Below are 277,889 nucleotides of genomic sequence, written 5' to 3'. Positions count from 1 at the left end.
CCTGTCCTGACTGTGATTTAAAAATTGAACCTGGAAAAATAACTTTTGTGAAAATTCCACTCTGGGACCAGCAGGAAATGGGCTGTCATATGGCATCAGCTGGGATTCGTTCCCAGAGGGTATCTGAGCAGGCACATGAGCTGAGCCCCCTCTTCCTGCCCCCAACGCCTCCGTTGGAGGCCTCAGGACAGCACGTAGACCTCTAGCAGGCTGGAGACAGCGTGCATGCGGTAGAAGATGCCGAAAGGGAGGCAGATGTTGACGATGGCTGCCCAGAGAGAGTAGCCGTAGAAATCCACCTCCACTGTGTTGCTGAAGTGAGGGCGGGCCCCGAAGGCAGGCATGATCCACAGCTGTGTGGAGAGAGGAGCATTTCAGGAGCTGGCCTGGATGGATGCCTGTGGGTCATTTCTGTGGGCTTTGCTGGGCCGTGGCTAGATGGGGGCCCATCCTTCTAGCTTGGTGGACACGGAGGGCTGGGTGTCAGTCAATGGGCAGCTCTAGCATTTTGGACAGGACCTAGCACTCTCTAAGGGGCTCAGGAAGTGAGCCCAACTGAATTTGCCATCCCCAGGCTAGGAGTCCACCTGTGATCGCCTCTCCCAAAATCTTAGCAGGGCCTCAGTGTGGGATCGGGGAGGGGAGAAGAGGTTTCTCTAGAAGAAGAGGTACAAACAGAGAAATCAGCAGCTCTGCCCTGGGCAGTTGTGTGCACAGGGGTGGGGGTGGCAGAATCAGATAGGCTCAAGGCAGGGGGTTTGGGGTTCAGACAGAAGGCCACCCCACCCCAGCCCTCCCTGAGCTCTGCCCTCCAGCTCTCCCCTCATCCCCTTCTCCCTTTCCAGGAGTGGGAGGAAGTGGAAGTTGGAATCCTGCTTCCTCTCTGGCTATGAGCTCAGAAGATTCAGGTGTGGGTAAGAAGCAAAGAACAAAGGTTTCTAGGCTAGCCCCACCCCTACCCCTGATTAACTTCATCCTTGGGCACATCGCAGTCCCCTCTAAGCCTGTTCTGTCCTATAAAATGAAGGAGATGGAGAAGATGCTACTGGAGGTGATTTAGGCTCAGATACCTGAAGCAAGAATAGCCTCCCAGAAGGTGGCCCCTAGCCTATAAGCCAGGCCTGGGTGGAAGGTGGGGGTGGGGCCAGAGGGCAGCAGCCGGGTACCAAAGCCGGTCCGAGACATGCTGAGGTCTGGGCCTTAATGATTCTGCTGGTAGGGTCAGAGATTGATGACCACTTTTTTTTTTTTAAGTGAAATTGATTGTGTTGGAAGGCTCCTGCGTGGCATCATCCCACATCTATGGGGACTATGACCTGGTGGATGGCCCTTTACAGTGGGACCTCACTAAGAATGACTCTTACTTAGGGCCACTGGTGTACCTCATGCAGGTAGGATTTCATGGGGCAGAATTCACTTTGGGGCTCTTGCTCTGTCCTGGGATATACCCACATTAAGTAATTTTCTATATTAGGGATATTTTTCTCTTGGAGGTTCTAGCTGAAAGGATTGTTTTTCTATTGAGTGAAACTTCATTAGAAGTGTTTTTTTCTCTTTGAGATGTACCCACATAGGTACATGTTTCTGTATCAGAGGTAATAATAAGCCCCCACTGGGCCATTTCTGTCTTGGGTTGTACTAGAAACACCAGGAGTGTTTCCCTATTGGGATGTACTTTCATTACCAGTGTTTCTGCCCTGGTACTTCTATACAGAGAACATATTTGTATTGGGTGAAGTCTGTTGCTTTTTATTTTTTTTGACAGAGTCTTACTCTGTTGCACAGGCTGGAGTGCAGTGGTGCAATCTCAGCTCACTGCAACCTCCGCCTCCTGGGTTCAAACAATTCTCTTTCCTCAGCCTCCCAAGTAGCTGAGATTATAGGCGCGCATACCACCATGCCTGGCTAATTTTTATACTTTTAGTGGAGACGGGGTTTCACCATGTTGGCCAGGCTAGTCTTGAACTTCTGACCTTGTGATCTGCCTGCCTCGGCCTCCCAAAGTGCTGGGATTACAGGCATGAGCCGCTGTGCCCGGCCAAGTCTGTTGTTCTTAATCTTTGCTGAGTCACTAGGGAGGGGGTGGCTGTTGTAGATGCCCTCCATCCCACTTCACTCTGCTAACAGACTGCTCACACTTACGCTGCTCTCCGCTACTTCCTGACGCTGTTCCAATTATTCTGAGAAGCAGGCAGGTCACAAGTTCCCAGGAGCAGTCACACCTCCCACTAGGGGGTGAGGACCCCGCCTTCCACATCAGCTCTCAGCTCCCTCTCACCTCTGCCCAGCCTCTGTGTCAACCTTCCCTGGGGCCCTTCCAGCTCCATCTGCTGCCTAGACGCCAGAACGCTAGGATTTCGTTTTCTCTGTGTGCCCTGAGATGCCATTTGCCCCAAAGCTACAGCTGGCCCCCTCTGAACCTGCTCCTTTCCTAGAGAGCTGTAAGATTCTCAGGCAGGCCAGGGGCAAGACAGAGGAAGCTAAGGGCTTAATCCTGCAAGAGCATCCTTCCTCAGTCTCTTCTCTCAAGCCCACCCTTTCTCCCCCCAGCTACTCACGATGACATTGCAGAGCAGGAGAAACAGAGAAATGTCTTTTAGGCACCGGCGTCTCCACTGACTTCTGGAGGCTGGGATGATGGCCACTGCTTCCTGCTGGTCTGAGGAGCTGGAGCTAACCAGCCCGGGGGTGGGTGCGCAGGCGGGCAAGGTGTGGAGGGCATCCAGGTTGGTGAAGGTGAGGTCTTGGCAGGGCTCCTTGGGGTGGGTACTGTGAGGCTCAGCCCCGGGTGGTCCTCGGTGAAGGCTCTCGATGATAAACATGTTCTGGAAGGTGTGCTGGGCGATCATGAGCAGTGCATGGGTGAGGTTGAGCCCTGCCAGCAGGTCCTGGGGTGTGCCCGCCACCACGGCCACGATGGAGTAGTAGGAGATGGCGTACTGACCCAGGGCGGCACCCATCAGCAGGGCCACGTCCAGGGTGCGTGTGGGGTTCTTATGGTGGTCCATGGCCCGGCGGTCAAAACGGTAGATGATGGAGCCGCTCAGGCTGACCAAGGTCGTGAGTCCCAAGCAGACAATGTTGAAGCTGTAGTAGATAACCAGGGCCTGCCGGGTGCGGCTCCCGTCCCCGCTCACTTGAACCTCATAGATGATGAAGACAGCCAGCCCCACCACGAAGAGCAGCAGGCCCAGAACCGGGCCAGCAAAATAGGTCTCCCGGAAGAGGCTGACAGGGGATGGGGTGTGGCTGTGGCCAGGGGTGGAGGCCAGGAATCTACCCACATTCTTCCACATGACATACAGCATGGTGGAGGCAAAGAGGCTGTACTCGATGTTGAAGGGATATAGGTAGTAGTACCCCTGCTGGAAGATCTGGCAGACGGCCGTGCTGCAGAGGCAGGAGTCTCCTCCGACTGGGTTGCCTGCATGCTCTGTTGTGGAGAGAGAGACACAGGGCTGGACTGCCCTCCTGCCTTCCTAGAGAGGTCTCACCCCTAGCCTGTGATGCTTTTTTGTTTTGTTTTGTTTTGAGACGGAGTTTCACTCTTGATGCTCGGGCTGGAGTGCAATGGTGTGATCTTGGCTCACTGCAAGCTCCACCTCCCGGATTCAAGCCATTCTCCTGCCTCAGCCTCCCAAGTAGCTGGAATTACAGGCACCTGCCATCACGCTCAGCTAATTTTTATATTTTTAGTAGAGACAGGGTTTCGCCATGTTGGCCAGGCTGGTCTTGAACTCCTGACCTCAGGTGATCCACTTGCCTCGGCCTCCCAAAATGCTGGGATTACAGGCGTGAGCCACCACGCCCAGCCTAGCTTGTGACCTTTGTTAAGGGCAGGGTCCCTGTCTGTCATGCCTGCTATATTCACCACGGTATCCCTCATGCCTTTACAGGGCGTGGCACACTCCTTCACTTAACAAATATTTCTTGAGCACCTACTGTGTGCCAGAGACTGGGACACATCAGTGCTCAGTAAGAACAGTCTAGGCCAGGTGCAGTGACTCACACCTGTAATCCCAACACTTTGGGAGGCCAAGGCAGGCGGATCACCTGAGGTCAGGAGTTTGAGGCCAGCCTGGCCGACATGGTGAAATCCTGTCTCTACTAAAAATACAAAAATTAGCCGGGCTTGGTGGCATGCACCTGTAGTCCCAGCTACACGGGAAGTTGAAGCAGGAGAATTGCTTGAACCCAGGAGGCAGAGGTTGCAGTGAGCCGAGATCACGCCACTGCACTCCAGCCTGGGCGACAGAGCAAGACTGTCTCAAAAAAAAAAAAAAAAAAAGAACAGTCTGAACCACAGGGCTGCTCACTTCACCCCACTCCATTCCTTCCATCCCTTCCTGCCCGGCTCCCTGAGATAGAAAGCGGCTCTCTTGGGAACCTCTAAAGTTCAAGCTTCCTCACAGCTCTCCCTACCATCTGATTCAGCCCAGAAAGCCAGCTGCTGTGCCCAATTCTCCACCACGACCTCCCGTCACTTCTGTTTGTACCACATGGAAAGGAGTCTTGACTTGACTCCAGAATGTGTTTGTAGGATACTCTGGGCCTTGGCAAACGTCTCTTTTCATCCTAAAAACTAGCCCAGCTGGTTCTGCAGATGAAGAAACTGAGGCTTAACGTGGTGACATGACTTGTAAAGGCAGAGTCAACGCCAACTGCCTGACTTCTGACCCCGGGACAGGTACTTCTCCGGCAGGCCTCTCTCCAGCCTGCAGGCCCCCATGTGAAGTCCATCACCTCCCTGGTTTGGTTTTGCACCCTCAGGAGTCCTCTCTGTGCAGGGTGGTTCTTTGTAAGGTTTGCTGGGCTGGGGTCTCCCTGAGGGCAGGGGCCATGCTTTCTGTTGCTGGACCCTCCCATGCTAGTAGCGTGCATGTCTTACTTATCTTGTCTGTTCCTGGCTATTGGGGGACCCTAGAGAAGTCCAGAGAATGAGGACTGGAGACTGGATCCGGTTGCTCCTTAGTTTAGCATATTGGTTAAAAACAAAGATGCATATGCATGCTAGTGCTAGACCTTGGGTGAGCTACTTAAGCTCTCTCTGCCTTAGTTTCTGCACCTATGCATGGGAATGGGGAGAGTACCCATTTCACAGGGAAGTGTTGAGGGTTAAATGGAGTGTTTAAGACACTCAGCACCGTGCCTGACATACAGACCTCAGTAAATTGCCACCCTTACCATTGTGATGCCATGATTATTTCTCACCTTCTCCTCCTTCCGGGGCTCTCCCATCTGATCCATGCTTGCACCACAGAACCACTCTGCCTCCCTTCCCCTTTTCCCAGCTTCATCACTCTTGCCCTTTCTTCCTGGATTCTGGGTCTGGGTCTCTTTTTTTTTTTAATTTTTGAAACAGGGTCTCACTCTGTCACCGAGGTTGGAGTGCAGTGGTGCAATCACAGCTCACTGCAGTCTCGACCTCCCAGGCTCAAGCAATCCTCCCACCTCAGCCTCCCATAGTAGCTGGGACCACAGGCATGCACCACCACAATGGGCTAATTTTTTATATTTTTTTGTAGAGACGGGGTTTCATCATCTTGCCTTGGCTGGTCTTGAACTCCTGAGCTCAAGCAATTCGCCTCCCTTAGCCTTCCAAAGTGCTAGGATTACAAGCATGAGCCACTGCACCTGGTCCTGGGTCCCTTCTTGGTGAGATGGAGACTGGACAGGGGGTCCTGGGCTGCAGCCTCAAGGATAAAAGGGTGCCCCTGATACTTCCCTTCTGGGGTCACCTACACCTATACTGCGGAGGTAGATCCTGCAGCAGGAGGAGGTCCCTGGCTCTCTCCTTTGCCTCTATGCCCTCATGTGGGCACGGGAGACTGACGTTATAAATTCACAAAGCACCCGGCCCAAGGCCTGGTAGCCACAGGGCCAGCATTAAGAGGAAACTCACGGTCAGAGGCGAGACGGGCGTGGCTGGCATTGCTGTGAGAACTGCTGTAGGAGTGGGATTGGTGCACAGATTCATCCACCACGGCTGCCATCCAGATGGCCAGGTTGGTGGTGAGTGTGAACATGAGACCACACCTGTTTGGGGTTGGGGGTGGGGACAAAGAGGCCTGTGACCCTTTGGCAGGTTGGGGAGCAATACTGAGAGCTGATGTTGAGAAATGAGAAAGCAGCCAGGCCCTGTGTGAACAGGGAAGCTGATTTTGGTAGGAACACAGCCTGGCTGGTATGCCACCAAAGACAGGGCTAGGAGGTTTTCCCGGGGGCCACCACCACTCCCTCCCCTGGGAGAAAGGGCCCCACAAGGTAGTGGAAGTCAGCCTGACAAAGCAAGGAGGGCTTGGCTGCAACCCCACCCAGGGGACATAAGGAGAGGCCCTGCCCCGGGGTGGAAAGCCTGAATCTCTCCTGCAAGGTGAACACCAGCACACTGGGCACAGGCATCGAGCTGCAGTTCTCACCAGGTCAGATCCAGGTGGACGTGAACACAGTCTTTAGCGGAGACCCAGAGAAAGTAGGTCTGTATTGAGAGACATTGGTGAGAGTCATTTACTCCATAGATGGACAAAACTCCAGTACACTCACGTCCACGCCATCTTGTTCTCTCCGCCTGAGGAACCCTTACACTGAGTTATCAGGTTAATTTTAGCTTCACAGAATGAGGTGGAGGCTGGGTGCAGTGGCTCACGCCTGTAATCCCAGCACTTTGGCAGGCCGAGGCAGGTGGATCACTTGAGGTCAAGAGCTTGAGACCAGCCTGGCCAACATGGTAAAACCCCATCTCTATTAAACCCCATCTGTACTAAAAACACACAAAAAATTATCTGGGCATGGTGGCATGCACCTGTAATCCCAGCTACTTGGGAGGCTGAGGCAGGAGAATCGCTTGAACCCAGGAGGCAGAGGTTGCAGCTGAGATCGCGCCACTGCACTCCAGCCTGGGCGATAGAGTGAGACCCCATCTTAAAAAAAAAAAAAAAAAAGAAAAAGAAAAAGAAAAAGAAAAGAAAAAAGAAAAAAAATTAGGTGGGGAGCACTGTCTTTTTCCATTCTGACACTGTTTGTATAAAATAGTGGTTCTCCATTCTTTAAAGGTTTGCAAAACGTCACATGTAAAACCCTGCTCGTGGTGGGGTTTATTTTGTGTGGAGATGGGGGTCAAGTAGATTTTTGACTATCTAGTTATTTTTTTTTTTCTGGGAGCAAGGCCAGCCTCAGGTTAGGTCTTGCTCAGGGTGGAAGGAGTCTCTGTGGACTTCTCACCTTCGTTTGACAACATCCCCTGCTCATCCTCTTCCTCTGTCACCGTACCAGGCCTTGCTACCGTCTGGCTGCCTGTGAATCCCTGCTATGGCATTTGGTGATGTGGGGATATCTATATATTCATTTTACCTGAGTATTCTTCAAACCCATAAAATACGAAAGACTAAAACTACATAAATACCACAGCCACACGTGTGCTGAACTGTGAAAACCTGGGCAGCAGGGGTGATGTTTCTGGGGAGGGCATCATCCATGGTGCCATTTTGGTCATGATAGAGGGCTGGGGGCTATTCTGATCCCATCTAAGCCCAGTCCTGTCTCAGCTCAATCAGAAGATCTTTCAAAGTATTGTTTATGCAACAACAACTACAAAGTGAATGTTTGAGAAATCCCAGTTACAGGCTACCCTACTTTCCAAACAAATACAGAACAGAGGGACCAAGCTGGCAGGAGCCTCGGCTGACACAGAAGCCCCCTACGGGCACCCAAGAAGGGCAGGCCACGTTCTAGGAGACAGGGCTGGCTGTCACAACTCACACCTCCTAGGTGTTAACTACTGGCACTGCTTAGGTTGAAATAACATTGCAGAGCTCCAAGTGGAAGCTCACATTGGGATGTTACTTCATTATGAGGTGTTTCCACATTGATGGACTCCTGTGATGCTCTCTATAGCCCTGTCCCTGGTTTACTTAATAGCTCAGGATACGAGGCGGATGGAGCTCAGGTCTCTGAGCCCTTGTTGGGTCCTTCCCAATGGCCAAGTGTTAGCTCCTTTCTTCCACACAGCGACACTCTTCCACCCACCTGGATGATGACAAACACAGCCTGGATGATGGGGTGCAGGATCTTGATGGCCGACTGGCACTCAAAGAAACTGGAGTAGTAGCCGGTCTTGAAGACATCCATGATGAGGGTGCAGATTCCAAACAGCACCAGCCCACCTGGGAACCAGGGGTGGGTGGGTGGTGGTGGTGGATCAGAGAGGCAGGAGAGAAGGCCTGCCGAGCTGAGGACAGGCCTGAGGATGCGAGGCTAGATGGGTGGGTGGACGGGTGAGTGAGTGCACTGTTGGATGGATCAATGGGGAGGGTGGGAGGATAGGTGGATAGGTGGATAGACAGACTGAAAGGTGAATGGATGGATGGAAGGATGAGTGTATGACTGAGTGGGTGGATGCATGGACCTGCTACAAAGCCCCCCTCTCTTTGGGGCTGTGTGGATATCGCAAAGGGCCCTGGCTGGGCTCTTTCAGTGGCTGCCATCTTCTGGTTCCTGCTCTCCATCAAAGGCCATCCCTCAACCAGCCTTCTCCAATCTTCAGACCGGGGGCAAAGAGGTCCCGTTCCATCCGTCTATTCATCCCTCCCCCAGGACTCCTTACCTTCCTGTTTTTCCTTAACTGCAGCCCACCTCACCCTCCGGTCCTCCTGGTCCTCCCTAGGGAGCCTCTTGCCCTCGTATGTCAATCTGCGCTCTGCAGCTCCTGTGAGAGCCCTAGCCTGCAGCTCCCTGCTGTGCCCACCCCACCTCACCCCCACCTCCCCTGGCACCTCGGAGCCAGATGGGGCCAGCGTGCGCGTCCCGGTAGGGTACCGCGCAGGGGCAGCGCACGGTTCGGAGGAGGTAGAAGAGGATCCAGAGCGTTGCCAGCAGCATCATTGCAGTGAGCAGGGCGAACACGTCGGTGTCGTACACGGCCACCTTGTTGAAGGCTCCGCCGCTGATGAGCGTGCTGGCGAGAAGCAGCACGTTCACGGCCAGAAGCACCGACAGCAGGCGGCCACCCTTCTTCCACACCTCTCTGGGGCCTGCACTCGGCGCCGGGGGGCTCTCCTTGGGGCCCTGGGCCAGCTCCTCGGACATGGCGGGGGCGACTGGAGAAGGCTAGAGGGATCACTGTAGGGGAGGAGCGGACAAAACTCCCGGTCACCCCTGACGGCTCTCCTTCCCCCATCTCATCCCTAGATTTGGGGACTAGGGAGTTCCTGACCCGCAGGGTTGGGGCTTCAGGTGCTTGAGGAAGCGCTGGGAAAGGGGAAGAGAAAACGCGGAACCTGCCCCTCTCGCTGGACGGGAAGAAAGGAGAAGCGGCAGCACCCGGTTGGACCCCTCCAAGGTCCCCACTCCCCAAGTCCGATTGCCCTGTGGCCCGGGGTACCCACCTGGCTGGGCTTGGAGCCGGCGCTGAGCTGGGGGTCAGGGGACGGCGAGCGTCTCCTCTCTCCCACGCCGAGATGGACAGGCGCTTTATACCCAGGAGGACAGGGTGATTTACAGCTGCGGGAGTTCGGCTCCATAAAGCTCTCAGTCCCGCTCACATGATCCATCTTTCTCCAAGGTGAATTTAGGGAAGAGCCCGCTGGAGCCAGATAAGGCAAGACTCATATTTACCCTTTGAGAGGCGACCCCACTCAGTCACCCCGGTGCGGCCAGGCTCGGGCGCGGCCCCGCACTGCGGCACCTAGAGGGCACCCCGCCCCCGGTGCCCACCGCGCCCTGGCGCGCAGCATTCCAGGCGCCCAGAGCCCCGAGAGCTAAGCTCAAGAGACGTCCAAAAAGCCTGCGGGCACCCTGACGCCCTCCAGCCGCGGCGCACCCTGAATCCTGTGCTCTTCTGCTCCTGCCCGGGATGGGAACCCCAGTCCCCCTCTCCCCCACGGTCCTCGCAGTGATCCAAGCTCCCTTTTCCTCTATCCCACCGCCCTGCCCGCCCCCGCCGGCGGCCCGCGCTCCGCTGGACTCCGGGGCTTGGGTGCGAAGTTCCACGCGGCGCGCGGAGCCGTTGCCGGTCCTCCAGCGCCCCCTGCTGGAGTGCGGTCGAGGGACTCCGTTCAGGCGGCGGCGGTCTGGCCCGTCCCACTCGCTGACCGAACCGCGGTCGGTGCCGGTGCCCCTTCTTAGGTCCACTGTCCTGGGGCTCAGGACGGCTCCCCCACCCCGCCCTCCGGCACTCCTCCCCAGCTCTCGGTTCGTTCCACTGACAGGTGGAAAAATAGGGAGCCACAGCGCCCCAGGCTCTAGTGAGGACAGACCTCTGACTGTCCCCGGACTGGGCGTCACAGTGCGCGGCCCCGGGGTGGGCACTTTTGAAGAGGAGGGCAGGGCCTTGCGTGGGTCACCCTCGTGTGTTGAGGTGCATGCAGGGTGTTTAGGACCCAGGGGAAGACCGGGGGCGGCTCCCTGGACAGCGGGAGATTTCGTCCCCCGCCCCCTTCCCCCCCACCGCCCCCGCCGCCGGGTGAGCGGCTCAGATGTCTTGGTAGTCGCGGCTCTGGCGCTCCGCACCCTCCGTCTGCGGCAGCGGGGGCTGGCGGCCCCGGCCCCTGCCCGGCCCCCTCCTCCAACCTCATGCCTCAGCCCTAACCCCGCCGCCCTCCCCTGCGGGGGGCCTTTCTCCGTGCCCCCCGCCCGCCCCGTCCACTTCGGGCGCCATGAACGACCAGTACCACCGGGCAGCCCGGGATGGCTACCTGGAGCTCCTCAAGGAGGCCACCCGGAAGGAGCTGAATGCCCCCGACGAGGATGGCATGACCCCCACTCTCTGGGCTGCCTACCATGGCAACCTCGAGTCGCTGCGTCTCATTGTGAGCCGCGGGTGAGTACGCCCCACCCAGCGCCCTTGAGGCCCCTGAGACCACCCCAAACTCCCTCGTCCACCGCTCCTCTGAGCTGTCTCCTTCCCCTGCAGACAGGTGGACTCTTAGACCCTGGCGTTTGTGGGAGAGACACACGTGGAGGGGGACCCAAGCGGAGGCATCTGACACTTGTTAACACTTGTGACCTGGATCTGGGGCTAGGAGGGGAGAAACCGGGATTTGGGGGTTCCTGATTATGGGGGGTTGCTGCAGAGTGAGGGGAAGGTGGGAGAGGTCCCCTGGCTGGGGTCCCCCTGGAAGCAAGAGTGAGGGGATAGTGAGACTTGGAGAGAAGGTTGGGAAGTCTGGAGGGGCCAGCAGTGGGGGCTAGAAAGGGAGGGGTCTCCACTGCCCACTCTCCAGCCTTGGATCCAAAGGGCTCTGCCAGCCAGCACCCACGTTCTCCGGCAGGCTGGTGTCACACAGCGCTTGCCCTCAACCTGCTCATTTTGGGGATTTATGGACACTGTCCAGAGCGCCAAATGTCACTGATTCAGCCACTCCATTAACTCTCTCCAAGTCCCTCCCCCACAGCCGGGCACAGCTAAGCAATGGTGGAGGCTGTGATGTGGTCACTCTGAAGGGGCTTCTCTTCCCTCCCCTTCCCTTTGGAGTTGTCCTGGGCGGGGGGTGGGCATACAGTGCAGCTGTCAGCACCAGGGAAGGGGCCTGGAGGTGGCAGTTGAGCCACCTCCAGGACCAGAGCCACTGACATGGGTTCCTTGGAGCTAAAGTCAAATGAATGTGACCAACTCCCTCAGCCGCAATGGCTTTATAAAGAGAAGTCAGGTTGGTCTGGACATCAGGGCAGCCTGGACAGGATGAGGGGTGGACAGCACACCCCAGGAGGGTTGATATGAAGTCTCAGGTCATGGGAGAGAGGGCCAGGGGCTGAGCTGGCCCCAGTGCCAGGTACTGGCCTGTGGCCTGAACATGTAGTAGGTGCTGGAGACCCCTCCCTCTTGCCCTCTCCTTGGGCTGCTCCTCAGGCCCAGCATCAGGTGGGAGCAGCCTCGAAGCCTGGGCAGCTGAACCATGTCCCATGAGGCCAAGGCTGACTGGCCCCTCCCCACCCCAGGAGGGCACACAGTGACACTGTCCCCTGCCATCCCTTCAGAGAGGCTCATGAGAGGAGGGGAAGAGGGCTCCCCTTGAATACACCAAGCTCCAACTCCTCCAGAGACCAGGACTGGTGTTTGATGGGGTGTGGGTCGGGTGCTGGCAGGTCCTTCCCACACTGGCCTGTAGGACTTGGCCGCCAGGAGGGGAGGCCCAGGAAGGGGTGTGTGGGGAGCTGTTGAGACAAGGGAGTGATTCTTCCCTCAGCCCTGGGGGTTGGTCTTGTGGCCTCATTAGCGCAGGGCAGGGGTGCTGTGCTGGGCCCCCAAGGGAGGGAGAGCTCCGGAGGAGTCTTGGGAGCTTGCCCTGGGGGACACAGTCTCATGTGAAGGGTGCTTGTGGGGGCTGTCAGGGGTCCCTGGACAGGCTCAAGTGAGCCAGCCTTGCAGGGATACCAAAGAGGGGGCAACCTGGGGAATTGAGGGCTTCGGAGCGTGGGCAGCTGATTTCCCTCCTCCTCCCCTCCAGTCCTGGCTGCCCCCGCACTCCCCTCCCGGCCCAGGCCAAGGCCCGACACCTCCTCTCACACTCCGTCTTGCCAGGGCTGGCCCTGCTCCCTGCAGACAGGGCCCTGCCTGCTGACACGCAAGCCCACACCTCACACACGCTCACCCTGGGCTGGGGCCCGGCAGACGCCACCCACTGGTCTGTTCTCTTTTACGGTTACTCGGCACACGCAACCACACTCACCACCATGCCTGCCTAGAGACCCAGACGCGGCCCTGGCCCACCAGCGTTCTGGGCCAGCTCTGTGCCGGGCCCCGTGAATAATTTACTCCCTTCTCTCAGGGCATCAAATATTCATCCCCTGAGATTCCCAGCCCTCAGTTAGCTTGGGGAAGGCCCCGCCCCAGTCCCGCCTTCTCTGTCACCCCACCCCCTGCACGCCTGAGGCCATTATCCCCCGGGCTCACCCCTAGGCTCACCTGTTGGGTGGCTCAGGCCTGCAGGTCTCCTGGAGTGGGAGAGATCTCAGGCCTACGGTCCCTTTGGGGGTTGCTGTGACAGTGGGGAAGCTCCCCTCCCCCCTCCACTCCCTCCACCTCCATTCCCAGCCAGGACTCGTCACTCGTCCCTCCTGAATGCTTTCCCTACAGGGGTGACCCGGACAAGTGTGACATCTGGGGCAACACACCCCTGCATCTGGCAGCTTCCAATGGCCACTTGCACTGCCTGTCCTTCCTGGTGTCCTTCGGGGCCAACATCTGGTGCCTAGACAATGACTACCACACGCCGCTGGACATGGCTGCCATGAAGGGCCACATGGAATGCGTGCGCTATCTGGACTCCATCGCGGCCAAGCAGAGCAGCCTCAACCCCAAGCTGGTGGGCAAGCTGAAGGACAAGGCCTTCCGCGAGGCGGAGCGACGCATCCGCGAGTGCGCCAAGCTGCAGCGTAAGCACCACGAACGCATGGAGCGGCGCTACCGGCGCGAGCTGGCCGAGCGTTCCGACACCCTCAGTTTCTCCAGCCTCACGTCCAGCACCCTGAGCCGCCGGCTGCAGCATCTGGCGCTGGGCAGCCACCTGCCGTACTCGCAGGCCACGCTGCACGGCACGGCCAGGGGCAAGACCAAGATGCAGAAGAAGCTGGAGCGGCGCAAGCAGGGCGGCGAAGGCACCTTCAAGGTCTCGGAGGATGGGCGCAAGAGCGCCCGCTCGCTCTCGGGCCTGCAGCTGGGCAGCGACGTGATGTTCGTGCGCCAGGGCACCTACGCCAATCCCAAGGAGTGGGGCCGAGCCCCGCTCCGGGACATGTTCCTCTCGGACGAAGACAGCGTCTCCCGTGCCACGCTGGCGGCCGAGCCTGCCCACTCGGAGGTCAGCACCGACTCAGGCCACGACTCCCTGTTTACCCGCCCCGGCCTGGGCACCATGGTGTTCCGCAGAAGTTACTTGAGCAGTGGGCTGCACGGACTGGGCCGCGAGGATGGGGGGCTGGACGGGGTGGGAGCGCCGCGGGGTCGGCTGCAGAGCTCCCCTAGCCTGGACGATGACAGCCTGGGCAGTGCCAACAGCCTGCAGGACCGCCGCTGTGAGGAGGAGCTGCCCTGGGACGAGCTGGACTTAGGCTTGGACGAGGACCTGGAGCCCGAGACTAGCCCGCTGGAGACCTTCTTGGCCTCTCTGCACATGGAGGACTTTGCCGCCCTCCTGCGGCAGGAGAAGATCGACCTCGAGGCTCTGATGCTGTGCTCTGACCTCGACCTCCGCAGCATCAGCGTTCCCCTGGGGCCCCGAAAGAAGATCCTGGGGGCCGTGAGGAGGCGGCGGCAGGCGATGGAGCGCCCGCCGGCCCTGGAGGACACAGAGCTGTGAGTGTCCAGCCTGGCGGGGGGATGGAGGAGCTGGAGTTGGAAGGCCCCTGGGGAGGGGCTACAGATCTGCCTATTCAGGAGTAGGGGGTGGGGGATACTGTATTTCATGAAATCAAAATGGGGCCATCGATGATAAAAGGCACCCTTATTTTATTTACCACCAGCTCAGAAAAAGAAGTTGCCAATTTAATGATGACCCGAGGCATTCTTATCACTGTTAAAGTGCACCTCGATTTTGGGGACATCAACAAGTGGGGAAATGGGCCTCTTTGTGTCAATGAATTTCACCAGTCACAGGAATCACAGCTGGGGTGTTTTTGAGCCCTCCCACCTCCTAGGTGCTGGGTTGTGCCCTTGAACAAGTCCTCTTGCTTAATCCCCCTAAAAGCCTGTGTGCGCTGGACTATATTGGTGGATTATATCGTTCCCATTTTACAGTCGATGAGCAAGTGGAGGCCCAGACAGAACAGCTCACCTCAAGGTCCTGCTGCTGCTCAGCACGGAGCTGGGCTTGATCCCTGGTCTGCATGGCTTTAGAGCCTGGGGTCAAGGTGGCTCCCATTGGATGCAGGGCGTGCAGTCAGCAGGGCCTCTCAATTGCCCAAGACCTCAGGCAGATTTTTTTTTTTTTTTGAGACAGTTTCCCTCTTGTCATCCAGGCTGGAGTGCAGTGGCACAATCTCGGTTCACTGCAACCTCCACCTCCCGGGTTCAAGCGGTTCTCCTGCCTCAGCCTCCTGAGTAGCTGGGATTACAGGAGTGCACCACCATGCCCAGCTAATTTCTGTATTTTTAGTCGAGATGGGGTTTTGCCATGTTGGCCAGGCTGGTCTCCAACTCCTGACCTCAGGTGATCTGCCCACTTTGGCCTCCCAAAGTGCTGGGATTTACAGGCGTGAGCCACCGCGCCTGGCCTCAGGGAGATGTTTTACCTGCTGTTCCTGAACTTTGCAATCAGGTACGTGGGCAAATGCTCCCAAGAGGGTCAGCAGCAGCCCTGGAGGCAGAGTTCATGTTGCAAAGGCCGTCACAGTTGCCCAAGGCTGCCACCACAATGGTCATGCTGTGGGCAGCCCCTGCCCTGGCCCCTCCCCAATGGCATCCCACAGGCCCAACAAACATTGTCATTTCCTCTTAGGTATCTATGGCCTTTATCCTGAATGGCTGGGGCAGGGATGGGTGTGGGGAGGCAGGCTGGTTCAGAGTTTTTGGGGATGGGGAGGTTACCCATAGGCTGGCGTCCCCCATCCCTGACAATTGGCCTGCCGAGAGATGGGGAGGCTAAGTTGTCCAGATGGCTGCCCTGGGTGAAAATGATGCCTCTGGAGGACCTCATGTGAGATCTGTTTCTTTCTGTCTCTTCCTCCACAGATAACGGGGGGCTCCTCTCCCCAGACCAAAATGAATTGCAAGTTGCCACAACCTATTGTGGGGTCTCGAGGTCCTCACAGTTGCCAGCCCTGCAGCCCCCTTCCCCAGGAGCAAGGACCAGTGGGGGCGACTCCTTTGAAAGTCTGTCTGCACATTGAAGCAGAGGGTGTGGCCTGGAGGCACCAGAGGGGCAAGAGAATGTTCTGGAACTCCAGTTCTGAGGGGTCTTGAAGGCCCTGAGCCACCCATTCTGAGCAGCCCTAAAGGACATGTAGACTTGGGGGAGGCCTGCGCAGAGGGAGGGCAGGGGCAGCGGAGCTGGATGAGAGTGTGGGAGGTGGATGCGGGAGGGCGCACCTGTCCCGGGTGCCGTGGCCTCTCCCACCCCTCCCCGATGGTCTCGTTCTCTTGTGCTCAGGCCAGAGACTTGCTCACTTCCTGCATTGTTGTGAAGGGAAGAGTTTGGGCTGCCTCCCCTCCTCCCGTCCACCCCAGAGGGGAAGTTCCTCAGCCAGACTCTTCAGCCAAATGCCCCAACTTTCAGTCTGTACCCCATCCCAAGCATAGCCAGCACCCCCTCCTTCACCTAGTGGCCAAGGCCTAGAGCTGGAAAGCCAGGTTGGGGTGGGTTGGGAGTACTGACGCCCTTCCCATCTCATCCAGGGGTGGAGCCTGGCCTGTCTTCCTCCAGCTTCCCCCTTTTTTGTTGTGCAGCCTGGTCCCCCAGGGACCCCAGAGGGCCAGGGCGCTAGATGCAAGGTGCTAGACCGACAGGCTGCAGTATTACAGCCCCCAGGCCTGGCAGGCATGCGCTGGGCTAGAGAAAGGTGTCCGCCAACCTCCTCAGTCTCCCAGGCCCGGGACAGGCAGAACAGGGTGTGACTGGGTGTCAGGCCTGGGGTGGGTAAGTCCTGCGATGTGGACACTGGAGAAAGTGGATAATCTAAACTGCAGATTGTCCCCAGGTCACCAGGTCTGTGTGCGTGTGCATGTTTGTGTGCATGATGCATGTGTGTGCGTGCATGTGTGTGTACGTGTGTGGTGTGTGTGAGCACGGGTGTGTGCTTGGGTGAGTGTGTGTGCGTGTGTGTTCTTGCATACATGTGTACGTGTGTGTGCACGTGCATGCGTGCATGTTTGTGTGTATGCACGTGTGTGCATGTGTGTGTTTGTGTGTGTGTGCATGCGTGCGTGTGTGCACGCTCACGTTGGGTGGTGTTTGGTAGGTTTCCCTCCAGGTCTAGTAGGGACTGGGCTGTTGCATGATTCTGCGTGGATCGGGGGTAAGGGAGAGCTCACCCGTGTCCCAGCCCTCTGATGGTGGTGAGACCGGGGGAAAGGCCAGCTCAGAGGATGGTCACAGCATGTGTCCTCTGACGTGTGCCCCCAAAGCTCTCCAGCCAGACTGAGGTCACAGATGTGGGAGAGTCCCTCATGAGCCCGCTGACACGTGTATGCCCCTTTACACCCCATGCAGAGGAGCTCTCCTCCACGCTCTCAGCCATGGCCCCCCATCCCTGACCTCAGCTTGGGAAGCAGCTCCTGCTGGGAGCATGGGCTCAGCCCCCAGCTGCTCCTGGGGCCCCTGTGGCTGGGGCAGGGGAAAGAGAGCCCTCAAAGGCCTCTTTCTGGTCTGTCTGGGGGTTCCCATTCCCACACACGTGCCCAGAGTAGGGGGCATGGAGGAGATGGTCCCTGTCCTACTGCAGGACACTGAGGGCTTGGCTGCCTGCCACTGCCGTCTGGAGCCCACTGCAGCTCTTCTCCCTGTTCTCTGGGCCTGAGACTGGGGCCACCCCCAAGTGCCGACTTGTTTCTCCCAGAGCCCCAGGTGCTGCCCCTTCTCTCCTGTTCCTTGTCCATTTACTGCCGCAGCCCTTCCTGGTTCTTCTGGTACTGGGGTGGAGCAGGCTCTGTGCTCCCACCACTGTACCCTGAATCCCTCCTGCAGGCTCATTGCCACTTTTGTAGAGAATGTTCTCCATCAGTATCGTGCCTGTCTTGTCCTTTAATGCTTTGGGGATAGAGTGAAGAGTGGATGGGTGGGGGTGGGGGCGGGAGGGGGTCTGCTCTGTGCTTGTGAGGATTGGGTCCTGGGTCCTGGGTCCTGTTCTCTGGAGTGTCTTCGAGACCCCATGCTGTGCATCTTTGCAGGGATCCCTAGGCCTTTACCCTGCTCTTCTAGCTCAGCCCAGAATTAGGAGCTGGTGGAGAGGCAGGGCTGAGAACTAGGGCAGGAGAGTTCCCCTGAGCAAGGAGGATGGCTGAGCCTCCAGGCTTGTTGCCAGGGCCTGCAGCTATGGAGGGCAGGAGGATGTGTGTTCTCTCTTCCCACCAATCCCTACCTGGGCTTTTCCAGAGATGGGCAGAAACGTACTCCAGGAGGCTGCCACCTGTTACCTGGGCTCTGGGCCTCAGGAGGGGTCTCCATCAGGGCCCTCCAGAGGCCCAGAGGGGTCTCCATGTCCCTCATCACCACTGGCAGCTCGTGGGCAGCCTGATTTGAAGCCCTGCTTTCTCCCAGGGGTGAGTCCCCTCCGTAAGCTGGTGCCTAGTGGGCTCTGTTTTCTCAGTCAGGTCTGAGGAAGGGCCCTGGAGTCATCTTGCTCCATTGCCTAAGCTGCTGGGCCAGTTTCTTCTGCCAAAGGGAGTTCAAGACAGTTCCCTTCCCTCAGCATCAATCAGAAAGGTCCCCAGGATGTTGGTGCAGGAAGGTTGCCTAGCAACCATCCAGGGGTTCCAAGCCACCTCTCTCCACTTTACAGATGGAAAAACTGAGGCCCACAGAGGGGAAGAGTCAGACCCAGAATGCGGGTCTCTGGCTGCTGCCATGCTCTCCTCACACTCAGGCTGCCAAGGGCGCCAACACAACAGGATTCTACCTGCCATGCCCTGGGGGTGCATCTCCCTGCGGCCTCTGTTGTCCATGCTGGTCACTGCACCCACCTCATGAAAGACTTACTGGTCCTTGCCGTGACGGTCCAGAAGAGGACACGGGGTGAGGAATGACAAGGCAGAGAGCCGAGGGGCACTTCGGCATCCCAGCAGAGATGAACCAGAGGCAGCAGGATGAGGGGCTCTGTGGGCCAGCGTGGCTCCAGGGCGGAAGCCTGGGGTGCCAGGAGCAGGAGCTGCTCCAGGGAGCCTGTGGGGATGTTCAACACAAGCAAAGAGGAGAATATTACATGATAGGGGCTCAACTTTCATGACTCATTTCCCTGAAGATTTAGATCAAGAATAAGGACATTTACGAGGTCAGGAGATCGAAACCATCCTGGCTAACATGGTGAAACTCTGTCTCTACTAAAAATACAAAAAATTAGTCTGGCGTGGTGGTGGGCACCTGTAGTCCCAGCTACTTGGGAGGCTGAGGCAGGAGAATGGTGTGAACCCGGGAGGCAGAGCTTGCAGTGAGCCGAGATCGTGCCACTGCACTCCAGCCTGGGCGACAGAGCGAGACTCCGTCTCAAAAAAAAAAAAAGAAAAGGGACATTTTAGCACTTTGGGAGGTAGAGGTGAGTGGATTGTTTGAACCCAGAAGTTCCAGATCAGCCTGGGCAACATGGCAAGACCCTATCTCTACAAAACATTTAAAAATTAACCTAGTTGGTGGTGTGCACCTGTGGTCCCAGTGTATCCGAAATTGGTGAGTTCTTGGTCTCACTGACTTCAAGAATGAAGCTGCAGACCCTCACGGTAAGTGTTACAGTTCTTAAAGGCAGCGTGTCCGGAGTTTGTTCCTTCTGATGTTCGGATGTGTTTGGAGTTTCTTCCTTCTGGTGGGTTCGTGGTCTCGCTGGCTTTAGGAGTGAAGCTGCAGACCTTCGCAGTGAGTGTTACAGCTCTTAAGGTGGTGCGTCTGGGGTTGTTCATTCCTCCCATTCAGAGTTGTTCATTCCTCCCGGTGGGTTCATGGTCTCGCTGGCCTCAGGAGTGAAGCTGCAGACCTTCGCGGTGAGTGTTACAGCTCATAAAGTCAGTGCAGACCCAAAGAGTGAGCAGCAGCAAGATTTATTGCGAAGAGCGAAAGAACAAAGCTTCCACGGTGTGGAAGGGGACCCCAGTGGGTTACCAGTGCTGCTCGGACAGCCTGCTTTTATTCCTTTATCTGGCCCCACCCACATCCTGCTGATTGGTCCATGTCACAGAGAGCTGATTGGTCTGTTTTACAGAGGGCTGATTGGTCCGTTTTTACAGGGTGCTGATTGGTGTGTTTACAATCCCTGAGTTAGACACAAAAGTTCTCCAACTCCCCACTAGATGAGCTAGACAAAGAGCACTGATTGGTGTATTTACAAACCTTGAGTTAGACACAGAGTGCTGATTGGTGTATAATCCCTTAGCTAGACATAAAGATTCTCCAAGTCCCCACCAGATTAGCCAGATACAGAGTGCTGATTGGTGCATTTACAAACCTTGAGCTAGACACAGAGTGCTGATTGGTGTATCTACAATCCCTTAGCTAGACATAAAGGTTCTCCAAGTCCCCACACATTTATTCTTTTTCCCTTTCCCAGTTCTAAGGCTCAGGTAAGTGCCACTAGTTCTGATAACTGGGCACTGGTCCCTGGGGGAAGAGGCTTACTTTCAAGTATGGTTACATCACTATGGCATAACCTGCCCTTCATATCCCATTCTCCACAAATGAACTTCCATTGGTATATAGGTTAAGGTCAGGATTAGCTAAGGGGACTTCTAAGGGATCATCTCGGGTGGCATAAGTCTGGACTATAAAAGTCATGCTCGATTGGTTCCCCATCCTCTGGGAGAAAAGTGGCAGGGTTGAGGGCCATGCATGTGCATATTTGAATCACCAGTCCCTCAAGGAGTAGCACCTGGTATCTAAGTAGGCAGTTGTCTGATAGCCATAAACTTCCTTTGGCACCTAGTATGCTGTTTATATCATGAGTAGTCCAGACAGTGAGATCCTTTCCTTGTATTATTTTGATAGCCTCTGACACTAAGATGGCCACTGCTGCAACTACCCTTAAACAGTGAGGCCAGCCTTTTGCTACTACATTAATTTCCTTACTTAGGTATGCCACTGGTTGTGGGGTTGTCCCACGAGTCTGAGTAAGGACTCCAAGAGCTATCCCTGCTCTCTCTGTGACATATAAAGAGAAGTTTTGTCCTGTCAGAAGGCTTAAAGCTGGAGCTTGTGCTAGGGCCTGCTTTAAGGTTTTGAAGGCTGTTTCTGCCTCTGGTTCCCATTCTACTAGATGAGTATTTGCCTTCTGGGTTTCCTTGATTAGAGTATAGAGGGGCCTGGCTATCTTGCTGTATCTGGGGATCCATAGTCGGCAAAAGCTGGTAATTCCACAGAACCCCCTCAATTGTTTTAATGTCTTAGGGTGAGGATAAGCCAGTATACGCTGTATTCATTCCTTGTTGAGGGCCCTGGTGCCTCTGGCTAAAATTATGCCTAGATATTTGACCTGCTGTAGGCAAAGATGGGCCTTTGACCTAGACACCTTGTACCCTTGATTAGCTAGAAAGTTCAAGAGATCTAGAGTAGCCTGCTGGCATGAGGCTTCCGAACTGGTAGCCAAAAGTAAATCATCCACATATTGAAGGGCCAGAGTGCCTGGACTTGAGAGGTGGTCTAGATCTTGGGCCAGTGCCTCACCAGGCAGATGAGGGCTATCCCTAAACCCATGGGGCAATACCGTCCACGTAAGTTGGGATGTGTGGTCTGTGGGATCCTCAAAGGCAAAGAGAAACTGGGAGTCAGAGTGCAGGGGAATACAGAAGAAGGCATCCTTGAGGTCCAGAACCATGAATCATTCTGCTTCCTCTGGTATTTGAGAGAGCAGGGTATAGGGGTTGGGTACCACTGGATATAGAGGAATTACTGCCTCATTGATGAGTCTAAGATCTTGCACTAGTCTCCACTGACCTTTCAGTTTTTGTACTCCTAGAATTGGGGTGTTGCAGGGACTGCTGCATTTCCTTACTAAGCCTTGAGCCTTTAAATGTTTAACAATATTCTGTAATCCTTTATGGGCTTCAGGCCTTAAGGGATATTGTCTTTGATAAGGAAAAGTGGTGGGATCTTTTAACCTGATTTGGACTGGGCAGGCATTTTTTGCCCTTCCAAATTGTCCTTCCAATGCCCAGACTTCAGGGTTGATTCCCTCCTCAAGTAGGGGACAACAAATGGGTAACTTGTTCCCCATATTCATGTAGATAACAGCTCCAGCCTTGGCTAATATATCCCTCCCTAATAAGGGTGTGGGACTTTCAGGCATAACAAGAAAGGCATGTGAAAAGAGCAAAGTCTCCCAATTACAACTGAGGAGGTGGGAGAAATACCTGGTTACAGGCTGTCCCAGGATTCCTCAGATGGCAATGGACCTTGAGGACAGTCATCCAGGACAGGAGATTAACACTGAGAAGGCCGCGCCAGTGTCCAGGAGGAAGTAAATTTCCTGGCCCTCAATGGTTAAACATACCCGGGGCTCAGTGAGGGTGATGACATGAGCTGGTGCTTGCCCCGGGCACCCTCAGTCCTGTTGTTAGATCATCTGGTTGGGGGCTTCTGACCCAGAGAACCTTCATCCTCTGGGGCAGTGCACCTTCCAGTGATTGCCTTGGCATAGTGGACATGGACGAGGGGGCAGCTTGTTTCTCATTGGACAATCTTTTTTAAAGTGTCCTAGTAAACCACACTGATAACAAGCCCTGCTGGGTTATTGGCCTGCTCCATTTTCTGTCCTCTCTGAGCCACCAAGGTTTGTTTGTCTGAGGGCCATGACTAAGGCTGCGGCCTTTCTCTGATCTTGCTTTTCCTTTCAGGCCTGTTCCTCTGGGTCCCTATTATAGAACACCGAGGTTGCCAGGTTTAATAATGCCTCCAAATTTTGTTCAGGGCCCAGGGCTTGCTTTTGGAGCTTTCTCCTGATATCTGCAGCTGATTGGGTAGTAAACTTATCTTTTAGAATCAGTTGACCCTCGAGTGATTCGGGTGACAGGGGAGAATATTTTCTTAAGGCCTCCCATAGCTGCTTGAGGAAGGTAGAAGGATTTTATTCCTTTCCCTGAGTTATGGTGGACATCATTGAATAATTCATGGGTTTTTTTCCTAATTCTCCTTAGTCCTTTTAGAACACAGGTCAACAGATGTTTACGACCCCAGTCCCCATGATCTGAGTCAAGGTCCCAGTGGGGATCCATACTGGGGATGGCTTGCTGACCAGTAGGGAATTTGTCCCTTTCTTTGGCTGTCATTCTATCATTTACTTAACTAAGATACCAAGTATCTCCAAACTCTTGGGCTGCAGCTAAAGCCACATTCTTTTCATTAAAGGCCAGGGTTTGATCTAACAGTAGCATGACATCTCTCCAAGTGAGGTCGAAGGTTTGCCCCAGCCATTGTAGGACATCTATGTACCTATCAGGATCATCTGAAAACTTCCCCAGGTCTGCCTTGATCTGCTTTAAGTCAGAGAGGGAGAAAGGGACATGTACCCAGGTTGGGCCAAATTCCCCTGCCCCTACAGCTTGAAGGGGACATAACTGATAGCCCAGGGGTTTTTGTGGTCCTTTGGAAATTTCTTTGCTTATTTCCTTCTGGGCAGGGGAGATTAGAGGAGGATTATCGTTCATAGGAAGGGGAGCTATAGGGAGGCTAGGATATGGGGTTAAGCTGAGAGGTCCTCCTGTGGGATGTAAATTGCAAGCTTTGCATAGTTGTGTATTCTCCCTCAATGAAAAGAAAGCTTGGACATAAGGTATTTCACTCCATTTGCCTTCCCTCTTACAGAAAAGGTCAAGCTGCAGGATAGTATCGTAATTCGTACTTCCCTTAGGTGGCCATTTTTCCCCATCAGAGAGAGAATATTGGGGCCAAGCCATAGTGCAGAAAAAAATAAGCTGCCTCTTTTTCAGGGTTTGTGGGTCAAATTGGTCCCAGTGGCTTAGGATGCATTTTAAGGGTGAACCTGTTGATGCCTGAGTGTTTCCCATCTGAAAGACAAAACCGCCCGTGGTTTTGGTTTTTGTTTCTCCCCCTGCCCAAGAACCTGCAATGGTCCCTGGACCCTGCTGATCGGAATAGTTGTGCTCACTGACGCAGCAGCAGAAACACTAGCTTTCCTCCCAGACCACATGGAGGACTGAAGAAGATTGGATTTAGTCATGCTTACCGATACATTCTCGAAAACCTGCACCCTTGCCTGTCCTCCTAGACCACAAGGAGGACTGAGAAAAATCGGATTTAGTGGCCCTTACCTATGCATTCTCAAAAACATGTTAGCGTCCCAAGCATTCTCCTGTTAGTATTGCATTCTCCTGTTAGTATTGGGACCTTACCCATGTCCTATAAAGATGTTATGCCCCAAAAATGAAGTGGAGGGCCATACCCTGAGGGAGGGAAGGGATCTCCAGGGTTGGAAGAGTGACACCTTTTGCCCTCACTTATATGAACAGGAACATACAGTTTCTGAGGCTCCCCATGTCCTAGCTTCAGGAATAGCTTTTGTTAGGTCTGTTTGTCTGAGAAGGGATCCTAAAATTCCAGGTAGTCCCCACTATGATGGGGCTTTGGGCAAAAATTATGTCTTTCTGATTGGTGAGCCTGGGTGCCTAAAGAAGGTAACAGAGTTTATACTAGAAGTCATTCTTATAGGAGAAACTAGAAAAGCATCAGAGACAGGTAGCAATTTTTAGAAGCACGACTAACCTCGCAGAAGAGAGGCGAGAGGAAGTTTGTCTGGCAAGCATTAGGACCCAGGGGACAAGGGTCAGGATAGATAGGATAGATGGGCGAGTCTTGCTTGGGTGACATGCCTTTGAGAGTTCTGCTCATGGCCGCAGGGTCAACCAACTTGTTGTTGGGACCCCAGAGCTGCATGGCTTTCCTCTCTGTCAACCCTTGGCTCAGCCCAGAAGTACAGGAAAAGCAGAAGCTGGTTCTAGGCAAACCAACGCTCCCAATTCCGAAGAGTCGGGGATTGTTAGAGAGCCCTTTCCCAGAAAGCCTGACATCCATGTCTTTAGTCCAGTGGCCATGCTAGTGGATTCTAACTGGCTGACAGGTGCCCGGTATTTAGCCCCCAAATTCTAAGGAAAAATAGGACAGAATAGCAAGCGAAAGGGGTCCGATTGTACTCACTGCTTGGCAATAGGCGATAGTCCCTTTGCTCAGTGATAGGCAATGGTCTCACCGCTTGGTGATAGGTGATAGTCCCTTCGAGGTCGCCAAAATGTGTCAGGAATTGGTGGGTTCTTGGTCTCACTGACTTCAAGAATGAAGCCGTGGACCCTCACGGTGAGTGTTACAGTTCTTAAAGGCAGCATGTCCGGAGGAGAGGGGAGAACAGCAGCATAAGCAGCCGGCAGAGGCAGCAGAAAGGAAAGAGAGAAAGAGACAGGAAGTCAGAGAAACAGAGAGGAAGAAACAGAGACAAAAATAAGGAAAGAGAGGAAGAGACAAAGGGGGAGTCAGAGAGAAAGAGAGAAAGAGAGAGACAAAGAAGAAGTTGAAGACAGAAAGAGAGGGATAGAACTAGTAAAGAAAAAATAGTGTACCCTATTCCTTTAAAAGCCAGGTAAAATTCTGTCTACCCAGCCAAGGCATATTCTTCTTATGTGGAACATTGACCGATATCTGCCTCCCCACTAACTGGACCGGCACTGGCACCTTAGTGTTTCTAAGTTCCAACATTAACATTGCCCCAGGAAATCAGACTCTTATCAGTACTCCTCAAAGCTCAAGTCCATCAGTGCAGAGCCATACAACTAGTACCCCTACTTATAGGGTTAGGAATGGCTACTGCTACAGGAACTGGAATAGCTGGTTTATCTACTTCATTATCCTACTACCACACACTCTCAAAGGATTTCTCAGACAGTTTGCAAGAAATAACGAAATCTATTCTTACGCTACAATTCCAAATAGACTCTTTGGCAGCAGTGACTCTCCAAAACCACCGAGGCCTAGACCACCTCACTGCTGAGAAAGGAGGACTCTGCACCTTCTTAGGGGAAGAGTGTTGTTTTTACACTAACCAGTCAGGGATAGTATGAGATGCCACCTGGCATTTACAGGAAAAGTCTTCTGAAATCAGGCAATGCCTTTCAAATTCTTATACCAACTTCTGGAGTTGGGCAACATGGCTTCTCCCCTTTCTAGGTCCCATGGCAGCCATCTTACTGTTACTTGCCTTTGGGCCCTGTATTTTTAATCTTCTTGTCAAATTTGTTTCCTCTAGAATCGAGGCCATCAAGCTACAGATGGTCTTACAAATGGAACCCCAAATGAGTTCAACTAACAACTTCTACTGAGGACCCCTGGACTGACCCACTGGCACTTTTACTGGCCTAGAGAGCTCCCCTCTGGAGGACACTAGAGCTGCAGGGCACCTTCATCCCCCCTATCCAGCAGGAAATAGCTAGAGCGGTCATTGGCCAAATTCCCAACAGCAGTTGGGGTGTCCTGTTTACAGGGGGGATTGAGAGGTGACAGCGTGCTGGCAGCCCTCGCAGCCCTCGCTTGCTCTCGGCGCCGCCTTGGCGCCCACTGTGGCCACGCTTGAGGAGCCCTTCAGCCCACCGCTGCACTGTGGGAGCCCCTTTCAGGGCTGGCCGAGGCCGGAGCCGGCTCCCTCAGCTTGCGGGGAGGTGTGGAGGGAGAGGCGCGGGCGGGAAGTGGGGCTGCACATGGCGCTTGTGGGCCAGTGCGAGTTCCGGGTGGGCGTGGGCTTGGTGGGCCCCGCACTCGGAGCGGCCGCCAGCGCCGCCAGGCCCCAGGCAGTGAGGGGCTTAACACCTGGGCCAGCAGCTGCGGAGGGTGTGCCGAGTCCCCCAGCAGTGCCGGCCTACCAGTGCTGCACTCAAATTCTCACCAGGCCTCAGCTGCCTCCCTGCGGGGCAGGGCCCGGGACCTGCAGCCCGCCATACCTGAGCCTCCCCTCTGCTGTGGGCTCCTGTGCGGCCCAAGCCTCCCCAACGAGCACTGTCACCTGCTCCATGGCGCCCGGTCCAAGGGCTGAGGAGTGCGGGCGCATTGCGTGGGACTGGCAGGCAGCTCCGCCTGCGGCCCCAGTGCAGGATCCACTAAGTGAAGCCAGCTGGGCTCCTGAGTCTAGCGGGGACTTGGAGAAACTTTATGTCTAGCTAAGGGATTGTAGATACACCAATCAGCACTCTGTGTCTAGCTAGAGGTTTGTAAATGCACCAATCAGCACTCTATGTCTAACACAAGGTTTGTGAATGCACCAATCAGCACTCTGTATCTGGCTAATCTGGTGGGGACTTGGAGAACCTTTATGTCTAGCTAAGACAGTGTAGATACACTAATCAGCACTCTGTGTCTAGCTCAAGGTTTGTAAACACACCAATCAGCACTCTGTATCTGGCTAATCTAGTGGGGACTTGGAGAATCTTTATGTCTAGCTAAGGGATTGTAAATACACCAATCAGCACTCTGTGTCTAGCTCAAGGTTTGTAAATGCACCAATCAGTGCTCTGTGTCGAGCTAATCTAGTGGGGACTTGGAGAACTTTTGTGTCTAGCTCAGGGATTGTAAATGCACCCATCAGCACCCTGTCAAAACGGACCAATCAACTCTCTGTGAAACAGACCAATCAGCTCTCTGTAAAATGGACCAATCAGCAGGATGTGGGTGGGGCCAGATAAAGGAATAAAAGTAGGCTGCCAAGCCAGCAGTGGCAACCGGTTTTGGTCCCCTTCCACACTGTGGAAGCTTTCTTCTTTCGCTCTTTGCAATAAATCTTGCTGCTCCTCACTCTTTGGGTCCGCACTGCCTTTATGAGCTGTAACACTCACCACAAAGGTCTGTAGCTTCTCTCCTGAGGCCAGTGAGACCATGAACCCACTGGGAGGAATGAACAACTCCGGACATGCCACTTTAAGAGCTGTAACACTCACTGCGAAGGTCTGCACCTTCACTCCTGAAGCCAGCGAGACCATGAAACCACCAGAAGGAAGAAACTCTGAACACATCCGAGCATCAGAAGGAACAAACTCTGGACACGCCACCTTTAAGAACTGTAACGCTCACCGTGAGGGTCCGAGGCTTCATTCTTGAAGTCAGTGAGACCAAGAACCCACCAATTCCGAACACACCAGCTACTCAAGAGGCTGAGGTGGGAGGATTGCTTGAGCTGGGAAGGTCAAGGCTGCAGTGAGCTATGATCACACCATTGCACTCCAATCTGGGTGACAGAGTGAGACCAGTCTCCAAAAAAAAAAAAAAAAAGTCGAGGCGTCGTGGCTCATGCCTGTAATCCTAACATTTTGGGAGGCCAAGGCAGGTGGATCACTTGAGGTCAGGAGTTCAAGACCAGCCTGACCAACATGGTAAAACTCCGTCTCTACTAAAAATATAAAAATTAGCCAGGTGTGGTGGCAGGCACCTGTAATGCCAGCTACTCGGAAGGCTGAGAAACGAGAATCGCATAAACCTGGGAGGCGGAGGCTGCAGTGAGCTGAGATCGCGCCACTGCACTCCAGCCTGGACGATAGAGCAAGACTCAGTCTCAAAAACAAAAAATAAATAAAATAAAATAAAACGATGAGGGAAACTTTGAAAATATAGAATAATTAATGGTTCTCAGCCTTTTGGGATCAGACTCTGGTGAAAATATGGACGTTTTTCCTAGAAAAATGCAAATTGTGCACACACACTCGTGCAATTTTGCTCATACCCCAGGTAGTTCATGGAGAGGTGTGGGAACCTCATCGGTTAAGAAGCCTTGGTTAGACAGCTGTGAAATGAACACATCCTACATGAGATGACTGACTTACTGGAGGTGGGGGTGGTGGAGTGAATCAGAGGCAGAGAAGGCCTCCAGGGGACATGGCCCAACCCTCTCATTTTACAGATGAGGTGACTGAGGCCCAGAGGGGAAGGGGCTGGCCAAAGGTCACTGAGTCACCAAGTGGGCAAGGCAGCACTAGGTCTCCTGATGGTGCCCGCTGCCTTCTGTCCCCATGTTATGACCAGTCCCCAACAGCATGGCACCCCTGTTCCTCCACTGTGTGCTATGTCTGTGACCTTCTCTGAGATTGGCCCAGGTTGTATGGGAGATGGCAAGGACTCAGGGGTCAGCCAGATTTGGGCAGCAAAACTGGCTCCACCCCTTTCCAGCTGTGTGGCCTTGGGTAAGTTACCCAGCTTCTCTGAGTCTGTTTCATCATATGTAAAAATAGGTATTATAATAACAGCATTAACCCCATAGGTTATTAGGAGGGTGAAATGATGATGCATAGAAAGCACTCAGCACACTCCCTGGTATTTAGCACGCACCAGTTAATAATGGTCATGATTGTTGTTGGTCTGAGACTGGCCATGGGGTGTTCCTTGCATCTGTGGTTGGCCGAGCTGCTCAACAGGTGGGTCCTAGGCAGTTCCAGGGAGCAGTCCTTCCAACCCCCATGTGAAAATGCATCCCCCACCCCTGGCCCCCAACACCACTCTGGCTGGAGCATTTCCATACTTTGGAAATGCACATCCTGGGGAAGTTTCTCCACTGGATCCCAAACAATAACTGGCGGGTGCCTTGGCGGGTTGGGGAGGGGTGTTCTCATGGAGGAGAGGGGATGGGGGAAACGGTAGCTGCCAGTGATTCCCTGGCCCCCAACATCACTGCCCCTTGGGGCTCTCTCTCCCCCACAGGACCAAACCACCCCTCACAGTGTCATTTTTTCGAGCCTCACAACAATCGTCCAAGATAGACCAGGCAGAAGGCATCATTGATTAGCCCCATTTTATACATGCGGCAACTGAGGTTCAGGTGGGGGATGGCAAATGACCCGCTAGGAAGTCCATCGGCTAGGATGTATAGTCTGGTCCGTTTACATTGCTGCAGGCTGCTAGATCCCTTCTCAAAACATGTATCTAGCACCTTCTACATACCAGGTACGGCAAACACATGAGAGCTGTCTCATTGACCTGCCTCTCTAATAAGGAAACTGCACTCAGGCAGGTTAAGTCATTTCTCTGAACCTTGAAGTGCAGAATATCGGGGCTGTGGGATTTGAACCTTAAACTCTGGCTCTTTCCATGGCAGCCCAAGCCTTCTTCCACCCCATTCACCAAACCATCTCTCCAGGCTCTCACCTGGCACAGGGGCTGCCAGGAACAGGCCAGGAACACGAGCTCAACTGGTGGGACATGGGGAGGTGGGGTGGGAAACGGGCAGGACTCGCTGCCTCTCCTCTCCCTCTGTCCCTGGGCGCCTCCCTCCTCTGGATACACCACTGCATCTGTATGCTTGTGTGTGCACATGTGTGCCTGTGCAGCCTGTGTGTGTGTGTGACGTGGGTGAGGACATGCGCATCTCTGTGAGCATGGGGTGGGTGTAGTGGGTTAGAGCTTTCCTGGAGGTTGTGTTTATTTTTTATTTCGAGACAAAGTCTGGCTCTGTCAACCAGGCTGGAGTGCAGTGGTGCCATGTCGGCTCACTGCAACCTCCGCCTCCCAGGTTCAAGTGATTCTCCTGCCTCAGCCTCCTGAGTAGCTGGGATTACAGGCGCCCCTGCCACCATGCCCGGCTAACTTTTTGTATTTTTTTTAATAGAGATGAGGTTTCACCATGTTGGCCAGGCTGGTCTCGAACTCCTGACCTCAAGCAATCCGCCTGCCTAGGCCTCCCAAAGTGCAGGGATTACAGGCGTGAGCCACCATGCTGGTTGGTAGTGTTTATTTGTGAGCTGAGTGTGTGTCTGTGATTTTGCTCATCTGTCTTTGATTCAGTGCCTCCAAGTTTCCCAGAAGAGAGGTGCGTGTGTGTGTGGGTGCGCGCCCACAGAGGGCTCCATCGCTTTCAGCTGGATTCTATTTTTATTTTTTTTAATTTTTAATTTTTAATTTTTTTTTGAGATGGAGTTTTGCTCTTGTTGCCCAGGCTGGAGTGCAATGGTGCGATCTCGGCTCACCGCAACCTCCACCTCTCAGATTCAAGCGATTCTCCTGCCTCAGCCTTCCCATGTAGCTGGGATTATAGGCACGTGCCACCAAGCCTGGCTATTTTTGTATTTTTAGTAGAGATGGGGTTTCTCCGTGTGAGTCAGGCTGGTCTCCAACTCCCAACCTCAGGTGATCTGCCCACCTGGGCCTCCCAAAGTGCTGGGATTACAGGCGTGAGCCACCGCGCCCGGCTGGAGTCTATTTTCAGACTCCTCCTCTGCCCTGGTATCTATTTTTAGGGCCCCAGTTCCTTTAGACTGGAAGATTGAAGCTCCTGGACACCCCATCTTCTCTCACCCCACCCTCACCCTGAACTGGGGGTTTCTACAGAGAGATTCCCCCACCCTCTCTCTGGGTGACTGGCTTGTTGGGGGTCCCAGCCCTGGGGGATACGGTGGGCTGTAGTGGGAGAAGAACTGATGGGATGGGGTGGAGGCAAGTCTACCTCTTGGGGCACCTAGGGTGCTGAGGGGCCTGGGTGGGCTCTCCTCCTGGTCAGGGGTGTCCAGTTTGAGTGCATAGCTCTGCTACTTTCTAGAAAGGCCAGCTCAGCTTTCCAAGCCTCAGTGTTTCCATCTGTGAGTGGGGATGATTGAACGCCACTCCCCGCCACCCATTCCAGGCCAGTTGTGAGCATGCATGTAAAGCACTTAGCTCAGGGCTCAATGCCCAGTGGGTGCAGGAGCAGCCCAGGGACCTGGCGGATGGGAATCTGGGGATAGGGAGGGCTCAGTGGGCATCAGCCGGGCCTGGGCAGCCCTGAGCTGGTGTCAGAGAGAACTGACAGGCTGGGTTGCCCCCAAACCCCCCTTTCCGTGCCCACCACAGCCTTTGCACAGCCTGTTCAGTATTACAGAGTGGGGCTAGGAGGGAACACCACTCCCTTGGCCCCCAGCCCTTGAGGGAAGACATGGGCGAAGAGGAGAGGAAATAGAGCATGTGCATGTTCAGGTTCCTTTCCTGCTGGAAACCAAAACCGTTTTTCATTGTTATTATCAGTAGCAATATATGCTAGATTTAAATTAAACAACTCAGTATCACAATCATGTTATATTTATGATAACACAAGGAAAGGTGTTTGTGGTAGTGACATCTACCACGAGCACGTGCCCTGCTGTGGCCCATGATATCCACAGTACAGAAATGATGTCATTGCTCTCCCCAGAGATCCAATGAGGTGGGTAGCATCACCCTCATCCACTCCAAATCACCCTCTCAGAAAACCGAGGCTCAGAGAGGTTAAACGACTCACCTAAGGTCACACGGCAAGAACTAGAACCTGGGCGTGTCTGATCCAGAGTCCTGCTCTAGACTCTGTTTTGGGTGCCTCCGCACTGTGCAGGAATCACAGCCCTCACTCCCCTCCCAGCTCTGGCACTGGTCCCACCAGGCCCAACACACATCCTTTAGGTTAATCTACACCCCAGAGCCACTCACTCAAGGGACTGTGGTGCTGATCTGACGCAGAGGACAGACCAGGTGGAACAGTGTCTGCGCTGCTCACAGTCCCAGCTCTGGGTTGCCAAGGACCTAACTTGCTATGCAGCTCGGAGAGTAACCCTGGGGCTCAGTCCTCAGTTTCCCTTCTTGCAAGGTGAGGAGAAGCCGACAGCCCTTGGAGCCTCAGCTAGAGGCTGGCTCTCTCCATCCCTCCCGTCCCTCCCCTGCCCTGCCTCTCTGGGCCATCACTAACCTGGCTTCGTCCCCACAGGAAAGCAGCCGCCTGGGAACACCAGTTGCAGGCTTTGGGGTAGCCGCAGAAGGCCAAGGGTAGGGTTCTGAGAGGTGTGGCTGATGCTGAGATGCTGCAGATGTGGCCCTGCCCTGCTGGAGCCAGGGTATCTCAGAGTGCCCCACCCCCAGCTGACTGGGATCTGAGCCACAGGCCAGGCCACTTCTCCCGCAGCTTGCCCAGCCCCACCCCTGTGAATAACGCCAGTTGCTTTATGGAGCTGGGCCTCACTCAGGCTTTGATTGTTTGGAGGGTGGCATGAATGGAGGGGTACAAGGAAGGGTTAAAGACTCAGCCACCTAGGCTCAGGGCATAGAGACAGTTAAACTGCTGGCAGAAGGCGCCTTCTTAAGCCATCCAGTGCCATCCCTAAGCCTTGGTACCAGCCCTCCAGGTCTCCAGACTCATCTGACTCTTGGGATTCCCCTCCAGGCCCTGGACCAGGGTGGGGCCCTTCCCACCACCCTACCCAACCACAACAATAATTAACCCCAGTGAACCCCAACAAATAAAGATCCGAATCACAGAAGGGAGGGATCATCACTGCCCCAGGATGGGGAACTCCAGAGGGCCCAGGAAGGCTAAGTCCTGGCTCATCTGACACACCCTGCCCCACTGTTGTGGCCTGAGTAGGCCCAGATGCCCCCAGTCTGTTGGGGTTGGGGCGGAGGGCACCACCTCCCCATCCAGGTGAGGTTTGGGAAGGTATTGTTTTTCTCCGCTTTGGACTTGAGTCTTTTCTACCATTGAATATTTTTTCATACCTTTTACCACCTCCTTCATTCTCTCGAGCCTGTTTTCTCATCATTCCATGCATCTGTCTATTCATATAGTCAGCAAACGCTTACTGAGCACCTACTATGTTCCAAGCACAGCGTGAGGTCGGGGAAGCCGTGTCGTACAAAGAACAGGAAGGACCTGTCTCTCCACCAAGCCCTATGTGCTTCTCCTTCAGCCAACCTGTTTCAACTCACACTAGTCTATCCATTAGCCGGTAAATACTGAGCACCGGCTGGGTACAGGGCAGTGTGCTGGGCATGATGGGTGGGTGATATGCAGTGGGAGGCAGGCCGGTTGGAAGTTATGGAGGAGATTCAGGGAAAGGGCAGGAAGGCATGGGAAGGATCCTTGCCTTTTGGAAGCTCGCAGTGCAGTTGGCTGCGGGGGAGAGGCTGGCTATACAGTCCTTTATGCAACTTCTTCATCCTGGGTACACAGAAAGGCCACAGTTCCAAGCTGGCCTGTGGCTGGGGACTATATGCCTGGATTCTGGCCAGTGGAGTGTGGATGGAAGTGATGTGTGCCACTTCCAGACCTGGACCTAAAACTACCTTCCCATGCTGTCCCTTCCAATCCCCTGGCAATCCTGTGGCAGCCCTGTGTTGGAGGAGGCATCACAGATGCAAGGAACCTGAAATTGGACTGTGATGGGAGCAAGAATAAACCTGTATTGTGTTTGGCCACGGAGATGTTGGGGTTGTTTGTTACAACAGCTAGTGTTGTTTATCCTGACTGATACAGGCAGACAATGCAGACAGGGGAACAGCTTGAATCCTGTGGCTGGATCACAGTGTCCAGGAGTGCTCATTGCGAGGTAATGTGTGACGTCTAATGCTAGCTGGTAGCGGGTATGAGGTGAGAGGAGGGGAAGGATGAATGGTGAAAGGTGGAGTGCCTGGTACATAGTAGGTGCTCAATAACATAGGATGAATGAAATACACGAAAACATTAGAAGAGCTTTGCGGTGGCGGCTGAAGTTGCCAGAAACCCAGAGGATGGGGGGGGCTTGGTTGGGGGATAGGAGTAGAGACAGTTACCCTGGGAAGAAAGGCTTGGAGGGGAGAAACGGCAACACTTATCCATGGGTCAGAGATCAGTGAGCATCACTCCAGCTCAAGCAGGAGGGTATCTGGAGATGGAGCTGGTACTTGGAGGCCTTCAAATGTCAGGCTGAGCAATTTAGACCTTAGGCTGCAGACTACATTACTTTTACAGCCTAAGATCTAAAAGACCTTATGTTTGTCAGAAGTTTGGAGTGGTCTCCAGCGTGGGTGTGCACATCAATCCACTGGGACACAGGATGAAAATGGTAAACTCCCATTCATATTTATCTCACTTCTTTTTTATTTATTTTTTTTGAGATGGAGTCTTGCTCTGTTGCCCAGGCTGGAGTGCAGTGGCGCAATCTCAGCTCACTGCAACCTCTGCCTCCCAGTTTCAAGCAATTCTCCTGCCTTAGCCTCCCGAGTAGCTGGGATTACAGGCGTACGCCACCACGCCCGGCTAATTTTGTTGTTGTTGTTGTATTTTTAGTAGAGACGGGGTTTCACCATGTTGGCCAGGCTGGTCTCGAATTCCTGACCTTGTGATCTGCCCACCTCGGCCTCCCAAAGTTCTGGGATTACAGGCATGAGCCACCATGCCCGGCCTATCTCACTTCTTTAAATGTCTGTTTTTTAGTGTCTGTGAAGCTACCAAGGCTCAGAGAGGTTGAGTAACTCATGCAAGGTCACACAGTTACTAAGTGTGCCTGACTCCAAAACCCCGCTGTGCTCTTCACATATGCTGAGTCTTGTGCAGACAGATGAGGGCTTGGGTGGGGGCAGAGGCAAGTCTAGGGGAGGGTGGCTGGGAGAGTAGGCAGCCCCTGGCTGTTTCTGCCACTGTGGAAAGAGGTTAAGGAGCCTGCCCAGGCCTGCTTACTAGGCCTCTAGGGCCTGTTGGGAAACACGGAAGCAGGGAGCCCCGGTGAGTGCAGGCCTGCCATCCAAAGCGCCTCATCCCAGGCTTGACAATTCAGCCTCACTTTGTGAGCAGGATCCTGAGGCAGGGATGGGGAGGACCAGTGGCTGAGAGGTCAAGACGAGATGACAGAGAGGGATAGGGAGGAGTTGAGGGGTGGTGCGATCTCAGCTCACTGCAACCTCCACCTCCCGGGTTCAAGAGATTCTCCTGCCTCAGCCTCCAGAGTAGCCGGGATTACAGGCACATGCCACCACACCCAGCTAATTTTTGTATTGTTAGTAGAGATGGGGTTTCTCCATGTTGGCCAGGTTGGTCTTGAACTCCTGACCTCAGGTGATCCGCCTGCCTCGGCCTCCCAAAGTGCTGGGATTACGGGCGTGAGCCACCATGCCCAGCCTTCCTTGTCTATTTAATTTTGGCCATTCTAGTGGGTCTGCAGGGTTATCTTATTGGTGTTCAAATTAGCATTTCCCTAAAAACTAATGATGGGGAGCATCTTTTCACATGCTTCTTGGCCATTTGCCTATCTTCTTTGGTAAACTGTCTATTCAAGTCTTCCTTATTTTGTTACCCCCATCATCATTTCCACAGTCCCTCCCTCTGCCATCTGCACCCTTAGCACCTTTACGTTTGGGGGACTGGAACGTCTCTAAACTGGTCACCCTCACTCCGGTCCCCCTCACTCCGGTGGCTACTCCATTGTGCCAGACAAACCTTCCTGAACACAGCATTGCACAAGTCACTCCACTGCCCTGAAACTTCCTATGGCTCCCATGCCTGTGAGGACAAACCTCAGCTTCTCAGTCTGCCTTTGTGGCACTCCAGCCCTGGTCACAGCCTTTCTCTCCTGCTTTCCCTTGCCTTTCCCACCAATCTCTCATACTCTACTCCTGGCCCATGCCTTGAGGACCCAGAATACTTGGTTCTCTTCCTTCTCTCTGAGGTTTAAGTAGTCTGTTTGCTGTTACTGTCGTTGTTGTTTTAAGACAAGGTCTTGCTCTGTCATGCAGGCTGGAATGCAATCATAGCTCACTGCAGCCTCCAACTCCTGGGCTCAAGTGATCCTTGAACCTCAGCCTTCCAGAGTGTTGGGATTATAGGTGTGAGCCACCATGCTAAGTCTGTTCTAAATCAAGTCTGCCTCTCTCCTGGGAGGCTACCAGCCAGCCCTACCCCACAGGGATCCCTGCTCCTCCGAGCTCCTCTAAAACATGTTCTTTCCTCTGTTTGGCGCTCAGCATTTACCTCTGTCCAGTACCACTTGGATGTCCAGGAGGGAGCCAGGGCCTGGAGAGGGGCTTCTTGGTGCCAGGAAGTTCCTGGTATATATGATAAAAATGATAACATCTCCTTATAAGCTTAAAATATGGGATATTAATATCATGTATGCTTTTACAAATTATACATATCCCCTCCTTGAAAACTGTAGTATGCTAGAGAGGGAGGGATTTGAGGGTAGAGTGGGAAAGGGAGGGAGGAGGGTGACTCTTCCTTATCTGTCTTAAGAATCTCTTAAGATGGTGGTTCACGCCTGTAATCTCAGCACTTTGGGAAGCCGAGGCGGGTGGATCACGAGGTCAGGATATCGAGACCATCCTGGCTGACATAGTGAAACCCTGTCTCTACTAAAAATACAAAAATTAGCTGGGTGTGGTGGTGCGTGCCTGTAATCCCAGCTACTCGGGAGGCTGAGGCAGGAGAATCACTTGAACCAGGGAGTTGGAGGTTGCAGTGAGTGGAGATCGCGCCACTGCACTCCAGCCTAGTGATAGAGCGAGGCTCTGTCTCAAAAAAAAAAAAAAAAAAAAAAAAAAAAAAGAAAATCTCTCATGGAGACCATTGCATTTGGAGAAGCTCCTGGATTCAGCTCTAATTCTGCCATTTACTAACTGTGGAGTGTTGGGTGGATCAGTTCATCTCTTGGGGCCTCCGTTGATTAAATGAAGATGATGCCATCCTATTTTTTTTTTTTTTTGTAGATGGAGTTTTGCTCTTGTCCCCCAAGCTGGAGTGCAATGGTGCGATCTTGGCTCACTGTAACCTCTGCCTCCTGGTTTCAAGCGAGTCTTCTGCCTCAGTCTCCCGAATAGCTTGTATTACAGGCTCCCGCCACCATGTCCAGCTAATTTTTATATTTTCAGTAGAGCCAGGGTTTCACCATGTTGGCCAGGCAGGTCTCGAACTCCTGACCTCAAGTGATCTGCCTGTCTTGGCCTCCCAAAGTGCTGGGATTACAGGTGTGAGCCACCACGCCTGGCCTTAGATGATGCCATCCTTGAGGGGTGTGAGGAATCCATAAAACCTCATCAGCGTGTGAAAGTCAATGATAACCTGCGGGGCAGGCATATGTGCACGCGCACTTGGTGAGAATTGGTTTATTAAATTGTCAGTCCCTTAGAATACTGAGCTGGTAAATAAATCTTATTCTTTGATAGAGAATTAAAGGAATAAGCTCATACGAATTCATGATTAGCGGGGCTTAGTAGTCCCCGTGTGTGCCTGTAGTCCCAAGCTACTCAGGAGGCTGAGGGGGAGGATCGTTTGAGCCCAGGAAATCGAGGCTGCAGTGAGCTGTGATTGTGCCACTGCACTCCAGCCTGAGTGATAGAGCGAGACTCTGTTTCTAAACAAAGAGAGAAAAAAAGAATTCCTGAAGGAAAACACCAGGAAGGAGTCAAAAGGAATCAATGTCATTAGGATCCCTGACTGTCTCTCCCTTACCCCCCCCACCCAACTTCTCTTTCCCAGGGGTCTCCTGCTAAAGATGCCACTGTCCTCACCATACCAGATCCCTTAACTCATGAAACTGGGAGTAAGTAAAACAAAAAAGAAAAGAGAAAGGGTATTCAGAAGCAGGGAAGAGGAGTTTGTAGAGGACAGAAGCTTATCCCCTGAGGACCAAGGCCATCTCCAGCGGTGCAGGGTGGGGGCCTGGGCTGATGGGAAGGGGATGTGACAGGCGTGGCTCCCACATCTCAGAGGGCTTGGCTGAGGCCCTGGCCCTGGGTTCAGGCCTGGGTGCTCTTGAGGGAGTGGAATGGCAGCAGGACCCGGCTGGTCTGCCTGCCCACCCAGAACGATGACCTCTGGATGTGTTTTCCCTGCACCTACCCCTCTCACCCAAAACATTATTGGGCTGAAGAGCCAGCTCCCCTGGGTCACCTCTGCTGAAGCCATACTCAGAGGGGACCTCTCACTCCTTGACCCACGGGGAGGGGGAGTGGGGAGTCCTTGAACTTTCTGCCCTAGGAATTCCCAGATGTTTCTGTGCCAAGCATTGCCCTAGGTACTGAAGACAGAGCTTGGGCAAAACGAGGACGCCTCTATGGCACTGAGGGTCCCGTCTGTTGGCAGAGACAGACGACAGCATGTGTCATGTGTGTCACGTGCTAGGGGAGCTGCTCAGTGCCACTACGAATAGTCAGGGTCGAGGGAGGAGAATGCTCGGACAGACCTGAGGGACCGAGGGAACTCAGGGAGTTATTTGAGGTCGGAGGTCAGGGAAGGCCCTCGGGGCGGGGCGGGGGTGGGGGGTGTCTCCACTGGGGTCTCCGTGCCCCTGATGCCTCCGTCCCTACTACCTGGGGCTGGGTCTCACCGCAGGGTCGCCTCCCCGCCCAGCCACTCCCAGCGCATCGGCCCGGCTCCTCCCTCCGCGGCGGTTCTGATGCCGCCTGCCAGGGTCGCGCACCTGAGCCGGGCCTGGGTCGCCAGCGCGCGCAGCAGAGGAGCCAGGGTGTCTCGCACCTTGACCCCGGGGGCGGGTGTCCCCAGGCGGCGCGTGACTCCGCCCCGGCCCGCCCCGCCTCGCCTGCGCCGTAGACACACGCCCCAGTCCTCCAGTCCTCCGTGCGCGTCGGGCCCGAGCCCACAGAGCCCATGGAACCCACGGAGCCCATGGAACCGGCGCGGAGCGCGCCCCGTGGGGGCGAGGCGCTGCTGCGGGAGCTGGAGGTGCTGGTGCAGGACGTGGTGAGGACGAGCTCCTGGTGGGAGCGCCACGGCGTGGACTGCGCCATCCTCGCGCTCAGCCTCCTCGCCTTGCCGGCAGGTGAGGAACGCGGGGACCTGGCGCCCCGGCCGGGCTGCGGGTGGGGGCGGGGTGCGGCGGAGGTGGCGGCGAGGGGTCTGCCACAGCAGCGGTGGGAGTGCAGCCGTGCGGAGTGGACTGGCGGCGGCAGGGAGGCGGAGGTGGTCGGGGCCTCGCACCCAAGGATGGAGGGTCACACCCCGAACCTGAGAGTCTGGACTGGGGTGTTCTGCCCTGTGTCCCTTAAGAGCGGGGCGCAGGAGGAGGGAGGGGGTCTGATGGCAGGAGGGTGGTGGAAGGGAAAGTTGAGAGGAGCGGGGGAGTGGCCGGGAGTGATGAGGTGCCCCCCCCACCCCCGGGAAGGGAGACGGTGTTCTTTGGGGACCCAGGTCAGTGGGGAGGGGGTGGGAGTTTCCCCTGGACCCTTCCTGGTCTGGAACACCCATGGTACTTGAGGCCCCAACATTGCTTTGGCTGGGGGCCCAGGACCACGCACGGGAGAGTCAGGACCAGGCATGGGAGAGTCAGGACCACTGGAGGGGCAGTCCTGGTCCCCCTCAGGCCACAGTGGGACCTGCCTCACTCCGGCCAGTGGCAGCCCCCAGAGCCTAGCTCACTTTAGCCTGGGCTCCCAGGGTAAGGGTTGAGGTATTTGGGCCCAGATCACCCAGAGCTAGAGAAAGACCCGTCTCCTTCCTCCTCTCCACGAAGGGTTCCTGTGCCTGCGCTCGGAGAATGCCCTGGTCTTTGCATCGGGCATCACCGTCTTGGGTGTGTGCCACTACACACTCACTGTCAAGGGCAGCCACCTGGCCACTCATGGGGCCCTCACTGAGTCCAAACGCTGGAGCAAGATCTGGCTGCTTTTCTTTGTGGAGGTGAGCCTGGGAGAAGGAGGATGTGGGCAGCTGCTGGGACCGTGTGGCAACCTCATTCTTCTGTTCCAGCAGGCGGGTGTGTCCGGCTGTGCATGTGCCCACGGGGGCAGGCCGCTGCAGCTGATGGTATGCCGGTCCACTGGTGCAGTATGCACTACAGCGTGTCTGAGGGCTTCTCCAAGCCCTTGAGCGGGTCTTTGCACCCCATGGGTAGAGAATTGTACGATGAGTATGCCACTGTCTTGGCCCACAGTTACAACCACTGGGGCCTCCAGATTTTGCAGTCAGGGTTTAAAATGTGACCCACAGACAGAAGGGGAGGGGGAGGAGGGGCCCAGTGTCCACAAGGGGCAGCATCCTCACTCCGGATGATGCTCCTCTGATGCCTGGCCATGGCCTAGCCTTCCTGAGAAGCCCCCTGCTCCCTGGGGTCAGCTCCAGGAAGTACCTACCTCACCTGACCCTTGCTCTCCCTTCTTCCACCCCTTCCCAGTTCGACCTTGGCCTTCTTACCTTCGGGCAAGCCCAGGAAGGCAAAAGTTTCGACCAGCTTGTCTTTCTCTCTTGACTGGTCTTCAGGCCTCCCCAGTTCCTCTGCTGAACTTGCTCCCTCCTCCTTTCCAGGGGGACTGTCGCCTGGCCACCCAGGTGATGGTTCCCCTGAATAAATGAATGGCCACACCTTATGAATAAATAGGAAAGCTGGGACCAGAAACAGTTCTTTTCTGGAAGGACTGTTTGTTGTGACCAATTAACTCAATTATTAAGTTTTTATAAAGTTATATAACTTTATATAACTGTCTACACACACATATATCATCACTATCCACTCAGCTGAGTGGATGAAGCATTTCTCACCTAGCACTATCCCCTGCTTCTTCCCCTCGCCTGCCTCTCTCACCAGCACACACATCAAAGTGCTGAAGACAAGAGGAACAGACAGGCTTCTGATCCTCAGGGTCAATTTCAAGACAATTCCTTTCCCAGGGAGCCCTGAGCATTGGTCTCGGCCAGACTCTAAGACACCAGCCAGGCTCTGGAGTCTGGGTAAGCTGCCCGCCAAGTTTGTAATCCACAGAGAGGCAAGGGAGACATGGGGCTGTGCTGGTGACATGGACTGTGTCATAATGCTGGGTCATAGGGGCAGAATGAGCTATGTTTGGATTTTTTAAAAAGCTGTACTGAGGCTGGGCGCAGTGGCTTACACCTGTAATCCCAGCACTTTGGGAGGCCGAGGCGGGTGGATCACCTGAGGTCAGGAGTTTGAGACCAGCATGACCAACATCGTGAAACCTGATCTCTACTAAAAATACAAAAATTAGCCGGACGTGGTGGCATGCACCTGTAATCCCAGCTACTCAGGAGGCTGAGACAGAGCAAGACTCTGTCTCAAAAAAAAAAAAAAAAAAAAAAAGAAAGAAAGAAAAAAAGAAAAAGAAAAAAGCTGTACTGAGTACCAGGAGCCTAGAGGCAGCTGAGGATGAGGAGCAGGTACTGAGACTTTGGGACTGCTTGGCTGTAAGGGATTTATTGCACAGAGGTAACCTAGTGGTTCTCAAACTTTGGTGTGTAGCAGAATGATCTGGAGGCCCAGGCTTGCTGGAGAAGAGGACTCGGGCCACTGTGTTTTTACCAAGTTCCACAGGTGAATCTGATACCCACCAAAGTGTTACACCCACACAATAGCTATCATGTGTGCCAAATGAACGCAGGAGGCCAAGGACGCCTCCTCTGAGAAGCCTTCCTGGGCTTCTCTACTGGAGCGCTCCACCAGAAACCCAGCACGCTCAAGATACCCAGATAGCCTCAGGGCTGCATTCTGCTTGTGAATGCTGTCTTGTCCCCGTAAGCCCAGTGGCTTCATCTTTGCCTCTTTGACTCTTCAGCTCCTGGCACAGACTTGAGCTCTTGGCAATATTCTTCCATCAATATTTGCTGACGATGACCCTGCAGTTGTCTAGGGAACCAGGTTCAGGCCTGCAAGCCCCCTCGAAGCTGGGGAGGGAAGGCTTGGCTCCCGCCTCGTGTCGTGACACCTGCCTGGTGGACTGCAGTGGGCTGAGGAACAGGGCCCGAGTAGTTTATTACTCAAGCCTCCGACTGACCTATGTGGGATGCATCTTGATTTTTTCATCCCATAGGTGCTCTCCAGCTACCCTCTGGGGAGGGTCCAGTTCCAAGTGTGGGGGAAGGGGTAGACCAGTCTCCCCAGTCTGGCTGACATTGGTGAGGCAAGTGCACTGCTGGAGGAGGGTGCTGGTCTTGTCTGCCACACAGGGTGGAGGTGAGGACAGTGGGGCTCACGCCTGTAATCCCAGCACTTTGGGAGGCCGAGGTGGAAGGATCACCTGAGGTCAGGAGTTCAAGACCAGCCTTTGAAGCCATGGTTGAACTCCCAGCCCCACTGGCTGCCCTGACCTTGAGCAAGTTACTTAATTCAACATCTAAGTGTCACTTTCCTCACCTAATAAACAGGAGAAATAACATGACCTCCCTCGTGAGGCCAGCATATGGATTAAACGAAACAGCGCAGACCGTAACGGAGGGCCTGATCCTGACACCCTCCACCAGTATGATCTTCACTTTCTTTCTCTGGAGTTAATGTGGTCAGCTGCAAGGAAAGGGTTAGCAGTTGTTTGCTTTGTCTTTTTTTTTTTTTTTTTTTTTTGAGAGTGAGTCTCGCTCTGTTGCCCAGGCTGGAATGCAATGATGCAGTCTCGGCTCACTGCAACCTCCACCTCCAGGGTTCAAGTGATTCTCCCACCTCAGCCTCCCTAGTAGCTGGGATTATAGGCACCTGCCACCATGTCCAGCTAATTTTTTTTTTTTTTTTTGTATTTTTGTAGAGACAGGGTTTCACCATGTTGGCCAGGCTGGTCTTGAACTCCTGACCTCAGGTGAGTGCTGGGCCTCCCAAAGTGCTGGGATTACAGGCGTGAGCCACCGTGCCCGGCCAACAATTATTTGTTGTGAGCCAAGATTTCATCACTATACTCCATATACTCCAGCCTGGGCAACAGAGTAAAAGTCTGTCTCAAAAAAAAAAAAAAAAAAAAAAAAGACTGGGGTGTGTGTGCGTGTGCATGCTACTGGCATCTAGTGTGTAGAGGCTAGGGACATTGCTAAATGTCCTACAGTGCACAGGACAGTCCCTGACACAAAAAGTGCCTGAGTCCCAAATGTGAATCATGCAGGGCTGAGAAACTCCAGGGAAGGTTTCCAGGGGAGATGCTATCAGGACAGAGTTGGCCAAACTAAGGAGCAGGAAGGTGGCTTCAGACAGAACAAATGTATGGATAAAGGCTGTGGGAAGCAGCACAGTGCATGGGGGACCCTCAGGAATCAGGGGTCACCAGAATCCAATGGGGACCCTGGAGAGGGGAATGGGGGCGTGTGGCAGGCAGAGGACCTGGAACTTGGTTTTGTGGCCAAAGGTGGTAATCTAAGTTGGTAGTTTTCAAAACTAACTTATTTTTCGAATAGGTAATGTGTTTACATGATTCAGAATTCAAAAAGCATTGGGAGAGGTCTTTGTCCTGCCCCTTTCTGCAGATGTCCCATTTCCTCCTGGAAGATGATGGCTGGAGGTTATCAGTCTCTTCCTCTATGTTCTTCTCTAATATGTTCCTCTTTTTTTTTTTTTTTTTTCTTTTTTTTTTTTGTGAGACAGGGTTTCACTGTATTGCCCAGGCTGGAGTGCAGTGGCACAATCTCGGCTCACTTCAGCCTCCACCTCATGGGTTCCAGTGATTCACTTACCTCAGCCTCCCAAGTAGCTGGGACTACAGGCGTGCACCACCACGCTCTGCTAATTTTTGTATTTTTAGTAGGAGTTTCCTCACGTTGGCCAGGCTGGTCTTGAACTCTTCTTTTTTTTTTTGAGACGGAGTCTCGCTCTGTTGCCCAGGCTGGAGTGCAGTGGCGGGATCTCCGCTCACTGCAAGCTCCACCTCCTGGGTTCGTGCCATTCTCCTGCCTCAGCCTCCCAAGTAGCTGGGACTACAGGTGCCTGCCACCACGCCCAGCTAATTTTTTGTATTTTTAGTAGAGGCGGGGTTTCACCGTGTTAGCCAGGATGGTCTCAATCTCCTGATCTCGTGATCTGCCTGCCTCGGCCTCCCAAAGTGCTGAGATTACAGGCGTGAGCCACTGCGCCTGGCTGGTCTTGAACTCTTGACCTCAAGTGATCTGCCCGCCTTGGCCACCTAAAGTGCTGGGATTACAGACATAAGCTACCACGCCTGGCCCCTCTTTTAGTTTTTAAACAAACAGTACACTACAGGATTAAGACCATAATTGTGAAATTATGATGCAGTTTTGGGTTTTAACTGTGTCACTCTACTGGATTTGAGGCAGACACGGCAGGAGATGGGACGAAGGTGTTGGCACGGGCAGGGTGAGAGATGGTAAGGACAGACGGGCAGGGATGGGGTTCAAGGAGGAGGGTGTATGTGGCGGTTGTCTGGGTGGTATCTGTGGGGAGGAGGAAGAGGTGCACGAGTGGTGGGCAGCAGGAATGACCAGGATGAGAAAGACAGATTGCGGGACGTTGCAGGGGCAGCGTTGGTCTGGCAGGAGGGCTTCCGGGCTGGATCTGCACAGCTTCTGTTCCTCTCTCCAGACTCTTGCTGGTTCCCACAGCATGAGCAGCCCCTTCAGAATGCTGGGGGCCTCTGGGGCTCCATGGACCTCAGTAGTAGGTTTTCTAGGTAAAATACAAAAAGTCCAGTGATATGATTTTGATGTTTGTCCCACCTAAATCTCAGGATGAAATGTAATATTTAATTTTTTTTTTGGTGGTTTTCTTAAAAAAATGCCTTTGAGTTGCAGATCAGGTGAGTTGGTTTTGGAAGTACTGGTAGTTCTGTTGGTGTGAGAGAGACTTGTCTACAGGCAGATAAACCCAAGTTTGCCAGCAAATTCAGTAACCCCAGTGGCCAGCTGCTGCTGCTACTGCACAGTGAGGAGGAGGTGGGGCCTGGTGAGAGGTGACTGGATCATGGAGGGGTTTCTCATGAATGGTTTGGCAGCTCCCCTTGGTGTTGTCTTGGTGAGAGTGACGGTGAGTTCTCAAAAGATCTGGTCATTTAGGCTGGGCGCAGTGGCTCATGCTGTATTCCCACCATTTTGGGAGGCCGAGGCGGGTGGATAACTTGAGTTCAGGAGTTTGAGACCAGCCTGGCCAACGTGGCGAAACTCCGTCTCTACTAAAAATATAAAAAGTTAGCTGGGTGTGGTGGCTTGCGACTAGAATCCCAGCTACTCAGGAGGCTGAGGCAGGAGAATCGCTTGAACCCGGGAGGTGGAGGTTGCAGTGAGCCGAGATCGCACCATTGCACTCCAGCCTGGGCAACAGAACAAGACTCGGAAAAAAAAGGAAAAGAAAAGGATCTGGTTATTGAAAAGTGTGTGGCACCCCTATCCCCGTCTCGCTGCTCCTGCTTTCATCATGTCACTGCCTGCTCCCTCTTCCCCTTCCCCGTGGACTTCTGCCACTGTTGTCACGATTGTGATATGCCATGATTGTAAGCATCCTGAGGCCTCCCTACCAAGCTTCCTGTGCAGCCTGCAGAATGCTGAGCCTGTTAAACCTCTATTCTTTACAAACTACCCAGCCTCAGGTATTTCTTTAGCCATGCAAGAATGGCCTAACACACATTGATAAATTTGAATTTCAGACAACCAATATTTTTGTATAAGTATATCCCAAATATTCCAAGTATTTTTTGTTTATCTGAAATTCAGAATTAAGAGGGCATCCTGTATTTTCATTTGCTACACCTGGCAGTCTTGCTCAAGGAGAGTACAAGTCTCTGGGTGCAAGTCCTCAGGGAACTCTTTGGGCTGGCTCTGGGGCAGGATCTGTGTGAATACAGCCATGTTTTAGACACCTTTGGGATGAGAGAGGGACCCTGGTGAGGGCCACAGCAAGAATAGCCCTTGAGAGCACCTTATCCTGATGGGAGCGGGTCCCGTACAGTCGGCGATGAGCCCATCGAATGGCGCTGATGGCATTCTCTTCCTTCCCCCAGGCACAAGGCCCTGGGAACCCCACAGGCCTAGCATGGTGCTGGGCACCATCAGGGGTCCGACAATGCTTATGTAAACAAACAACTGCATGAAAGAATAAATGGGGCTGGGCGCAGTGGCTCACACCTGTATTCCTAGCCCTTTGGGAGGCCGAGGTGGGTGGATCACATGAAGCCAGGAGTTCGAGACCAGCCTGGCCAACATGGTGAAACCCTGTCTCTACTAAAAATACAAAAATTAGCCAGGCATGGTGGTGGGCATCTGTAGTCCCAGCTACTCGGGAGGCTGGGGCAGGAGAACCCGGGAGGCGGAGGTTGCCATGAGCCAAGAACCCATGAGGCAGAGGTTCGCCGCTGCACTCAAGCCTGGGCGACAGAGCGAGACTCCATCTCAAAACAGAATAAAAATAAAATAAATAATCTTTTTCAGCAGGACCATCCATTTTCCAACTAACTCAGCAGCATGTGGTCATCCGCCACCGCCCTCAGGAAGTGTGCGAGTGAAGGGCGCTGAGCCTGGTGCAGTGAGCCCTCTGCGGGGGTGTTCCGCTGTCTTTTCCTGGCTTGCAGTGACTGGTATTGGGAAACTTTTCACGTTGTTCCAGAAACAGTCAGGCAGCATCTTCAATAAAATTAGGCACATTTTCTGTCCTAGATAAAATATTGGAAGAGGCTTACATCTGCATACCATTTGCATGTATCTGCTTAAGAAACACCTTAGTGTGGCTTTTGCGTTCCAGACTGACTGCTCTCCTAGGAGTCAGAGCGCACGTGCTGCTGCTCAGAGTGGCTTCCGAGAATCCCACTGGGGATCCATACTGGAGAAGAGTCACCTCTAGGGAGAAGCTCTCGGCCCCCACCAGGGCACCGCCCCCACCTTGTGGTCTGGTCAAGGGATGGTGTCCCTGCACTCTCAGACCACTCCTGCAGCCCCTCCTGGCTGCTGCTCCGGGCTGAGAGTGCTCAGTGTTATGAAGGAGCAGATGCTTCTAAGAGAAACACACACAAAATCATTGCATTGGATGCCGGGATCATCACCTGCAGTGCCTCCAATCATGACAGCCTCTGAGACTTATTGCCTGGGCAGTCACTGGTAGACTGGCACTCCAGGCGTCCAGCCTCCCACCCCCAAATGCTTTGCAGAGCCTCGTCAAACGGACGCGATTGTATTGACTGGCTGCCACTCTGTGGTCATAGATACCTGAGAGTTGATGGTCAAAGCTGATTAGCTGGGGCTGTAAGGCAGGACGGCCTTGGACATGCAGGGTTTGAGGAGGTGGGGGTGTTCTCCGGGCTCTCAAAGGTCCTGCATTGCTCAACTGTGCCTGACACGGACCCGTGTCATTTCTGGTTCCCTCCTCTAGGTGTGCACAGCCTTCACTGCAGAGCACGCCACGCACGGGCACGTCAAGATGCATCATACCTACACCAACGTGGTGGGCCTGGGGGACTCCAGCACGTGGAGGCTGCCTTGCCTCGACCGCTATGTCTACATGTTCCTTGCTCCTTTCCTCCTCCCCATCGCCACTCCACTGGTGGCTGTCGGTGAGTGCCATGAGAGCCCGGCCTGCAGTGCCCTGCATGGACCTAGTTCCCCTGCTCTCCTCCCCTGCCTGGCTTCATGGAGGCTGCTTATAGAGGAAGGCCCGATAGATACTTGCTGAGACAGCATGACAGGGTAGAAAGAGCCTTGGACCCGGAGCTAAGTCTTGCTCTGCCGCTTACTAGCTGGGGACCATGGGAAGATAACTTAACCTGTCTGAGCCTCGGGTCCTGTACCTGCTCCTCAAGTATGGTATGAAAGAAAAGGAGGTCTTAAGTATAAAAATGTTTTGCAGGGTCTGGGCGTGGTGGCTCACGCCTGTAAATCCTAGCACTTTGGGAGGCCGAGGCAGGTGGATTGCCTGAGCTTAGGAGTTTGAGACCACCCTGGGCAACACGGTGAAACTAAATACAAAAATACAAAATATTTAAAATACAAAAAATTAGCTGGGCATGGTGGTGGGCGCCTGTAGTCCCAGCTACCTGGCAGGCTGAGGCAGGAGAATCACTTGAACCCAGGAGGCGGAGGTTGCAGTGAGCCGAGATCTCACCATTGCACTCCAGCTTGGGCGACAGAGCGAGCCTCTGTCTCAAAAAAAAAAAAAAAAAAAAAAAATGCTTTGCAGATGCCTTGCTCAAATAATACTTCATGTTATCAGCTTTGATATCAGGAGAGCGATGTCATATGGTGGAGGGAGGCAGGGGCGATGGGGCAGCTAGATCTGGGTTCGAATCCCAGGGCTTGACGTTGGTCAGATTGCTTAATGTTTCTGTTTCTTTCTTTGTTTCTTTTTCTTTTTTCTTTTCTTTTCTTTCTTTCTTTTTTTTTTTTCAGAGTCTCGCTCTGTTGCCCAGGCTGGAGAGTGCAGTGGCACAATCTCAGCTTACTGCAGGTGGCACACATCTGTAGTCCCAACTACTCAGGGGGCTGAAGTGGGAGGATCACCTGAGCCTGGGAGGCAGGTTCCTCCTGAGTAGCTGGGACCACAGGTGTGCGCCACGATGCCCAGCAAATTTTGTGTATTTTTGATAGAGATGGGGTTTCACCATGTTTCCCAGGCTGGTCTCGAACTCCTAGGCTCAAGTGATCTGCTTGCCTTGGCCTCCCAAAGTGCTGGGTTTATAGGCTTGAGCCACCGAGCCTGGCCTCTGTTTCTTCATCCACACAATGGGATACCCTGCTTTTCAGGGCTGTTGTGGGTATGAATTGAACACACCTAGCCCCTGCCACTGCCTTAGCATGCTTGAGCCAGCAGGGAGCCGCTCCTCATGGATCTGAGCCTTGCCTGTCCCTTCCCTCTATGGCAGAGCGGCTGAGGAAGGTGGAGCTCGGGACGGCCCTGCGGACACTGGCCCTGATTTCCCTGGGCCTTTATTCTCACTACTGGCTGCTCCTGAACGTGTCAGGCTTCAAGAACCCCAGCTCAGCCCTGGGCTGCATGTTCCTCACCAGATCCCTGTTGGCCCACGCCTACCTCCACGTCAACATCTTCCAGGTGAGGCCACCCCAACCTGGGGCGCTGGGCAGCTAAGGGGAACATTCTCCAGGGGCCCTGATTGCAGGCTGCACTCTAGGTTGAGGAGAGAGGGGCCACCTGAAGGATGAGGCATCCTCCCTCTTGGCTGTCATCACATTGTGCCCTCGCCTCATCCTGGAGAGACCCTTCCTGCCCTCTCAGCAGTCAAGATCCTACTCATCATTCACTGTCAAGTTTCACAGGCAGTGTCAAGTGCTTCCTCTGCCAGGCACTATGCTAGGTCTAGGAAATCAGGGGTGAACAGGAGCTTCGGGTTGGTGCAGGACAGGACACAATTATGGGATTAAGTAATGAACAGCAGTTGTGGTAAGTGGTCCCCTCCCGACCACCCCCTGCTCCGAGGATCATTCAAGAGTTTTGGTTTCAGGTAAGAAGCAGGCTTCTCAGCTGGGTGCGGTGGTTCACTCCTGTAATCCCAGCACTTTGGGAGACCAAGGTGGGTGGATCACCTGAGGTCAGGAGCCTGGCCAACATGGTAAAACCCTGTCTCTATTAAAAACACAAAAATTAGCTGGGCATAGTGGCGAGCACCAGTAATCCCAGCTACTTGGGAGGCTGAAGTGGGAGAATCGCTTGAACCCGGGAGGCGGAGGTTGTGGTGAGCTAAGATTGCGCCAGTGTACTCCAGCCTGGGGGACACAGTGAGACTCCAGCTAAAAAAAAAAAATAATAATAATAATAAAAAAGAAGCGAGCTTCTCCTCAACATAGTCAGCATGCCTCCCTCCATACGCGGATGCCAAGCAGTAGGAAATAAAGGCCCCAGTGCCTGCCCCGAGGCAGATGGAGGAACTGTAGACGGAATTCCTCACGGGAGTCCAGGGCTCAGCCTTCAGCTCCAGCGTCATTTCCACAGGGAGGTCTCCCTGCTCCCTGCCGAGGGAAGGCCTCAGAGTAGAGCTTCCTGTACTTCCTTGTCCAGCACTTACCACAACTGCTGTTAACTACTTAATTACTTAATCCCATAATTGTGTCCTGTCCTGAACCCACCGAAGCTCCTGGTCACCTCTGAGTTCCTGACCTAGGACAGCACCTGGCAGAGGAAGGACTTGACACTGCCTATTAAACTTGACCTTGAATGATGAGTAGGATCTTGACTGGTGAACAGAGCAGGAAGGGTCTCTCCAGGACGAGGCAAGGGCACGGTGTGATGAGACTGAGTGGTTGGCAGTTGAGAGCACTGGGGAACCACGGGACCTGAGAGGTGCCCAGGCTAAGCCCCTCACTGTTCAGATGGGGAGGGAGGCCCAGAGATGGATGAGACTCAGTGCAGAAAACAGACAGGGTCGTCATCGGAGCTGGGCCAGGAGCCCCTCTACCAGGTCCCCCCACATGGGAGGTGGGGGACACAAGAACCCTCTGGGTAGCATGAGGTCCCAGGACACCTGGAGTGGGGTGGGGAGGTCCAGGCTGCCCGGCGTGACCCACATGTCTGTCACAGCACATCGGACTGCCCATGTTCTCCCGGGACAACAAGCCCCGCCGGATTCACATGATGAGCCTGGGGGTGCTTAACCTGGCCCGGCTGCCCGTGCTGGACTGGGCGTTCGGCCACTCGATCATCAGCTGCCATGTGGAACACCACCTCTTCCCCAGGCTCTCTGATAACATGTGCCTGAAGGTAATCGAGGGCTGGGCTGGAGGTGCTGGAATAAAGGGCCTGTTAGAGGGTGGAAAGGAAGATTCTTCAGCCTGGCGGGGTCGCTCACACTATAATCCTGGCACTTTCCGAGGCTGAGGTGGGCAGATTGCTTGAGCCCAGGAGTTTGAGAGCAGCCTGGGCAACATGGTGAAACCCCATCTCTACAAAAAATTCAAAAATTAGCCGGGTGTATTGGCACACGCTTGTGGTCCCAGCTGCTTGGAAGCTGAGGTGAGGACCACCTGAGTCTGCAGAGGTTGAGGCTGCAATGAACCATAATCGTGCTACTGCGCTCCAGCCTGGGTGACAGAGTAAGACCCTGTCTCAAAAAAAAAAAAAAAAAAAAAAAAATGGTGGTGAGGGGAGGGAGAAACCTTCAGGGTTCACCTGAACTCCAAGTCCCCCTACTGGCCTGGTCAGAGGTCACCCAGGAAGGGCAGCCCAGTGTATCCACAGCAGCATGGGTTTTAGATCAGCGATACCCAGGTTTCTTACTAGCAGGGCGACTCTGGACAAGTGAACTGAATGCCTCTAGGCCTCAGCTTTCTCTTCTGTAAAATGGGAGTAGAAGGGCTTATGTTGACAGGCTTTGAGGATGAAATGGAGAAATATATCTGAAATGTTTGGCACACGGTAGGTGCTTGGTAAAAGGGAGCTCTGGTTTTTATCCCCCTGTGCCAAGGAGGGCTGTCACGCAGTCGGGATCTCTGGATGTCGGGGAGAAGCCACTCCTTTCTTCTGCTGGGTTGGGGACAAGAATTCTCTGACTTAAGCCCTTCTGCTCCTCTGGAGAATCTTGGAACAAGGCCGATAGGAACTGGGGGTGGGAAGATGACGTCCCTCCCTCCCCCGACGGGATGATGGGCCTGCCCACAGCCCCTGCTCATAGGCCCTCTCCTGTCCATCTTCCACCAGGTGAAGCCCGTGGTGTCCCAGTTCCTCCGTGAGAAGCAGCTACCGTACAACGAGGACTCGTACCTGGCTCGCTTCCAGCTGTTTCTCCGTCGCTATGAGGAATTCATGGTGCAGGCCCCACCCATCACTGAGCTTGTGGGGCTGCAATGAGGTCGGGCCAGTGCAGCCACCCTGCCCCTCCCTGGCCTGGCCCTGGCCCTCCTGCTGCTGCTGCTGCTGGTCCAGGGAGTGTGGCTCAGTGGCTGGTAGTGGACCTGGAGAGTGGAGGCACCGGGCAGGCAGGGGGGCAGAGGAGCTCAGGCCTGGGGTCTGGGGGCCACCTGCCTTGCGTGCTTTTCTGGGTTTTGAGGGGTGTCTGGGGGAAGCAGTAATGGTGGCTGTGCATTCTGGTCAGTCTGGACCTCAGCAACTTCATCTCAGGACTAAAGAGCTGGGTCCTTCCCCCTGTTCCATCCGAGCCTTGGTAGGGTTAAAGGGAGGTGACAGGGTGAAGAGGGATCCTGTGCAGGGCCCACCTGGGAGACAGCAGGGGGCACAGAGAGAGCAGGGTCAGCTCCCTCGGCTGGGACCTCCCTGGCATTGGGAGAGCCCCACACGGCCTTGGCTACTGCTTCCTTCAGGCTCTGCCCACCAAGGTGCCCTCTCCCCCGGGGACCTCAGGGTGAGCTTGCTTTTGGCAGGCCTTCCTCGATCCTCAGCCAAAGGAACCTGTGCAAGACACTGGCTCAGCAGTTCCCCAGGCCGCAGTATCAGCAAGATAAAAGTGAGTGTGTTTTGTCCGGAGGGAACTCCAGGGGAAGTGAGGGGAGAAGGTTCCTCAGGGACAGAGTTGGGGAAAGAGTATAAATAGCCAGCCAGGGGCGCTGGCTCATGCCTGTAATCCCAGCACTTTGGGAGGCCAAGGTGGGCGGATCGCGAGGTCAGGAGCTCGAGACCAGCCTGGCCAACATGGTGAAACCCCGTCTCTACTAAAAATACAAAAACTTAGCTGGGTGTGTTGGCATACACCTGTAGTCCCAGCTACTTGGGAGGTTGAGGCAGAAGAATCACTTGAACCTGGGAGGTGAAGGTTGCAGTGAGCTAAGATTGCACCATTGCACTCCAGCCTGGGCAACAGAGCAAGACTCCATCTCAAAAAAAAAAAAAGAATAAATAGCTTTGAATGTGACCTTGGCTAGTTCAAACAGTTTGTTCTGTGATGTTTAGAAATGAACCTGGGGTGAACCTGGGGATCATCCACTGGGAGAGAGAAGAATTTGTAGGAGGGGGCTGGGGCTGGAGGGGGTGCTGGGAACAGGGTCTGGAGGACAGATGACCTCAGAGAAGAATGGGAGGAGGGTGGGGTGCAGATAGAAGAGCCTGAAGTCAGGGCTGGGCAGGGCTGTGGAAGGATGGTCTGCAGCCTGGGAGTGAGGTAGGAATATAAGGGAACTACCAATGCCAGGCAGAGGAAGAGGCCAAGGTGCTGGGGGACACTACTGACATTCAGCCCACAGTGGGTAGTATTGAGAGAGGGCTGGGAGCTGCCCCGGCTGGGGGCTGCACTGGGAGGGTGCTAGGAAGTGCCCAGGTGGAGGCTGAGGGAGAGAGAGAAGGAGGCCAGACCCATTAGTTGAAAATAGGGTCTCTCACCTTGGCGCTATTGACTTTTTTTTTTTTTTAATGGAGACGGAGTCTTGCTCTGTCGCCCAGGCTGGAGTGCAGTGGTGTGATCTCAGCTCACTGCAACTTCCGCCTCCCAGGTTCAAGCGATTCTCCTGCCTCAGCCTCCCAAGTTGCTGGGACTACAGGCACCTGCCGCCATGCCCGGCTAATTTTTTGTATTTTAGTAGAGACGGAGTTTCACCGTGTTGCCCAAGCTGGTCTCGAACTCCTGAGCCCAGGCAATCCGCCTGCCTTGGCCTCCCAAAGTGCTGGGATTACAGGCGTGAGCCACCATGCCCAGTCACTATTGACATTTTATTTGGCCAATTCTGTGTTGTTGGGGGCTGTCCTGTGCATTGTTGGATGTTTAGCAGCGTCACTGGCTTCTACCTACTAGATGCTGGGAGCTCAAGTTGTGACAATCAAAAATGTCTCCAGACATTGCTGAGTTGACCCAGTTGAGAACATGCACGTCATTCTCTGAGCATGTAATTGCCTTGTTTTTCAGTGAAGGCCTTGGATGGGGTGAAAGGCGTGCTGACCTTGCTGATAGGGAGACAAACTGCCGGCAAATGGGAGCCTGGGGGATAGGCAGAGGGGTCTGGCTACAGGCACAGGCATTCCCTGAGCCTTGTTCCGTTGGAGAGCCCGGCTGTGGTGTGGCCTTAGGCAGCTGCACAGAGGCCACTGGTTCCTTTATGTGCACTCCCCATTCATCTCCACCACGCCTTCCTTTACCAAAGACAGCAGTTCCTTTAGACGCCCTTTTCCATAGCTACGGACTCTCACTAGTTCCGAAACAGCTCCCTCCAGGCTTGCGGTGGTAGTGGTTTCCAGCTGTTGCTAGCCTGCGGTGCTTCTCCATTCCCTTCACCCTGCTCAAACCTCTGTATACAAACTCCTTCATTAAACTGTCCTCAATCACCCCTTTTGAGTGTGCCATCTGTTTCTTGCTAGAAGACTGACTGATAGAGTGGAGTTTTGGATCCAGGCATCCCTCTTGGCACGAGGCAGGCTTGGCGGCTCCCCAGCCCACTGCTTTGCTATATGTTATTGCTGCTCCTTGGAAATGCATTAGCAGCTTAGAAATGGCCTTGAGGTCTAGGGGTGTAATTAATCAAACTGCTAATTCTCCATTTGAGAAATGCAGCGGCAGAAAAGGCCCCAGTTGCACAGTCGTGGCTCATGATTAAAACCATCCAAATATGTAACCAATGACTCATTGTTATTGCTCTGGACCTGACTGGGGTATGGGCAGCAGCTGAAGGCCCTGGTGCCAGATCTGGCTGTACCATGGGTATCCTGGAAACAAGTCACTCGATTGCTTTGAGGCTCCATTTTCTGTTTCACTTAGGATGTGGTCTGGGAATTTCTGGGGCCTGAGAGGTGAGGGAGGTGACAGGAGTAAATAAAGTATATCCAGGTCTCTGCAGAGACCTAAGGTCTAATCTATAGAGACATATGGGAGGTCATAATACATATGGATGATGATGATAATAGCTAATGTTTATCTAGCATTTATGGAAGTTGTCTTGACCTCATCATCTGATTTTAATGTCTACAACAAATTGCCACTATTCACATTTCCCCCAAATGTTACAGACAGTGAAAAAAAGTCCTGGAGGGATTAAATTTCTCAATGTCATATAGCTAGTAAGTGGAGGAAGAAGGATTCAAACCCAGTGTTGTCTGAGTCTAGAATCCATCCTCTTCACCACCAGATATACCGCCTCTAGGTGGGGAGCCCTACAGAACTTTTTCGATCGTATGAACTTCCATTATGTGCCAGCCAGTGTGTGAAGCCCTGGGGATATAAGAGCTGAGACTGGGTCCCCATCCTCCTGGAGCTTATAGTCTAGTGCAGGGGTGGTCAAACTCTGTAAAGGACCAGATAGTAAATATCTGGGGCTTTGCGAACCATATGATCTCTGTTACAACTACTCAATTGTGCCATCAAAGCACAAATATAGCCATAGACAATATGTAAAGAATTAAGCATGGATGTCTTCCAATAAAGCTTTATTCAAACTGAAGTCCTAATTTCATGTAATTTTTACGTGTCACAAAACGTTATTTTTTACCATTAAAAATGTAAAAACAAGCTGGGTGCAGTGGCTCACTCCTGTAATCCTGGCACTTTGGAGGGCCGAGGTGGGAGGATCGCTTTGAGTTCAGGAGTTCAAGACCAGCCTGGGTGACATGGCAAAACCCCATCTCCACAAAAAATGCAAAAATGAACCTGGCGTGGTGGCAGGCACCTGTGGTCCCAGCTACTCTGGAGGCTGAGGCCTGAGGCTCGCTTGAGCCAAGCCAGGAAGCAGAGGTTGCAGTGAGCCGAGATGGCACCACTGCACTCCAGCCTGGGTGACAGAGCAGGACGCTGTCTCAAAAAACAAAATCAAAACCAAAAACAAAAACCCCAAAACCTCCAAAAAAACAAAAACAGTAAAAGCCATTCTTGTTGGTCATCCAAAATATGCTGGTGGACAGTATTTGGCCTGCAAGCTATAGTTTGCCTACTCCCGGTCTAGTGGGACAGGCATAAAACACAGTGACCTATTAGAAAGCAGAGCAGTATTTACTTACCAGTGGGAGGGAGGGGAAATGACCAGTAAGGGCACAGAGGACTCCTGGGATACTGGCCATGTTTTATTTCTTGATCTGGGTGGTGGTTATTTGGTTACACCTTGTGATATATTGTCAAGTTGTACACTTATGATTGTGCACTTTTCTGTATGTTATTCTTGAATTTAAAATCTCATTAAAAACGACAAACAGTGTAGTAAGTCATGACGGGATAAGGTCAGATGCTGTGGAACGAGAGGCCTTTAACTCCTTGGAACTTGGGAGGGGACGGGTCAGAGAAAAGGCTTCTCCATGGAAGTAATGTTTGACAAGAGGGCCCGTGGGGAAAAGGAAGAGGGGTTAGGCTTATTGGGTCAGCTGTGACTACGGATCCTGTCCTTAGTTTTAAAAATATTTTGATCATAGACTTTTTGCATTACTTTTGACCTTTTAAAACGTTGCAGTATTATATTTATCTTGATTACTGAGTGTTTTGGAGCCCCCTTAAATTCTGAACCCGAGGGGAGTACCTCAACTCTGGTCCCGGCTCGGCTGCACGGGGGTCGGCGGCTCTGTCCTTAGTACCATACGTAAGCCACTGCCCCGCCCCGCTTTTCTTCACCTATGTAATGGGAAAGGAGGTGAGGTGGGACGAGCTTTCCAGGTTTAATATTCTTCCTGGCCCGGCAAAGAAGGGGATTTGAGGGGTTACATCGGCACAACACCCGGGGTCGAAGAAGGAGGATGCTGGGCTCCGGGCAGGAGCTCCCTTGCCCCAGACTTCCGCACTCTGGTTATTTCCCAACGGCGGGAAGGCTCGCTTGGAGCCGGACTCGTGATTGGCTGGGACGAAGTCACGCGGGAGGATTCACTATGAAATGGCAAGGGCGTATGCGTCATCAGCGAGCGACGAGAGCCTCCCGAGAGGGGCGCGGCTAAGTAAAATAAGCTCCTTTCTAAGTGGCTGTTTCCTTGGGGAGGGACTGAAACAGCGATGGGGATTCGCTCTCTTCCAACTCTAGGCTTCCGGGATTTGGAGGGAAGGGGAGGCTTGGGGAGAAATGTATTAAATCGCGTATACCCCGGATGCTCCGAGGGGCGGCTCTTCGACGGTGGGGCGTAGTTAAGGGCGGGTCTCTCTTTTGGGGGCGGGATTCTCTCGGGAGTCGGGGTGGAGCCGCAACGCTCCGCTTTCCCGGAGCGCGGGGGGCGGGGTTTGGGGCGGGGCCTCGCTTGTGGGCGGGCCCGGGCAGGATCGGGCTTGCACTGCGGGGCAGTAGCCAGGACCAGATCTACTTGCAGGTTGCTGTTCCCAGTCATGGCTTCGCGCTGCTGGCGCTGGTGGGGCTTGTCGGCGTGGCCTCGGACCCGGCTGCCTCCCGCCGGGAGCACCCCGAGTAGGAGCAGGGCGCCTTTGGGGCTGGATGGGAGCGCGGGGAGGCCTGCGAGCGCTGAGTAGGGGTCGGAGCAGAGCTGGGGCAGGGTTGGAGAGGGGTGAGACTGAAGGGGTGTCTTCCTGCTGGCGAGATCGCGGTGGTGTACGGGGGTGGGCGGAGATCTGTGCGTGAGATGTGAGGCTTCTAGGGTTAGAGACGGAGGTCAACAAAGGTGAAAAGGAGAGACTTTGAGATCCACAGGTGTGAGACGGGGTGAAGAAGGGAGGGTGATACGGAGGTCTGTGGGGCGAGAGGGAAGTCTGAGTCGAAACAGGGATCTGTAGGAATAAGACGGGTCTATATGGGCAATATAGCGTTTTGTGGAGAGAGAGGGGTTAGAGGAGGGACACTGTGGGGAGACCCACGGGGGCGAGATTGGGATGATATGGAGGCCGTTGGAAAGATGTGGGATGCTAGCCGATTGGATAGGGAATGAAGTGTTGTTGGGCAGGCCATTGGCAGTGGTGTAGTAGGTTCATGGGTGAAATGTGAGGCTCTGGATGAACCCACAGCCTTTGGGGGTTCAGATGAAGTAAGAGACCCTGCAAATGCCAAAGCCTTGAGGAACAAGAGAAGGAGGATGCAGGTGAAGGTGAAGCTTGGGAAGTTCCAGCTTCTGTTGGATATTCAGGTTGGTTTGGGACTGGGGAGAGAAGTTAATTTTGACCTTTTCCCTCTCCTCTGCCTGGCCCCAGGCTTCCGCCACCATTTCTCCACACAGGAGAAGACCCCCCAGATCTGTGTGGTGGGCAGTGGCCCAGCTGGCTTCTACACGGCCCAACACCTGCTAAAGGTAAGCCACTTACTCATAGTCCATCATTCATCTGCTGCTCCAGTCCTAAGGGCAAGCCTCACCCCCTTTGGGTTTTAAGAGCACTCCTGGATGCCTTATGGGGAAGGGGCTCCCAGCCATCTGGCCTAGACACTTCCCACTTGCTTCCTCACCTACACCTGAGGCTCCCCTCCCCTCACGTCCTCAGTGTGATGGGGGTATAGAACACACATTGGTGGTGAGTGGTCAGTGGCAGGTGGTCAGCTTTGCCTCCCTGGCCAAGCACTCCAGGGGGCTTATGTAGACCTGCAAAATGACTTTGTCCTCCTTCATCTTCCCTCCTTTCTCCTCTATCTTCACTCTGTCCCAAACATCCTGCATCTCGAGGCTACCCACCTCCTCCGCTTTCTGAAACTTTACCTGCCTTGCCATGCCCTCCTCACCCATAGCTCCAGTCCTCCGTGCCATTCTGTTCTTTCAGCCTGCCCTCTGCCCCTCCCCGTCCCCCTGTGAAGGCCAGGATCTCAAGGCTTTCAGTGTCTGCCTCGGCAGGAAGGGCCCCAAGCCAAGGCTACAGGTTATACTTGAGACTGCACATCAGACTTTGGGACAGAGTAGAGAGGGGATACCCAGGTTAACTGAGACATGAGACAGTTGCCTAGCTTTGGAGAGGCTTGGAGTGTCCATGCAGAGACAAGAGAAGGGATGAATATCTTAATTACACACACACACACACACACACACACACACACAGAGATGCTTGAAATGTAGGGTGACCAACTGGCCTGGACTGCCCAGGACAAGGGGCTTTAGCACTAAGCTGGAGGTTCTTGGGAAACTGGGATGAGTTGATCACTGCTGAAAAGTGACCCGTGCATGCTTCCCAGGCAGCACAGGTGAAAGAGCTAATTACAATAATGTGGGCAGCATGAGCCGAGGCAGGTGGGGTCAATCAGAAACTGTTTCCTGGGCCGGAAGCCCAGGTGGCTCATGTCTGTAATCCCAGCACTTTGGGAGGCTGAGGCGGGTGGATCACTTGAAGTCAGGAGTTTGAGACCAGCCTGGCCAACATGGTGAAACCCCATCTCTACTAAAAATACAAAAATTAGCCACGTGTGGTGGCACGGGTCTGTAGTCCCAGGTACTTGGGAGGCTGAGTCGGGAGGATCGCTTGAACCCAGGAGGTGGAGGTAGCACTGAGCCAAGATCAAACCACTGTACTCCAGCCTGGACAACAGAGTGAGACCTAGTCTCAAAAAAAAAGGGAGAGTGCATTTGAGCTGCATTGAAGCAGACCAAGGGCTTTGGTGAGGGCCTCTCACATGTGGGGAGTCATCCTGGAATGCAAGGCCTTGGGCATGCTGTCGTGTGGGAGGGAGGACAGCCTGGGCTCTGGGATGGAGACCGGGGAGCACATGGGGCCTGGAGAGGCCCTGATGGGCTTTGTATAAGGGACAGTTTTTTTAGCTGAGCCTGAAATTTTGGAAGGGGGGAGAGTAAGCCTTCCAGGCAGTGTTCTTCTTTTTTTTTTTTTTTTTTTTTTTGAGATGGAGTCTGGCTCTGTTGCCCAGGCTGGAGTGCAGTGGCACAATCTCAGCTCTCTTCAACCTCCACCTCCCAAGTTCAAGTGATTCTCCTACCTCAGCCTCCTGAGTAACTGGGATTACAGGCGCACTCCACCACATGCAGCTAATTTTTGTATTTTTAGTTGAGACAGGTTTCACCATGTTGATCATGCTGGTTTTGAACTCCCGACCTCAAGTGATCCACCCACCTCGGCCTCCCAAAGTGCTGGGATTACAGGTGTGAGCCCCTGCGCCTGGCCCAGGCAGTGTTCTTAGCACAACTGTATTCAGCTGGCAGACACATGCACATGGTTTCCTTGTGGAATGGGATGGAGAGGGGCTCAGGCCAGGTACAATCCTTGTTCTGATCCTTGGGCTGATCTTTGCCCACAGGGAGCTCCAAGCTACTGGCTATGCTCCTAAGACAGGACCACGTGCAGCACGTTTGGGACAGTGGCCCTTAGCTTGAGTCAGGCACTGAGCACAGCATCTCGTAGCATCCTCGTGGCAACCTGCAAAGCAGGTGTCATGCCTCTTGATTCACAGGTAAGGATGCTAGGGCTGAGTGAGGTTGTCCAAGCTTCTACCGTGGAGCAGGGATGGCACTGGGATCTGAGCGAAGGCAGCTGCATGCGAGACCATCCATGTTAATCCATTCAGTAATCATTTACTGGACGTAACATGTTCTGGGCGCAGGCTTTACTGGGAACATGGGGGTGAACAGGACAGACGTGGTCCCTGTGCTCGAGGACCTGACATTCGAATGTGGGGGGGACAGATGGATAATTTACAAGGTATTTTAGGGCTCTGACGGCTGTAAGCACAAAGACTGGGGTGCGGGGAGGGGGTCCATGCCCAGTCCGGAGGAAGAGATGTCCCAATTGCAGTCTGAAGGACAGTAGATGTCAGGTTGGGGGACAATAGCAGGAGTGTCCCAGGCACAGAGAACTGCGTGAACAAAGAGGAAGAGAATGGCTCCCTGGGGAAAGGGCAAGTTCTGGAAGGTGCGTGTGTGCAGTAAGGCGTGAGGAGGTGAGAACCGAGGCTGAGAGGTGGGTAGGACCCAGATCCTGGGGGGCTTGGAAGCCACTGACCAGGGTCTGGAGGCAGGTTTCGCTGGGAGGTGTCCACAGCTGCCTCTTCTTCCCCCCATCAGAGTCTCCTGGGGCATCTTATCAAAATACACATTCCTGGGCCTAACTCAGACCTAATCAAACTCTGTGGCTGGGCCCAAGAGTCAGCAGTGTTAAACACCCCAAAGGATTCTCGTGCCCACTGCTGTAGATGGTTGGCTTCACTGGAGAGTTTTCGGGCTGCTGTTTTCCTTCAGGATGCCCCCTCTGCCTGCAGGGTAGATCCAGGCAGGGCTGGTGGCCAGAGAGCAGTGGGGAGCTGCTGGGGTGGTAGTGAGGAAGAGGACTGGGAGGATAGGGGACTGATGGGATCAGGTGGGGGGTCAGGGAGGAGCCCCAAGTTCCAGCTTGGGCTCTGAGTGGATGGGGTCGAGGGAACAGGAGCAGAAGAGGGGAGTGGTTTGGGGCAAGGGGACTTGGCTTGAAACTGGATGGATTTGAGATGTCTGGGGTGGGACATCCAAGGGTCTCAGGCTTGGAGCTTGGGGAGATGTCTGGGCAGGAGAGAGAGAGTAGAAAGTCATCAGCAAGTTCAGGGGAATTTGGGGTCACAGGAGGGAGTGGGTTAAATCCCTAGGGAGGAGGGAGGGGGGCCACATCGGAAGAACCTCAGAGAGTGTCCTTGTTAGCGGGGAGCAGCTAGAGGGACAGGAGGGAGGGAGGGAGGGAGGGAAGGAAGGAGGAAACCTGGAAGATGAGGTCAGCCACGAGAGATAAGGGGTAAGAACATCCGGCAGACTTAGTGTTCCGGAGGTGGCCCTGGAGAGGACATCGTGACCCAGAGTGAAGGATCCGTTGCAGGAAAGAATGGAAGATAAGGATAGAGAGGTCGGTTGGGTGAGGTGTTGACCTCCAGGCCGAGCAGTTTGAACTTTATTTTGTGGCACTGGGCCCCAGCGAAGATTTTTGAGCAAGGCAGTGACATACAACAACAGAATAGTAATGATAGCTCCCTCCTTGATTGAACACTCAGAGTACGTTGCACCCCGGGCTGCCTGATTACTCATTTAACCTTGAGCAGGACGCCACAGGGCTCTTCTTTTGGACAGAGAAGAAACTTTCCCCAGGGCACAGAGCCAGCTAGTGCTGGAGCTGGGACTGGCATCCAAGGCTACCTGTTTGACTCCAAGCCCAGAGCGCTTTGTGGGTACAACATTGTGGGGCTTGAGGGAGGTGGTTTGAGTAGCCCCCTGTGGCTGGCCTGGGATGGAGAGAGGCAGGAGGTGGGGGAGGGTGGACTTGGGTGCAGGCAGGGGAGTGGAGGGGAAGGGGGAGGATTTGGGCAAAGGCGAGGAGGTGGGTGAGAGCCTTTGTTGGGGATAGGGAGACTGATGGGCATGGGCTTCTTTGCTTTGAGTCCCAGTGAAGGTGGAGGTGTCATAGTGGGGACCTAAGATAGGATGTGGTGCTGGGCGTGTCAGCTGTGGGACCCCTGACTGCTTTTTACTGCTAACCGGCCTGTGGCCCAGAGTCTCACCACCCTGACCTCCCGGTGCTTCCCAGCAGCCATGAGAGGGAGCTGTCATCCGTCCTAGTGTGCAGAGGGGGAGACTGAGACCTGGGGAGGCCCTGGGACTTGCTGGGATCATGTGGCTTGTTGGTGGCAGAGCCAGACCAGACTTGCCTGCTGGACCCCCGACCCTGTGCCTTCCACACAGCCTCTCAAGGTGCCCTGGGAAGGCAGTCAACGCAGAACCACTGCCTGAGACTGTCTAAGACTGGGAGCAGGCCCATTTCCACCTCTCTTCCCCGTGAACTCCCAGCTGTGCCCCCTCCCTGTCCTGCTGCTCCCCTTTCCCCAGAGCATGGTCCTGGGCACTAGAGCTAAGGCACCTGTGAATTCAGAGGGTGGCCCTCAGGTCCTCAGACTGGCTGGGACCTGAGGGTCCCAAGTGTCGAAGGGTTGGAGGCCAGGGCTGTGGGTTGCACTTGACCTGAGAAGATAAAGAAGCCTCCCTGATATAATTCCTGTCGGGGGAAGCCACAGCCTCCTAAGCTGGCCACGTTTCTCCCCATCTCCGAGGGCTGGCTGTCTTCTTTTTTTTTGAGACAAAGTCTTGCTCTGTCACCCAGGCTGGAGTGCAATGGTGCGATCTTGGCTCGCTGCAACCTCTGCCTCCTGGGTTCAAGCGGTTCTCCTGCCTCAGCCTCCCAAGTAGCTGGGATTACAGGTGCCCACCACCACGCCCAGCTAATTTTTGTATTTTTAGTAGAGACAGGGTTTCACCATGTTGGTCAGGCTGGTCTCGAACTCCTGACCTCACGTGATCCACCTGCCTCAGCCTCCCAAAGTGCTGGGCTGACAGGCGCGAGCTGCCCGAGGAGTGAGTGCTCTTTTTCCTTGCAGAGGGTGGAAGCCTTGTGTTCTCAGCCCAGGGTCCTGAACTCTCCTGCTCTGTCGGGGGAAGGGGAGGACCTGGGGGCGTCCCAGCCTCTCTTTCTCGGCCCCACCAGCTGCCACCCTGTTCCCCAGCAGCACCCCCAGGCCCACGTGGACATCTACGAGAAACAGCCCGTGCCCTTTGGCCTGGTGCGCTTTGGCGTGGCGCCTGATCACCCCGAGGTGAAGGTGGGTGTCTGTGGGCCTGGAGGCTGGGATTTGGAGACTTTGGTCCAGATAAGGACGGCAGGGAGGCTCCCTGGCTGGATGATAGGACTTCATGCCGTCTGTGCCGATGCCACCCAGCTTCCATCCTGGGGACACAGAGTGGTGAGGGTGGTGCAGATGTGGTCCCTGGAGCTGCCTCACCCTCTAACCCCTCCCATTCCTGGGGGACCTGGCAGAATGTCATCAACACATTTACCCAGACGGCCCACTCTGGCCGCTGTGCCTTCTGGGGCAACGTGGAGGTGGGCAGGGACGTGACGGTGCCAGAGCTGCGGGAGGCCTACCACGCTGTGGTGCTGGTGAGTGCAGCCAGGCCCTGGGTCGGGGAGGCAGGGGCTGCAGAAGGGGACCGGTGGCTCAGGGTGGAAGGCAGCAGGGGTGAGGCCAGGATGCAAGCTGCTGAGAAGCTGGAAGGAGGCCACTGGGAGCCTGGGGGGCTGCCCGGCCCATCAGTGCTGGTGCTGAAGGCTGTGGGTCTCGGGCCTGCCATCTTTCTTCAGAGCTACGGGGCAGAGGACCATCGGGCCCTGGAAATTCCTGGTGAGGAGCTGCCAGGTGTATACTCCGCCCGGGCCTTCGTGGGTTGGTACAACGGGCTTCCTGAGAACCAGGAGGTGAGTATGGGGAGCACGCCCGCTGCCTCTTCCTCCCCGCCCCTCAGCCCTTGGATGCCAGACCTGGGGGAAGAGGGAGCTGCCATCCAGTGGTGAGATGTGACATTGTGCTGACTGAGGCGGGAGGCCAGCTGTGGAGGGCCTCGGGGGAGAGCTGGGTCTAGATGGGGGAGGAGGGACCAGAGTTGTGGACTTTCCTGGTGTGGGGAAGCCCCAGGGCACAGTGGGGACCAGGCATGAGGCACCTGCAGACTGAGATGAGCTGAGTGGAGCAAGGCCGGGGCACCCTATCAAGACCTTTCCCCTCCAGCTGGAACCAGACCTGAGCTGTGACACAGCCGTGATTCTGGGGCAGGGGAACGTGGCTCTGGACGTGGCCCGCATCCTACTGACCCCACCTGAGCACCTGGAGGTGAGTGGTAGGTCGGGGCTGGCGGGGGTGGAGGTGGGGTCACCCTGAGGAGAGAGTGCCCTTGTCTGCGGGGTTCAGGCCTCACCTCTCCAAGCTGGGCTCAGTGCCTCTGTTTCCCCATGGTGCCCAGGCAGAGGCCCTCTGAAGGGCAGTGCCATGAGCTTCCTCTTCTACCATTTTCCCTTCACTTTCTGCACTCCAGCTAAGTGGCGTTTTTCTCTTACTCTTCAGTAAGCCACAGGACCCTTGCTCACACCATCCCCTGCTTGGATCATCCCCACTCATCTCCCACCAGTTAACAGCTAAAGTTCATCTTTGAGATCTTGGCTCGGTTGTCCCTTCCTCCAGGACTTCCCTGAATTGGTCCACTCCCCCATCGTGCCTCCTCCCATAGACCCGTCTACTTCTGTTTCACAGCGTTATCGCCATGGCAATTTTACACACATTGATGAGTATTTGATGGGTATTTCTCTCCCCAGCAGATCACAAGCTCTGAGAGGGCCTGCTCCTTGTCTCTTTTACTCACCATTGACCACCCCTGCCCCTCCAAGCTCTTTGCATGGGGGTGACCACATGGTAGAGGCCCACTAAATACTTGTTGAATGAAAGTGTGGGACTGGTGTGCTATTAGTTGGAGCCATTTGCAGAGTTGGCAGCAATGCTCCATCTGGCCACCAGGGGGGAGCAGTGGTGCAATTTTGGGCCGCCAGCTTTCTCCTGGCTCACGGTGGGGACATGACCAAATGGAGAGTCCCCTTTCCTGGGTCAGTGTCTGATGACTCCAAGGCCCTCCTTTTGTGCCAGAGAACAGACATCACGAAGGCAGCCCTGGGTGTACTGAGGCAGAGTCGAGTGAAGACAGTGTGGCTAGTGGGCCGGCGTGGACCCCTGCAAGTAGCCTTCACCATTAAGGTGCTGGGGCCAGAGTGGGAGGAGCCGGGGTTCCAAGTGGAGGGGCCTCTCCTTAAGGGGTGGGGTGGGGCAGAGCCCCTGGGAGTAGCTGCTGCCGGGGATGGGAGAAGGGGAGCAGTCAGGGCCCCGGGGGCCCTGTGCCTTTGGGGAGGAGGGAGGTGGTGGTCTCTCCTGCCTGGGCTGGACCCTGGGGTGGGCTCAAGTGGACTGTGTTCCGGGCCTGACCTCCTCCCCCATTCCCTGCTCCCACCTTCAAGGAGCTTCGGGAGATGATTCAGTTACCGGGAGCCCGGCCCATTTTGGATCCTGCAGATTTCTTGGGTCTCCAGGACAAGATCAAGGGTGAGGGGCCCTGGCCCAGCCCCCCAACTACTAGGGAGAGGGTGGCCTAGGTCAGAGAGGGGTTGGGGAAGGGCGTGCAGGGAGAGGGCTGGGGCCCAGGGACAGTCTGGAGACATTCTACGTTGCTGACAGAGGTCCCCCGCCCAAGGAAGCGGCTGACGGAACTGCTGTTTCGAACGGCCACAGAGAAGCCAGGGCCGGAGGAGGCTGTCCGCCAGGCATCGGCCTCCCGTGCCTGGGGCCTCCGCTTTTTCCGAAGCCCCCAGCAGGTGCTGCCCTCACCAGATGGGCGGCGGGCAGCAGGTGTCCGCCTAGCAGTCACTAGACTGGAGGTGAGTCTCATGTTTCCCAAAGACACCCCCTTCCCAGGCCTCTGCCACCCCGCCTGGTGTTGCCCACACTCTCCCCAACAGGGTGTCGATGAGGCCACCCGTGCAGTGCCCACGGGAGACATAGAAGACCTCCCTTGTGGGCTGGTGCTCAGCAGCATTGGGTATAAGAGCCGCCCTGTCGACCCAAGCGTGCCCTTTGACTCCAAGCTTGGGGTCATCCCCAATGTGGAGGGCCGGGTTATGGATGTGCCAGGTGAGAGGGTGTGAGGAGGCTGGGTGCTGAATTACGGTGAGAGGCCGAGAAGCTGGTATCTCCTGGGGCCACGCGTTCATTCATCTAGCAACATGCACTGAGAAGCTTCTGCAGGGCAGGCCCTCTCTAGGACCCAGTGCCACCCTCCTCTTGGCCCTGAGAGAAGTTCCAGTCTGGCTAGGACATATGGGACACATGTCGGGTCATTAAGTCATTCAACAAATATTTACTGAGGTCTTTTCTGGGTTAGGCCCTGTGCTTAGGGCTGGGATTGGATATTAATAAGGCAGCCTGTGTCCTCAGGGAGCTTCCAGTTTTACTAAGTGCCCACATACCTATGTAGTGATTAATTCACTTGGTAAACATTTACCAAGGGCCTACTGGAACTGCAGGGGAGCAAGCCTCAGCTCCTAAGCTTAGGGATCTCCTCGTCTACAGGGAAACTGAGGTGTAAGGGGGCCGGCCTGGTAAAAACAGGGAGAGAAGAATCCAGGGCAGTGGACCAGCGGCCACAGCAGGCTCAGCCGACAGTCTGCCAAGAGGTGTGGGGTGTCTGTGTGCGTGCACGTGGGCATAGACTGTGGGCACAGGATGGCCAGGGTGGTATCCAGCCACCTCCCTCCCTTCCCCTTTTGTTATCCCTCCTCAGGCCTCTACTGCAGCGGCTGGGTGAAGAGAGGACCTACAGGTGTCATAGCCACAACCATGACTGACAGCTTCCTCACCGGCCAGATGCTGCTGCAGGACCTGAAGGCTGGGCTGCTCCCCTCTGGCCCCAGGCCTGGCTACGCAGCCATCCAGGCCCTGCTCAGCAGCCGAGGTCTGGGCCCCGATGCCGAGGTCCTGGGAGGTGGGGTGGGTGGTCTTTCTCTGGGGCCTCACTCTTTGGGAGGGGGCTGTTCTGGGAGGGATGAAGGAGGAGGTGTTGACAATCTCCCCTCTGCTTCAGGGGTCCAGCCAGTCTCTTTCTCAGACTGGGAGAAGCTGGATGCCGAGGAGGTGGCCCGGGGCCAGGGCACGGGGAAGCCCAGGGAGAAGCTGGTGGATCCTCAGGAGATGCTGCGCCTGCTGGGGCACTGAGCCCAGCCCCAGCCCCCGCCTCCAGCAGGGAAGGGATGAGTGTTGGGAGGGGAAGGGCTGGGTCCGTCCGAGTGGGACTTTGCACCTCTGCTGATCCCGGCCGGCCCTGGCTTGGAGGCTTGGCTGCTCTTCCAGCGTCTCTCCTCCCTCCTGGGGAAGGTCGCCCTTGCGCGCAGGGTTTTAAGTTTCAGCAACTGAGGTAACCTTAGGGACAGGTGGAGGTGTGGGCCGATCTAACCCCTTACCCATCTCTCTACTGCTGGACTGTGGAGGGTCACTAGCTTGAGAACATGCTGGAAATAAAACAGCTGCAACCAAGAGCCATGGCTGATGGGGGACTTTTTTTGAAAGGGTTGGGGTCGGGGGTCACCTTCTGGCCGTAGCTCCCCTACCGTCACCAGGTGGCGCTGCAGAGACGGCTCCCTGCTCAGGGACCTCTTGGGGGCTTGATGGGGCTCGGCAGCCAGGCCTGGCATAGCCACCCTTCCTTTGTCCGCTCGGCCTGCTGTGGCTGCGGGTTGCCTGTCTTCTGTCCACACTAGGGCTGCCCGGGACCGGGACCACCCCCCTCCTTGGTGAGCACTCAGTACAATCAAAACAAAAATGGGAGCGGGGAGACTGAGCAGCAGCTTGTCCCCTGTACCTCTGGGTGCCCCAGGCGAGTCTAGCCTGGGGCCCATTCTTTGGCTCCCAAAGCCTTCCTGCTTCCGTTTCCAGTCAGACCCACTGGCCTTTAAAAATAGTGCCTCAATCTCCCTAGGGCTTTGCAGTGTCCGGAGAGTGGTCACTCCCTTTTATGGCAGCCCCCAAGATGCTGCCTCGCTGTATAAACGGAGGGGTCCTCGAAATTAGCCCAAGGTCACACACTCGTGAGCCGCGGGCTCAAACCCAGGCTCCGGGCAGGCTGGTGTTTCCTCCGAGGCGCACTTGCCCCGAGTGTCGGGTCTGGGGACGAGGTTCCAGAGAGGGGAGAGGGGCCCCGGCCTGCGGCGGGAGGGGCCTCGAGGGGCAGCGGGCCGGGCTGGGCCCGGGCGGATGCGGCGGGCCCCGGCGGGGCGGGCCCTCGCGGGCGGTGGTGAGAGCTCCCGCACAGCCGGCTGCGAGCCTTGGGAGCAGGAGGCGCGGTGCGCAGCCCAGCCCGGGACGGAGCCGGGCGCCGTTCGAGCCTCAGGAGGGTCGCGGGGCGTGGGGGCGGGTCGGGGCCAGCGGGCCAGGCCGCGCCACCCGCCCCCGCCCCGCCGCGCCCGGGCTCCGGCACCCGCGGAGCTGAGACTGAGCGCGCCAGCGCTCTGGGGCCGAGGCTCTGGGACAGACACCGCGAGGGAGGCGGCCGGCGCGGGCTCTCGTTGCCGGCGCAGCGCCCCTTCCCCTCGGTAAGTGGCGGGTGGAGGGCGGCGGGCGGCGGGCGGCGGGCGGGGGGCGCCAACTTCGCGGCCAACTTGGGGCTGGGTTCCCGCGGCGCGCGAGCAAGGATGACGGAGACAGAGGCGGGACACCCGGGGGGGTCGGACCCACGCAGGACTCTCGGGGCTCAAGGAGGGGGAGGCCGGAGGACCTGGACCCTCAAGAACCTGGCCTTGGGTTTTGACCCGGGCGGCCAGAGAGAAGGTGAAGAAGAGGCCGAGCAGACAGGCGCGCGGCGGACGCGAGAGAAGGACGCGGGCGAAGCGTCCAAGACGTTCGTCCCCAGGGTCGCCGAGCCCTCCTCCTCTTTCGCTTGGCGCGGCAGCACCGCGGGACCAGGGGAGTCTGGGCTGCCGCGGACCCAAACTGTTGCCGCTGGAAGCCGCTGGGGCGGAGAGCGGGGAACGGCCGGGAGCGGGGGCCGGGGCTGGGATCCACCAGAGCGAGGGGTTGGAAAGGAGTCGAGAAGGCAAAAGGGGGCTGTGCGGCTCCCCAGCCCAGTGCCCCGGTTTCCCCAGGTCTGCTGGGCACCTGCTGCGCACTTGCCTCGGCGCCCGGACCCCTTCCCCCGCCGCGAGTCCCGCTTCTTCCCCTTCCAGCTCTGCCCCATCTCCTCTGCCCCAGCCTAGCTCTCTCCCTCCTGCGACCTGGGAGAATCGGAGTGGGCTTCCAGAGTAGTGGCGTCTTGCAGATGCTGGCCCGTGCCCGGCTCCCGGGCTTCCAGAGCGCAAAGGGAAGGGTAGGCACAGAGGGCACTGGGCGAGCGAGACCTGGTGCTGGGCCCTGGCTGCGCACCAGCCGCCTGCGCCGGTCTCTGGGGGCTTTGCCCAGGATCCCCGACGGCGGGGAGGGGAAGCCCCGAGCCTCCTGTTTCCTGCCTAGGCGGGCAGGGCGGGGACACGCGGAGCAAAGGCACCCGGCAACCTGAACCCCCAGGTGCGTCCCGCGACCCTGCAAGGAGCTGCTGGGTGAGCAAGACGGGAATTCCCGCCAGGCCCTGATGCCCACCCCATTCGTCCACTCGGTTTCCCAGACCTGGTCGTCCAAGGGGACTTCTGGCTCGGTCCCCCAGCCCTCGGATGGTGGCGTCATCTTAGTTCAGCCCCTGACCCCGGGCCAAGGAAAATCGAGGAAAGAAACTTATTTGGGGAGGGTACCATTCCGCTGGCTGTATTTCAGAGCCCGTCCAGGTCTTGGCGGTGCTAGTGACTTTGAGCCTGTTTCTAAACTCCCGAAGAATAAGAGCGTGCCAGGGGCAGGTAGGCAGGTCCGGGACACCTGAGTTTGCCCAGGGCCCCCGGGCGGGCCTGGGCTGGTACTGGGGCCGCCTGCCAGGCTGGCTTGGTCCCCCCACTGCGGGACTCGGGGGTCACGACACAGCTTGGGGGAGTGGGGGTGGGGGCCCCGGAGCCGCGGACGCCGGCGGGGGGCAGCGTGGGGCGGGGGGCGCCGGGTGCGTGGTGCCCAGCTTGGCCGCCAGGAGGCGTGGCGCGGGTCCCCGCCCGGAGCCGCCGCCGCCGCCGCCGCCGCATCGCGAGTGTCCTTGAGCCGCGGGTGACGGTGGCTCTCGCTGCTCGCGCCCCCTCCTCCCGCGGGGGGAGCCTGATGCCACGTTCCCTATGAATTATTTATCGCCGGCCTAAAAATACCCCGAACTTCACAGCCCGAGTGTAAGAGATTCCTGCGGAGGGGAGGGGGCGGGGCGTCCCGGTGGCCGGGGGGAGTCCGGGCGGGGTCAGCGGAGACGGGGGCCGTAGCCTTGGCGGAGCGAGAACTCCGTGCCCCCAGCAGTGGGGCAAGCTAGAACGGCGGTCCTCTCCTCTGGCGCCTGGGTTCGGGTTTTGGCTGGGCAAAAGGGAGGGAGGGAAACCCGACGGCAAAGGAGGGGTGGCTCACCGGAAGGGCAGGGGGTACGGGGGTTCTGCTGGTGGGTGGGGAGGATTCCTGCGACCGAGTTTCCTAGCCTGGGAGAGGGAGAGCCATCGGTATGTCGGATGTGAGCGGGTGTGAGTGCGGGAGTGTGCATGTGTGTGCAGGTCCGTGCCAGGGCATCTGGCTGAGTTGTGAGGACCCGGGAAGGAGAAGGCCCCCAGCCTGGGAAGGTGCTCAGACCCTTCCAGATGCTGCTGTGTCCTGCAGGACTGACCACTGCCATCCTCTCTGGGGCTCTTTGGGGGATCTCTGTGTTTGTCAAACATTAGTTTAAGGGCTGTTTGTGGAAGGGGTGAGACCCTGAGTGGGTGGGTGGGCAGAGGTCTCTGAGACAATGTGTCTGCTCTCAAGGAGCCCACAGTCCAGTGTGGGGCAGGGTGTTCATGAGTGCACACACACCTGCCGCAGGGCAGAATGGAGGGGTGGAGCAGACGGCTGCACAGAGCTCCCCACCCAGGAGGGGAAGCCAGGGCAGGTGCCCCAGCCTGGCCGCAGACCCTGCGCCTGGAGCCTGAGGCATCAAGGCAGGTGCCTGTGGGAGAGGGATTTCAGCTGGGCCCTGAAGGAGAGTAGACTTCTGTTGGGATGAGGACATTCCAGCCTGGGGGATGCTGGAACAAGGCCTGGAGATGAGGGCAGAATGGGGCTGTTTGGCCAGCAGAATGGCAGAGCTGTGGGTTCCAGGGATGGGAGGACGGTTGGTTGCAGAGGGTGCAGAGGGCTCTGTCTATGGGACTAAGCTGTCTGGACTTCATTTGTGGGCACCAGGGAGCAGCTGTCCTGTGTGAGGAGGGAGCAGTGGCTGGAGGAAGGTTTCAGCAGTGCAGTGGGGCTGGGGCTGGGGGGGGTGGGGGTGGGGTAGATGGGAGGTGGGGAGGGGGAGGCAAGGGAGGAGATTGTGGCGGGGTAAAGCGGAGTTTGTCCCTCCTGCCTCTGTAGGGTGGCTGGGTTAGACGGGGTGATGAGACAGACTTCGGAAGCTCCTTGAGTCTGCCCCTTGCTATTTGGAGCCCAGGGACTTACCTAGTTTTGGCCCCTCCCTCTGGAGGTATTCTGGGATCCCTCCCCCATTTTAGGGCCCTTGATTAGAGGCACAACCTACCTCAACTCCCCCACCCCCCGACCCCCAATCCAGGAGGACACCTTCCCTTTGGAGAGAGTCTCTGGTGTCCCCAGCCCATGAGGATGCCTTCCTATTGGAGAGAGTGGGAATGAGAACACTTTCAGCTATTACCAGACCCTTATTCCTTCATGTGAATGAGCTCTAGGTCCTTGGCTAAGAAAAGGTCTTGACTGGGGAGGGTGGAAACTTGAGGGGAGTAGGGAGAGCAGGCTATTGGTGGAAAGAGAAATACGTTTAGAAAAAGGAGGTTGGAGATGCTAATGGCAGACTGCTTATTCTGCCCCTTTGCAGTTGAGGGAGAGCCTGGGCCCTTCATCCAGGGTCACACTGTCCAAAGAAATAAAATGGGAGCCACAAGGGCAATTTAAAATTTTCTGGTAACCACATTAAAACAAATAGAAACAGGTGACATTAATTTTAATAGTATATTTTCTTTGACTAAACATACCCCAAATGTTATTATTTCAACATGTAATCAAGATACAAATGTTTATGAGATTTTTTACATTCTTTTTCCCTGTTGTCTTCAATGTGCAGCGTGGGATGAAATTTTACACTGATAGCAAACTCCGTTTGGGTGAGAGATGTTTCTGGTACCCAATAGTCGTGTATGACTGGAGGCTCCTATACTGGGCAGCACAGATCTAGAGCTCATTACTGGGAGGCAGGGGTGGTAGGAGGTTTGGGGCTCCCCAGAGGGCAAGGAACCTCTAGGACCTGGAGGTGTGGGCAGAGGTGAGCAGACAGAGGCCGTGCAAGGGGAGCAACAAGCATGTCAGTGTCCTTTGTGGTCGAGATCTGACATCCCTGATTGGTGGTGGTAGCTGAGGCATGGCATGGCATGGCTAGGATCAATCCCTTGCCAGACTCAAACATGTCTCCAGGCTGTCAGTTCTGTCACTTTTGTGTCACTGTACTAGGGAACCATACACATGGGAAGATTTCAAGGGCGCCACCATGAGAGCAATATTCCCTTCCTTGCCAAAACTCTTGTCTTCTTGGCCTGAAATTCTACCACCTGGCACTTTAGCTTAAGGCTCTGACTGTGGTTAAACTACATCTCTCAGGAATGAGAACCCTTTCAGCTATTATCAGTCCCTTATACCTTCCTGTGAATGAGCTCTAGATCCTCAGCTAAGAGAAGGTCTTGAGGGGGAGACTGGGGAGTTTGAGGGAAGTAGGGAGAGAAGGGTGGAAAGAGAAATATATTTAGAAAAAAGAAAGTTGGAGGTGCTAACAGCAGCATGCTCATTCTGCAGATTTGACTCTAAGTTCCTGGAGGGCAGGGACCACGTCTCACCCATAGGGACATTCCACCATCCAGTGCCTACTGCAGGGAAGGGATTCAGCACACACGGGCCAATTGATGTTTCTACACTAAAGTCGGTCTAGTGGGTTCCCCTGGAGGGATCATTTCAGTGCCACCCTGGGGAGAAGAGGAACTTTCCTGAATGTTCCTGGTAGCCTCTTGCACTTCCCTGCTCTCTGGATTCCTTAGAGAGAACTAGAGATCCAAGAAGGCCCATATGTCTGTAAGACATTAGGCTTTGGATTAAAAAAAAAGAGAGAGATGGCTGGGCGTGGTGGCTCACGCCTGTAGTCCCAGCACTTTGAGAGACTGACGTGGGCGGATCACGAGGTCAGGAGATCGAGACCGTCCTGGCTAACACGGTGAAACCCCATCTCTACTAAAAAATACAAAAAATTAGCTGGGCGTGGTGGCGGGCGCCTGTAGTCCCAGCTACTTGGGAGGCTGAGGCAGGAGGATGGCGTGAACCCGGGAAGTGGAGCTTGCAGTGAGCTGAGATCGCACCACTGCACTCCAGTCTGGGCGACAGAGCAAGACTCTGTCTCAAAAAAAAAAAAAAAAAAAAAAAAGGGAGAGAGAGAACAATTTGGTGGCAGGCAAAAGGAAGGCCCTGTGAGAAAGCTGGCGCCTGCCCAGCCATTGTCTTGGGCCCCAGCCCTGAAGGGCATCTGCCTTTCGGAGGCGTGGTTTCTGGCAACTGCTTGATTTTCGTGAGCATTTCTGTAGCAGAGATGCGCAGATCCTGGGGGAGGCGGGAGGGCTGGAGTGGCAGGCTCACCCTGTCCACTCTTTAGCTCTCCCCTGCTCAGAAGTTTTGTTGGGGATGTGATGAAGATGGAAGAGACGGCAGCGCCGTGGCTGATGGCCAGCTGGGAGGGAGAGTGACATCCGTGGGCACCGCTCCACTCAGGCTTTGTGTTACCCTCACTGCTGTAGCTCTTGGTCCCAATCCAAAATAATGACATTTAGCAAGGGTACGTGTCAGGCCCCCGGGTTGGGTTCAAAAGATCCTGCACGCCGGTGATGGCCCGAGAGGCCAGCTCACCAGCTCATGTGTAACGAGACCAAACCCCAGCTCACCAGCTCGGGTTTTCGGGTACCCCTGAGCTCTGAACAAGTCAGCACTGTTGCACCCTGCTGCGGAAGAGCTGCTACTAGCTGAGGCAACAGAAGGAAGGGCTGTAGTGACGTCCAGTGCCCAGGAGGAGGGGGTTCTGTGCCAGGCAGAGCCGTGCAGAGGAGGGCCCTCGGGGCTGGCCCCATGGCAAGCAGGGCACGCTGACCAGTAGCACAGGCCCTGGTGAGAGACAGATGGAAGATCCGGTTTAGACTGTGGAGAGGACTGGTGGGTAGGGGCAGGGGTTGGGGGTGATGCAAGAGCTGTCTTCCTTCACCTGGCTGGGGGCCTGTCACCTGCAGGATAAGGTCACTAATCCCAGCAAATAGCCTGTTAGCTCATCTAAGTCCTCACACTGCTGTGATTATTTCAGGCAAGAAAACATGGCTCAGAGAGGCTAAGTGACTTCCCTAAGATCACACAGCCAGTTAGTGGCAGAACTGGGACATGAACTCAGATCTGTCTGACTCAAATCCATGCACTTGAACCCCAGACTAGCATTTTCAGTATGACTTTCTAGGGCAGAACCCGCTGGCTGAGTTTTGGAAGGCATCATTAGGCTGGAGGGCTGGGTCCCGGTCATGGCTCCTGTTCTTCCCCGGCCCTTGCTCTTCTGGGATGCCCTTGGGATGCTCTACTAACCTCTGTCTCTTTCTCTTTGCTTATGTCTGTCTGTCTCCCTCTCTTTCCGTCTGTCTCCCCCTCTCTCTGCCTGTCTTCGGGGAGAGAGGTTTTCCCCTCTTCTCTTTCATCTTCTGTATGTGTGTCCCTCTGTCTCTACTGTCTGTCCATCTGCCTCTCTCCAAACCTCTGTCTTCCTCCTTGTGCTTGTCCTGGTCTCTCCGCAGGACCCTCCGGTGGACATGGGTGGGGCCCTGTTGCTCACCTTGCTCTTCGGTGCCTGGGCAGGGCCGGTTCTGGGGCAGGGCGAGCAGGGCATGACGGTGGCCGTGGTGTTTGGCAGCTCAGGGCCGCCCCAGGCCCAGGTCCGTGCCCGCCTCACCCCCCAGAGCTTCCTGGACCTGCCCCTGGAGATCCAGCCGCTCACAGTGGGGGTCAACACCACCAACCCCAGCAGCCTCCTCACCCAGATCTGCGGCCTCCTGGGTGCTGCCCGCGTCCATGGCATTGTCTTTGAGGACAACGTGGGCACCGAGGCGGTGGCCCAGATCCTTGACTTCATCTCCTCCCAGACCCATGTGCCCATCCTCAGCATCAGCGGAGGCTCTGCTGTGGTCCTCACCCCCAAGGTGCATGTCCAAACTCATGTCCCCTCGTGCCTCAGGCCTGGAGCCAGGCTGGGGTGGGGGGTGCTTCGGTTCTGGGAAGCTGGGATTAGACGGGATGGGCAGGGAGGTGGGGGCTGAGGGCGTGATGTGGGTGATGGGGAGATGGTTATGGGAATGACATCCCATGTTCTAGAGGAGAGCTATTCTGGGCTGCCCTCACATTGTGTCTGGATGAGGGGTGGGCAGGGTGCAGGCCCACCTCTGGCTGTGGGGCTCAGGCCCCAGCCCTCCTCCTCTCTGCTTCCCTCAGCTTCCTAGGTCAGGGTGAAGACCCAGAGGGCCAGCCGGGCATGGAGGTGGTGCCATGCCCTCTGGGCAGTGGTAGTTGACCTGTAGGGTGAGCACTCCAGGGAACCCTGGGAGCCCTGGGGGAGGCAGAAACGGCCCTGCCCTTGCAGGGCTGGGGGAGAACGTTTGAAACACACATTCATCAGCAGTTACAACTGGGACAAGCGTTCTGAAGGAAAGACACAGGATGCTGTAAGGGAGCCCATGCATGGCTCATGCATAGGGTGTTGGCCAGAGAAAGTCTCTGGAGAAATGATGTCTAGGCTGCAGGCCTAAGGGCGAGCTGGTGGGGAGGGGGAGAGGCCCAGGCAGAGAGGAGCAGGTGGGATGAAGGTCACAAGGCGGGGAAGGAGCTCAGAGCTTTGGAGGAATAGAGGGAAAAGCCTGGAGAAGGAGGCAGGGGCCTGGCCACCTGGGAAGACATTTGGGCTTTTCCCTAAGCAAGTGGGCAGCCAGGGCAGCGCAAGCCGGCTGTGACAGTGGCCGTGGTCTGTGCCTGCCTTAGCCCTATGAGCTTCCTGGACCTGCCCCTGGTGATCTAGCCACTCAGGGAAGAGTGGAGGAGAGTCGAGGGAAGAGACTGATCTGATTTGCCTTTGTTTCATTAATTTTTATATGAAGAATTTTGAGTACACATTAAAAAGTATAAAGAAGGCTCATATATCCCCCATTCGCCGAGGCCATCCACCCCAGCCTCACCAGGACCCCCTTCCCCTTCTGTGTTAATTTGAAGCAAAGCCCAGGCATCCTCTTATTCCATCCATAAATATTTCAGTATGGATCCCTGGCAGATAAGGGCTTAAGAAAGTAAAACCACCATACATTATCACGTCTAAAAAATAATAAAAATTCCTTCAAATATTCAGGCAGTGTTCAAATTTCCCCATTGTCTCATAACTGTCATAAATGTTTATTTTGCAGCCTGTTTGCTCAAATCAAGAGCCAAATCAGGTCCACACGTGCCGGTTGGTTGGTGTGGTTTCTAAGTTTCTCTCAACCTCTGGGCCCCTCCTCTGTCTCTCCCTCTTTTTTCCTTGCAATTTGTTTGTTGAAGAAACTGCGTTGCTTGGCCTCTGAATTTTCCCTTGCTTTTTTAAAAGACTGGGACAGTGGCAGCAGTGAGACCAGTTAGGAGGGGACTGCGCTGGCTTTTGTGGTGGCAGAGGGGTGGAGAGGAGGAGCTTTCCCACCCTCAGGGCTTCAACCAGGATGGTGTTTCCCAGTCCTCTTGGGGCCCCGGCATAAGATCTCGGGACATTGGCTCTCAACCCTCATCGTGCTCTTAGGAAATACAGACGCCTGGCTTTGCACCTCTGGAATTCAGATTCAGTTGGTCTGGGGCAGCGCTTCTCAGTCTAGCGGGCTCAAGGATCGGCTGAAGAGCTTGTTAGAATACAGATGCCAGGCGCCATACCCAGCGACTCCGATCCAGTCGGTGTGGGGGGCGACCTGAGAATCTGCATTTCTGACAAACTCCCCAGTGGTGCGGATGCTGCGGGTCTGCGGGCCAGCGTGGTGGGCTGGGGGCCGGGCATGACCATGCTAATAGGCAGCGGAGAACCACGTTGGGGCGGGAGGGAGGCGCAGGCCAGAGGGCTCCCGGAATGCGGAGCATCCACCGGCGCAAGGGCGCCTGGAAGCTGATGGAGGGGCCGAGGTCGGGGAAGGGGCGCGAGGAGGTGCTCTGCCCTCCCCGCCCCGGCTCAGGCCCCGCCCCGCCCCCAGGAGCCGGGCTCCGCCTTCCTGCAGCTGGGCGTGTCCCTGGAGCAGCAGCTGCAGGTGCTGTTCAAGGTGCTGGAAGAGTACGACTGGAGCGCCTTCGCCGTCATCACCAGCCTGCACCCGGGCCACGCGCTCTTCCTGGAGGGCGTGCGCGCCGTCGCCGACGCCAGCCACGTGAGCTGGCGGCTGCTGGACGTGGTCACGCTGGAGCTGGGCCCGGGAGGGCCGCGCGCGCGCACCCAGCGCCTGCTGCGCCAGCTCGACGCGCCCGTGTTTGTGGCCTATTGCTCGCGCGAGGAGGCCGAAGTGCTCTTCGCCGAGGCGGCGCAGGCCGGCCTGGTGGGGCCCGGCCACGTGTGGCTGGTGCCCAACTTGGCGCTGGGCAGCACCGATGCGCCCCCCGCCACCTTCCCCGTGGGCCTCATCAGCGTCGTCACCGAAAGCTGGCGCCTCAGCCTGCGCCAGAAGCTCCGCGACGGCGTGGCCATTCTGGCCCTGGGCGCCCACAGCTACTGGCGCCAGTATGGAACCCTGCCAGCCCCGGCCGGGGACTGCCGTGCTCACCCTGGGCCCGTCAGCCCTGCCCGGGAGGCCTTCTACAGGTGGGCACCTGCCCGGGGCATAGGGGTAAGGAGGTGGGGAGCGCTTCAGGGGAGCTGGGTGGCAGTGAGCTTGGGCTGGCCAGCCACACCTCTCACTAGCTGCATGCCTGGGGCCACATTACCCCACCTGTCTGGGCCTTAGTGTCCTCATCTGAACAAACAGCAGGTGTCAGGGTGTGGCAAGGATCGTGGGGCCAATATAGGGAAGCACTTTGAACAATAAACACAATCAATGCCACCTGCTGTCAGTGGCAGCGGTGAGGCAGAGGCAGGGGGGTGCTTGGTCCTTGGCAGGGCTGCAGGCATCTCTCCCCTCTGGCAGGCACCTACTGAATGTCACCTGGGAAGGCCGAGACTTCTCCTTCAGCCCTGGTGGGTACCTGGTCCAGCCTACCATGGTGGTGATCGCCCTCAACCGGCACCGCCTGTGGGAGATGGTGAGAAGGGGGTGAGCCCAGGGGCCCTCAGTGTCCTCTTATTTTGTCCCTGCCTCCTCTCGTGCCCACAGCTGAGCAGAGAGTCCCTCTGTCCCTTATCCAACCCCTCATCTTCCAGGTCTCAGCTGAAACAAACATCTCCTCCATTGGGAAGCCTCCAGGTGCCCCGGGGTGGGTGAGGTGCCCTGCTCTGGGCTCCCATAACACCCCGGCTTCCCTCTACTATAGAACATTTCAAGTGCTCCTATCTCCTGGTCCTGCCCCTGCAGGAGTAACCCATGACCATGCTGGCCAGGCAGGCTTGTAAACAATATGCAGAGACCAGTGCTTGAGTAGACGTGTGCAAAAGATTGTGGGATTGGAGATGAGGAACAGGAATTAGTTCTGCCTTCAAGGGAAGAAACTGGGGAAGAGGTCACAGAAGATGGGATATTTGAGCTGGGCTGTGGAGGTTTGAGTAGGAGCCCACCAGGAAGAGGTGCTAGCCTGGAAGAGACAGAGGGGCAGAAGAGTTTGGAGCATGAAGGGCCTTGAGTGCTCAGCTAAGGACTTTCTGTCAAAGTCAGGGGGGACCAGTACAGTGAGCGAGACAGGGTCAGGTCTGGGCTTTAGGAAGATGCTGTGGGTCAGTGTGGAGCTGTATGAACACAGGGACCCACGGCTGGGGGAGGCTGTCAGGAGCAGCCCTACTCTGACCTGCCCTAGCATCCCTAGGTGAGAGAGGGAGATTCTTGGCCCTGGCAGGCTCCACCCAGAGGGTGGGGGCTGTAGGGCTGGAGGCCCCAGGCTGAGGCTGTCACCCTCCACAGGTGGGGCGCTGGGAGCATGGCATCCTATACATGAAGTACCCCGTGTGGCCTCGCTACAGTGCCTCTCTGCAGCCTGTGGTGGACAGTCGGCACCTGACGGTGGCCACGCTGGAAGAGCGGCCCTTTGTCATCGTGGAGAGCCCTGACCCTGGCACAGGAGGCTGTGTCCCCAACACCGTGCCCTGCCGCAGGCAGAGCAACCACACCTTCAGGTCTGCAGAGTGCCCTGGGAGGCTGGTGTGAGCTGGGTGCTGCCGTGTGATGGTCAGGTGTCGTGTATGTCTCATGCTTGGGTGTGGGGCAGGGGTCCACATGCCAGGCTGGGAGGAGTGGCTGGGGCGGGGCTGGCCACGACATGCTCTGACTCCTGGTGGTCTCATGATGGCATGGCTGCAGCAGCGGGGACGTGGCCCCCTACACCAAGCTCTGCTGTAAGGGATTCTGCATCGACATCCTCAAGAAGCTGGCCAGGGTGGTCAAATTCTCCTACGACCTGTATCTGGTGACCAACGGCAAGCATGGCAAGCGGGTGCGCGGCGTATGGAACGGCATGATCGGGGAGGTAGGCCCCAGCCCACTCCCTCCTCACCTGCCCTGCCTGCCCGCCTGCTGCCCAGGCCCCATGTGGCTCTCAGATGCCCTCTAGAGGGGGGCATGGGCTGTCACCAATGATGACTCCTGGGGTGGTCAGTACTGAAAGCTGAGCTCTGAGGGCCCCAGAGGGAACAATTGACTTAGCTGGTGGGTGGTAGAAGGGGTGTCTGGAGGTGCCTGTGCAGCATGTCCACCCCACGGGAGCCCCTTTTTCAAACCTCCGGCTGTCCGGCCCCCAGGTGTACTACAAGCGGGCAGACATGGCCATCGGCTCCCTCACCATCAATGAGGAGCGCTCCGAGATCGTAGACTTCTCCGTGCCCTTCGTGGAGACGGGCATCAGTGTGATGGTGGCTCGCAGCAATGGCACTGTCTCCCCCTCGGCCTTCTTGGGTGAGGCCCAGGGTGGGCAGAGATGGCTCCGGGGGCAGAAGGGCCCACGAGGAGGGTGTGTACAGCTTGGGTGGAGATGGGGAGTTGGGTGGGCTCTCAGAGGGCAAGCACAGCAGCCTTGGGTCTTGGAGGTTGGCTGGAGGTGAGTGGAAAAGAGACAGAAGTGAAGTCAGTGTTCGGTTCTCGGTATGGCTGCCAGGTGAGGGTGGGCTTGGGGGTGTGGAATGGGTCTTGGTGCCACTGTGAGTGGCAGGAAAACCCGGCAGGCAGGCTGGCCTCAGGATGGGCCATGGCCCAGGACCGTGGAACAAGTGGGGGAGGCCCATGGGGAGCTGAGGAGCGAGTATAGTGTGGGAAGAGATGTGTTGCTTCCTGGGTGAGGAGTCTGGCATTGATTGGGCAGCCAGGTCCCATGCTGGGTGCTGGGGCTACAGCCGTCGTCTTTGCCTTCCCAAAGTGCCCAGTCAGAGGCCACGTGGGACATGAAGTGTGAGGTGGCAGAGAGCTGTGAGGACAGGCGAGGGGCAGGGGAAGAGCTGAGGCTGGCCAGACAGGAGTGGAAACCCCGGCTCTGCCCTGTCCTGCTGTGTGGCCTTGGGCAAGTCACAGAACCTCTCTGAGCAGGCTCCTCAGCCACGGAAGAGAGAGGAAAAAAAACCCCACTTCATAGCATAGCAAGTGCTCATGGCAGGAGTGATTTCCCTCCCTCCCTCCCTCTCTCCTTCCCACTCTTCCTTTGTTTCTTTCCTTTTTTTTTTTTTTTTTTTTTTTTTTTTTGAGACGGGGTCTTCCTCTGTCACCCAGACTGGAGTGCAGTGGTGCCATCTTGGCTCACTACAGCCTGGAACTCCTGGGCTCAAGTGATCCTCCCACCTCAGCCTCTTGAGTAGCTGGGACCACAGATGCATGCTGCCACACCTGGCTAATTTTTGTATTTTGTGTAGAGACAGGTTTTCACTATGTTGCCCAGGCTGGTCTCCGAACTCCTGGACTCAAGCAGTCCACCTGCCCCAGCCTCCTAAAATGCTGAGATTACAGGTGTGAGCTACTGCACCTGGCCAATAGTAGTGATTTCTTTTCTTTCCTTTTTTTTGAGACTGAGTCTTGCTGTCGCCCAGGCTGGAGTGCAGTGGTGCACTCTCAGCTCACTGCAACTGCCGCCTCCTGGGTTCAAGTGATTCTCTTGCCTCAGCCTCCTGAGTAGCTGGGACTACAGGCATGTGTCACCATGCCTGGCTAATTTTTGTATTTTTAGTAGAGACAGGGTTTTGCCATGTTGGCCAGGCTGGTCTTGAACTCCTGATCTCAGGTGATCCACCCGCCTTGTCCTCGCAAATTGCTGGGATTACAGGCGAGAGCCACCAAACCCAGCCAGCAGTAGTGATTTCTTACTCTAGGAGACAGAAACAGTCTTGTCTGAGGCCTGGGGTGGGTGTCTCCAGTTCCCTGGGCACGGGTTTCCATGTTGGTAGCATGAGGAGTAAAACTTGGCCTCAGGGACTCTGATTCTAGGCGGAACCACCAGATCATCCACGTGGGGCCAGGCAGGGGTTGTGAAGTCAAAGGAACGTTTCTTGGGGTGGGTGACTTGTACCTGTCCCAGGGAAGTGGGGGGCGGGGGGAGACCAAGGATGCTGGAGAGCCTGACCTCTTTCGGGGGCGTCTCCTGGGGCTCTGCTGCTCTGAGTCAGGGGCCCCCTTGGCTGGGTCCGCAGAGCTGGTGGGCCCCTACTTTGATCACGTGGACCTACCTGTCTTCACCCAGTGCTTCTGGGCTGGGGGCAGGGAACGTGCCAAGGCCTCTGAGCTGCCTCCCTCTGTCCCCAGAGCCATATAGCCCTGCGGTGTGGGTGATGATGTTTGTCATGTGCCTCACTGTGGTGGCCATCACTGTCTTCATGTTCGAGTACTTCAGCCCCGTCAGCTACAACCAGAACCTCACCAGAGGCAAGAGTAAGCCTTGCCTGGGCCTGGCAGGAGGGGTGGGCTTGGGCACCCTGAGGGCTGGGCTCAGGGGCGACAAGTCCTCCAGAGAATACCTTTGGGAGGTCCCTTGCCTTTGGATGGCACATGCTGGGGGCCAGTCAGATGACACACACACACACACACACAAACACACACACACGTGAGCTCACTTCACCTGGCGAGGGAATGGCCAGGATGGGCTCCCCCCCAAGGCCAGGCTGAGACCGGAGCTGTGCAGTCGGGCGGGCTGAGCCCTGAGCCCTTTCATGGTGGGCAGGAGGAGCTCCAGCGTCCCCCCACCTCTTGCCTCCAGAATCCGGGGGCCCATCTTTCACTATCGGCAAGTCCGTGTGGCTGCTGTGGGCGCTGGTCTTCAACAACTCAGTGCCCATTGAGAACCCGCGGGGCACCACCAGCAAGATCATGGTTCTGGTCTGGGCCTTCTTTGCTGTCATCTTCCTCGCCAGTTACACGGCCAACCTAGCCGCCTTCATGATCCAAGAGCAATACATCGACACTGTGTCGGGCCTCAGTGACAAGAAGGTTGTGGGGCCATGGCTGGTGGGGGTGGGGGGACACTGAGGGTGGGGACAGGATGTGAGTGGGCAGACCCAGGACAGTCAGAGGCTGGGGAATTTGACCTGGAGGCTGGGGCAGGAAGCAGCTTCAGGGCCTGCTGAGGAGGGGTTGGGGGCTGGGGCAAGAGATGGCTCAGGGCCACCGACTGACAGGCCTTGGGTAAGTCTCTCCCTGTCTTGGGCCTCAGAGTCTCCATTTGGAAAACACAGGAGTGGCCTGGACAGCCTCTAAGACCTTCTGCTCTGACTATGCAAGTCCACACTGGGGCTGGGCTCTGGGGTGGGTTTGGGGTTTTGGTGCCTGGAAGGCTGGAGGAAGGGTTGTGACTGGCTGCTGCCCTCTGCCTGCAGTTTCAGCGGCCTCAAGATCAGTACCCACCTTTCCGCTTCGGCACGGTGCCCAACGGCAGCACGGAGCGGAACATCCGCAGTAACTACCGTGACATGCACACCCACATGGTCAAGTTCAACCAGCGCTCGGTGGAGGACGCGCTCACCAGCCTCAAGATGGGGTGGGTCCCCAGCCCTGCACCCACTGTCTCCATCCACGTGTCTCCCCAGTGACCAGCCTTAGCTCTCAATTTAGGGACAGTGGGACTGGGCTGTCCTGCAGGACTCTGAGGGGGTGGAGGGAGGAGGTCTTGGGGACAGAGTGGAGCTTGAGGCAAAAATGGAAGGCCACCACGTGTCTCAGAACACAGCTGTGGTGCCGATCAAAGTTCAGCCTCAGCCTGAGGTGGTGGTTGGGTCATTATCTGAGTCTTAGGAGCACGGAGAGGGTGGGCAGAAAGGGTGGTGTGTCTTCTGGGAACAGACAGTCCCCTGGCCACTCTGCGGAGGAGGGTGGGAGGGGTCCTCACTCGATCCAGGACCCAAGAGAACCAGACAAGGCTCTGCCCATTGGTCCCTTCCGGGGGTGCCCAGCAGGCTCACGTGGTTTAGACCCCTGTCACGCCCCAGTTTCGGTGTCCCCTCCCCTCCCATATGGTCCCTAGCTCTGAGGCTCAGCCTGTCCCCAGGAAGCTGGATGCCTTCATCTATGATGCTGCTGTCCTCAACTACATGGCAGGCAAGGACGAGGGCTGCAAGCTGGTCACCATTGGGTCTGGCAAGGTCTTTGCCACCACTGGCTACGGCATCGCCATGCAGAAGGACTCCCACTGGAAGCGGGCCATAGACCTGGCGCTCTTGCAGTTCCTGGGGGACGGTGGGTACTGCCACTGCTGGGATGCCCAGGGTGGGCTGTGGAGCCCAAGGTTGTCAGTGTTTCCACCACCACTCAAGTTCCCAAGGCCTGTGGGCAGGGAGAGGTCTCTGGGGGGTGAGAGGTTGGGGCAGTTGAGGTGGGCAGGTACTAGGAGCAACTGGAGAGAGACTTGAGGAAGGGATAGGTGTGCAGGGAGGGAGCAGGAACTGGGCTAGAGAGTCCCTGAAGGGCAGGAAGACGGGAAGGGGCTCAAGCCTCATGGTGGGGGTGGGGATGGGTGGAGTGGCTGAACCCCTTTCTTCTTCCCCAAGACCCCTCCCCTGATCTCTCCCAGATGAGCACCCCCTTTGCTCCGTATAGTATCTCCATGGCCATCTTGAGATTATGGATCTGCCCAGTCCCACATGTGTGAGTGGTCCAGCCCAGCCTGTCCCCAAACCCAGAGAGAGCTTTGTGTTTAGAGGAGTTCCATTCTTGTTAGATAAGACATGGTCTAGACTGGGTGTGGTGGCTCATGGCTATAACCCCAGCACTTTGGGAGGCTGAGGTGGGAGGATCACTTGAAGTCAAGAGTTTGAGACCAGCCTGGGCAACACAGCAAGATCCTGTCTCTATAAATAAAATTTTTAAAAAATTAGCCAGGCATGGTGGCACACACCTATAATCCCAGCTACTTGGGAGGCTGAGGCAGGAGGATCCCTTGAGTCCAGGAGTTTGAGGCTGCAGTGAGCCATGATTGTGCCACTGCACTCCAGCCTGGGCGACAGAGTGAGACCCTGTCTCAAAAAAAAAAAAAAAAAAATCTGATTTCTGAAACCATATAATAAAAAGAGCGGCCAGGTGAGGTGGCTCATACCTGTAATCCCAGCACTTTGGGAGGCCAAGGTGTGAGGATTGCTTAAGTCTAGGAGATCGGGATCAGCTTAGACAACATGGGGATACCCTATCTCTACAAAAGATACAAAAATTAGCCAGGTGTGGTGGTGTGCCTGTAGTCCCAGCTACTCAGGGGGCTGAGGTGGAAGGATTGCTTGAACCTAGGAGATCCAGGCTGCAGTGAGCCATGATCACACCACTGGGTGACAGAGCACGACTGTCTCAATATAATAATAATAACAATAATAAGAGCAATCACAATGTGTGTCTCTTAGGAGCCTAGGCCTTTTGTCTCTGTGTGCCCAGCTCCATGAGTGGCATGTAGATGGTTAATAAGTATATGAAGAGGAGTGAATGAATGAATGCTAACATTTACCCAATCAACAAGCCTTTACTGGGGGTGCACAGGGGGAGGACCCAAAGGCCAGCATTGCCCACCCCAGCCTCCACCCTGCTTTCCTATTTCCTTGCTCACTGACCCTCCACTCCCCACCCCAGCATCCTGCTCCAGCCAGGCTGGATCCCCATGTGGTCTGCTTGAGGAAGAAGTGGGTGGCGCCCTGCCCCAGATCCCTTCTTACTCCAGGCTTGTGGTGAGCTTTGTGAGGGGGTTGCTTATAGGGGGGTTTCCTGAGCCAGATGTGTACACCCCCCAACTCCAGGAGAGACACAGAAACTGGAGACAGTGTGGCTCTCGGGGATCTGCCAGAATGAGAAGAACGAGGTGATGAGCAGCAAGCTGGACATCGACAACATGGCAGGCGTCTTCTACATGCTGCTGGTGGCCATGGGGCTGGCCCTGCTGGTCTTCGCCTGGGAGCACCTGGTCTACTGGAAGCTGCGCCACTCGGTGCCCAACACATCCCAGCTGGACTTCCTGCTGGCTTTCAGCAGGGTGGGTGCCCACCCCTCCCCACACAGGCCAAAGTTTTAAAGGCACCTACCCAGATAAGTCTGGGCTGGCCATGGCCCATTTCCAGAGGTAAAACCAAGGTTCTGGCCCGGCTCATGGCTCACACCTGTAATCTCAACACTTTGAGAGACTTAGGCCAGTGGATCCCTTGAGTCCAGAAGTTCGAGACCAGCCTGGGCAACGTGGCGAAACCCCATCTCTACAGAAAATAAAAGAATTAGCTGGGCGTGGTGGTGCGCGCCTGCAGTCCCAGCTACTCAGGAGGCTGAGTTGGGAGGATTGCTTGAGCCAAGAAGGCAGAGGTTGCAGTGAGCTGAGATGGCACCACTGCACTCCAGCCTGGGCGGCAGAGTGAGATCCTGTTTCTAAAAAAAAAAAAAAAAAAGCCAAAGTCCTGAGAGGTGGCATGGCTCACCAGGGTGGCAGGGTTGAAGAGGGTCAGAGCCCTCCCCCCACAGGTGTGCCCAGGTTGGAACCTTCATGTGCCAGGTGCTAGCTAGAGTGATTAGGAGAATGAGTCAACCTGGGCACTCAGACCACTCATTCATCTGCAAAGCACAGTGCCTGGCGCATGGGAGATGCTTCACAGTTAGCTGCTTCCTGAGACTTAGAGAAGGCTGGTGATGCCTTGGGACCAGGCGGGGACAATGGTGGCGGGTCCCTGAGCGGAGGGCGCTGCTCACGGCCTGTCGTCTCCCTACTGCCCAGGGCATCTACAGCTGCTTCAGCGGGGTGCAGAGCCTCGCCAGCCCACCGCGGCAGCCCAGCCCGGACCTCACGGCCAGCTCGGCCCAGGCCAGCGTGCTCAAGATGCTGCAGGCGGCCCGCGACATGGTGACCACGGCGGGCGTGAGCAGCTCCCTGGACCGCGCCACTCGCACCATCGAGAATTGGGGTGGCGGCCGCCGTGCGCCCCCACTGCCCCCCTGCCCGACCCCGCGGTCTGGCCCCAGCCCATGCCTGCCCACCCCCGGCCCGCCCCCAGAGCCGAGCCCCACGGGCTGGGGACCGCCAGGCGGGGGTCGCGCGGCGCTTGTGCGCAGGGCTCCGCAGCCCCCGGGCCGCCCCCCGACGCCGGGGCCGCCCCTGTCCGACGTCTCCCGAGTGTCGCGCCGCCCAGCCTGGGAGGCGCGGTGGCCGGTGCGGGCCGGGCACTGCGGGAGGCACCTCTCGGCCTCCGAGCGGTGCGCGCTCCCAGAGCGGCCCCTGTCGCCCGCGCGCTGTCACTACAGCTCCTTTCCTCGAGCCGACCGATCCGGCCGCCCCTTCCTCCCGCTCTTCCCGGAGACTCCGGAGTCGGAGGACCTGCCGCTGCTCAGGCCGGAGCAGCTGGCCCGGCGGGAGGCCCTGCTACACGCGGCCTGGGCCCAGGGCTCGCGCCCGCGTCACGCTTCCCTGCCCAGCTCCGTGGCCGAGGCCTTCGCTCGGCCCAGCTCGCTGCCCGTTGGGTGCACCGGCCCCGCCTGCGCCCGCCCCGACGGCCACTCGGCCTGCAGGCGCTTGGCGCAGGCGCAGTCGATGTGCCTGCCGACCTACCGGGAGGCCTGCCAGGAGGGCGAGCAGGCAGGGGCCCCCGCCTGGCTGCACAGACAGCACGTCTGCCTGCACGCCCACGCCCACCTGCCGTTTTGCTGGGGGGCTGTCTGTCCTCACCTTCCACCCTGTGCCAGCCACGGCTCCTGGCTCTCTGGGGCCTGGGGGCCTCTGGGGCACAGGGGCAGGACTCTGGGACTGGGCACAGGCTACAGAGACAGTGGGGGACTGGACGAGGTCAGCAGGGTAGCCTGTGGGACGCAAGGCTTCCCAGGACCCTGCACCTGGAGACGGATCTCCAGTCTGGAGTCAGAAGTGTGAGTTATCAGCCACTCAGGCTCCGAGCCAGCTGGATTCTCTGCCTGCCACTGTCAGGGTTAAGCGGCAGGCAGGATTGGGCTTTTCTGGCTTCTACCATGAAATCCTGGCCATGGGACCCCAGTGACAGATGATGTCTTCCATGGTCATCAGTGACCTCAGTAGCCTCAAATCACGGTGAGGGTTGGGCTTTTGCTGTCCTCTTATCATGCTGAGTTCTGCCAGGAGGGTGTGCTGCGGGGGTCAGACTCCTGAGGCTCTCCCTGCCCTGGGGCTAGCCAGTTACTGGTCATGGCTGCTGTGGGCATGGAGGCTGGAACTTGTGGTTGAAGCAGGCCCATCCCGATCTTTGCTCTACCTGGCTGGAGTTTCTTCTCATCAGAGCACTGGGACATTAAACCAACCTTTTACAACACACTGGTCCTGGCTGCTTCATTCTGCATTCTGGAAGGGGCACAGCACAGGCCGTAGACAACAGGGCATCATGGGAGTATCCCAGGTGGGGTGTTTGCCTAAAGCAGGTGGGCAGGTCCTCTCAGGGAGGCGGAGCCTTGGGAGTGTCTGGGAGGGATATGGGAAGGAGGTGAGGCTGAGAGGGGGCTCTGGGCAGCAGAAGCCACTTGGTATTCAGGGCCAGCTCCCACCCATCCTGGCACCGGATATAACGTGTGTGCTCAGCACGGGGGCTCTGGTGATGATGGATGGTGTTCATCCCTCAGTCTCCTTGAAAAGGGAGGCTTGTGCCAGGGGTGGTGGCTGTCCTGTCCTGCCCTGCCAGGGACGCCCTGGGGAACCTGACAGTGCCATGGTGGCAGAGGCAGAGAAAGGTGTGGAGCTTGTAAGCTTGCTAAACCCTGGCTGGCCGCATTCTCTCCGTGGCTGACACGCGAGGCTCGGAACTGCCTGGGCTCTGGAATCCTGGTGCAGGTGGCTGCCAGGGTCAGGCACAGCTTGGCCTCACTGGTGCCAGGACTCCTGTGGTGGGAGAATCTGCCTGCGGTCTCTTCCTCTCCTCCCTCTGGGGCTTCTAGCCCACTTCCTTTTTCTATCACACATCTTTGCCTCTGGCCCATCTGAAAAGATGGCTTTTGCTTACCATTTTCAATGTTTTCACATCTGCAATTACACTTATCCTCCCTACAATGACTGTGGAGCAAGCAGGCATTCGTTCTTCTATCCGTTCCACAAACAGTGAGCACTATTGATTCTGTCAGACCCTTTTCTAACGGCTGAGGATGTAAAGGCCAAGTCCTGGCTGTCCTGACAAGCTGGGTGGAGGCAGGCCAGAGGCTAATTCCACGTGACAGAGAGGAAGCTGCGAGGGGCGGTGCTGGCTGTCTCTGCCAGTGCCCTCCCCCATAGCTCCTTGCTGGTTCCCAGGAAGCCAGGCTGCCTCTTTAGTCTCTGAAGACCCCACTGTTTGGGTTGGGACCATGAGAACTGGACTTTTTTTTGGGTTAGTTTTAGGGGTGAAGGCAGCTCCATTCTTGGTAGGAGAGTACCCCAAGAGTGGGTGGCCCTGTCCATACAATTTCACGCTCTCTACCCTATGGGTTTTTATGGGCTGGATCCAGGTTCAGGACAGCAGGTTGGGAGTGTGTCTAGGTGAGTGCTGGAGGCCAGCACTCTGGAAGGGAGCTTGACCTTGGTTGCAGCCACTAGTAGTGAGAGGGTTAACTGTTGGCCACCAGCCCCTGGAACCGAGCCCCTCCTCCTCCCGGAGTCAGGGTCTGCCTTTGGCCCTGGGAGGAAGGCTGTGGCAGGTGAGGCAGCCTGGAGGAGCTGTGAGGACAGGGCTGCTCTGCTCTCTGCCCAAGATCATTAATAACCAAGAACTGGAAAGATCATTAAGAGCTGAGCCTCCAATGTGAAGCCGAGCCTGCTGCTGGCTCTGAGGAGAGCCGTCCTGCTCCTGGGCCAGGCGCTGGCTGCCTTGTTCCTTCTCTAGGAATATATTTGGTGGGGGCAGGAGGATATGAGTCCTGGGGGACAGGTAGCAGGAAGGCTGCATCCTGAGTTCAGAACTAGCTTGGCCTGGCTTCCTGCACCACCAAGGGAAGGGAAGAAAGCGTGGCAGGGGAGAGGAGAGAGAAGTAAGGCTATAGATGTGAAAGCATCATAAACAAGGGCCTGGCGACCCACATGCTCTAATACCATTATTTTTCTTTGGGTGAGATACAGAAAAAGGGAGGCCCCTGTGGCTGGCCTCAGAGCAGGAAAATCTTACTAACTGGGGTCCCTTCTGTTGCTGCTGTAGCTGTTTTTCCTTGCGTCTAGCTGAGCGGCTTGTGGTCCAAGTCAGCTTTTTGCAGGGAGCCAGGTGTGCATGGGGGAGGAGGGCAGAGCTTGCAAAAGGGCAGGCTGATGTCTTCAGCCAGGACCCTCCAGCCTAGCCTGTCCTGCTCTTTGAAAGGGGAGGACTGTCCTCAAGTTTCCTAAGGGACTGGGGAACCAGAGACAACCCCTATCCCCAAAGCCCTCTAGACTCTAGAGAATTCAGATCAATTTTCTGTTTCTGAATTGCAACACGGCAGCAACTCATTATGAGGCTATGAAACCAGGTAGGTGTCTGGAGTCCTAATGAGTCGGGGGTCCCTGGCTACAAGTAGTTATGGCTGGTGAGTGATGTGGGAAACAGGTGTCACTGAATAGCTTTATTGAGCATTTTGTGCTGGGCACTAAGCTCAGCACTTTAATCCCCACAACTGGCCGGTGACATAGCTACTGTTACCCCACTTTACAAATGAGGAAGGACAGGTCATGGAGGCTCGCTGCCTGCAAATGGCAGGCCCGGCTTCCTGGTCCATGCAGAAAGTACCCAATGCCATGCCTGGCACATAATGACCCTCAGCGGAGGTTACCCCTCCAGTCTGCAGTCGACACCATTGGCCCCAGGTGGAAGGGATCCCAAGCTCTCTCCAGCTTTCCAGTGGCCCTTAACCATGGGTCACCCTTGCTTGGGAATCTGCCCCCAGACAGGACGCTTCCACCTCCCCCAGGCCTGGCACTGCCAGCCACTGCCCCTCTGCAGTGGCTTTCCAGGAGCGGGGCAGCAGCCCCTGTCCTCCCCACCACTGTGACTCTGGCCTCTGCCTGTTACCGAGGCTGCTCCCTGCCCCGTGGTGAGGACAGCTGTGTGGCTAGGGGCCCGTCATGGTGCCACTGCCCGCCTCCACCACCCAGCAGTGCTTCCCAGTCTATCACCTGCCATCCGCCCCATCTATAAGCCAGCAGCTGCTGCTCTAGCCTCAGGTGAGGAACAGCCAGGAGCTGCTGGCACGAGGCTCTGGGACTCAGGTGGGTCTGGTGCTTCTGCGGGGAGGGAGGCAGAGAAAGTTTATTCCCACCTTGAGCTGGCCTGCCCCGGGGGCATCTGGGGCCATGCAGGTGGCAGATGTTGGGTAGAGGCTGCTGAGTGTAAGCCTTCCTCCACAGCGACCCCTGCTCCTGGGCCAGGCTGGGCTGGCATCCTCTTCTGCTCTTCCCACCACTGACCCCGGGGGCCCATCTGCAAAATGGAAACCACAAGCTGAACTTGCCTACTTTGCCAAGTTGATGATGGCTGCAGTGAAACGTGCCTGATGCACGTGGACAGCCAGCATCACCTGGGGCTCTCTTGCTGTTGGGGTTCTCTGCCCCTGGCCCCAAGCCCCATTGGCCGTCAGCGGCAGAAGCCTGGCATCGATGGAGAGGAAGGTGATCTCATCTGACTTATAGCAGGAGGACACTGAGGAGCAAAGCAGTTAGACAACAGCAGTGGTGAGGGTCCCCACTTGGCATCAGCGATGTGGTCACTGCTGGCCAGTTCCCTCCAGGGCTGAGGCTGCCCCAGCTCAGAGGTGGTGGGGAACACAGCCACCGACTCCATGGCTGGGCGGTTCCAGACTGTCACATAAATCAACCTGGGCTTTATGAAGCTAATGAATTTGTGTCCAAGATTTGGTTTGGAGCCTCGGGTGGCAGGATGATTTAATCAGCTTTGTCTTTAAGCAAGAGGGAACGTAATTGAAGAAAGGTAATTCCAGATGTTCTGAGTTTTCAGCCACAGGGGCGCAGCCAGGTCTTCCTTGCTCTTGGCCTGACCACTGCAGGCCCCTGCTCTACCCAACCTGAGAGGCCTCCTGGGAGGAAGCCGCAATGACAGATGGAGAAGGGGCATTTGTTTTTCCCGTGGATGGAAAGTGACACGTGGGGACAAGCTATGAGAAACACTGAGGTGCGACGGCAGAGAGAAAGTGGGCAGAGGCCAATTAAACCACGCAGGGACTCTCCCAGGCTTCAGCTGCCAGGGCAGAGGTGGCGCAGCCTGTGGGCTCCTCGAGTTCCCTGCAAATCCCACCCCTGACCCTGAGACCACCTTGGGCCCCGGGAGACCCTACATCGTTGCTCTGTCAGAGGTCTGAAGACGCCGAGATACAGGGGAGGGGCTGAGCAAGGCACTGAACTCAAAAGAGGGAGGGGTGGGGCCTGAGACCCACCCCAGAGAGGCAGCTCCAGGCCAGGGGCTCTGGGCTCCAGGACAGGTGGGGCCAGGCCCAGGGCTGGGGGCAAGCCAGTGAGGGTCAGGGGGACCCCCAGGTCCTGAAGCAGTAGAAGGCACGTTGAAAATGCAGAGTTCATTCGAGTCACCTGTGTTTTCCAGGAGGCCAGAGCAGCAAGTGCGTGCATGGCTGAGTGGGAGGTGGCTGGGGACTTGGCCTCCTTCCACGGGAATGGCAGTGGGGGCCCCGTCCAACCCCACATTGCCCAAGGGATATAGCGTGAACACTGAGCACCCATGCTCAGCCCCTAAGGGAGCCGCCTGTAGTGTTCGAGTGGGAGCACGGGCAGCCTGACCACTGTCAGGTTGGGAACCTCAGAGCCCTCCCACTGCCACGTCACTGCCAAGCCGCTGAGGTGCCAGGTGGGGATGGCTTCCCTCTAGTAGGACCACCTGCACTGAGGGAGGCCCTGAGGGCTCCAGCGGGGCAGCAAGGGCAGCAGACGATCCCTTTCAGGGACAAGCTCCAGACTTTAGGCCCAGCTGGCAGGCGGCTGTGTCCCTGTAGAAGGGATGCTCCATCCAGCCTGCTACTCCAGAGCTCGCGCCCACAGCGAGGGCCCTTGCAGCTCTATCTGGGGACTCTGGTACCAGTTAGCACTTCTTGTTCTTGTCATGGGGCCAGCCAGGCCCTCTCTGAGGTGGCACCTACCGCCTCCCAGGCCTGGTGGGAGGGTGGGCCCTGCCGTCACAGGCAGACCTGGTTAGGATGCTTCCAGCCTGGGATTCGCCTCTGAAGAGGCAGCAGCTGCTAGTGGAGGTTTCTTAGACAAGGACGCAGGATGGGGCAGTAGAGGGGAGGGGCATGGGTCTGGGACAAATGATGGCAGTGCCAGCACTGCATCTCCCACCGTGCAGGGAGTAGCCCGCCCTGGAGGTGGGGTGGAGGGTGAAGCGTGTTGGAAGATGTGGGAGAGGTGTGATTCCAGTAATGAGTCTTAGAACTTGGGAGCAGCCACGTGTCACCTAGGCAGGAGGACCTGGTGGAAGAGCTGCCCGGGGGAGTGAGGACAGGTGCGGACTGGGTGGAAGGTGGGGTGGGGAGAAGACCCCCAGCTGGACAGGGGGTTTCCCCTAGAGCCACAGTCCCACCTGCCCCATGAAGACCTGGGAGCAACTAAATCTGGGCTCTGCGGGCGAGGGGTGGGGCTGGGGCCCCTATGCCTCCCATCACTAGACCTGCTTGTCCTGCCATCAGAGCTTGGTCTCGCTGAGGACGATATTGGCCGTGACAAAAATGAAGCAGGAGAAAGCCCAGAGCAGCACGAAGCCCACCCAGAAGGTGTGGCGGAAAGGGGACCTGTGCTTGTTGCTGACCCCACAGCCAAAGGCCAGCTGGGTGTCCCTGCGGCAGTGGTACACCAGGAAGGCGGGGATGACGTACTGGATGCCGGTGCCTGCATAGGCCCCTGTGATGCCCACCAGGGACTCCAGGTCGTGGGTGCAGAAGGCCACCAGCACAGGTGGCACCAGGGTGATGGTGGGAAACACGACGCGGTCCACTACCCACGGGTACGTGCCGCCCTCGCGGTGGAAGAGTGTCTTCCAGTTGTTGCGCAGGGTCACGGCAATGATGGGGAAGTTGGTGCTGATGGTGAAGACGGGGAAGAGGCCCAGGAAAAAGCGCACAGCGGCCAGGCCCACGATGTCACATCGCGCGAAGTTGAGGGTGTACATGTCCATGAGGCTGTCGCCGCGGAAGCAGAAGATGGCGGTGAAGGAGAGGAGGCCATAGAAGGCCAGGATCAGCACGTAGTCCAGGAACACCAGCCTTGTGAGGTGGCGCTTGGAGGAGACGGGGGTAATGAGGGATGGCAGAGAGTGCTGGCACATGAAGGAGTAGACGCACACCCCAAACAGGTTCCGGACCCCCGAGAAGTCGGCCAGGGGCGGGTGCCCCTCCCCTTGTCTGTGCCCGATGCGGACCAGGGCCAGCACAATCATGACGGCGAAAGCTGGGAAACGAGAGAGAGGAGTCACCCAGTGGGGACAGGCACGGCCCTACCTTGAGTTTCTGGTCTGGGGGGCACCTTTGTGGGGACTAGAGCCCTGTGAGAAAGAGTCATTAAATGCACATTCACGCAGCCCTGTTCTTGGGTGGCTCAACAGTGGCTGCTCATCAGAGGAAGGTCCCGCATCCCTCTCTGTCCTGTTCTCCCCTCTCCCTGCTGAGCAGGGGGCCTGGGTATGAGGGGACAGGGCTGCAGTGGGGCCAGTGGCAGGGTGGTCTGGCTTTGCAGAGGTAGCAACTCTGTCTTCTTAGAGGAGGGCCAGTCCTGGGCAGGCACTGCCTGGCTCCCTCATCAGACCCCCAGGGCTCTCAGGGGCTCTGCCAGCTTCCTGGCAGGGAGCAGGCTGGGTCAGGACACAGGGTCACCCTCTCTCCCTTGGTTTAAGGAATGTGAGGCTGGAGAGCTGGGGGGTAGACGAAGAAGGGCACGGAGTGTTTGGGAGGAGGTGTCCTCCTGGGCCGAGGGCATCTGCTAGACACAGCTGAGGCCGACAGGCAGGAGTGCTGGGAGCCCTGGACCGGCAGGAGTGCTGGGAGCCCTGGACCGGCAGGAGTGCTGGGAGCCCTGGATCGGCAGGAGTGCTGGGAGCCCTGGACCGGCAGGAGTGCTGGGAGCCCTGGACCGGCAGGAGTGCTGGGAACCTGGACCGGACCGGCAGGAGTGCTGGGAGCCCTGGGCAGACAGGTGGGTGCCTAGGGGCCGAGGGCAGGCAGGAAGTTGCCAGTGGTCACGCCAGGGCAGAAACAGCACCAAGGACCAAGGCTGCGGACTGCCGAGTCCTGAGCTGCTGACACTGAGGCTGGAGGCAGGTGGCATGTGGCTCTGTTTTCCTGGGCCTGGCAGCACAGCTAGGGGACAGGGGACCCTCTGTGGAAGTGGAAGGGGGCCTGTGGCCCTATCTGTTCAGAGCAAACAGCTTGCATTACTGACGGAGACCAGGCTGGCTTCACTTCGCAGCCCTTTACGGTGGCCCTCCTTCTGGGCTGCCACTGGAGACAGGCTCACAGCACGCCCTCCAGGCTGAGTTTCCCAGAGGCAGCCTGCGCACCGCAGGCACAAGGGGCTGTGTTCCCAGCACTCTGAGGAGATGGCACTCTTAGATCTTTCTGTGTCTCTGGCTTCTGCTCTCCGGGCTACCCAGAACCGTGGTTAGCTACTCACAAACGGAGACCACAGGTGTCCGTGTCTGTTTTGAAGCTGACCAAGCCCTACTCTCTCTGTTCAGAACATATCTGACAGCCTCTCTAGCCTGTGCCCTCACCCCTCAGGTGAAGCCCATGGGGACATGTGACATTTCTTGGTGAGCAGCACAGGCAAGTGTGAAGGGGCAGTGGCCAAAGAGGCCAGCTCACAGCTCGGTGGCTCCTGTCTGGGGGCCCCCGCAGAGCCCCAGGGCTCTTTTGCAGGTGGGAGGCTGGGTACCCTATGGTCCCCTTTGGGCCAGGCCCACTCCCTGACTCCTGGAAGAGGTGGTTCTGATGGGACCCACAGGAAACCAGGCAATGTCTTCCCACAATGACACTTGGGAGTGAGATGGAATCTTCATCTATTACTTTTAATCAGAACTGCCTGACACTGTCGGGGACAGGAGGGGAGGAAGGGAGCGTGGAAACCGGCCTGAGAAAATTGCCAGTAAAGAAGATGATTTGTTTCTGCCTCTCACCGCCCGCTCCAGTCCCCGCCACTCCTGACTCTGAGGGCCTGGGGACTCCTCCTCCCCCGACATCACAAATAGTCCCAACCCTGGTCAGTCAAGCGGAAGTGGCAGCCTAGTTCCTCCTTCCAGTCTCAGCCCAGGGAGCTGCCTCCAGCTTCACCCACTGTGGGTGGATGGCACAGGACACCTGTGGGACAGCCCAGGACCCCGAGCAATCTGCTCGCCCCAGAGATTTCTGAGGGTGGGTAGAGCGGGGTGTGCACAGCAGTGCCTATGTGAGAGATCCACCCCACAGGAGTTGTGCCAGGGCAGGATGTGCAGGAGGGGTACCGGGGAGAGAGTAGACAGGCTGGAGGGGGAGTCCCTATGAGCCAGAAAGGGCTACAGAGCAGAGCTGAGCAGGATGGGGTGGGGGTACAGAGGCCAGACTGGGCCCAGGGGCACCTGGTGATTTGTTATTCAGGAGGCTGCAGCAGACTGTTCTGCCACCATAAGTGGGGCACGAGGGTCAAGGCAACGGGGGCAGCTGCTGTAGGGCAAGATTCAAATCCTGCACTGCCACTGCCATCTCAAGGCACCACCTTGAGACCTGGCACTTGGCCCTGCCCAAGGCTGGCATGAACTTAGAAAAAGGCAAGTGGAGAATTCCTCTAGCTGTCTGTCACTTGGCCCTGGGCCCTGGGTCTGGTGAGCAAGCAGACAAGAAGGCAGGAAGAGCTCAGCTGTCTGGACATGAGCATCCCTGCCACTGCTTCCTCCTGCCCGGGACACAGCTCTTGCTTCTCTGCTCCTCTAACTCCCCAGCCTCACATCTCCAAAGAAAGGCAGCTCTCCTTACAGCCCTGACTGTGGGATTTCCTCATGGTAAATAAACCAATTTATAAAGTAGGTTTCCAAAGAAATGAGACGGTTGTACACACACACACACACACACACACACCCCTGAAACGTACACCTTCTAACTGGCATCCTCCAGAGCAGCTGTCTTGGGAAGAGGCACCTTTGACACCAACAATGATGTCGAACAACTTCTAGAACCTTCAGCTAGAACAGAGCCATGGCGGCTGGGCGTGGCGGCTGACGCCTGTAATCCCAGCACCTTGGGAGGCCGAGGCAGGCAGATCACCTGAGGTCAGGAGTTTGAGACCAGCCTGGCCAACATGGTGAAACTCCGTCTCTACTAAAAATTAGCTGGGCTTGGTGGCGTGCACCTGCAATCCCAGCTACTCGGAAGGCTGAGGCAGGAGAATCGCTTGAACCTGGGAGGCAGAGGTTGCAGTGAGCCGAGATTGTGCCACTGCACTCCACCCTGGGCAACAGGGCAAGACTCCACCATCAAAACAAACAAACAAATAAACAAACAAAAACAAAGCCATGGATACGGGTGATTAAAAAAACGATTTCATGATCTTCTAGCCATAATTAGTTTCACCTCGTAATGCCACTACCTAGATTACCTAGATTAGTCACCCATTTCGTTCTTTTGATTGTCTTAAACAAGTCTATTTGCAAAAACCAAGTCTACCTTCATGGGCTGGGTGTCTGCTGCCGCCTACAAGTCAGAAGCAGATGCTAGAAGCTCTTGGGAGGTGATTCCAGAGCGTTAGAAAGTGGGATAAACATCTGACGGGGCAGGTGCAGCTGCAGGGCCGTGTGGGCTTTCGTGCACTCCCTTGGTCACACCCTGCGCTGCTGTCAAAAGCTCACCCAGCTGTGTGGCAGCTCGGCTGCATGGAGACGCCACCAGCTCTGGGGCTGAGCAGACCGAGTGCGCACCCAGCAGAGGTGGGTCATTCACCCATGAATCCTGACCTGCACTCAGGGCGCTCACACACCAGGAAGGGGACAGGCTGCCATGGTGAGGAGCACATCCGGAAAGGGCAGGTGGTTCTAGAAGAGCCACGCCCCCAAAACAGGGGTGAGGACCAGCTTCCCAGTGGAAATGGCCTCAGTCGAAGCAGAAGGTGAACCCAGCTACCTGGGGAGGGGGCAGGGCCCTCCGGTTCGGCACTACCATGAGGATATGAAGGCGGGTGCTGGGATCTGTCCCCTGGGAGTGGAGAGTGAAGGGAACTGTTCCAGCCTGGTCTCCAAACCAGCCAATTCAAAAGAAACTAGCACCATCTAGAACCTCAAGTTCCCCTGGGAGATGGAGGAAAGGGAGGGAAGGGAGAAAAGGAAGGAAAAGAGGAAGGAAAGGAGGAAGGAAGGGAGGAAGGGAGGGATAGAGGGGAGATCAGGGCCCCGACCTTGCAGGGTCCCGGGACCATGGCACGAGGCTTAACCCCCACTGCCCACCTGGCGAGGGCCCTGTGGCCCCGCCCCTTTGTCTGGCCCCTCCCTGCCTCCCCTGGCTACGGGAGGAGCAGAGTTCAACAGCCATCTCCTAGATTGATCGCCACATCCCTGGGAGACAGCTGCTCCAAAAACTCATTAGATCTGATCATAAATCAAGATGAAACGAGGATGACAGGTTGTGGAGACCCTGCCAGGATGCGCGGTGGGGAGCAGGGCTCCGAGAGCCACACCGACGTCCGGGGCTCGGCCACAGCCACCGAGACAGCCTGCGCCCACCTTGTGGAGGCTGCGTGGGAGGCCAGACGGGCGCGGAGGTGGGACAGAGCAGAAAGTGCTCCCCAGACACGCTAAGAACCAGATACCCTGGACTTCACAGTCAGATGTGCAGGGGGATCGGCCCCCAGCAGGGCCTGCAGTTCCCCAAGAGCCTATCACAGGCAGTGCCCAGAACATCCGCATCTACATCCACCCACAATTCCACACTGGCAGTACCGCTCTGAGTGGTGGAGAGCAGCAGTGAGAAGCTGGGAGGAAGCAGAGGGGAGGACAGAGGAGGAGGCTGACACAGGTCACACGAGCGGCTGCTGGGCCACGGAAGGCTCAGCTACAAAATGACAAGGGGAGGCAGGAGACTTCTCTCTTAATATCTGAGTAAAAGCCACCGCAAAAGCCACCGCATTTGTCTTGTGTCACCCATGGGCCCAACTGGACTGTTCATTCCTTCATTCAACAACAATGGACTGAGTTTCCCCTGGGTGCTGGGCACTATGCTGGCCTTCTGGGGAGAGCACACTGAGACAGGGGCCCTGTCCTTCTGGAGCCCAGAGTCCAGGGGACCAGAGTCCAGGTGGAAGGTACGGGGGACAAATTACAACCAAAGAATGGGCTGGTTATCAGGCACACTAGCTGTGGGGTACATGATGAGATCCCCGTCGTGGGAGGCGGCCAAGCCTGAGGGTAGGAGGCCACGTGGTGAGGGTCCCAGAGGGGAAGCAGGTGTCAGATGGGATGTGGAGGACCTTTTGGGGCCATTCCGACCCTATAGGTCTGTGGCTGCTGTGACTCCTCATGGTTTAGGAGGAGCAGCTCAATGCGGGGTGGAGATGAGGAGGGGGGCCCCCGAGGACACCTATAGGCAGAGCCTCATCAAGGCCCCGTGAGGTTGCCTGCCAAGGGCTGCTGGCTGCTCACAGGCTCACCCTGATAGTGGATCTCAGCTCCACAAGCAGGCCTCGCCACACTGATTCACCTGGGCCACAGCCACTCCCCTCCCTCGCACACTGACACCTGGGGAGGGAGTGAGGAAGACAGAGCGAAGGCACAGGAAGTCAATGTCTTGGAGCTGAGATAAAACAGGCACGAGTTCTGAGCTGCCAGAGGCCAGTCAGAGAAGGCGCCTCCCTTCCCTTTCTGAGGAGGCTAGAAGTAAAATTTACACAAGGACTGAGCTGCCAGGAGGCACATCCAGTGTACGGGCATCTGGACAAGCCAAGGTTCTTGTTAATATCGGCTTTGCAGCAACCTCAAGCATGGCGGTCAGGGAGCGATTTCACATCAAGACATGTTCTTACAACATCCGAGTCCTCAGGCTCCTAAAGCAGTCAGAAGAGAAGCGGCCTTTCCCCAGACAGCCTCAGTCTGGCAAGAGCCAGATAAGAAGTCCCTAAAGGCACTGCCTCCACATCTGTCCTCACGGCCTCTCTCCTTGGCAGGGAGGAGGACAGGTGAGCCCACCCACTCTGAACACCTGCCAAACGGCAAAGGTGGCGCTGGTTTATAAGGGGATGAAAGTCAACAAACACCCGCATCTCTCCCAAATCCCTCCCTTGCAGAATATCCCTGCCCTCCTGAAACCTCACCCTGGGGGCTTGGGGAAAGAAGGGGGCCTTATTGGAGGGATGAAGCCGTGACTGGGCCAACCCCTTGTAGCGGCTGAAGGTGACTTGTTCTTGGGGCCAGATGGGGATGAGTAGGTGTCTGGAGTTGGGGCCCAGGGCCCTGATGCTCATGTTCGGGGAGTCCTACCAGCACCCCCAGCTCACCTCTCTTGGGTCTCCGTGGGCAGGGACAGAAAGATCAGAGTGGTCAGTAGCCAGCCCCTTCCTTCCTGCGCTGAACACACACCCTTGGCCATCAACATAAGGGCTGGCTGAGCTGGAGGTACGGAGAAGGACGAGCTCCTTCCAGGTCCTCCCAGGCAGCGCTGCCTTGGTCTCTGAGCCATGTGAGGCCTGGGCAGGACTCCGCCTTCCTTACAGAATGCTGGGGTCTGTGTGGGGCTGGAGAGAGTTGGGTGACCTTCCCAGGCACCACTGGAGTTGGGGCACAGGGGCCAGAGCTCTCCAGGCCTGGGCGGGGCGGGTGGGGGGGCGGCGTGGAGCAGAAAGAGCCCTCCCAGGAGCCCCCACCTCTGCTCTGGGGGCACACATGAAGCTCTCCCTATGAGCATGCGACGCTGAGGCACTGAGTCCGTCTTGGTGGCTTTCCTGTTTTCCTCATCCCCATGACTGGCTCTGGAATTAAGCAAGGGCTACTTCTGGGCAGGCTGAATGCTGCCCACGCTCTCCCTGAAGGTGGCAACAAACCCACTGGGCTCTGACGGAGAAGCACTGAGAAGCATCTAGAGCCGTGCTGACCACCAGGGCCACACGAGGCTGAGGCTCCTGAGCACTGGAACATGGCTGGCTCAAACTGAGGTGTGCTCAAGTGTAAAACATACCGGGTTTCAAAGACTTGGTGTGTGGCCCAGTGCTGAGGTGGGCGGATTACTTGAGCCCAGGAGTTTGAGACCAGCCTGGCCAACATGGCAAAACCCCGTCCTTACTAAAAATACAAAAATTAGCTGGACGTGGTGGCGGACGCCTGTAATCCCAGCTACTAGGGAGGCTGAGGCAGGAGAATCGCTTGAACCCAAGAGGCAGAAGTTGCAGTGAGCTGAGATCGCGCCACTGCACTCCAGCCTGGATGACAGAGCGAGACTCTGTCTCAAAAAAGAAAAAAAAGACAGCGTGGAAAAGGAACGTAAAGTATCCCACTTGTCATTTTTTTCATGATTACATGTTGAAAGATATTTTTGATATGTTAAGTATTTTATCAAAATGAACTGAATTTCAAGATGTCGCTACTAAAAATTAAAAACTTCCCCAGGTGGCTGGCATTGTATTTCTAAGGGTGTCTCAGTGGGGGTTTCCTGTGCTGGGGGTCTGTGGGCCGTGTGGATGTGTGCGTACCTGGGAAGCACCTGAGATGCTGAGGATTTGAAAGATTTCCCCCTCCTGCCACCAACCTCAGTCCAGGACTCCTCACTCTAACCCTGTCATCTGCCCTGATTTGCATGGGGATGCTGAAGACCTAGGGTGGAGCTGAGACGCTGCACCAATCCTTCTGGAAAAGCCCAAGGACAAATGGGCTCTAAGTGCCCTTGGGCTGTGACACCCAGGGCAGCCTGATCTAGTGAGGGAGGCACTGGCTGGGTCTCAGGTGCTATGGAACTGGCCTGTGGTCCTGGGCCACCATCAGAGGGACATCTCTCTAAGGGCGTGAGCTGGAACAGAGGCTCTTGGGAGCCATAGAGGGCCCTGCCCAACGGTCCCTGCCCAGAAGCCCCCTCCCCCAGCCTGCTCATCCCCTTCTACAGGGCCTGGAAGGGATGAGGAGTATGGGGACACGCATCCACTAGGGCCAGACCGCACGCGGCACACTCCTCCTCCCTAATCCCTTTGGGTGCCCGAGTTGTGCACACACACTCAGAGCCATGACCCTGAGGGCCAAGGGTGAAGGGTCTTCCTCCAGGCATGGGCCCCCAGGCCTTTTCCACACGCCAGTGCTGAGCTGTGCCTTGGCAGGGCTGCTTCCTGGAGAGCTGCTCCCGCAACTCTCTGACCTCTGAACCTGGCTCCAGATGTCCCTGAGGCCAGGGTGCCCCAAGCCCCGTGCCATTCCCTGCTCCCCATGTGTGGCTGTGGCTCTGACACTGTGAGGTGGAGGCCATCCATCACGGTGGCTGTCTGGGAGCGACACTCTCTTTTCCAAGTAGAGAATCAACATGCCAGGGCTAATGATAACGAATGGCTGGCAGTGTGCCCATCACCAGCTCAGGCACCGGGACTCCAGGCGGGGGACAGGACTGGGGAGGACTTGGCGCCAGCTCCCTCCTTCACCACCACTTAGCCCTTGGAAGGTGCCGGGCTGCAGGGCTCTCTGGCTTTAGCTGGGCCATTGGAAAGGGTAGGGGAGCAACACCAGCCTGAGCAGAGAACCACTGGAGACCAGCCTCTTGGCCCTAAAACAGAGAGAGGTGATTGGGCATTTGTTCCTTAAATAATGGGATTGACCTCGGCAGAAGGAGACCCACATTTGCAGGCTGGAGGTGGAAGAGCCCAAGGATCCTGCAGCCTAGAGGTGTGAGCGACACTAGGACACAGTCCCGGCTTGGAAATGGCCAAGTTAGACTGGGCACAGCTCCTGAATCTGCCACTTAACTGTGTAATCTTGGGGCAAACTGTTTCATCACCTTTAAAAATGCAGATGAGGCCGGGCACAGTGGTTCATGCCTGTAATCCCACCACTTTGGGAGGCCGAGGTGGGAGACCTCAGGTGTGAGGTCAGGAGTTCGAGACCAGCCTGGCCAACACGGAGAAAACCCATCTCTACTAAAAATACAAAAATTAGCTGGGCGTGGTGGCCCATGCCTGTAATCCCAGCGACTCAGAAAGCCGGGGCAGGAGAATCACTTGAGCCTAGGAGGTGGAGGTTGGAGTGAGCCGAGATTGTGCCGCTGCACTCCAGCGTGGGCGACAGAGCGAGACTCTGTCTAAAAAAAAAAAAAAAAAAGGAGATGACTGTAGGGACGCTGAAGGGTTGGAGTGAGACAGGGCAGCGCCGTGCTGGTAAAACCTGGCTCGCAGCAATCGCTCAGGAAGCTGCACATGCCTTCTATCATTGCAGAAACCTATTGCCCCTGCTGAAAGCCCAGTTCCCAGGCAAGCAGGAAAAACTGTGTCAGCGCTGAGTTCTCATCTAGCTCCCCTTGTGCTCCAACAAGGGGGACTGGATGATACTAGTGACTCTGCCTTCCTGGCCAGGTCAAGCTGCTGTCAGAACAGTTCCCAGGAACACCTCATCACTGGCCTCAGCTAACCTTTGGGGCTCTGGGGGTCAGGGATGGGGAGGGGGGCAAGGAGGACCCCAACAGGCTGCTCACCCCTGCTCTGCCAACCAGAGCAACCCTCAGTTCCTCCTCTTAGGCCCCTTCCCACCCCCACCACCGCCAGCATCTTTTAAGGCCCCTCAAGGCCAGGCAATCCCCACTACCCCACCTCTGGGGCCTCCGGGTGTGTGCCCTCTCCAGGAGGGGCTAAAGGAGACAGGGTCTTTGGAGCCTGAGCTGGCCCATCCTTCCTGGGGTGGCACCTACCTGCACTTGGGCTGTGGTGTGGGCGAGGGCTCTGCCTGGGAGGAGCTCCCTTTGGGGACTACAGGAGGCCCCCACACGGATGTGCCAGGCACCAAAAGCATCTTGGCCCTGGGTCTGGTTTTCATTTCAGACCTGTAGGGCATCCAGCATATGCCAGCTTTGCCTAGCAACTCACCTACCACGCACTTGGGTTTCTGCTGAAAGGAGGGAATCTAAAGCCAACTGATCTTCCCATGTGGGCCAGCTCCTGTGCTTTCTGGAGGATTCTAGCTTCGTTCACTCCTCACCCCGGGAGAAGAGGAGAGCGCTGAAACAACCAGCTTTATAGGACAAGGTTCTATCCTGTGGCTAAATTATTTAGCCCAAAGGACTGAGAGCAGAGTCCCCCTCTCCCCAGGGTGGCAGGAGGCGGAGGCGGCCTGGTGAAGGGCAAGTGTCTGAGCCTCTGGAGCAATCAAGCCTTCCGTCAGAAATCACGGGCTCTGGCCTTTCATCCTTCCACTTCCCCACACCCTCGGAGCCTGGCAGGTGGCGCCTGGGAGGGCAGGGTCTCAATTTTTCATTCTTAAGTTGTCAGAGCAAGCTCAGTGTGCAATCATTGGGAAGGCAGGGCCTCTGGCTGCTGGCTGACTAATCTCCTTCCTGGAGATTGAAAACATAAAATTTCAGGTGCTGTCACCTTTCCTGCAGGCTGCTCAGCCCTTCCCTCTCCAGCAGCCAGCTAGATGCAGACAGAGACGGGAAGGAGAGAGTGAGGAAGATGAGGAGAGGTGGTACCGAGCAAGGATGGGTGGCCCCTCCTGGGTCTGAACGTAACTCTGGAGCTCCAGGGTTGCCGTGGGCCGTGGCAGCCCTGCAGATGTATATGACGGCCTGACTTGCTGCAAGGTTAAGACTCACCCTCCCACGTGAAGCCCAGTTCTGCACAGAGGCCATGCCCGTCACCATCGTCGGGCCAGACTTGACCCACGACCACGAGTGATCTGGGACTTAGTTTCCTTGCCTTGTCAGTGCCTGGACAGCTGGGCCACCGACCTCCTGGGCACTGCAGGAGTCTTTGTCTGGTAGCTGGATCTGCCCATCTTGGCCGTACACAGATCAGAGCTGATAACAAAGGCTGCTAGAGGAGAGGTACGGCAGAAAGGGCAACACCCTTTGCTCGGGCCCAATGAACTCTCAGGTCAGTCCTGACTGATGCTAAGGAAGGGAGTCATCTGGCGGCACATGGCTAGCTGTTCGCCAGCAAGCATTCATTAACTGCCCACCTTACCTTAAAACAGAAACACTGGGTTCCTCTCCTATAAATGGGCCTCTGTGCATTTGCAAAAAGAACTTCTAGAAAACCAAGAATAAAATTAAGACCAAAATGAAACATAGACAAAAGGTTTTTCAAGATTCCCTCCACTGGGAGTGTAACCAGTCACGACTGGACACGGAACAGCCCAGGAGAGCCCTGGACAGTGGCCCAGTCCGAGGGTGGGCAGGGCTGCTGCAGAGACCTGGGCCGGGCAGGGCTGCTGACAGCAGGGTGGCGTGGTGCTGGCACATGAGGCTGTCTGGATGGAGGCACGGGAGGCATTTCGGGGGGTCCTTCTGGGACCTCTGAGAGGCACTAGTTGAGTGGTTGTGGAGGAATTCCAACGCCAAGCTGGCAGCAGTGGGCACCAGATGGCCTAGACACGAGACCCCTGGCTGCCGGTGGTGACAGATCAGCGCAGTCCCACTGGGAGGCTGTCTGCAGGGATCAGTCATGGGTTTGGAGACAGGTAAACACCAGAAAGCCTCATGTCCCCAGGTGATGGCTTCCTCTTGGGGGCCTCACCTGCCACCACCACCACGTCCCACCTCTCCCTGTCGGCTTGGAAAACAAATCTGGGGCAGTTGCTGAGGGAGGTGGAGAGAGCGGGGCCGAGAACTTCATGAGGGAGGCTCAAGTTCATCCACAAACGCCTGAAGAGGACGGTGTCTGACCCACTTTGAGGGGAACACAGATGCAAAAAGAGCATGTGCAGCGTCTGCTCTGCATACACAATCAGAGGGAAGGGAACCCTGCGGTCCTCGGCAGCCCAGGCCCGAGGAGGGCTGTGGCACTCCAGAGCAGCCTTTGTTAAAAAGGATCGGGATTTTAATAACCCCAAATGGGGCGCCCCGCACCGAGCCAGCTGTTCATGGGAGGCATCTGCAGGCGTCTGCCGGGGAAAGTTGGTAATGGGACTGAAGTAATGAAGCTGCCATTACTTCAGCCTGAGAGCTCCCTGCGGCGGGGCGGGGGCAGCCTCCCGCCATCGGCTTAGGTGCTCAGATTTGGGATCTGAAGTCCCTGCGCTGGGCCTGTGAGCACAAAGAACATCCTCTGTGCTGTGTCTCCCCTCAGCATCCCTGGTCTACCTGTGGCCGGCAGAGGCTAGAGCCCCTGCCCCTCTGTGAGATGAGCCTACCTTTCATTCTCCCAGCTCAGAGCTTCCTCAAAGCGGGTGGGAGTAGATGCTGGGGGCGGCGGAGCAGACAGGGCTCCTCTCCAGGCACCACAGCTGGGATGTGGCAGAGCAGAGGTTGCCCAGAGCAAACCTGGGTGCTCCTAGATCTCACCGTGACACCAGTGTGGACACCCAGTGCCTGCTCTCTCGAGGCAGCTGAGATCATGTCCCCAGTCTCATGGCCAGCCCCCAGAGAGGCTCATCTTGAGGCCACTCTTGGGATGTGGCAGCTGACCAAGATGATGCTGAAGACAGTCATGCTCACTGTGGTTCCGGTCTGCACGTTGCGCAGGTGCTGTGCTCACAACACGGTCCCATTCAAGGCCTCGCTGCCACTGCACAGACAAGGAACTTGGCGGAGAAGCCTCTATCCATCTGCGCACATTGGGAGTAAACGCCGCCTGTCCCACATGGGGGGAACAAGGCAAGGAGGCCCGGCGTGACCTCCAGTAGGTGCGCCACCTGGTGCAGAGCAGCTCACCTGGGGTGAGCCAGCCAGGTCTGCCAGGGCCTGAACAACAGCCTCACTGCTGGGGACAGCACACCAAGACCTTCCATCCCCATGTGGATTCAGAGGTATCTGCCACCCAGGCATCCCACACTGACCAGCCCAGTCTCCCCAGAACTTATTTGGGGAGCACAAGAAATGAACAGACACTGTCACATGTCATCCATGCTTTGAGTTTTCCTGGACAAGTGGCTATTTACAAAGGCCATTTAACCCTTTCAGTGCCATTCTGGCAGAACGATGGGGCTTCCAAGGCTACTAAAGGGGAGGAGGGCAGAGCAGATCCCCTCGGAGGAGCTGGCCCGAAGGCTCCTCAGCACAGCTCCAGGGCCTGCAGTCTCCTCCGGCCTCGTTTCAACAGATGGCAGAACTAATTCCTAATTAAGCCCAAGAAAGTTTCCGGCTCAGCACATTTATTTATGATTTTCCGGTCCCTTTGGTGCTTATTCTTCCCCTTTGTCTTCCTGGAACCCAAGCCAGCTTATTTCCAACCCCGAGCTCCCCACTTGGTTGTTGGGAAAGCATGGCCTCATCTGGGGAGAGGGGAGAGGAAGGGGTGCAGCGGGAGTGTGGGAAGGAGGGAGGGGTGTGTGGGACTCGGTCACACAGCTGCTTTTAAGACAGAATGAAAAGGGAGTTTGTGGCGAACTGACAACTTGGCACAGACTTGAGAGGACAAATAGGCTTTTGAGGTCACTGCCTTTAGGGTGGTTCTCGAAAAACTGCCTGGGGTGAGCTTGGCCCAGAGGCGAGAAACCCTCGTGGGGTCCCTCCCCCAAAAGGGGCTGCCAGTTTTGTTTTGTTTGGTGGCTCCAGGGGGACCTCTATCCCCTTCATCCCCTCCTGAGCCACGCTGCCGCCCGGGGCTGGGAGGGGGACACACCTTCCGCCAGCACTGGGAAGAAAAATACCCCGCTGGCTCCAGTGCTGGCTGCTGGGGATGGAACCCTAGACCCAGCTGCGCTTTAGAGTTTACTTAACTGGGTAATTTTTCTTCTGGCAAGAGGGCTATGCCACAGAAAGGTTTGCTTTTTAAGCCCAGAGGTCTGAGTCTCTCATGGAGAAAAAATCACTGCCTTTGCTGTCGCCCCCAGCAGCACTCTGGAGAAAAGGTTCGCCTGAGAGGCTCCTGACATTTGATTATCTCTTGGATCAAAAGGAAAAGAGGCAGATGACTTGCTAAGACAACAATGTCACCACCAAAAAAACAAGTGCTGTCGACCTTCCCGAGCTGGTCTCCACCTCCGGCTCCTGATGCTGCCAAAAGCCTCTCTCGAGGCCACTGTCACCTACTCCGCAGCACTGCAGGGCCCCAGGAGCTTCAGGGTGGGAGACCTGGGGGTGGGAAGGGGCTGGGGGAAACAGGAGTCGATTTTCTAAAGCCAAGTCTACGGTGAGCCTGACTCTGGGGAAGTAGGGTCTCCAACAGCAGAATGGCAAGGGGCCCGGGCTGTCCCCAGACGCCTTCCAGGACCCCGGGGCCCTGCTGGCCACAGAATTTGGCTTCTCCTCCGACTGACGCAGGGGTACAGCTGGTCTCCTGCTCTGAGACAATCGCTCTTTATCTGCCCTCAGCCTCCTCTTCTCCTTTTTACAATCTTCTCCCTTTCAACAAATGTATTGCTTCCCAGACACGGGGAGGAATCTGTCATCCTAAACAAGTGCAGGGGTCTTCGGAAGCCATTAACTGTCACTATCCTGGGTGTCATCCCTTCTTGGGCTGTCATGCCGGCTAAAGCAGGAACGTCCCCTCCACCTCTCCCCAGCCTCTTCCTGTCCTCCTGGACGAGGGGAAGGGACGGGAATCAGCTCAGCTTTCTCCATGCCAGCACCCAAGGGGCCCTTTCCCCCTCCCCAGTGCTGAGGGGCAGGTCAAGTGCAGCCAGTCCCACACGGTAGAGGCCAGACCTTGGGGCTACAGATGTGGCTGCAGGGAGCCACAAGAGCTGGAGCACCAGACTTAGGCCAGGAAGGCAAGGAGGGAAAACGGTTTTCTCCAAATCCTGCTTTACTGAGAAAACTCCTTCTTCTGAGACCACCAGGTCTTACCCACTCGGCCTTACCTAGAGCTCTCAAATACTTCATATAAGCAGAGAAATAGGAAGGGTGGACGGCTGAGCCCTGGTGTTTCTGATCCCTGCTGACTCCGACTTCTGGACACAATCCCTCCTGGCACCCAGGGAGGCTCCATTCTAAATCCATTCCTTGGAGCTGGTGGGATCCCCAGGTTCTAAGTAACAATTCCCATCTTCCCCCAGGTAGTCACGTTAATTTAACCTGGGGCTTTGGAACTTGTGAGTGCAATTTGGGAACAGCACTCACTGGTGAGTACGTGACCAGACAGACTGAATGGGGCAGATGCAGACTTCTGCCCTGTCCAGGGATGGACAGGTGTCCTCCCGCTCCCTCGTGTCAGCTTGATGGCCAAGGACGGGCTCGGCCCAGATGATGTGCCCCTGTGGGGGCCTCACAACTCATCTCCATCATGCTCTCATCTCCTTGCAAGGACAAACCAAGAGGGCAAAGAAGTCACAGGCTGGTGAGCGTGGCTCAAGACAAGGAAAAACTTTCCAGCACTGACATACAACCCCTCAGAGTAGAGTGGGAGCCTCACCCAGTCGTGAGCTCTGGGCCCCGGAGGCCACCCTGTCCCCTGTGCTGTATAGCCTGCTCCCAGAGAGGCGAGGCGGGGCTACCTGACTGCTGTGGCTCCTTCCAACTAAACATGCCAAGACTGCCGTGTACAGAGGCTCCTTACACTGACATCTCATAATCCCCTGAGTCTGGGGAACCAGGGGAATTGCAGATGTCAAGCTGCTGGAAGTCATTTAGATCAGAAAGTGTCCTCAGCGGCCATGACCCACTGCTGAGTCCGGGCATGGAATCAGGATCAGCGTGCACCCCCAGTCTGGATGAGGGTAGAAGGCGCAAGCACAGTGGGAAAGGGGGCTGGGGAAGGTGGCCAGGAAGGAGGAGCCCTAACCTTGGCTCCTCTAGATCCAAGTGCCTCTGTGCTGAGAGGCAGGCAAGCTCCTGGAGCCCAGACACACCCACTCTGTCCAGGCCCCTCTCTCAGAACAGCAACAGCTTTCTTTGTTTTTAGATTGAGCAGAAGAGGGGTCCAACGGACGCCCAAAGCCGTGCTGGCCACAGAGGGCCCCACCCGCTCCTGTCCTCCGTCCAGGTGGTTGGGCAGCCGGCCCTTTCCCTGAGGTGGCTGGCAGGATGGTGCGACGGAAGTAGACCAGCCCCCAACCACCAACCTGTTTGGGGGAACAGACCCCCAAACCGCAGCTGAGGACAATGGCACTCACGCTCAGCACAGTGTCCATTGGTTAGAAGATGCTGTGGAGGGAGTGTCTTTTCATGCCCTGGTGGCCAGAGACCCAGAGGCAGAGAGTGGTTGCTGCCACGGCCCGCTGGCTTTTATGGTTATGCCACATAGCACACTCATGAGAACGCAGAGCCATGCCGCTCTCGTGCTCTGCAGGGCACAGCCCAACCCAGGCTTTTGGGAGCCCCCCTGCCAGCCTCTGGGTCAGTGGGCACCCAGCATGGTTGTATGAGAAAGAAGCTGGTCCTAGAATCAACAATCCTGGGCTCTAGCCCCAGCTCCATCCACACTATGTGACCTCGAAAAAATCATCTTGTTTTGGTGCTAAATTTCCCCAGCAGTAAAAGGCAAGCTGAGTATCTGCCCCCTCCTTATCCTTTGGAAAGGGGGAGGACCAGACAGGCCTGAGTCAATGGAAACTACCACCACACTCCAGCTACGGTTGGAGGCCCTGCACGGCCTCTCACAAAAGGAGAGGGAAGGGACGAGAGAAGAAAGCGCAGAGACTTGAGCTGTTTCTCAGACTCACCGATCCATCTCATCAGAGAGGTCAGGATCTGCAGGTACTTGGTCTTCTGGACATCAAAGAAGGTGAACGGTCCGAGGAGGAGAGTGAAGATTGCCTGGGGGATGGAAACAAGAGTGAGGAGGGTGCAGGCCGCACTAGCAGACCGTCTGCATGCGAAAGACGCTGCTGCTCATGTGGCCTCCGCCCATAGCTAAGGCCGGGCCTGACTTGGGCACACCTGGACTGGCAGAGGCTCCCTGGGGTCACCTTGGGTAAGTGCCAGTGCCAGGGGTGGAACAAGAGCTCCAGAGCCATGCTTCCCTGCTGCTGCTCACATGTACTGTTCCGACAACGCTGAGCCTCCTAGGCAAGGCCCAGGTGGCGTTCCAGGGACCCCATGCATCCTGCTCTCTTCAGCAAACACAGATTGAAGATCCATGACGTGCCCACCCTCGAACTGCCCATGAGCGTGGGCTAGAGACGTAATGGCAAAAAGGATCCAAAAGAAGCACCAGCCATGTCTCTGACTCTTAGTTTACTGCAAAGAAAGAACACAGTGAGGAGGGGCCCCAGGAGCCCTGACGAAGCCTCACAGGAGAGGACACCTCTTCTGAAGGGCTTGGAGAGGAGTGATTGGGATGTGCATAGGCCACGTTTTTGGCTTTGAGAGGAGAAGCCTGGAGAACAAGAGCCCCTGGCTTCCAGGGCAGGCCCCTTGGAAGTACCCGGGATGACCAAGGAAAGGAGCTGCATCTAGGAAAACCAGGGCAAAGAAGTTCTGGGCCGAGGACGGGACCCAGGCAGAGAAGCGGGTGCTGGTCGGCATGGGTCCTCTCATTTCTCTTTGGAGAACAGGGGAAAGTGTTGACTCAAAAAACAAAAGTCAAACTCTGTCTCAGAAAACTGGTCTGTGGGAAATGGGAACCTTCTTTGCAAAGGAAAATGGGGGTAAATGTGACAGAGCAGAGACTGGGATGTGGGGAAGGTTAGGATTTCCATGCCAAATTGGTTGCTCAGGGAGTAGAGGAATTAAGAGCTGCTCATTGCAGTTAAGATGATGGTACCATTTTCAATCTGCCACTCGTAAGCAGTGTGAGGCATCAGACCTTATTAACATTTACACAGTGCCATTTTATCAAGTTAATGCTAATGATGCTCACCATAGATGCGGCAGGCGGCTCGGAAGCCTGAACGAATGTGGGGAGCGGGCCCACTTGGGGAGTCGGGCTCTGGCCTGTCATCTGGGTGAATCCATCACAGCTGCTCAGCCCTCGGCCAGCCCCTGTGACTGACAGGTAGGAGCCCCGCAGAAGGAAGGGCTAAGCCCGTCCCGCCCCCCACCCCCCACCTCTGGGCATAAGGAGGGCAGGATGTGGGAGAAGCTGTGACCTCTTATCCAAGTCCATTATCATTGTAAGGATGAGTGACGCGGAGGACTGAAGTGCCGCTTAAGGAAAGGCTCTAATTAGCTGGGCTAGAGAAGGCGACCTGGCAGTCACTAGGCATGGAGGGCTTTGGAAAGAAAAGCTTTCTGCCGGGGGCCTCAGAACTGGCCCTGCTTCCACTCAGAAGGGAAAGAAGTCTTTCTTTCTATCAGGCTTGGCGGATGGGGTGGGGCGGGGAAGGCAGAGGAAAGGGCTCTCCTCACAAAAGCAATGGACAGCCTCCGCCGTCCCCTCAGCCCAGGGAGAGGAGCTGGGGACACGGTAACGCATGCAGAACGTTGACTCTGGTGGAGCAGGTCTGTACGCAGCACCATCAGTAAGTCACTTAGGAAAATTACCACTTCAGGGAAACTTTCCACTGATGAATTTCTCTTTTGAAGGATGAAGAGGGAGATGTCAGGTAGAAGAATGCATAAACACAGAGCCACCTGCCACAAATGTTTCCAAGTAACTGTGGTCTGCCGGAAACTGGACTCCTGGTGTGCCCGGGTGTTTGGGTAGTTCGCCTCTGACTTCCCGCTGAAATTACAGTCCTCCAGCTGTGGGGGCTGGAGATCTTGGGGGTGGCTTATGTGGGAGGTCAGATCTCATCTCAGAAACCTAAAGACTGGTTTTTAGAAGGTTCTACACCATAAAAATAGAGGGACAGCAGAACCAACCCCAAGGGCAGGCAGAGAATGCTCCTGTAGGCTGCCTGGGTCCTGTCCTCCAGGGGCCCTGTCCATCTCTGTTCTTGTCCTCAGCAGACGCTTGTCAAGATCCTAGGACACAGAAGGCTCCATTCTGTAAAACCCTGTATGGATGAATCCCAGCCCGCTGAGAGCATCCCTCTATTTAATCAGATGTACCTCTGAAAGGTACTGTAAGTGGTATGTGTGAGACGCCACTTGAGTGACCAGGAATATGAATCTAGAGGAGTCGAAACGAAGGTTCATATCCGCTTAGTGTTCTCAGACCCAGTTCTGGGGACAGCAGGTCTTCCTCAGCATGGGAACTGGCAGTGAAGGACTCTTCTGGAAGATCTGGCCAATGGCTGCAGCATCCAAAGATGGATGATGGTTGGAATGTGGCTTCTTTTTCGTTTCATGCTCAGGAGTACAGACTGACCATAACGCTTGGGAAGGCTCAGGGCCCACTTAGTCACAGCAAACACGCACAGACTGCCAAACAGCAGCCCTTCCATAGGACTGCGAGCTCACGCATCAGAGAGCACCCAGATGAAGACACAGACTGCGAGCTGGGGCTAATTAAGGAACAGGTGTCCTCTGCAAATTAGTTAGAGCCACAACTCAGCAACTGCAGGAGCAGGCATCCGGAGTGACAAAGGATGAGGACAGAGGCAGTGGCATGCGCTGCCACGCCACGGTGTGGCCGCTGAGGTCTTGGGGAGGGAGGGGAGCAGGAGAAGGAACAGCCCCTGTCTCCAGATGGTCTAGCAGGGCAGTGTCCATCTCTGAATGCTCAACAGCCAAGCGTGGCACTTTGTATTTTCTTTTCTTTTTAAAAAAAGGAGAGATAAAAAGCCAAAAGACACAGCCTACTCTCTTGGGTCTTCCAGTCTAGCCCATATGACATTATAAATTAGCTGGCTCCTGAGCAATTTTCCAACCCCCAAATGCCATTGATCAGTTCAAACTCAGTCTCTGCTCAAGGACTCTTGTAGCCCAACTCATTACAGGAGGCAGAGACACGAGTCGCTGCAGCCAAGCACATTTCTAAAAAAAAAGAAAAGAAAAAAGAAAACTCTGATTTCTAATAAAATCTTCAAACTGGTCATGGGGAATAAAGTCCGGGATGGACCCAGGAGGGTACAAATGGGTCTGTTCAGATCCTCTTTCTTTTTGGGTCAGTGAGTTTAGATGACACTAGGGGCCCCACAGCAGCCTTGCTGAAGTCTTGATGGAGACAAGGAAGCTCACATTCCCAGGGCACTGCAGGCAATGCTCAGCCACAGCTCTTTTAGAACGTTCTGGAGTCTACAGCTCAAAAGGGCTGCCTGTCCTCCTGTGTCCCTTACATGCACTGCCCACCTCCAGTTGCCCAGGCTCCAGACTTCCAGCAATCTCTGACTCCTTCCTTGCTCTCTACATTAGGTTGCTGGGGCTGCTATCACAGATGACCACAAACTGGGGGGGCTTCAAGCCACAGATGTGTGTTTTCTCCCAGGCCAGAAGTGCCCTCTTGCAAGGCAAGGCTCCCAATAGCACCCCCAACAGGACAGAGCCCAGTCCTACACACGCATTAAGGATGGGGCTGACAGGGAAGAGCCGTTTCTCCAGATGCCACCAGAAATGAGATTTAAGCACAGTAGGGAGTAAAGAGAGTGCCTAATCTCAAACCCAGCCTTCTGTCCTCTGGACAGGAAGGAAATCTACTCTTCAGAATCAGTGACTCAAAGATGTGGGGAAGGGACCCTGCAGCCTCACGGGGGCCTGTTGTGGGCTGTGCCTGGAGATTTCCTGGACAGGACGTGGCTTTGCTGAGGACCCGGAAGCACTGACACTTGTGCCTGTTTGAGCAGCCTGGCATCTGGGTACCAAAGGCTCAGTCACTAACTGGAGCCTCCACTTTCCTCTTGGAGTGGTTTGGAACAGACTGAGGAGTCAGCTGCCCAGCCATGCAATGGAGAAACAAATGCTGTGCTACTTCTGAGAATGGATCTTTAAACCAAGAACGCTCAACTCACGCCTGCTGAGGCTGAGCCGTGTCCACCACCTGCCTCCCTCCTCTCCGACTCAGCGCACTTCTGTGTCATATACAAAAGGAGCCCAGGACTGGCAACGTGTAGGTCCTTAGTTTAACTGCACCACACAGGAGTGTGTGAGTGAGGGTGTCAACATCAGAGCACAAAAGTAAAGTGGGTAGATACTTATCTCCCCATCCCCAAATTTCTTTGCCTATTTAGCTGGTCAGAGAAACAAAATGAAATTTTAAACTTGGTGCCAATCTCAAACTAAACACCCTGTTTAACACGTTGTACAGTCTCCAGGTCCCAACCTCTGCCTGCAGATCTGTCATAGCCAATCCCAAGGCCGCCATCTTCCCAGCCACTGGTCCTTTGATTGGCCCTGCCCTGTGCTATCAAACCTGCCCTGTGATAACATGACTGCCCAAGCTGCAGCCCCTCCACACCCTGCCAAGTGCTAACACACACGGTTTCATTTCATGCTCATGGCCCGCTGCGAGGTCACTGGTGCAGGTGACAATGCCCTCATCTTACTGATGAGGAAACTGGGGGGCTGGAGAGGTTCAGTGACACAGCCAGAAAGCGGCAGAGGGAGAAGGTCCCCTTCTCTGATACCCCGTCCCCAAATTTTCAACCTCATGCCTTCATTCTCCTGCTGGCAAAGAATCTTGCCCTGTGACCTTCTGAGCCCTGCTTAAGTGCCAATCTCCTCTGCGAGTTATTTTAATCCTCCCTGGGGGCTCTTGACTGAATTACTAACACACAGTTGATACCACCTGACTTCATTCCAGTAGGCTCTGAACCACTGCTTTCTCTTGGGTTGATTTTGTGTCCCTGGCAGACTGTAACCCCTTTGAGGGCAAGGACTGCATCCTTGTTTGTCGCAGCACCTAGGAAGGCTCTCAAACGTGGGATGCTCACGAAAGCTTTGTAGGATGCACTGCATTTGGTGGGGGGAGTGCCTGCTAGAGTGGGTGAAGGGGCAGCCCCAGTCTTGCCAACCTGCCTTGTACACGTTTTCCATGCCTCCTGCGGGGGGCAGTGCCTGACCTGGCAAAGCCAGCAGCACGTGGGCAAGAGTCACCTGCTCTGCCTGAAAACAGCACATAGTCAGGGAATAACTCTTCCCAATGCAGCTGAGGAATCGACATGTTATGATTTTAGGAAACACACATCAAATCAAAACAGCATGGCTCTGAGTTTACCCACTGGCTTCAGGGAGAATGATATTCATCCCTCCATGAAGGAGAGAGTGCACCCGGGAAGAGCCTGGGGTGCCCGACTCCCTACCATCACCAGCATCTCCAAGATCCCCACAGGAAGGGGGCCTGGGGTGCTTGGCTCCCCAGCATCTCCAAGATCCCCACAGGAAGGGGGCCTGGGATGCCTGGCTTCCCACCATCACCAGCATCTCCAAGGTCCCCACAAGGAAGGGGATCAGACCCTGGTGAACTGTGACCATTCTCAGTCTGCTTGGCTCCCAGAGGGGTGGTGTCTTAGAAGACCATCTTCACCTAAAGGGAAGAAGCTCAAGGTCTTCAAAGGAGTGATCCTTTTCATCCCTACTTTCTGGAGACAGTGGAGTCAGTGTCCCTAATAGTCACCCACCGCCAACCAACAAAATACTTACGGAGACAAAACTAAAAACCCAAGTGCTGCTGGTTGTCATCCTTCCTCTGGCTGGAAGGAGACGGAGCAGACTGCAGCTTCCAACTGGAACTTAGACTTTGATGAAATTCAACAACACTCATAGTTCCATCTCAGTTCCCTTAAAAAAGGGGAAGGAAGACAGAGGGGCTACTTCCCTGGTAGAAAGGGGAGACAGGAGGCTGGGCATGGTGGCTCACACCTGTAATCCCAGCACTTTGGGAGGCCAAGGCGGGCAGATCACCTGAGGTCAGGAGTTCAAGACCAGCCTGGCAAACATGTCAAAACCCTGTCTCTACTAAAAATACAAAAATTAGCCAGGCGTGGTGGCGGGTGCCTGTAATCCCAGCTACTCAGGAGGCTGAGGCAGGAGAACGGCTTGAACCCGGGAGGCAGAGGTTGTAGTGAGGTTGTGGTAAGCTGAGATTGCGCCATTGCATTCCAGCCTGGGTGACAGAGCGAGACTCCGTCTCAAAAAAACAAAACAAAACAAAACAAAAAACCCACCAGAAAGGGGAGACAGGAGAATGAGGGGCTGAAGTGAGGGCTGCAACAAAGGACAAGTCCTAAGAACTTTCTGTGCAACTCCACACCAAAACTAACCCATGGGACAAAGAGTGACACACAATTACCCTTTGCACCAAGTGACAAAGAAAACACCTGCAAGGGCAGCCGTCAGCTGACTGGCGACGCCCAGGGGAGGGTCCCTCCCAGCCCTGCCTCCTGACTGAGACTTGAAAAGCGGGCAGTGTCCCATGGAGACAAATGCCAGTGGCCGAAGCGGCCAGCAGTGACCAGGGAAGCACGTAGGCAACGCTTTTGTTCTCATCCTGGAGTGGCAAGAAGGCTTGGAACTGAAGTGGGGCGGGGCAGGGGAGTGACACTGTGACCCGCTGGCTCCCATGAACGCTACTGAGGCAGTGGACTGGTTGGTTACTATGTGGGCAGTTCTCTAAGTGTGTGCTTATTTCTTTCCCTCTAAAAATATGAAGCTTTTTTGGTTTTGGCTTCCACGCTGGAGTGAGATGGAGTTTCTAGAGCCAAGAATTCAGGCACCAGCAGCCTTCTCTTCACTCCAGCTGTCAGCTCCCGGAGTTTCAACACGGGAGGCCAGCAGGTCCACCCCGAGCCTTCTCACTCCAGGGCTGGGGGCTGATGGGGATTTCTCTGTTAAGGTAGCAGGGGTGACAGAGGCACTTCTCGTATAGCAGCAAGCCTTGAAAGGTTGAATAGGGCTACCTTAAAAGCACTGAGACCTGTGGGGGCTGACCATGGAGCACTCAGGCTTGGAGTGAGGAGGGTGCAGGGGGGCTCATCTGGGCGGAGGCAGAGAGCACAAATCGCACAGCCAAGCTCCCTGGTCCTGGAGGTTATTTCAAGCGATAAAAGAAAGGATCCCCCAGACTCCAGGGCTGCTCTTGGTGGGCACAAGGGGTTAAGAGTTAATTGGGGTTAATGGCAACTCAGCATGAACCCATCCCTAAATGGGAAGTGAACTTTCAACACGTCCTTGAAGTGTAGTGAAGAAACGTTCAAGGATTCTATTTTTATTTCTCAAGTGGCTGTGAACGTTTTGGTTTGGAAGTTTTTATTTTCTCAACTTGAATTATAGTATCTGGGGATTCATCCACACGAAGGTGAGTTCTGAGGCAGTGTGGGTCAGCGAAAGGACCACAGGCTTCAGGGTCACGTGGCTAGGGCAGGATTTGCATCCTGATGTCCTGTCTAACTGCGAGAGCTTTCAAGTTCCTGAACCCCTCAAAGCATGCTGTGTGTGCACAGAAGACACTCAACAGACGTGAGTGTGGCTTCCTGATCCCTTGTGTCAGCACACACCAAGTCATCACTCCCGTCCAAACATCTCAGTGGGGGAACGCAGCACTCCTGAAGCCAAGCAAGGAGCTCCATCCAAAGAATGTTAAGTCAACGCTATTCTATTTTTTTTTTTTTTTTGAGGCACTGTCACCCAGGCTGGAGTGCAGTGGTGCGATCATAGCTCACTGCAGCCCCGAACTCCTAGGCTCAAGCGATCTGCCTGCCTAAGCCTCCTGAGTAGCTAGGACTACAGATGCATGCCACCACATTCTGCTAATTAATTATTATTATTATTATTTTGCAGACATGGGGGTCTCACTATATTGCCCAGGCTGGTCTCAAATTCCTGGCCTCAAGTGATCCTCCTGCCTTGGCCTCCCAAAGTGCTAGGATTACAGACGTGAGCCACCATGCCTAGCCCCGATACTATTCTTTTCTTTTTTCTTTTTTTGAGATAGTCTCACTCTGCTGCCCAGGCCGAAGTGCAGTGGTGTGATCTTGGCTCGCGGCAACCTCCACCTCCCAGGTTCAAGCGATTGTCCTGCCTCAGCCTCCCAGGTAGCTGGGGCTACAGGCATGTGCCACTGTGCTTTGCTAATTTTTGTATTTTTAGTAGAGACGAGATTTCACCATGTTGGCCAGGCTGGTCATGAACTCCTGACCTCAAGTGATCTGCCTGCCTTGGCCTCCCAAAGTGCTAGGATTCCAGGCGTAAGCCACGGTGCCCAGCCCCTGTACTATTCTTATTTGACTTCTATGACCTCCACTCAACTACAGCACAAATGCTCTTTAAGACAGTCCAAGTTCTTCCCGACCAAACACAAAGGATCATTCACCATGCGGAAGACGTCTGCCAGAGAAACAGAGCAGGAGCTGTGTCAGAAACCATGTCGGCAGCCTGTGAGCACCAAATCCCATGAACCGCTGTCATGGCTTATTTGCCAAAACTCTGTGACGAGAGGCACCATGCCATCTAGAGGAGGTCGTCCGAATTCTGCGGATGATGGCACTTTCACAAGGAACTATATAAGGATGAGCTTCCTAAAATGTTCTCAACAAGGCAGAGGGCGAGCAGCGCCCCTCCTGAAGACCAGCCCAGGAATGGGCTGACCCAGAGACTGGGAGGGGATGGGATTTGTGCCAGGACAGTCTGTCGGGTTGTAGACACCAACCCAAGCATGACAGCCAGTGCCGATCTTGCCCCCACCAATTCTCAAATACTGTGTACCTGGTACAGAGTGAGTGATGAGGACAGGCGGAGGCTGGCTGCCTCCCTCAGCACATGTCCCTCTCTGCAGCAGTGATTAGTGTTAGCCCAACATCTGCCATAATGCACTGCTTGAACAAGTTACCATGGCCCATTGTCCCTGGCTCCCCCTGATCTTCCCAAACCCCTCAACTAGAAGGTCCTTGGGAGATGCCTACTGAATAGACTCCAAGTTTGAAAGATTCAGGTGATGACCGAAGACAGAACTGACGGTTGATGCCTAGATGACTCTAAAGAAGTGGGTGCCCCTTGCGCATTAGAGGCCAGCTCTATGCACCTTGTCACTGGGTCACCATGTTCTTCAGTAAAAAACCATGGCTGCTCATGCCAAGCTGGCAGCCTCGTTCTGAATGAGTGAGTGGGGAGACAGAAGATCTACAGCTCTTCTCAAAGATGGGAGGACACTGAGCCTCCAGGCAGAGGCAATCATGAGCCAAAAGTGAAGGTCCCAGCAGCGTGTTCTAAAGTGGCCACCAAGCTACAAAGCAGAGGAAAGAAACCAAATCCACACAGCAGGAGCTCAGCAACCAGGGGCTGGTCGGGAGGAAAGACCTGTCCCTCCGCCCGGCTAGCGGAGATAAGGATGAACTCTGGGCACTTTCTCGGTACAGGTACAGACTGGCCAACAGTGGGGCACCTGTGCTACCTCTGCTTAGATACTTGTGAAAATGTTATTCGATTCTGATGCTGGGGAACCTGGAAGAATGATTTCAGGGAGAAAGAAACCAGGGGAAACGTGGATGGATGCTCTCTTTTATGCAACGTTGCCCCCTTGGACCTGGGAGGCCAGGGCTCTCAAGCAGCCCTGGTGCACGACCTGCCTGAGCTATTGCAGGTCCAGAACACCACCTCCCAGGATGCAACATTAGCCTGTGGCTGGGAAGAAGGCGGCATGAAGGGGATGCGTGAGAGCTTCCCGCACAGAACTGAAGCAGCACCTGCTCCAGGAGTCTGGCCATCCCATGGCAGCTGTGACGCAGGCTGCATGGAACGAGAGCTGCCTGGACTCCCCTGTGCTGGCTCCGAGAAAGACAGGGAGAGCTGGACAGCACGGGAGGGACAGTCCAGAGCCACTGTGGCACCGCTCACAACTCCTGAGGAGCCTGGGGGAGGCTGCTCTAAGGCTCAGCCCTGTCAGCGAGAAGACAACCTGAGGCATCTGGAAGGCAGTTCTTGGGTTTGCTGTTACTCCCTGAACACTGGCCGAAGGGCCATCTTTGAATGTTTGACAGCCGAAAACCTCCCCTGTTCCCTTCCTCAAACCTCTGCTTCCCACTTTTCAAGGCAAGTGGAAACAAAGCCAAGAAAAACCCACACAACTTCCTTTTCTGAACCACCTCCTCTGAACACCCCGTACCCCTACGTAAATGACATGCTGAACTTCTTAGTTAGGGACCTGAGGTTTGTAACCTATCTTTACCGGAGCTCTGGGAGGCAACAAAATGAGCATCTTCTCCCTAACCCCTTGATGGTGAAAAAGGAATGTCAGCAAACTTCCTGTCAGGCAGAGTGCGGCTCATAGGAGCCCGTGCGTGGGAGACATGTGGGGGAAGGCGCCACCTGGGAGGGAGCCTAGTGCCATGACCCACTGGGGGCTCCTGCAGCACCGGATGGGCAGCCTGGGTGTGACCTGCCAGGAAACTGTCCACGCACTGTGGCCGCTGCAGGAGAGAGCCTGTGTCTGCCCAGAACACATGCTATGGCCCCCAGGCAGCGAACTCCACCCACCTTTGGAACCAGGATGAGTCCACACACCTGGTAATACCCCGCCTGTTGTCTCCAAGCTTCTAGCTGGGAGTTGGTATTAAGCTCACACTAAGGGGATGCTGGTGGCAAGAGCTCAGCCCCTGAACAAGACACCTTCTCTACCTGGAGCCCTTCCCAAGCTCTCCAAGCTTCCCAAGACACCTGAGACTGATGTCTGTCATTCCAGAGAAGGGTCTGCCCTGGGGCAGGGAAGACGAGGCTCAGAACCAGCAAGTGGACTGGCACTGCCAGGCATGACCAGAGTGCCCAGGCAGGACAGCATCTTCCAAGGAGAGCTCCTCCCTGCAGACACCTGTGCCTTGGTGACTGTCTCCACTTGGTAGAAAACAGGTTGAGAGGGATTCATTTGTCCCAAACCTCACACGGCTTAGATGTGGCAGGGATTCAAAACAGGTCATCTTCAGTCAAAGCCCAGTCCCTCTTTAGAGCACCCAGTTCCTCTTTAGAGCACTCAACTGCCTCCTTTGCTTACACCCTGATGGAGGGGCTGTCTCCTCTGCCATCCACTCTGTGGCCCCCTCAAGGCTGGCGCCTTCAGGGCAGGACTGGGCTGGCCCAGTGGCCTTGGCCTGGCCTCTCACTGGAGGACAAGCTGCCTGCCTGTGTGGGCTCTTTCTCGGCTGAAAAGCCAGATGGTACCCGATGGTGGGCAGAGTTCCAAGTATTTGATGCCAGAGCTGCAACCCTTGTGGTTTAGGGGGAAGGGGAAGATAAATATTGTGGAAAACCCACACAGTCATTTGCCTAATGATTATGAGCCATCAGGGTTTACAGAGGACAGCCCGGCTCCTCACAAGCCTGACGGAGGTCCACAGAATCTAGCATCCGCACATCCAGGTGAAAAGACCATGGGTTCTGACCTTGACCTGGGAGAGCTTTACGGATGTTACGTGAGGAGCTGGAGTGGGGCAGAGGGCATGTGTGCGCAAAGCTGTGGGACGTGAGGAACAGACCTGTCTCGAGCTGCCGCCTACTCTAATCCGTCACTGTCCGAATTTCAGATGCAAATTGGTGGTGGTAGAGAAAGAGATGGGTGACGAGCCGTCTGTGACTTCACGGCAGTGGATGGATTCCAGCTGCTCCCTTCTACTTCTGCCCCCCAAAGACAGAGGTGCCCTGGCCCTTGCGGAGGGAAAGCTTGTCCTGGCAGCGAGGACCAGAGGATGACCCGCCCACTGAGAAAGGAGGGGCTGGCTGTGCATCGAGTCTGTCTCGCCGGAGCAGCAGCCACTAGCAGTGGTGGGCTCTGGCCATCAGCAGGCTAAGTCCCAGGGGAGGGTTGTGTGCCAAAGCCCCGCCACAGGCCCAGCAGTGGCATCCACCTGTAAGCAGTTTCCCTCATTCCAACCTTCAGGGAGCAACCACGCTGCGATGGGCCACGCTGGCTCTAGATGGAAAGGTGAACGAGATGCAGCCCGTGTCCTGGAGGAGCTCACAATGAGGCCAAGGAACGGAATAATCATAAAAGCCCAATTAACGCCATGGCAGGGGGTTGGGGAAGAGGGGCCCTGAGCTCAGTGTGGACTAGGGGAAACGCTCCTGACTCCAAAGCAAGGCACAGGCATGTGGTGGGCCAGGCGGTGAATGCACTCAACGTCTGGGGACGACATTGGCAGGGGGGTGGGGGAGTGTCTGGGGGATAGAGAAGGCTCCGGAAGGAGACTAGGGCAGACCATGCCATGTGAGGGAGTTTGGACTTTGCTTCCTGGAGAGGAGCTTCTATGGGGTTTTAAGCAGGGAGATGGCAATCAGACTGACCTAAAATCAGGGTTGACACAGAAAACCTTCATGACCCTGGGGCAGTTCTGCTGTGAGGCGCTGGGTCTGCACACCAGGGAGGGGGCTGTGACAGGCTGTCCCTTGTCATGGAGCCCTGGGGCGGGACACTCCTAACGTGATGAGGTTTTTAAAAGGGACTTTGATCCTTTGAACTAGGAGTATAGACAGGGGTAGGGGGAGATCAGGGAAGTTCATCCCCATCCTATCAGGACAGAGGAGGGAAAAGGCCATCCTAGGTCCTCCCAGGGAACCTGATGGGAGACAGAGCGAGGGATGCCCACTTTCTAGGGCAGGCTCTAGAGAAGCCTTTCTTCACCATGGCAGGAAGAAAATGGGGACTGTGAGGAAAGGCAGGGCTCTTCTAGAGGGTTTGGCAGCTCTGAAGAGCACGATAACCTCTCTTCTGGGCTCTCCTCGGCCGAGTTAACAGATGCAAGGACCAAAACTCCTCTGGGCACTACAGGCATGGCTTACTGGCTCTCATGTTTTAGCTTTTGAGATCTCTCTACAAAAACAGCTCTTTTAGTATTTATGCTGGATGTCGAGGAGGAGGGAGGGGATGGGTGCATGGCATTATTCTCCCCGACGGCTGTGCCTGGAGAGGGTGGGCCTGGGTTAGCCTGGTCACAGTATACCACTATCTTATACCAGTGAGAAGGCCGGGGCATGCCTTGCTTTGACCACATAACTGCTGGGGGCTGGGCTACCACTGTTGGGGCCAGGCTAGGGGTCAACTTGATCCTCACAGGTCCTAAGAACAAGAGAGCGTAAGAGGAACAGGTGGTCTGTGTCGCAAGGGACAGAGGATGGGGGACCCTCTGGGCCATCAGTCTAGCCCCTCAGCTCCCTTGGGAAAAAACACCCACACCTCCAACCAGCTGATTCTGCCAGGAATTGAACTGCTCGGAACATTCATTGGTGGCGATGCGTGTGCCCATGGGCCTCGGAACCCGTGAGGCCGCTTGCGTCTCCAGTAACCAACCAGCTGGCATCTGATGGCTTTTGGTGCCCAGAGTCTTGCTGTCAATCCCCCGCCCTGCCCTGGGAACAGGAGGAGGCAGTGCTGTCGCCCTCTGTTGCCCGGAGCTTGTGCGTCACTCAAGGAGAGGTGCCAGGTGATCACTTGAGATGCTCTCGGCATCTTCCCTTCCTCGGTCCATGCTCTCGGCGCAGGAAGAGCAATGGCAGTGGGAACGCTCCAGCAGGAGCTGGAGGAAGCGAGGGAGGGAAGGAAGTCAGGTGCCCAGAACACGGGTGCCCTGCAGAGAGGGCTGCACAGGCCCAGCTGGCTCCACCCCTTTTCTGCTGACGTCTGGCCTCGAAATAGACTGGGAACTGAGTAACCTTGGAGGCGGGACGGAGGGGAGACGGCATATCAAGCTGGCTGATTAATGAGCTCTGTTGAAGCGGGTTTGAGAAGTGACATCAGCAAGCCCCCAGTTTCCTCCCTAGTCGGGGGTCAGAGTGAGATGCCCTCTCCGGGGAGCTGGCACGCTGTGGGGTCTAGAGCCCCCAACCCGCAGCTTCAGAGGAATCTACAGGGGAAGCCTAGAGCACCACCCGCTAGGGACATGGGAGGTACCCGTCAGCCGCAAGTGACAAAGCAGCCTCCAGCCAGTGGGCATGCAGAGCCCCTCTTCTCTCTGGCAGCGCCTTAGGTGTGGACTCCAGGATGTGGTAGCACCTGTGGATGGCCCAGCCCCTCTCCTTTCCCTGCAAGAGACAGGCACGGGAAGCCCCTGACAGCTGCCTCCACCATGGTGCTGTGGGAAGCAGTTCTTGAAGGAAGACCAGAGTGGGCCTCTCCCAGGGAGACCTTTTACCACCTCGAGAGGTCTGCGCCAGCAGGATTTCTCAAAGGGAAGAGCACACAGAATTCTCCTCAGAACTGGCTGAAAATGCAGATTCCTGGGCCCCGTGGCCTTCGAATATACTGCATCAGGCCTGGCGCAGGACCCAAGAATCTACATTTTTATTAAGAGCCCGAAGGCATTCTTGTGCCAGTGGTCAGGCAACCAGATCTTGAGAAACATTTTCCTGATCCAGGGGAAGGGGACCAGCTGGGAAGTGTTCCCAGAGACTGTTCACCTGCCTCTCAGGTGAAGCACAGCCTCCCTGCAGTAGTGCGGGAGAAGGCGCCAGAACTGCTTGGACATCACAGACCGCAGGGGCCTCCTGGCCTCAGCCAGCGCCCAACACCCAATACCAGTCCCTGCATTCTCTTCCCATCAAGGTGTTCAGAAAATGTCTCAATCCATGGTTGAAGAAAGTTCTTGCCATTGCCAAACTACGCATGCCCTGCGGTGGCTCAAGACCCTTCTAGAGTCGCACTCACACGGGGTATCTGCTGCCACACCCCCAGTGCCTCCTTTTGTGCCTGAGGCTTATGAAAATGTTCCTTGGTCCACTGTCAGCGAATCCACAAGACATCCGAGCTCGTGCGAATTCATCCGATATCATCATTAATGTGCACCCTAATCGTTCAGCTCTGTGTAAGGGCTGTCATAGCCGAGTCCCTCGCACCTCTCTGCTGGCTGTAAACCCTCTGGGGTTCTGTGGCTCCCTCCTCAGGGCCAGAGTGCACTGCAGAGCGCGCACTCAGCTATTTCTTCTCTGCACACAGGTGCTGCTTTTGAGCCAGTGTGCAAGGCCAGCACCGCTGGCTGGGACACTGGCCACACGGAGGATCACGGCTATTACTTTTGAGTGAATGCTTTATTTAATTAAACAATTACTGCTAGGGCCCTGGGGTGCTATTTAGAAAGACATCAGGCTCTGCTTATGATACACACCCTGTAACAGAGCAAGTATCGTTTAGGGAATAGCACAGCCTCACAAAACTTGGCAGGGCCACCACAAATGCCAGACTGATCTACAGGATAAAAGGAGCAGCCAGACATGGAGCAGAAGAAAAACAGTTTGGCATATAGAGTTTTCATTTTAGTTAGCACAAAATATTGAAGAACATTCCATGTTACTCTCAAACTACTGGGAGGTTGCTAGATTCCACAGACTATGGAGTTTTTTGGCACTTTTATTTTGTGAAATGAAGAAAAAAATAAAAAATAAAAAAGGTGGCAGGGAGAGATCTGAAATCAACAACTGGGATGTACCCTTAACAAATATAATAAAACTATTTTTAGTTCTTTGCCCAGAAATGGGAGTTCTGGAAGCAGTGGAGTGCAGAGTGTGGGATGGACTGGGCTGTTGAGCTCTGGGAGTCTGCCCGGGGCTCAGCTTCTCGAGGGGAATGACTGGAAATATGTGTGCACACATGGGTCAGTGGCCAGGATCAGCCCAGGTGGCTTGGGAAGTGAGGCACACCGGATTTTTATCCCTGACTGCACCACTCACAAACAAGGAGGGCTTAAGCCTCGGGCTCAGGGTCTGACTGGGATCAGTATGAGACCTGCAAAGAAACGGTCCTGAAAAAGCTCAGCGCAGAAGGTCCCCAGCAGGGATGGATACTCCCCCACTGAGCCCTACCTGGAAGCTTCCCAACCAAATTGGCCTGTGCACAGGTGTGGGGCTTGGGTATATACTTATCAAGCTCTGCGGAGCTCTCCCAGCTCAGGGATGTGGATGGGGAGAGGGGAAGGGGAATCGCTGGTTACTTCTTTCAGGTGGGCTGCCTGTGATGTCCACCCCAAGCCCTGTCTGCCTGTTTCTCCAGCAACATCAACTGGGCTTTGGGGTTCTGCACCTTTGCATATGAATACAGGGGTATCTCCCTTTACACAAGAGAAGGGCTCCTAAAGTTCTTTTATAAATGTTTAATTTTCACAGAATAACATTTTAAATACACTAGGGAAACTGAGTACTTAAGAGAAATCTGAAGCAAATCCTTCCGTAAAGTAAGGAGTCACTTTCTAACAAGTAACTACCCTCTCAATTTATTTTATACCTTTGGATTTTCATATAATGGGGTTCCTAGGAGTTAAGAATGCTGGGTGTGTGGGGGTCAAGGTCATGGCAACAGATCATTTCCCATCTCCATTCACTTCCCGGCTGAATTGGTGAATGGGGGTGGGGTGAGGGATGAGCAACCAGGTAAGTTACACTGCCGTTTTCCCCACGTGCCTGGGAGTAAACCTGGCTTGCTGTGGGCGGGTAGTCTTTGCAAGGCTATACTCATTATTTTACAGACAATGGAGATGGGGTAAAGAAATATGGTTTAGGCTAAGCACCCCAAATCCAAAAATCCAACATCTGAAATGCTCCAAAATCTGAAACTTTTTGAGCACTGACACGATCCTCAAAGGAAATGCTCATTGGAACATTTCGGATTTTTGGATTTGAGATGCTCTACTGTAAGTATAATGCAGATATTCTAAAATCTGAAGAAAATCTGAAATCAGAAACGCTTCTGGTCCCAAATATTTTGGGGAAGGGATACCCAACCTGCACATTCTACCAGGGCCAGAGACACCCAACTGTCATGCTGTGAAGGGGGCTATGTCGGTCACCAGCTCAGAAGCAAGAACATAAGATCCTGTCACCCCTCAGGACCTCGACAGAGGCCCATGAGCAGCTTCCGAGCTGGGGAAGGGAGTGGTAGGGAGAAGAAGCCACTGCCTGCTGCTTTGTGACCCTGAGTCCCCCAGTCTGGCACTGTACTGAGACCATGGAGGCAGTGGCACAGGGGACTAGGCATCGTCCTCTCAACTGGCACATAGGTATTGGCCAAGGTGGGGAGAGGTTGTAGGTTGTGGGGCGTGATGGATGGTGGGCATAATGTCAGTCAACCGAACCCACGTCCCCGAGAGTGATATTAAAAACAAAAACAGCAACCCTCTCCCTGAGCAGGAGGAGAAAGAAAGCATGGGCACTGGGGGTGAGGGTGGAGGAGGCAGTCACAGGGTGACTCAGGGAGGCGTCACCCAGGTGTCCTCAGCAAGGTGAAGGGACAGGCTGGAGCAACTCGGGGAAGAAAGGGGGGACGGGGGCCACGCTCAGACAGGAGCAGCAGTGGTGGAGGAATGGGGGGTCACGCTGTTCCTGGCTAGGAGCTAGAGAGACAAGCTGCAGTGTGGGAGTGAGTGACAGGCAACCTGAATTTCATTTAGGGAGGGCTGGGGTAGGGGGATGGAAAGCACACGGAAGGACAAGAAGCCATTCCTGGTCTAAGATATATAGACAGCTCCTCAGGAAAAAAGCAAGCAAGCAAGAACAACACAGGCCTGTCCCTGTATTATTGATTTCCTTGAAAAAGAAAGAGACAAGCTAATCCTTTGAGGTCACCATTTCAGCCTGAGCACGGTCGCTGCCTGAAGTTAGAGTTCACCCAGGTTAGACTCCCAGCTCTGCTTGGGTGGCGGGTACAGGCACGCACATTTTTGGGGTGCAGGGAAGAAACGCATTCTTCCTTGACACCCAGTCTCACGGGATGACTGCAGAAAGCTCAGCATGTGTGGGACAAACAGGACCTGGGACACACATCTCAGGGGCTCACAACCCCACACCAAAGCTGGCTGAAGACACCTCAAAGGCTCAGCATATGTGGGACAAACAGGACCCAGGACATGCATCTCAGGGGCTCACAACCCCACACCAAAGCTGGCTGAAGACACCTCGAAGCCTTACTGAGTCCAGCTCCTGGCAGTGGTGGGCACGGGTTAGAACGACTGCACGCAGCACACCTGCGGTGCCACCAGGTGTGACAGGCATCTCTCCATAGGCGAGAGGGGAGGAAAAGGTGAAAGGCAAAACAAACCCGACCTTTCTAGAGTCTCCAGAACTGAATGAGGAGGAACTGACAAGAGGTGCGTTGGGAGGGAGAAGAAAAGGAAAGGAAAGAAGATGGGCTTCCCGGGTCACCCCAGTGAGCCCCTACATGGTTGCCATCCTATTAAGGAGGCACTTGGATGTCCCCGACCCTGGAAGCAACACCCTTCCCCCTCCAGGCATCCTGGAGTCTCCTCCTGACTCGTCTTGGTTTGGTATGAGGCTGAGTCCTAACTCACGTGAACCAGATGAGAGGGTGGACGTCACCCAGGAAGGGACAGTCTTGACAGGCTGTCTGCTTTCTGGGCTGAGGGTCCTGCATTCCGTTTCTAGATGGGCCAACCCACTAGACTCCTCCACGGAGACAGCTCGCTTATCCTGTCCACTTTCTTGCCAGGCCCTCCCCGGGCCACCTTTCCTGTTTGACTGCGCTTCACTCCAATCCCGGGCTCGACGCTGCACAAACCCGGGGGCAGTGTTCACTGTGTTCTACTGGAGTTGTGCTCTGGGGGCACCACTGATGTTGAAAGCAACAGGAGTGGTACCTGGGAGGCAGGCAGCAGTGTCCCCAGAGTCTCCAAGTCCGGTGAAGTCACTGCTGCTCCTAAAACTTGTTGCTTCACTAATTTTCCTTCCTCACTGGTCTTGAAGGCCTCTAAGCCACCTCCTGCCCCACCACTGGTAAGAATAAATATTCAAGTGAAGGCAGCATTGACCCACTTATTAACAGATGCCACAGCCCCAGGGCACAGTGGCTGACGCTAGAACAGAGACCATGGCAGGGGAAGGAAGTGTCCTTGGGAAGAGGCACTTAATTCTAACACTACTTGAGTGCCCAGGAAAAGCTGGCCTTGCTATCTAGGAGTGAGCGGCACCAGGGCAGACAGGGCATCAATCAAGTCGGTGACAATGATGGGCAGACGTGCAAAGGCGCTCACTCACCAGGGAACACGCTCAGCCGGGTCACCCCAACCGCTTGAAAATGTCAGGCTTCCAGGGCTGAGAACAGGTGCTCTATGCCCCAGCCTGCACATGGCAGTGGGGGCCACCCCCAAGGCAGGGCCTACGGAACTGAGTCTTGGGCAAGTGGAGCAAGCCTGTATCACCAGGGCAGGACAGAGCTGAGAGGCCAAAGAGCTCAGCTGCTGTCTGTCTGCTTCAGCTCCGGGATCCCAGGAAGCCCCCGTCTCTGAGTCAGTTTTCCCTGCTGTGAAATGGGATGACGCTGTGTACTTTACCATGTGGCTGAGAGTCAAAAGTCACTGGTACGCGCTACACCGATGCAAGGTAAACCGTGGGAGGGCAGGGCACTCACGGCACGCATGGCACTGCCAGGTGGGCACATCACTCCCTCTGCACCCTCACGAAAAGGATATTTTCTCCTTGAGTGGTACTATTTTAGGAGGAAACCATTTGGTTTTGAAATGGGGGCTGCACACCATTTTAAGTGCTGCAAATGGACAAAGGCCAGTGTTGCCATGTGAGAGGCAGGCCAAGATGGAATCCTGGCAGAGCGAGAAAAAACAGGGCTGTCGCAAACAGGGCTGGAAGGACCCTTGACCCTTCCGGTGTCAACCTGAGCCTGAATCTGAGACTGACCCAACCCTCTAGGAAGAGAGGCCAGCAGACAGAAATCCCCCTGGCCCTCCACTTCTTCAAGGTGGTGTCCGGAGGGAGCTTGGGAAGACTCTCTCTGTCACAAGGGGTGGCAGGGCACTGGCCAGGCACTTGCAGGCTGTATCCCTCTCTCGAGTCACCTGTGCCCCGGAGGTGGATCTCACAGCTCCTGTGTTCAAGGCAGGATAGCAGGCCAGGGTGACCTTGTCCTGTCCCAGGGCAGCCAACGAAGGGCCCCCTGCTCAACAGGGCAGTTTGCGGCCGGGTCTCCAGCCAGGATAAGCTCCGCTCTGCCATCTGCATTCCCGGCTCTGTTCGGCCGGGGCCTGCCGGGCCACCTGCGACCCAGCAGCATCTGTCCACCTGTGAGCAGTGGATGCCGCTTGCTCTTCCTAACGGTGAGAGGCTTTCAGAGGCTTTCAGCACTTGGGAGTCCCCACTGCCCCCTCTGACACTGCTTCCCTCTGACTCTCTAGGAGGAGGGATGGGTCCAGGCAGGGGATAGGAATATTGGCTGGGAGGTGATGCAGGAATAAGGAAGTACAACAAAGGCCTTGATCCCAGGGGAGAGTGACACACGCCTGCATCCCAGACACTTGGGACAGTCTGAGTCCCAAACAGAACTGGTTCATATGCAATCCTATCACCTCACCAGGGGTCCCTGGCTCCCTCATGCTGTAGAGGAAGGAATGAAATGTCAACTTCTGACTGTGTTGCCTACTGAAGCCGGAGAAACTGCAGAAAGAATCTTGAGATGTTCCCTAGCCTGGAGGCAAGGTTACCCGTTTGAAAGAGCTGGAGCATCTCATAGATTCCCATTTGATTTTTCAAAAGAGCAGGAGGGATGGGTGGGTGAGGGGCCTGAGAATCCAAGGTCAGCTGATAGCAGATCCTAATGATAATCTCCATGGGCCCTAATAACAGGGTCGAGGTCACCGCTGGCTCCAGCTGCAGTGGCCTGCTGGGACACCCCAGAGAGCCCACTGAAGCAGCAAGTGACTCAGGGGACCTCCGCCCCCCGGCACCCTGCTCTGTGACTCCTCCAGGGAAGGAGAGGGAGAAAGTGACTCATATCAGCTGCGTCGGGAAGCACAGGATATGGACAAGGGTCGTCAGGCACAAGGAGTGGGGTTGGAATTTTCCACTGGTGAAGGTCAAGGGCTTTGGGAGGCCACTGGGAGCTGCTGGTAGAAGCATCTCCCTTTTTGTAAGTAATCATGATGCTACACACAGGCCAGCCCTGGAGACACTTACTATAGCAAGGATTCTCACTGTGCGTGTGCGTCTCAGGAGCATTCCTAGGAAGACACAGAAGAAATCGCTTCCAGACGACTTTCTGAAAGTTAGACCACAATATAAAAGTCTGTATCTCTGTCCCCCAGAACTACTGTTGCAGAATGGCAATGAAGAAGAGATTATTAGCAGGCCCTTTTAAAAATGCAGGCTGGGTAGGGGCACCATCTACCTGAGACAAACAAGATCTGTGTGCAGGGTAGGGAGGTGCTTTCAATTCTCCCCCAACCTGCTCGCTGCCTTGCTGAACACTTTGAGTGAAATCTGGCTGGCAGCAAAACCAGAAACAGCTGGTGGTGAGAGGCAGCGTGGCATCCCTAGAAGGGATGGACCATCTTCTGAAACAGAATGACCAGGGGGCAGCGGGGAAGGACAGCCCTCCTCCTCTGGGGCCCAAGGGGCCACTTGATGGAATCTAGCTCTCCTGACCTTTACAAAGACGCACAGGGATAAGCCCTGCAGGCAGGACTTGGGAGGGGAAGATGCCGTCATCACTTGCAGGAGAGATCAGGACTGAGGGAGGAAACCCTCATCTTTGCCAACCCCCCTTCCTCCAGTCACTCTGCCCCTTCCAACTCACCGAGGGAGGGGAAGGGGCTGCAGAGCAATGACAGCACCAGAGTCTGGGGTCAAGGGAACAGCAGGCTACTGTTCTGCAGAACCTCACACCCTGGGAGCCACATGCAAAACTGTGAAGTGACTTCTGAGACAACGCCAAGGCCCATCTGCCTTGATTTCTCCAAACTGGGTGGAAGAGCCCATGCAAACCAAAAGCCTCTGAGCAAACGGAAGCCCCCAGCAGGGGACTGGGCTATGGGGGAAGGATACTGTCACTGGCTCAGAAAGAAAAGGCTCTTGCGGGCAGCCAGGGTCTCCACTCCTGTTCTGCAGCCTCTGCTTCCTGTTTTCGTGGCTTTTGCAGGCTGTGATGACAATTAGCTCTATGAGTTATAAGTGCAATATCTGGGAGATGAAGGCAGTAATTAATGCCCGTCTGCTTTCCTGAAGGGTTCCTTCTGTTCAGTCAGAGAGTTATTGAGATCCAGGGAGGGAGGCTTCCATCATGTGGAAGGTTTATAGGAATAAGTGAGGGAACCATTTAACAAGGCAAGAATAACGCTTCTAAATAATTTATCAGGCAAATGGCAGCAGCCAATATTCCCAGCGCTCAGTATCCGTTTTGCTGGTGGGCGGGGAGTGTGCCTGGCAGGGTCTTTAGATTCCAACAGCCTCCCCAGCAAAGACCCACCAGACTGGCTCTGCTGTGGCTGCTCTGCCCTGAACATGCCACCATGTCTGGGCGAGCCACTCAAACCCTGGCCTCCACCCCCTCCTTCTGCCCATCTATCCTGCTAGAGATCCAGATGGGGCCTTTCCCTTACCTTTGCTAATTTTGCCAATCATGGTTTGTTGAGTGCTAAGAGGCTAACGAGCCTCTGCTGTGCTGCTAGTGCCTGGGCTCACCCCTCCGGCTGCCATGCTGGTGCCTTTTCCTGCCCCAAGGCTGGGGGAGGTGGAGAAGGGTGCCAGACAATTAACCCGCTACCAAATTCCCACCAGACCTGCAACGGAGGAATCAGGGACGCAGCCTACTAAACTGCTAGCCACAGATGAATGTGCAGGAGAAGACACACCGACCATTAGCTGACTGCTCCAGAGAGGCAGAGAGGAAAACCAACCTCTCCACAGCCCAGGCCACAGGGCTCTTGCAGCACGGCTGTAGAGTGCGACTAGGAGGGCAAGAAAAGCCATTCAGTGGCCCCTTGGGGTTAACAAATCCAGCCCCAAATATCCTGCAGGGCCTGTGGAAACCTTTCCTCAGATAGGGATAATGAAGTCGGGAGGCCAGCTCCCTGAAAAGCCTGGCTCTCTCTTGGTCCCTGCCTCCCTGCTCCAAATCAGCCAAGTGGCCACGTGTCAAACTGTGTCACCTAGCACACCTAAATTTATGTCAGGGCTGAGGAGGACCAAGAGGAAGCAGAGAATATTAACAGATACTGCAACAGTTAAAGAAAAACATTTCTGAGTCCCGCCCCCAAAGTAGGCAGAGATAAATAACTGTCTCTGGTTTTGTATCTTATTATCCAGGACCTCTCTGGCATATTATTTAGCTCCCTGCCCCCCACCAACGGCACAAAGCAATCAAGAACGAGCCTGGAGATTCATCATCTTCTCTTGTCCACTGGGAGGATGAGAGGAGGGAAGATAGGAAGAGAGCTGGGCTGACCCTTCCCTATCTGGAGAGGATGTTTATGGCCAGACCCAGCATAGAACCATATGCTCTTGGGCTGGCCAGGAGTATGGTCAAAATATGGAAAGTTTCTGGAAAAAATAAGATGTGGCACTCTTGGAGAACTCTGCTGAGGTTGGCCCTAGAATCTGAGCTAAGTTTACAACAGTCACGGTCCTGAATCTGGCTATGACCTGAGTGCCTACTCCAAACCACGCTTGACTTTAAGGCCTGCTGCCTGGAACCTTGGGGGCTAGACTCTTAGTGACATGATCCATTTCTGCCTGGGGCCAAGGCCCCAGTGCTTAGCCAGGGTGTGGAGAAGGGTAGACCCTCTTCTCTGAGGAAAGGATTCTACCCGGAAGTAAAGGCACTTCAAATGCCCAGGCTGGGCTGGGGCAGGCGGCACAGAGGCACAGATACTCACCAAGTAGATGCGGTAGGCGTCCACTCGGCGCAGGGGCCCCCAGCACCGGTCAGTGTCATTGTATTTGGTGTCTGCTTCCACACCGCAGGAGTCGTTGCCAGTGGCGCTGCTGATAAAGAGAATGACAGCAGGCCCAGGCTCAGCGAGGCCACCTGGCTGGGCTGGGGGGAGACAGAAGCCACTCCCTGCACAGCCGCCTGAGCGCCAACAATCAGACTTCTCACAAACCCCTTTGCGGGATGCATCTCTGAAGACGCACCCTCCTTGTTCCCGCAGCACCATTTCCCAATGACTCAGGAGCCCTTGGTGGGAACCTAGTGGGGCAGGGAAGGGGACAGTGACATGAGCTAAGGACAGACAGCATGGCTGGCTGTGGTCTGTGCAGAAAACGGCCTGGGCATCTGCATTCCCTAGATGCAATGAACTCACTTGGCATGGTGCTTCTCCCCTGGACACTCTGCCCTGACTGGCTGAGGAAGCCCCTTTGGCTACCGCCAACCTGGGGTTCAGGAGGGTACTCACCAGGTCACCTGCATGAGGGAGAAGGGCACGGCAGCAGCATAGATGGCGAGGTCCCCATACAGGTAAACGATGATGCAGAAATAGAACAAGTTGACACCCACTGAAAGGAACACAGCCATCAGTCAGGGAGCCACAAAGAGATGTCTGCATGTTTTTTTTTTTCTTCTTCTTCTTTTTGACTAAATCTCTACCTCTCCCATAGCTTTCAGTTCTCTGAGCTGTTTACTTTCTACAAAAAGTGGGAAAATGACCCCAAAGTCCTATTTCTTTTTCTGGCTGGCTACACTGTGATGCTGACAAGAGACAGATAGGCTCATAACTTTCACCTGAGAGGACTCAACGAGGCTGGGAGGATCAGAGAGATTTTGAAGCCAGACAGGTGCACGGTGAGTGTGAGGCTTGGCATGGCTGGGGAGGGAGGGGGGAGGAGAGATGCCCCGAGTCAGGAGCCTGAACCCCAGGTGCATCTGGGCTGGGGCCCCCCTCTGGTGTCAGCCAACACCGGGCTCTAAGACAAGAGATTGCTACTAAAGAGTTGAAGCAAAGAGAAGTTGACGGAAAACAGCCCAGCTCTCTGAAGCTGGGATCCAACGGGTAAAAAGCCCTGGATTTCCAAAGGCCCACTGTCTCATCCTGAATCTGACTGATCCCAAGCACACGGTGGCCTGGTGTGCTGGGGTGATGGTGCTCAAGACAGGCCCCCTTTCCTTCTTATGGGAAGCACTCCCAAGGGACAATGCTGACTCTGGATGGTGCGTGACGCTGACACTCCTGCTGCAGAGGTGACATTTGTCCCCTCTCACTCCAGCAGGAGGCTGAACGAGAAGTTGGGAACACAGGGCTCTAGTCCTAATTCCATCAGACTTGTTTCAGGACCCCGGTAAGTCCACAAACGTCTCCAAATCCGTGAGGGTGAGAAGAATCCCACCTGGGCCATCTTCCATAAATGATTCCAGCTAGAAAGGCCAGGTGCAAGGGCTCTGAAAAGAGTGGCAGGCCCTACGACCTAAGGGTTACTGCTCAACCAGTCTACACCCTTGCTCAGACTAAGGCTCACGTTTTTGATGTCACTGGTCTCGAGCTGCTGGCTTCTCTGAGAACATAAAGAAAAATGAAGTGACAGTTCCCTTTTAATCCTGGTGGCTCAGAAGAGCCTGCAGGGTACTCAAGGGAAAGCCTAGGACATGTTACTCCTGGGCCATGTGAGGTCGGCTCTGTTCCTAGGAGCCTGGGGGGGAAAAGACTAAGAAAACGTGATCCTCAAAGGGATCCAAGAGGCCTCGGCGCCCACTTTTTGAATATGGTATGTCCTTCCCTGACATGTCAGAGATAGCCTGACGTCCAAGCTTAGTGGCCTCTGGGGTTGGCCTGTCACTCAGGCCCAGGCTCCAGGTACAGCCTGCACTCCAGCTTGTTTTCTGCTCTGAGGGGACGCATTGTCCCCCACCCCACTCCCAGCCTTTCCTCCACCTGCCAATGGACTCTGGCATCAGCTCTGTTTATAAACTGCCATTGGCCCTCCCTGGTCAATAAACTTCATTACTAGACACAAAATAAGGGATCAATGAACTTCCTGAGAAGACATCAATGGCTAGGCCCGCATTTCTGATTATAAGAAATGAGCTGGGACCCTAAGGGAGCCTCCTATAAAGGAGGCAGCCCCACCAAGGGTGAAGATGACAATCTGGCAGTCTGTGAATCAGGAATGGAGCAGAGCGGAGGTTTTCAGCTGGGGTGATTTTGCCTCCCAGACCCTGCTGGGAACATGTGACAATGTCTGAGGACAGTTTTGACTGTCATAAGTAGGAGGTGCTACTGGCAACTAGCAGGCAGAGGCTAGGGATGCTGCTCAGCACCCTACCACGCACAGAACAGCCCCACAACAAGGAATTCCCCAGCCCAAACATCAACAGGACTGAACTTGAGAAACTCTGGGGTAGAGAAGGAGACTCCCTCTAAGTGTGAGGCTGGTCTCAGACAATGTCTTTATTTTCCATTAGATTTGGGCAAATTAAGAGTCTAGTCTGTAGTGGGGGGCAAAAAAGGCAAAACTGCTGGTTGCTAGAATTCTTAAGGAAATCAGGGCAGACTGCAGAATATGAAAATGAGAAAGGAGGTTTAAAAGCACGCGTCTTCCTTCCAATGTGTACTTTATTTTAAAGCTTGCATTTGGAAGGGGACTTTGCGTTGCTGCCAGGAGGAAACGCTTATGCTTGCTCAGGCTGGTGAGACGGGAGGGACGGAAATGGAACAAAGGAGAAGCACAGATGCAGGCTGAACTTGACCAGTTGGTTCTGCTGAATTCTGAAAACCCTCTGTGAGGCCGGTCCGGCAGGGAGGGTGAACCAGGCTCTAGGACGGCCTTTGGCTGATAATCACATTGCCCTGCCTAAATGCTTAACGTCCTAAAAAGCAGTCAAAGAGATTCTAGTTCCTACAGTCCCCCCGGCTCTAAGTTAAGTGCAGCCACATTTAAGACTAGAAAGAACTGGTAGGGCAGCCCACTCGACAAATGGGGCTTTGACAAAGGGGCAGAAAATCTTCGAAGACAGTTGCAAGGGGAAGGATGAACTGAGAATGTGGCTGACTCTCAATGAAATGGAAATAAACAGGTCTGGGCATTAAAAACTAAACTCTTTTTTCTTGTTTTCTTTTTTTTTTTTTGAGAAGGTCTCACTCTGCAGCCCAGACTGGAGTGCAGTGGTATGATCTCGGCTCACTGCAACCTCTGCCTCCTGGGTTCAAGTAATTCTTGTGCCTCAGCCTCTGGAGTAGCTGGGACCACAGGTGTGCACCACTACGCCCAGCTAATTTTCATATTTTTACTTGAGATGGGATTTCACCATGTTGGCCAGGCTGGTCTCCAACTCCTGGTCTCAAGTGATCCACCTGCCTCGGCCTCCCAAAGAGCTGGGATTATAGGCATAAGCCACCATGCCTGGCCACTAAACTCTTTTTTTTTTTTTTTTTTTTTTTTGAGACGGAGGCTCGCTCTGTAGCCCAGGCTGGAGTGCAGTGGTGCCATCCTGGCTCACTGCACGCTCCGCCTCCAGGGTTCATGCCATTCTCCTGCCTCAGCCTTCCAAGTAGCTGGGACTACAAGCACCCGCCACCACGCCCAGCTAATTTTTTTTATTTTTAGTAGAGACAGGGTTTCACCATGTTAGCCAGGATGGTCTCGATCTCCTGATCTTGTGATCCGCCCGCCTTGGCCTCCCAAAGTGCTGGGATTACAGGTGTGAGCCCCGTGCCTGGCCCACTAAACTCTTAAATAGCTCATCTTCCAAAAGAACCAGATTTGCCATGGAGATATAAGATGAAGCTGGAACATCCAACAACTCAACCCCAGAGCTGGGTGGCTCCCTTATGATTGCAGCCAGATCCCAGGAAGGAGCAGGTTCACCAGTACACTTCAGGGCTCCGGGCTCACTCGGCAAGCCTGGGTGTGGGCTCCTAGCGCCCTCTGCCGGCCACTGGGAAGCCAGGCCCAGGCGTGCGCGCAGCAGATCCTATCGCTGTCAGAAGGTGTTATTCTAGACAGAATCGGCCAGAAGAGGGCAAGGTCAGAGGCAATCAAGCAGGAGGTGCAAAACCATCAGCCGGCCTCCATCAGCTTCCTTTGCAGGAAAAGGAAAAAGCTTATTTTGTAGCTGCCTCAGGTTCCTGACCTCCACTGGATTAGCTGCCTGGGGTTCCTGACCCTCCGCTGGAATAGCTGCCTGGGGTTCCTGACCCTCCGCTGGAATAGCTGCCTGGGGTTCCTGACTTCCACTGGAGTAGCTGCCTGGGGTTCCTGACTTTCACTGGAGTAGCTGCCTGGGGTTCCTGACCTCCACTGGAGTAGCTGCCTGGGGTTCCTGACCTCCACTGGAGTAGCTGCCTGGGGTTCCTGACCTCCACTGGAGTAGCTGCCTGGGGTTCCTGACTTCTGCTGGAGCAGCTGCCTTGGGTTCTTGACTTCCGCTAGAGAAGCCGCCTCTTTGTTTTTAATGTCCGCAGACAGGGAGGAATCCAGGAAAAGAGGTCAGCAAGGTGGCTTCTCAGGTGCTGAGGGAGCAGCTCTACCACCTGCTCTGCCCCATGGTCTGGCTGTCAGGGTGGAGCCCTCATTACAAGGGTGCAGGCCTGCAGTGAAGCACCAGCTCCCCGTTTCCCCACACCCCACCCCCAAAAGAACTTCTACCTTTATTGAAGAACATGGAGGCCATTTGTCCCATTTCCACCCGGTCTGTGATTTCAAACGGGTTGGGAGATCCACGTCTCTCTGCAGAGCCAAAAGAACAAGGAAGAGGAAGTGGTTCTTCACGTGGAGAGCTTCAGAGGGTGGTGAGGATCTCACTGAATTATCTAAACCATGAAATCCCCAAGTGTCCAAACTCGAGAAAACTTTTCCTAATGTTTCCTGCTTGACATGGTTTAACATAGTCTTTTTTTTTTTTTTAAGGGAATTCAGAGATGCTTCTGCTGGGGTGAAAGGGAGAGCAGGCGTCGGAGCCCAACCCAGCCGCCCAGGGAGGAGACAGCAGGGCAGGGGCATGTGTGAACATGAGGGCACGGGGCAGGAGGAAGACGAGACGCCAAAGAATGGCATTGACTCGAGCTTCCAGGGTGCACCAGGCAAGGAACCAGGCATTTAATCGTCTCAGTAACAGGAAGGGGTATGGGGGGAAACTGAGGTGCAGAGGTCAAGGAACTTACCAAGCTGCAAATCTGAGTAGTGGCCAAGCCAGCAGGGGCCACGCCTGTGCCCAGGACTGAAACCCTGTGCTCTTTTGAGTCTACCACAGGGCCTGCCTCAGAATCCAGGGGCAGGAAATGCCAGAATCTGCGGGGAGACTCTCCAGGGCCCTCTCCATGAAGAAAGGGAACCCTGTGGCCCAGAGGGAAGTGCGGGCCCGCGAGGACCCCAAGACTTACGCACAGACAGGATGGGCCGCTTCTCTGCCCGCTCGTAGTTGTCCCGGATGAGAACATCGCTGTCTGAGGCTGTGGAGGAGTCGTCATCTTCCTCCTCCTGGGAGGTGGTAGGATGGACGAGGAGGAGGGAGGAAAACAAGGGAAAACAAAGGAGCACATCAAAAAAATACAAAATGTTAGCCAGGTGTGGGGTCATGTGCCTGTAGTCCCAGCTACTTGGGAGGCTGAGATGGGAGGATCACCTGAGACCAAGAGATCGAGGCTGCAGTGAGCCGTGACTGCAACACTGCACTCCAGCCTGGGTGACAGAGCGAAGACCCTGTCTCAAAAAAAAAAAAAAAAAAAAAAAAAAAAAGAGAAAAAGAAAAAAAAAAGAGCATGGAACTCTATAGAAAAGCCCTGGGACAATGGCGAACCTGCTTCCTTTTTTTTTTTTTTTTTGAGATAAAGTTTTGCTCTTGTTGCCCGGGCTGGAATGCAATGGCATGATCTCAACTCACTGCAACCTCCGCCTCCGAGGTTCAAGCGAGTCTCCTGCCTCAGCCTCCCGAGTAACTGGGATTACAGGCACTTGCCACCACAGCCGGCTAATTTTTATATTTTTAGAAGAGATGGGGTTTCACCATGTTGGTCAGGCTGGTCTTGAACTCCTGACCTCAGGTGATCCACCCACCTCGGCCTCCCAAAGTGCTGGGATTACAGGCATGAGCCACTGTGCCCAGCCTCTTTTTTTTTTTTTTTTTTTTTGAGACGCTTGCCACTCCATGCTATCTCACTCTGTCGCCCAGGCTGGAGTGCAGTGGCGCAATCTCAGCTCACTGCAACCTTCACCTCCCCGATTCACGCAATTCTTATGCCTCAGCCTCCTGAGTAGCTGGGATTACAGGCACACATCATCATGCCTGGCTAACTTTTGTATTTTTAGTAGAGATGAGGTTTCACCATGTTGGCCAAGCTGATCTTGAACTCCTGACTTCAAGTGATCTGCCCGCCTCGGCCTCCCAAAGTGCTGGGATTACAGGCGTGAGCTCCCCCACCGGACCCTGTGTTCTTTCTTTCTGCAGGGTATCTGTATCTTTAGGAAGCTTTTAGCACAGCTATGCTGCCCCATTATAGGTGGCAGAGACACACTTGGGAAGAAGCGACAGCACAGTTCCTGGGTACAAAGATTTCAAACAGCTGAGCTGGATGCGGGTGGGGGTAGGAGGCCTGAGGCTGAGACAGGAAAGCGGCAGAGGCTCCATTTGTGCTTTAAGCTTTAGGTGGCTATTAAGCTTCAGCTCTGGGACTGGGGTCCAGGAGCAGTGCCGTGGACAGAGCCCGCCACGCACTGAGAGGAAAAGAATGGGCTGCTGAGACCGCCTGTTGGGTACCTGATGGAACAGAGGCATGGCCCAGAGATGAGGGCAACACGCACACACCTTGAGGTTCTCCATCCTCTTCCAGCGGAGCTGCGCGTTGGCCGCAGCCATGGCCTCTATCACAAAGGTGGTGGTCACGAAGCTGAGGGGGCCGAGTGCCCAGCGCCAAAGGTGGACAGGAGGTTGGAGGAGACAGAGAGAGAAGGAAAACACCATTGTTAAGAACTGACCAGACCCACCAGCCCAGACCATTCTCTTTTCTGAGAGCTGTTCCCTAGAGATGGGCTTTACTTGGTAAAAAGGTGTGCATGCTTTGATGTTGCTGTCTCTAGTGAGAACGTATTTCCGGTGCACGAGAGAGAGGGGCGTGAACTAAGTGATGGGAGGGAAACTAACCAAAGGAGAGAGGGAGCTGGGGGCAGAAACGATACTGGGACAAGCAGCGCTGCACACCCAGGAGGGGCTGTCAGGGGCAGATGTCAAAGGACGCTCTCAGTGAGGGGAGGCTGGTTCACAAAGGGCCCCCCAGCTTCTGGAAGGACAGCAGGCAGCTTTCATGTCACCTTGCAAGGACACAGGCAAGTGGTCACCTCCCAATTACATACACTCATGGAAGGAGCATAGGCATCGATAATTGGAAATGGGCACTTTGCTCCGGAATCCATCCCTTTTTTCTTTGGCAGTACTTTTTACTTTCCAAATAATCTGGCTAATATTAAAATAAGCTTGCACTTCTATGGACCAATTCAAAAGGGAGATTGGGAGGTGGCATTAGACGCTTGCCAAGAAGTCAGACTAGATTAGAAAAATCATCTTTTCTTTTCCTCTTAAAGAAACTTGAGGCCAGGCGTGGTGGCTCACGCCTGTAATCCCAGCACTTTGGGAGGTCGAGGTGGGTGGATCACAAGGTGAGGAGATCAAGACCAGCCTGGCCAATATGGTGAAACCTCGTCTCTACTAAAAATACAAAAAAATTAGCCGGGCATGGTGGCACATGCCTGTAATCCCAGCTACTTGGGAGGCCGAGGCAGGAGAATTGCTTGAATCCAGGAGGCAGAGGTTGCAGTGAGCCGAGATTGTGCCACTGCACTCCAGCCTGGGTGACAGAGCGAGATTCTGTCTCAGAAAAAAAAAAAAAAGGAAACTTGAGAGACCTAGATGACAGCTGGAATGCATGAATGCTTTTGTTAATGGAGGATACAGAAGTGGGCTGCCTTCCTGCTAATAAAACCTGAGGTATGAATCCATCTCTGCCGTGGAACAGCGTGGGACGAACATTCATCTCCTGCTTTCCTGAGTCCAGGACAGCTCTGCCACCAGACTCACCCCTGCCTCTCCCAGAGTGTTGACAAGGGCTGGGGGGCTGACTGCTCGCCCTGACGTCAGGTGGCAGGAGGCAGAGGGGTCGCTTGGCCCCACACCAGTTAAACCCACACTCACTCCCACTCTGGGGGAGCAGCCAGCTCTGAAACCCCCATTCCAATAGCCTCAGCACCTCCTAGAAAGGTTTCTCATTATCTTGCCTAAGTGACCGTTTTAAGGGCTTTGGATTTACCCTTCTTTTTGGACGTGAAATTAAAATCAATCTTAATTAAGGCATAAAGAGACTTCTCATGGTTGCGCAAGGCCAACTCATTGATCACGTTCAAACACAAATGGGTTGAGCAAGGAGCGGGGTGTGGTACCCCCTGCCTGGGAGCCCGGAATGATCACTTCCCATTCGATGGCTGCCTGTGCTGAAGGTCCTTTAAAGGGGACAGCAGAGTCATGTAAGGACAAGGACTTCTAGAGCTCTTGGCTGCCAGGGCTCACAGTAGATAATGAACCGATAGTGCCCCAAGATTCACCCTCAAAACTCTCCAAAAGAAATGCATGAAGAAACTGAAAACCATGGGTGTTTTCCTATCCCATTCAGCTTCTTGTACATCTTAGTTTGCTCCAACTACTAAGCTCCGTCTCATCCTTCCACCCGCACCCACTCCCTCCCCCTTCAGATCCCCGCTTAGATGCAGCCCTTCCTAACCCTGCTTCACCCGGCATCCTAGTCCCCTCGCCCTGTTATGCCTTCCTCTTTCCACAGCACTCACTGCCTTCCAGCTCACTCTTCAATTTACCCATTTATTATCTTCACTGCTCACTGTCTGTCTCCCCACAACATAAAGTCAAGTCTGCACAGGCACGGATCTTTGTGGTGAGGCCCCCTCAGTACCCAGAAGGGTGCTCGGTGCACAGATGGGGCAGGGTCGCCTCTCAGGGGAGGTGTTTCCAGGTGCTCCTTCCCATCTCTTTTTTGCAGCTTGTGGATTCCTACCCGGTTGCGAGGATGGAAATGCCTAGTCCTAAACCCCTTCCTGGCCTGGAGCAGTTGCTGACAACTTCAGACTAGTCCCTACGTGTGTGGGAATCCCCGAGAAGAGCCTCAGGTGGAACCCACCCTCCCTGAAGCACCGGCTGGTAAGGCCCACACACCTGGCTCAAGGAGTAGGTGTCCCTGAAGACCTGGGGAGGTACACGGCAGGCGAGTGCCACGCTTGATCACGTACCCAGGCATGTGTTTATCACCTACTTCATTAATTACCTTAAGTAAATTCTAAATTCCAAACTGATTTCCCATGTCACCTTAAATGTTTGTTAGATCTTTTTTCTGTGGCTGGGTGGTATTTTCTCAGACAGCAAAACTTGATGGTAATGTTAATAAAGCACACATTTAATAGCAGGGGAGGTAAATCTGCCAGGGAAGAAATAGGCCAGCATCACGTGAAACATTCCAAAGCCTAGTGGATGTCCAGGTTTTTATCTGATCAGGGCTGTGCAACCGCTCCACTAACACAAGCCACCAGGAGGCCTCTGTGACCACTGTCCCCTCTCTGACTACCCTGGCAAGGACTCACTGAGCTCGAGACAGGGTAGACAGGTGTCTTCCCACCCCCTCAGTGCCCTCATGTTCGGGCTTCCTGGGCCGACTCCCTCCTGCTCCACTCCTGGCCCCTATGGGAAAGTCCCCGCTGCCTCTTACCTCATGAAGCCCAGGAACACCAGCAGGACGAGGCTGACAAGCCACCCGGCAGTGGCGAAGGCCTTGGGCATGGTGAGCGCGCCTGTGCCCACGATGAGGTTAAACATATACACCAGCCCAACCTGGAACCGACAGAGGCGACATTCAAGCCCGGAACTTAATCAACTTCTCCCCCTTAACAGCTCCCAAGGAACAACCCTGGTGATGGCACCACTGTGGAGGCCAGAAGGCCAGACTGTAGACAGGGAAGGAGGCAGGACAGGAGAATTACGCCTGGGGCCTAAGGAGCCAGGCTTGCAACCACAGAGCCTGTTAACCAAACATGAACACGTGGATGACTCAAGCCCTGGGGTTCAGTTTCAGTCTCTGTTCCTGCTGTCATCACTGCCGTCTCCTCCTAAAGCTGCATCGCAGATGCTAGCGCTCTACTCAACCAGGCTGTAGGCTTCCCGGGGACAGAGCATCATAGGCGGGGTACCTGGCACAAAGGTGAGCGCATAATGCTGACCTCAAAGAAACACCCACTTTTCCAAGACCACTGAGCATGTGACTCAAGGTCCTCGCCATTGTCCTTTGGGACATGGATATTCATGCTTCCCTTTCTCCACTCCTCTCCCCATACCAACTTCAGGTTTTTTTAAAAAAAAGTTGAGACATAATTCACATACCATAAAATCCACCCATTTAAAGTACACACATCAGTGGGTTTTAGTAATATTCACAAGGTTGTGTGACCAGCGCCACCAGCTAATTCCATTTTATCACCCCCCAAAAAGCCCATTTCCATTAGCAGCCACTCCCCATCCTTCCCTCCCCACTTGCTCACCCAACTTCAGGGTGATTTCTCAGGTCACTGACTTCAGGTTTTAAACAACTCACAGTTTACAATGATTCCCTTTCTAAGATCTCAACCGTGAATTTCCTGTCTGACCTGAGCTCCTCCTCTTCTGTGATGCTCTCTAGTCCCCCAGCCTCCTCCCCTGCCAATCCTCCCTCCCAGAAGCCCACCCCTATTTTGGCATCATCTGCTTCCTTTCTTGGTGCAATCAGCAGGCTCCACCAAGCACACGCCTCCTTTCCTGGTGTATTTCTCTTAGTATCAACCTTTCAGCAGACCTCAAGTCCAGCTGCCTGCTAGTCACCTACACCTAGACATCCCATCAGTGGCCCCATCCTCCTTCCTTCCCCTCCAGATCACAGTTCTAATGATTTTATTTCTGGAACTTCTTTTGTGGCTAACTCTGGCTCCTATCCTTATTTACAATTCAAATGAGTCTTTCCGGCCTGGACTAGTGCAGTAGACTCCTAACTGGTCTTCCTGTACTCTGCTAAATTGGGCGACTTACCGTATGCTTTACCACCTGTTTCTGATCATTAAAAAAGACAAACACCTCATCTCTGGGAATGCTTACCCATTTCTCATTTTCACTCCTGTTCTTAGAAAGATGCGCTTTTCTCTATTTTAAAGCTTTTCTAAGATAGCCACATGCTGAATTTGTGATAGAAACACACAAATTGGTGCCCATTCTCCCAGACTCAGTCAATTTTGTTTTTTTTTTAAAGCATAAAGAGGACAGATGCAGTGGCTCATGCCTGTAATCCTGGCACTTTGGGAGGCTGAGGTGGGTGGATCACGAGGTCAGGAGTTTGAGACCAGCATGTCCAACATGGTGAAAACTGTCTCTACTAAAAATGCAAAAATTAGCTGGGCGGTGGCGTGTGCCTGTAATCCCAGCTACTCAGGAGGCTGAGGCAGGGGGATCGCTTGAACCCAGGAGGTGGAGGTTGCAGTGAGCCAAGATTGCGCCACTGCACTCCAGGCTGGGCAACAGAGCAAGACTCCGTCTCAAAAAATGAAAAAAAAAAAAAGCATGAAGAAATAGAGATTGCCAACTCCCGCCTTCGAGCTATTGGCTGGGGGAAGGAGGGGCTGGGCAGTGGTTAGAGAAGACAGGCTTCCCAGCAGGTGCTAACTGGACATTTGAGAGCAGGACAAAAGGGAGGCCACCCTGTGGAGAGGAAAGCGCTCTGCCTGCAGTACCTGAATACCTGGCACAGGACCAAAGCCCTCTTGTGCCACCTCCCCAGCTCCTCCAACTCCTACCCAGCCTTCAGGGCCCATTCCAATGCAACTTCTACCACAAAGTCCTTCCCAGGCTCCCAAAGTTGTCCTGCCTCCCGTCTTTGAATCCTTGTGGCAACAACACTTCTTATGCCCTCTCTTGGGTTTCAGATATTGGCATATTTCTCTTTTCCCTGTTACTAAATATGAAGCTCACTGTGGCCGTGGGCTGCGTCTCACTTCTCTCTGCATTTCTCAGGGTGTCTGGCACACAGGCTGGAGATGGGAACACCCAGCTGATTGCACTGGACCCTACTTGAGTTATCTCTGACGTGAGTCTGAGAGTCTTCATCATCCAGTTTTGGACGTCACAATCTCAATTTTTATTTTTATTTTTTGAGACGGAGTATCGCTCTGTTGCCCAAGTTGGAGTGCAGTGGCGTGATCTTGGCTCAATGCAACCTTGCCTCCTGGATTCAAGCGATTCTCCTGCCTAAGCCTCTGGAGTAGCTGGGATTACAGGCACCCACTGTCATGTCTGGCTAAGTTTTGTAATTTTAGTAGAGACAGCGTTTTACCATGTTGGTCAGGCTGGTCTCAAACCCCTGACCTCAGATGATCCGCCCGCCTCGACCTTTCAAAGTGCTGGGATTATAGGAGTGAGCCAGCACGCCCAGCCCGCAATCTCGATTTGATCCCACAGACAAATCCCAGAAGGATGAAAACAAGTTTGAATCATCTTCCTATGCCTTGGTTGGATCACATCATCATCATGATATGATTCCCCTTTGGGAGTCCTGGCTCAGAGTGGTGCTGCTAGAATAATTTTGAGGGCAGCAGCTGGGTGAGACAGGGGACACACAGCCCATTGCTGATCTTCTGAATGGGAAGTTCTGGCTTTTAACAGTGGCTGTGAATGTCTATAACTCATGTTTACTTTTGCTGAGGTTAGTTTCAATCACTGGTACTTTCATGCTCATGTGTACGAGGGTGAGAATGGGTCATCTAGCTAGTTCTGCTCATTTATTCAAAAACCAACAAGAGCCTTCTACAGACCGGGCCCTGTGCTTGCAGCTGAGGATACAATGATAAACCAGACAGACATGGCCCTTGAACTCATGGGGCTACGTTCTAAGGAGGAGGAAACAGACAACAAGAAAACAACTACAGGCCGGGTGTGGTGGCTCACGCCTATAATCCTAGCACTTTGAGAGGCTGAGGTGGGTGTATTGCCTGAGCTGAGGAGTTCGAGACTAGCCTGGGCAACATAGTAAAACTCCATCTCTACTAAAATACAAAAAATTAGCCGGGCATGATGGTGCACGCCTGTAATCGCAGCTACTCGGGAGGCTGAGGCATGAGAATCACTTGAACCCGGGAGGCAGAGGTTGCAGTGAGCCGAGATCATGCCACTGCACTCCAGCCTGGGAAGAAAACAACTACGGTTACAGCTTGAGAGAGGCATTATGAAGCAAACAATCAGGGCACTGTGAGAAGACACAGTGGGAAAGCATTGGAAACAGTGGATACCCCAGGAAGGGAGCTGGAGGATGAGAAGGTGCTGCCCAGGCAATTGATGAGGGAGAGACTTCCCAGTCCAGGGGCCTACAGTGGGAAAGAGGCAGGTAGGCTTGAGGAACTTTCAGAAGGCCTGTGTGGCTGAAGCACAGCAAGCCAGGCAGGGGTGGGGCTGGAGGAGGCTGCAGTCAGACTGCGGAAGAGCCCTTTTGGCACAGGGGGTTGGATGTTTTGGAGCATTTTAAGCAGGGGACTAACAGAACAGACCCCAGTGGACAACCTAACATCTGCCCTCCCTGCAGCTCTGTTCTCTGCTTATCGCTTCTGTAAGCAGTAATACTTATGAAGGGAAAAAAACCTTATTTCTTTATGGAGAATGATGTTCCCATAATGGAAGTAAAGAGAAAGCAAAGAGGCATAAGAAAGTGATAGTTCTAGGCTAGGTATGGTGGTAGCTCATGCCTGTGATCCCAGCACTTCTGAGGTGGGAGGATGGCTTGAGTCCAGCAGTTTGAGACCAGCCTAGGCAATGTAGCAAGACTCTATCTCTACAAAAAAATAAAAATATTAGCCGGGGACGGTGGCAAGTGCCTGTCCCAGCTACTTGGAAGACTGAGATGGGAAAATCGCCTGAGCCCAGGAAGTCAAGGCTGCAGTGAGCTGTAATTGCTCACTGGGTGACACAGTGAGACCCTGTCTTAAGAAAAAAAAAGAAAGTAATGGTTCTTAGGCAAAAGTTTTATGGGGAAACTAAACAGTGTAAGAGGCATTTGTAAATTCAGGGATGCTTGAAGGCCTTGGGATGTAAAAGTCAAAGGTCACTTGTGGATCAGGGTTTCTCAGCTTGGGCACTATGGAAATTTGGGGGCCAGGTCTTTTTTCATGACGGGGACCTGTCCTGTGCATTGTAGGATGTTTAGTGGCATCCCTGGCCTTTGCCCACTAGGTGCCAGTAACAACCTCTCTCCAACCAGTACTGTCCTGACAATCAAAAATGTCTCTAGACACTGCCTACTGTCCTCTGGGGGGCAGGATCACCGCTAGTTGACAACCACTGCTGTAGAGAGAGGTATAATGAAATAAGCATGCTCCCAAAAGAAACTTAGGAACCTTTAAGAACTTTACAAAGAAATGAATGAAGAGAGAAACTATTGGCAGTTGGGAGCAGAAATGGGTAATTGCAGTTGTCTTGCTTTGTTGCAATTTTTTCAGTTCCAAAGCAAGCCCTGTGTGTTTAGTGGGGGCTCAGGGAATCCTGCAGGGTAATGTAGGACTTCTCTGCCTTCTGAGGACTGTGGCACTCCGGGCGAGCATTCAATCCTCTTTACCTTCTGTAAAGGTAATCAGTGAGGGCCAATCACAGGGAGCAGACAGAGGCAGGAAGCAAATCTGGGCTGAGCCACAGGTTGGGTCAGGAGGGGTTGTGGGGAAGGAAGAGAAAGGAGACGTTCTCTTCTGCTGGTCGTGGGACAGTTCTGTGGGCCAGACTCCTGGGAAGCAGTGGCAGAAAGCTGAGAAATAGGCTCTACTGCAGTCTTGATAATGAAGACCAATGCATGCATTCTAAACTGAGTTACCTCCGATTCTCACCTCTTCCTGTGTAGCTGCACTGGAGGAGGCACAGGCACTGCTCCCTGAGATGGCTGGCCTGCTCTCCTATGTCCTAGAGAGCTCAGTGCAGCATCCCACGTGCCTCATCTCCACCCAGCAGCCTCACTCATGACCTGCATGGGGCAGACGTCACCAGTATCTTTCAACAGCTTCCCCTCTGACAATTGTCAAAGGAAACAGAAGGCAGCAAAGATGCGGAAGCAATGACTAGGATTTCAGGGTGTGAAACGAGCCTCTCTCCTTCGAAAGCAACCGCAACAATCTTCAGCAGGAACCAGCAGGCAGAGGCACCCTCAGTGGCTGACCCTTCTGTCGGGCGTGACCTACAGCATCCTGTATTTTGATCACACAACAACCACTTCAGTTCTGCGTCACTCCTGGTCCTCATAAATGGGGAAACAGACATGCCTATCCTGAGATCCCTTAAGGGGACATGTACCTCTCTGAATCATGTTCCTGTGTTCAGCACTATCCTTGAGAGGGTGTGACATCTGAGCCACCTAGGAGGCTCATCTGCTTGTTACAAATATTTTAGGCAGAATAATTCAAGCTAAAGTGAACGTCCTTGGAACTCCTGAAGGGGAAAAGAACTCAAAATGAATGGGGTAATAAAGAGCTAAGGAGAGGCTATGTCTTGTAAATGACCATGGGCTGAAGCACATGTATGAATTACCTGCCCCGTGTCTTGGTTTCCCAAGGCAGCCAGAGCAGAGTTCTGCCCACACTGTCTTGAGCTGGAGCCTGCAGGGGAAGTCAGAGCAGCCAGCATCAGCAGCGAGTTAGTTCCACAGCTTATCTGGGTTCAGTGACAACAAACTCTTCTGGTCTTACAGAGGACCAAGAATTGTTCCAGGACGGGGAAGTTAAGGAACCCTTAGGAAGAAGGTGTCTTCTCCCCTCAGAACACTGACCACTACACCTCCTGTTTGATGTCACATCATCCCCACCCCACCCCACCCCATCTCCTCCCTACATCTCTCTACATCACCAGTAGGATAAAAGAACACAAGCACTTGTTTATGGCCAATGCCCAGAGCTGGCCCTCTGGGCAACAAAGAGCCTGAACGAAATAAAACACATAGGAGATGGAGAACAAAAGCGGGCAGAGCGCACTGAAGCTTGCAGGCCTAACTACCTCATTTCCTGTGGGCACAAGCTGACATGTGAAAGGATCCCTTAAACAACTGGAGATACAAGAAATGGGGACATATCAAAGTGTTTTCCTTACAAAACTTAGTTACAGGGATGACTCATCTCCTTATCTCTAAATTTACAGATATTGTAAGAAAAAGCAGGAGCCGTGGTGACTTTTATATTAATAGACAGCATGGAGATTTCATCGCTGACAGCAGGAAGCTAGGAGCTGTTACATAATTCCACAAATGAGAGGGACACTATTTATTCCATTCCAGGGTTCATGAAAGACTTCCCCTGAGAGGCCGGGCGCAGTGGCTCACGGCTGTAATCCCAGCACTTTGGGAGGCTGAGGCGGGCGGATCACCTGAGGTCAGGAGTTCGAGACCAGCATGACCAACATGGTGAAACCCTGTCTCTACTAAATACAAAAAATTAGCCGGGCGGGGTGGTGCATGCCTGTAGTCCCAGCTACTTGGGAGGCTGGGGCAGGCGAATTGCTTGAACCCAGGAGGCAGAGGTTGCAGTGAGCCGAGATTGCACCATTGTACTCCAGCCTGGGCAACAAGAGTGAAACTCTGTCTCAAAAAAAAAAAAAAAATACTTCCCCTGAGAAATTACACAGGTGATGGGTGAAGAAGCCTCCTTTATTGCCACACATGAATGGCACAGGCCCAATAGGAAGACTCTGGAATCAGGAAGGCTTTCTTCCGGCTGTGAAGGAAATGTCTTGGAGACACTTCCTTGTCCATCACACCACAATGCTAGTCTGTGAAGCTAGCAGAAACAGACCAGGGATCCCCAGGCTAGGAAGCTATGTACAAGACAGGGCAGCTGTTGAAGGCAGGTCAAGTTCTAGAAAACTCTTGCTACTTAGGGCAGTGCTGCTTTTGCCTGGGAGAGTTGGTAGCAACCTGAGTCAACCACCTGATTATTCCAACCCTCTGGCTGCTTATCCAGGCAAGAGGGCCCTGTGATGTAACAACTATGACCAATCATACGTTACATAGAGAAGATAAATTGAGTGTGTGTTGGGGGCAGCCAGAGGTAATACAGACCTAAGACAGTGAGAATCAATCATTCTAATTGTTCTAATTGTAGAGTCCACCAAACTGTAATTAGAAGTCTCTGTATGCTTTCGCTGCTTCTTATGCCATCCAAGACTATAAAAGTTGTGCAATTTAAAATTCAGTAAAGACCAAAGAGGTTTCCAACTGCTGAGATGAGCAAAACCCAGAGTCAACAGCTGTCAATCACTGTTCATCTGAAGGGCAGCACTGCAGGCAAGTGTGGTAGCCTGGAGATGAACATTATTCTTTATTTTTGAGACGGAGTTTCGCTCTTTTTGCCCAGGCTGGAGTGCAATGGCTTGATCTCAGCTCACTGCAACGTCCGCCTCCCGGGTTCAAGCGATTCTCCTGCCTCAGCCTCCCGAGTAGCTGGGATTACAGGCACGTGCCACCACGCCCAGCTAATTTTGTATTTTTAGTAGAGACAGGATTTTACCACGTTGGCCAGGCTGGTCTTGAACTCCTGACCTCAGGTGATCTGCCCGCCTTGGCCTCCCAAAGTGCTGGGATTACAGGCGTGAGCCACCGTGCCCAGCCCGGGATTAACATTATAAACAGCATGGCGATTTTGTCTGGCTTGACCACTCTGACAAACACCGTAAAAAGAGAATAAATCTGACTTACATTCTGAGCCAGCACAGCAGCACTGTAGCTGCTGCCCCATGGGACTCCCCCATCCTGCTTTCACTATGGTCTGCTCAAGCAGCAACACTCACTAGTCCCATCCCCAGGAAGCAATGTGCTTTTCTAGAAGCCAGGAACACTTAAGTGAGCAAAAGGTTCTATAAGTCACACTCACGTAGGAAGAGTAGAGTTCCCCGGTCTCTGTAATTTCACCCGCCATTTCCAAAAGTGAGGAAGGGCTGGCAGCAGAGGTTCCTTAGGTGCAAGGGCGGCGGCTGCTGCAGCTCCTTAAAACAAAAGAGCAGGCTTCACCTATCTGATGGACTGAGACAGGGGTGGGAGGAGGCTTGCAGACTTCCCCTGCCACCTCTGGTTTTTTTAATCACAGACACTTAGGGCCTCAGTATCTGTCACAAGACTCACCTCCGAGGGAGGGGTCACCCTGGATGACAGAAATCTGGACGGTTTCTTCTAACTTTTCCCTTGCTGTGCAGGGCACTGCTCTGTGCCCAGCACGGATGTTTTCAATGCTGCTCGGGGTGCAAGTGATTTAAGGGGCCTCTAAAACCACTAAGTCTCACCCACCACAAGAGCCCCCTTTCCACGCTCTGGGGTGGTTATCCTCGTTTAGTTCCAGGAACCAGGAGCTCACTACCACACAGGGGAGCCCAAGGAACTGTCTGCCGCCTCTGCCTAGGGCAGGGAGCTGGGGGCTTTCCTACATTGCCCTTCCAACCCCACTCCTGGCCCTAAGGCCTCCTTTTTTTAATGGGGCCTCCACTCCGTGGCCCCACCTACTCTCTTAGGGTTCCCCACCCTCAAAGCTCCCTCTTTTCTCAAGAGCCCCACTCCCAGCCTCTCCCTCTCTCCCCCTCCTGGAGGAGTCCCGAGTCTAGTGCCGCCCCGCCCCGCCCCAACCTATCCCGACCCGTCCCGTCCTCTCCCGCCCGTCCCGACCCGACCCGACCCGACCCGACCCGACCCGACCCGATCCGATCCGACCCGACCCAACACCTGCAGCACAGCCAGTTCCCAAGCCGCCGCCTCCCGCCGGTCCGCTGCTGCCGGCGCCAGCTGTCCAGCACCAGCGTCCGCAGCGCGCATGCGCCGGCCCCACAGCCCACCTTCTTCGCGCGAGCTGATTGGGCACCTCGCGGGGGCGGGACCGGGATTGGGGCCTGGCGGCTGCCGTCAGCATGGCGGAAGTGGGCGGGGCGCACTCTCACGCGCATGCGGGAGGGGCAGCAGCCGGCCGGGCCTGGGAACGTGGCTGGTTGGAGGAGGTGGATTACCGTTTCTGCGGTGGACGATTTCGTCGGTGGTAGGTGCGTGTGAGCTTGGCAGTACCCGGGTCCGCGTGGTTGGAGAGTCGAAGAGAGTGGTCTAGAACGCCATTCAAATGGGAGGGCCTAAGACTAAGCCCGCCTTGCCCTGAAGTGGTCGGGGGCGGGGAGGAGGGAGTGGCCAGAGCCCCGTGGGGTGGTCGCCGGGGTGAGAGGTTGGAAGCAGGTTCAAGGCAGGGCTGAAAGTTGATTCTGGGTTGGAATCCCTGAACTGGGGCAAGTCATGGGAGTTCTGGGGATACTTTGGTACTTGGTACTTGGTGCTTGGGTTTGAGGAATCGAAGTTCTGGGGAGTGGACGGAAGGAACCGGCACAAACGGAGCCCAGGCTTGGCCTCTTGGAGTGGGAGTCAAGGATTGTTTAATTATCCTTAACCAGCCCGGTTCTCTTTCTTGCAAGAATTCTGGAGTCTGTATTCTCTCAAGTGTCTAGAAGGAAAGAATGACGGAAGTCAACTTAACCCCAGCAGGAAAACTGGAGCTCCCACCCAAAGTTGGAGGAAATTCAGGGTCCTGAAGTCTTTGCTCTCCCTGTCTGCATGCGGGCTGCTACCATGAGGTTGAATCAGAACACCTTGCTGCTGGGGAAGAAGGTGGTCCTTGTACCCTACACCTCGGAGCATGTGCCCAGGTATCTTTCCCGCTTGACATGGGGTGCGTATGAGCACCCAGAGCTGTGTAAGGTACAGCCCCAGTCTCAGGGCTGTTTCCCCTAAGAAGAAACATTGGTTGTGAGAAATAATTATGTATGGGGGGGGGGAAAAAGGCTGGGTGCCGTGGCTCACGCCTGTAATTTCAGGACTTTGGGAGGCTGTGGCAGGAGGATTGCTTGAGCCCAGGAGTTTGAGACCAGCTTGGGTAACGTAGCACGACCTCGTCTCTACAAAAAAATACAAAAATTAGCCAGGCATGGTGGTGCACAGCTGTAGTCCCAGCTACTAAGGAGGCTGAGGTAGGAGGATTGCCTGAGCTCAGGAGATGAAGACTGTGGTGAGCTGTGATTGTACCACTGTACTCCAGCCTGGGTGACAAGCAAGAACCTGTCTCAAAAAAAAAAAAAAAAAAAGGCCGGGTGCGGTGGCTTACGCCTGTAATCCCAGCACTTTGGGAGGCTGAGGCAGGTGGAACATGAGGTCAGAAGTTCGAGACCAGCCTGGCCAACATGATAAAACGCCATCTCTACTAAAAACACAAAAAATTAGCCGGGCTTGGTGCCAGGCACCTGTAATCCCAGCTACTCGGAAGGCTGAGGCAGGAGAATCACTTGAACCAGGGAGGTGGAGGTTGCAGTGAGCCGAGATCACACCACTGTACTCCAGCCTGGGCAACAGAGCGAGACTCTGTCTCAAAAAAAAAAAAAATAAATAAAGGCTGGGCGCAGTGGCTCACACCTGTAATCCCAGCACTTTGGGTGGCCGAGGCAGGCGGATCATGAGGTCAGGAGATCGAAACCATCCTGGCTAACACGGTGAAACCCCGTCTCTACTAAAAATACAAAAAAATTAGCCGGATGTGGTGGCGGGCGCCTGTAGTCTCAGCTACTCGGGAGGCTGAGGCAGGAGAATGGCGTGAACCCAGGAGGCGGAGCTTACGGTGAGCTGAGATCGCGCCACTGCACTCCAGCCTGGGTGACAGAGCGAGACTCTCTCAAAAAAAAAAAAAAAAAAAAAAGAGAGAGACCAGCCTGACCAACGTGGAGAGACCCCGTCTCTAATAAAAATACAAAAAAATTACCTGGGCATGGTGGCACATGCCTGTAATTCCAGCCTGGGCAACAAGAGTGAAACTCTGTCTCAAAAAAAAAAAAAGAAAAAGAAAAACAAATAGAAGCTGGGGACTGTGACTTCCTTGGGAGGAGCTGCCCATCCTCTTCCCTTTCATTCTCTCAGCTTTCTTTTTGGCCTTTCAGCAAGGAATTGCTTTATGTAAACTAAACGTGTGAGAAAAAGAAATTGTCTTCTCACCTAATTGTAAATTAGTGATGTTTCCCTGGTGCCAGTGAATATGTTCAGTTCTTGGAGACTTAATGTTAGCTTGTCCTTAGCATTGTCTGAGCTGCTGAGTTGTGATATCTCCCATTCGAAAGGCTAGGACTGGGTCATGATGGGATTCCTGTGGGGGCAGTTGGCACATGTCTGGTAGATTGGGATAGTGGTGCTGTAGATGGGTATTCTCTACTTGTAGTTTTCCGTTTGAGGGTTCCTGGTGCCCTAACTTTGTGGGATCTGTCCAGCCGCCTTTGTTGAGGTTGGCTTGCCATATACATCCCCTTCCGGAATTTGAAGAATGTTTGGTTTCGGACTGCTCCTCCGCACTGACCCAATACAGGATAGGAAGTTGGACAGATAGAACTGACTCCTGCTGTTCTTGTGTAAGACTAGCTTGCTTCTGGGTCTTGTGCCTGTGGCCCCAGCCTTAGGAGCAACTATAAGCCTTTGGGTCTCCTTTGAGCCCTATGTTAGCCGTGTTGGGTTCTGGACCTTGACATTATAAGCTGTCAGACATATGCCTCTGAATGAGTCCTCCATGTCTAAGGCCACCCCTCTGTCCCAGCAGGTACCACGAGTGGATGAAATCAGAGGAGCTGCAGCGTTTGACAGCCTCAGAGCCGCTGACCCTGGAGCAGGAGTATGCCATGCAGCGCAGCTGGCGGGAAGATGCAGACAGTGAGGAGTGCCCCCCACTCCCCCTAGCCCTGGTACTGGGAGGGCTGACTCCACAGTCAGTCTCCAGGTTCCTTCCCTTTCCCAGCCCTGGCCACAGAAACTTTGTGAAAAGCCTGGAAGGTGCTGGAACTCCTGTATTCTCATGGCCCTGAAGCCAGTCCCTGTGGCTGACCCTTCTGTCCTCTTCCCCACCCATTGCATCGGGCTTGGAAGGATTTGGAGAAAGTAGAGCATTTGGGGCTCTGGCTGTAAATTGAGGCCCTGCCCCTCACATCCCTCACCACAGCCTAGTGTGGTGACTGTCCTCCTCTGTGTTCCCTGCTCAATGAGAATTTGGTTGCTGGTTGGAGAAGCTTTTTCTGTATGAGGCAGATTTGGAGTTTTGTAATGAGCTGAAGGAAGCTCTGGGACCCCCTCTTCTCCTGGCAGACTCAGAGATGCTGGTATTCTGCAGTGCTCTGGCTTGGGCAGGAGTACCATCCTCTCTTTTCTCCTCTGGGGAGTGTGTGTGATAGCCCTGTCACCTCCTCCTCAGAGTGTACCTTCATTGTGCTGGATGCCGAGAAGTGGCAGGCCCAGCCAGGCGCCACCGAAGAGAGCTGCATGGTGGGAGATGTGAACCTCTTCCTCACGGATCTAGAAGACCCCACCTTGGGGGAGATCGAGGTCATGATTGCAGGTTTGTTTCACCTAGCCCTGCCTTCCCCCGACTCCTGGCTCTCAGATCTGCTGACTGAGCCTGCCGAGGCTGCATAGGGTGGGCACTCACAGGGTTCACTGGGAGGCTCCATGTGGTGAGCCCAGGGCCTGGCTGGGCAGCCTGCTCACCTAGCCCCCTCAGCCTGGTGGTACACCCCCAGGCTCATCACTTTACTCCTTATGCTTAGGTGTGAACTTAACCCTTGGTTTGGGGTAGATTCAAGGATGGTTAGTCCCATACTTGGGCTGGGCTGGGGACCCTCAGAAAAAAGTCTTCTCTGGAGCATGTTGTCATATTACAGGAGGAGGCCCTCCTGTTTCTGCTCCTTCTTGGTCCTCAGTTTCCCCCAAGTGACTACTGACTATCCCCATGAGGCAGCATACTGACTCCATGAGGTAAAGGGGTCAGCTTTGAAGTCAGGTTGCTGGGTTGCAAGCTGTGAGGCCGTTCACACTTCTCTGTGCCTGTTTCCTCGTCTGCAGAATGGTAATGATAGTAGCAACTTCAGTTGTTGAGAATTAAATGAGATGGTGTCTGTCAAGTGCCCACACTGGAGCCTGGCACATGGCGTCAGTACCGCTCCTGTTGTCTCTCCTAGAGCCCAGCTGCAGGGGTAAGGGCCTTGGCACTGAGGCCGTTCTCGCGATGCTGTCTTACGGTAAGAAAGTGTAAGCAGACAATGCGGGAAGTGGCCAGGCCCCGGGTGAACCTTGTTCAGGTCTGAGGGTTGGGGGCAGGTGAAGGTTCCTCCTCTGCAGCTTGGGACAGGAGGGGTGGGGGTAGGCGCCTCCTTACTTGCCCCGTCTCATCTCTGCGAGGAGTGACCACGCTAGGTCTGACCAAGTTTGAGGCTAAAATTGGGCAAGGAAATGAACCAAGCATCCGGATGTTCCAGAAACTTCACTTTGAGCAGGTAAGGATGTCCTTGGGCAGAGTGGGGCCTAGACCTGGGTGGTGGGCCTGGTGGTGTTAATACTGTAACTTAGCAGGCTTTGTTCTCTCTGGCTCACGTAGGTGGCTGTGAGCAGTGTTTTTCAGGAGGTGACCCTCAGACTGACAGTGAGTGAGTCCGAGCATCAGTGGCTTTTGGAGCAGACCAGCCACGTGGAAGAGAAGCCTTACAGAGATAGGTCGGCAGAGCCCCGCTGATGGCTGGGCCTTGTGGGCAACCACTCTGTGTGAGCAGGGTGTTGGGCTCACACACTCCAAAGACCAGAGCCCTGCACTGGGAGAGTGCTCCTGGCCCAGCCCCAGGCTGGGAATCACCTTTTGAGGCCCTTCAGACTGTGATGGGGCTTGCTGTGGCCTCCCTCTAGCTAGTGGTGTGGCTGAGCAGACGCCAGGGCCAGTTCCCTTCTCCCCTCCTAGCCAAACCCAGACCCAGACTCTAGGAAACTGGAACGGAGGGCAGGGATCCATGGGAGATGTCGGGATGAAGGTGGGAGCTGGAGGTGCAGGGGGACCTGGAGCATGGATGGGAGTGGACAGGCCTTTCTCCTTAGAGGCCAGAGGTGCTGCCCTGGCTGGGAGTGAAGCTCCAGGCCCTACCAGCTTTCCTGGTTTTCCCGTTTGGTTTGTGTGAAGAGCTACCAGGAGCCCCAGCCTCACAGTGTCCACTCAAGGGCAGCTTGGTCCTCTTGTCCTGCAGAAGCAGGCTGGTGTGACCCTGGGAACTTGACCCAGGAACAATAGGTGGTCCAGAGTGATTGTAGCCTGGCCCCTCAACCTAGTGTCCGTCCTCCTTTCTCCTGGAGCCAGTCTTGAGTTTAAAGGCATTAGTGTTAGATACAGCTCCTTGAGGCTGGAGAACACCCCTCTGTTGAGGAAGCTCAGGGGGCACTGAGGAAGCAGAGGCCCCTTGGGGATGCCCTTCTGAAGAGAGCGTCAGGCCATCAGCTCTGTCCCTCTGGTGCTCCCACTTCTGTTCCTCACCCTCCATCTCTGGGAGCAGCTGCACCTGACTGGCCACGTGGGGGCAGCGGAGGCACAGGCTCAGGGTGGCCGGGCTACCTGGCACCCTGTGGCTTACAAAGTAGAGCTGGCCCAGTTTCCCTCCACCTGAGGGGAGCATTCTGACTCCTAACAGTCTTCCTTGCCCTGCCATCATCTGGGGTGGCTGGCTGTCAAGAAAGGCCGGGCATGCTTTCAAAACACAGCCACAGGAGGCTTGTAGGGCATTTTCCAGGTGGGGAAACAGTCTTAGATAAGGTGACTTGCCTAAGGCCTCCCAGCCCCCTTGATCTTGGAGTCTCATAGCAGACTGCATGTGAACAACTGAAACTGAAAACATGCCTCAGTATAAAACGAACATTATAAAACGAACGCGTTGCTTGCTGTGGCTCCCTTCGTACCATGTGTACCTCAGCAATGGGAGTTCCCTCCGGGCCACCCATTCCTTCCACCAGTCTTCAGGCTAATGAAGAGTCAAAGGTCCCCCAGGGCTTCCCCACCCAGCAGGTGAGATAGGGAGGGGCCTCTCCACAACCCCTGTCGAGGGGAATCTGTCAGGGGCCAAAGGGTAGAAGCAAGGGTGGGGTGGGGGCAGGTCAGCTGAGCAGGGCGCTGCTGTGGTAAGGGTTTTGGATGATTCCTCTGACAAGGAGCAGGAGATGGCCAGATAGTGACTGGCCTGGTGGACACTGTCCACTCCCTGATTCCAGATCTACCTGCTTTACTCATTCCCCTCAGCCCAGGAGCCTATTTTCTGAGAGGTGTCCCTTTGGGTTGGGTGGAGACTAGCCTGGGGGCACCTTCCTTCTGAGCACCTGCGCGGATCCTCCCGGCCCTGCAGCCTAGCTCTTGCAGGCCACCTTCCTGGACCTCCAGATCAGGCTTCAGGTGCCAAAGGTATCAGGGACCTGGGTCTTTTGTTGGGGGCAGGGCATTTTGCCCTTGAAAAGTCCCTTCCACCCCACCTAGCCACACAGCATGTCCCAGGGCTCAGTGGACCGGTTTGTTTTCCGCTGGCACTGGACACTTGCCCTCCAATCAGGTCACAATGGCCAGATAAGATAGAGGATCTGGCACCAGCCTAGCCTGCCCCTGGGAATTCTGCACCCCACTGGCTATAGGCAGAAAGAGTAAAGCCAAGTCCTCACATTCCAAACCCAGCTCCATCCTGGGACAGACACACTTTCCACGCTCCTGGAATTAGAGGAACCTCCCAGAGTCCTCTGAGAACGTTAGTCTGAGCTCCCACTTCCCCTTGTAAATGTCCCCATTAGACAAGGGATCCCCAGCCCACAATCGGTGCTTGCAGCCCGGCACACAGGCATGCTGACCACACCAAGCTGAATACCCGGCTGGGTGCATGCATCCTCCTTCCTACAGGACTTCTGCAGCTAGGCCCTCTAGCTAAAGCTACCCAGGCTTGGGGTCACAGGGAGCCCTAGATGGCCCTCCCTCCAGTGTACCCCACCCTCCCAGCCAAAGACCACCTTGGCTTACCATTTCTCACTTTCTACCTATAAGGGGTCCAAGGCCAGAGGACAAAACTTCCAAGGAACACACGGAGGCTGGAGGGTTTGAGGAACCAGCTGAATTTCTGAAAGTGTTTCCTTACAATGGTGGTACCTGGCTCAGGGATGGGGAGGGGTAGCCAAACCCCCCCCGTGCTGCCCAGTTCGCCGAGGGTGGGAGTAGGAACAAAAGTTTAAGGCTGAGGCCACTGCCATGCCCTGGATGCAACAACCAGGAAAATCATGTTAATCAAGGAAACAAAAATTCCTCTAGACTCTGCAATACTACACTCTTAAGAACAAAAATCAAATGAAAACAAGGTGTGTCTGCCACAGCTCTCGGGATAACGGATGCCCTGTCCACTGAGAGCGGCAGTTCTGCAGTCAGAGTTCTTTGATCAGCCCTGGACCCAGTTATCACATGGGGGAGGAAGGGAGGGTGCCCTCTCGCCTGGTCCCACGATCCTGGCGTGGTACAGGTTCCAGCGATGTCCCAGGCAGGGTGGCAAAGGGACACCCGGTAGGATGAGGCACTCTGTGAGGAGAAGGGAGGCAGAGTCTCCTTTCTGATTGTGGGAGGACGGGAACACCTTCACCTTCCCTAAGGTAAGGGAAGAACATAGTTCTCTAGAAAAATCATTTGTCAAGAAAGGGGATGTGGGTGCTGATTTGTACGTTGATTCAGGGGAGTAATTGGGGAGAAGGAAAAAGGTGGGGTGGAATGCTGGCTCGGCCCTGCCAGTCACTGGGTGGCAGCAGGGTGCTCAGAGGTTGCTGAAGAGTTCGTTTTTCTTGCTCCAGTCCATCTGCGGGGCCCGTTTGCTGCTGCGCTTCTGGTGGGCCCTCTCTTTGGCCATGGCCAGGGAGATGTTGAAGTCCAGGATGGGGTCGGAGGAGGAGGTAGACGAGGGCGCTGTGGAGTCCTGTTTTGGGGGGCTGTCTTGGGAATTCAGCTGTAAAGAGAAGTGGGGGCAGGAAGTTGGGAGTCAGTCCTTCATTAGGCTCCCTGGTCCTCAGCCTCGGTGAGGTGGCTCCCTTGGGGCTGTGCCCAGGGAAGCCAGGTCACAAGAACAGAATGCGGCTCAGCATGTGACCTCAAAGGCAGGCTGGTGTGCCAGGAACAAGTGGGGCCTGGGAATCGGCTTCCTGTAACCCAGTTGCCACCCCCCCGCATGGCTGGCCTACCTCCTCGCTGGTGTCACTGGAGGCGGATCTCACCAGGGCTGGCCTGGGGCTCTCCAAGGCTGCCTCTGCCAGGGCTTCACGACTGTTCTCCTGGCAGAGAGGAGAGGGTTGTGGGTTGTCAGAGGATGGGGTGAGGGGGTCCTGAGGAGGGAGGGAGCTCCTCGGGAAGTAGGGGCCTCAGACTGAGAAGAGGTAGCACTGATGCCCTGGCCACCCACCCCTGGTTCCCACCTCCTGAGCCTGCTGGGGCTCCTTTTTACATTCCTTCGAGGATCAGAGGGTAGGCTGGTTCTGCTCAGGCTGGAGGGATGGGATGGGAAGAGACCATCATGGGATTAACTGAACTGCTCCCTCTCCCTAGGCCACTCCAATGTGGCTTTTAGGTACTGACTCGCCTTTTGGGCCAGTGGCCAGGGAGGGGCTTCTTGGAATGTGGGGACACTGGGGACCTCTCTGCTTGGCACGGGGAACCCATGTGGTGCTCACTGAATTTCCTGTGGTCCACCTGACTGTTTGCCAGGATTTGACCCCAGGAATCCTGAAACCCTAACCCTGAAGCAGCAAAGGAGGGCCTTGAAGGAAGAAGGTGGATGGAAAGTTCTAGATCCAAAGATGAAGTGAAAGAAGGTTGAGGCCTGGGTCCAGCCCTTTCACCTCCCCCTTGCCAAGTACCCTGGCAGGAGCTCCTAGGGAAGGGGAACCTTTGAGCAGACCCTGCAGAGTTCCTGCTCTGTGGCCTGACTGAGTCGGCCTGTCCCAGAGCGAAGGCTTTGGCTGGGGCGTCAGCTTGGCACCCAGCCCCTTCCTGGGTTCCTCCATGGCTTCAGCTGGCGCCTAGCCCCACCATCTCTTCCCCAGCCTCACCCCCTTTCCCTTCTGCCCAGGGAAGAGGGGAGGAGGGGCTTTGTTCTTCCAACCCAGACTGGAAGTAGCAGGGGCCCGGCTGCCCGCGGCCAGACACTGAAGCTCTGTTCTTGGGGGGAAGAATGGCCCCTTCTGTATGGTGGGGAGTTGGAGGCGGGGGCTTGTCACCCAGGATGGCGGGCTGCAGAGGGGCCCAGCCAGCCCGCTCCCTCCTGACAGCGTTGGCCCCAGGCAGAGGCCAAGAGGGTTCTGGCAGTTCTATAGCTTGGAGCTGAAGAAGGAGCTGGAACTGGGGACCCTGGGGTTTTGGCCTTAGTCAGATGGCTATCCTACCAACCACAGCACCTTCTGATCTGTCTCCCGCACCCCAAAGATTGAAATCCAGAGAGACAGGGGACCCGCCCTTACCTTCTGTATCTCCCCATTGGTGAAGGGCACAGGCAGGGGACCTAGGTGAAGGACAGAGCAGAGATGAGTCCAGAACGGGGATGGAATAGAGCGTGGAGAGGAGGTGGGAGTTGGGTTTGGGCAGATTATTAGATCTTGTTCCCTGGGCCAACATCTCAGACTTTTTTGACTACCACCCACCATGAGTACATTTGCCTTGTTATTTATTAAAAAAAAATTTTTTTTTTTTGTAGAGATGGGGCCTTGCCATGTCGTGCAGGCTGATCTCAAACTCCTAGCCCCAAGCAATCCTCCCGCCTTGGCCTCCCAAAGTGTTGGGATTACAGGTGTGAGCAAATGTCTGGCCTACGTTTGCCATTTGGATGACTCAGCACACACAAAGATTTTGTGTGATAAAAGTTTCACAAAGCAACACCCTTACTACAGTGTTCTTTGATATTTTTAATTTCATTTCATTAAAGAAAACAAAAAAATTTCTGGGCCAGGCGTAGTGGCTCACACCAGTAATCCCAGCACTTTGGGAGGCCGAGGCAGCTGGATCACTTGAGGTCAGGAGTTTGAGACCAGCCTGGCCAACATGGTGAAACCCCGTCTCTACTAAAAAAGACAAAAAGAAAATTAGCCGGGCATGGTGGCACACGCCTGTAATCCTAGCTACTTGGGAGGCTGAGGCAGGAAAATTGTTTGAACCCAGAAGGTGGAGGCTGCAGTGAGCCGAGATCGCGCCACTACACTCCAGTCTGGGCAACACAGCAAGACTCTGGCAAACAAAAACAAAAACAAAAACAAAAACCAAAACCAAAAAACCTGTTGATCTCTGTCTACTAAATTGATCTTATGAGGCACTGATGGGTCACAAGGTGTTTAAAAAATGTATTGTCCCAGATGGGGATGAAATTCCAGGATGGCTGCCTAATTCCTACCTGGGAACTCCTACATGGGAAGCTTGTTAAAGTACAGATTCCTGGACCTTGGCAGCACAGATTCTGGTTTAGTGGGCAGGCCTAGGAATCAATATTTTCCAAACGCTTCCCAGGTGATGATGATGTCACCGAAATTGGAACCACACCCCAGGCTACAGTTAGTACCCAACTCAACTGAAAGAGAAAATAGTCCGGGCTCGGTGGCTCATGCCTGGGACCCCAGCACTTTGGGAGACTGTGGCAGGAGGATCACCTGAGGTCAGGAGTTCAAGACTAGCCTGGCCAACATGGTGAAACCCTATCCCTACTAAAAATACAAAAATTAGCTGGGCATGATGGCAGGCACCTGTAATCCCAGCTACTCAGGAGGCTGAGGCAGGAGAATTGCTTGAACCCAGGAAGCGGAGGTTGCAGTGAGCCGAGATTGTGCCATTGCACTCTAGCCTGGGCGAGAGAGAGAGAGACTGTGTCTGGAAAAAAAAAAAAGGCCAGGTGTGGTGGCTGACACCTGTAATCACAGTACTTTGGGAGGCCGAGGTGGGCGGATCACAAGGTCAAGAGATGGAGACCATCCTGGCCAACATAGTGAAACCCCATCTTTACTAAAAATATAAAAATTTGCTGGGCGTGGTGGCGCGTGCCTGTAGTCCCAGCTACTCGGGAGACTGAGGCAGGAGAATCACTTGAACCTAGGAGGCAGGTGTTGCAGTGAGCCGAGATCACACCACTACACTCCAGCCTGGGCAACAGTGCAGGACTCCGTCTCAAAAAAAAAAAGAAAATAATCCCAACTCCTATTTGCCAATCAGGAAATGAGGGGGGATGAGAAGGCTCAAGGGGTGTGTCCTGGGTATCCCCTCCCCCAGCCAGTGGGAAACCTGGAGGGGTCAGAGGGAGAGAAGACAGGTCTGGGGTCACCTTCACTGGGCTCACTCAGAGTAAGGGTCCCACATGGCTTCAGGGGTGGCTGTTCCATCTCCAGGGACCGGTCAGCGTTGGGCTTCTGAACTCTTAGCTTAAAACTTCTGGTTATCTTTTCCCTGTCCCAAGTCCAGGACACAGCCAGAGATACCTGACTCTCATCTTCTCCTCCCTTTTGACACCCACAGCCTTCCCTGGGCAAGGACAGGCTGCTGGGACACAGGGACACTCACTGTCCCCTCCCCATCACCTCACAGTGGTCAGGGTGAAACCCTGGCAGCCGGAGAGGGGGGCATTCCTCCCTATGGAAAGGGTGAGGATGCCATCCTGGAGGGACTGCGGGGAGGGGACTGTCCCCAGGCCTCTCCCTCTTCAGGTCCTTTGGCCAGAGGCTGCAGCCCCTCTAGCCCGAGAGACAGGCAGAAGAGGGAGGAACGTCTGAGGGGGCCAATTACCTGCAGGGTGAAGGGGTGGGGGAAGCAGGGGGACAGTATCCCAGGAGCTGAGTGGAATCCAGATTCCAGCTGTGTCTCCCTCGTATCAGATCCCTAGGAGGAAGGCTGGGGCTTCTCTGGGCCTTAGTCTCCCCCTCAGTGGAGAAGGGGATTATCTGAGTTACCTGGTTTCCATGAACTTGGGAGATAAGGGTAAGGCGGTACCCCACCCCCCATGCCCAGAGCCAGCTAGGGACTTCCAGGGGCCATCCCCAATTCTAGGAGCCTCAGGCCTTGGATAGTGCCAGAAGGGGACAGGGCCTCCCCAGTGGGCCCTTGCAGCTGGGGATGGGAGTCTGCAGCAGGACCTTTGTGTGGATCCCCTTTTACACATACGACCTTGAGTCTCCAGGAGGCCCCACCCACTGCAAAGTCCCAAGAGGTTCCACCCTCAGTATGGCCCAGTGAGCACCCCTGCCCGCTCCAGGGAGCCATCTTCCCAGGGAGAAAGTCCAGACCAAGGAGCAGAGCATGCTTAACCCCTCCCTGCCCTGGTGCAGCAGCCCTGCCCTGTTTGGCTCGGGCCTGGGCAGGGGGAGGCGCCAGGCTTGGCAGGGTGATGGTGGGGGATGGGGAGGGCAGGGGCCCAGGGGTTGAAGGAGGACCCACTACTCTCTAGAGCCAGCAAGGCTGAGTTTCCAAGACAACCTGAGAGGAGGGAGGGGGAAGCACTGGGCCCCTGTCACTGGACTCTGATCTGACCAAGCAAAGGCTGGAGGCCTCCCTGGAGTTAACCCTTTGCTCACATTGACACTGCCCTGAAAGTCTGCTGGTGGGGACAGGACCGGGGGCTTGGGCCTCCTTTGGGGCTGCAGCTTTGGCCGGGAATCAGAAGATCTGTCCATCTCTCTCACCGACCTCATCCCAGCTGACCCCGTCACAAGCCGTCCTCAGAAACCCACTGCCACTCCCTACACTAGGCCCCCGCTCCCCCAGCCCACACCTCCGGGCCTCCCATGAAGGAGAAGGAGGGAGCACCCACGTTGGGAAGCTGCCCACCCCTCGCCTGGGACCCAGCAGTCTTAGCCCTGGCTCACATCCCTGACTTGGGGGCCTCCAGCCCCAGGACGGCCAGTGGCCCCACCCGGCTTACCATTCAGGTGCTCCTGAGATGGCGTCACTCTGCATTTCTTGAAGAACTCGTCGGTTTCCCTGTCCACCACCAGCAGCTTGGTCTCATCCCCGCCAGCCCTGATGGCGGACACCACGTCCCCATGCTGCTTCCCCTCCATGCAGACCCCATTCACCTGCAGGGTGGGGTTGGGGAGGCGTTATGGGCACGGGCCTTGGTTCTGGGGCAGGTAAGTGGAGGAGGGCTGGGGGCAGGGGTGGCCACCTTGGTTCTCAGCCAGTTTGCAGTTCACAACTTGGGGATACTGACCCCCACCATTTCTGCAGAGTTCTGCACTAGGCTGGGGGTCCTCCCATTGACAGTCAGCTGGGGAGGCAGGATACATGGGAAGGGCCAACGAAAATATCCAGACGAGACTAAACAAACACAGCTGGGAGAGATGGGATGGGTGCGAGCTGGGAGGCCGGGGTGGGGCCCAGCCTGGGTAAGGACTTGCTGTCCGACTTCCCTCTCTGGGCCTTGGTTTTCTCATGTGTAAAATGAGAAGTCTTGGGAGAGCTGATCTCTAGCTCTAAGGTTCTAAGACTGTGATTCTGGGACCTGCCTGAGCATTTGGTTCACGTTTCCTCTCCCAGGAGCACAGCACCAGAGCACTGAATGCGCGAGTCTAAAAGCCTAACTCGGGGCCGGGTGAGGTGGCTCACGCCTGGAATCCCAGCACTTTGGGAGGCCGAGGCGGGCGGATCACTTGAGGTCAGGAGTTTGAGACCAGCCTGGCCAACACGGTGAAACCCTGTCTGTACTAACAATGCAAACATTAGCCAGGCGTGGTGGCGGGCACCTGTAATCCCAGCTACTCAGAAGGCTGAGGCAGGAGAATCGCTTGAACCCAGGAGGCGGAGGTTGCAGTGAGCTGGGATTGTGCCACTGCACTCCCCCAGCCTGGGCAGCAAAGCGAGACTCCATTTCAAAAAAAAAAAATAATAATAATAATAACGAAATAAAGGCCTAACTCGGGAGAGGGGTTTTGTTACTGCCACCCCACTCTGTGTGCCTGGCAGCAGGGAAGCTCTGGAGAGGGCCCCAGACATCTCCCTGATCGATGGGTGAATCACAGGCTGCCCAGTGTATCTGCTTGGCAAGGAGGAGTCCAGGGGAGAGTGGAGGTAAGAAAGGAGTCCGTCAGTCAGTCCATCTGTCCTTCCATCTATCCATCCACCACCCTTCCTCCCATCCACCCATCCATCCAGCAGCTCCAGGTTGGCTATGCCCGTGGGCTAATCAAGCCCATGATGGTATGATGGCTGCTGATCTGCAGGGGGTGGGGGCAGTCAGCTAGGAAGAGAGCAAGAAGCATCACCTCCACAATGCGATCCTGGGCCCGGAGCCCTGAAGCTTCAGCCGGGGAGTCTGGGTCCACTGACCGGATGAACTGGCCTGGCTTGGACTTGTCGCTGTGCAGGTTGAAGCCATAGCCACTGGGGCCCTTCTTCATGGTACAGAGCCGAGGCCGAAGCTCGCGCTGCGGGGACAAGGGAGGGTCCATGGCTATTCCACAGTGCCCCAGGTTCTGCCTTCCCTGTCCCCTGCCTGTCCCCATCTCCCCAACCAAGGAAGGTTTGGGAGGATGCAAATTTGCTTAGATCCCCGCACAGCAATTTGAGAGGGTTCTGGCCCAGGACTCAAAAGACTTGTGTGGATACCCAGCACCGCAGCAAACTGCTTAGGTGACGTGGGTAAAACACTGCTCTGTCCAACCCTCAGTTTCCTCTTGTGGCAAATGAGGGGTAGGACCAGGTTAGCTCTCACATGCCTGTTCCTTGTGACAGTCTAAGGTGAATCACATGCTGTGCTGATTGGGCCTCTATCCCTTCCCATTGGTGGCTCAGTCTGGCCCTCCTGGAGAGGGGGCAGAGGGTGGCACCCCTGTCAGCCTGGCTGGGGATCTGAGGCATATGACTGAGGATCCCCAGCCCCTTTGTACCCCGTTCTCTGCAGCAGGGGAGGAAGAGGCAGGTGTTTACAGTAAAGCCTTCCTCCATATATGCGGACTCTCTCTCACCCCCACCAAGCCAAATGGCCCAGCCAAAAGGGAGCCAGAAGGAGCAGATAACCAAAAACCTATTGTGCGGCACAGCAAGGGGACCTGGACAAGATGTGGCCATCCTCAGGCATGCCAGGACCTCCTCCCTCGACACCGCTGCCCGAGGGCAGAGGTGGCAACGGAAGCACAGAGACCCCAGAAACAGAGGAGCCTGAATGGGGAGGGGACTGGGAAAAGCAGGGCTGGGCTAAAGGGAGCCCAGTGTGGCTGTGGCCTGGAGGGTGTGACCTACTAAAAGGGCACACGCAGATTTCAAGTGCTTGGACTCAGCTGAAAACAGTTTCCAACATGCTTGGTCCAAAGTAAGCAGCTCAGCTTAGGAGCTGCAGGCCTGGACACACAGTATGATGGAGGGAATATGGGTGTGGGCGGCCGAAGCCTGTGCCCAAGGACTACGCCTGAGTCCCTGTCCCTCTCCCCCTCCTCCAGGCCTGGTGCAGGGCCACTGGCTGCTGTCCAGCCTGCTGGCCCTGTGTTATCACTCAGCACATCAGACAATGAGCAGTGGATAGTCAAGGCTCCGAGCCAGGTTCCAGCTCCCCTGTTTAGGAGCTGTGTGACCTGGGGCAGGTCATTTATGGATCATTCTGACTGCCATCTGCCTCCCAGGGTTGCTGAGGCCCAATGAGGTCATTGACTTAGACACTTTCTAACTGTAAAAAATCCCTGTGCACACCCAGACTTTCCCATTGTTGTGAATACTAATGAATAGTCATAGGAAGCTGGGAGTGAGATTCTGGTGGGGTGGGGGTGTGTGTGCCAGGCTGCTCTGAAACCCAAATCCCCAGCTGGGAGTGGAGAGGGCCGAGAGGGGTGGGAAGGCGCGCCCAGGAGGGCTTATGGGCCTCTGTCCCAACTTGCCAGCCCCAGGAGGCTGCCACCATCTGCAGTAGACTCAATCCCCAGCCTTTTGATCTCTGGGGGTGGCTAGAGGATGACTTTGCATTCCTTTAAAGGCTTGGGCAGGTCTTTCTTGCCTGGGTTTTCATACCCAAATCCAGGTTTGAGGGCCCCTCACCCCAACAACAAAGACGGTTAAGTGAGTGGTAAAAAAGTGAGTGGCTCACAAAGGCTCAGGAACCCTGAATGAAGCTCCTTTTGCCTTGTTCTCCCTGGCCCACCCCCTGCTTCACTGCAGGGCCCACTCCCAGCTAGTTCGGCTGTCCCCTGCCCCAGGCTCACCCCCAGCACTCCCACAGCCCTACGGGATCTTGTTCCGGGAGTAAGTGAGGCTCTTCTCCCCTAGAGCTAATCCCTTCACAAAGCTCCCAGCCAGGCCCTCCCCCAGGCCGCCTAGGTGAGCAGAAACAAGTCTGACCAGTTGCCGTCACCAGGACAGGCGCAGCTTTCTGCTTCAGCCAGACACCCTGAGAAAGTGGGGAGGGTGAAATCTCAGGACAGGCAGGGGGCAGCTCTAGTGACCTCCTCCAACCTCCCTCCACAGTCCCTGTGCTCCCAAAAACCTTCCCATAACAACCTGGCTGGGGCTTGTCAGCTGTTTTTGAGATGGGGAAACTGAGGCTCAGAGATGTGGAGCCCACTGCCTGACATCACACAGCCAGAACTCCAACCCTGGTCTCTGACTTGGAACCTGTCCTCCTTCCACCACACTGCAGGGTGCTCCTTAAGGATCCAAGTCCAGAATGGGGCAACCCACTGGGAGGTGAGGTCCCAACAGGAGTCAGGCAGTGGAGGGCAAACAGGGGCTCTCTCCAGGGCATCGGCTGCAGCCTCTGCTGGAGGTGGGCTGGGAGCTGAAGAAACCACAACCTACCACAGCCTTCCTTCCGGGTGCTCAGGGCCTTTCGCAGCTGGAGCTACAGCCTGAGCTGGGGGATGAAGCCTGGTGTGGGTGACAGGGCAGGGGCATGGCTGGACTGGGGGCAGGTGGCTCTGGGTGCTCCCCCGGCTGGCAAGGCAGGGCTGTGCTAGCTGCCTTTGGGATGCCCATCGTCTGGCCCTGGTCTCTGTGCTGTGGGCTTCCCTTACTGATCTTCAGCCCAGTGCCCCTCACCTAGTGACATATGGTGCCAAAGCTCCGGGGCCTGCTTTGAGCCTTGCTCCGCTCTGCCAGCACCAAGTCGTGCAGTTCAAGGGGAAACGGGGGACCCAGCCTGAGGTGCCCTGTTTCCTTCCCCTGCACTGGGACCTGCTCCACTGTTCTGTCTAGATGTGGCTCTGTGGCGGCTCCAGCACCTGACGGGGTGGCTGGACAAGGAGATGGGAAGCCCCCGGTAGACCCCACCAGCATTTAGACAGCTCCAATGCACCTGCAGAGCCTCCTTCTCAAGTCCCAAGTCCCTAGAGACTCCCTCCCCTCACATGGGAAGGGGGGTTCCCACTCTCCAGGGAGACCAGCCTTGTTCCTCCTCACCCCTCCCTAGCAGGAGCCTCCCAGCTGTCTCCAGGAGGTGTCAGTGCCAGTTGCTGAGTCAGCCCATCAAGCCAGCCCATCCCAGCCTGGGTGGAGGCTGGGGCTGGCAGGGGAGTCCCTTGGGGCAGCCCTCCTGGGGATCTGTAGGGCCTGGCCTGTGGTCTCCAGGCCCAGCACTGAGAGGAGAAGATGGGGAAGTGTGGGGTACCTGGCCGAGCTCAGCCACCATTGCTCTTGGACCCTCACCGCCAAGCTGGGGCAGGGCTGGGTTCTGCCTCTGGGGAAAGGGGCTAAATGGGAGTGACGTCCAGGCATGTTGGGCTTGGTGTGTGGCCCCCAGGAGCTTAGGAGGAGCCAGCTACAGAGGGGCCCAAAGCATGGTGAGAGGAAGAGACTCAAAAGGAACATAGCCCCGTGAGTTCCAGAGGGCAAAGTGGGACCTCCAGTGACGATGACAGCCTGGGAGACCCAAGTTCAAGACAAAATCAGGATCTGCTCAGAGAGGAGACTGGCAGAGAGCCAGAATCGACAGGAGGAAACATGAGGCCACGGCAGCCGATGGGCAGCGCAGCTGGGCCGGGGTGACCCAGGGCTGGACAGGCTGGAGACTCTCACTTTCACACAATGCTGGCTGGCTTTCCAGAAAAGACCCTGCCGGGAGAGCTGCCCCCACACCCTTCTCCCGGGGCCTCCTCCACCCTCAGGCTGCCTCCCTTCATCTGTCCTTTCCCCCAGGGAGCTTCACCCCGCCCCAAGTGGCCGCCCCATCACCTCCACCCACGCAGTCCAGGGAGTGGATGGCGGGCACGGAATTCAATAGGCGCCACCAGCAGTCACCTGGAAAGCTGGGGAAAGTCGATACCCTAATCCCAGTGACCGTCTCTGGGGAACAGGCCCAGGGCCGCTCCCTGCTCCTCCTTCCTCCCTTCAGGGAAGGCTGTGGAAGCCTGGGGGCCAACGCCCCATTGGGCCCAGCCCCTCCCTGGCTGATGCCATGGTGATGGGCCCTACAGAAACAGCCCAGCCTGCTTCCTTCGAGCCAGGCAGCTCAGGACCCCAGAGGAAAGGGGCTGGAGGAGTAGGAAGACCACTTGGGTGTCCAGGGGAACAACAGAGGTAACCCCACCTCTCAAGACTGCCCGTCCCCCAGCCCAGGGCTCTTTATGCAAAGAAGACCAGTGCCCCATGCCCAATACAGGAAAATCAGCCCCAACAAGAGGATGGAAGGGGGCAGGACGGCGGGGGCAGGAAGGAGCCCTGGCTGTTCTCAGGGGCTGGGGTGTGTATGTCAGGAGTATGTTGGGTGTAAGAGCCATGTTTGCTCTGAGAGACAGCTCAGTTTGTACCCCAGATTCTAGAGACAGGGCTGGGCCTGGTGCCGGCTCTTCAAGGAAGCCAGGATGGAGACAGCTGGCCCTGCCTGGAGTGCTGTGTGACAGGCAGCCTGGGGGCACCGGGAAGTGACCAGGGGCTCCAGGCACTCAGCCAGTGTCCACACCTCTAGGCAGAAGGTCTTCTCTTTACCCTAGGTGAGGTACAGGGGGCTTGGCTGTCACTGGCCCCCTGCCTAGTGGCCCTGATGTCACGTCATTTTACCCTACGGGACCCCCTTCCACCCTCCACATCCCTCCAGGTCTGTGCGGGCGGCAGGGGAATGCTGGATGCGTCCATTTAAAAAAAAAATCACTCACTGCTCCTAGCCCTTGATCTCCTCCTTCCTATTTCTCAGTGGGAAAGAGCTTTCCCTGGAGTCTGCTAGGGTGGGACAGGAGGGAGACATACACTAAAGTGAGGGCTGCTGGTCTGACAGACACCCCCAGGACTCAGAGGTCTGAAACAGGTTCTCCTTCTGGCTAGTAACCTCTTCTCCCTGTGCCAGCCATGGAGACCCACGGGGGCAGGAGGGGGCAGAGTCTGGCTCAGGTCTCTGCAGGGCTGGGCAAGCCTGGGATGGAGCAGGCTGGTACCTGGGCTGCAGCCCGGCTGGACACCATCCAGGGCTGGCCGCCCCATGCCTTCCCTTCTGCATCCCTCCTCATCCCTCACCCTCCTCCCAGAAGTCTCTGGATTTAACTCCCAGGGGTTGTCCCAAGGGGCTATTAACCTTCAAGGGGCTTGTGAAATTGGGGCTCAACACTGAAGTAACAAATAGCAGCTGCTATTTACTGAACACCTACTATGTGTTAGGCACAGAGCTCTTTACGTGTGTTTTCTTCTTAAGAGCCAATTATAGTCCTAAAAGGAAGGTATTATTGCCAGCATTTCACAGAAAAGGAAACTCAGCTTCAAAAAGCTGGAGTCAATTGCTCAAGTACACATGGCTGATGGGCGAAGGCAGGATTTGAGCTCAGATCCAGAGCAGCACTGTCCAGTAGATATATAATGCCAGCCACGTGTGGAATGTAAGATTTTCTAATCATCACATTTGAAAAAGGAAAAATAGGCCGAGTGCAGTGGCTCACACCTGTAATCCCAGCACTTTGGGAGGCCAAGGCAGGTGGATCACCTGAGGTCGGGAGTTCAAGACCAGCATGGCCAACACAATGAAACCCTGTCTCAACTAAAAATATGAAAATTAGACATATGTGGTGGTGCACACCTGTGGTCCCAGCTACTCCAGAGGCTGAGGCACGAGAACTGCTTGAACCCAGGAGGCGGAGGTTGCAGTGAGCCGAGATCACACCACTGCACTCCAGCCTGGGTGACAGAGCAAGGCTCTGTATCAAAAAAAAAAAAAAAAAAAGAAAGAAAGAAAAGAAAAATAGGCCAGGTATGGTGGCTCATGCCTGTAATCCCAGCATTTTGGGAGGACGAGGCAAGTAGATCACTTGAGGACAGGAGTTTGAGACCAGCCTGGTCAACATGGTGAAACCCTATCTCTACTAAAAAAGAAAAATACAAAAATCAGCTGGGCGTGGTGGTGCACAGCTACTCGGGAGGCTGAGGCAGGAGAATCGCTTGAACCTGGGAAGTGGAGGTTGCAGTGAGCCGAGATCACACCACTGCACTCCAGCCTGGGCAACAGAGCGAGACTCTGCCTCCAAAAAAAAAAAAAAAATAACAGGAAAAATAATAGAATTTAATATTTTATTTAACATAATGTACCCAAAATATTATCATTTCAATGTGTAATCCATTTTTAACAATTGAGCTATTGTACATCATTTTATTTGTACTATGGCTTTAAAATCTGGTGTGCATTTTGCACGCACAGCACATCTGCATGTGGACCAGCACATCTCGAGTGCCTGGGAGCCTCACGAAGCTGGTGGCTGCTGCCCGGACAGCACAGACCTGTGCTGCCTGAGACTGCCCCAAACACACTCCTCTAAATACTCCCGGCCATTGCTGTTCCCCTGACCTTAGCACAGGGAGAGGCTGCAGCCTGTCTCAGAGAATTCAGAGCTCTCAGCACCTAGCAGTGAGTGGGACTTGAACCTGGCCAGCATTCTCTGTGTGTTGCCACACCACCCCGAGGTGACCTGGACCCCAGGGAATCTGTAACTCTTGTCCTTTTCTAGGGCCTTAGGGACCTAAACATTGCCTAGGAGTCTGGGGACATGGTGAGTTGTCCTACCATGAGGGCAAGGCTTCAGTCAACAGTGAAGACCACCCTTGAGGGGGGCTCTCTGTGCAGGTTCTGGGGAGTGAGGGCGGGGGTAGATACTTGGTTACCAGATTCCAGATCGACCTATCACATCACGTGAGAAGGGATGGGGACAGGAGCCTACCCCTTATGGGCTGAGGCACTGCAAGGATGCCCTGCTAGGGACAGGAGCACCTGGAAGCCCTGGACCCTTACAGGAAGCCAGTTCAAGTAGCCTGAATTTGTATCGCTGTGATGGTCCAGCTGTGGCTCAGAATATGATGGGCAGAAACACCTGGCAGAGTCAGGCATCAAGCACAGCCTACTCACGTGGCCAAATGGCTGTGTGGGCATTGGAGTCGGAGGGCTGGGTTCCAAGACACACTCCTGCGCTGTGTGGGAGGAGCCGCTAGCTCAGAGTCCTGGGACCCTCCACGGCCACTTTAACTGATCAAGCCTCAGCCTCCATAGGCAGAGAATGGGGCCAATATCTGCCTCACTGGTGGTCATGTGGATTAAATGAGACACGCAAGGTTAGTACTTAGCACACTGCTAGACACAAATAGTACCTATCATGTATTGAACACTTACTGTCAACCTACAAAATGGAGAAAACAATAGCTAATTTGTCTGGGGGACAACGAAATGCATATCGGCTGGGCGCGGTAGCTCATGCCTATAATCCCAGGACTTTGGGAGGCTGAGGCAGGTGGATCACCTGAGGTCAGGAGTTTGAAACCAGCCTGGCCAACGTGGTGAAACCCCATCTCTACTAAAAATACAAAAATTAGCAGGGTGTTGTGGCAGGTGCCACCCAGCCTGGCCAATGTGGTGAAAACCAGCCTGGCCAACGTGGTGAAACTCCATCTCTACTAAAAATACAAAAATTAGCAGGGTGTGGTGGCAGGTGTTTGTAATCCCAGCTACATGGATGGCTGAGGCAGGACAATTGCTTAAACCTGGGAGACGGAGGTTGCAGTGAGCTGAGATCACACCACTGCACTCCAGCCTGGGCGACAGAGCAAGACTGTCTCAGGAAAAAAAAAAAAAAGGAAAAGAAATGCATGTCAACATCTTTATGTCATAGGTAGAGTGCCTAAAGGCACTTTACAAACCTGTTTCCTTCCAGGTAGGGCCACTCTATCTTAGAGCAACGAAAACAGAGGAACATTTCTTACTGGGGTTTCTCCCTATAAAGAGTCCTGCAGCACCAACAAGACCTCGACTGAGCTTCTTTCTTTTTTTTTATTTTGGAGATGAGTCCCACTCTGCTGCTCAGGCTGGAGTGCAGTGGTGCGATCTTGGCTCACTGAAACCTCCAACCTCCCAGGTTCAAGCCATTCTCCTGCCTCAGTCTCCCGAGTAGCTGGGATTACAGGCACCTGCCACCATGCCTGGCTAATTTTTGTATTTTTAGTAGAGATGGGGTTTCACCATCTTGGCCAGGCTGGTCTTGAACTCCTGACCTCAACTCCTGACCTCAACTGATCCGCCCGCCTTGGCCTCCCAAAGTGCTGGGATTACAGGTGTGAGCCACTGTGCCCGGCCTGAGTTTCTTATTAATTCCCCACCCCACTTTCCCAGGGAACATTGAGATGGGACATCTGGGAAAGGGGAGAAGGACCCCATCTAGACATATGGAGTTCCTTGAGAAGGAAGCCCCCATTCACCCCCTTCCCCCGTTTTTTTGGTAGAGACGAGGTCTCACTATGTTGCCCAGGCTGGTCTCAAACACCTGGGCTCAAGCGACCCTCCCGCCTTAGCCTCCCAGAGTGATGGGATTACAGGCACAAGTCACTGCGCCCGGCCCGGAAGCCCCCCTCTATCTCCAAGAGAATCATCTCCAGAATTACTGAGTTAACAGGAGCTTGAAGGTAAGAACCAGGGGCTACACTGTTTTGCCAGCAAAGAAAGAGATCCCAACACACAAACAATCACATACCCTGTCCATTTCAAATCCAAACACCCAGCAGCTCAAGCTCTGTTCTGCCCTATCAGAGCTCCAACTTGGTTGGTGTAAAACGGCCTGCCCGCCCTGGGAAAGAGGTTGATGGCCCTCCAGCTAACTGTGCCCCACCACCCACCTTGTTCCCTGGGGTGCCTGCACTCTCTGACTCTGGGATCAGGGTCAGGGCTGGCAGGAAACACCCCAAGCTGGGCATTTCATTTACAAACCTGTCATGCCACCAAATCTTCCCAATAACCCTGCAGGCAGTGCCTTTCACAGAGGTGGAGGCTGAGGGTTGCAGGGAAAAATGAACTCCCAGGATCCCAGAACCAGCACACGGCAGAGCTGGGATTCAAACACTGATCTGGCTGACCCCAAAGCCTGGACTTTTGGCTTTCTAGTTTTCAAATGGAAGCTGCTAGCAGGCAAGAAAGAAGAGTGGGTAGGTTCTATCTGGAATTCCAATCTCTGGGTGGGGCGGGATGAGCTGAATGAGGACAAAGGTCCCTGACTGTTGTTATATATTCATTCATTAATTCAAAAACTGTTTTTGAGAGCCTCCCTACCGTGTGCCAAGGACAGCACTGGGGATAGAAACACAAATAGGCCACAGTTGATGCCCTTGGGCTTACCATGTAGTGGATGGTACATCATCACAAACAGATGATTAAAATATTGTGTGTTTAGAGCGATAAAAGATGTAAGGACAAAGAGGAGGCGGAGGCCAAGGCTGGCAGATCACCTGAGCCCAGGAGTTCAAGACCAGCCTGGGCAACACGGTGAAACTCCATCTCTACAAAGAATTTAAAAATTAGCTGGGAATAGTGGTGCATGCCTGTAGTCCCAGCTACTAGGGAGAATGAGGTGGGAGGATCGCTTGAGCCCTGGAGGTCGAGGCTGCAGCGAGGTGAGGTTATGTCACCACTCCAGCCTGGGTGGAATCTGTCTCAAAAAAAAAAGTGAAGGAAAGGAAATGCTATCTCTGCCTACTGGATTAAGGACAGGCTCCCTGGGAGGGGATGGAAGTGTCAGGGTGTGAAAGCTTAGAGGCTAGAGGGGAATTCGGACCCTGGATGTGGTTTGGGGGGTAGGGAGGCAGTGGTGAGAATAGGCTGCCAGATGGAGAAGGGCCATGGAACAGCATATAACTCTTAAAAAAAAAAAAAAAAAAAGAAAAAACTTAATAGAGACAGGGTCTTGTCATGTTGTCCAGGCTGGTCTCAAACTCCTTGGCTCAGGTGATCCTCCCACTTTGGCCTCCCAAAGTGCTGGGATTACAGGTGTGAGCCACCACACCTGGCCACAACATGTCATTCTTAACCCACAGTGACCATCGATCAGGCACTGACTGTGTGCCAGGCTTGGCCACAGTGGCACTTGCCCAACTAGGCAGGCTGACCCAGCTCTAGCTGCCCCATGATAGGTGTGCAATGATCACTATGAAATATGTATTCATTCCAATACCAACTGTAAAGGCTGGCTGAGCCTGGACTCAGTGCCAGGCACTGAGCTACCTGCTTTACACACAGCCTCATGCAATTCTGAGGTAGCTGCCATCACCCCCAACTTACACAAGAGGAAATGGAGGCTTACAGAGGTGAGGTAACTTGGCTTCGCACAGCCTGGCTAGTACAGCTGAGCTGGCTCGGCTCTGCCTGGCCGGCACTCTGAACCCAGACTCAAGGGTTTAGGCCTCATCCTGTGACTGGTGGTGAATGGGGGAGGAGGGCTTTAAGCAGGGGAACAGCAGGGCAGGTCTTTCTGCTCCTCTCTCCCCATGGGGCAGGCGAGGAAGGCCATCCACAAAGCAAAGCCGGTGGGCAGAGCTGGAGAGCCACTTCCACCTCCTTAGGCCTAGACTCCCCAGCAGGGATGGCCAGTGTTACAGGCACCCCTCAGCCTCTGCCCTGAGTGGTTCTGGACACAGCTGGTCTTCCCAGCCAGAGGCCACCCAGCCAACCACTCTCTGCGCCACACTTTTCCACTGAGATCGTCACTTAGTAAGTGGAGGGCTAATGAAGATAAGGGAACAGCCCCACCTTGCACACAAATTCAGACTAAAACGAATTGGCAAACCTCCATTTGATGCTTTATGTAGGAAAGGGGTGTGTTTTAGAAAAACGAACTGTTACAATGTCTGTTAACATTTTTTGTAATAACCACATGGGCGTCTGTATGCTCAACACACAGGATTGAGAGGAGAGGATTTTCTGCTAGAGGGACTCAATGGTGTTGACTAGGAGTCAGTTTAAAGGAGCTGGGATTCAAACGCCAGGGATGAAGGAGTGCAGTTCAGTATTTAGTAAGGGGCTCAAGTGCTTCACGTCATTTCTACAATTCTAGAGAAGGCAGGCATCGTATTACCCAATGCCTCCATCTCACAGATGGGAGAACCAGAGCTCAGAAGTCCTGGGACTTGGCTGGTGATGGTGTCCCCAGGATTTGCTGGTGGCTCTCCTCTCATCTCCTGGCCTAGCAAAGTACACACAAATGTAGGTGTCCCTCCAAAACATGCAGGAATCTGATTCTGTGCTCACCCAGGAAGCCCAAAGCCACTGCCTTTGCGCACGTGTGCTATGCCAGGCCTCCACGTTCGCCTCCCAGGCCCTCTGGCACCCAGCAGCATAACCAAAAGGGCAAAGGGAGGAGCTGAACGAGACTGCAACTTGTGGGGGGTGGGGGTGGGTGGGTATTTGTGTGGGTGCCAAAGTCCAAAAAAAAAAAAAAAAAGAATGTCAAATCGATCGATGGACTCAGCACAAAGTTCACACTGGATTTCTGCCTGGGGCTGGAGATCATCGGCCCCAACTCCCTGGCGTCAACCCCCTTGCTCCGGGTGCTCAGATCCCTTCCCCCTCCCCTTGCCAATGCCAGCTTGGCAGGGGCAGGAAGTGGGAGCCTGGTGGCCCTGGCATTCCCAGCACCCAGCTCTGGCTGGACAGGGCTTCTGGTGACCTCACTTCCACCAAACCAGTTGATCCTCTAGGGCTTTGCCTTCTATCTTAATGCCGAACTGTGCCCTTTCTCTGTCCAGGAGGATCCTCGTAGCCCCACGGACACTCCCATCAGACACTGTCACCAGGGAGAGCTGGTGCAAGCTGAAGGGGCCCTGGGAGGCTCACGCCCTGCCCTACACAATGCACCACTCCACTCTCTGGGACAGGAGGCTCAGCACAACTCCTGTTTTGCCAGCTGTCCCTCTTGCAGCTGATCCAAACTGGGATCCCATGGGCAAACACCAAACATGGGCAAAAAGCAACCGGCCTGCTGGCTGTGTGGGTACCACAGTGACCGTGGCAAGGCCAGGGCAAGACCACCGGCTCACCGTGAGCTCCGCTGGCGCACACAGGGCGGTGAGCCCCAGGAGCTCTCTCCCCTCCCCATGGCCATCTTTTTCTTCTTCCGAGGTCTTTCCCCTCCCCTCCCAGATACTGTTCTAGGCGCTTACTCTTCACATTCCTGAGAATCGTAAATCCTCTGAGGTGGCAGAACCACCACTCCGAGATGCCTTGGCTCCTCCTCCCCGCCAGGCAACCCCCACACCGCCCTGAGATGGTGGGGCTTCTTCTCCCTTAGAAGTCACACAGGACTCCGGGAGGATGAAGTCCAGCAGGACTGAAGTTCAGGACACACACCGGCGGGCTGCGGAGAGGGCCTCCTCGCGCCGGGGCTCCGCACAGGAGGAGTAATGCTATTCCTCTAGCTTTTGAAGTGGGAGTGGCGGGCGAAGCTGGCACCTCTGGGGCGGAGAGCCCTTTCTCCCCGGCCCATCTGCGGATTGGGGTGAACGAGAAGAGGGCACCAGGGGAGGAGCAGGATTGGGGGATTCCGAGGAACGGGAGCAGACACCCACAGACCCGAGGGAAGGGGGCTGGGCTCCCCTGCGCCGCCCTCCCAAAGGCCAGGGAACAAGAGGTGCAGGCGGCAAAGGCGCTCAGGCTCCCAGCACAGCCTGGGAAGGAGAGGAGGTCGCGGGACGCAGCCCCAGGCCTGCCTAGGATGTGCCAGGGCGCCTGGTCGGGGCGGAAGCCGTCTCCCCCTCGCAGCTCGAGTTTCAGAAAAACGACGGCGGGCGCGGGGCTGGACGGCCAGGTCACCTGGGTCTCTCCGGATCCTCCTCCCACTCCATTCCAGCCTGCGCGGCCCGGGCCCCGCTTACCTGCTCCGGGTGGCTCTTGTCGGCCTCGCGAGGCTCATTTTCGTTGCCAGCCCCCTGCGCCTCGGCGGCAGCCGGCGGCTCGGCCTGCCCCGGCGCTTCCTGGGCGCGCAGCAGCTCCTCTCGGACCTGGACGCCGAGCTTCTGCAGCTGCTCGTCCGTCTCGGGGTCGACCACCAGCAGGCGCACGGCGTTGAGTGCGGCGCGGATGCGGCTCACCACCTGCTGGTGGGTCTCCTTCTCCACGTTTTCGCCGTTCACCTCCACCAGCCGGTCCCCCGCCAGCAGCCCCGCCTTCTCGGCCGGCGAGCCGGGCTCCACCAGCCGGATGTACTGGCCCAACTTGCCCTTCTCCCCGTGCAGGTGGAAGCCGTAGCCGTTCGGACCCTTCTCCAGGCAGCAGAGCCGGGGCAGGGGCGCCCCGGCCGCTGCGTCCGCGCTCATCTCGCCCTGCGACGGGTCAGCGGCGCGACTTGGGGTTCCGATGGGGACGGGACGGGACGGCCCAGCCCTTCTTCCGGTCCAGCGAACCGGGAGCGCAGCAGAGAAGCCCTGAGCCACCGGACGGGCCAAGCAAGCAGGTGTCCCAGGAACCGTCGGCCGCCGCGAGCCGCGAGGAGTCCAGAGAGGAGCACGGACCAATCCCCGCCCCGCTCGGCGTCTGAGCGCCCCAGAGTCCGCCCCGGCTCCTTACCCCGGGGGCGTGGCCGCGCTGAGGGTGGGGACCTCCGCGGGCCAATAGGGGGCTGCAGGCCTGGGCGCTCCGGCCGGGTGAACGGCGTCGGCCAATGGGAACGCGCGGGGCGGGGCCTGCGCTCGGCGCGGCGCCCCGCGGCGGGCGAAGACTAGCGCTCAGGAAGTGGAAGTGTTTGTTACCGAGCTGCCGGCGCTGGGGTGGCAGGGGCGGGGCTCGCCGAGTTCCCGGTTCTGGGCGGGTGGGCCCGCCGGCTCCGGCCTGGTTTCCCCTATCTGTGGCGGGGAGTGAGTAGAACCGGCCCTCGGGTAAAGGACCCTAACTTTTTTTTTTTGAGACGGAGTCTCGCTCTGTCGCCCAGGCTGAAGTGCCGTGGCGCGATCTCGGATCGCAACCTCCGCCTCCCGGGTTCAAGCGATTCCCCTGCCTCAGCCTCCCGAGTAGCTGGGATTACAGGCGCGCACCACCACGCCGGGCTAATTTTTGTATTTTTAGTAGAGACGAAATTTCGCCATGTTGGCCAGGATGGTTTCAAACTCCTGACCTCAGGTGATCCGCCCTGGGATTACAGACGTGAGCCACCGCACCTGGCCAACGTTTTAACAGCCTTTAGCCAAAGCCTGGGTGCAGGTCCAGTTGAGAGGGAGCGGCTGTTGCCGGGGCAACTGCTCCCGTTCGGGGCAGCGAGGGCCGGTCAGTCTCCAGAATTAAGACGGAGGGCCTCCTCGGACCCTACAGAGTTGTTTGAATAACATTTTTCCGTTTGTGGGAACCCTAACCCTAATCCACTTTGTGCTGTCCCAGGACTTGCATAGAGGAGTGCAGGTTCTGATCCCTGCTGGGAAGGTGAGGGCTCTGCGGAGAGCCTGGGACCTCAAGGGGCAGCCCACTGAAGACAGGCCACCTAGGGCAATGGCGTGGGCTTTGGAGGCAGCGTTTGGCTGGGGAGGTGGGGTGGGGAGAGGCAGGACAGACTCAGGTAATCAACCTCTGGGTACACGCCACAGGGAAAGGAGTCTTGGTTTTTTTTTTTTTTTCAACAGAAAAATGATTAGGACTGTAAAGCCTTCTAGCTCCCTCTTGCCAAAAAGAGGCTGGTCACAGAGGCGGGAGACAGTCTGTTAAGCGGGGTGCTGACCATCTGAGGACAGACACTGAGGAAGGAGGATGGAATGATTTTGGCAGTGAATGACAATTCCTTCAACAAGACCCCCCTCCCACACTCACTTCAAAGAAACAGTGGACAGGATGTGCTTTCCAAAATACTGCAGTTTAATTCTGAAAAACTCAGATGCAAGAGGCCCAGAGCTGTCTACGGGATTGGATCTCCTGCAACCTGCCTTGGGCCCCAGAAGAGACTGGCAATGTCAGCCTCCTCCCTGCTGTGCCTGAGAGAGGCCACGGAGAACTTCCTTATCGGGCCCAAACTGGAGCCGCTGACTGCTCAGAGCAAGATTTCTGCCTTGAAAGCAAATGCAGTAGCCTTAGAAATGTGCAGCGCATACTATTTCCTCCCCCCTCCCCCGCCAGGCCTGCAGAGCTGCAGTAAAGGTGCCTGCAGGTCATGACGTCATGTTTCCTGTCCACTTCCCGTGGCAGGGATCAGAGCTTTGGGAGATACGTGACCAAGGAGGCCACATGGACTTGCTACCCCTCTCTCTACCCCAGACATACCCACATGACCTTGTTTTACTCATATTGCATTGGTTTCACTTGGAAATGGGGGACCTCCCACCCCCTAACCTGACTCAGTAGGAGGGGAGGTAAAGCAGTTTAGGCCCTGGTATCTGTTTGAGAAGTTAAAGGAAAGGCAATGGGTGGTTAGGGAGGAGACAGAGCTTGGGGTCAAAGGGATACGTGTCGGGGGAGGTTTGCTTAATCTTGTCTCCCACCAGCTCCAGGAGCCAGGGATTTCTCTTTTTTTTCACAACACATTCCAAACCTAGGAAAGGGATTTCTCCTTATCTGGCTCTTAACCTAGGAGAGCTAAACACTTCAGCTGCTTGAAGAAATCACCTGTGGAGCTGCATGCCTGCCAAAGGATTGGGATAAGACACATCTAGCCTGGGTGTGGTGCCTTCTGCCTGTCATCCCAGTACTTTGGGAGGCCGAGGCTGGCAGGTCGCTTGAGCTCAGGAATTCAAGACCAGCCTGGGCAACATGGCAAAACCCTGTGTCTACAAAAAATACAAAAATTAGCCAGGTATGGTGGTGCACGCCTGTAGTCCCAGCTACTTGGGGGGCGAGGTGTGAGGATCGCTTGAGCCCCAGGGGGTGGAGGTTGTAGCTAGCAGAGATTGCACTACTGCACCCCAGCCTGGGCGACAGAGCGAGACTCCATCTCAAAAAAATAAAAAAACAAAACTCTTTTCCTAGTTCTGACCTGAGGTTTTTAGGTGCACAGGCAGGAAGCTAGGTAAGCCAGGGATTCAGTGGGGAGGGGCTCCCCCAGGATCTGAAGTCCAGAGAACAGGAGCCTGGAACCAATATTTCCAGGTGCCCCAATGTGCTTGTGTGCTGGAGAAAAGGGGCATGCCTCCAGGGGGGTGTTAGTAAGGCCAGAAATAGCCAGCTAGACCCTACTCTCTGTCCCTTGTCCTCCCCCTCCCATCTCCGAATCTCTTATCTTCCCTGAGGCTTTGGTCTCCCTCACAGCACAAGGGCCCACTTATTTGGGAGATGGGGCGAAGATAAGCTCCTGGAGAGCAGGAGACAGTGAAGGTTGGGGTCACCTGAGCCTCTGTCCAGCTGAACTGAGGGTGCGATGGAGTCATTACCTGCCCTCACCCCCAAAGTGCATCTGTGTCCCCTGGGGCTGAGCTGGAGCAACACCACCTTTGTTATGCTTGGGAGGGAGGGCCAGCCCCCCAAGTCCTAGAAAGCAAAAGGGCCACTAGGTCCCAGCCTCGGTATTTTGGGGATCCGGGTGCCTTTTTTGGTATTGAATTATGAACTATTAAAATAAAAGCTAAGTGTTTTACCCTCCCAGTGGATGCGGGGAGACTGCAGGAACTCAAGTAGGAGCTGGAGTATAGCTCCCTGCTAGGAAGGGGCTGTGCAGTGAGTCTTCCATCTTTCTCCCCATTGGCTCAGCTGCTCGGAATAAGCCAGGCCTGGGGGGGACGGCTGCATCCTGTGTGCCTCCAGAGCCTCCTCTCTGCCCCCTGGGATTCACACGAAGGAGCAGCAGCTGGAGCGCTTCTTCTGGGACTCTACATAGTCTCGGATCTGGAAGCTGGGCTCATCCGCCCGATGCCCGGCCCGGTATTTCAGTTCCCTTGAAGAAGAGACAATGGGCTGGGCTGGGCTGGGCTGGGCTGGGCTGGGGTGAGGAGCTGAGCCGCCCCCTCCCGTCTCCCAGTGGCCCAGAGCAGATGGACCTCAGCCTGCAGAATGCAGGTGTGTCCAGCGGCTGGGCCAGGGGCTGGGCCCTACTGGATTCCTGGAGGGTGCCACCCTGCCCCGCACACTTCCCTTCCCTGCCCAGCTCTCACTTGGCGATGGCCAGAAAGGCTAACTCCACATTCATGCCAGTCTTGGCGCTGGTCTCCAGGAAGGGAACACCGTACTCCTGCCCGGGAGAGAGTGTCCTCAGGGCCAGCCTCAGGTTGCCCCCACTCTTCACCCTGTCCCACAGACAGTCACTTACCCTGGCCAGGGTCTCTCCGTCTTCGGAACGGATCACTCTTTCGCTGCTCATATCCGCCTGTCAAGCCCAAATGGGTCACTCCGGGGAAGGAGGCCTCGGCCCCAGCGGGCCCATATTTTGCCCCAGAAGCAGGCATTGCCTGCCCTCTGCTGGTGGCCCAAGGGACTGCAGGCAGGTGTGATTGGCCTGGGGCCAGAGTTTCTGCCCAGTGTAGCTCCCAGCCCTAGGATCTCACTTTTGGTAAAGGGTGTGGTGACCCAGTCTTGGAAGAGGACAGCAGTTGGGGCTAACCCTTTGCAGTCTTAGCCACTGACCTGGGACCCTGTTCACTCTGCTCTAATGGGGGCTGAGAACTGGGCACCCCTTGATTTCTCAGGCAACAACTTGGACTTTCCCTGGAAGGGGCAGATGGGATGGGCAGAAGCCTCCAGATATGTCTGACCCCTGAGCTGGAGGCTGCAGAGTCCTTTTCAGGAAGGATGACTAGATAACTGTTCTTGGGTGGTTATGGGGCTGGCTAGGGCTGAGGAAGTGCAGGGCTGGGCTGACCCTGCCCAGGAGCCACTCACCTTGTTGCCCAGCAGCATGATCACCACGTCCCTCTGCGCATACTCATGAATCTCAGTGAGCCAGGCCTGTGGGAGAGGGCGTGCTGAGACTGGCATTCTCTTCCTCCTGCTGCCCTTTTCTTCTTCTGCTCCGTTTGACTATCCTCAGCTACTCACTACCTTGAACACGATGCCCTGTGCATTCTCTCATCTGTACCTTTGTTCTGGCCCATCCAGGCCTGGATGGCCTTCCTTGGTGGCTTAATCCACAATGGCCCCACCCTCCCCATTTTATGCTGTGCAACTATCAGTTCTGTGGAAGATCCAGATACATGGAGACCTTATCTCACAAATCAGTTGGCTGTTACCAGTGATTTCTTGGAGTGTCTTGTTGAAGATTCTAAGACCACATAAGGGTTTCAGTGATCAAAAGTACTGTGATTGATTAGTGATGTCTGACATGAGCATGGGGTTGGCAGTGGGAGTATGAGTGCCATAGATTTTCCTTCTTTTTTCTATATAAACGTTTTATTCTCCTAGTTTGCTTATGAGCAAACTGTCCTTGAGCTCAGGGGATTCATGAAACCTATACAATGTCATGCAAAGAATTGGTGCTTGAATTTATCAAATTTTTGTCTCTATAATAGTTTGGTTGTGAGGATATAGCCACTCACTCTGTCTGACTGAGTCACTTTCTTGCAACTTGCCCTGGATGTATGTGTGGACTTTTCTGGTTGTGTTTTTCCCTTGGTCTCTGTGCATAATTATCCAGGGTGGAATGGGGGCTGTTCTGAACACTTTGTCACGAAACACACTCGTGAATCACAGTGAGGGCTATGCAGGTGGCACAGGGTCACAAAAGCCTGCTTGGCCTTTATGCCCACATGGTCACCAAATACAAAGCAGCAGATACGACTTCTGGGTCACAAGTAGGTGTTTTTCGGAAGGCAGGAGGATTCCACGCTCCACCCCCTTTCCACAGGGCAGGAAGCAAGCCCAGCCTGCATAGACCTTCCCCTGGCTGCTTAAGGGTGGGAGTCAGCGGAAGGGAGGACCTACCCTGATGTTGTCGAAAGAAGATTTGTTGGTGATGTCATACAGCAGAAGCAAGGCTGGAGGGGAGAGGATCACAGAGGGGACTTAGGCAGCAGCATGGGTGCTACCAAGGGGCTGGGGTAGGGGTTGGAGCGTGCGAGGGACTTACCCTGGGCGTCTCTGTAATAAGCATGGGTGACGCTTCGGAACCGTTCCTGCCCAGCGGTGTCCCAGATCTGGGAAGGGATGGGATGGAGAAATGGTCAGAAGGAGGCAGGTACGAGGAATGTGCTGGGTGGAGCAGGCCTGCTTTATGGTATGAGATATCTGTGGGAAGGTGGGGCTGTTTTCTTCTTTAGGTTCTCATGAGCTCCTGAGCATCCAATGACCTGGAGAGTAGCAGTTACTGAGTTCTCAAGCTCGTTCAAAATCATCTCCTCAGCCGAGCGTGGTGGCTCACACCTGTAATCCCAGCACTTTCGGAGGCCGAGGCAGGCGGATCACGAGGTCAGGAGATCCAGATCATCCTGGCTAACACAGTGAAAACCCATCTCTACTAAAAATACAAAAAATTAGCCAGGTGTGGTGGCATGCACCTGTAGTCCCAGCTACTCAGGAGGCTGAGGCAGGAGAATCACTTAAACCTGGGAGGCAGAGGTTGCAGTGAGCCAAGATTGTGCCGCTGCACTCCAGCCTGGGCGACAGAGTGAGACTCCATCTCATAAAAAAAAGAGAAAAAAAAAGAATCTTCTCCTGTCCCTTAGCCCAGGGGTTGGGGATGTCCAATCTCCTAAGAGCAGATAAAGCCCAGGCAACTGGGGAGGAGGAGATGGATGGAGGCTAAGCTTGTCTGAAGGCATTTGGAGCTACTGTTCATAGATGAGAGGGTGCCTGAGAACTGCTTTTTCTGCAGACATCAAATAAACAAAAGCCATTTCCTCCCGTGGGCCCCACAGGAAATTGCCCCAGGCGGAGGGCAGGGCTGCAGGCCTCCTGTGGTTCAGGGTGAGAAGGAAGGGCAGGTCCTCCATCCTCCCTCCCCAACTCCAGCCTCTGGTCTCACCTGCAGCTTCACTCTCACGCCATCCACGGTCACCACTTTGTTCTGAAAGAGAAAAAGGCAGAGGATGGGAGGGCAGGAGTCATGTGGCTGCTCAGCTCTGCAGACATCTTGTCTTGTTCCCTCTCCAGGCCTAGAGTGGGTGCAGTGAGCCCCAGAACCGTCTCCAGCCAGATCATACCATCAGGGCAGCAGGAACCCCATCCTCAGACACCTCCACTGTGGAGTCGTCTCTTCTGGGGACAGTAACTGCCTTCTCACAACAGCAGGGCAAGAGGAGCCTGAGAAACATCCTGGCTCTCTCCAGGGATCAGGCAACCCAGGGCTGGAGGGCTGGTTGCTGCTGGAGGCCCTGCCCTTTCCCCACTTCGGTCTCCCTCTCCTGAAGCCTGGCCCTGGGACTGTGACCGAGCCCCTGGAGATGGGGTGTTTGCCTGCATCCTGGGGACCTGAGGCTACATCTGCAGCAGCATCTTTTCTTTAGCTGCCCACTAATTCTCTAGTGAAGGAAGTGTTCGCTTTCTGCCTGCTTGAAGCTGTAGAGCCCCACCTGCCAGGGTGAGACCTTTTCTCTATTGAACACTTTGGGTGTGTAGTGCCCAGCATCCCTGATGCAGATTTGTAAGATGGAGTTGTCAAGGTGAGAGGGAGGGTCCCTGGTGAGCTGCTGTCTCCGGACATGGCCAGCCTAGCTCTTTTTTTTTTTTTTTTTTGAGACGGAGTCTCACTTTGTTGCCCAGGCTGGAGTGCAGTGTTGCGATCTCAGCTCACTGCAACCTCCACCACCTGGATTCAAGTGATTCTCCTGCCTCAGCCTCCCGAGTAGCTGGGACTACAGGAGCATGCCACTACACCCGGCTAATTTTTGTATTTTTAGTAGAGACGGGGTTTCACCATGTTGGCCAGGCTGCTCTCGGACTCCTGACCTTGTGATCTGCCCACCTCGGCCTCCCAAAGTGCTGGGAATACAGGCGAGAGCCACCGCGTCTGGCCCAAGCCCAGCTCTTAAACCCAGTGCAGGGCTGTGCTTTCCGGGGACTCCAGAAAGACTGATTGACCTTTGAGGCCTTTCCAAAGGGGCCCAGGTAGGAGGGCAATGAGCAGGGGCTCTGTGGGCCAAGATATTCAGCTTATGCCGTGCCTGCGGCTGCTCTGCTTGGGAGAAGTCCCCCAGGAATGGAGGTGGAAACGAAGACTCAGTCTCATTTTTTTGCATCCTATAGTTGGGCAAGGAGCCAACCTTGCCCAGTCTCCTTTGACCCGGCCACCTCTGTGGTCTTGGGGGAGCGGGTTGTGTGCCCTTCAGGCATGAGCCTCGGGAGTCCCTGGGAGCCAGAGTGAGCAAGGCAGGGGCAACCCCCCTGTGCCTGAGCCACAGCCCTGGCTCTCTGCTGGAAGCAGGTGCCTGCAGCCACCTCACCCTGAAGTCTATGCCGACGGTGGCTATGAAGGTTCCGGAGAGGAAGGCCCCGTCTTTGAATTGGATCAGGAAACATGTTTTGCCGACGCCTGTGTCTCCCAGAAGCATCACCTAGGGGGTAGGGGCAGAGGCAGTTAATGGGGAGTCAGGGGGAGCTTCTGGGATTCCAGGAGAGAGACACATGGAGAGGATCAGAGAAGAGGGGGCTGGCATGAATGCTGACCGCACCTGCTTCCAGAAAGCCTGCCGCCACCTTCACCCTGCCTCTCCTCTCCATGCTCCTTGGCTCAGCCTCCTAGGCTCTCCCTCTGACCCTCCTGTCCTCATTCAAGTTCCTAGAGGCCGGAGTAGAGACCTCAAGTGTGCTCCGTGGCCCCAGAGAACCACATTTGCACAATCTAGACACTGGCCACATTTGCCCATAGCCACACCATGCAGGGATTCCGTCCCTCTGTGTACTTGGGTCATCCATCGTCCGCTCGTGAGTACACGCATGGGCTGGGCTATACTGACGGGAAAGGGAAGTGTCAATATATTGGACAAGGATTCCCACCCAAGGGAGTCTATCAAAATCTGCTGGGGGTGGGGCATGGTCATTTGCATACTCTATAATGAATATTGTTTGGGGTTTGTTTTTTGGGTCACATTTATTTGGAAGTTTCTTTCTTTCTTTCTTTTTCTTTTTTGAGATGGAGTTTTGCTCTTGTTGCCCAGGCTGGAGTGCAATGGCGAGATCTTGGCTCACCGCAACCTCCGCCTCCCAGGTTTAAATGATTCTCCTGCCTCAGCCTCCTGAGTAGCTGGGATTACAGGCGTGCGCCACCTCACCTGGCTAATTTTGTATTTTTAGTAGAGATGGGGTTTCTCCATGTTGGTCAGGCTGGTCTTGAACTCCCGACCTCAAGTGATCCGCCTGCCTCAGCCTCCCAAAGTGCTGGGATTACAGGCGTGAGCCACCGTGCCTGACTGGAAATTTCTAATGACATTTTATGTTTATTAAAAGGTTGCATGAGGCCGGGTGTGGTGGCTCATGTGTGTAATCCTAGCAGTTTGGGTGCCCAAGGTGGGCGGATCACCTGAGGTTGGGAGTTTGAGACCAGCCTGACCAACATGGTGAAACCCCATCTCTATTAAAAATACAAAAAACTAGCCAGGAGTGGTGGCGCACGCCTGTAGTCCCAGTTACTTGGGAGGCTGAGACAGGAGAATAGCTTGAACCCAGGAGGTAGAGGTTGCAGTGAGCCGAGATTGCATCATTGCACTCCAGCCTCGGTGACACAGAGACACTCTGTCTCAAAAAAAAAAAAAAAAAAAAAAAGGTTGCATGAATTAAGGAAGGTTGAAATTTATATTAAAGTGGGGAGATGTGTAGTTGGAAGTTCTTTCAGCAGAAACTTCCCACATGGGACACGTGGCTACAGATCGGCATCCCAGGGTTGCTGTGGGTAGCACGGGCAGGAGTACCAAGAAGGTAACCTATGGAGAGGGTGTAGCCCTCTCCTTTACTGTCTGGCTCTGCTCTGCTCATCTTCCCCAGGGACACGCAGGAATGGTGGAGAGGAGCACTTTGTCCCATTGTTCTCCAATCTTGGATAACAGGGGTCTAGATCCAATGCTGGAATTTTCCCAACTGCTGGTTAGGTGGCTTAATGGGTTGAGCAGGGACTAGGTTTGAATTATGTTTGAGGCTCTGAAATTGACAGTGGAGCCCAAAGGCATTCCTGTTGTGGGCATGGGGTACTGGGATTAGTTAACTCTGGTGGAGAGGCAGGGGTGGCTGAGCAGAAGGGGTATGAAGGATGGGTCTTGATTTGTAAATGGCCTACTGTGTGACTTTAGGAAGATTCCTTAACCTTTCTGTGGCATGGTTTCCATAGTGGGTAGAAGGAGGAGGGATAATTTCTTTGAGGTATTTCTAGAGTCTGTTAATGGCTAGGGCCAATCATCGTGGTGAATCACCTAAGACCCAGGGAAGAGTGGCCCAGGGGTGGGAACTCTCTGCCTGTGGGTCACATCACCCCTAGTCTGGTCCAAGGAGTTCCTGCCAGGCTTTCTCAGAGGGTCCTGGACTCACTCCCCTGGGGCAGGCCCGGGGAGGCTGGGGACCAACTCTCCTGCCAATGCCGCTTGGCCAGGGAACAGGTGAAGGGGTGGGGGATAGGAGCTCTCTGGAGCCTGCACTCCTCCGTGGCTCCTGGGGCCCAGCCCTGGAGCAGGAAGGAGGGAGGGAGGGCCAGTCTTTGTGTACTTTACAGATCACAGCTGCCTTGAGCAAACGATGCCAGCTACCCACCCAGCTTGGTGATTCCACCAAACACAAACAGCTGCCTAGCCTGGCCACCTCCTAGGCAAACAACCCAGCTGGTTTGCAGGGCAACAAGGTCAGGCAGTCCCCCTCAGCCTGGGGCCTGGCCAACAGCAGCTCCTCCTCTCCGAGGGTGCAGGGGCCCATTTCCTGCCACAAGCCCACACAGGACGCCTATCTCAACGGCTCTGGGCGGATGACTTGCAGGGTGGCTTCCCCCGAAACACTGGGGTGGAGGCTGAGGCTCCCAGCAAGGGTGAGCCCTGGTGTCGGGGAGGAAACCGAGGCCCAGAGAGAGGCAGGTCTCCTTCTAGGCCATGCAGTGGAATCCAGGACAGCCCTCACTCCATCCCCAACCCTGCAGAGGAAGAGTGGAAGCTCTAGGCTCCCTCAGCAATTCTTTCAGTTTCTGGTACCTGCTCACTCCAAGGACACAGATGGAAGGTGACAGACCAGTCCACTGCTGTCCCTACCTGTTTCCATACAGGACACTCCTGTGGAGGTAGCAAGCCCCAGAGAGCAGCCCTGGAGCTCTCTCAAGTGCGGGATGCGAAAGACCAACCACTAAGATCTTTCTCAGGTTCAAATAATTCCCAAGTGGCGTGCCTGCAGGCCGGCTGGCAACATCCTTCTGGGAGGAGCGGCTTCCAACTGCAGGGAGGAAGGTGGGAGGTAGGGCCTCCAGCGGGTGGAATGGGAGGGGAGCAGCTGGGGGACATCAGGCCTTAAACCTGGATGTCAGATCTCAACTAAGAGCTTAATTCGGAAAATGGCATTAACGCCAGTTCCTCTGCCAGCAGGGGACGTCCTCTCCGAGTCTCCGTGCGGTCCCCATCTTCCAGCGCTTCTCAGCCTGAGCCCCGCGAGTTGCGCGCTTAACCCTCACCAAGAAGCATGGGCTCTCGGGGGCTCATATTTTCCAGAGTGTGGCAGAAGAGAACTGAGTTGGGGTTTGCGGGGGGATCACTCAGTTTTTGCGATCTTCCGCGACCCGCCCCCATCGAGCCAGCAGAGACACCTAGAGCTTGGGACGGCCACAGGGGCTGTGTCCTGACCCTCTCTCCCTCCCTCCTCTGGGAGACCCAACTGCCTGGGGGAAGGGCTAAGTCCAACCCAGACGCAGCCAGGAAGGGGCTAGCGCCGAGGAGGGCGGGGGTCTCACGGAAGAGGCCCACCCACCTTGCCCGTGAGGTCGTAGCTCGGACTGCAGGGCGGGGAGCGCTCGGGGGCCTCGCCATCCCGGGTGGCAGCGGCGCCTGGCGTGCCCGTCATGTCTCTGGACGAGAGGTGAGCAGTGCCGGCCCGCAGGCGAAGGAGAGCGCAGGAACGGCCCCGCCCCGGCCCCGCCCACTCCTTCCCTCCCTCGACCCGGACCCCGCAGGCTCCTCCCTCCGTCCCGTCGCCCCCTCGACGACACCGGCTCGGAGCTTGCTGTTCCCTGAGGGCACGCAGAGCCGCAGGGTCCGCGCGAAGGGGCGGGCAGCCTCCCTGAGCAACACCGGCCCGGCTCCGTGCGCTTAGGACATGGGTCACATCCAGCCCCGGGACCGGTCCCCTGTGGTCGCTTGCCCCTGGGGGAGCGGGCCGCGGGGACCCCGTCTGCTGCGGAAGAGTTCCTATAGTCGCTGCGCAGCGCGACAGCAGGCGGCGCCCGAGCCCCGGGCCGTGGGCTGTCCCCAGGTGGCGAGGCGGGGAGCTGGGGACCCCTGGGCTGCGCCTCCGCGGATGGCCCCGAGACAGTTCCGCATCTGTTAAAGCACCCGGCCCGAGCTCATCTGAATATAGTTTTGTTTACCAACCCATATTCGCCTTGCAGCACATGTACGCTGCGGTGTTTTGGGGCCTCTGGCTGGTGCGGGGACTTTGACCCTTTAGTATGGATCACCTCTCATTTCCCCCGGCCTGTTGGGCTGTGCCCAGAATGTCCCACCAGTGGAGAGCTTTCGCAAGAGGGCTGCGCAGCACACATCTCCCAGTGGACCGCTCCTGAAGGCGGGGCCGGCCTTATTAACCCATGACACTCACCCTGGCCCCGAGGAGGAGCCAAATAAATTCATGAAGTCATGGATCATTTTGAGCAGAGCTGCCAGGATATCCCAGGCACCCGGCAGCTCCTGGTGACAGAGAGTGGGGAGTGCAGCTGGGGTTGCCGGTAGCAGAGCTCAGGGGCTCTGTGGCCTGGGCCGACCTTTCAATTACCCCCATCTCCACATTCTATAAGCAGCTTCAGGTTACCAAGGAACAGGGCGGGTGCATTACAGAGGGACTGTTTGAGGAGTGTGTAGGGAGGGGAGAGCACCTTTTTTTTTTTTTTTGAGACAGAGTCTCACTCTGTCGCCCAGCCTGGAGTGCAGTGGTGCGATCTCGCCTCACTGCAACCTTTGCTTCCCGGGTTCAAGCGATACTCCTGCCTCAGTCTCCCGGAGTAGCTGGGATTACAGGTGCGCGACACCGCGCTTGGCTATTTCTTCTTTTTGTATTTTTAGTAGAGACGGCGTTTCGCCATGTTGGCCAAGCTGGTCTCAAATTCCTGACCTCAGGCAATCTGCCCACCTCGGCCTCCCAAAGTGCTGGGATTACAGGCACGAGCCACTACGCCCGGCCTGCAATTCTTAACTTAGATGTGGAGGTGAGGAGCAGGGGTAGACGTGGCTTATGGGCCACCATAGGCCTGTGGGGACTGACTTTGTATGCCAGCCTCCAGCCCTGTATTTTCTGATGTCAGCTGGAGGTATTTTCTGTCAGCTGGGAGAAGTGCCCAGAGCGGGGACAGAGGTGATCTCCAGTAGAGTAAAGAGCTTGGGTTACCTTTTCTGGAGGTGAGCGTGCTATAACCTCAGCTGGGCATAGGGCGGGACTCAAACAGGGAGCCACAGACTGGAGAGTGGAGGCTACGCAGCACGCTACAGAGGCGTGGTGGTGGTTGCTATTTGGATGCCAGAGGCTCTTGCTGCAAATAATGCCAAGGTCTGCTCAATGACGTGGGCTCCCGGAGACGGAGTCTCACTCTGTCGCCCAGGCTGGAGTGCAGTGGCGGGATCTTGGCTCATTGCAGCCTTCGCCTCCCAGGTTCAAGCAATTCTCTTGCCTCAGCCTCTGGAGCAGCTGGGACTACAGGTGCACGCCACCATGCCTGGCTAATTTTTGTATTCTTAGTAGAGAACTTCACCATGTTGGACAGGCTGGTCTGGAACTGCTGACCTCAGGCGATACGCCCACCTTGGCCTTCCAAATTGCTGGGATTACAAGCGTGAGCCACCGCACCTGGCCTAGGATGCGTTCTTCTCTCTTCCCTTCCCTCCCCTCCCCTCTCCTCTCCTCCCTTCCTCTGTTCCTTCCTCCCTCCCTCCCTCCCTCCCTTCCTTCCTTCCTTCTTTCTTTCCTTTCTTTCTCTTTCTCTCTCTTCTTTCTTTGCCTGCCTGCCTTCCTTCCTTCCCCTCTCTTTTCCTTCCTTCCTTTCTCTTTCTTTCTTCCTTCCTTCCTTCCTTTCTCTTTCTTTCTCTCCTTCCTTCCTTCCTTCCTTCCTTCCTTTCTTCCTTCCTTCCTTCCTTCCTCTCTCTCTCTTTCCCTTTCTTTCTCTCTGTCTCTCTCTTTCTTTCTCTCTTTTTATTTCTTTCTTGAGGTGGAGCTCTGTCGCCAGGCTGGAGTGCAGTGGCACGATCTTGGCTCGCTGCAACCTCCGCCTCCCGGGTTGTTCAAGCCAGTCTCGTCCTGCCTCAGCCTCCCGAGTAGCTGGGATAACAGGTGCCCACCATCATGCCTGGCTAATTTTTGTATTTTTGAAGAGACAGGGTTTCACCATGTTGGCCAGGCTGGTCTTGAACTTCTGACCTCAGGTGATCCGCCTGCCTTAGCCTCCCAAAGTGTTGGGATTACAGGCGTGAGCCACTGTGCCTGGCCAGGATGTGGGTTTTCATTGCAGGAGGGAAATGGTGGAGGAAGAATGAGAGAGGGGACAGGGCATGCCTCATGCTCAGCTTCTACTGTAAACCATGCTGTTATGGTTTGAATTCTGTCCCCCAAAGATAGGTTGACGTCTGAACCACCAGTACCTCAGATCATGCCCTTACTTGGAAATGTGGTCATTGCAGATATCACTCATTAAGATGAGGTGATACTAGCATAGGGCAGGCCATTAATCCAGTATGACCGGTGTCATAAGAAGAAGGAGACACAGGGAAAAGACATCCAGGTGAAGACAGAGGCGAGATGGGAGCAGTGCGGCTGCAAGCCAAGGAATGCCAAGGACTCCTGGGAGCCACCAAGGCCATTGAAGAGGAACGAGTGACCCTTCCCTGGAGCCTTCAGAGGGAGCATGGCCCTGCTGGTACTTTGAGTTCAGATTTCTAGTCTCCAGCTGTGGTCGTGTTGTTGGCTCCAAGGCCCTCTTTGTCCTATGGTGGGTTTGGAATACAGAAGGTTGAACATTAGCGTGAATCACCCAGAAGGAGCAGTCACCTGAAGCACTTCCCTGCTGCGTTGCTGCGCTAGTCTGGATGGAGGAATCTGACCTAGAGAAGAAATCTTTGAACATGGAGAGAGGGGCTGCAGGCTCTCCTCCAGGTGGTCCCTGTCTGGCCTGCTGCGTCTGTGGTGTGTGGGCAATGTCATACTTGGAGGGTGCGTACACTGTCCCCAGGGCCACTGTAATGTCCTGTAGGGTGTTCAAGGGTGGCCTTGGGTGAGTCAGAAGTGGGTTGGGGTCAAAGACATTCAGAACAGGGAACAGGGGCTGTGCAGAATAGGGACTCACTAAGGGATCCGTGTGGTCTCTGGGGAGGAAAACTGGGCCTCCTAACGTTCACTCTGAGGCTGTGTATGTGCTGCGGTAGCCTGTGTCTCTCCCTAGACACACACCACAGACACTTACACGTGTGCACCCACCCCACAACACACCACAGACACACACACCTCACCACACACACACACACCTCAGACCACACACACCTCACCCCTCATATCACACCACACACCTCACCACACACACCTCAAATCACACCACACATCTCAAACCACACACACCTCAAATCACATCACACACACCTCATACCTCAAATCACACCACACACCTCACCAACACACCTCAAATCACACCACACACCTCACACCACACACACTCCTCAAATTACACCACACACCTCAAATCATACCATACACCTCACCACACACACCTCAAATCACACCACACACCTCACCACACACACCTCAAATCACACCACACACCTCAAACCACAAACATACACCTCAAATCACACCACACACCTCAAACCACACACACACACCTCAAATCACACCACACACCTCACACCACACACACCTCACCCCTCAAATCACACCACACACCTCACCACACACACCTCAAATCACACCACACACACACCCCTCAAATCACACCACACACATCTCACACCACATACGCACACATCAAATCACACCACATACACCTCACACCACACACACCCTCAAATCACACCACAGACACATACCTCACACCACACACACCACACACACTTCAAATCACACCACAGACACACACCTCACCATACACACACAGTCACACCACACACACCTAACCCCTCAAGTCACACCACACACCTCACCACACACACCTCAAATCACACCACACACCTCACACCACACACACACCTCAAATCACATCACATACCTCACACCACACACACCTCACGCCACACACACCCCTCAAATCTCCACACACACCTCACACACACACCTCACACCACACACATACACTCTCAAATCACACCACAAATATACACACACACCTTACATCATACCACACACATCTGCCTCACATCATGCCATAAATACACATGCCTCACACCCTACATTATACCACAAACACACACTTCATAACATGTCCCACACACAACTTTGTATTATGCCACAAATGTGCACCTCATACTATAAACAAACACACCTACTATCATACCACATACATACACATCTTACATGACCCCCAAACACACATTTCACTCCAAACACACACTCCTGTCACCACAATGCAGCTCCAGGTACAGTTTATTTCACACCATCAACACCTGTGCCACATCACTGTGCAAACACCTGCCTCTCCAATGGACCCCATGCCTCACACCATCACCAAATGTGTATATCACCCTGTAAATGACCCCCAACACCTCTTATTGCCTCCAGATCTGAAATGCACACCCCCACAATACCCCCAAATAGACACCCCTACCCTCCTGATCACAGATCACACTGTCATTGTCATGCAGCCCTGCTGATAGTGGAGGTACCAAGTGTCAGTGAGACAGACCCTCATGCGTGTTGAGAGATGGGGGGGCTCTTGTGTGCAGCCCTGGAGCTCTGGGGTGGGGGGCAGGGGCCTCCCTGCTATCCAGGTCGATGGCAGAAAACTCCAGAGCTGGGGAACAGCACAGCCCAAAGAGCACAGGGTCGGGATGTGGGGAGGAGACCCGGGCAGAGACTGGAGGGACAAGGCCTCAACTCATGTTTTGCAAAATGTGGTGCATGGACCCCCTGGGTCAGAGCCCTCAGATTCTGGGCCCCCCACGTGGTTTTACTGAAGCAGCATGTCTATGAGGGAGCTTAGGATTTGCATTTCAGATGAGTTTCCCCCGGAGGCTTTTATGTGCACTGAAGGAGTGTTCGAAAACCACTGGTCTAAACTGTGCAACAGCTTGACCAGCAGATGAGAGATTCAGACTTTATTTGGAAGGCAATAGTGAACCATGAATGTTCAGGTGGGGGATGAGCAGAGTGAGGTTTTTTTTTTTGTTGTTGTTGTTGTGAGATGGAGTCTCATTCTGTTGCCCAGGCTGGAGTGCAATGGCATGATATCGGCTCACTGCAACCTCCGCCTCCCAGGTTCAAGTGATTCTCTTGCCTCAGCCTCCCAAGTAGCTGGGATTACAGGCGTGTGCCACCATGCCTGGCAAACGTTTTTGTATTTTTAATAGAGAAGGGGTTTTGCCGTGTTGGCCAGGCTGGTCTTGAACTGCTGGCCTCAAGTGATCCGCCCGCCTTGGCCTCCCAAAGTGCTGGGATTACAGGTGTGAGCCACCACGCCTAGTCTGAGTGAAGGTTTTGAAAGAGGAATTTTGCATCAGTGTTTAGGCAAGACTAGGGAATTTGGGGGAAACTGAGGAGAGAGGTAACAAGGAGGATCTGAACTGTGGTGGACTGGAAAGACCCCTGTGTGAACCCCATCGACATCAGTGTGCCATAACCCCATCAGCAGGACCCCCACAGCCAGTTTGATGGAGCTGGTAGTGGAGAATTTAGGGAAGGTCTTGACTGAGAGGCATCTACACAGGACCTGGGCAGGTCCCATTTCCAGAAGGTGATGGGCCTGGTAGTTTATGGGTGAAGGCATGCCCGAGGTAGTCACCTTGCTCACCTCTGGCTCCTCCAAAGTGGGAGACCAGGGGCTCTGTCTCTCCCCTGCCACCTGGGTGGCACTCAGCCTCCTGAGCGGAGCCAGTGGCAGTGTCTGCCTCCCTTCCCATCATGCAGGAGTTGCAGGCTACAGCCTGGCCAGAGGCAGGGCCCTTATCCATGCCATATCTCAAATCTCCGTGAGAAGGACAGATGGGTAAACAAGTGTCTGGTAGCCTGGCTCTCCGGGGACCCCCAGACCGCTGATATCTGGAGGAGACCCCGATGTCCACCAGTTCTTTGCTCAGGTGTCCCCAGGCTGAGTTTCTGGTCAGGGGCTCAGGCCCTCACTCAGCGTAAGCAGGCAACAGGTTTGTCCTGAGATGCACCAGAACTTTGGGTGCTGGCCGGTGCCAAGCAGGCAGCCCAGGCTCTAGGAGGCCCGCCCTGAGGTCAGTGGGAAAGCCCAGCGTGTCCCGTCTCAGGCTAGACAAACAGTTTGACCACACACTTTCTTTTTCCTTCACAGGAAATCGGCCTCAATTTTCTTGCCAAGCTAGCGGCAAAATTTGGAGATCTCACCTCTGTGGTCTGTGGAATGACTGAGACTTTGCATGTCCACAGCCACATCCACCCCACTCTCTTCCTTCCTCACCAGACAGGCAGAAGGGTGGGTGAGGAGATGTGGGTGTGACCCTGAGGGCAGGGTGTGCCCTGGCTGCTGAGAGCAGACTGGGCCTTGGCTGGGGTGGGTGACGCCTGGCACCAAGTCATCCTGGTTTGCTTCATGGCAGCCTGGTCCAAGACCTCAGGGATTGCCAGGTAGCCTTGGCCTCCTGGGTCTCAGCCCTCCCCTATTCAGCACTACCAGAGCCCAGCTGGTCCCAGTCTGGGGAGATCCCTGGGCACTGGTGTTTCAGGGCCGATTCTAGGCCCCAGAACACACCCGAACCAGGCACTCACTTCCGCTTTGCCTCCTGGAAGGTCACCCAGAAGCCATGTTCATTCTGAACCCCTGCCTTCCTGGCTGTGACCCAGTGGGCAAGCCCATTTTTCCGGGTTTTCCTCTCTCTCTTCCCATCAGTGTGGCACTGCTGCGTCCTGACCCTGAGTGTGACCTCACAGGCCCTGTGCTCTGGTCTCAGAGGTTCCCAAACATCCGCGTTGTCCAAGAAGAGATGTTTGCTCTTCCCCATCTTGAGATGCTAGGATTCTGGAGTCCCAAGGGAAGGCCCTGCTCTTCCTGCCACAGTCCGAGAGAGGAGTGAAACCCTCTCCCAAGGTCTTCCCAGGAATTCAAGGGCAGCTGCAGCTGCAGGCACGGGACAATGCGGGGAGACGGGATGTGTGGTAGAGGAGGGATCTCTTATCCCACAGAGGGGCTGTGGGCAGAAAAAGCCGAGGGCACTGGGCTTCCTTAACCCGAGCTGCCCTTTTACCATTTTACTGAGGACTAAACATGGAACTGTAACCTGGGCCTGCCAGCTCCCTGAGACCTATGTGACAATGCTAAGTTTGGACTGTGCTGAAAACTTGGTCGTCCCTTTGTCCCTCCAGATCTTCTTGCCTTGGAGGGCTGACCTGAGCTATCCCATATTAAAATATTTTTTGCTTTCTGGCTTCCACTTGCGTTCATCCAATGTGGAGCCCCAGAAGGAGATGGGGAGCAGGAGGAGAGCAAGGTGGGACGGGGGCTTTTTCTCCTGGCTGCCTCCCTGGGGGGCTCCCATGGGCTGCTGTGTCCTTCCACTGAAGGTCCCACGCAGCTCCTGCCAGGCAGCTCACCCAGCAGCCCACTCTGTCCCTGGGTTCTGGTGAGGGTGCCTTCCCTTCGTGCTTGAGGCTAGAGGTGGGCGGAGTTCCTGGACTACCCAGGGGCAGTGCACCCTCCCTCCTGGTCACCCAACACCCTCCTACACCTTGGGGAACAGTCTTCTCCTTAATCCTCCTTGAATGATCCAATGCGAGTGTCCACCTGTTTCCTGCTGGCACTCACCAGAAACACGCTGGGGTCCTGAGCCCAGGCCCAGAGCTGGCAGTGCCGGCCAGTGCTTACCGTGAATCCAATGCCCACAGTGGCCGAGAAGGAGCCGGGGATGAACTTGCCCTGATCGAACTGAACCAGCAGAGATGTCTTTCCCACACCACTGTCGCCCACCAGGATGGTCTGGAAGGGAACAGTAGAGAGAGGTGAGGGCCTGCTATGTGAGTTGGCCTCAGAGGTGTTCTTGTGGCTGCGGGAGTGGATTCTTTCTAAGCATGCATGTGCACAACATGCACACACACACACACACACAGAAACACACACGCACAAGACACTGACACACACACACACAGAAAAACATGTACACACATACACAGAACACACATGCACACACAAACATATGCACACACAGAACACATACACACAGCACACACAACACATACACACATGTACAACACACACAGAACACACATGACACAGAAACATACATGCACAAGACACATACAGACACAGAAAAACACATGTACACACATACACACAGAACACACATGACACAGAAACATACGTGCACAAGGCACATACAGACACAGAAAACACATGTACACACATATGCACAGAACACACATGCACAGAACACACATGCACACACAAACATATGCACACACAGAGCACACATATACACACAGAAACAGATGCATACAGAGGCACACACATAAACATACACACATACAACACATATGCATAGAACACACATGACGTAGAAACATATAGGCACACACACAAACACATGCCCACACAGAGAAACACACATGCACACACAGACACAAAAACGTGTACACACAGAAACACACACACATACACAGACACAGACACACTTGTACAACACATACACACAGAACATACGTGCACACACATAGAAAGAACACACACACAGATACACATACACATACACACAAAACATATCTACATACAGAAACACACACATACACATAGTACACATAAAATACACATAGTACACATAAAACACACATGTACACACAAACACATACATACACACAGAACACACACATGCACGCAGACACACATGGAAACACATGTACACCAACATGTATCCTCATATACAGACACAAGCACACATGCAAACACACAGAAACACAGAAACACATTCGCACAGACATGCATATACACACACATAGACACATGTGCACACAAACACACATGCACACAGAAACATATACAAAGACATGCACACAGACACACATGCACACACACAGAAACTCAGAAACACACAGACATGCATACACAGACATGCACACATAGAGACATGTATAACACAAACACATATGTGTACACATACATATGCACATTCACACAGACACACAGACACAAATACACAGGCATGGACACACAGACACACACATTCACAGACATGCAGCATACACGCACACATGCACACATGCACAAATATACACACAAACATAAACACAAACACAGACACAGACATGCACATATATAAAAACACATACACATGCACAAATATACACACAAACATAAACACAAACACAGACACAGACATGCACATATATAAAAACACATACACATGCACACAGATACCCACACATGCACACAGATACCCACACATACTCCCAGACACACAAACACACTAAAGTCTCGATTTTCTATTGAAGTCACTGAAAGGGGCGTGGAGGCACAGAGGAGATCTCCCTCCAAGTTAATGAGCATCTGAAGTGACCATGAGAATGTGTCTCTCAGACTTCCATCCACAGGGGCATCCATGACCAATGGTCCCCACTGCCGTGCTCTGAAAGCCATCATTGTCGTGTTTGCACCAAGGTCATGCTTCCTACGGGCAATTACCAGCCAAAGGTGGAGCACAGCAGGGACACTGAGGCAGGCCTGTTCCTGGGAGCCACAGGACCCCTCTAATAGTTGAGTTAGCTCAAGGGCTCCCTCATGGCCTTGTGCAACCCTCCAGATACTGCAAGGTGGTCTGGGATGCTTCCACGCAACCTTTCTGCCCTCTTTCCTTTACGGGGATCCAACCTGCATCATGGTCTGAAGGCTCCCCTGGCCTCCCTGGCACCTACTCTATTTCAGTCACAGGCATTTCCCCCAGTAAAACCCTTGCACATTTAATTCCCTCTTCACATCTCCTCTTCGGAAGACCGGGACTAACACGATGTCCATAGATCTCCTGTGTGGGAGAGCCCCAAAAATCCAGTCTATAGAATAAAACAAAATCAGATGGCTGGTATGTGCCTTGCACACTTGGCCTTAGAACAAGGAGCAGACAAGATTTCAAAGAGAAGCAGATTCTGGGAAAAGAGGGGGAAGGCCGCCTTCCTCTGGGAGGTCTGAACTGGGAGGGAGTAGGGGCGATAATTAGCTTGGAAGTTCAGATGAAATGTTTGAAAGAAAATCATAAACAACAGAGAAGAACTCTACAGGCACCCAGAGGCTGGTACTCTCAATGAATGGATGAATGAATGGGTGAGTGGATAAATGCCTTAGTGTAAAGTGGACAGTAGCCTCTTTCCAAAGACAAGAATTCAAGGCTGTTTGAAAGGACTAGGAGGTGCAAACTTTAGCTGGACTTGTAAAAACATACAGACATAAAAACAACAAAACCGTAAAAGCATAGAGATTGGCTGGGTCTCCTTGGGTCGGGCCCAGCCACTGTTCAACTCTGGCGGTGGCATGGAAGGGAATGCATGTCAGCGTCTGCTCACCATGAGGTTGTCCATGGCATTGCCTTTGGATGTCCCCTGACTGTGCCCCCACCCACCTCCTGAACCTCTCCAGCTTTTATTTCCCCCTGGGTTAGAGAACTCATTTGTTTGTTATATGCAGTGGTTTTAATAACTTACATCTAGAATCTAACTTCCTCAGGCGTTAAGAAGTGCTTCCTAGAGAGAATATTCCAGAACGTGAGGGGTAGTCCATCCACGTTCCCCTCATTCGTGTCCTAAAGAACGTGACAGATTCTAATTCTTTTCGCTTTTATCCTTTTCCTTTCCAGGGTGAGGAGTTTCCATCAATTTTCATCATAGGAAACAGTCCTGTCTTCTCGGGACCTTTTCCAGCTTACTGAGGTCCGGGGATGCACACAGGGTTCAGCATTTCAGATTCAGCTGAACCTTGGCTTGGGGTGGGGCAGGAGGATCCTCTCATATTGGTCATGGTTTTTTTTTTTTTTTTTTTTTTTTTGAGGCAGAGTCTCTCTCTGTCGCCCAGGCTGGAATGCGGTGTCACGATCTCGGCTCACAACAACCTCTGCCTCCCGAGTTCAAGCTATTCTTCTGCCTCAGCCTCCCAAGTAGCTGGGACTACAGGCGCCTGCCACCACACCTGGCTAATTTTTGTATTTTTAGTAGAGACGGGGTTTCACCGTGTTAGCCAGGATGGTCTCGATCTCCTGACCTCGTGATCCACCCGCCTTGGCCTCCCAAAGTGCTGGGATTACAGGTGAGCCACCATGCCCTGCTGGGTCTTTTTTTTTTTATCAGTATTAGAAATCTATTGACAATGGCCAGGCGCCGTGGCTCAAGCCGGTAATCCCAGCACTTTGGGAGGCCAAGATGGGCAGATCACCTGAGGTCGGGAGTTTGAAGTCAGCCTGGCCAACATGCTGAAACCCTGTCTCTACTAAAAATACAAAAATTAGCCAGGCATGATGGCAGGCACCTGTAATCCCAGCTACTTGGGAGGCTGAGGCAGGAGAATCCCTTGAACCTGGGTGGTGGAGGTTGTGGTGAGCCAAGATCGTGCCACTGCACTCCAGCCTGGGTGACAGAGCAAAACTCCATCTCAAAAAAAAAAAAAAAACAAAAAAAACAAACTACTGATAATGACTCTAAGAGCTTTTTACTTAGGCCATCATGGGGAGCTCAGCGCTGGTCTATTTACAAGCATTGTTAAATGATCTCTTCCTCAATGTAGGACCTCCCTTAGGCCTGCTCCTCCTCTGTTCTCCTCCCCATGAAGCGAGGTGTCCACATGGCCAAAGGCTCCTATTCCTCCTGTAGACTGACTGCACTTTGCCCCAAGGTCGCTGTTACTGTGGCATCCCTAGGTCTGTGGTGTGGCCAAGGGGTGACGATTTGCAGGGGCTGTGGACAGAGCTTGGATGTGGAGCCTCCTGCATTCTTCTGACCAAACCAATGCACTTGTTACATATCTTCTCTCGCCACTCAACAGCTGCTGAAAATTCCTTTGGGGTTGGAGTGCGCAAGAGTGGGAGGAGAAGGAGAGGAGCTTGTGGGTGGGGGGCGGGGGACAGGAGGTTGTTTGTCCCTAGGTTGCCACATTTTAGTGTGGAACTTCTGAGAATCCTACATGCTAACCTGGCTTCCAGGTTGGTAAGAAGGTATTTTGTTCAGGAGGGAAGATTAGACACACTTGATTTTGTAGCTTTTTGGGTTTGCTTTAGAATGTTAAGCTACTGAGACACATGGTATGTGGGCCACCATTTGTATTCTAGCCCTGGCCCCCAAATGTTAGGGATGAAGCTGCCTAAATCCATTACCTTAGATATTGTCAGGCCTTTGAGCCCAAGCTAAGCCATCATATCTCCTGTGACCTGCATATGTACATCCAGAAGGCTAGAAGCAACTGAAGAGCCACAAAAGATGTGAAAATAGCCTTAACTGATGACATTCCACCATTGTGATTTGTTTCTGCCCCACCCTAACTGATCAATGTACTTTGTAATCTCCCCCACCCTTAAGAAGGTTCTTTGCAATTCTCCCCACCCTTGAGAATGTACTTTGTGAGATCCATCCCTGCCCACAAAACATTGCTCCTAACTCCACTGCCTATCCCAAAACCTGTAAGAACTAGTGATAATCCCACCGCCCTTTGCTGACTCTCTTTTTGGACTCAGCCCACCTGCACCCAGGTGAAATAAACAGCCTTGTTGCTCACACAAAGCCTGTTTGGTGGTCTCTTCACACGGACGTGTGTGACATTTGGTGCTGAAGACGCTGGTCAGCGGGACTCCTTTGGGAGACCAGTCCTCTGTCCTCACCCTCACTCGGTGAAGAGACCCACCTACAACCTCAGGTCCTCAGACCAACCAGCCCAAGGAACATCTCACCGATTTTAAATCGGGTAAGCAGCCTCTTTTATTCTTTTCTCCAACCTCTCACTATCCCTCAACCTCTTTCTCCTTTTAATCTTGGCGCCATCCTTCAATCTCTCCCTTCTCTTAATTTCAATTCCTTTCTTTTTCTGGTAGAGACAAAGGAGACGCATTTTATCCGTGGACCCAAAACTCCAGTGCTGGTCACGAACTTGGGAAGGCAGCCTTCCCTTGGTGTTTAGTCATTGTGGGGACGCCTGCCTGATTATTCACCCACATTCCATTGGTGTCTGATCTCCGCAGGGATGCCTGCCTTGGTCATTCATCCACTTTCCCTTGGTGGCAATTCAATTGCAGGGACGCCTACTTTGGCTGCTCACCCACATTGCAGCCCAGGGCTGCTCCCCATCCCTTCTCTCCGTGTCTCTACCGCTTTTCCACTTTTCTAGGGGGCAAGCACCTCCCACCCCTTCTCCACTTTCCTGGGGGGCAAGCACCCTCCACCTCTCTCTCCATATCTCCACCCCTTTTCCACTTTCCAGCGGGGCAAGCACCCCCACCCCTTCTCTCCGTGTCTCTACCCTTCTCTTTAAACTTGCCTCCTTCACTATGGGCAACCTTCCACCCTCCATTCCTCCTTCTTCTGCCTTAGCCTGTGTTCTCAAGAATTTAAAACCTCTTCAACTCTTGCTTGACCTAAAACCTAAATGCCTTATTTTCTTCTGCGATGCCGCTTGACCCCCATACAAGCTGGACAGTGGTTCCAAATAGCCAGAAAACAGCACTTTCGATTTTTCCATCCTACAAGATCTAAATAATTCTTGTCGTAAAATGGGCAAACGGTCTGAGGTGCCTGACATCCAGGCATTCTTTTACACATTGGTCCCTCTCTAGTCTCTGTTCCCGATGCAACTCGTCTCAAATCTTGCTTTTTTCCCTCCCACCTGTCCCTTCAGTTCCAACCCCAAGCGTCTCTGAGTCTTTTGAATCTTCCTTTTCTACGGACCCATCTGACCTATCCCCTCCTCCCCAGGATGCTCCTCGCCAGGCTGAGCTAGGTCCCAATTTTTCCTCAGCCTCCGCTCCCCCACCCTATAATCCTTTTATCACCTCCCCTCCTCACACCTGGTCCGGCTTACAGTTTTGTTCCTCGACTAGCCCTCCCCCACCTGCCCAGCAATTTCCTCTTAAAAAGGTGGCTGGAGCTAAAGGCATAGTCAAGGTTAATGCTCCTTTTTCTTTATCTGACTTCTCCCAAATCAGTTAGTGCTTAGGCTCTTTTTCATCAAATAAAAAAACCCAGCCCAGTTCATGGCCTGTTTGGCAGGCCAAAAAGACCCTGAGACACTTTACAGCCCTAGACCCTGAAAGGTCAGAAGGCTGTCTTATTCTCAATATGCATTTTATTTTATTACCCAATCTGCTCCTGACATTAAATAAAGCTCCAAAAATTAAATTCCGGCCCTCAAACCCCACAACAGGACTTAATTAACCTCACCTTCAAGGTGTACAATAATAGAGTAGAGGCAGCCAAGTAGCAATGTATTTCTGAGTTGCAGTTCCTTGCCTCCACTGTGAGACAAACCCCAGCCACATCTCCAGCACACAATTCCAAACCCCTGAACTGCAGCTGCCAGGGATTCCCCCAGAACCTCCTCCCCCAGGAGCTTGCTACAAGTGCTGGAAATCTGGCCACTGGGCCAAGGAATGCCTGCAGCCTGGGATTCCTCCTAAGCCGTGTCCCATCTGTGAGGGACCCCACTGAAAATTGGACTGTTCAGCTCACCTGGCAGCCACTCCCAGAGCCCCTAGAACTCTGGCCCAAGGCTCTCTGACTGACTCCTTCCCAGATCTTCTCGGCTTAGTGGCTGAAGACTGACCCTGCCCGATTGCCTCAGAAGCCTCCTGGACCATCACAGATGCTTTGGGTAACTCTTACAGTGGAAGGTAAGTCCGTCCCCTTCTTAATCAATACGGAGGCTACCTGCTCCACATTACCTTATCTTCAAGGGCCTGTTTCCTTTGCCTCCATAACTATTGTGTGTATTGATGGCCAGGCTTCTAAACCCCTTAAAACTCCCCAACTCTGGTGCCAACTTGGACAATACTCTTTTAAGCAGTCCTTTTTAGTTATCCCCACCTGCCCAGTTCCCTTATTAGGTCGAGACATTTTAACTAAATCATCTGCTTCCCTGACTATTCCTGGGCTACAGCCACACCTCATTGCCATCTTTTTCCCCAGTTCAAAGCCTCCTTCACATCCTCCCCTTGTATCTCCCCACCTTAAACCACAAGTATAGCATGCCTCTACTCCCTCCCTGGTGACTAGTCATGCACCCCTTACTATCCCATTAAAACCCAATCACCCTTACCCCGCTCAATGCCAATATCCTATCCTGCAGCACGCTTTAAAAGGATTAAAGCCTGTTATCACTCTCCTGCTACAGCATGGCCTTTTAAAGCCTATAAACACTCCTTACAATTCCCCCATTTTACCTGTCCAAAAACTAGACAAGCCTTACAGGTTAGTTCAGGATCTGTGCCTTATCAGCCAAATTGTCTTGCCTATCCACCCCGTGGTGCCAAACCCATATACTCTCCTATCCTCAATACCTCCCTCCACAACCCCTCCATAACCCATTATTCTGTTCTGGATCTCAAACATGATTTCTTTACTATTCCTTTGTACTCTTCATCCCAGCCTCTCTTCGCTTTCACTTGGACTGACCCTGACACCCATCAAGCTCAGCAAATTGCCTGGGCTGTACTGCCACAGGGCTTCGCGGACAGCCCCCATTACTTCAGTCAAGCCCAAATTTCTTCCTCATCTGTTACCTATCTCGGCGTAATTCGTTGTGAAAACACACATGCTCTCCTTGCTGATTGTGTCCGGCTAATCTCCCAAACCCGAACCCCTTCTACAAAACAACAACTCCTTTCCTTCCTAGGCATGGTTAGGTACTTCTGCCTTTGGATACCTAGTTTTACCATCCTGGCTAAACCATTATGTCAACTCACAAAAGCAAACCTAGCTGACCCCATAGATCCTAAATCCTTTCGCCACTCCTCTTTCCGTTCCTTAAAAACTGCCCTAGTAGCTGCCCCTATGCTGGCTCTCCCTAACTCATCCCAACCCTTTTCATTACACACAGCCAAAGTACAGGGCTATGCAGTCAAAATTCTTACACAAGAGCTGGGACTGTGCCCTGTAGCCTTTCTGTCCAAACAACTTGACCTTACTGTTTTAGGCTAGCCTCCCACATTATTCCTGATACCACACCTGACCCCCATGACTGTATCTCTCTAATTCACCTGACATTCACTCGATTTCCGCATATTTCCTTCTTTCCTGTTCCTCACCCTGATCATGCTTGGTTTATTGATGGCAGTTCCACCAGGCCTAATCACCACACAACAGCAAAGGCAGGCTATGCTATAGTATCCTCCACATCTATCATTGAGGCTAGTGCTCTGCCGCTCTCCACTACCTCTCAGCAAGCCGAACTCATTGCCTTGGGCCCTCACGCTTGCAAAGGGTCTATGCGTCAATTTTATACTGACTCTAAATATGCCTTCCACATCCTGCACCACCATGCTGTTATATGGGCAGAAAGAGGTCTCCTCACTATGCAAGAGTCCTCCATCATTAATGCCTCTTTAATAAAAACTCTTCTCAAGGCTGCTTTACTTCCAAAGGAAGCTGGAGTCATTCACTGCAAGGGCCATTGAAAGGCATCAGATCCCATCGCTCAGGGCAACACTTATGCTGATAAGGTAGCTAAAAAAGCAGCTAGCATTCCAACTTCTATCCCTCACAGCAGCTTTTCTCCTTCTCATCTGGTCACTCCCACCTGCTCCCCCACTGACACTTCCACCTATCAGTCTCTTCCCACACAAGGCAAATGGTTCTTTTACCAGGAAAATATCTCCTTCCAGCCTCACAGGCCCATTCTATTCTGTCATCATTTCATAACCTCTTCCACATAGGTTACAAGTCGCTAGCCTGCCTCTTAGAATCTCTCATTTGCTTTCCATTATGGAAATCTATCCTCAAGAAAATCACTTCTCAGTTGTTCCATCTGCTATTCTACTACTCTTCAGGGATTGTTCAGGCCCCCTCCCTTCCCTACACATCAAGCTAGGGGATTTGCCCCTGCCCAGGACTGGCAAATCGACTTTACTCACATGCCCTGAGTCAGGAAACTGAAATACCTCTTGACCTCTTGGTCTGGGTAGACACTTTCACTGGATATGAACAGCCTTTCCCACAGGATCTGAGAAGGCCACTGTGGTCATTTCTTCCTTTCTGTCAGATATAATTCCTCGGTTTGGCATTCCCACCTCTACACAGTCCGATAATGGACTGGCCTTTATTAGTCAAATCACCCAAGCAGTTTCTCAGGCTCTTGGTATTTAGTGGCTCCTGGTTTTACCTCAAATCGTCACCCTTAAGTCTCTCTTGAAGTGGATAGAAGATCTTCAGTGGCAAGGTACCCTCCAATACTTTCACCCTGATGAAGTCCTGGTCTTTACTTTTATACTCACTCTTATTCTGGTTCCCGTTCTTATGCCACCCTCTATCCCTCCCCAGCTATCTCCACCACACTATCAAACTCACTCTCTCCTAGCCATTTCTAATCCTTCTTTAACAAATAGTTGCTGGCTTTGCATTTCTCTTTTCTCCAAAATCGCTGAGGCCTCAACTTACTCACTACTAAAAAAAGAGGACTCTGTATATTTTTAAGTGAAGAGTGTTGTTCTTACCTAAATCAATCTGGCCTGGTACATGACAACATAAAAAAACTCAAGGATAGAGCCCCAAAACTCACCAACCAAGCAAACAATAATGTTGAACCCCCTTGGACACTCTCTAATTGGATGTCCTGGGTACTCCCAATTCTTAGTCCTTTAATACCTATTTTTCTCCTTCTTTTATTTGGACCTTGTGTCTTTCGTTTAGTTTCTCAATTCATACAAAACCGCATCCAGGCCATCACCAATAATTCTATACAACAAATGCTCCTTCTAACAACCCCACAATATCACCCCTTCCCACAAAATCTTCCTTCAGCTTAATCTCTCCCACTCTAGGTTCCCACATTGCCCCTAATCCCACTTGAAGCAGCCCTGAGAAACATCGCCCATTATCTCTCCATACCACCCCCAAAAATTTTCACCACCCCAACACTTTACCACTATTTTTTTTTAAATTAATATAAGAAGACAGGAATTTCAGGCTGCTGAGCCCAAGCTAATCCATCATATCCCTTGTGACCTGCACGTATACATCCAGATGGCCTGAAGCAACTGAAGATCCACAAAAGATGTGAAAATAGCCTTAACTGATGACATTCCACCATTGTGATTTGTTTCTGCCCCACCCTAACTGATCAATGTACTTTGTAATCTCCCCTACCCTTAAGAAGATTCTTTGTAATTCTCCCCACTCTTGAGAATGTACTTTGTGAGATCCATCCCCTGCCTGCAGAACATTGCTCCTAATTCCACCGCCTAACCCCAAACCTATAAGAACTAATGATAATCCCACCACCCTTTGCTGACTCTCTTTTCGGACTCAGCCCACCTGCACCCAGGTGAAATAAACAACCATGTTGCTCACACAAAGCCTGTTTGGTGGTCTCTTCACACGGACTTGTGAGACAGATATGTGAAAGGAAAATATCTTAGGCCCCCAAAATCACTAAGGAAATCTCAAGCTGGAAACTGCTTAGGGCAAACCTACTTCCCATCTATTCATCTAAGTCACCCATCTGCTCACTGAGATAGATGGATATCTGATTGCCTTCTTTGAAAAGGCTCATTAGAAACTCAAAAGAATGCAACTATCTATAATCTGGAAGCTCCCTCCGTGTTTCCAGTCTTCTGCCTTTGCTTCTGAGTTGTCCCGCCTTTTCAGACCAAACCAACGCACTTCTTACATATCTTGATTGATGTCTCATGTCTCCCTAAAATGTGTAAAGCCTAGCTGTGCCCTGACCACCTTGGCCGCATGTCGTCAGGACTTCCTGAGGCTGTGTCATGGGCACGTCCTCAACCTTGGCAAAATAAACTTTCTAAATTAACTGAGTCTTGTCTCAGATTTTCTGTTTTCACAGATAACCCATCAGAGCTTCCCTTGCCACCCAACAGCTGCTGAAAATTCCTTAAATTTCTCCAAGTTGGTTCCCAGTTTCACTGCTTGGAGAAGCTGAATGTCAACTTTGGGTCCAGATTTTTCACCATGCCTTCCCTCTTTGTGTTTCTCTTAGCATTTATGAAAATGTTATGGCCGGGCGCAGTGGCTCATGCCTGTAATCCCAGCATTTTGGGAGGCCAAGGCAAGTGGATCATGAGGTCAGGAGTTTGAGACCAGCCTGACCAACATAGTGAAACCCCGTCTCTACTAAAAATACAAAAATTAGCCAGGCATTGTGGTGCGCACCTGTAGTCCCAGCTACTCGGGAGGCTGAGGCAGGAGAATCACTTGAATCCAAGAGGCAGAGGTTGTGGTGAGCCGAGACTGTGCCACTGCTCTCCAGCCTGGGCGACAGAGTGAGACTCCCTCTCAAAAAAAAAAAAAAAAAAGTTAATTAATTGTGGTTCAGACAGAAACCTCTGGGTCAACTTTGCCACCATTCAGACAAGCGTCTTTGTTCTTTCTTGAGTCATTTTGTTTATATCTGTATTTGTGCCTCATTCACTTCCAATGGGGATATGTGATTTCAAACAAACCCACAAGTACGAGAAGGCAGTTCAAGAAAGTGCCTGAAAAAATATACAAAGAATAGGGTGTGTGTGTAGGGGTGGGGTGGGTTGGGGCAAATCTTCCACCCCAGAGTGAGGTTGGGTTGTTACTGCGTTTGAGCGTTGTGTTTGGTTATAGGTTTCCTGACAATCAAGGCAAAGTGGAAAGCCAGGTAGGGTGTATGGTACTTGTCTGACATTATATGCCTGAGTCCTTTCCATTGAGTATTTTCTCCTGGTATACACTGCTATAAGGAATCTGTTAAGTGGATCCTTCTGCAAGGGGCCTTGAATAACAAAATGGGCAATTGCAATTTTGCGGAAGATGCAAAGCTTTTTCTAAAGCCATTGTATCGACCCTTGATAAACGCAGAGCATGACATTAAATCATACTTTATCCAGGCCTCTTGATGGGAGCCGGGCTAATGCTGTCTAAGTACACTATTGCTGCTTTTCTGTGACTTTATTATTCAGGGACAGCTTTTAGAAAACCTGATAAATGGGGTGGTTACCATGGCTCCTAAAGTGGCTCTGAGTGACCTTCTTAACAAGACAGGAAATTCAGATGCCATAAAGAAAAGATCGATAGATTTGCTGCAATAAAAATGTTTTGGTTGACAGAAGATTCCAGAAACAAAGTCGAATGAGAAATGGTACAGGGAAGATATTTTCGAGACATGTGACATATGGTAATATCCCTCATATAAGGAGAGCTCTCAGAAGAAAACTTCAATAGAAAATTGAACAAAGGATATGAATAGGTTGATATATTTTTGTGTACATGTGGTTAGTTTTATGTGTCAGCTTGGCTGGACTATAGTCCTACTTATGCAATTAAACACTAATCTAGATGTTGCTGTGAAGGTACTTTGTTGATGTGGTTAACATCTCCAAGCAGTTGACTTTAAGTCTTCAGTAATCTGGGTGAGTGTCCTCTGATTAATTGAAAGAGTTTAAGAGCATAACTGAGGTTTCCCTGAGGAAGCAGAAATTCTGCTTCGTGTTTGTAGCATCAACTCTTGCCTGAAAATTTACAGCCTTTGGGCCGGCCCTACAGAGTTTGGACTTGCCAGCCCCCAGTCATGTAAGCCAATTTCTCTGACAAATCTCTCTTTCTTTTTTTTTTTTTTGAGACGGAGTCTGACTCTGTCGCCCAGGCTGGAGTGCAGTGGCGCGATCTTGACTCACTGCAAGCTCCGCCTCCCAGGTTCACGCCATTCTCCTGCCTCAGCCTCCCAAGTATCTGGGACTACAGGCACCCACCACCACAGCCAGCTAATTTTTTGTATTTTTGGTAGAGGTGGGGTTTCACCGTGGTCTCGATCTCTTGACCTCATGATCCGCCCTCGTCGGCCTCCCAAAGTGCTGGGATTACAGGCGTGAGCCACTGCACCTGGCCGACAAATCTCTCTTTCTTTCCATATATATAGCTTGCTGTTTCTGTTTCTCTGGAGAACCCTAACTGATACAATGACAATATAATGTATAGTGGCTTGATAAAAGTTTGGTAATGGTCTGTACTGGCTTAGATTTGGGGAAACAGGCACTCATACATACACTATTAGTGGGAGTATACATTGAGCAACCATTTTGGATAGCAATTGACAATATCTATTAAGGTTTCAAGTGCAAATTCCTTTGACTCAGCAACTCTATGGCTTTCCTTGCAAAAATAAACCAAGAGGGCCAGGCGTGGTGGCTCATGCCTGTAATCCCAGCACTTTAGGAGACTGAGGCAGATCACCTGAGGTTGGGAGTTTGAGACCAGCCTGGCCAACATAGGGAAACCCTTTCTCTACTGAAAATACAAAAATTAGCAGGGCATGGTGACGTGCACCTGTAATGCCAGCTACTCGGGAAGCTGAGGCAGGAGAATCACTTGAACCTGGGAGGTGGAGGTTACAGTGAGCCAAGATCGCACCATTACACTACAGCCTGGGTGACAGAACAAGACTACATCTCAAAAAAAAAAAAAAAAAAAGTAAACCAAGATATGTGTATAAGGATGCTCATTGTAGTGTTTGCAAGAACAAATAATTCAGCAGTAGAGACTGGTGAAGTAAACTCTAGAATATACATACAATGCAGTACTGTGAAAACAGTAAAAGGATGAGGAAGATCTGTATGTACTGTATGTCCCTGTTGCAGCAGGAAAATACTGGGTAAAAGAGGGCGAGGTCCTGGCGATGGCTCCACCCTCAAGCCTGGACCTGCGGCCCTAAATGAGAACATGCATTCCTGTTTTCCTGCCCGAATGTTGCCTTTTCCAAAACCACCCTGGCCCACCATGTCCCCAGCCCTGTACCCATAAAAAGCCCTTGGCAGAGGAGCAGAGTGGTGTAGCTGAGAAAGAGAGAAGAGACAAGCAGCTGAACTTCGAGAGTAGAGAGTAGAAGCAACTGAGCATTGGAGCATACGGATAGACACGGCTTAACTTCAGATGGCACGGCTTCAGAGAGGAGCCTGGTTATCTCCAGCCAGCCTTCAGGGAAAGATCACCTTTTTCCCACACTATCCCCTTTCCAGCTGCTCTTCCACTGAGAGCCACTTCCACTGCTTAATAAAATCTCTGCATTCATCATTCTTCAAGTCTATGTGACCTGATTCTTCCTGGACACCTGACAAGAACCCGGGTACCAAGAGAGCAGTGACTGTCCACTGAGCTGGTTAACACTTAACTCTGTACCAAGAGGGCAGGGTGTAAAAAGGCTGTCACCTTGACTCTCCACTGAGCTGGTTAACACTTAGCCATCTGTGGATGGCAACTGCTAAAAGAGCATTAATTGTGTTTTTCTTTTCTTTTTTTTTTTTTTGAGACAGAGGTTCACTCTGTCACACAGGCTGGAGTGTAACGGTGGGATCTTGGCTCACTGCAACCTCCACCTCCTGGGTTCAAGCAATTCTCCTGCCTCAGCCTCCGGAGTAGCTGGGATTATAGGCACCCGCCACCACACCCTGCTAACTTTTGGGTTTTTTTTTTCAATAGAGATGGGGTTTCGCCATGTTGGCCAGGTTGGTCTTGAATTCCTGGCCTCAGGTGATCCACCCACCTCGGCCTCCCAAAGTGCTGGGATTACAGGTGTTAGCCACCATGCCTGGCCTAAAAGAACCTTAATTGTAACATACCCCTCCATGCTGCCATGGAGCCAGAGCCCAAAAGTACTTGTCCCAGCCCCAGCACCCACTTGCCTGTGTGCTCCCCCTCACGTGGGGCTGAACCCAGTGGTTTCGAGGAAGTAAAGTTCGTCCCTGCTGGTGCCTAAGTGGCCGACTGGACCCAGAGCTGGTGCCCTCCAGTTCCTACCCGCAAAAGGGTCAAGGGAACTCTCCTGTCTCACTGTTTGTGAGAAAGTTCATTATTAAGCAAAAGAAGCAAGGGGCAGAGTGATGTATATAGTATGATGAATGTGTATATGTTACTTAGGTTTATCTGCTGGAGTATGATTAACTTTTCTCAGGGAGGCAATAGAGGCCAACAAGATTGCCTTTGAGGTTCTGGGTCTGGTAGGTGGGAAATGGAGATAAGACTTTTACTTTTCATTTAATCTTTTTCTATGTTTTAAAAAATTTATTTAAATAATTTGCTTGGCCAGGTACAGTGGCTCACGCTTGTAATTCCAGTGCTTGGGGAGGCCAAAGGCAGGAGGATCACTTGAGCCCAGGAGTTCGAGACCAACCTGAAAACATAGGAAGATCCTATTCTACAATAAATAAAACAATAAGCTGGGCTTGGTGGTGCATGCCTGTATTCCCAGCTATTGGGGAGGCTGAGGCAGGAGGATCACTTGAGTCCAGGAGATTTTCCAGAATTACAGCTGCAGTGAGCTATAATTGCACCACTGCACTCTAGCCTTGGTGACACAGTGAGAACCCATCTCAAAAGAAGAAAAAGAAAGAGAAAAAGAAAGGTAATTGTGAGCAAATTATTTTATTTTATTTATTTATTTTTTTGAGATGAGTTCTTGCTGTGTTGCCCAGGCTGGAGTGCTAGGGCTCATGATGATGAGTCACTGCAGCCTCGACCTCTCTGGGCTCGGGTGATCCTCCCACCTCAGCCTCCCAAGTAACTGGGACTACAGGCACATGCCACTGTGCCCAGCTAATTTTTTTGTATTTTTTGTACAGATGGGGTTTCACCATGTTTCCCAGGCTGGTCTCGAGCTCCTGGGCTCAAGTAATCCGCCCATCTTGGCCTCCCAAAGTGCTGAGATTACAGGTGTGAGCCACCAAACTTGGCCTGCATTTCACCTTTTTAAAGAAAGTATTAACTGGAGGTATTTCAGAGCTGGTATTATCGGCCATGTCTCTCCTTTTTATAAAATGTGATTTAATTTTTAGATAATTTCTAGGTTCACATTAACGCTGGGCAGAAGATACAGGGATTTTTCCACAGACCCTTTTCCCCCATGCATGTATAACCTTCCCCATTATCAACACTCTCCACTGCCATACTTTTTATATTTTTCCTGTATTAAAATGCCCTAATAAAGGTAGTAGTCCAGTTGGTAAAGTAAATTCATACATGAGTGATCCTTCATTTAACCTAAAATAAATTGCTTTTCTACAGAAGAACAAAAGATTGGTAATAGATACACACACATATATTTAACAGCAGTTATCTCTGTGTGGCAGGATTCGGAGTGACTTAAGATGCATTCTTTGTGTTCATCTGTATTTCGCTGTTTTTCTCTAACAAACACACATTACTTTTGTAGTGGGAAAAAGTCTGTGTGTGTGTTGAGGAGGTGTGTTGCACCGGGGAATCTGATGAAAGCTAAGGGGATGCCCAAGTTTAGCCTACCTGTTGCTGAACAAACGCTTGTTTTTTTTTCCAAATACATCTAGCCAATTAATGGGTGCTTAAAAAAAAGATCAAATTTTCTAGGCAGGGGGAGCCTCAATTGCAGCTCTTCCACTTTGTCAAGGAGCAGGTAGCAAAGATGACAGGCGCTCTATTCTGAAAATCAAAGACCCCTTTTGTCTTCTCTAACCCACTATCTTAGTCCCGGCTGCTATAACAAAATACCATAGACTGGGTGGATATGATATGATATATGATATGATATGATATGATGTTTTGGAGACAGTGTCTCACTCTGTCACCTAGGCTGGAGTGCAATGGCACGATCTTGGCTCACTGCAACCTCCGCCTCCTGGGCTCAGGTGATTCCCCTGCCTCAGCCTCCAAAGTAGCTGGGACTACAGGCATGCATCACGCCTGGCTAATTTTGTATTTTCAGTAGAGACAGGGTTTCTCTATGTTGGCTAGGCTGGTCTTGAACTCCTGACCTCAGGTGATCCACCTGCCTTGGCCTCCCAAAGTGCTGGGGTTACAGGCATGAGCTACCGCGCCCAGCCCTCTGGGGCCTTTCTTATAAAGGCACTAATCCCATTCAGGAGACCTAGTTACTCTCCTGACCCAGTTACTCTCCAAAGGCTGAACCTCGTAATGCCATCACGTCGAGGGTTAAGTTTCAACGTATGAAATTCGAGAGACACAAACTTTCAGACTCACTCTTTGGAGACGCCTATTTTTCTCAGAAATAAGCTTTGCCTATGCCTGAATTCCTGGACAAGAACTTGGGTGAGGTCCAGATTCCCATTCCATACACTGCCGAAGCGGGGCATGAGATCTGGAAAATGTTCGAGGCTGGTGGTATCAGTTACCTGCTTTACTAAATCAGTTTTCAGTGCATGATAAAACATTCTTTCATTGTGAAATTTGTTTTATTTCATTTTATTTTATTTTTGAGACAGAGTTTCGCTCTTGTTGCCCAGGCTGGAATGCAATGGTGCGATCTCAGCTCACTGCAACCTCTGCCTCCCAGGTTCAAGTGATTCTCCTGCCTCAGCCTCCTGAGCAGCTGGGATTACAGGTACCTATCATCATGCCGAGCTAATTTTTTATATTTTTAGTAGAGACAGGGTTTCACCATGTTGGTCAGGCTGGTCTCGAACTCCTGACCTCAGGTGATCCGCCTGCCTTGCCCTCCCAAAGTGCTGGGATTACAGGCGTGAGCCACTGCACCCGGCCGGGAAATTTGTTTAAAAAACAACCTTGGAGTGGATGCCCTGGTGACAACCAGCTCCGGGATTCTCTGCTTTATCAATTCTTCATTGTCAGCACTGAATGGGATCTAAAGGCTGTTTTCTCTCTCTCTCTCTCTCTCTTGCTTTCTCTGCCCCTCCCTGACCCTGACACAAGGCAGCATGGCTTATATGAGCCAGGCCTGGGTTTGAATCTCTGCCACTTACTAGCTATGTGACCTTGGACACATCACTTGCTCTCTGAGTCTTAATTTCTTTGAAAAATGAGAACCGCATCACTTTCCTCTAGATTTATAGTGAGGATTCAATGTAATAATGATGGAAAACATGAAACATAGCACAAGTGGTTGGAAAAGATAAAGTGCATTTGGAAGTGAGGGGAACTAAAAGGGCTCGGGAATGGTTTCTGAGAAGAGTTATGATTTATAAAAACAGAGAGTGGTTCTTAGGTGCTAGACAGAGTCCCCTAGCAGAGCACACAAGGCCAGGACAGAAAGACAGGCTCAACCATTCCCCTACATACATGCACACACACATACATACATACATAGGTGCTTTAGGGCGGGGAGAATCTCAGATGACCTGTCTAATCCCTTCTTTCACATATGGGGGCAGGGAAGCCCAGGGAGATAACTGGCTTGTGTATAGGTCAATGGCCAAACCAGGATTACAGGCTCAAATGAGTTTTTGAGGACGCAAGGCCTGCAGAAGAGCCGATTCCCCTGTATTCCCCATAGGCACTTGGTTAGAGGAGCAGCTACTCAGAACCACTTGGCGAATTCTCTGCTTTTTCTTTTTGAGACAGAGTCTTGCTCAGTCACCCAGGCTGGAGGAGTGCAGTGCTGTGATCTCGGCTCACTGCAACCTCCGCCTCCCGGGTTCAAGCAATTCTCTTGCCTCAGCCTCCTCAGTAGCTAGAATTACAGGCATCCACCACCATGCCCGGCTAATTTTTCGTATTTTTTTAGTAGAGATGGGGTTTCGACATGTTGGCCAGGCTGGTCCTGAACTCCTGACCTCAGGTGATCCGCCTGCCTCGGCCTCCCAAAGAGTTGAGATTACAGGCATAAGCCACTGTGCCCGGCCTGAATTCTCTGTTCTTGTTTCAAAGGGGACTCCTCCTTGGGGAAGCCAGGTCTGGGAGAGGCCACGATCAGAGGGTTTGGCCACAGGCAGTTCTAACAGACAGTGCTGTTCCCTCCTTGTTGCTCATGCCCAAGAGAGGAAAGCTTACCCCACAACCCTCGATGCATCTGCCCCTTGTTTTTCAGGGCAGCCCCCATTCCTGGTCCTTTTTCCTGGAAGCCAATGGCTTCCCTACTGCAGAGGGCTGATTGCTCTCTGTGTATCTGCATGGTGCCCTGGGCAGAGGACCTATTGACATGCATCAGGGACCAAAGGGCTGGCCAAGCCCTCACCCCGGATTCTTGACCTACTTTATGGTCTGCAGATATGTAAAGCGAGAAGCCATCTCCGGCCACGTCCTGGAAAAGCCATGGCTTATCAGTTGCTGTGGTTTTCTGTGCAAATAACCCTCTGCACGCCCACTCATTCCTGATTAGGGTGTGAGGGGGTTGCGTCCCTCTTTGAGACTCACTCCCTTGTCAAGATGTCACAGGGTGTGTGTGACGCATGGCAAAAGTGGCTCCAGGTGCAGAAGGTGAGAAGGGTCTAATCCTTTTATTTATTTTTATTTATTTATTTATTTTGAGATGGAGTTTCACTCTTGTTGCCCAGGCTGTAGTGCAATGGCATGATCTCAGCCCACTGCAATCTCCACCTCCTGTGTTCAAGTGATTCTCCTGCTTCAGCCTCCTGAGTAGCTGGGATTACAAGCACTCACAACCACACCCAGCTAATTTTTGTATTTTTAGTAGAGACGGGGTTTTGCCATGTTGGCCAGGCTGATCTCGAACTCCTGACCTCAGGTGATCCACCCGCCTCGGCCTCCCAAAGTGCTGGGATTACAAGTGTGAGCCACTGAGTTTGGCCCTTCCTAATCCTTTTATATCCCCAGTCCCCACCCTAGGGACTTGCTGGGGTCTTGATGGGAAAGGAGAGATGGAGGATGGACATGATTGTCAGAAGGAGGAGAGTGAGGGGCAAAACTGGTCCTTCCTTTCTTCCTTCCTTCCTTCAACAAATAGTTATAAGGTGGGGGGTGTAGCGAGGGGGTAATAGTCCTGAGCAATGAACTGGTTTCCTCAGGTAGACCCCCTGGTACAATGGACAGGTTTCTGGAAGAGTCCAGATGTAGGTATCCCTAGGATCTCACCTGGTGGGCTGGGGTACAGCAGTAGGAGCTTCCTGCGTGTTCTCAGGACAAAACGCCTCTTGTCACTGGGCCAGTAGTTCCCTGCTTGCATCTCCCTTCTCTCTGAACCTCTGTGTGTGTGTGTGTGTGTGTGTGTGTGTGTGTGTGTGTGTGTTTTTAAAGAGACAGCGTCTGCTCTGTTGCCCAGGCTGGAGTACAGTGAACAGTGGCTCAATCATAGCTCACTGCAGTTTCGACCTCTTGGGCTCAAGTAATCCTCAGGCCTTAGCTTCCCAGATTGCTTGGACTACAGGCGTGCGTGACTATGCAGAACTTATTATTATTATTATTATTATTACTATTATTTTTGAGATAGAATCTTGCTCTTTTGCCTAGGCTGGAGTGCAGTGGTGTGATCTTGGTTCACTGCAACCTCTGCCTCCCAGATTCAAGTGATTCTCCTGGCTCAGCCTCCCGAGTCACTGGGATTACAGGTGCATGCCACCACGCCCAGCTAATTTTTGTATTTTTTAGTAGAGATGGGGTTTCGCCATTTTGGCCAGGCTGGTCTCTAACTCCTGACCGGGAGTGATCCGCAGACCTTGGCCTCCCAAAGTGTTGGGATTATAGGCATGAGCCACCATGCCTGGCTTTTTTTTTTTTTTTTGTGGAGATGAAGTCTTGCCATGTTGCCCAGGCTGGTCTCTAACTCCTGGCCTCAAGTGATCTTCCCGAGTCAGCCTCCTAAAGTGCTGAGATTACAGGTGCGAGCCACCGTACCTGGCCTTGTAGTCTGGGGTTGGATACCCAATCTCCTCATAGCTGCCTTCCAACCTTTGGTCTGGAATCTCTCCTCTGGCTTTCTGACTTTGGCCCCAAGTGCCCCTCAATCCTCTTGAACTTCTGGCCTTCTGGGCTCCTAAGCATCTGGCTACACCTGAAGCTCCAGGTTTAGGACATCGTATCCCTCAGCCGTGGCTCTCCAGGACCCCTCTGGTGGAGCCGCGTGCCCCTGCCCCCAGCCAACCCACCAGGTTTGGAGGATTGGATAAGGGCTGGCCAGACCCAGTGGGTCTATGTCTGCAGGTTTCCACGTGACAGAGGAACCACCAAGTTCTCTTTTTAGAGAACCCACGGTGGCTGTGTAGAGAGGTATTTCTCAGAAGCTTATGATCGCTGTGATCCCTTGCATTGTCAACTGCCTCGAAATTTCACCCTTTCCACCTCCTTCCTCTTTTTTTTTTTTTTTTGTTTGTTTGAGACAGAGTCTTGTTCTGTCGCCCAGGCTGGAGTGCAGTGGCGCCATCTCGGCTCACTGCAACCTCCGCCTCCTAGGTTCAAGCGATTCTTCTGCCTCAGCCCCCTTGCATTGTCAACTGCCTCGAAATTTCACCCTTTCCACCTCCTTCCTCTTTTTTTTTTTTTTTTTTGTTTGTTTGAGACAGAGTCTTGTTCTGTCGCCCAGGCTGGAGTGCAGTGGCGCCATCTCGGCTCACTGCAACCTCCGCCTCCTAGGTTCAAGCGATTCTTCTGCCTCAGCCCCCTTGCATTGTCAACTGCCTCGAAATTTCACCCTTTCCACCTCCTTCCTCTTTTTTTTTTTTTTTTTGTTTGTTTGAGACAGAGTCTTGTTCTGTCGCCCAGGCTGGAGTGCAGTGGCGCCATCTCGGCTCACTGCAACCTCCGCCTCCTAGGTTCAAGCGATTCTTCTGCCTCAGCCTCCTGAGTACCTGGGACTACAGGTGTGTGCCACCACGCCTGGCTAATTTGTGTATTTCTAGTAGAGACGGGGTTTCACTATGTTGGCCAGGCTGATCTTGGACTCCTGATCTCGTGATCCGCCCGCCTTGGCCTCCCAAAGTGCTGGGATTACAGGCCTGAGCCACTGTGCCCGACCAACCACCTCCTTCCTCTTTTAGTCTCATTCACCCATGGGAAGTGACTGAAGGAAGAAGTTCAAGGGCGAGAGTGAGTGCCAGCAGAAGGCTGGGAGATGGAGCGCAGTCTGTAGTTTGTTCCAGCTGCCAGGCTCCACTGAGGGGAACAGGGACCTGTCTGAAGAGAAGATGCCCCTGCTGACACTCTACCCGCTCCTCTTCTGGCTGTCAGGTGAGTGGGCCTGGGTCTGTCTTTTTGGGGAAGCTTAGGAGGTGGCTGACAGAGGGAAGAAGGGACCCGGCCAGAAGGTGTCCTTAATGGCATGAGCCTTGTGCGTTTCATCCACATACCCACCATTCACCTAGCATTTCCGTTGCCAAGGCAGGAATACAGGGCGTGGCCTTCATAATGAAGCCAGTGCAAGGCAGAATTCCTGACCCCCAGGGGCTAATCTTGTGAAATGGACAGACTGCAGGCCCCACCGGCCAGGGAAAAGCAGAGGAGGAACACGGGCTGCTCAGGAGAGCAGGTGACTGCCTGATCCTGGACTGGGTGGTCTGTCACCTGCGTGGAGGTGTTCTGAGCAAGGGCAGGCGTCAGGGAAGAGGTGAGGCTGGAGGGCTCTGAAAGGAGGGAAGAGGGAGTTTGCTGGGCAGAGACGGAGTGGTGGTTCTAGGCATTTGGGGCAGAAGGAATTAGTAGAAGTTGCTGAGGGACCGGAAAGTTGAAGAGGAGATAAGCCTGGCAGGGACGTAGAGGAAAGGAGGGACTGAGATGTGGGCAGAGCCAGAGGGCAGGAGACACCTTAAGTTGGTGCATACAATTTTGATTAAAAATGAAGGCAGGCCAGGAAAGGAGGCTCATTCCTGTAATCCCAGCACTTTGGGAGGCTGATTGCTTGAGCTCAGGGATTCGAGACCAGCTTGGGTAACATGTGGAAACCCTGTCTCTACAAAAAGTACAAAAATTAGCCAGGTATGGTGGCATGTGCCTATGGTCCCAGCTACTTGGGAGGCTGGAGGCTGAGGCATGAGGATCACTTGAGCCCAGGAGTTGGAGGCTGCAGTGAGCTGTAATCACGCTACTGCCTTCCAGCGTGGGTGACAGAGCGAGACTCTGTTTCAAAAAAAAAAAAAAAAAAAAAAGAAAAGAAAAAAAAGAAAAAAGAAAGAAAACAAAAAAATAATTTCAAGAAGTGAGAAGTGATAAGTACTGTGAGGAAAACAGAACAAGATGATATGTTACAGTGGGACCCAGGTAGGGGGATGCTGTAAGTCAGGTGGGCTCAAACAACCCCCCTGAAGAGGGTCCCAGACGCCTGTCCGAGCCGAGACCTTGGAAAAAGAAGGAGGAAAAGGATCAGACACAGGATCGGGACCAGCTTTCCAGGCACAGGGAACAATAGATACAAGGGCTCTTGTGTAGGAATGAGCTTGGACTGGGCACATCTGAGGAAGAGGGAGGTCAGCACGGCTTTGCCACATGCTTCAGAAGAGCCTGGTGGGGCAGATTGGAGAAAAGGTCTTGGGGCAGAAAGTGACTTGTCCAGGACTGCTAGGCTGGTACAGGAAGAGCAGGGAGTGACTCATGGACACTTGACCCCGAGTTTCAGCGTGTAAGTGGAGAAGGCAGACTTTGGGTGAGATGTTATGAAATGCATTGGCACAGTGAGACCAAGACAGCTGTAGCTGCTTTTTTTCTGACATCTGGAAATGGAAGAATTTGGTAGTGAGCAGTTGTGAGAATCGTGTTGAGGGTGGGAGTGGTTTGGGACCTCTGTCTGAAGTGGGCAGAAAAGCCAGCAGGCACAGCTGTGGGCGCCCACACGGAGCCCGGATACCACTGTGAACCTTCGTGTATCAGCTCTTGCCAGCCTCTTCTGCAGAGCTTCCACCCACAAGCAGCAAGTGTGCTTACCCTGTTTCCCTCTTCTAAATAATTTATTGTTTTAAAACACCCAAGAAAAAAAATACCCATCAGGAAGTTCGTTTTCTGTGAGAAAGGAAGGTTTTTTATTTTTTTTGAGTTGGGGTCTCAGTCTGTTGCCTAGGCTGGAGTGCAGTGGCATGATCATAGCTCACTGCAGCCTCAACTCCTGGGCTCAAGTGATCCTCCTGCCTCGGCCTTCTGAGTTGCTGGGATTAAAGGCATGGGCCACCATGCCTGGCAAGGAAGAGATTTTTTTTTTTTTTTTTGAGACTGAGTCTCGCTCTGTCACCCAGGCTGGAGTGCAGTGGTGCAATCTTGGCTCACTACAACCTCCGCCTCCCGGATTCAAGTGATTCTTCTGCCTCAGCCTCCCAAGTAGCTGGGATTACAGGTGTGCCACCATGCCCGGCTAATCTTTTTTGTATTTTTAGTAGAGATGGGGTTTTACCATGTTGGTCAGGCTGGTCTCGAACTCCTGACCTCAAGTGATCCACCCGCCTTGGCCTCCCAAAGTGTTGGTATTACAGGCGTGAGCCACCGTGCCCAGTCTCATTGTGCTTTTTTCCCATAAGTCTTTATTGTTTCTGTTAAAGTTATTCCTAGGAATTTAATACACTTTTATTGCTAATGTAAATGAGCACTTTTCTACTTTACTTTCCAACTATTTATTAGCAGTTTATAGGAAAGCCATTGATTTTTACATGTTTACTGTTTATTTAGCCACTCTATTAAATTCAATTATGAATTAAAATACTTTTCCATTTAAAATTAAAAAATTTTCTCTAACTTATCATTTCTCTTTTGATAATTATACATTTTATGTTTTTCCTTATCTTCCTATATTGATTAGAATTTCCAGGCCGGGCGCAGTGGCTCACACCTGTAATCCCAGCACTTTGGGAGGCCAAGGCAGGCGGATCAGGAGGCTAGGAGATCGAGACCATCCTGGCTACGGTGAAACCCCATCTCTACCGAAAGTACAAAAAATTAGCCGGGCGTGGTGGCGGGCACCTGTAGTCCCAGCTACTCGGGAGGCTGAGGCAGGAGAATGGTGTGAATCCAGGAGGCGGAGCTTGCAGTGAACTGAGATGGCGCCAATGCACTCCAGCCTGGGCAACAGAGCGTGACTCCATCTCAAAACAAACAAACAAAAAGAACTTCTAGAATCATGTTATTATATATATTGGGAATTCATGTTTTGTTTATGATTTCAATAGGCATGCCTATAGTATCTCACTGTTAAGAATAACTTGGCTGGTGGTTCATAATGGCTCAAGCCTGTAATCCCAGCACTTTGTGAGGCTGAGGCAGGCAGATCGGTTGAGTCCAGGAGTTTGAGACCAGCTTGGGCAACAAAGTGAGACCTTGTCTCTCAAAAAAAAAAAAAAAAAAAAAATTAGCCTGGTATGGTGGTGCATGCCTGTGGTCTTGTTGTCCCAGCTACATAAGAGCTTACAGCAAAAGGATCACTTGAGCCCAGGACTTGAGGCTGCAGTGACCCATGTTTGTACCAGTGCACTCCGGCCTGGGTGACGGGTGACCAAGCAAGACTCCATCTCAAAAAAAAAGAATAATTTGGCTCTTGGTTTAAGGTGTCCTAAAAGTCTTTTTAATTGTGGAAAATAAAATGTACAAAAAAGTGCATAAAACTTCAATGTCCATGTTAACAAATTATTATAAAGTGCATATGAATGTCTCACACTAAGTGTGGTGCTTGCTGAGGTTTTTGATAGACAATCTTTATCAGATAAAGGCAGTTCTCTTAGTTTGCTAAGAGTTTTTAAAAAATCATTAATGAGTGTTGATTCCTATCAGGTACTTCTCTCTGCATCTAAGATGATCACACGATTTTTCTCCTTGACTCTGTTAATATGGCTTGTTACCCTTATTGATTTTCTTTTCTTTTTTTTTTTGAGACAGAGTCTTGCTCTGTCTCCAGGCTGGAGTGCAGTGGTGTGATCTTGGCTCACTGCAACCTCCGCCTCCCGGGTTTAAGCTATTCTCCTGCCTCAGCCTCCCGAGCAGTTGGGACTACAGGCGCATACCACCACGCCCAGCTAATTTTTTGTATTTTTAGTAGAGATGGGATTTCACCATGTTGGCCAGGATTGTCTCGATCTCTTGGCCTTGTGATCCGCCCGCCTCAGACTCCCAGCGTGCTGGGATTGCAGGTGTGAACCACCGTGCCAGGCCTCCTTATTGATTTTCCTTTTTTTTTTTTTTTTGAGACGGAGTCTTGCTCTGTTGCCCAGGCTGGAGTGCAGTGGTGGGATCTCGGCTCACTGCAAGCTCCGCCTCCCAGGTTCACGCCATTCTCCTGCCTCAGCCTCCCGAGTAGCTGGGACTACAGGCGCCCACCACCACGCCTGGCTAATTTTTTGTATTTTTAGTAGAGCCAGGGTTTCACCGTGTTAGCCATGATGGTCTTGATCTCCTGACCTCCTGATCCACCTGCCTTGGCCTCCCAAAATGCTGGGATTACAGGTGTGAGCCACTGCGTCCAGCCTCCTTATTGATTTTCTAAGGTTAAAAACCATTTTGAGTGTTTGGCATAAACCCAACTTGGTGATAATGTTTTATCCTGTTTATGTATCACCACATTCCGTATGCTGATTTTTTGTTTCAGGTTTTTGCATTTATGTTAATGAGTTATATTTGCCTACAATACTTTCTTGATTTGCCCTTGTCAGGTTTTGGCATCAAGATTATGTTAATCTTGTGAAATGGATTTGGGATTTCATCTTCTTTTTCTATGCTCTGGAAAATTATCTATAAAATAGACATGATTTCTTCTTTACGTGTTTGGTAAATATTTCCATTGAAGCTGTATAGGTCTGGAGTTTTATTTTGGCTGAAGTTTTAAACAAGGGATTTGATTTATTTAAATATAATAGCTGTGGAATTATTCGGGTTTTCTATTTCTTTTGTGCTGATTTTAGCATATTGTATTTTTTTTGTTTTCTTTTTCTTTCTTTTTTTTTTTTTTTGAGATGGAGTCTTGTTCTGTTGTTCAGGCTGGAGTGCAGTGGTGCGATCTCGGTTCACTGCAACTTCCACCTCCTGGGTTCAAGCGATTGATTCTCCTGTCTCAGCCTCCCAAGTGGCTGGGGCTACAGGTGTGTGCCACCACGCCAGGCTAATTTTTGTATTTTTAGTACAGATGGGGTTTCACCATGTTGGCCAGGCTGGTCTTGAACTCCTGACTTCAGGTGATCCACCTGCCTCGGCCTGTCACAGTGCCTGGCCTGTATAATTTTTTTTCTAGGAATTTGTTTATTCCATCTCAAATTGTAAATTCATTGGCATAACATTGTTTAAATATCCTTTTATTATTATATCCTTTTATCTTATTCATGGTTTATTAACTTTTTAATATGTGCAGGATATACAGTCATATACCACTTTTAATTTTTTTTTTTTTTTTTTTTCTGAGATGGAGTCTCACTCTGTTGCCCGGGCTGGAATGCAGTGGCACGATCTTGGCTCACTGCAACCTCCGCCTCCCAGGTTCAGACGATTCTCCCACATCAGCCTCCCAAGTAGCTGGGATTACAGGTGCACTCCACCACACCTGGTTAATTTTTGTATTTTTAGTATAGACAAGATTTCACCATGTTGCCTAGGATGGTCTCAAACTCCTGACTTTAGATGATCCACCCACCGTGGCCTCCCAAAGTGCTGGAATTACAGGTGTGAATACTGTGCCTGACCCTCTTTTGGTTTTAATTTGCATTTTTCTGGTGATCAGAGATGTTGAGCATTTAAAAATAGATCTGTTGCCCATTTATAGCTCTTCTTTTGAGAAATATCTGGTCAGACTCCTTGACCAGTTTTTAATTAGATTATTTGTTTTCTTGTTACTGATTTGTTTGAGTTCCTTATGTATTTTGGATATCAGCTCTTTGTCAGATGTATGGTTTGCAAATATTTTCTCTCACTCTGTAGGTTGTCGCTTCATTCTCTTGGTTGTTTCCTTTGCTGTGCAGAAGCTCTTTGGTTTTGTGAATCCCATTTGTCTAGTTTTGCTTTTGTTGCCCATGCTTTTGGCGTCCTCTCCAAGACACCATTGCCAAGACCAATGTTGTAGAGCTTTTCCATTAGGTTTTCTTCTGAGAGCTTTAAGTTTCAGGTCTTACATTTACATCTTCTCTATTGTGAGTTGATTTTTGTATATGTTGTGAGATAAAAGTCCGGCTTCATTCTTCTGGACGTGGATGTCGAGTTTTCCCAGCACCGTTTATTGAAGAGACTGTCTTTTCCCCATTGTGTGTTCTTGTCACAGGGCCCAATTCTTTCTGCAGGACCCGGGCTGGAGTGGAAGGAGGGCTGTGCCTTCGCATGGATCCCCTGGTCTCCAATCCAGGCTGCCGTGGTCCTCATCCCTTCCCAGGGTCTCTCTGACACTGAGGCCCTCTGTCCGCGCCATTTGTTGTTGTGCTTGAACTGCTGGTTTTTGTTTTGTTTTGTTTCGTTTTTGAGATGGAGTTTTACTCTTGTTGCCCAGGCTGGAGTGCTATGGCGCCATCTTGGCTCATTGCAACCTCTGCCTCCCGGGTTCAAGCGATTCTCTTGCCTCAGCCTCCTGAGTAGCTGGGATTACAGGCATGTGCCATCACGCCAGGCTAATTTTTGTATGTTTAGTAGAGACGGCGTTTCTCCATGTTGGTCAGGCTGATCTTGAACTCCCAACCTCAGGTTGGGAATTTATATATATATGTTCTTTTTGTTCTTTCTCTCATATTCTCACCTTTGAAAGATTCCGGATACTGGGAAATATTTCTTTACTTAAAAAAAAAAAAAGGCCGGGCGCGGTGGCTCACACCTATAATCCCAGCACTTTGGGATGGATATATATATATATATATATATATAAATAAATATATAAATAAATAAATATATATATAAATAAATAAATATATATATTTATATATATATTTTTTTCCTTTAAAATTTTTTTAAATTTTAGAGTCAGGGGGTACCTGTGCAAGTTTGTTACGTGGATATATTGCATGATGCTGAGGTTTGAGCCTCAGTCAAACCTGTCACCCAGATAGTGAACATAGTACCCAGTTGGTAGTTTTTTCAGTGCTTGCTCCCTTCCCTCCCCTGTTTTGTTCTTGCCCCCTTCCCTCCTCTGCCTGTTGTTCCCATCTTTATGTCCGTGTGTAACCAATGTTTAGCTCCCATTTATAAGTGAGAACATGTGGTATTTGGTTTTCTGTTTCTGCGTTAATTCACTTAGGATAATGGCCTCCAGCCGCATCCATGTTGCTGCAAAGGACATGATTTTGAAGGAAAACATGTATTTTAAGAAAATACAGGCCGGGTGTTGTGGGTACCGCCTGTAATCCCAGCACTTTGTGAAGCTGAGGTGGGTGGATCGCTTGAGCCCAGGAGTTTGAGACCAGCCTGGACAACATGGCAAAATCCTGTTTCTACTAAAACTACAAAAATTAGCCAGGCATGGAGGCATGAGCCTGTAGTCCCAGCTACTCGGGAGGCTGAAGTGGGAGGATCAATTAAGCCTGGGAGGTGAAGGCTTCAGTGAGCCATGATTGAGCCATGATTTTGCCACTGCGTTCCAGCCTGGGCGACAGAGTGAGAGGCTGGCTCAAAAAAAAAAAAAAAGAGAAAAATAAAAAAAGAAAGCAAATACTGCCTTACTGTCTATAATACCTGCTTTTCTACAAAGTGATAGTAATCAGGAGAATGTAGGATTGGCAGAAGGGTGGACAAATAGATCAATGGAACAGAATGGGAAATCCATAAATTTGCAATTTGACAAAGGGGTCAAAGCAATTCAATAAAGAAAGTGGGATCTGTGTTGTATGGATCCTATAGCACATGGAGACCAATTGCTGTTGCTGTTTTGATCAACTTCAAAGGCATTCATCCAGGGTGGTTTATTCCAGAACCACTAGAAATCATTAGGACCACCAGGACAGCCTCTCCACAGCCATCTGATGTGGCTGCCTCAGCTCGACCTCATGAGGGTCATCAGTGCTAAGAGTCAAGGTAAGACCCTGTGGAAATGGGTCTCCAGGTATTTCCTCCCCACCAGACTGGACTAACACAAAGATAGCTGCAAAAGGACATTCCTTGAAATATACAGATTACTTTGGCCGTAGGGTGGAGAGAGGGGTGAACTGCAGGAAGCTATTATTGCTTATGCCAATATTTTTATTTTTTGAGGGATCCGTTGTTGTGCTCTTCAGTGATTTTCCTGGTGGCTTTGACCCAGTGGAAAGCTGAAGGACAAAAGTTTTGTATGCGGAAGGTGTATTTCTTCCTTGACAGTTATTTAACCTGTGAAACTTGGATTTGGGAGCTATTCCCTAAACAGAAAGCTGTGGCCCTGCCCTTGGGGTGGAGGTGACAGCACATGAATTTGTGTTTTCCAGGCTACTCCATTGCCACTCAAATCACCGGTCCAACAACAGTGAATGGCCTGGAGCGGGGCTCCTTGACCGTGCAGTGTGTTTACAGCTCAGGCTGGGAGACTTACTTGAAGTGGTGGTGTCGAGGAGCTATTTGGCATGACTGCAAGATCCTTGTTAAAACCACTAGATCAGAGCAGGAGGTGAAGAGGGACCGGGTGTCCATCAAGGACAATCGGAAAAACCACACATTCACTGTGACCATGGAGGATCTCATGAAAACTGATGCTGACATTTACTGGTGTGGAATTGAGAAAACTGGAACTGACCTTGGGGTCCCAGTTCAAGTGACCATTGACCCAGGTAAGAGGGAGTGTATATATGTGTGTGTCTCTCAGGGCCTGCTCTGTTCTGGTCTCTGAGGTCCTACTCAAGTGATTTAATTGTCACTGAGTGATCTATCACTTGAGTCCCGAGTCTCATAGAGCCCTGACTGACCACCTGGGACTGGGGGAGCAGGGCCTCTCTTCAATGCCCCCATGGCTTCCAGGGCTCCCTCCACGATGGGATTAAGCCTTTCTAGGCACATTTTTTACCTCTGCACAGCTCAGTGCCTGAGGACAAGGTGATGGTCCCAGTTTCAGCCCATGGGCCAAAGGGATGCCTTCCCATGGTACCCAGAGACCCCAATCCTTGCCATTGCTTTTTGGAGACCTCTGGTGCCCAGGTGTGTCCTGCTTTTGGTGGAGTTCTGGGATGGGGCTTCATAGCTGCTGTTCCCACTTCCCATTCCATATCTAACCTGGTGGTAAAAGAGGCTTAGCATAGTCGGGGTGCTGGGGTCTAATTCCCAAGTCCAGAAAGGTCTTCACAGTCAAACGGCTGCATTCCTGGTCCCTGACATCCCACCATGAGCCATTTGTGCATGTGGACTTAATGATGTTTCTTCCTATGTCCTTCTAGAATGCAGACACTCCTGGGAGGGTCAGCTCAGGGGTCCCAGTGCCTCGGTTTGCATGGGTTTATTTGTCGGGCTTGTTCTGCCGTCCCTCAGAAGTTGAGCAGGACAGCTCAAGGGCCCTTGTGGCATGGAAGGAGCACCACAGTCCTTGGGGCCCCAGGTTGCACCTGGAGCCTCTGGGGCATGTTCTAGTTTGCAAAGTGCTGAACGTGCACTGTCTCAATGAGTCCTCACAATACCCCTGAGAAGGGGGCATCCCCATCATTGAAGCTTTGTAATTTGCCCAAAGTCAAGGTTCTTCCTGAATATGATGATTTCATTCAGGGCCAGTCCTGACCTTTGATGTCACACATCTAGGGTCACTGTGCAAGTTCCCACTCTGCTCCTGTTGTTTCTGGATAAATAGGGCTGGGGGTGGAGACTGACCAAGGCACTGTCATAAGCTGCAGGGTTGCTCAAGTTCAGCTGGTCTGCAGCTGCCCTTAGGCTCTTCCCAGCCCCCTCTAACCCTCCCAGGGCCAGCTCAGCGTCCTCCCTGGACCCTGCCCAGCCCCACCTGCCTCAGGCTCTGGAGTCTCCTAGAGACCAGGGAGACATGAGTGGTCCAGGCTGCAGCCCCTTCCCATAGCAGCAGTCCAGACCCCCGCCCAGGCTCAGAGCTGTGTGCAGGGCTGCAGGCGGGCTCATGGGCAGGGGCGTCTGTGATCTGGTCTATACATCAAGCATCAACTACAGCATCGACTGCTGCCCCCACCACGCCTACCTCCACTACGTTTATAGCACCAGTTACCCAGGAAGAAACTAGCAGCTCCCCAACTCTGACCGGCCACCACTTGGACAACAGGTAAGCCAGCTCTGGTTCCACTGTGGCCTACTTGGCCCAAACTCCTCCAATGGAGAACTCTTTGAAGTCCCAGTTTCCAGCCTGAGCTTTCTCTGGGGCCTGCATGCTCCTTGGTGAGGATGAGGAAGCTGGGAGCCCTTCCCACTTGCTGTTAGGCCACACGGTGTCCTTTCAGTCTCCACAGATCCTTCATTCTGCAGCTTAGTGCTGTTTGTAGGTTCATTCATTCATTCGCCCCACTTTTACTGTGTTATAATAACTTCTACATGGCTGCACCATGCTGAGCTCCGAGGACACAGACATGGACTGTCCTCGTGGAGCTCAGTGTGGGAAACGGATGAGTTGGCAGTCAGTGAGGATGGTGTGGCTCATGTGAGTGTGGGCGTGGGGTCATGGAGCCGCAGGGATGGCTCTTGGTCCAACTTCTGGGAGGACAAGGAAAGGAGGGCTTGGGGAAGTCCTGTTTCCCTTAATTTTCCTCTGATTACTATTATGGCAAGAACAGTGATGCCGATAGTTTCTCACATCTCTAGAGCACCTGGCAGCTCACAAAAGGCTTTCCTGTGCATTATTTTGTTTTCTTTGACCTTTCCTACAACCACCCCATGTGGAAGAACGGGCAGATACAAATGTTCCCATTTTACAGAAGAAGAAACTGAGCCTCAGTCCCTTCCTCAGTGAAGGGTGGTGCTGGAGCTTGGATGGAAGTCTCTGGGCTCTACACCATAGCTTGGGTCACGCCTCTTAGTGCCCTGCCCAACCATCTGCAGTCAGCTGGGCTTTCTAGAAGTGGAACGTGCCCTTTAATTTCCTCCTTTCACTGTCCTTGGCCCTCTTGACTTTGTTTTTAGGTCTGCCAAGTGCCAAGTTCTCCTATTGCTGGGACCTTGCCACAAAATCCCTGTGGGAGGTCCCCGGTATTCTAACCACCTGAGACCCTTCAACTCCTCCTCTCCCATTTGCCTTCTGTTTTTTTTTTTTTTTGAAATTAAACTTTGTAAAGTTTTCTTTTTTTATTTTTAGACAGAGTGTTGCTCTGTAGCTCCGACTTGAGTGCATGGTGCCATCTTGGCTCACTGCAACCTCTGCCTCTCATGTTCAAGCGATTCTCACGCCTCAGTCTCCTGAGTAGCTGGGGGAACTACAGTCGCCCACCACCATGCCCAACTAATTGTTTTTTGTTTTTGTTTTTGTTTTTTTGACGGATTCTCACTTTGTTGCCCAGGTTGGAGTGCAGTAGTATGATCTCAGCTCACTGCAACCTCCGCCTCCCGGGTTCATGTGATTCTCGGACCTCAGCTTCCCGAGTAGCCGGGACTACAGGCATGAGCCACCATACCCAGCCAATTTTTAGTAGCGATGGGATTTTGCTATATTGGCCAAGCTGGTCTCCAACTCCTGTCCTCATTTGATTTGCCCACCTCAGCCTCCCAAAGTGCTGAGATTACAAGCATGAGCCATCTTGCTTTGTCCCTATTTTTCTTTTTCCTAAGCAAACCAATACAGGATATCCTCTGATTTGAAAGTTTATTTTCTACCAAACTGTTTTGAATAAATAATAGTTAAGGTTATTTATTTATTTCTTATTTTATGAATTGAAGCCTTGTGTAAGTGCCCGATTAGGGCCTTTGATTAGCATGAGATGGTTTGTTCACTCATTTATTGAACACATAACTCTTGAGCAGTCACTCTAGCCTGTCACTGTTTAAGGGAATTAAAAAGGGTACAAGAATGGACCAAATAATCAAAATGCCTGCCCTCGAGGTACTTACAATCTAGAGCTAATTAGTGCAACCAAATAGGGTTGACACAATTAATTGACTGATGAATTTCTTTCTCAAATTTCTGCACATCCAATGATGAAGGAGATAGTCCTTACGTTAGTTTGCTTGGGTTGCCCCTAACAAAATACCACAGGATGGGGGCTTAAATCACAAAAATTTATTTTCTCACAATTCTGCAGGCTAAAAGTCTGAGATCAAGGGGTCCACAAGGTTGGTTTCTTCTGAGCCTTCTCAGCTTGTAGATGGCTGTCTTTTTCCTATGTGTTCACGTGGTCGTCCCTCTGCGTGTGTCTGTGTCCTGATCTCTTCTAATGACACCAGTCATAATGGATTAGGGCCTGCCCCAGTGACCTCACTTAACCTCAATCACCTCTTTAAAGATCCTATCTTTAAATACAATCATATTCTGAGATACTAGAGGGTGGGACTTCAACATATGGATTGGGGTGGGTGGTGGTGGTGTACAATCCAGCCCAGCCCACAACAATTTTTTTTGTTGTTTGTTTGTTTTGAGACGGAGTGTCGCTCTGTCACCCATGCTGGAGTGCAGTGGCAGGATCTCGGCTCACTGCAACCTATGCCTCCTGGGTTCAAGTGATTCTCCTGCCTCAGCCCCCCAAGCAGCTGGGAATAGCCAGGATTACAGGCACGCACCACCACACCCGGCTAATATTTTGTATTTTTATTAGAGACGGGGTTTCGCCATGTTGGCCAGGCTGGTCTCGAACTCCCGACCTCATGTGATCTGCCCGCCTCGGCCTCCCAAAGTGCTGGGATTACAGGTGTGAGCCACCGCACCCGGTCGAGTGATTCTTGAGCAAAGACTGGAAGAGGTGAGAGAGTGAGCCACACAGAGCTCTGGAGGGAGCATGTTCCTGGAGAAAAATGCAACTGGAATAAGGTTCTTAAGGTGGGAGTGTGCCTGGAATATTTGAGGAGCAGCAGGAAGTGAGGCTGGAGTGAAGCAGGCAGGGGTGAGCCATAAGCAGGAGTGGAGGCCATTGTCAGCCCTGGCCATTTTCATGGGCTGAAATGGGGCTGTTATGGGATTTATTTATTTATTTATTTAATTTTTGTTTGTTTGTTTATTTATTTATTTATTTATTGAGACAGGGTCTTGCTCTGTCGACTAGGCTGGAGTGCAGTGACGCGATCTCAGCTCACTGCATCCTCCGCCTCCTGGGTTCAAGCAATTCTCCCACCTCAGCCTCCTAAGTAGCTGGGACTACAGACGCACGCCACCCGACCCGGCTAATTTTTGTATTTTTTGGTAGAGATGGAGTTTCACCATGTTGGTCAGGCTGGTCTCAAGCTCCTGATCTCAAGTGATCTGCCTACTTCAGCCTCCCAAGTTGCTGGGATTACAGGTATGAGCCACTGTGCCTGGCCTGTTGCAGAATTTTGAGCAAGAGAGGGGGGTGCTTTGACATTTGGTTCACAGGCCCCCCGGCTGCTGTGGCAATGATCCACTACAGTAGGGCCTGTCAGTGTCCTGTGGTTGCCAAAGCAAAAGAAATACGTTCTCTCACAGCTAACGAGGCCAGGAATTGGAAATCAAGGTGTCACCAGGGCTGTTTCCACCCTGGGGGCTCAAAAGGAGCATCTGTCTCATGCCTCTGTTCCAGCTGCTGGTGGGCGCCTGCTATCCTTTGTGTTCCCGGGCTTGTGGCGGCATCACTCTGATCCCTGTCTCTGTCGTCTCATGGTCTTCTTCCTGTGTGTGTTTATGTGTCCACATTTCCCTCTTGTAAGGACACCAGTCGCTGGATCAGAGCCCATGCTAATCAAGTATGACCTCATCTTAACTTGATTACATCCACAGATAGGTCACATTCACGGGTCTGAGTGGATGTGAATTCGAGGGGAAGAGGACGCCATTCAACCCAGTAGAGAGGGCAGGTGTAGAGGCAGGAGGTGTTTTAGGAGTCTGCTGCCCTACAATTTCTGTTAGGCTTCTAGGCACATTAAAACCACCTCATGGAACCCTTTTCTCCTTTTAAAAACTATCTTTTGTTAAGGCCGGGCGCTGTGGCTCACTCCTGTAATCCCAGGACTTTGGGAGGCCGAGGTGGGCAGATCATGAGGTTAGGAGTTCGAGACCAGCCTGGCCTACATGGCAAAATCCTGTCTCTACTAAAAATACAAAAATTAGCTAGGTGTGGTGGTGGGTGCCTGTAATCCCAGCTACTTGGGAGGCTGAGGCAGGAGAATCTCTTGAACCTGGGAGGTGGAGGTTGCAGTGAGCCGAGATCGTGCCACTGTACTCCAGCCTGGGTGACAGAGCGAGACTCTGTCTCAAAAAAATGAAAAACAAAGAAAACAAAAAACAACTATCTTTTGTTAAAATTCTTAAATTTTAAAAACTTTTATTTTAGCTTCAGGGGTACATGTACAGGTTTGTTATATCGGTAAATTTCATGTCACCTGGGTTTTGTGTACAGATTATTTTGTCACCCAGGTAATAGCTATAGTACCCAATAGGTAGTTTGTAGTTTTTTGGTTCTTTCCTTCCTCCCACACTCCATCCTCAAGTAGGCCCTGGTGTCTCTTGTTCCGTTCCCTTCTTTGTGTCTATGTGTACTCATTGTAAACCCATCTTTGAGGATCTCCAGCAGTGAGGGTTCCCAGGCTGCAAATTACAGACCTGCAGCTCGTCAGGTGTGTGGCCCTCCCCTGCTGCTGGGTGGGTGGGATTGGGCTGAGAGGCAGATGGTGAGCCTGGGATGCAGGGGACGCTTGCCATTGTTTCTAGGCACAACCTCCTGAAGCTCAGTGTCCTCCTGCCCCTCATCTTCACCATATTGCTGCTGCTTTTGGTGGCCGCCTCGCTCTTGGCTTGGAGGATGATGAAGCGCCAGCAGAAAGGTGAGAGGACCTGGGTGAGGCTGGGCTGAGACTGGGCCAGGTGGCTGGGGGTGTGGCATCTGGGAGCTATCTGGTCCAAGGGATTACCCGCACAATCTGGAAAGGGCACAGTCCCAAAGGCCCTCGGCACCTGGCATTGCCAGGGGACCGGGAGGCGCCCTGGAGCTTGTAGGGGAGCCCCAGGAGGTTTTGGCATTCGCCGCCTGCTCTGCACCTCCGTCCTTCCCCTTCTCTTCTCTCTGATCCACCTCCCTCTCTCTTTCCTGGATTGACTCTTGGTGGCAGAGGTGGCAATGGTCTTAGGTGGGTGGTCCAGTCTGGGCTGTCTAGACTAGATGCTACAGTTGGGTCTATGTGGTTGTCAAGGAGGTACTGAGCTGACATGGAATGGGGAGGGAGAAACAGACACAAACACACCAGTGGATGTACACACACACGTGCAGTCATAGGCACACACACTACATGGATCCCACAGTGCATGTGCACTCATCACATTACACAAGCATGCACACACACACACACACAGCCCTCCGAGTCTGATCAGGAAATTGGAATGGCCTTTCCTTCTGTCCTTCCCCTGCCCACTGCACTTTCCCAGGCTGACCTACTTGCCCTGTGTGAACTAGCTCTTCAGGGAGGAGCCTCTTGGCGCAGGAGTCTACACTTACAGATCATGAGGCCTGGCCTCAACCAAACCCCAATTGTGTGAGAATGTGGCTTCACTTCCACATTCTCTCACAATTGTACCTCTTTCTCTTCTAGAACAGCTGGGTCCTAGCTCTCACGGGGTTCCCTCCAACACTTCTCCCTCCCCACAGCCTGAGAAATCTTTCTCCTGGGAAGAGGGGAGCCTGACTCTCTGTTAGTTTGTTTTCTGTGATGCTTTTTTAAAAATTAGAGCCTGACTCTTATTCATCACTTTTTCTCCCAAATGTATTGCCCATGGCCTAAGGTCTAAGTGCTTTCTGTGTTCTCCAGCATCTAGACTTTTGAAACCAGGGGAAAACCCCTCATTTCTTTGTTGTCCCTAGAGCAGGGATGTGGGGGCGATGGCCGGAGAGGAGAGAAAGAAGGCAGAGACCAGCAACCACCTGAAAATCGGTCCCAGTGGAAAAACAATCCAATCCAATTGCCGGGTGCAGTGGCTCATGCCTATAATCCCAGCACTTAGGGAGGCTGAGGCGGGTGGATCACTTGAGGTCAGGAGTTCGAGACCAGCCTGGCCAACATGGTGAAACCCCTTCTCTACTAAAAATACAAAAAATTAGCTGGATGTGGTGGCACACACCTGTAGTTCCAGCTACTCAGGAGGCTGAGGCAGGAGAATCACTTGAACCCAAGAGGTGGAGGTTGCAGTGAGCCAAGATCATGCCATTGCCCTCCAGCATGGGCGGCAAGAGAGAAACTCCATCTCAAGACAAAACCAAACAAAACCAAACCAAACAAAATCGGTCCCTACTGTGCCGACCCAGCTTGCACATTCTACTCGGGGTTGGAGGGCAGCTTGGGGCAATCCTGTCTCTGCAGACAAATTTACTGATGGAGCACCACCTGCCCAGCACAGCCAAGCACCCAGGTTGTAAGGAAGGGACAGACCCAGCCACCCTGCAGCTTATAGCCCACCTGAGGACTAACTAGAATTCAGTAGGATGAAGATGATGAGACAGACATAAAGCAAGTGCCCCCCGGGGGCCCGGGAGGGGGATTAGACAGCCTGGGTAGCTGCAGAAGGCAGGCATGACTTTGAATTGACCCCTGAAGGATGAATCAGGTAGAGAGACACGGTGGAATTCCAGGCCGAGTTGGGATTCTGCAGAAGCAAACTTACTCCCAGGGGAGCCGATGGCTGGCAGGGCCACCCGATCAGCTGAGTGCACAGTTCTATGATGTGGGGAGCAGGGGGCTAGGGTGTCCCTCTTTTTCAGGTGGAGAAGTGAAAGGTCAGAGAGGTGACATGACCAATGTCACAGAGTGTGTCATCTGAGGAATCAGAATTAGAACCAGGTCCCTGTCTCTGAGCCTGGACCCAATTCACCTCTTTTCTTCCATATTTCTCTTCCCTAGACCTGGGGATTCTTGTGAGTCTGGGGAATGGGCTTTCTAATTCTGAATTGTTGTTTGTCTTTTAGTGGCCGGAATGTCCCCAGAGCAGGTAAGATAGCCCCCAAGGTCAGACCAGAGAGACCAGGCAGCTTCTTTCCCCTTCCTCATTTTCCATCCCTCAGAAGGTCCAAAATATCAGATAAGTCCTATGCCAAAGTATCCTGTTCTCATGGCCCCCTGCAGGGCCTGGGGGCTGAGGGCCTGGAAACAGCCAGGGGGACAAGGGCTGAGGGGTACGGGAGCCTGAGAAGTGGGGGGCACAGAGAGAAACGGGAGAGGGGCACCTGGGGAAGTGGAGAGGCTCTTGTCCCACCGCGGAAAAGGAACCAGTGTCCACAGACAGATCTTGTGACTCCCCAGCCTGTGTTCCCTGTCCCAGGTACCGCAGCTGCTGGAGGGTGACCTCTGCTATGCAGACCTGACCCTGCAGCTGGCCGGAACCTCCCCCCAAAAGGCTACCACAAAGCTCTCCTCCTCTGCCCAGGCTGACCAGGTGGAAGTGGAATATGTCACCATGGTGCGTTCTCCGTGGGGGCTGCTGTGAGGCTGGGGCAGGGGGGCACAGGCCTGCCGTCGCGCCCCGTTGGAGGGTGGGCTTTCTCCCGCTCATGTGGGCATAGAGGAGGCGGGTGTGGGACAAAGCCATAGTCACTGCAGGACTCGCCTAGGAGCTCCCCCAGGCAAGTCTCAGTCCTGGGGACACAGGGACTGGCCAAATACGGTCCCCACGCTGGGCAGCAGAGTCCCAGACAGGCTGAGTGACTTGGGATTCCACAGAAAATGTGCTGCCCTGGTGCAGGGTTGGGGGAGAATCTGTTCTGTTATGGTTGACGCTCAGGGTGCTTAGCAGAGTGAGGGGGGAAGCTGGAGGGCTTGAGAGGGATCAGAAGCCCTGAAGGGTCCACCCCCACTAGCCTCCTCCGACGGCTCCTCTGCCCCGTGACCGTCACTTCCTGCTGTCCTCTCTGACCTGGCGCCCGCCTTTGCTGCAGGCTCCCTTGCCGAAGGAGGACATTTCCTATGCATCTCTGACCTTGGGTGCTGAGGATCAGGAGCCAACCTACTGCAACATGGGCCACCTCAGTAGCCACATCCCCGGCGGGGGCCCTGAGGAGCCCACGGAATACAGCACCATCAGCAGGCCTTAGCCTGCACTCCAGGCTCCTTCTTGGACCCCAGGCTGTGAGCACACTCCTGCCTCTTCGACCGTCTGTCCTCTGTTCCCCTCATCGGGACCAACCCGGGGACTGGTGCCTCTGCCTGATCAGCCAGCATTGCCCCCAGCTCTGGCTTGGGCTTGGGGCCAAGTCTCAGGGGGCTTCTAGGAGTTGGGGTTTTCTAAACATCCCTTCCTCTCCTACATAGTTGAGGAGGGGGCTGGGGATATGCTCTGGGGCTTTCATGGGAATGATGAAGATGATAATGATAAAAATGTTGTGATTATTATCATGAAGTATCATCATCATAATACAATGAAACTTTATTTATTGCCTACCACGTTATGGGCTGAATAATGGCCCCCAAAGATATCTGTGTCCTAATCCTCCGAAACTGTGACTGTTACCTTCTGCGGCAGAAAGGGACTGTGCAGACGTATGTAAGTTAAGGACTTTGAGATAGGGAGGTTATTCTTGCTGATTCAGGTGGGCCCAAAATATCACCACAAGGGTCCTCATAAGAAGGAGGCCAGAAGGTCAAAGAGGAAGAGACAACGTGATGATGGAAGTGGACATGGGTGTGATGTGAGCAGGGGCCATGACTGCCGCAACCTTCAGATGCCAGAAAGGGAAAGGAACGGATTCCCCCGCCTGGAGCCTCCAAAAGAAACCAGCCCTGCCCACGCCTTGACTTGAGCCCACTGAAACTGATCTTGAGCTCATGGCCTCCAGAATTGCAGAATAAATTTGTGTTGTTTTTAATAAGCCACGACATTGGTGCTAATTTGTTACAGTGGCAACAGGAAACTCATATGGTATGTGGCAGGTGCCCTTCCCTAGATGCTTCCCATGTGGTAACTAATTTAATCCTTACGACAGCCATGAGGCACTTCTATTATTGTCCCCTTTTTACAGACGAGGAACGCTAGGGATGGAGAGGTTCAGTGACTTGAACCAAGTTTAACGGCGAGTAAGCAGATGAGTTGGAATTTGAACACATTTGACTCCAGAGCCTGGAGTCTGCACTGTTTGTATAAGGAGGATAGTGTGTATGTGCACTTGTGTGCGTGCATGTGTGTGTGTGTGTATACACACACACTGCTGCTCACACAGGGATCATGCGCATTTACAGTGCTGGACTTACTTTCTTTTTTTTTTTTTTTTATTTGAGGCAGAGTCTCACTCTGTCCCCCAGGCTGGAGTGCAGTGGTGAGATCTCGGCTCACTGCAACCTCCGCTTCCCGGGTTCAAGCAATTCTCTTGCCTCAGTCTCCGAAGTAGCTGAAACTACAGGTGCCTGCCACCGTGCCTGGCTAATTTTCATGTGTTTAGTAGAGATGGGGTTTTACCATGTTGGCCAGGCTGGTCTCGAACTCCTGGCCTCAAGTGATCTGCCTATCTCGACTTCCCAAAGTGCTGGGATTATAAGTGTGAGCCACCACACCCAGCCAGACTTACTATCTTTATTTTAGCAACCTGACAGCCTTCTTTCCAGAAACTACCCTGAACCCTACCACATCTCATCATCTCTGTGGTTACCAAGCCCACAATGGTTGCTAGCCCAAGCAACCATTCCCTGCCTGGTCTTCCTCTTTCATTCTCTGCCGCGGAGTCCATTCTCCTCCCAGCAACCAGAGTGATCTTTTCCAAGCACAGACCTGATTACTCCCTGCTTATAGCCTTCTGGTGGTTTCTCTCCCAGCCTGCAAGTTCTCAGGGGACCCATGGGCTGCTGGCTGCCCCTTCACCCCCATCTCCATCCACCCTTCCTTTCACAGGCTCTGCTCAATGCACACCAGCTCTTCTTCTGTCCTTCTAATAAGATAAGGCTTGTTCCCTTCTTAGGGCCTTGGCACTTGCTATTCCTCCTTTCCAGAGTGCTCTTCCCGCAGATTGGTGAATAGTTAGCTCCTTTTTATCATCACATCTCAGCTCAAATGTTACCTCTTGGAAGAGGCATTCCTTGGCCACTTAAGGGGCAGTGGCCCCTGCAGCCCACCTCCAATTTCTCTCTGTCTTGTTGCTCTGCTTTATTTCCTTTGGTGAAATGACTTACTTAGTGGGGTCTATGTTTATCATTTTCCCCGTCTCCACTAGGCTGTGTTATACCTTAAGTGGGGACTTGGTTTCATTCACTCCCATATCCCCCGTGCCTAGTTACTGTCTGGCACATGGTGGGTTCTCAAATGTTTATTGGTTGACTCAGTGAAGAAGCAGTGTATTTGGAGCAGAAGGCAAGCTCTCAGAGCAAAGGCAGCGGTGTTCACCATTCTGGGAGGGGAGTCCTGGGCCAAACAACCTAAGGAATTTCAGGATTGACTGCCCAGAGGCATGAATTGGAAAGACTCCTTTTTCCCCTCCTGAAAACTGAGGAGAGGTGAGGGGCTACGATGTCCTCTGGCTGGAGGACAAAGGTCTATCACTTCACCTAGGCTGATTTTTGTTGGACGGGGGGGTTGTAGGGAGGGGCTGGGGATAAAGTGTCAGGGAAAGGCATCATGGCTTGGGAAGAGATGACGAGCTATGCCTGAGCACCACAGGCTGGTGACCCAGCAGGTAGGAGGCTGTGGGCATGTTTAGCAGTCTATATCAAGGTGTCCTGGGGTTTGCCTGACTTCTCACAGCTATGGACACCCCAAGGGCATCTGGCACTGGTGACCTTGGTGGAGACATCCTGTTCCCATGACCTCAAAGATGATTCCCTAGAATCTCAAGGGCTTTTCCGTCCTGGGAGACTTCACAGAGCCCAAGCAAGCTTGACTATTCTTGAGCTAGTCATCTAAGCTGGTCTGGTTAGAGCGAGACTGTTTTTTTTGTTTTGTTTTGTTTTTTGAGACGGAGCAGAGTGAGACTGTTTTTGACGCAGACTGTTTTAAGATTTACAGAGCAAGAAGCGCCCACAGAGAGATCTTAAAATGGAAACGTTCAAAGCAGAGCCAAATTAGAGTAAGTCAAGGTATAAGAATAAAAGTCATAACATGGTCGGGCGCGGTGGCTCACACCTGTAATCCCAGCACTTTGGGAGGCCGAGGCGGGTGGATAACAAGGTCAGGAGATCGAGACCATCCTGGCTAACACAGTGAAACCCCGTCTCTACTAAAAATACAAAAAAATTAACTAGGTGTGGTGGCGGGTGCCTGTAGTCCCAGATACTCGGGAGGCCGAGGCAGGAGAATGGCATGAACCCGGGAGGCGGAGCTTGCAGTGAGCCGAGATCGCGCCACTGCACTCCAGCCTGGGCGACAGAGTGAGACTCCGCCTCAAAAAAAAAAAAAAAGGCATAACATAAGGCCTTAGGTCAGAGCGTAACTGTGCCATTTCAACAATTGTGCATAAAGTGGGTTTATTTCAGAGTTTATTTAAAGCAGCCAGCACTACCCGGAATGTATAAGTACATGCTTATGTTGGATAGAAAGGGATTCGTCTTTTCTGGTGATACACAATCATAGATCCCAGCGAAGATTATTGCCATGAAACTTCTGACATTAAGCTAGACGCACAGGGAAGACTAGAATTTAGCTCAATTTGGCTTGGCTGGAGGAATTGGCTTGCTTCTGCCTTCATCTGGATGGTGGACATGGGCTGGGAGGAAGGTTGTGTCCTGGCTGAGCTGAAGAGTAGTGAAACAGCATGGGAAGACTGATCCATTCCGATCCCTTTTAGTTGCCTTAGGCAAACTTTGAAAAAAAGTGTCTATAGGCCAGGCATGGTGGCTCACGTCTGTAATCCCAGTGCTTTAGGAGGCTGAGCCAGGAGGATCACTTGAGTCCAGGTGTTTGAGACAAGCCTGGGCAACATGGTAAACCCATCTAAAGTTACTGGGGTTTCCCTCCTTTGGTTTTTGAATTATTAATTCTTAAAGATTCTGGGCCAGGCATGGTGGCTTACAACTCTAATCCCCGCACTTTGGGAGGCCAAGGCAGGTGATTGATTGAGTCCAGGAGTTCCAGAGCAGCCTGGGAAACATAGGGAAACCTACAATAATTAATTAATTAGCTGGATGTGGTTGCGCATGCCTGTAGTCCCAGCTACTCGAGAGGCTGAGGTAGGAGGATTGCTTGAGGATTGCTATCTCTACAAAAAAATTAGAAAAATTAGCCAGGCTCCTGTGGTCCCAGCTACTTGGGAGGCTGAGGCAGGAGGATCAGTTGAGCCCAGGAGTTCTAGGCGGCAGTGAGCTGTGATCACGCCACTGCACTCCAGCTTCGGTGACAGAATGAGACCCTGTCTCAAAAAAAACAAGGAAGTGTCTACAAGAGAGAATAGATTACTGGATATATTGTTTTTATCTAAAATTCTAGCCCTCTGAATTGGTGGCAGTCTGAAAGGGAACTTTTTCTGTTCTCAGAAATAGGTTGACAGTCATGAGCCAGTCCAGTCAATTCCAGAGCTGGACAGAGCAGATCTCTGCCTTGTGGTCCTGATAGGAAGTGTCTGGGTTCTCTCTGTGCGGTGCTATGACTGTAAGAGTCAGCTGCTAATCCAGCCCAGTTTGCTCAAGCCTCTAGAGTTTAGAGTGCTAGAGAAGTAGCTGGGGCGAGAGGAGGGACGCAGATATACGCAAGAGGCAGGAAAGGAAATTGTTTCATAATGTCTACAGATTTGTATCTGGGTGTTGTCTCAGCCATATCCCCGCACCCCGTCATGACTTTGCTAAGGCAGATTTTGGATGGGTGGCCAGCACGTTTACTGCAAGAGAGAGAGCTTAAATATAGTTCCTCAGATCTGAGTGAGGGTAGCATTTACTATCTTGCTATATGATTTCCAGGAAAGCACATTGTGTTAAAACAAACTCCAAGATTTCTAAGCACTCAATCCTGATTGAGTGCCTAATTATTTATAGCCATCTAAAGTTGCTGGGGCTTCCCTTCTTGGTTTTTGAATTATTAATATTTAAAGATTCCAGGCCAGGCATTGTGGCTTACGCCTCTAATCTCAGCACTTCGGGAGGCCAAGATGGGTGATCGATTGAGCCCAGGAGTTCGAGACCAGCCTGAGCAACATAGGGAGGCCTACAAAAAGGACATCTCCACCAAAAATAAAAAATCAGCTGGGTGTGGTTGTGCATGACTGTAGACTCAGCTACTCCAGAGGCTGAGGGGGTAGGATCCCTTGAACATAGGAAGTTGAGGCTGCAGTGACTCGAGATCGTACCACTGCACGCCAGCCTCAGGGACAGAGTGAGGCCTCATGTCAAAAAAGATTCCACTTGATAAGCCTGTAAGGTTTGGACAGCCTCCTTTTGAGAACTGTGCGCATATCATTGGCTTTCAGAAGATAGTACTGTATGAGAGTAGTTGAGGGAGAAAAAAAAACTACTGAGTTGGCAACCTCCAAAATCCATGAGTAAGATAAATTTGCGTTGAAGTGAGGTGAAAGGCTACCTTTGCTTGATTCTTGAAAAATAGAGCTCAAAGCTGCTTAGCCTTGGAAAGGGGAGACTGCTGGAATTGGTTGATTTCATGTACCAATAAATTTTTAGATTGGCAAGGACAGATACAGTGATCAGCCTTTTATTCTAACAAGTAGGCAAATTTTTTTTTAGCTTTTTAGTTTTCTTTGCCAAAGTCAAATATGTCTGAACCAAGTAGGTAAATTCTTATTCAATTTCACAGGAATTGGTAATTGGTCAGTCCATTGAAAAAATTTGTTAAATCAGGAACTCATAAAAGAGATATACTGTATTTTTTCTTTTCTTTCTTTCTTTCTTTTTTTTTTTTTTTCAGACAGAGTCTTGCTCTGTCACCCAGGCTGGAGTGCAGTGGTGCAATTTTGGCTCGCCACAACCTCTGCCTCCCGACTTCAAGTGATTCTCTTGCCTCAGCCTCCCAAGTAGCTGGGATTACAGGCATGTGCCACCACGCCTGGCTAATTTTTGTATTTTTAGTAGAAATGGGGTTTTACCATGTTGGTCAGGCTGGTCTTGAACTTCTGACCTCAGGTGATCTGCCCACCTCGACCTCCCAAAGTGCTAGGATTACAGGTGTCAGCCACCACGCTTGACCCACACCTGGCTAATTTTGTATTTTTAGTAGAGACAGGGTTTCACCATGTTGGCCAGGCTGGTCTTGAACTGACCTCAAGTGATCCACCTGCCTCAGCCTTCCAAAGTGCTGGGATTACAGGTGTGAGCCACTGCGCCTAGGCTATTTTTCCTCTACATGTTTTATTTTGACTTAAAATATCTAAATGTGTAGTTATTAGCAAGTATTTTGATGTAGACCTAAAGCCTTTGCTTTGCTTACAAGTCTGCTGAAAAGTGGGGCCCATTGCCTTTCCTGAAGCACAAACCACACACACATGATCCTGGGGTTTCAGTTCCAGTTTCTTTAACATGAAGCAAGAAATTCTAGAAACTTATGAAGCCACCTGATTGCAAAATCTTTCTTCATTTTTATGCATTTCTTTCCAATATTTTACAGTTCTCTCATTCATTCCTAATTTGATAGCATTTTAAAAAGTGACAGGCTTTTATAGAGTCTTTCCAAAGCACTCAGTTTAGTTTTTGTAGAGATAACAGTTCTCTTTTTTTTACACTCTTATCTTATTGGTCAATAGTCTTTCTGTTTAAATTCCTTTGTTTTTTCTTTTTCTTTTTCTTTTCCTTTTTTTTTTTTTTTGAGGTGCAGTCTTGCTCTGTCACCCAGGCTGGAGTGCCGTGGCATGATCTCAGCTCACTGCAACCTCAGCCTCCCAGGATCAAGCAATTCTCCTGTCTTAGCCTCCCAAGTAGCTGGGATTACAGGCACCTGCCACCATGCCTGGCTAATTTTTTTGTATTTTTAGTAGAGACGGGGTTTCACCATTTTGGCCAGGCTGGTCTCGAACTCCTGACCTCAGGTAATCCCCCTGCCTTGGCCTCCCAAAATGCTGGGATTACAGACGTGAGCCACCACGCCTGGCCAGTTCCTTTGTTTATGGGTGAATTGATTCAAGTACATCATTCTAGTTAACATGTATGACCAGCATAAGCAAGTATGGGCCCAAATGCATCCTTGTTAACCAGGTACCACAACTGTGAGGGCAGAGAAGAGCCTGCCAGCTGTGAGCACTCTGTGCCTCAGCCTTAGTCAGTGTGCTCCAGTAAGAGACTGAAGGGTATTGGTTGACCTAATAAGTTGGTTAAGTGAGGGGTTGCTTAACAAAGTTTCTATTCAACAATCCATTGCCACCATAATTTCATAAAAGAAAGGAGCTTTGAGCACCCCAAGTCTCAGGAAAATAGACAGTATTTCCTAAGAAAGGACAGTTGGTAACTTTATGCCAACGTCTACTGATGTGTGTGTATCGTTTCCTACACATCAATTGGTACTTGTCAGGGGCTGGTACTTAGGTATGGACTGAGAATTGGCAGCCATGGATCCGGTTCACACTGTTCTCCAGGCATGCACCCGCTCCACCACATCTCCACTGGTGTAGTGAGGCTTCCCCTGAGGGCCTCTAGTGACCCTCTTTGTTTGGAGGCTGATGAAGGTTGTCACTAATGAGGGCTGTGGAGCTCTCCAGTAGTTGTGAAAGGGCCCCTTGAAGCAATCAGATTCCCCCTGCTCCAGCACAAGCCCCTTCCCCAGAGTAGTTCACTGTGACCACATCCTCACGTGGCCCTGTCCTGAGGGTCTGCAACTCTTGCATCAAGAAAGGGTGACTTGGCTGGGTGTGGTGCCTCACGCCTGTAATCCCAGCACTTTGGGAGGCCGAGGCAGGTGGATCACCTGAGGTCAGGAGTTTGAGACCAGCTTGGCCAACATGGTGAAACCCCATCTCTACTAAAAATACAAAAATTAGCCGGGTGTGGTGTCGGGCCGCTGTAATTCCAGCTACTTGGGAGGCCGAGAAAGGAGAATCGTTTGAACCTGGGAGATGGAGGTTGCAGTGAGCCAAGATCGTCCCATTGCACTCCAGCCTGGGAGATAGAGCAAGACTCCATCTCAAATAAATAAATAAATAAATAAAAATAAAATAAATAAATAAAATAAACTGAATAAATAAAAAGAAAGGGTGACTGACTCATTTGTTTTTCTGAAGGTACCTCTGAGGAGGGGCTCAGAATTAAGGGAGGGGAAAGACTGTCTCCTAAGGTCAGAAATACAGAAGGGACATTCTGCACCCTTGTGTAGTAGAAATCTGCTATGAGCAGAGAGCATTGGCACCTGTTGGCGTTTACATGCAGAATGCTGCCCTCTATCAATGACGTGGAGGGTTTCCACAACAGAGAAGCAACAAGTCACAGGCCCTGATCTCAGCTGTACTGTCTGGTGTCTGCCCTCAGTTCAGTGGAAAGAGTTGCGAAATTCAGAAGGTGCACTCATTTCAAACCTCACACAGCCTCTGCAAAATTAATAATAAGCAAAGAAGGACTGCGCCCCAGAGACCTTGAATCCTTGCACTGTAACATCCAGCTGTCTGACAGGTGGCAACGGAAAGAACCAGTGATGATGTAGGTACAGTATGTCAGCTTAAAATACTAGAAGAGGCTGGTTGTGTGGCTCATGCCTGTAATCCCAGCACTTTGGGAGGCCTAGATGGGTGGATCATTTGAGGTCAGGAGTTAGAGACCAGCCTGGCTAACATGGCAAAACCTCGTCTCTACTAAAAAAATACAAAAATTAGCTAGGTGTAGTGGTGTGCGCCTGTAATTCCAGCTACTCGGGAGGCTGAGGCAGGAGAATCACTTGAACCTGGGAGGTGGAGGTTGCAGTGAGCTGAGATGGTGCCACTGTACTCCAGCCTGAGCAACAGAGTGAGACTCTGTCTCAAAAATAATAATAATAGGCCGGGCACGGTGGCTCACGTCTGTAATCCCAGCACTTTAGGAGGCTGAGGCGTGTGGGTTGCCTAAGCTCAGGAGTTTGAGACCAGCCTGGCCAACATGGCGAAACCCCGTCTCTAATAAAAATACAAAAAGTTAGCCAGGTGTGGTGGCATGTGCCTGTAATCCCAGCTACCCGGGACGCTGAGGTAGGAGAATTGCTTGAACCTGGAAGCAGAGGTTGTGGTGAGCCGAAATGGCGCTACTGCACTCCAGCCTGGGCGACAGAGTGAGACTGTCTCAAGAAAAAAAAATATATACAACAAGATATGAGGGCAGATGGGAGAGAATGTGGAGATAGAGTGAAGGAGAGTCTGCCCAGGGGCAGTGCTGGTGCTTGCAAAGCTTGGCTTGCTTTCCTGGGCTCCTTACCCTGCAGTTGGGATGATGGAGGCAAATCCCCAGGGGATGCTGTTGTTTGCTCCTCCACTCCTGAGACCCAATTAACGGTGACTAACTGCACTTGGGCCTGCTTCATCTGAGCAGCTCTGCACGCAGGGTCTTGAATACGCTTTGTGAATGAATATCTCCCATTGGCATTGATTTTGCTTTGGTGTTTATCCTGGGTCAGGCTGAGATTGTCGCCTGGGCTTCACTAGCATTTCTGGAGGTCAGTGATAAAGGGGTTTGGGGGAACTTCCAGTCCAAGCCTTCCCTTTCCTAAGGACCCTGGGAATCTAGGGAGGGATAAGCAGAAGAGTTAGGGTCTGGAGTTGAAGCTTGGAATGGGGTTTCTCTTTTATTCCCTGCCGAGCGCCCTTGAACAACCACTGAATGTCTCTCAGATCTCTTTTCTCTTCTATGAAATGGAGTATAACTAAAAGTGCCGCAGACCCACCAGGCTGTGATTTCAAAGTAACCAAACTAGGGCTGGGCACAGTGGTTAACACCCATAATCTCAGAACTTTGGGAGGCCAAGGCAGGCAGAACGCTTGAGGTCAGAAGATCAAGACCAGCCTGGTCAACATGGTGAAACCCTGTCTCTACTAAAAACACACAAAAAATTAGCTGGGTGTGATGGTGCACACTTGTAATCCCAGCTACTTGGGAGGCTGAGGTGGGAGAATCGCTTGAACCCAGGAGGCAGAGGTTGCAGTGAGCCGAGATCGCGCCACTGCACTCTAGCCTGGGTGACAGAGCAAGACTCCGTATCGAAACAAAAACAAAGTAACCCAATTAACCTTCTGTCCCGTGGCTATCTCGCAAAGTGGATCCCAGCTACCTATAGGAGGCTTCTTTGTTTTTTGCTGTTTTTAAGGCAAAATGTTAGCATTTAGTAAATATAGATGGTAGGTACATGTGTCATTTTCTTTTTGTTCTAGTTTTTGTACCTTTCTATGAGTTTCAAAATTTCAGAATAAACCATGAGTTTTCATTTATCTATACAACGGAATTCTATGTAGTGATTAAAAAGAATGAAGGTAAAAATGTGTATAACAAAATTCCTATGATGGATCTATCTATCTATCTATCTATCTATCTATCTATCTATCTATCTATCTCACACATATGTATAAATAAACACATATATGTATTTTTACACGGCAGTTTCATTTTCTTTTTTTCTAAGACAGAATCTTGCTCTGTCACCCAGGCTCGAGTGCAGTGGCACAATCTTGGCTCACTGCAACCTCTGTCTCCCAGGTTCAAGTGATTCTCCTGCCTCAGCCTCCTGGGTAGTTGGGGTTGCAGGCGCCCGCCACCATGCCCGACTAACTTTTTTGTATTTTTAGTAGAGACGGGGTTTCATCATGTTGGTCAGGCTGTTCTCAAACTCCTGAACTCAAGTGATCCACCTACCTTGGCCTCCGAAAGTGCTGGGATTATAGGTGTGAGCCACCATGCCCAGCCCATTTTTATTTTTAAGATATGTATTTTGAAACAATGGCATCACAGGAAATTTTTTCTTTGTTTTTCATTTTTCAAATTTTGCAATTAAACATATTAATAATAATGACTTTCTTGGCTGGGTGTGGTGGCTCACGCCTATAATCCCAGCACTTTGGGAGACTGAGGCAGGTGGATCACTTGAGGCCAGGAGTTCATGACCAGCTTGGCCAATGCCATTTCTACTAAACACACACACACACACACAAACAAAATTAGCAGGGCTTTATGGCACACACCTGTAATCCTAGCTACTCAGGAGGCTGAAGTAGGAGGATCACTTGAACCTGGGAGGCAGAGGTTGCAGTGAGGAGGCAGAGGAGGCAGAGTGCATGCCACTGCACTCCAGGGTGACAGAGACAGATTCGTCTCAAAAAATAAAAATAAATAAATAAATAAATAAAATAATGACTCTCATTATTCACTAACAGCCACCAATACAAACTTATTGTTTGTTCAGCACAATGCTCAGATCACAAACATGACCCCTGTCTACTTCTTCCCCTGCCTCTATCACAGCCACTTACCCCCGAGGACTTGCCCACCCACCCACCTTCAGACTGTCTGATCTGCCTTCCAGGCCACACTTCCTGGTGCCCGTGACCCTCGCAGATGCTGTCCTGAGGAAGCAGCCACCCCTCGACAGTGAATGCCATTGTGGTGCTGCCCACTCCTTTGCCAACTGGCCCAAAGCATAAGATGACTCTTCCCTGGTTATTCAGGGCACATCCACAACCAGGCGTGGTGTGAGGCCATCAGAAGGCAGAGACGCCCCAGGGAATAGCTCAAAACTACCACACAGAGCCAGGCTCAGACCTTGCAGGGGTTTTTATGTGACAGCAAGAATGGCTACATAAAATAAAAATACAGGGATCCTTGTACAAACATTATTAAGACTTTAAAGATGGCGAATGCAAAGTGTTAAACCAAATGCAGGGCCCTTCTAAGTGCAGGGCCTTATATGACTTTGTAGGTGGCATACTCATAAAGCTGGCCTTGTTTGGTGCTTTTCTGCCTCACTTTTCATCTGTGTTTCTGTATCCCTGGGCTGACACGCCCTACCCAGCAATGGAAAAATTCAGGCGTCTCCATAGCAGCTAACCATGGTCCTTAAGAGAGGCGGAAGAGCTTCCCCTCATTCCTGTCTGAGCTCCGTCCACTTCCTGTATCCTCATTCCCTGTTCCAGTCAACCTCTTCCCTGGATGGGCCACAGTTGGATCATCTATTTCCTTCAGAGAAAATTCTACTCCCACCCATAGAGGGAGGTCTGGCTCTGCAGCCCCAATAAGCCGATTGCTTCATAGGGGGACAGCAGTTTATTTCCCAAGTCCAGTCATTAATAATCCAAATCCAGTTATTCAGTCTTAAATGACACTATGTGTGAGGCACCAAAAGGCCAGTTCAGGTGGGACTGTGACAAGTTCACTTCATTTCTTTTCAGTCTCTTCTCATTAAAGATTTAAAAATGCTGGGACTCAGCCTTGCCCGGGATTACCATAGGACATCTGTTGTTTTTGCATGGCTAGCCTCCAGATGACACCATCCCATTTTCCCTGGAAACCATTGTCTTCCACTCTTTTTTTTTGAGACGGAGTTTAGCTCTTGTTGCCCAGGCTGGAGTGCAATGGTGCGATCTCGGCTCACCACAACCTCCGCCTCCCGGGTTCAAGTGATTCTCCTGCCTCAGCTTGCCAAGTAGCTGGGATTACAGGCATGTGACACCACACCCAGCTAATTTTGTATTTTTAGTAGAGAAGGGGTTTCCCCATGTTGGTCAGGCTGGTCTTGAACTCCCGACCTCTGGTGATCCACCCACCTTGACCTCCCAAAGTGCTGGAGTTACAGGCATGATCCACCATGCCCAGCCCATTTTCTTCCACTCTTGATCTACAGGGCTTGGGTGGGACTGACTCCACCTTTGGGGTGGACATGTGACTTGGGCTTAAGCCGTCCATCGTGTTCTACCCTCTGGCTACAGTATTGGTTCAGGGGTGGGCATGTGGCAATTTCAGTCTCCAGTGAGTATTGGATCTAGGACTTTGGTTGGAATTGGGAGCTGTGAGGATGTGATCCTGGGGCTGCTATCAATAATGGGGCCCAACAGGGAGAAGCCTGCCTGTGAATGGAGCCAAGCCAGAGAGAAAAATGAGAGAGAGAGAGACAGAGAGTGAGGCTGAAGTCACTGAGAGTCCCTGGGTCCAGCTGAGCTCGATGTCAGCTGTACTCCCCAGGCTTCTCTGGTACAGGAACCAGTGAATTCTCTTTTCGGCTTAAGCCAATTTGAGTTGGGTTTTGTCACTGGAAATCTAGAGTCCTGATCACAAGATTTTCCCTTTTGCAGTCAAGAATAATGCCTCTTCTCTTTACGCACAGTGCGGGGGAAATCAACAAAAAGATTTATATGCAAGTTTTCTGCAAGTTGGAAAGTGCTGTTGGAATGGAATGACCTAGAATGCACAGTTGGCTAACAGCAGAGACAGGGATAAAGCTTGGTTCTTTGATACTCAAAGCCCAGGTCTCTTTCTCTGCTAATGAGCTGCCTCCTGCTCTAAGAAAATCAGTGGGCAGGGCAGAAGGTGGTCAGGACAGGTGGTGGACAGGGCAGGTAGCGAACAGGATGAGGGTGAAGAGGGAAGGCAGTAGACAGGACAGGTGGTGGACAGAACAAGTGATGGATGGGGCAGGTGGTGGATGGAACCAGTGGTGAACAGGACAGGTGGTAGATAGCACAGGTGGTGGTCAGGACAGGTGATGGTCAGGGCCTATGCTATGCTGGTTCTCATGTGTCTGCTATCTGGAGGAGACCTGGTTTCAGGGAAAGGAGAGTGAGGGTCCTGGAGGACATGCCTGCAGAGCTCACCTGGCCTGCCCCTCTGTCTTTCCCAAGCCTCTCTTTGTGTGCCATACTGTCATCCCAAGGGCTGGGATCCTGGTGTTTAGGGTTTGGTTGAGTGTTTTTCAGCCCATGTCTTTGGAGATGTTCATGGAAGGGATCCAGCTTAGTTTCTATGTGTTGGACTCTGCCACGATTGGACAGGGGTCTTTGCACTGGGCACTTCTCAGAAGTGCAACAGGAGTCTCTTCCTTTCTTGGACATGGGCTTGAAGGGATCCCTGCGTTGGGGAGCTCAGAGCCCTCTGACCTTCAGAGGTGGGGCCCCATCCTGGGGCTTTGGGCTTTATAACCCCTCAGATCAGTCAATCAGCCAGGAGCCAGAAGTTGGCAGCCTTGAGAGCTGCAAGCATTTGACCTGGTCCCCAAGGGCTCAGCTTCCCACTATATGGGACTAGAGGTCTTTGACCTTCATGGGCACCAAGATCCACGTGGCATATTGAGCTGCAGTCAAATGTGGCTTGAGTCATCTCTGCCTGTGCCATCCCTCTGATCCACCCAGCCTGCTGGACTCAGCTCCTTGGGGAATGAAGAGTGGGTTTTGTTCCTGGGGACTGGCTTGTGGTGCCCAGTAAATGCTTGCTGAATTGATTCTCAGGATTCTCAGGCAGAAATATCAGATTTCAAGGGGAGCATGTGGACGGGGGTGGTGGTGGGATATAAGGAAATGTCCCCAATCACCTTTCTACTCTTTCATGATTCTTGCCCCTGAAACCCGAGTCCCTAAGGCTCTGACACAGGCCTTGAGTGAGATGGAGGAAGAAGTATGAAATGACAACTCTGGCAATGACTGGCAGAGGTTTCTGAAGACGGAATATCCCTTTCGTTTCCTTCTTCATAACCAGGTCAAGTCCAGGGAATTCTCAAATTCAAAGGCAAGGAGTTCTTAAAGGATTGCAGGAAATACAGACCTGGAGAGAACAGAATGACTGCCCGGCCCAAGGCAGTTAATATATACAGCTGAGGGAGGCAGAGGTGGGGCAAGGGGTAGGGGAGAGGACCTAAGGGTAGAAGGGGCCGGTGGGGTTGTAGATTGAAGCTGTCCCTATACAGTAGCCAGCTACCAACTCATGTCAGCCTGATAGCATTAAACATTTGAATCCTCCAAGTTCCATTTTTTCCCCTGGATTTCATGCTCAGCGAACAATCTCCTGATTATAATGTGGCTTGGCATCTAGGGCAATACATGTCTTGTGAGTCTGATTAACATCAGCCTGACTGGAGAGATGGAGCCACTCTTGGGTGAGTGAGCAAAACCGGCTCTACAGAGCTGAAGGCCACACAATGGACAGCTGTCAATGCCCTAAAGTAGTGACCATCTGTGACCCTCTTGGTGAAGCCCCTTGTCCTCTCCTGACTCTATCCCTCTGCCTCTCTACCTTGCTTGGATTTGACTATAGGCAAATTTCTTAATGTCTCCGTGCCTCAGTTTACTCACCTGTAAAATGAGATTAAAATAGGGTTGTTGTAGGATTAAGTGAGTTAAGAGATGCTAAGTGCTTAGAATATTACATGGCATGCAAGTGCTATCTAAGGGTCTGCTGTAATGATTCAGGCTTCCACAATGCTGGCTGTGACCTTGAGCAAGTCAGTTTTTTCTTTCTTTCTTTCTTTTTTTTTTTTGAGACAGAGCCTTGCTGTGTCACCCAGGCTGGCGTGCAGTGTCGCAATCTCAGCTCACTGCAACCTCCACCTCCTGGGTTCAAGCAATTCTCCTGCCCCAGCCTCCTGAGCAGCTGGGATTACAGGTGCCTGCCAACACACCCAGCTAATTTTTGTGTTTTTTAGTAGAGACAGGGTTCGCCATGTTGGCCAGGCTGGTCTCAAACTACTGACCTCATGATCTGCCCATCTCAGCCTCTCAAAGTGCTGGGATTACAGGCATAAGCCACCATGCCCAGCCATCTGGCCTTTGTTTCCCTGTCCTATTAATATGGAATTAATAGTAACATCTTCTGGAAAAAGCATATGTTAAGTATAAAATGTCTTGGCATATATTAAAGTGTTTTGTAAACTGTAAAATGCTGCACAAATAAACCATATGCTTATTTGGATAATGTATTGGGAACAATCATTAGTCTTACTGGGTCCCTTTGGATTATAGTGCAGAGATGATTTTTAGTATTTCTCACCTGATAACTGAATGAAGCCTGAGGTGGGACCCAGAAAAGGAGGAAGAATATGGGTAAAGGCATGGGGGAGGCAAGGAGGGAGATTCCAGGGGCTGAAAGGGGGTGTCTGCCTCATCTGGACTGTGTACCAGACTTTATTCCCTTCCAAAGCTTACACTGCTTCTCAGTGTGAGCTTGGGGAAGGTGTTACCAGTAACTGACTCTCCCCTAGGGGTACTGCTCTAATAAATGACAGTTCCGATTTTTAATAAACAGAGTTGCTGGGAGAGGGTATGAATGCAAAATTCAAACAGGGGAGGGAGGAAGAAGAGGAGGAGAAATGTTTGCTTTGCCTTTTTTTTTTTTTTTTTTTTGAGACAGAGTCTTGCTTTGTCGCCCAGGCTGGAGTGCAGTGGTGCAATCTCGGCTCCCTGCAACCTCAGCCTTCCGGGTTCAAGCGATTCTCCTGCCTCAGCCTCCCAAGTAGCTGGGGTTACAGGCGCCCGCCACCTCGCCCAGCTAATTTTTGTATTTTTACTAGAGACAGAGTTTCCTCATGCTGGCCAGGCTGATCTTGAGCTCCTGACCTCAGGTGATCTGCCCGCCTCGGACTCCCAAAGTGCTGGGATTACAGGACTAAGACACTGTGCCCAGCCTGCTTTGCTTTTAAAAGGCTCATAACAAAAGCTAAGGGGAGACAGAGAACAAAAATGGATGATCACTGGCCCTGCCCACAGCTCATGAGAGGAAGGGTGCGTATGTGTGCATGTGCGGGTGTGCGTGTGTGTGTGTGTGTGTGCCTGTGTGTGTGGTGGCCAGGGGCAGAAGGCTAGCAAGTAAGAGAAAATTTGAACTTAAACACAGCTTGGTTTAAGATACCTAAAAGCATGTGCATTTGCAGAAGCACAAATAATGAAATAACATCCTCATGTTGATGGGTAGAAACTGTCTGCTAATAAGCAAATGAGAAGGTGCTAATAAGCAAATGAAAAGGCACTAATAAGCAAATGAGAAGGTGCTAATAAGCAAATGAAAAGGCACTAATAAGCAAATGAGAAGGGAGGGAGCTGACTTAGGCATCAAGGTCAGGAACCATGTGCTAGGGGAATTCTTGAGCCCTGCACGTCTCAAGTTATTTTCACTGCACCACTCAAGGCCTTGCTCCCTTTGGGAGCAGGGTGAGGCCTGGTGTCATCAGTTAGGGATTAATATTTTCCAGATCTGTTTGTTTGGAGCTGTCTCTCTTGGCCCTAGAAAACCTTCTCTGGTTAAGGGATGGGAGGATGTCCAGGGCCACTCCTAGCTGGGATCTGCATTGCCTGAGTGAGTTAACAAGGAGCTGTGATCTCCATTCCCACTTGCAGTCTCTATGGACTGTTTCTGTTGCCTGAGAAGAGGAGGAAGGAAGCAAGAAGCGTATTGGGATAAATTTAGAGCCACTTCAAATGCCCACTTCAACAATTCTCCAACCTGGTGCTCACCTCTGGCTGTTTACTTCCACCCAGCAAGGCGGAGTTTCCTGCCCTGAAACTGAAGGATGTCCCTCCCCGGAACAGCTTATAAGAGGAAACATTAGGGCAGCAACACAAGTGAGTCTCAGACATTTTCTCACAAAAGGCCCCAGGGACCACAAATTAAAGGAAAGGATGCTTAGGAGAGGAAAGCCTGGAGAGTTTGGAAAACGACTTTGAGGCGCTGGACTGAGTCACCATCATTTCCTGCTGAGGTTATCCTAAGAGAACTAGCAGGCACCACCACTCCCCACACCAGCTGCCTGCTCTGGGATCTGGGCAGGACCGACCTATTAGCCAAAGGAGTCCCAGACGGCCCCAGATTGCCAGTGATGTAATATACACTTCATTTGTTTATCTCTAAGCTTTCAGAACAAGCAAGAGAGGAAAACAAGCCAGTGGAAATATTATACAGGGAGCAGCTAGCTTTTCTTGGCTTTCTTGTTTGTTCCTGAGCTGACAATAGAAATCTTTGAGAATTGGAGCTAGTGCACTTTGAAAACAAAAATCTCTTCTCTTACAGGGCATGGATTTTTCTGTGAATTTGGATTCTTTGAGGACAAATTTGCATACCATTATCATTATTTCATTGAAAAAAAAATAAAAGAAGCACCTGTGGGATAGAGAATGGGAGAGGAACACAGAATGACGAGTATGGTCTTTTGCTGTTTTATTTGTCTTTCTCTTGTACAATTTTCTGGCAGGGAAGGACAACACTGTTGTATCCAGACCTTTCCCTAGGATTAATGGGTGACAGTCCCATGGGGAGGGAGCTAGCTGATGTGTGGAACTCTGTCTTTCCTGGATGTTAACTTTATTTTTTATTTTTTAATTTTAATTTTTTTTTGTTGGGGGACAGAGTCTCACTCTGTCGCCCAGGCTGGAGTGCAATGGTGTGATCTCAGCTCACTGTAACTTCTGCTTCCTGGGTTCAAGTGATTCTCCTGTCTCTGCCTCCTGAGTAGCTGGGATTTCAGGCGTGCACCACCATGGCTGACTCATTTTTGTATTTTTAGTAGAGACGGGTTTCACCATGTTGGCCAAGCTGGTCTTGATTCCTGACCTCATGATCCACCTGCCTCAGCCTCCCAAAGTGCTGGGATTACAGGTGTGAGCCACTGTGCCAAGCCTGGATGTTAACTTTAATCAGAAGCCATAAGTGAGAGAGGACATTTCAAATCGAGTCAGACATGACCTTTTCTTCCTGGGTCATTCCCCTGCAGCTACCTGTATCTTTCTTAGGACACTTCTGGAATTATATAAAAGTATAGCCATTTGTGTGCATGCCTTCTAGGCCACAAGCTTAGTGAAGATGGGAATCATTTGCGTCTATGTTCTCGATAATGACCAGCCTAGTTCTTTACGCTTTGGAAATGTCCAATGCATGTTTGCTGAATGAATCGATGAGGCATGCGGACTTTTGAGGGACATAGAAATTACAAGATGGGTAGTAGAAGAAGGAAGTGAAGAATGAGTGCAAGAGATGGGGGAGAGTGGCAGATATTACCTGCTCGCCTTTTCGTTTCTCCCCGAAGAGGTGTTAGAGCAGTCGGAGGAAATGGAAATACTTTGGAAGACAGAGACCTGGTAATCCCTTTTCACCCAAGAAGAACCAAGCCCTGGATGAATGGATGAGCAGCTCACATTTTTCTGCCCCCCACCCCCAGTCTTTCTGAGACTGACTTTGTCCTAGGAATTGTTCGTCCCTCTGGAAGCTAGTCTGGTATGTGGGTGTTCCTTAGAGCCCTGGTTATGGGGAATTAGTAAGTAAGAGCTTGAACTGAAGCCCTTTTGTCCTAATTCACTGGTATCTGGGGCAAAAGCTTGCCCTCTCTGTGAAAATGAAATGAAAATCTTTTCATTTTCCCGGAGCTCAAGGTCAGACCCTGGCACAGTAGGGACCCAATCCGTGGGTTGTTCCTGAACCCCTACCCCATACCATTGCCCTGGATGGCTCTCGAAGCTGGTGGCAAGAGAGAACTGAGAGTTCTCTAAGGAAGAGAGCGGCCAGGTTGCTCCTTTGTTTTAAATTATTTAGCTGCATCAAATATTCAGATTTGTGGCAACAACAACTCTATTTAAAAACTCCAGGCACATGATGGATGAGCTCAACATTTTCAGTCAGTTCCCAGCTTCCAGCCCACCCTACGGGAATCTTCTAAGAATTACTTGGGCTTGCCTGGGTCAGCCTCCAACTATTGGGACCAGCTAAAGTGCAAGAGCTACACAATGCTTATCATGATATTTGGCGTATGTTTTTCATATAAATGAATTTCATCAAGTCCCATACATCACCTCCAAGAGAAAAAAGATATTCAACTTAGGAATTCAGAACTGGGATGTTTGCATAGAAGTCACACTTTTTGTATAGATGGGTTGTGTGAGTTTGTTTCCACGGACTTCTGCCTGTGAAATACGTGGTGTATGTGTTTCTGAGGTTCTCTGTGTATGAAGCTGCTGCTCTTCTCACAAAGCTCATCATTTTAGGCGAGACTGAATGTGACACCCATTGAAGCTGCTTTGGAGCCCAAGATGCATGCCCTAATACGACCACTTTTTTTTTTTTTTTCAGATGGAGTCTCACTCTGTCACCAGGCTGGAGAGCAGTGGCATGATCTTGGTTCACTGCAACCTCTGCCTCCCGGGTTAAAGCGATTCTCCTGCCTTAGCCTCCTGAGTAGCTGGGACTACAGTTGCATGCCACCACCCCCGGCTAATATTTGTATTTTTAGTAGAAATGGGGTTTCACCATATTGGCCAGGATGGTCTCTATCTCCTGACCTCATGATTTGTCCTCCTTGGCCTCCCAAAGTGCTGGGAGCCACCGTGCCCAGCCAATACAACCACTTTTATTGAATGCTTCCTATATTCCAGAGATTTTATATATATGCTTTACATTATATTATCTAACATCCTTGCTCAAAAATAATAAGGCAGGTATTATCATTCCTATTTTATAGCTAAGAAAAGTAAGACTCATAGATGTTGCTCAAAGTCACATCAAGTTTTGGCTTATTCCAAGCCTGGAGTTTCGTTTCATCATACAACAATATCTCTTCTCTGACAAGTTTCTAGGACTACCCTACATAACATCTGCTGTGCTGTCAAAACGCGAGGATACTTCTTCCTTTATAATGATAATCTCTGGGGGAGGGTGTGTGTCAAGTGGAATGTGGGAGTGGGGCTCTTGGGAAGCTGACAAGGTTCTATTTCTTTCTCTTGATAGTGGTTGCACAGGTATGTTCACTTCGTGATAATTCACCAAGGTAGACACATAGATTCAGGATTTTTTGGTGTTTGTCATATTTCTTTTTGTTTTTTTGAGATGGAGTCTTGCTCTGTCACTGAAGCTGGAGTGCAGTGGTGTGATCTTGGCTCACTGCAGTCTCCACCTCCTCGGTTCAAGTGATTCTCCTGTCTCAGCCTCCCTGGTAGCTGAGATTACAGGAGTGTGTTACCACGCCTAGCTGATTTTTGTATTTTTAGTAGAGACAAAGTTTTGCCACGTTGGCCAGGCTGGTCTTGAACTCCTGACCTCAAGAGATCTGCCCGCCTCAGCTTCCCAAAGTGGTGTTTGTTATGTGTCAATAACAAGTCTATTTAAAAAATCATTTCTCCACGCTGGGCATGGTGGCTCATACGTATAATGCCAGCACTTTGGGAGGCTGAGCGGGTGGATCTCTTGAGGCCAGGAGTTTGAGACCAGCCTGGTCAGCATAGTGAAACTCTGTCTCTACAAAACAACAACAAACAAAAAATTAGCCAGGCATGGTGACACATGCCTGCAGTTCCAGTTACTGGGGAGGCTGAGGTGGGAGAATCGCTTGAGCCTGGGAGGCAGAGGTTGCAGTGAGCTGAGATCACACCACTGCATTCCAGCCTGGGCAACAGAGTGAGACCCCACTTCAAAAAAAGAATTTATCCTAGCAATTAATGTTGGAGGGAAGCCCTGCTTCTCATGGACAATAGACACTAATTAATCAATGGGAACTCCTTGGACTCTACTACATAGTAATTTTTAAAATAATACAAATAAGTTGATGCCCTACCCCTTTACAAAAAGAGTTTTAAGTGGATCACAATAAAACATCATGCACAATCATAAAGTAGTATTAGGAGGAGGTTGTCAGCACTACATAAGAAGGAAAACTTTCCTTACATACATATGTCACTCTGCTGGGCACCACAGAAGGTTTAAGGCTGGCTCCTGCTCTCAGGGTGCTCACACAGCCAAGCTGATGACATCGAGCCTTTACTAGTAGTAAATAGACACTTGCCTTTAAATATGTTGGAACTTGTTGGAATGGGTTCCCACTCTCAATTTGGTGATCAATAAACTCAAAGGAAGTAAAAGTCTTCATGGACTACATCCTACATTTCATGTGTGGGTAATTGAAATGGAAAATACCACATCTGATCAATATTTTGAACAATCTGAGCTCCCAATCTTAAAGCTTTCAAAATGAGTATTTACACCTTTATAAGATGGTATAAACTTGGAGAGACCCACATATCTAGTTGCCAGGACAATTTTGTAATTGATTTGTAATTATGTTCCTCTGCTTGCATAAACTTTTTTTTTTTTTTTTTTTTTGAGACAAGGTCTTGCTTTGTTGCCCAGGCTAGAGTGGAGGGCAGTGGTGTGATTTCAGCTCACTGCAGTCTCTGCCTCCCAGGCTCAAGCAATTCTCCTGCCTCAGCCTCCTGAGTAGCTGGGATCACAGGTGCACACCACCATGCCCAGCTAATTTTTGTATTTTTAGTAGAGACGGGTTTTACCATGTTGGTGAGGCTGGTCTTGAACCCTTGACCTCAAGTGATCCATCGCCTCGGCCTCCCAAAGTGCTGAGATTACAGGCGTGAGCCACCATGCCTGGCCTCACATGCACTTTTTACTGGGCTAAATTTACAACATCAAATAGCACAGAACTTCTTCTAGTTTACTTCAAACTGTGATGGCTTTAAAATTTCTAGACTGGGGTAGTTGTTATACATTTTTTCTCCTTCTCTATATCCTAGGAATTCAGAGACCTGGAGGGAGAAGACACATGGACTGTCAGATCTAGAGACCTGCTTCCTTCAATAGCTGATTTTCTTTCATTTGTGTCAGAAACAGGCAGCATGGCACAGAGCCATGCACCTAAAACTTTATTGTGCATATTTATTCCTAGAGATCTTGTTAAAATGCAGATTCAGATTCAGCCAATCTAGGGTCAGGGCTTTCTATTGTAATAAGTTCCGAGGTAATGCCAATGCTGCTGGTCCATGGACTGCACACTTTGATGAGAAGTTTAGTAAGGATATAGAGGAAAGAATACTACACGTGGAGTAGTAATTTCTGGCTTTTAGTATCAGCTCTGCCTTTACCAGCTTGCTTTCTTGGACAAGTCATTTTGCCTCTCTGGATTTTAGTTTCCTCAAATATAAGCTGTGTGATAGAGGAGGAGGTTGGGTTAGGTTATTTCAAAGCTTGCATTCATAGACTCTTCAAAGTGATGTTTTGATTAAAAAACTCCACCTATAGGATCACGTACAGCCTTTCAAGTGACTAACAGGTGAACTGGCATTATCAAAGCAGAAAATATAAGGGCTGCAGCAGGATGGCATGGCAAAGTCAGAGAAAGGGAAGGTGAGCCATAATAACTTCTTATGGCAAATATAACACTTTGATTCTTTCAGAGTGATGGATTTTGAATTAAAACTGTTATCCTGAGAGAGGCTACTATTTTTCCCAGCAACTGTCTTAGGGGGAGACCTGCATTACTGAAAACTGAGTTGCATAAGAAACTTGAGTGAAGGAAGCAATGGATATGTTAGTGCTTTGAAATAAGCAAATGCTTACAGGGGCTGTGAGGGAGTCACGGCTGGAGGGAAGCTTTCTGAAGCCATGAGGGAGTCTGGTTTGAAAACAGCAGTTCATCTCTGCTGCAGACCATTTATCTAATTTCAGACAAATTGGCCAGAAATTCAGGTATTTGGCCGCTGCTAGCAGACATAACAGGGACAAATGCAGTCTCCTACAAGGGTTAGGAGAGCAAAGGTGCCAGGGGGCACCCAGGGGCATAAATACGCAAGGAGAAGGAGGGGGTGAAAAAGGAACACAGATGATTTAAGTGAATGAATGAAGCTTCTGACCTTCTGAGCCTCTGGCGGCAGCCCTTCCCCAAGAGCCCACACATCTCTATTTTGAGCAGGAAACAGGATCAGACAGAAAGGGCTCCCCAGACTCACAGATACAAGCTAGTTTCTCATTAAGTTCCAAAGCAAAGTCAGGGGAGTGGAGAAAACTCCTGGTGCTGGCACCTCTTCCAACGTTAGGTTGAGGAATACAGGAGATATTTACCTTATGCAGGATGTGCTCGTTGAAGTCAGGGCCAGCTCCTCCCTGGTAGGAATCGAGTCTCTGCAGGTCCATGCCCGGCTTGGAGCTCGCCGCTCCGGCTCTCCCTGCGCTCTGCGTCAGCGCTTCCAGGAGCTCGGTTCGAGCTCCACTGGGTGCGGCAGGCTCGGGTCTGAGCCCTGCGCGCCGGGCCGCTTCCGTTTTCAGCACTGGACAGTTCCCCGCAGGGGCCGCGGCGCGGTACCAGGCGGGCAGGCGGCCACGCTCTTCCTGGACTGAGCGTTTCAGCACCAGAAACAGCGTTGTGCGCCTGGGACCAGAGTTCTGAGATCCTGTCCGCTCCAATCCCTGCCTCTTAGGACTCCAGGATGCTGGCAGGGACGCAAGATTTGGATCCGGCTGGTGATCCCTGCGTATTTCATTCAGCTACCAGACTCCGGAGGCTCAGCACCCGGCTGCGTTCTCAGGGCATTGCGGTCCCGGGAGCTCACCGTTCCTGATTCCGAGCGAACGGGCATCTCCGTCACCACGCAGCTCAGCGCAGCGCAGCTCTCCTCACACGTTTGCAGAGGCGAAGTCCTGCGGCGCTGGCGGCGCTTCTGTTTTTGTCCCTGGACAATTCTCTCCAGGATGTATGAGATAAATAGAGGTTCTAAGTCTGAGGTCGACAGTAGATGGGTCTTAGGTGTCCCCAAAGTCCCTGAAATATGCAAAATTCTGTTTACCTGCGTTTTCCTAGGGAGAAGGTCCAGGGCTTTAATCACATTCTCTCCAGCACACATGACTGCAAGAAGTTAAGGACAATGGGCTCAGGAGAGGCAGATGGTGGTTTGGTTAGGAGCATAGGCTCCAGGATTCAAATCATGATTCTCAAAATTATTAGTTGTGCAACCTCGGACAAATTAATCTCGCCTAATTGTCCACAAAATGGAGATAACATTATAATAGTACCTGTCTCATGGTTTTGTTCTGAGGATTTAATGAGTTAATTCATGTAAAAAGCCTAGAACAGTGCCCGGCGTGTACTAAGAACTCAATAAATGTGAGCTATTATGCTCTCCTGGCAGGGGATGAAGAGCTCTGGCTACTTCCCCTATACATCAGGGGAGTCCTGCTGCTGCGACCTTTGATTGGCAAAATTGCATCATCACCTGGAATAGGAGAGCATGAGGCTGACCACAATGGGAACTGGAGGCTGAGACTGTGGTCCCTGGGATTATTATCAGATTACTAAGGACAAGTCCTAGTACCAGCCACGGGCCCTTGGAGTCAATATCAACATGGAAGGAAACAGCCAGGCTTAGGGTTAAAAGAGTGCATTTTATTCCTAGGTTTCACTCCTTTTTGGCTGAGTTGTGTGAGCCAGACCACTCGTGTTCCCTGGGATTACTTATGTTTTCTCATCTGCAAAATAGGTAGAGTAATCTATGCCCACTTTATTGGGTTTGGGGGAAGAGTGAGACAATGTGTATGAAAAGCTTTTATTTTCTTTTAAATTGTAAAGCAAATTTCATTTATAAGGTGTTATTATTGCTGGAATCACTAGACTGTAGATACTCAATGAATATTGATTAAATGAACAAAGCTAGGGAACCAATCTGTTTGTTTTATGAGATTCTCACTGAGCTGATTTTGTTTTTGTTTTTGTTTTGTTTGTTTGTTTTCAGCCTGTGACAAATACATAACATCCAATGGTTGGGGTTCTTAATGTGAGGTGGATAAATGGATGTTAGGGGAACTTTGCAACATTGATAACATTACACAAAGTTTTGCTTCTGTGCCTTTTTCTGGGAGAGAAGAAATCTCCAGAAGAAGAAATGAATCCCATAGATTTTATTAAGTTCTCAAAGTTGTCTGTACTCAAAAAAGTACGGGTAGCTTAGACTTAACTTTCTCCTGAGCTTCCTCACCAACCCTGACTACTATAGATAAGAAGATTCTAGAGGCTTTGCCTGGAACCTCACATTCCTTGGAAGGGTCACTCCTCAGGGTCTTGTTTGGAGTTCTGAAGGTTCAGAAACATGATTCTGTTTGTTCAGGTTTATAGAGCAAATAGCAGAGGATCTGAACCAATCCAGATTTGGTGATGGAAGACTTTCATGAGAAATGATGTTTAAGCTGAGATCTGAAGGAAAAGTGGGCATTGATTGAAGAGGGTGTTGGTGGTGGGGTGATTCCAGGCAAAGCGATCGGTATACGCAGAGGCTTTAAGGTGTGAAGAGCTAGAAAAGACCAGTGTGGCTAGAGTCCTGAGAAAGATGGGAGAAGGGTAATGGGAGACCAATCTAGAGATGGATAAGGACCAGATCATGTGGATAATGTTAAGGGTTTTGAACTTCATTCTAAGGGCAATGTGAAGCCATTGAAGGACTTCAAGTAGGGAAATGGCATGGCTAGATCTGGGTTTTAAGGATACTACTTTGGCTACTGTATAGAGAATGAGTTAAGTCAAGAATGAATGTGCTCTTTTATTGATTTATAAAATCGATTTTTGTATTATGGGCATTAATCCTTTATGTCATAAATATTGCATTATTTTCCATAGATTTCTTTTCTTTTCTTTCTTGTTTTTTTGAGACATGGTCTCACTCTGTCACCCGAGCTAGAGTGCAGTGGCTCAGTTAAAGCTCACTGCAGTCTCGACCTCCCGGGCTCAAGTGATCCTCCTGCCTGAACCCTCTGACTAGCCGGGACAACAGGTGTGTGCCACCGTGCCTGGCTAATCTTTGTATCTTTTTTAGAGACGGGTTTTGCCACATTGCCCAGGCTTGAACTCCTGGACTTGAACAACCTGCCTGCCTCAGCCTCCCAAATTGCTGGGATTACAGGCGTGAGCCACTGCACCTGGCTGTGGATTACTTTTCAATGATTAACTTTATTTATGTTTTTATTATACTGTATTAAAGTTTTTAGTCTTTAAGTTTGGGCTGAGCATGAGCAGGCATTAGCTAGGCAGAAGAGATCATCAGAAGGCATATTGTTGAGTGTGAACCCCAAATATCTGAGACAACTCTCAGTGAATTTAGGAAGTTTATTTTGCCAAAGTTAGGGACACACACCACGATACAGCCTCAGGAGGTCCTGATGGCATGCTCAAAGTGGTCGGGGGGCGGCTTGGTTTATGTATTTTAGGGAGACATGAGACATCAATATATGTCAGATGTACACTGGTTTGGTCCAGAAAGGAAGGACAATTTGAAGTGGGGAGGCTTCTTGGTCAAAGGTAGATAAGAGAAAAATGTTTGCATTCTTTTGAGTTTCTGATTAGTCTCTCCAAAGGAAGCAATCGGATATGTATCTATCTCAGTGAGCAGAGGGATGACTTTGAATAGAATGGGAGGCAGGTTTGCCCTAAGCAGTTCCCAGCCTGACTTTTCCCTTTAGCTTAGTGATTTTGGGGTCCCAAGATTCATTTTTCCTTTCACATGAGCAAATAATAAAAGTAAAGGAAAGTAGGTATTCTTTAGAGAATGTGTCCGTTATATAACAATACTATTAATTTACAAGTACATATGTTGTGTCTTCCTATTCTTTCAAATTTGTTAAGATGTGTTTTGAGGTCTTATCTTGGTGAGCATTCTAGGTGAGGTTGAGAAGAATGTGTGTTTTGTTATTGTTGGATAGAGCATTCTATAAATGCCAATCAGATCTAGCTGATTGATAGTGTTCTTCAAGTCAACTATTCCTTTATGTATTATATTCCTGCTAGATCTATCAGTTACTGACAGAGGGTTTTGAATTCTCCATCTCTACAGTGGATTTATCTTTTTCTCTTTGTATTTCTATTTGTTTTTGCCTCATGTGTTTTGACACTCTGTTATCAGGTGCATGCACATTTCTTGGAGAACTAATTCCCTTTGTCATTAGGTAGGGTTCCCGTTTACTCCTAACAATTTTCCCTATTCTAAGTCTTCTTTGTCTGGAATTAACATCGCTACTCCAGTTTTCTTTTGATCAGTGTGTCGTATAACTTCTTCCATCCCTTTATTTTTAAACTTTGGAGTCTTTATATTTAAAGTGTATTTCTGGTAGGTAGCATATAATTGGATCTTCCTCTTTTATCACCTCTGACAATCTCTGTCCTTTAATTAGTGTATTAAGCCATTCATATATAAAGTGATTGTTACTATATTTGGATTAATATTGACCATGTTTGTAACTGCTTTTTATTCATTTACAGATGCTACTGCTTCTGCACTCTCTGAGCAATTTATATGATTTTTAAAAATTTTATCTTCTCTCAGAATATCAGTACAAAATTCTTCTTAAAAAATTTTAGGCCAGGCACAGTAGCTCACACCTGTAATCCCAGCACTTTGGGAGGCTGAGGTGGGTAGATCACCTGAGGTCAGGAGTTTGAGACCGGCCTGGCCAACATAGTGAAACCCTGTCTCTACTAAAAAAAAAAAAAAATTAGCCAGGTGTGGTGGTGCGTGCCTGTAATCCCAGCTACTCAGGAGGCTGAGGCAGGAGAATCACTTGAACCTGGGAGTCAGAATTTGCAGTGAGCCAAGATCGCTTCATTGCACCCCAGCCTGGGCAACAAGAGTGAAACTCCATCTGAAAAAAAATTTAAGCAGTTCTTTTTAGAGTTTACAGTATATTCTTAAAAACTAAATCTACCTTCAAATAGCACTATTTCTGCTTCATGTGTAGTGCAGGTGCCTTAAAAACAGTATTCCTGAGTCCTCCCTTCCAGCCTTCTGACATTGCTATCATTTATGTCATTTATCCACTTGCTATAATCATTAAATACTGACTACTATTGTTACTTTAAACAGTTATCTTTTAGATCAATTAAGAATAGGAAAAATAAGATTTTTATTTGAACTTCATTTACACCTTCTCTGACACCCTTCTTTGCTTCATATAGATCCAAGTTTCTGATATGTGTCACTGTCCTGCTTGAAAAAAATTTTTTTCAACGTTTCTTGCAAGGGAAGTCAGCTGATGACAAATTCCTCAGTTGTTTGTCTGATAGTATCTATTTCTTCTTCATTTTTTTAAAGAAATGGGATCTTGCTATGTTGTCCAGGCTGGAGTGAAGTGGCTATTCACAAGTAGGATTATAGTACACTGCAGCCCCAAATTCCTGGGCTCAAGTGATCCTTCTGCCTCAGCTTCCCAAGTAGCTGGAACTACCAGTGCATAGTACCATGCCCAGATAATTTTTTAATTTTTTTGTAGAGATGAGGTCTTGCTATGTTGCCTAGGCTGGTCTTGAACTTCTGGCCTCAAAGGATCCTCCTACCTCAACTTCCCAAACGGCTAACACTGCAGGCACACACCACCATGCCCAGTGCTTCTTCATTTTTGAAGGATAATTTCCCTGGATATAGAATCCTAGGTTGGTGATCTTCCCCTCTAACACTTTAAATATTTCATACTACTGTCTTTTTGCTTGCTTACTTTCTTTTTTAAATTATTTTTGTCTAATTTTTAATTTTTGTGGATACATACTAGTTGTACGTATTCATGGGGTACATGTTATTATTTCTATGTAAGTGTACAATGTGAATGAGCAAATCAGGGTAGTTGGGATATCCATCACCTTAAACATTTATGATTTCTTTGTGTTAGGAACATTCCAAATTCACTCCTGTAGTTATTTTGAAATATACGTTCAATTATTGTTAACTATAGTCATCCTGTTTTCCTACCAATGCTTGCTTACTTTCTGAGGAGAAGTTTACTATAATTTTTTTTAAACTTTGTTTTATTTGAGATGGAGTTTCATTCTTGTTGCCCAGGCTGGAGTGCAACAGTGCGATCTCAGCTCACTGCAAACTCCGCCTCTCAGGTTCAAGCGATTCTCCTCCTTAGCCTCCCGAGTAGCTGAGATTACAGGCATGCGCCACCACACCCGGTTAATTTTGTATTTTTAGTAGAGATGGGGTTTCTCCATGTTGGTCAGGCTGGTCTCGAACTCCCGACCTCAGGTGATCTGTCCACCTCGGCCTCTCAAAGTCCTGGGATTACAGGCATGAGCCACCGTGCCTGGCAATTTACTGTAATTTTTATTCTAGCTCCTCTGCAGGAAGCCTACTTTTTCCTCCTTAGGGTTCTTTCAAGATTTTTCTCTTTGTTTTTGGTTTTCCCAGTCATCACCATGAGAACCTGGTGGGGTTCCTGGAGATAAAGTCCATGAAAATGTGGGTGCCCACCTAAGACTGACCCCCAGGAGCTTCTCACTTTCAAATTAGTCCATACTCAGCCTCCAACAGTTCCTCAAAATTACCATATAAGTGTTCCTACCAGCTCATGGTTCCGGTGGCTTCTGCTCCAGGTAAGCAGATCTCAGCTGTGACTTTCTGGATGCACTTGTCTCTCCAGATTTCAAAGGAGCAGGTTTCCCCGCAAACTCGGTTCTCTGATGGTCCAAGAAAAGTCATTGATTTTGATCTTGTTCAACTTTTTCCTATTGTAAGGGTGGGGATGATGACCTCTAGCTCTTCACTTGTCAAAGCTAAAACTAAAAGTCCTTCATTTAGATTAGAGTATTATCTTTCCTGGGAAAAATACCAAAAAATTCTCAAGCTCTAATCATTTTTTTTTTTTTTTAGCTTCATGCCCTTTGGACCTTTTTTTTTTGTGACATTCTAAATTAACACAATAATTTAAAAAGTCAAGTTATTCTCATAGTAATTACATTTTGGATTGATCTCTTTCTGAGATTTGGGGACATTCAAGTGTCATTGGTAAGTACATTTGCAGACCATCTCTCAGGATGGGTGGCTCATTCTGCAGGGCTTCTGATTTAAAAGTTTTAGAAGTGACATTTTCTAATCCTGTCTGCATGTGCTAGGGAGGTCATTTGTATGGATAAGGACTGTCTCATGCATGTTTCCCCAAACAGGGAGGGGCAGCTTTCTTGCCAGCTGTTAACTCCCCTCTCCTGTAGCTGCCTCTTGCCTCAGCTCCCTCTGTCTGGGAAATGTTTCTGCCATATGGAGTCCTAAGGTGTGTCTCTAAGTTTCCTCTTCCAGTCCTAGTTATCAGGGTGTGAATATTGACTTTTCTGTGTTCAATTCCTCTTCTTTGTTTGTTTGTTTTTTGAGACGGAGTCTCGCACTGTCGCCTGGGCTGGAGTGCAGTGGCATGATCTTGGCTCACTGCAACCTCCGCCTTCCGGATTCAAGCGATTCTCCTGCCTCAGCCTCCCGAGTAGCTGGGATTACAGGTGCCCACCACCATGCCCAGCTAATTTTTTGTATTTTTAGTAGAGACGAGGTTTCACCATATTGGCCAGGCTGGTCTCAAACTCCTGACCTTGTGATTCGCTCTCCTCGGCCTCCCAAAGTCCTGGGATTACAGGCGTGAGCCATCGCACCTGCCAAGAGTTCTCCTTTACATGTTAATACAGAAGCTTTCAGCCCTTTGTTTGAGTATTATAATCACTATGATGGATTCTGTTTCCATATTTGTCATGATGTGAACTGGATAGGTACAATTTTTTGTTTGTTTCATTTAGAAAATTTTGATCAAAGTAACAAATGCATATGCAAAAATTTCAATGGTATAGAAGGGCTTAGACATCTCTCTTATCCCTACCCTGAGTCCTTCTCCTCCATGGCAAATTCCCCCTGCCCCTGCTCCTTTTTTTTTTTTTTTTTTTTTTTTTTTTTTTTTTTTTTTTTTTTAGCTCTGTCTGTTTTTAGTTCCTATAATGCCATTTTTTTTTGTCTACCAGTTACAAACATCTGTTGACTAGTACCCTTATATTTCCTCTGCACAGTCTTTTCAATATAGTTATGCCACCATTTTCTGTTCTTCCAGCAGTCAACTCTGCAATTTCACACAACAGACTCCAACCTCCATTCCTTGTTTTGTGAACCGTAGATTGTATTTTTGGAGTTGCCAAGATCTAAGATGAAGCATTAGCATTCCTATCCTTCTTTTCACTTCTTTCCCCTGTCATTTCCCAACCTCTTTCAGATATACTTTTTTAAAAAACCAAGTTTTATTTTATTTTGTTTGTTAATTAATTAATTAATTAATTTATTTATTTTTGAGACAATGTCTCGCTCTTGTCGCCCAGGCTGGAGTACAGTGGCGCAATCTCAGCTCACTACCACCTCCACCTCCCAGGTTCAAACGATTCGTCTCCCTCAGTCTCCTGCGTAGCTGGGATTACAGGCACCCACCACCACACCCGGCTAATTTTTGTATTTTTAGTAGAGACAGGGTTTCACCATGTTGGCCAGGCTGGTCTTGAACTCCTGAACTCAGGTGATCTGCCTATCTTGGTCTCCCAAAGTGCTGGGATTACAGGCGTGAGGCACTGTGCCCGGATTTTTAATTTTTTTTTTAATTTTAGAATTATTTTGTTTGTAGAAGAGTTGTAAAGTTAGTACAGAGAGCTCCTGTGTATCCCACACCCAGTTTCTCCTGCTAGGAACATCTTACATTATTATGGTGTCTTTGTCGCAGCTATGAACCAATACTGATACACTATTATGGAAGTCCATTTTTCACTTGCATTCCCTAAGTTTTTACCCAATTTCCTAATTCTGATCCAGGATCTAATTTAAGGTATCACATTACACTCACTCTTTTTAATAATATACCCATTGCTCAAAATCATGGCACAGTTTTACTCTGCGCTTTGTCTTTTTATATACTTATTGTTTTCTCTTAAGTTTATGATTGCCTCTCTTTTTGCTTGTTGAGAAAGAAAATGCAAGTCTTCTTCATTATGTTCCTCATATCTTCCAGCTTTCCACTCTTTGGTATGCATTCCATTCTTTTCTTGAATCTCAGTGACTACGTGTTCTGATATGAATTGGCTTCTTTGTATTAGATAATGACTTTGTTTTACTTCTTCCCCCTGAGTTTCTAATTTACTTTTTAAATTTTTATTTTTTGAGACAAGGTCTCACCTTGTCATCAAGGCTGGAGTACAATGGCGCGAACATGGCTCACTGCACCCTTGACTTCCCAGGCTCAAATGATCCTCCCACCTCAGCCTCCTGAATATCTGGGACCACAGCCATGAGCCAGCATCCCCGGCTAATTTTTTGTAGAAATGGAGTTTCACCATGTTCCCCAGTCTGGTCTTGAACTTGTGAGCTCAAGCAATCCTCTTGATTTGGCCTCCCAAAGTGCTGAGATTACAGGCATGAGCCACTGTTCCTGGCTCTAATTTGCTTTTAAACATTGAATTCAGGGCCTTCAACAGATGCTCAAGGCTCATTTTCTAAGCTCTCATCTACATCATCTCACAAACCTCTCTGACACAGTGTTCTGTTTATTCCAAGAACTGGTTGTCTTCTGGGCCTGCTGCGTAGCTATAGCTCTGACATTTTCCTTTGGTTCTATTCTTACAAGGATTTAGTATTCCCGTGGCTCATTTATTCTGCTTTCTTGGTCTACTCTCTCATGAACTTGGTTTACTTTTCTTGCTTTATTTCTCATAAGTATTCAAAGAAGTGACTTAAGAATTTACTTAAATAATTGCTTAAGAAAGGGCATGGGAGGTGAACTTCCTGAGTCTTTACATACCTGAAAATGTATTTGTTCTGCTCCTACTCGATTTGGGCTGGATTTGGAATTCCAGGTTGAAGGCGCTTTCTCGGGGGTTTGAAGACATCATTGCATTGTCTTCCTGGATACTCTCAGGAGTTAATATTGCTAATTGAAGTGCTGCTCATAGAAAGTCTTTTGCCAGACTAATTCCTCTGCCTTTGGGGGTGGCCTGTTTTAGTATCTAGTATTTATTTTTTGCTTTGGAAGCCTTTCTTTTCTATTCTTTTCTCTTTCTTTTTTTTCTTTCTTTCTTTCTTTCTCTTTCTTCTTTCTTTCTTTCCTTCTTTCTCTTTCCTTTCCTTTCCTTCCTTCCTTTCCTTCCCTCCCTCCCTCCCTCCCTCCTTCCTTCCTTCCTTCCTCCCTCCCTCCTTCTCTCTTTCTGTCTTTATCTCTTTCTTTCTTTCTTCTCTCTCTTTGCCGGAGTGCAGTGGTGTGGCCTCGGCTCACTGCAACCTCTGCCTCCCAGGTTCAAGCGATTCTCCTGCCTCAGCCTCCCGAGTACCTGGGATTACAGTCACATGCCACTGCGCCTAGCTAATTTTTGTATTTGAGTAGAGACGGGGTTTCACCGTGTTAGCCAGGATGGTCTGTCTTGAACTCCTGACCTCAGGTGATACATCTGCCTCAGCCTCCCAAAGTCCTGGGATTACAGGCATGAGCCACTGCACCCGGCCTCTAAAATCTTTTCTTAATCTATGATTTTCTGATATTCTGCATGAATTTATGTAACCATATGCCTATTTATATCTATTGTGCTGGGTACTCAGTCTACCCTTTCAATTTGAAGATGTGTCTCCTTTCCTCTCTGGGAAATTCTCTTGATTTAATTTTTTTCTTCTCTTGTTACTATTATTTTCTGAAGTTCCCAAGTAGTCAGATATTATCATTTTCCATCTCTTTGTCTTTTTTGCTCTATGAACTAGGATATTTCCTTACTCTCATCTTTAAAATCCTTACAATGCATTACTTTTTAGCAAATCAGTTTCCAAGAATTATATTTTTGTTGCCCAGTTGCGGTGGCTCATGCCTAATTCCAGCACTTTGGGAGGCTGAGGCGGGCAGATCCCTTGAGGTCAGGAGTTCGAGACCAGCCTGGCCAACATGGTGAAACCCTGTCCCTACTAAAAATACAAAAATTAACCAAGTGTGGTGGCATGTGCCTGTAATTGCAACTACTTGGGAGGCTGGGGCAGGAGAATCACTTGAACCTGGGAGGTGGAGGTTGCAGTGAGCCGAGATCGTGCCACTGCACTCTAGCCTGGGAGACAGAGACTCTGTCTCAAAAAAAAATATATATATATATACATAAATATATACACATATATATGTGTGTATATATGTGTATATATATATTTGTTCTCATTTAAATTTTTAAAAAATTGGTAAAATATACGTAATATAAAATATACCATTTTAACCATTTTTAAGTGTACAGTTCGGTAGTGTTAAGTGCATTTACATTGTTTTACAACTCATCTCCAGAACTCTTTTTGTTTTGTAAAACTAATGCTGTATACCCATTAAACAACAACTCCTCATTCCCCTTCCACCCAGCCTCTGGCAACCACTTTTCTACTCTCCGTGTCTATATGCATTTGGCTAATCTAGGTATCTCATAGGAGTGGAATCTCACAGGAGATATGGGTATCTCATGGGAGTGGAGTCACACGCATTTTTCTTCTTGTGACTAGCTAATTTCACTTAGCTTAATGTTCTCAAGGTTCATCCATGTTGTAGCATGTGTCAGAATTTCATTTCTTTCTAAGGCTGAACAATATTATATTTGAGAATAAGGTATTATATATTAATATATAATATTATATAGGATGGCTTCTTTGTATTTAGATAACTTTCTTTTTCTTATAGTATATAATATTTATTCTTAGATACAATATATTAAATACAATATATTATACTGTAATCTTAGAAAGAATACAATATAATACAATAATATTGTCGCCTGTCTTTTTTCTTTTTTTGAGACAGAGTCTTGCTCGGTTGCCCATGCTGTGGCGCAATCTTGGCTCACTGCAACGTTTCTCCCGTGACTAAGCTCTGGGCTGTTGGAATGGGTGAGGGGTGCACAGCAGGGAAGGGGCAGCCTCCATAAGCAGCCACCTATACCCTCCCCTTCCGGCATGCTTGGATGGGGATGGAGGTTTTGAGTTGTATTGACCTAGGAGGAACAATGGTGCTGTCTCCTTCCTTGGGGCTTTGGAGAAGATCTGTTCATTTATTCTTCCTTCTGTTCCTTCATTCTTAGCCAAGTACTGTGCGAGGCACTCAGGATAGATAGACAAAAGAGCTACAGTTCCTGACTCTAAACAGCTGACAGTTTACCGCTTGTGACTAACAGGTGCAGAAAGATCATATCATGGGATAAGGGTGATGGTGGTGCATGAGGGAGGCAGTGTAGTGCAGTGGCTGAAAGCTCAAGCTTGGACCCAGCAGACCCGGGTCTGCATCTTGACTCCACTGTGTGTTATCTGTACAGCTTTGTCTATTATTTCATGTTGCTAATCTTCACTTTCCTCTTTCAAAGTGTCATTATGAGGATTAAATGAAAGAATGTGGCCGGGCCCGGTGGCTCAAGCCTGTAATCCCAGCAGCTTGGGAGGCCAAGGCAGGTGGATCACTTGAGGTCCAGGGTTAGAGACCAGCCTGGCCAACATGGTGAAACCTCGTCTCTCCTAAAAATACAAAAATGAGCCGGGCGTGGTGGTATGCATTTGTCATCCCAGCTACTTGGGTGGCTGAGGCATGAGAATCGCCTCAGCTGGGAGGCAGGGGCTTCAGTGAGCCAAGATTGCTCTATTGCACTCCAGCCTGGGCGACAGAGCAAGACCCTGTCTCAAAAAAAAAAAAGAAGAAGAAAAAAGAAAAAAAAAGAAAGAAAGAATGCATGGTAAGTGCTGAGCCCAGTGCCTGGTATATACTGAGTGCTCAATATGGGAGCTGTCATTGTGAATAACATGAGCGTGCCAGAAGTCTGGAGGAGAGGATGACCGCTTGCTCTGCCTGGAGGTGAGGAGGAAGGTGGGACTCAGGGAGGGCTTCGCCCAGGAAGTGGCCACTTGGCACAAACGTTTCCTTCCCTAGAAAAGTCCCCCAGTGATACCTTCTCGTGTCCCAGCATCCCAAGGAGCCACTTTTTGACCATTGAGAAGCAGCCTCTAATAAGAGACAGCTTCTGTAAGGCCGCCCAGGCCCTGCCCATGATATCAGATTTCTGCTGCCATGTCGTTGACCTTCTCCATTGGGTGCTTTCTGGGAGATACAAGGATGCATGATGAACAAGTGAACCTTTATTGTGACACCAATGTGTCGCATGGTGTCATAGACTCTTTTGCATGTATTATCTACTTAAACTTATCCAATACTCCCCTGGAGGAGGCTATAATTCTTCCTATTTTATAGATGATGAAAGTGAGACTCTGGGACATTAAGTTAATCACCAGGATCCTGCAGACGGCAGACAGAGCCGAGATTCAGTCCCTAGTGGTATGGCTCCACATTGATACGCTTTCCGCCATCCTGCAGCTGCCTCTGCTTGTAGAATCATCAGCTGAGAACTGTGGCTCAGGAAGAGACTGTGGAGGTTTGTTTGGTGATTTAGCTCCATAGTTGGAAAAACTCTCTGGCACACTGAACTTTGTTGACGCTAAGTTCCAACCTATCCTGCCACTCAGTCAGGATCAGGAGGAGGAGACGCCAAGGGGGTCTGCCTCTCCAGAAGTGTACAGAAAGTGCTCGGTGACATCGCCATATCTGTCCCAACACCCTCATTCCTGGGACGTACAATAGACACTCTTACCTGGAACCTGTGGCATTAAGACCATCCCCATGGGGCCAGTTGCAGTGACTCATGCCTGTAATCCCAGCACTTTGGGAGGCTGAGGTGGGCAGATCACCTGAGGTCAGGAGTTCAAGACCAGCCTGGCCATCATGGTGAAACCCCATCTCTACTAAAAATACAAAAAATTAGCGAGGCATAGTGGTGGGCACCTGTAATTCTAGCTACTTGGGAGGCTGAGGCAGGAGAATTGCTTGAGCCTGGGAGGTGGAGGTTGCAGTGAGCTGAGATCACGCCACTGCACTCCAGCCTGGGTGACAGAGCGAGACTCGATCTCAAAAAAAAAAAAAAAAAAAAAAGTAAAAGAAAAAAGAAAAAAAGAAAAGGAAAAAGAAAAAAGAGAGAGAGAAAGAGAAAGAGACTATCTGACTATCCCCATGGGCTAGGACTCCAGGAGCTTGTGGTCCTTCTTGGTTTTTGTTTTTGTTTTTTTCAGATTGAGTCTCTGTTGCTCAGGCTGGTGTGCAGTGGAGTGATCACAGCTCACTGCAGCCTCGACATCTTAGGCTCAAGCGATCCTCCCACCTCAGCCTCCCAAGTAGCTGGGACTTCAGCCTGTGGTCCTTCTAATGGTCATCAACGCGGTAGTGCTCTCCTGTAGCACAGAGCACAGCAGCTGCAGGCTGTGGGAGAA

The 277,889-nt window shown here is 52.8% G+C and overlaps 10 protein-coding genes across 40 annotated transcripts in view; 6 read left to right on the top strand and 4 right to left on the bottom strand.

The window, feature by feature from the left end:
- The window catches only part of OTOP2 (otopetrin 2), a 10,982-nt gene extending 180 nt beyond the window's left edge, over positions 1-10,802 (bottom strand). Inside the window, exons 1-8 of one of the 2 annotated variants that reach the window (XM_054456314.1) lie at positions 10,692-10,802; positions 9,384-9,580; positions 8,772-9,117; positions 8,026-8,162; positions 6,420-6,478; positions 5,903-6,036; positions 2,559-3,433; positions 1-353 (exon numbers count right to left, since the gene is read on the bottom strand). The exon at positions 1-353 is cut by the window's left edge and continues 180 nt beyond it. In XM_054456314.1, the coding sequence (XP_054312289.1) occupies positions 183-353; positions 2,559-3,433; positions 5,903-6,036; positions 6,420-6,478; positions 8,026-8,162; positions 8,772-9,084 (1,689 nt within the window). In that variant the 5' untranslated portion in view covers positions 9,085-9,117; positions 9,384-9,580; positions 10,692-10,802 and the 3' untranslated portion in view covers positions 1-182. Of the gene's footprint in view, positions 354-2,558; positions 3,434-5,902; positions 6,037-6,419; positions 6,479-8,025; positions 8,163-8,771; positions 9,118-9,383; positions 9,581-10,253; positions 10,551-10,691 lie in introns of those variants that run through there. The other variant, XM_054456315.2, reaches the window with a different exon arrangement.
- On the top strand, positions 10,258-15,715 carry USH1G (USH1 protein network component sans). The gene is made up of 3 exons (XM_054456317.2): positions 10,258-10,816; positions 13,073-14,290; positions 15,665-15,715. The coding sequence occupies exons 1-3, from the start codon at positions 10,653-10,655 to the stop codon at positions 15,666-15,668; spliced, it is 1,386 nt and encodes a 461-aa protein (XP_054312292.1). The 5' UTR covers positions 10,258-10,652; the 3' UTR covers positions 15,669-15,715.
- A 23,187-nt stretch (positions 15,716-38,902) lies between these two features.
- FADS6 (fatty acid desaturase 6) lies at positions 38,903-52,907 on the top strand. The gene is made up of 6 exons (XM_054456313.2): positions 38,903-39,124; positions 39,815-39,981; positions 47,375-47,555; positions 48,861-49,048; positions 50,531-50,710; positions 51,647-52,907. Exons 1-6 carry the CDS (start codon positions 38,953-38,955, stop codon positions 51,794-51,796), a joined length of 1,038 nt encoding a protein of 345 aa, XP_054312288.1. The 5' UTR covers positions 38,903-38,952; the 3' UTR covers positions 51,797-52,907.
- Positions 52,908-56,963: 4,056 nt separating this feature from the next.
- On the top strand, positions 56,964-67,634 carry FDXR (ferredoxin reductase). Of its 11 annotated transcripts, XM_054456311.2 has the most exons (13): positions 57,101-57,252; positions 57,804-57,922; positions 58,013-58,084; positions 63,238-63,330; positions 63,546-63,668; positions 63,870-63,983; positions 64,294-64,395; positions 65,200-65,307; positions 65,565-65,649; positions 65,782-65,981; positions 66,063-66,234; positions 66,884-67,054; positions 67,184-67,634. In XM_054456311.2, the coding sequence occupies exons 1-13, from the start codon at positions 57,174-57,176 to the stop codon at positions 67,312-67,314; spliced, it is 1,569 nt and encodes a 522-aa protein (XP_054312286.2). In that variant the 5' UTR covers positions 57,101-57,173; the 3' UTR covers positions 67,315-67,634. The 11 variants fall into 11 exon arrangements, with proteins under 11 accessions (XP_063513034.1, XP_054312282.2, XP_054312284.2 ...); XM_054456307.2 differs by lacking the exon at positions 57,804-57,922 and having other exon boundaries at positions 56,965-57,252; positions 57,987-58,084; XM_054456309.2 differs by lacking the exon at positions 57,804-57,922 and having other exon boundaries at positions 57,081-57,252; positions 57,987-58,084; positions 63,235-63,330.
- A 1,007-nt stretch (positions 67,635-68,641) lies between these two features.
- Positions 68,642-88,138, top strand: GRIN2C (glutamate ionotropic receptor NMDA type subunit 2C). Of its 4 annotated transcripts, none has more exons than XM_054456293.2 (13): positions 68,642-68,687; positions 75,048-75,449; positions 77,502-78,100; positions 78,423-78,537; positions 79,347-79,558; positions 79,743-79,908; positions 80,180-80,333; positions 82,161-82,286; positions 82,612-82,841; positions 83,228-83,388; positions 83,896-84,083; positions 85,622-85,854; positions 86,581-88,138. In XM_054456293.2, exons 2-13 carry the CDS (start codon positions 75,063-75,065, stop codon positions 87,724-87,726), a joined length of 3,717 nt encoding a protein of 1,238 aa, XP_054312268.2. In that variant the 5' UTR covers positions 68,642-68,687; positions 75,048-75,062; the 3' UTR covers positions 87,727-88,138. The 4 variants fall into 4 exon arrangements, with proteins under 4 accessions (XP_054312268.2, XP_054312267.2, XP_054312266.2 ...); XM_054456292.2 differs by having other exon boundaries at positions 83,872-84,083; XM_054456291.2 differs by having other exon boundaries at positions 82,576-82,841.
- A 2,226-nt stretch (positions 88,139-90,364) lies between these two features.
- Positions 90,365-153,149, bottom strand: TMEM104 (transmembrane protein 104). 3 transcript variants are annotated; one of them, XM_054456294.2, is made up of 10 exons: positions 153,020-153,149; positions 152,181-152,292; positions 143,987-144,108; positions 141,031-141,112; positions 139,610-139,706; positions 138,876-138,956; positions 134,693-134,792; positions 134,171-134,279; positions 110,495-110,588; positions 90,365-94,218 (listed from the first exon to the last, which is right to left on the bottom strand). In XM_054456294.2, exons 2-10 carry the CDS (start codon positions 152,223-152,225, stop codon positions 93,458-93,460), a joined length of 1,491 nt encoding a protein of 496 aa, XP_054312269.1. In that variant the 5' UTR covers positions 152,226-152,292; positions 153,020-153,149; the 3' UTR covers positions 90,365-93,457. The 3 variants fall into 3 exon arrangements, with proteins under 3 accessions (XP_054312269.1, XP_054312271.1, XP_063513167.1); XM_054456296.2 differs by having other exon boundaries at positions 90,365-91,231; positions 153,020-153,122; XM_063657097.1 differs by having other exon boundaries at positions 134,171-134,276; positions 153,020-153,122.
- A 43-nt stretch (positions 153,150-153,192) lies between these two features.
- Positions 153,193-159,035, top strand: NAT9 (N-acetyltransferase 9 (putative)). 9 transcript variants are annotated; one of them, XM_054456301.2, is made up of 7 exons: positions 153,193-153,330; positions 153,815-153,978; positions 155,904-156,013; positions 156,549-156,692; positions 157,312-157,371; positions 157,532-157,626; positions 157,728-159,035. In XM_054456301.2, exons 2-7 carry the CDS (start codon positions 153,887-153,889, stop codon positions 157,860-157,862), a joined length of 636 nt encoding a protein of 211 aa, XP_054312276.2. In that variant the 5' UTR covers positions 153,193-153,330; positions 153,815-153,886; the 3' UTR covers positions 157,863-159,035. The 9 variants fall into 9 exon arrangements, with proteins under 9 accessions (XP_054312276.2, XP_054312273.2, XP_054312275.2 ...); XM_054456298.2 differs by having other exon boundaries at positions 153,205-153,330; positions 155,901-156,013; XM_054456300.2 differs by having other exon boundaries at positions 153,222-153,330; positions 153,818-153,978.
- A 1,201-nt stretch (positions 159,036-160,236) lies between these two features.
- Positions 160,237-181,046, bottom strand: NHERF1 (NHERF family PDZ scaffold protein 1). The gene is made up of 6 exons (XM_054456288.2): positions 180,210-181,046; positions 167,399-167,560; positions 166,060-166,213; positions 162,629-162,669; positions 161,357-161,446; positions 160,237-161,124 (listed from the first exon to the last, which is right to left on the bottom strand). Exons 1-6 carry the CDS (start codon positions 180,648-180,650, stop codon positions 160,936-160,938), a joined length of 1,077 nt encoding a protein of 358 aa, XP_054312263.1. The 5' UTR covers positions 180,651-181,046; the 3' UTR covers positions 160,237-160,935.
- Positions 181,047-181,976: 930 nt separating this feature from the next.
- RAB37 (RAB37, member RAS oncogene family) lies at positions 181,977-264,399 on the bottom strand. 3 transcript variants are annotated; one of them, XM_054456287.2, is made up of 9 exons: positions 263,881-264,399; positions 200,354-200,464; positions 187,196-187,237; positions 186,302-186,368; positions 186,157-186,209; positions 185,119-185,184; positions 184,550-184,606; positions 184,395-184,471; positions 181,977-184,177 (listed from the first exon to the last, which is right to left on the bottom strand). In XM_054456287.2, exons 1-9 carry the CDS (start codon positions 263,950-263,952, stop codon positions 184,072-184,074), a joined length of 651 nt encoding a protein of 216 aa, XP_054312262.1. In that variant the 5' UTR covers positions 263,953-264,399; the 3' UTR covers positions 181,977-184,071. The 3 variants fall into 3 exon arrangements, with proteins under 3 accessions (XP_054312262.1, XP_054312261.1, XP_063513162.1); XM_054456286.2 differs by lacking the exons at positions 200,354-200,464; positions 263,881-264,399 and adding exons at positions 188,613-188,723; positions 192,097-192,206; XM_063657092.1 differs by lacking the exons at positions 200,354-200,464; positions 263,881-264,399 and adding an exon at positions 192,097-192,206.
- On the top strand, positions 219,775-241,089 carry CD300LF (CD300 molecule like family member f). Of its 5 annotated transcripts, none has more exons than XM_054456285.2 (8): positions 219,775-219,834; positions 222,348-222,537; positions 230,637-230,975; positions 232,354-232,417; positions 236,954-237,066; positions 239,196-239,218; positions 239,549-239,686; positions 240,162-241,089. In XM_054456285.2, exons 2-8 carry the CDS (start codon positions 222,495-222,497, stop codon positions 240,315-240,317), a joined length of 876 nt encoding a protein of 291 aa, XP_054312260.1. In that variant the 5' UTR covers positions 219,775-219,834; positions 222,348-222,494; the 3' UTR covers positions 240,318-241,089. The 5 variants fall into 5 exon arrangements, with proteins under 5 accessions (XP_054312260.1, XP_054312258.1, XP_054312259.1 ...); XM_054456283.2 differs by having other exon boundaries at positions 232,309-232,417; XM_054456284.1 differs by lacking the exons at positions 219,775-219,834; positions 222,348-222,537 and adding an exon at positions 230,035-230,250.
- Positions 264,400-277,889: the final 13,490 nt, after the last annotated feature.

Source organism: Pongo pygmaeus, chromosome 19, assembly GCF_028885625.2.
Source record: "Pongo pygmaeus isolate AG05252 chromosome 19, NHGRI_mPonPyg2-v2.0_pri, whole genome shotgun sequence".
Lineage (NCBI taxonomy): Eukaryota > Metazoa > Chordata > Mammalia > Primates > Hominidae > Pongo > Pongo pygmaeus.
The sequence above is the reverse complement of the archived record's forward strand: the minus strand, read 5'-3'. Positions and strand labels throughout refer to the sequence as shown.

What these genes read in the sequence shown, in the direction of transcription:
- USH1G (XM_054456317.2), top strand. Translation starts at nt 10,653, where the DNA reads ATGAACGACCAGTACCACCGGGCAGCCCGGGATGGCTACCTGGAGCTC. An exon ending in CGTCTCATTGTGAGCCGCGG is followed by an intron (nt 10,817 to 13,072) that starts GTGAGTACGCCC and finishes CTTTCCCTACAG; the next exon opens with GGGTGACCCGGACAAGTGTG.
- FADS6 (XM_054456313.2), top strand. Translation starts at nt 38,953, where the DNA reads ATGGAACCCACGGAGCCCATGGAACCGGCGCGGAGCGCGCCCCGTGGG. An exon ending in GGCTGCTTTTCTTTGTGGAG is followed by an intron (nt 39,982 to 47,374) that starts GTGAGCCTGGGA and finishes TCCCTCCTCTAG; the next exon opens with GTGTGCACAGCCTTCACTGC. An exon ending in TCCACGTCAACATCTTCCAG is followed by an intron (nt 49,049 to 50,530) that starts GTGAGGCCACCC and finishes TGTCTGTCACAG; the next exon opens with CACATCGGACTGCCCATGTT.
- FDXR (XM_054456311.2), top strand. Translation starts at nt 57,174, where the DNA reads ATGGCTTCGCGCTGCTGGCGCTGGTGGGGCTTGTCGGCGTGGCCTCGG. An exon ending in CCCCACCTGAGCACCTGGAG is followed by an intron (nt 64,396 to 65,199) that starts GTGAGTGGTAGG and finishes CTTTTGTGCCAG; the next exon opens with AGAACAGACATCACGAAGGC. An exon ending in CCGGGTTATGGATGTGCCAG is followed by an intron (nt 66,235 to 66,883) that starts GTGAGAGGGTGT and finishes ATCCCTCCTCAG; the next exon opens with GCCTCTACTGCAGCGGCTGG.
- GRIN2C (XM_054456290.2), top strand. Translation starts at nt 75,063, where the DNA reads ATGGGTGGGGCCCTGTTGCTCACCTTGCTCTTCGGTGCCTGGGCAGGG. An exon ending in CAGAGCAACCACACCTTCAG is followed by an intron (nt 79,559 to 79,742) that starts GTCTGCAGAGTG and finishes GCATGGCTGCAG; the next exon opens with CAGCGGGGACGTGGCCCCCT. An exon ending in CTTGCAGTTCCTGGGGGACG is followed by an intron (nt 84,084 to 85,621) that starts GTGGGTACTGCC and finishes CCCCAACTCCAG; the next exon opens with GAGAGACACAGAAACTGGAG.
- TMEM104 (XM_054456294.2), bottom strand. Translation starts at nt 152,225, where the DNA reads ATGGCGGGTGAAATTACAGAGACCGGGGAACTCTACTCTTCCTAC. An exon ending in GTGTTCCTGGGCTTCATGAG is followed by an intron (nt 141,113 to 143,986) that starts GTAAGAGGCAGC and finishes CGGCCCCCTCAG; the next exon opens with CTTCGTGACCACCACCTTTG. An exon ending in CTCCATGTTCTTCAATAAAG is followed by an intron (nt 134,793 to 138,875) that starts GTAGAAGTTCTT and finishes TGTTCCTTTCAG; the next exon opens with TGGGTGTCAACTTGTTCTAT.
- NAT9 (XM_054456298.2), top strand. Translation starts at nt 153,887, where the DNA reads ATGCGGGCTGCTACCATGAGGTTGAATCAGAACACCTTGCTGCTGGGG. An exon ending in CTGGCGGGAAGATGCAGACA is followed by an intron (nt 156,014 to 156,548) that starts GTGAGGAGTGCC and finishes CCTCCTCCTCAG; the next exon opens with AGTGTACCTTCATTGTGCTG. An exon ending in AGAAACTTCACTTTGAGCAG is followed by an intron (nt 157,627 to 157,727) that starts GTAAGGATGTCC and finishes TGGCTCACGTAG; the next exon opens with GTGGCTGTGAGCAGTGTTTT.
- NHERF1 (XM_054456288.2), bottom strand. Translation starts at nt 180,650, where the DNA reads ATGAGCGCGGACGCAGCGGCCGGGGCGCCCCTGCCCCGGCTCTGCTGC. An exon ending in ACAAGAGCCACCCGGAGCAG is followed by an intron (nt 167,561 to 180,209) that starts GTAAGCGGGGCC and finishes TTGTCCCCGCAG; the next exon opens with CGCGAGCTTCGGCCTCGGCT. An exon ending in CCCAGGATCGCATTGTGGAG is followed by an intron (nt 166,214 to 167,398) that starts GTGATGCTTCTT and finishes CCCACCCTGCAG; the next exon opens with GTGAATGGGGTCTGCATGGA.
- RAB37 (XM_054456286.2), bottom strand. Translation starts at nt 192,189, where the DNA reads ATGACGGGCACGCCAGGCGCCGCTGCCACCCGGGATGGCGAGGCCCCC. An exon ending in TTATTACAGAGACGCCCAGG is followed by an intron (nt 186,210 to 186,301) that starts GTAAGTCCCTCG and finishes TCTCCCCTCCAG; the next exon opens with CCTTGCTTCTGCTGTATGAC. An exon ending in CTTCTTTCGACAACATCAGG is followed by an intron (nt 185,185 to 186,156) that starts GTAGGTCCTCCC and finishes CCTCTCCCACAG; the next exon opens with GCCTGGCTCACTGAGATTCA.
- CD300LF (XM_054456279.1), top strand. Translation starts at nt 230,199, where the DNA reads ATGTGGCTGCCTCAGCTCGACCTCATGAGGGTCATCAGTGCTAAGAGT. An exon ending in CCGGAATGTCCCCAGAGCAG is followed by an intron (nt 239,219 to 239,548) that starts GTAAGATAGCCC and finishes TCCCTGTCCCAG; the next exon opens with GTACCGCAGCTGCTGGAGGG. An exon ending in AAGTGGAATATGTCACCATG is followed by an intron (nt 239,687 to 240,161) that starts GTGCGTTCTCCG and finishes CCTTTGCTGCAG; the next exon opens with GCTCCCTTGCCGAAGGAGGA.